This window comes from Tinamus guttatus, unplaced genomic scaffold (assembly GCF_059628265.1).
Source record: "Tinamus guttatus ecotype Peru unplaced genomic scaffold, ASM5962826v1 Tinamus_guttatus_pri_ptg000394l, whole genome shotgun sequence".
Classification (NCBI taxonomy): Eukaryota; Metazoa; Chordata; class Aves; order Tinamiformes; family Tinamidae; genus Tinamus; species Tinamus guttatus.
Window position 1 is genome coordinate 1080691 of NW_028288928.1, and position 238254 is coordinate 1318944.

The 238254-nt window shown below is 40.2% G+C and overlaps 3 protein-coding genes across 3 annotated transcripts; 1 reads left to right on the forward strand and 2 right to left on the reverse strand.

The window, feature by feature from the left end:
• The first annotated feature begins 19722 nt into the window (after nucleotides 1-19722).
• VWA8 (von Willebrand factor A domain containing 8) lies at nucleotides 19723-178526 on the forward strand. The gene is made up of 45 exons (XM_088530943.1): nucleotides 19723-19858; nucleotides 28400-28477; nucleotides 38068-38198; nucleotides 40468-40578; nucleotides 49136-49303; nucleotides 51124-51288; nucleotides 51683-51732; nucleotides 52070-52178; nucleotides 55189-55293; nucleotides 60216-60347; nucleotides 61601-61732; nucleotides 61815-61892; nucleotides 66831-66991; nucleotides 68260-68373; nucleotides 75806-75974; nucleotides 76280-76357; nucleotides 79653-79768; nucleotides 80677-80783; nucleotides 82594-82700; nucleotides 88416-88487; nucleotides 98806-98882; nucleotides 107486-107561; nucleotides 108233-108368; nucleotides 109560-109679; nucleotides 110416-110621; nucleotides 115557-115708; nucleotides 123792-123900; nucleotides 124844-124982; nucleotides 126012-126214; nucleotides 131614-131730; nucleotides 132200-132264; nucleotides 132365-132490; nucleotides 133196-133305; nucleotides 135318-135472; nucleotides 137105-137306; nucleotides 142811-142892; nucleotides 145156-145360; nucleotides 156260-156368; nucleotides 157108-157264; nucleotides 160735-160843; nucleotides 164440-164565; nucleotides 166458-166616; nucleotides 175305-175403; nucleotides 176416-176654; nucleotides 178418-178526. Exons 1-45 carry the CDS (start codon nucleotides 19723-19725, stop codon nucleotides 178524-178526), a joined length of 5706 nt encoding a protein of 1901 aa, XP_088387069.1.
• A 28738-nt stretch (nucleotides 178527-207264) lies between these two features.
• RGCC (regulator of cell cycle) lies at nucleotides 207265-217169 on the reverse strand. The gene is made up of 5 exons (XM_088530932.1): nucleotides 217118-217169; nucleotides 216863-217039; nucleotides 209361-209468; nucleotides 208875-208937; nucleotides 207265-207630 (listed from the first exon to the last, which is right to left on the reverse strand). Exons 1-5 carry the CDS (start codon nucleotides 217152-217154, stop codon nucleotides 207623-207625), a joined length of 393 nt encoding a protein of 130 aa, XP_088387058.1. The 5' UTR covers nucleotides 217155-217169; the 3' UTR covers nucleotides 207265-207622.
• A 10875-nt stretch (nucleotides 217170-228044) lies between these two features.
• On the reverse strand, nucleotides 228045-231524 carry LOC148593435 (uncharacterized). Its single transcript, XM_088530946.1, has 8 exons — nucleotides 231387-231524; nucleotides 230582-230728; nucleotides 230319-230472; nucleotides 229935-230141; nucleotides 229160-229311; nucleotides 228935-229061; nucleotides 228566-228668; nucleotides 228045-228139 (listed from the first exon to the last, which is right to left on the reverse strand). Exons 2-8 carry the CDS (start codon nucleotides 230701-230703, stop codon nucleotides 228045-228047), a joined length of 960 nt encoding a protein of 319 aa, XP_088387072.1. The 5' UTR covers nucleotides 230704-230728; nucleotides 231387-231524.
• Nucleotides 231525-238254: the final 6730 nt, after the last annotated feature.

Below are 238254 nucleotides of genomic sequence, written 5' to 3' on the forward strand. Positions count from 1 at the left end.
TAGGAGCTGAGCGGAGACGAGGTGTATATAGTCATCATGTTGTCTGTTCACATTATAGTTGGATCTGGGCTCTACATGCCTTTGCACAGCCTCTGCATGGGGAAAGACCTGCAAAGATTATACAGCTTTCTTTTTTTTTTATGTATACCTGTCTAATTCACTCAACCATACCGATTACCTATTCATTCCCACCTCAAGCAAGTGAGTACAAAAAGACAGAAATAAATGATAATATAAGACATGCTCCTTCACACTCTTACAATCGTCAGGCCTAATGTATCATTTCTGCAGCTCCACGGAAGGCAGCGAAGCTGAAATTCGTTCTTCGTGCATGGATTATGGTATTGCATAGTGATTTTTAGGCATCCATAAAATGCATAGTTTGTGCTCAGTCCTAAGGGTGCAGTGTTTCATTTGCTTGTTTACTTCTGTTAGATTACAGCTGTTCTACAAGCTCAATGAAATACTTAATTGAAAATTTTAGTAAAAAGGAGAATAATTCTTCCCCAGAAAAGGGCAGAAAAGAGCTGAAGGGTGATAAAACAAAAATCAGAATCTACCTACATTTGAAGAAAGCTAGGAAAATAATTTTGAAAAATATGGTAGAGGTGAGGAAGCCTACAAACTACAGTATAAACCAAGTTATTACACTCATTTTCATGTGAGACATGAAAGGCAGCAGAGACGTCATGACAGACAACTTGCTGATGGATAATGGACAATCCAAGCTTCTGTTTTGTGTTTTCTTTTTCTTGGCCTTTTTTTTTCCGTTTGGTTTTCCTGTACATCACATCCACATCTTCAGCACAATTCAAGTGAACTGAATTCTTAAATGTTCTTCCCAAGGAGGGAAAAAAAAAGGAAAAAAAAAGAAAAAAAAGTTCATTCAGGTGGAGAAGGATTGAAAGTCAATAACCTTTAATATATAACAGACTCCAAATCAGGTGGTTTCCTAAAAAAGTTACCGCACTAAAAAAAAACCTAAAATGAGATTATCGGGATAAAAACATAAACATTGAGCACAGTAATAACAGATTTAGATTAAATGCAAGTACATACCTAACTGAACCTTTCAGGCACAATCTGTTGCATGAGTGCACAGTTCCTCGGATTAAAGAATTCGCTTGTTCCTGGTTCCTAAGGCATAAATGTCACTGTTTTTTTTTTGACCACTAACTACTTTTGAAGTCAACAAATCCATGTGCTGAATCTCACACTTGCAGAATGTATTTGCATCTCCTCTGAGCCAAAGTCATTGGCAAACACCTTTATTGAACAACATAGCTTCTCAAAACTCACCATAAGCACACTAGCCAGTACCATGTTCCTTCGTGCACCACACTGCCATATTGCTACCTGGCTCACTGGGAAGGGAAGTTCCCCAAAAACTGTTCTGTGTCATCACTTGTTCATCCGAGCATGTCCTCTCTTTAGAAAAAAAACCTTATGAGATGTTAATTGATCTTTTCTTTGGCAACGGTCTGAGAAAATCTCTCATTTTGAATCAGAGTTAATATACTAAGTTATTTTTCCCTATATATATATATATATAGGGAAGGTTTTCTCTGTTTCTTTTTTTCAGATAAGTTTTAATTGCCTTCCAGTTCTGGAGAAAATGCCAGTCCAACTAGTGGCCAATAGAGGCTGGCCCATCTTGGTAAAGGATAAAATTAAACAGAATTAGTATCATAGAATCATAGAATCACAGAATGCTTAGGGTTGGAAGGGACCCCTAGAGATCATCTAGTCCAACCCCCCTGCACACGCAGGGTCACCTAGAGCACGTGGCACAGGACTGCATCCAAGCGGGTTTTGAAGATCTCCAGAGAAGGAGACTCCACAACCTCTCTGGGCAGCCTGTTCCAGTGCTCTGTCACCCTCACTGTTAAGAAATTTTTCCTTAAGTTCCTATGGAATTTTTGGTGTTTCAGTTTCCAGCCATTTCCTCTAGTCCTATCAGTGGCCACCGCTGAAAAGAGACCAGCACTGTCCTCTGCACTCCCTCCCTTGAGGTCCTTATAGACACTGATTAGATCCCCTCTCAGCCTTCTCTTCTCCAGGCTGAACAGGCCCAGCTCCCTCAGCCTCTCCTCGTAGGGCAGATGTTCCAGGCCCCTGATCATCCTTGTGGTCCCTGCGTTGGACTCTCTCCAGCAGCTCCACATCCCTCTTGTACTGTGGAGCCCAGAACTGGACACAATACTCCAGATGCGGCCTCACCAGGGCTGAGTAGAGGGGCAGGATCACCTCCCTCGACCTGCTGGAGATGCTCTTCTTAATGCACCGCAGGATCCCACTGGCCTTCTTGGCCACGAGGGCACACTGCTGCCTCATGGTCAACTTGTCGTCCACCAGGACACCCAGGTCTTTCTCCGCAGAGCTGCTCTCCACAAGCTCGGTCCCCAGCCTGTACTGGTGTCTGGGGTTATTCCTCCCCAGGTGCATGACCTTGCACTTGGCCTTGTTGAAAATTGCATGAGGTTTTTCACCACCCAGTTGTCCAGTCTGTCCAGGTCCCTCTGGATGGCAGCGCAGCCCTCTGGGGTATCGGTTACTCCTCTCACTTTCATATCATTAGCAAACTTGCTGAGGGAGCACTCTGTGCCTTCATCCAGGTCATTGATGAATAAATTGAACAGGACTGGACCAAGGACTGACCCCTGGGGGACCCCGCTAGCTACAGGCCTCCAACTAGACTCTGCACCGCTGATCACCACCCTTTGAGCTCTGCCATCCAGCCAGTTCCTAATCCACCTCACTGTCCACTCATCTATCCCACACGTCTGGAGCTTGCCCAGGAGGATGTTGTGAGGGACGGTGTCAAAAGCCTTGGTGAAGTCGAGATAGACGACATCCACCGCTCTCCCCTCGTCTATCCAGCCGGTAATAGTATAGCCGGTATAGTACCTTCTATATTGCTCCCCCAAATATTATGGTTTATCAGTTCATGTGGATATGACTTTTTTTTTTTTTGTAACTCTATTGCTAAGGTATCCACACCTCTGCACTCCCTACTTGATGAATCCATAAATTGTATTTTATAGCAGGTTGTTTAGCATACATCTAATAATCAGTTTTTAAAAGAGCAGTAGATTAAAAACTTTTGGAAGGCATAATCTTTTTTTAGGAGAGAAAGTGCTTTTTTCAATCAGAAGAATAAAAGCAGTCTAGATACCTTTATGCTAAGTAACTGAAGTTTTGTGGCTTTGTTCACTTTTCTGCTAGATTTGACATATCCCTCACAAGAAACTGCGGTTGTCGAGAGGGAGAAGAAGGGAAGAGATTGCAATTTATTATTCACCTACATGATAGGAAAGTTTCTTTTTATAAGTCAAGCAGTACAATGTAGGTGGTATAATTTTGCATTATCTTGCATTGCTACTCATCTTTCACTACACTTGAAAAAGTCATTGGTACGACTTGTCATTGGTATGGTGTCTACACAAAAAGTGATTGCACATTTTACCTTGTTGCGAAGAGTAGATTTCCAAATATTAGAAGCAGCTCAGAAGAAAAATCACTATTGTTAACTAAAATGCATATCTACAAATATGTAATGTGATTTAGAATTTTTTACATTATAAAGGTAACAGAGATTTTTATTTTGTAATTTGTTTGATTAATCTAAAGAATAAATGTGTTTGCAAATAAAAGCAATGAGAATTTAAAGCAAATCCGCACATTGATATGGAGCTGAATGCTGAGGCTTAAATTAGGTTATTAGCAAAACTATCTTACAATCTACTTGGCAAAAGTACTAGGCAAAAAGCTTTTATGGCACGGGGCCTTTGCATGACCCATGTTACGATATGGGCCCTGGTTACTTGGACAATTGATCAACAACTTCACCTTGGCTTCAAAGGCAGTGCTGGAAAGACATCAAGCAAAACATGCAGAGCTAATTCGAATGAAAGAAAAGAATAATGCATGGCATCATAAACCAGGAAGTATTCTTAGGACTCTTTGAGAGTTCATAAGAAAGTTCAAGAAAATGGGAAGCCGAGTTTTGTTCAACGATTGGTTCTTATGCCCGTGACAATGTAAATATAGATGGGATGTAAAGAAGTGAGAAGAAATGGTGATGAGAGAATTTCAGAGCTTGTCCCACTGAGTCTTACAGAAAATGCTAGATTCTATATAGAGTAAGAAAGAGAACTAAAGGAAATAATCTTAAGCAATTAAATAAAATAAAATTTTCAAATGTTATCCTCTTTAGCAATAGAGAAAGCTTATACTGTAGAAGGTTTAGGCTGCTTATCTGGAGTACCTGACTGTTCTACGTATATTAAGAATGCAGTTTTTTTGTGTTCATTGTGTTTTCCCTCCAGTCACCCAAGCCTGCATATTCTTGCTTTTATTTCTTTTTGTTATTATTTTCTAACAAATGGTGAGAACGCTGATTTGCACCTGCCACCTGAGCATGTCTTTCAGCTTAGAGGGCATGAGCCATAATTCTGGGAAGTGGGATCAGGTCAGTATGAATCCAGGACTCTTCCACGGTAATACTGAGTATATGACAGGACACATGACAGTGGGTACAAGTTGTACGGGATGCAATTTTAAAAATAAAAGTGTAGATATGTGTGTGTAAGGCATCTGATTTGGCACTTTTTGGCAATGCCACTGAGAATTTAGAACAAGCAAAAATTAAGATGATAAACAGTGGATTAAAAAGATGACGCATTGGCATTAGAGAGTTGCTTTATTAGGCGCTAAAGAGATTTGTTCTTATTCTACAGTACAATATTGTCATCAATCACTCCAAGGCAAACACACAGACTATATTACATTAACTTCCAAATGAAGTTTGAAGGAATGGCAAATAATGCAGACTAGAGGTCACAGAGCCCTCTCAGTCATTTCATAAGCTCCCCGTGCCTGTTTTCGGGCAGCTACATAGCCAACAATACTTTAAAGAACCAAGGAAAGCGTCCAGGGTCACAGAAACTAAACAGCTGAGCATAGACTGTCAGCCTGCTGCTGCTGCTGGAAAAGGTGACCTCAATCTTGACCGTATAATAGGAATCGGAGTAGCAAATTAGAGCATCTCTGACGTTGATGCAACCAGCACTACAATGCAGTGTCCAGCCTTAACGCTGCCAGGCGAGGAGAAAATTGAAAGCGTTCAGTCAAGAGTCACAAAAAGGACCCAAAGGCTACAGAATGATCCGTAACAACTCATTTTTAAAACATCTCTCAATTATTCTTTTGCTCAGCCTAGACTCCTGCCAATTGCTTTTGTGTTTAGGGTTTTTTAGGGCGGGTGGAGATAGGGTGGAAAGGTTGAAGGTGATTTTCTGATATGGTGTTTCAGTTGTAATTAGTGCAAAAGGAAGAACTTGTGTCCTGAGTGAGGAGGAAGATCACTAGTACATCAGATGTCTGACAAAAAAAGTGGGGTCTCTTGCTGAAAACACTGGTTATGCGCTTCTCTCTGTTAATACTATTAATTCAGTTATTTTATTGAGGACACTCAGTAAAATATGGCGTGTCCTCAGTAAAATATGGTCAGACATCTCTTTACATTCAGACTCAGGAATATTCTGTGAAGATTGATACACAAATCTGATTTCATGCACTGAAAGTTCAAAGGCTTAAGGTGTTCATGCTGAATAATATTAAGAAAATGTACAAGTTTTTTAAGTCCAAAATCTCCTTTGTTTCTCTTATTCTCTGTGTAATCTAGAATACAATTGCAAATGTTGGTTCTAACTTTTAAAGGCTTTCAATAGCTCAAAGAAAGTTTTGTGAAGAGTGGTTAGGAGGAATTTCTCTTTTTTTTCTTTCTTTTTTTTTTGAAACAAAGCATCTAAGCATTGATGGAAAAAGCTTTGAGAAGCCCAGTGCATGGAACTTTGCTTAATTCTACAGAAATAAGGACTACTTTTGTTTATTTTAATTTTATTTTTTTAAATGCAATTTGTTATGCATTTTCTGCTCAGTAAATAGAGTATTGTGGAATTCAACAGAACAGACTTTCAACCTTTCTTTAAATTTAGTGTCCTATTGCTACTTGATGCTGTCTAACATTAGTAAAAGAGCGTCAATATATTCTTCTTTCTCAGGGAATATCTGCAAAGCCATTAAATTTTGAGAGAATCAGACTTAGATATTACTTACAGACATTTGTAACACCTTACAACAGCAATAAATATTACAAGTATATTAAGTGTTTGCTTAGGCTCAGAAGATAGCAGCTGATCTAACTCTGTGTTAGTTCTCCTTCTCCTGTACGTAACATGATATAAAAGCTCATCAAAGTATTTGTCATTAAAAATTTCTGAAAACATTTTCAGGAAATCTATTTTCTGTATGCTATACCAGTTCAGAACCTTATACAACAATATTGCATAGGATATTTGTATCTTCTCTAGGTATTGCACATATATATTAATTCACAGTGGAAGGGAGGAAAAGAGAGATGGTTTTACTTTTGCAATGGGGATAAATAGCACCATTTCATTCTCATTTACAGAATTGCTACTGTTCCATACAAAATCCTAAAACAGTTCATTTTGAATTTGAGAGGATAAAAAGTCAAAATATACGTAGCTAAAATGAAGACTCTTCTCATCACAACACTGTACATGAATTTTTCTTTTTTCTCTTGTCTTCTATCTGGACACAGGTTATAAATACAGGCTCATCACTGCTCAGAAGAATCCAGCTGCAGGATGGAAGAGGTTAATGGGATTAACACACTTTTAGCTTCCATTTTTAAAGCCAAGTGTTATTTACTCTACCTGCTCTTCTAGTCTGCCCTTCTTGCCTTTGTCTAAGGATAGTTCTGCTCATACTCCCAGCTGGCAGCATTTAGCTCAGTTATAGAAGCAAACTATAAGCAAAAAGAAATGAGGAACCATAACGCTGAATCTGTGGTAGCCAGGGAGCTTTCTTCAAACCCCTTCAGGCTGTAGCTGCTCTTCGGTGATTGGTACAAGGACCTTTTTTGCCCCAGTATGCTTTTTCCAAATCAAACAAAACACTTTGCACATCCTTCTCTTTGTAGAACCTCAATGGTAAATTTCCGAACATTATTTTCTGCCTGCATCTGGCTGTCATTTTGCCTCTCTCTCTTCCAGTTTATTTCATATATTCTGACACAATCCAAGAAAACAACAGATGGCAACCTCATCCAAGTGGGTGTTATCCACCAGGGACTGCAAAACATGAGCTTGTTTTCCAGTAACTTCCTGCCTTTCAGGTTCAAAGTTTCAGATGAACCTACTGTGACTCTCATATAAAATGGGTCTCAAGAGCAAGTTATGGTACAGTGGCCAGTTTAGGCAGGGGCAGACGCACCATTGCCTTTGGTATGCGTTGGGACTGAGCCCTGTCCTTAAAACAGAGTTTTGAAAAAATGCAAGGTATATGTGAAAACAGATCTAACTTACAGTGACGAGCTTTGGATTTGGGATTTCTAAAGTAAGTGCATGAGTAACAGTGACGATGCCGTCAACTGGGACAAACAGGGGCGGAATAAAGGGAAAATAGTAAAATGAAATGTTAGGTGGTTATATAGGAAATATCTGTTAAAAACTAGTTGTCAGATTAAAAGGCCTGAGAAAGAAGGGAAAGAGGGAAGAACGAATGGAGGAAGGAAGGAAGGAAGGAGAGAAACAAGGAGGGAAGGAAAGGTACTGAATGGAGTGGGAATTAATGGTTGGCTGAACTCTTCCTCGTGGACCCAGTTCCTACTTTACAGCTGTCAACTGTGTCAGAAAGCAATGAAATAAATGCTGTAAAAGAGAGGCGAGAATAAAACAGACTTTTACTGAGATTCCTTGGGCAGGAGTGAGGCAATATCAGTATATTAACCTTACAAGATAGTTGGGAAAAGTTTTCTTTCCGTTCCTTAGCAAGAAAACATCCTTTTGATGAGGGAAGAAAGAGAATTGTGAATACTTCAGGATAAATGTGGTGATGAGCTATGAAACTGCAAAGGAAGAGTGTGAAGCACCAGAAAGCTTAGTCCGAGTCATAGATGAAGATTTAGCTTTTTCATATGTTGCTAAGGCTGTTCAACCTAAAGCTGAATCAGTACTGCATGCTACAACTAATATAACTAATAGCCATTACTGAAGAAGGGGGTAAATATTGCTAGAAAATGTCAGAGCACAAAATAAAGACCTATGACCATATTCTAGCCAGTTGCCTGCTCAGGCTTAGATGACTAACTTCTATTTGCTCAGGTTAGGACAGATAAATCCCCCCCAAAGTATGAACTCTCACAGAATGAAGCATTGGTATAATTTTGCTGGTCATGAGGAAAACTTTCTGTGTTGGTCAGACTTGTATTAAAATCATCAGGAAGACTTGGTATGATATTCAATTTTGTTGAATTAAAAGGTCGCTAAACAACTATTTAAACCCCTGGAGTTATAAAAGCAATCTGAAATGCTGCTATAATTAAAACATATTTTGCACTAAACATTCCCTCTGTCAAGAAACAGTAGGAATCTAAATGATGGCTCTTTCACATGGGCTTGTTAATACTGAGAAAACCTTTCAGTGCCAAGTAATAGGTTTGTGAAATATGGATGTCGTAAATTTAGCTGAATCACTTTGCCTGAATTAACATACTTAGCAAGAAACTCTAAACATAAAAATAGTCCAGATTTCCAGATACTGACAGGGAATTAAGATAAGCCAGAGAGGTGAGTAGATTAATAGCTAAAAAAAAATTATCATGTTTAGCTGTTTAATTTTACACACCCTTCTTATTTCTTGCACCTTTTCATAATTTCAGTGATTATTTTGTGATTTCAGTGCGTAATTTCTTCAGGTTTTCTCCCATTGTTGAACCATTCCTGTGTGACAGCAACATCTTTAATCCCGATTTTTTCTTTTCTTTCTTCACTTTTACTGCATGGCTACAGTTTTCTGATTGCAATAGAAGAAGTTTTACACAGCAATGCCCCTATTCCACCCCGATGGCTACTTCTTTCAAGCTTGTGCTTGTTCTTATTGCCCCAGGTATCAGCTGTCTGGGCTGCACCGCATGTAAAAGGGCATCAAACCTTCTCATCCCTCTTGAAAGAAATATAACTGTGTTCTGTTCATCAACCATTCTCTGTCAGTTCTGAAACTGGCTCAAAGAGTAGGCCTGCACAAAGCAGACTTTTCAGAGGTCTAAATTAGGACCCGGTGAAACAAAGCAGACTTAAAGCTAGCTGCATTTAAATCTTGTCACAAGTTTGGCAAAGCTTTTCTAAGCCTCTAGCAAAAGTAATCCTTCAGAGGCGTAGATATATTCTAGTGCTTGACAGATAACAGATAACATGGTCTACTTGAATTTCCAAAGTACCTCTCTGTAATTTGAGAAAAAAAACTATATGTTTAATTATAATGGACTTATTTATATTACCTGCATTATGATCTTGGATTTCTTAGCCTAGATCACAGTCCTTCTGTATTTAACAGCTGTAAACCACACTGAAAAGGGTATTTCTTGCCTCAAAGATCTTACAGTACACAAAGCAGTTCAGAAAGGAGGCGACTCAAAAAACATGGTTGAAATGGAAGGAAGCAGTGAGAAAATGATGGTGGTTGCTGAATGTTTTTAATATTAGCATGGGCTGCTAAATACTATTGACTGCAATATTTTATAGGCAGGGGAAAGTTTTGAGGTTTACAAAAGATCTGAAGGAGGAAAAGTCTGTGGTTATAGAGACTTCTGTGTCTGAAAGCGTGCAAGTTTTTCCCCGTGAAGGCATTCCAACTGAACTGCATTGCTCCTGATTGTCTTTCAGTGCTCATTCCAGAGGGCACTGCTAGTCAAGTAGGGCATTCAATAGATTCTGTTGTCATTAAGCAATTAGCTGCACAATTAAATCCGAAGTTAGATAAATGCTCCGAGATGCGCTCAGTAACAGCTTCTGAAGTGACAACTAGGTCATTTGTTCCCTCTTCACCAGCCCTTCTCTTCTGCAAATGCCTTCTAATACTAACAGGGATGATAATTAGGAATGGTAACGAATAAAACTCACAGGAAAAACTCACAGGATGGTGCCAGAGCACTTTTCCTTGGGTGCAGTTCCTCACAGGGCAGTGAGGTGGTTGATATTCCCCCAGCTCTGAGAGCAGAGGAGCTCATACCTGTCCCTGCTGACCTTCATACATCTGCATAGGAAGGGGTGCTCAGCTCTTGATTTACCAAGAGGAACACTGTAAGAGGGCATAAATAGCTTTTCCTTATTACTACTGGCTTCTACACCACACAACATAACAGTGGTCAGGCTCAAACAATATAAATAAAGGTCATATACACGCAAATTTTATAAACCAAATCCTTCCTCCCATGAATTCATTTACCTTGCTGCATGGACCAATTCTGCTCATGCCTGCATGCATGAATAACTGTATTCATTCCTTGAAATCAGTGTTTCACTGAGTAGTTGAATGTAAACTGGGTTAAGCCCTTAAATTCTGAACTTTGGAAGGCAAAAGTGCATTCAGTATGGTTTGAAATGCCCTTGGAATGCTTTCATATCCTGTGAAGAGAAGTAAGAAAATCAGGTAAGGCTTTTCAGAAGTTTTTAACACAGAGAAAATAATTATGAATGGAGAATAATGGTGTCCCAAATGTAAATGAAAGCTTCTCAATCTCATTTAAGCATTCGTAGAAGAGCATTAAGCCATTTAAGATATTAGAACAGTGAAAGACCATTGTTTGGGATAGTGACTAGAAGTCTAGAAGCAAAAGGTTACTACTACTAACATGGAGAAATACCATATTTCATTCTTGAAAATTCATGCAGAGAAATTTGAGAAGGTCTTTTATTATTTAGGAGACTTACTCTTTAGGGATGGATACTCCTTAGGGATGGATAAGGCCAATAAGGGACTTTAAAAGTAATTTTACTCATTTCCAATCTAAACTGTTTTATCTGAACATAATAGAGAAGCAAAACAAATAGCTGAAACGACAGTGAGATTGCATAGGGTTTATCTTTGCCCAGTTAGTAAGAGACAAAACTGCATTACTGAAAACACCAAGAGAATTTTAATCATCTTGAAGCTCCCCTGGAGGATGTGTGTAAGATAGTCTTGTCCAGAGACAGGAGAGTGTACTTCACTTCAGATACAGACTTTATGATAGATTAATATCAAACATGCTCAAGGTCTTTCCCTTTGGGAAGCAAATCACATTGTGACCTCATGACAACTGTTATTTTTTGTCTCTGTCAAAAATTTTAGTTCATTCTTTAAATACAGATTTAATCATTTTTCTGCTTAAAATTCCTGGAAATAATAATCTCAATCATGTAAATTTATATTAAACAGGAGATTACGTCAATGTAACTTCAAGCAGGGTTTCAAAGCTCAGACCAGGCCATTTAGACCCATCTTAAATCCGCCCTTTTGCCCGCACGCAATCCGTGAAGGTTTTACTTTCAGGGTTCATGCAATGCTGATGCAGTCGTGATAGGCAGCCCGTAACAGCTCCTTCCACAGATGACAGCACAGAAGGCACAATTTTGTGCATTTTATTCACACTGACAAGGTCGAGGGGTCAGGCAGCTGGCTATGAACTCTCCTTCTCTGTTACATGGAGCAGGAACATATGCCAGCAGCGTATTCCCTGGCAGCTCCCTTAAGCAAGGATTGAGGATATTACACTGTCTAAATGGAATAGCAGGGTGCTCACCTCAACCTTCATTCTGGGCTAAATCCTTCACTGTGTGTCACCCACAGCTCTCCCCTGTGGCCACGCAGGCAGGTTGGCAATTTTTCATGAAAGAAATGCCTGCAGAGAGTTCAAGGGTTCAGGAACGAGGCAATAAATATTTGGGGGACTGCATAACCCCCACAGATGCCCTCAGGCCCCATAGGCCAAATGCTGCAAGTTCGGAGTAAAGTCTTGTTTGATAACAACAAATACGAGCTTGTGAGATTGCCTCATAATTTATTTAATTTTAAATAACCTTTGTGATACTTGGAATCAGCCTGTACTGAACTATAAGGGAGTAAGATTAATCCTGTCTTCATGAACTTTGGCATTTTACTGATGATGTTGTCTTGTCAACACATGCTCTCAGAGGCCCTTTAGAGATGATTCTGTACAATGTTTTCTAGATAGCATAATGAAATATATTATCATGTAAGTGCTAGAAGAAGCTAAGGTGTTTGTAATGTAAGAAAAAATGTTGAAAAAGGGAAAATATCATTTCCATATGAAAGCAGAAAAAGATTTCTCCTTATTGATTTCACAAGCAGTAATTTCTGGTTAAATATTTTGCTTAGCTCTTAGTGTAACAGCTCCAGTAACATTTTGTGGCTGCCTTAGAGCCATGGGCTTAATTAGGCAAAAAAAAAAAGGGTATGGGCACATGGGACTGTGATCAAACTACCACATTTTACTAAGCTACTCCCCATCAACTACAGCAACCAATTTTGTGTGTAGTTTTAGCTCACCCCCATTTAGCAAAGTAAATGCTAAATATGAACTTCATTGGAATATGAAGTTGATTCAACTGATATTTTATCTCAGTATTGGGGTGAGTCAAGCAGACACTGTTACAAGAGTTGTTATACGGGATCAAGACAACCATGAAGGACATAGGCAAGGGCAGCAGAAGTCTTTTCTAATGAGCACATGTTTTATGTAAGTAAAATGAAGCTGAATAAGCCATAAATGGTCTGATACATTTCTGTGGTGGTGAAAACACACATCCTTGATTCAATCAAACCAAACTAGTCACTGTCCAGGTGTTGTCCACTTCAGCCAGTGACAGATCTTGATGAGTGATTCTTTTCTCTCTCTCTTTGTAGGTATCACTGTCTTCACTAGTGTTAACACTACGCTGCCCATATGCTAACCCTTTTGGTACCTACATATGCATTGTTAATGCATGCTAGATCTTATCAGGATATGGGTATCTGTAACGACAAAGAAATCATGTCTTGTACTTACGTTTTCAACAAGAAAACAAAAGCTTAAAAATTTATGCTGCACCTGGGTAAGGGATGCTGAGGTCTGTGCATCCGCCTATACTAATGTGTATGCCTGGGTAAGGCTCAAGTACACCTATGATAAGGCTTTGGCGTGTTACAGTTCTTTAAAGAGTGCATATAGCTGGAATATCAATATTTATCATAGCTCAGATGCTGGCCTGTAACTAGCAAGTCCCTGAAATTCAAGCACCCCTGCCCTGGGGCAGTTCACTCCATTTGCTGCCCAAGCTGTTGTAGTTACTCCCATGTTTGCCTCAGCATTGCACCAGATCACAGCACAGCTCCCCCTGATAAATTATGAAGTGGTTTGCTATTGAGACCAAAGGCTGTGTGCCAGCAACACCACCAGCATTCGAGAAGTGCTCGCTGGCTTCTGCAGTTTCTACCATGACCTGCTCCCATGGGCTAGCAAAGCCTGCCTTTCTTTAGGTTTAACTGTATGTGCACAACTCTGGTGTTTCCTTCAAGTCCACAGATATTCCAAGTTTCCCAACAAGTGGAACAAAAGTCCTAACTAGTCTCCTTCCCTGCATAACTGTGGTTCATAGCCAGAGCAGGCTCATGAGGTGCACTAATAGAAGCAGGAATCATGTGGGGAAAGAAAAAGGTACATAAGTACACAAATGAAGGCTGTGTTGTAATGTCACATAAAGAACATTGGGACAACTCTTTTTTATTATTATTATTTCATTTTGGAACATTTTGCATGCATTTATGAAGTCACTAAACTACTGCATTTGTCAAAGGAAGAAATTTGTGTTTTTCTAGAATTTAAAGTTAAAAAAACCCCCTCCTGCCCCAGAAGTCCCAATAATCAAGCCGCAGAACATCACAGGTTCCCTCCGTTCAAACTAGCAGCATGAGTGGAGGCTGTTGTAGTTACCAGCTGCCCAGGGTCCACCGGGTCAGTCTCTTTCCAGTGGGTCTCACAGCTGTTTTCCTCAGCAGTAGCGTGCTGTGACCTCCAGTCTCGCCCAGGACTTAGAAGAGCTTAGTGATATTGGCACTTCCAGCCCTTCTCCTAGCCCGGTCCCTTATGACTTTAGTTCATACAGCTTTTTATTCTCAGTCTACATCCCTTGCACCATTTCCCCACTCTTGCTTTGGATGCCTGTGCTCAATTCCCTGCCTCTGACTGTCCCTCCAGGCTCGGCTGCTCATGCCTCGGCTTCCACAGCCTGGGGCAGGATGGAGGGGCACTGAGAGCACATCAGAGACAGGCACTTTGCCCGTAGTGCTCCCTGGCTTTGAAGAAATAAGAAACAAAAAAAGTAAAAAGAGAGAAGAGGGGCAGCCTGACTCAACCACGGTAGTCTTGTGCTAGAGCATATACTTAATACAAACAGAATATGGTAGCTTTGGGCTAAACTATAATGCATCTCTTCAGAGAATGTGACAGACCAGTTCTCAGCAGCTCATGGTTCACCAAAACGCAGGGTAACCAAAAAGCAGCCTTCTGAAACCAGAATGACTCCCTCAGAACAATTCTGGGTCTGGCTCTGAAGCATGGGAACAGTGAAGATCCTAGCGTAAGAGCTATTTTCATGCGGGCTGAAACCAGATGCAGATTTATCAGGAAGGAAGGAAGCTTCATTCTTCAGTCTCCCTGCCTTCCATCAGCACCAGGCAGGGCAGTATGTGTTCCCCTCATGTAGTGTGGCTGATCAGTTGTGCAGCCCTCCCAGTCAGGTAGGGAGTACAATTATCTTTCACTAAAACAACGCTCTTTTATTTTATTTTATTTTCTGAGAAGTGGCTAAGCTATTTTTGTTCAAGTTTTCAAAGGAAGTCGTCAGCCTGAGGCAGAAATTCAGCATGAGAAATTTCTGCCCAAATTATAAAAGAATGTCAGAGTGAAACTACTGAAAACAGATGGAGCTTGACATCAAAAATTATAAAAGCCATCACTGATGGCCTTTATACTCTAAGCATTTATCTTGTCACACATATAAAAATGTATATTTATGCAGTACTGTATAGCACAGTGCTCACTTTTCTTACCTTCTATGCTTCCTTAAATACATGTACAGGTTTTATGACTGTAGTAATGATCTTTGAGACATGTACTTCCCAGTAGCCAGGGGCTTTTAGGTCAGCCTTAGCTCTTCTAGTGAGCAATCAGCTGGCAAGAAGCTCCTTACCTCAGTGTCATTATTTCTTATAAAAATCAATAACGACCTTATCCTCACTTTCTGTTTTAGTTCCTTATAACAGTACAAACAGCATAATGCACACGCAGAGGCTTCTGAACAGATCCCAAGAAAGCTAAATGACTGCATGTTAATTTTTTGAATGTTTTAGTAATATAAACAGAGGACAAAAACCTTTTAAACCTTAACTAAGAAGCAGTAATTATGCATTCTTCGGGGGTGGAAAATCTATTATACACACCGTTTGTTGTACAAAGCTTACCTCTGACACTTGCCTACCTTAAAATAGTGCAGAAGGAAAGATTTCATCTTCTAACAATCATTAGATGCAAAGAAAGAAATAATCATTGACAAGCCAGTTTAGCACAGGCCAGGATGTAAGAAAACACAGTCTACATTAGAACCTTGGCATCTTATTGGCTGATTCATTCTTGAAATCAATTTTTGGTTAAAACAGGGACTAAATTTAAGGCTCAAATCAACGAAAGAACAGCTGTGCATTTCCATTTTGATTTGATTTATATTGTTTCCGATCGATCCCATATAAGAGAAGCACCTTCTGGTATCGGAAAGCTTCTCATTACTGTGAAATAGAGTAGCTCTGTGGAAATCAGTGCTTACATTTGAGCAGAACTGATAAAAAAACAGAAGGAAACAAGCTGGGCTCTCTATATCTATGATTCTATGATTCTACATCTCGCATTTAAAGCAAGTCAGCATTGTTATAGTTTGGGAAAACAAGGAAATTAATTTTGTCTAATTGAGAAGAGCTACTAAAGTAATGTCTTGATACCAGGAATGGAAAGCTTCGGCAAGCCAGGCCGGTCTCTCTGGGTCGACTTTCTCTGCTGTCATCACAAGCTGAATCCAATGACACCAATGACACTAGAGAAATGCATGAGGTCTAAGAAATTTTCTTTTCCCTTTTCACATCCTCTATGCATACTTTCAGAGGACTTTAATGATAAATCTAGCCTTTAAAAAGAAGTATATTACTAAATGAAGACCATTTGACTAACATTACCATAGTTCGGCCATAACTTTGGGGTAGAATTTAGGCCTTGCTTCAAGCAATGGGAGACTTCCCAGCAACTCCCAATGAAGGCAGGATTTCACTCCAGCTGTCTGCTCTGCTCTTGCTTGTGAGAATTGACTATAATTAGGCAAAGATAATACATTGTTCTCCAGAGTCTCAGCCTACATCTAATTTAGCCTTGCAGCTAGAGCTATACAGCAATGTAGTTGGTAGCTACTAGAGAGACCAAGTCTGGACACTACCAGCTGACAAGAGATGTTTTTTTTTGAAATCTCACTCTTTGGGATAAGCTCTTTTCTGTTAATCAAAGGAAAATGATTTTTGTTAAGAAACTTCATATTCCAAGTAAGAATGTTGTTAAGTCGAGAATTAAAACGACGAAAGAGCTACTTGTTACCAGTGCTGTAAGTCATCTGTGAGAAGCCTTCACAAGCACACCAAAAGCAGACTGCTAAATTCTTCAACTCCATGACAAGACTGAGCTACTTATGCAAAGATGCTTTCAGCAGAGGGAAGTGAGCAAGTGGGATATATGCACAGCACATACAGAGCTTTCAGTTGTGTTTAGCAAAAGAAGCAGATGCTGTGTTCAAGTAATCATGTAAGATTTTATAGCTAGATAAAATATTACATACGGGCATATTCATACATATGCAAAAGGAGGTTCCATCAATTGCATTCATTTTGAGAATGCTACATTACAGACAATATAGCACAAACATGATGCAACGGTTGAGTTGTGCATCTAATTGTATGTATGCATATACATCTATGTATGCATACATAGTAAAATTTCCCTGCTCATAACTATGCATAGAGATAACAATGTTTCTATTAGAACTTTCCCAGCAATGTTTCAACAAGCACTAAATAGTTTTTTTTTTCTTTTGCTGAAAATGGAAAGTTTGAGACAGAATTTAAGACAGAACTCAAAGTTTTGGAAAAGTTGACTAATTTAGAATTCTAAGATAATACTTTAAAAAGAAAAAAAAATATAGATACATGACTCAGGACTGAAATTTAAAGCATTTAGCTTGACAGGTATATATATACAGAGGTAAAAGAAGGCTTTGTACATTCAGAGTGAAGTTACTGTGAATCTGTACTAAATTTTGAAATGTGTCAGTATTTCTAGAGTAACAAAGCCACACAGTTTTCAGGTTATTTAATTGCTTGGAGATTTGTTGCAATTTATTAGTATTTATTATTCATTGTATCTATCTGACAAGAGAATCAATGTAATTTAATATTCCAAGATTATAAACATTTTTTTTTCATAAACGATTATATTGTTATTCCACCTCAGTCATCTTCAGCTCCATTCTGCTAGATCTTCTTGTCCCTTTACAGTCCATCTTTAGCCTTCAGCATTCCTGAAATTCACTTTATAGAAAATTAGAGCAAGGTCCATGAAGGGATATTTAAATTTAGTTTACCCTCCCTTAGAAGCAGAAAGTAGGTTCATTAGTTACCAAGAATAGAAATCACACCCAATGAACATGTTAGCTAATGGAAAATATTAATATTTTAAAATCTCACCTACGTGTTTAAAGCAGCAAATACTGAACGTCAGAAATGCATCTAGGACAAGATCAGGCCTAGATCACACCACAGCAAAAACCTTCTTGAGCTTAGAGGTCAAAATTGTCTGTATTTAAATAGATGATTAGCTTACTCTTCAAAAATGTTTCTAGAAGGAGATAGAAGTGGTTGTCTTTTGGAAAAATTGTTCAATGCTTAAGGCATTTTAAGCTTAAAACAGCCAAGAAGCAGGGAATTTACTGGAGAAAACTTCTCACACATGTAAGGTACCCACATATACAAAGATACCTAAAATTGAAATGTAGATAATAAAGATGATTCACTTGGAAACAGGTAATATGATTCTGGATTCTACGTTTGGCCTAGCTGCTTGTCTTACTAGTGCTACATCCAAATCTCAAGTGGATTTTCCTTAGAATTAATCTTGTTAGCCTCACTGGGACCTAAAGAAAGTTTCAGCCTTTCACAAATTATTCCAAAATTTTCTCCCAATCTCTTAAATTTACTCAAGTGCAGTAACTTTTGTTGGAAAAGACAGCTTTGAAATATAACATTCCATTACCATTATCCTTTATGAAAATCTAAAATCTAAACTATGTATGCACAAAACTCTACTACGGAGAGATGACATTTTTGGGTTAAATTCTCCTTGAACTGTAAATAAATAAATAATTTTAAGGGGAAGAGAAGAATTTGCATTGGGATAGCATGACACATTAATTCAATCTTATTTTATTTATGGACAGTCCATGGCATGCACAAAGTGATAAATTATTGTAGCTCAATGATCACAAGCTTTTGTGTCCCCTGCCTTCAGTATGCTTTGCAATTTTATTTCTACATCACGGTTTCATTCGATATTTTAAAATTACCAGGCCATGATCTATTTAAGGTTTCAGAATATTTATCCACAAAACACCATTTTAAGTGAAAAATAATTTTTAAAAAGATTTCAAAATAGTATTAGTTGTATTTAGGTGAGTTTTACATGGAAGACTCTCATACACAAAATCAAATTTGATACAACAACAAATTTGGGCTACAAAGAAAAGAAAGCAGACTTTGGCTGGCAGGAGGCAAAATTATTCAATTTCAAATTCAATTTCAAATCCATATTCAATTTCAAATCCGTATTCAATTTCAAATTCAAACGATATTAAACGACAAGAAGACAGAAAGGTAGTCATCCAAGTCATCCATTTTAAAAGCCTTGGTTCATAACAGATATTATGCTCGAAAAGACTTTAAAAGAAGGAAGAGGGCAGAGTTGCAAAGATGGGACAGAGGGTTACAGATAACCAAGATGGGTGATTGATGTGCAGATTAAAACCAGCCCTGCACCGAGCTTCTGAAGAGCGGTTATGAGTATTTGATTGGTGCTATATGGGTGAGGTAATGGGCTGCTACGGACTTCAAGAAGTTAGAAGGGGGAAATTTCTTTTTTTTTTAAAAAAAAACTATGTTATGTATTCTATTTACATTTATTTTATTTAAATAAGATTAATAAAAATATTACACAAATAAAAATAAGTAAAATAAAAATAAATAAATAAATAAAAATAAGTAAATACAGAAATACATAAATAAATAAAATTTCCTGGTGTCACATCCCGTCACAAGGACGGCTCCCACTTTCCAGAACGGGCGCATAAAGCAGACACAAAACGAAAGCCCGGCGCTTCCCGCCGCGCGCGCGCGCGGTCCTCCCCGCGCGCCCCGAGGCCGGCAGCTCCCCGCGCTCCCGCACTTCTCGCTCCCGCACTTCTCGCTCCCGCACTTCTCGCTCCCGCACTTCTCGCTCCCGGTCGCTCCCTGCCGCCCGCCTCTTCCCGCCTGTCCCCCCGCGCCTCCACCGCGCCCAGCACCGGCGGCGCCGCCGTCCCCTCCGCGCGGCCCCCGGCCCGGCGCGGCGCGGCGCTGGTTTCCGGCGGGACGCGTTGCCGCGGCGCGTCCCTTCCCCTCCCGCCCGGGGCCCGCCCCGCCGCCGCCGGGCCCGTTGCCGCCGCCGCCGCGTTGCCGCCGCCGCCGCCGCCGCGCATGGAGTCGCGGCTGCTGTGCGTGGGGAGCAGCGCGCCCGCGGCGCGCAGGGTGCGCCTGCTGCTGCGGCACGTGCTGCGCGGCGCCCCCGCCGCGCGGAGCCTGCGCCTCGAGGCGCGCGCGCTGCGCCGCTCAGGTAACGGCCGCCCCCCGCGCCGGGAGCAGGGAGCCCCGCGGCCGCCGTGGGCCTCGTGGCGCGGCCTGGGCTGCCCCCGTGTCCCCTGGCGGCTCCCGCCTGCACCGCGAGCCGGCATCCCCGCGTGGGCGCCGGGACGGTTAAAATATAGGTGTTAAAACGTAGGTGTTAAATGAGCGTTAAATATAGAGTGAGCAGCTGCGCGCGAGGGCACGAGGGACACGGCTTCTGGCGGGGAGGTGCTTGCCCGAGCGCTTCGTTTCTGCTTTTCATAGAAATAAACCGTACAGGAGTGCTTCTTTGCTAGGTATAGTGTGATCTGCTGTGAAATGACAGGCACCGGAATCCTGTAATGGTAGTTATGGGTAAGCAGGATGTTAGTGCTCGTGGTAAAAGTTCATAATCCGAAAGAAGCCTGAGAATGGGACCATGCGTTCAGGAGACCTGTTTTATTCCAGGCCTGTCACTGTCCAAGGAACTGGTTGCTGAGGGAAGCTAATCCTTTCCAGCGTATTCCCTTTCCCCATTTCATCTAAGTCGTTACCTGGTTACCTGAATTGCGGTCTGCTGGGAGTGCAGTTCTGGCAATACTTTCTTGACAGGCAAAGCCTATTTAAGAACTTTATCCTTTCTTTTTTCTCCCAACATCCATGCTGTTGGTCGCTGCCCCGAGTTGCTCTGGCGGGGTTGCACCGTAGAGGTGGTGACTGGGGTTACTCCTGTGATCTGGTCTGCAGCAAGGCCCTGCGGGCTGTTGCATCAGCACAGCTGAGATGCAGCAAGCGGGGACAGGGCCTGTTTGAGACAGTTGCTAAGTTTGTGGAGTTATGCCTGAGTTATCTAAACTAATGCTGAGATTTAAGAGAGAAAAGGTAAAAAGGAGGAAAGGGGGGAAAATACAATATCTTATAGGACATGCTGGAAGGAAGGGATTAACAGAAGGGCAGAAAAGCTTCTGCCTGACACATGAGTGCCTTCGGTGCTCTGCACTCTTTGCTGGGGTTTCATAGTTGTTCCCAGGGATAAACGTCAGTAAATAGCTTCTGAGTTTTAATATTTGGCAATTGTTCAAATTTTAACCTTTCCTGTTTAGCAACTGTTGCAGTCGTGGTATGTGATGATGTCTCTTCTGAGTGCTGCCTGTTTCAGCACAGAAGCCTGAAGTTGGACCTGCTTCACCGAGTCAGGAACTCAGAACAGTCACGTAGGAGATGCCATAGAGATTTTTGAGGTGGTTTAATCTATGTTGGTATCCTTCCAGTAGGGCAAGTTTTAAAAACAGCTCTATATTGATTTCAGTCATAACTTCATTTTAGTTGAAGTGTGTTATTGGAATTATATTAATGCAGTTGATATCTAAACTCAGTTTAGAATAGATTTAGAGTAGACTTTCAGCACTGAGTGAACTGTATTTCAGGAATCTTCACAAAACAGTGAGCTAATTTTCACATGAGCAGCGTTGGCCACGTAAATACGATTTGAAAGGGAGCACCGGGGATGTGATGGGTGTCTGTTACCACACAACTAAGAGGAGGCAGTGGATGCTGCTTTCTACATTCAACTAGCAGAAACCTCCCACTCCTCATTCTCCTGGGTGATTTCAGCCATCCAGACATTTGTCAGGAGGTCAGTCAGATACTGTGGAAGCAGTCTCGGAAGCTTCTAGACTCTGTGGGTGACAATTTCATAATGCAAATGCCAGAGAGGCTGGTGAAGGATGATGCTTTATCTGACCTGCTGCTCACAGGAAGGGAAAAACTGCGGCCAGGGCGGTCGGAGTGGGAGCCTGGATAGTGGTGACCGTAAAAGGGTTGAGTTCAGGATCTGGAGGAAGGAATGTGAGCAGCAGAACTAGGTCTCTGGGCTTGAGAAGTGGAGAGGGCTTTTCAGGATATTGCTGAGTGGAATCCCTTGAATAACAACCATGCAGGAGAAAGGATCCAGGAGAGCTGGAAGATTTTTAAAGGAAACATAATGACAGCTCAGCAGGGAACCATCTCACGGTTCGGGGAGATTGGGAATTTCCCGAGGAGACCTGCTTGGCCAAGCAAGGAACCTCTCCATGGCCTAAAACACAAACAGGGGACATGTAAAAGTGGAAACAAGGATGAACGATACTATAGCCATGTAAGAGTACTAGGCACGTAGGGACAAAATCCCTTCAAGAGCGCTCCTTGCAATTTTTCAGACTCCACCAGAGCTGATCTGATCTAGTACTGAGGAAAAGCTGTCTCTGAGAAGGAATTTGGAGTAGATGATCTTCAGAGGTCCCTTCCAACCAATATTTCTATGTTTTTTTTTTTTTTGATACATTGATGAGATGGGCTTTTGGATGTGTTGATATGCAAGGCACATTAAGACATATTCTGAAGTGTATATATGAAGCCTGTGTAAAGTCATCAGATTATGAATCGTGTATAAAACTGACTATTTGCATCATAACACTTTTGTAAGTGAACATCATCAGCCTTGCTAGCTTTTGGGTGTGCTTTTAGCCCCCCCAAAAAAGTAGCTCCACTCTGAGAAATGACTGTAAGCTTCCTATATGACTGGATGTCAAAGAAATTTTCATATTTATGTTACATATCTGGAAATAATTCAGAAAAAAATGGAGGAAAGGGACCAATGACTATAATAAATACAAATAAGATTTTGTGTGAATGGTACTTTGGACTTTAACCAGTAGAGAGAATCATTAACTTAAATTGAAAAATCAAACCTTAGCTTCAAAACTTGAAGAAATTGGAAGGTCTTACAATACGGCTGAGTAGAAATTAGGTAATAATCAGATTTTAAATGTTTAAAGGCATTAATTTGTTTTCTCAGAGGGAAAGAGGAAACCATTCCTTTGCTCAGAAAAACAGAATAATTTAAATGACAGCTTTGCTGAGGTTGGAGGTAGGTTTTCTTGTGTAAGCATCCAATTCGTCTCGGTTTTGTAAGTCCACAGAGACCCATCAGCAGCAGTTAAGCTCCAGCTTATCTCTGTGTGAAGATAGTGGTGGTCAAGGAGCAAAGCTAGTGGGTGCAGGCCGTGTAATTCTGCCTGGGACACTCTTCTGCTGGGGTGTTCTCGGCATCAATGCAAGAAAGCAAAATTCCTCACAGCGTGACCCTCCGCCTGTGCATAGTGTTTGTTGCCATGAAGATGGCAGTGAACAACCCAATAAGAAATGATAAAAATGTGTGTTGACGGGATTGCTCTTCTTCCTTAGCAATGTATTCGAGAAAGTTACGGAGAAAGGGAAAACAGGTCTTTGGAAGTGTCATTGCTGTTTCTTAAAGACAAGTTGGCTCTTCGAAGGTGATGGTTGACACTCTGTTTTCTGTGCCCCTAGGGAAATGTGTTGGCTAAATGCATCTGCTGAAAGCATCGTTTTTTATTCTCCTTCACGTTACAATGAAATCAAGATCTAGAAATACACATTTGGATATAATTTAGCTATTGGAGTTTCTCTCGTGTGATCTAATCATATGGAGAATAGTGCTAGCACAGCTTAGCACCTTTGCAGTTTTAATGTGTTTTTGCTAATAATTCGCTTTTGAGACCAGATGAACGGACACTCTGTGTTCAAGTGAATGCCAAATATGCTAAAATCACTTTAGGAGGGTGTTAATCTCTCATGAATTGGGGCCTAAAGAGGTCAAAAGGCAGTAAGGTCAGCTACCTAAAATGCAGGCATACCTAAAAGCTTGTGTTGCGTGCCATGGGAACCCGGAGAGCATAAAGGTTTATACATGGGATCAGAATTGCATTGTGTAAAATTATTACTCTAAGATTAATTACAAGTACACAAAAATATGTGATTTCACTGCGAAACTGGCAAATGGAAGAAATAAAACATTTTCTGCTATGTAAATTTATAAATTGTAGTTGAGAAGCAATCTATTTATCTTCAGATGTGACGCATTGCAGTAAAAAAATTTAAGCAGCTGTTTCTTTTTTTCTTAGCATGTAGAAAAATAGTATAATTGGGGAATAGGATTTGGAGAGGAGAAAGGAAGAGACGAAGGGTATTTGACATGCTATTTTTTTAACAGAAGAAAGGCACCAATCTTACAATGTTACTGATGATTAGATATGGCTTCAAGAAATCATCTTGCTGAGATTATACAATAAAAGCACCTGCAGTGGCTCACATGAAAGGTCTGTCAAGCTCTGGTTGGTAGCAGGTGTCCAGGGGGGATAAAAGTCAGGATGTTCCTGCAGCGATGCCCTCCCCACATGCTCTCCCAGCCTCTGGCTGCCTCCCTTGTTGCTCATGGACCCGAAGCCTTCGTTTGCGGTAGCTCTCCAGGCATTTAGAGGGAGAAGCCACGTGCTGAACAGCCCTGCTCACCCAGGAGGCCTCGGTCAGTTATGGGAAGAACAGCTGTGTGTATTAATATGTTGTCTGTCTAAAAGAAGGGAGTATATGAGTTCCCCTGCATCATAGGGGTGGCTAGTTACATATGCATAGGCAAAATTGCTATCGCAGCAGATTGCAACGCAGACCTGTGCTCGTTGCAGAAGCTCATTGCACATTTCGAGGTTCCTTCCATATCCCCGTACTGTAATCCCTCTGTTGTAACCTCCTGCTTTGTAATGCAGACTCACCTCCACCTGGGATGTCTCCCTTTCCCTTTGGACTCTGGCGTAACTGGCGCCTCCCTTGTTTTCAGCAGACCTAGCTCTTCAGACACATCGGGCATTCCTTGTATCCCGCTGCTCTCCCCAGGGAATGTGCTAACCAAGGTTATTATTTTCTGTCTGCAAGATGAGAAACCAGGGACACATCTTCCCTGCAGTCAGCCTAAGCAATCTGGTACAAGGCTACAAAGCCACACCTGGATAATTTTTATCCACCATAGTGCAATAGGAGCTTGGGAGCTGGGATGGAGTATTTTGGGGTGTTCCATATTTCACAGTGGTCCATTATGTTGCTTACTCTGTGAAGCTGAATTGAAGGCAAATTCAGCATTCAGTATTTAGCAGCAAGACCTCCATGGAAAGCACATCGCAGGAGGATTCAAAACCTACCTCACTGGCTTGTCTGCCTTCTTACTTCTTTCCTGATGGCTAAATATTAACAGAACATCTTTTGGGATGTGTGTCCTTCAATTATGAGTCTTACTGATTTAACACCACAGTTTAGCAAGCAGGCTGTTGTCAATTCCTTGCCAACCAGTGCCACATTGGAAAGAGCCTATCTGGGATGGCATCTCTGTTCAAAGAGTTTGGAAACGCAGTAGAAACGGAGTAACCAAACGTGAGATTTTAAAGAAGTACAGAAGAAACAAATTAGACAAGAAAATACAGGCCAGGTGGAAGCGTGTGATAAGATTAGTGGTCTAATCTCTCCTGTGCTCATTTAGCTTTCATCGTGCAGGAAAACAGACACTGCTGTTTTGGCTTATTGTGGCTTGAAGGTCTGTTCTGCACTGGTAATATTTTTTACCTTATGGATAGATCCAGGTTTGAGGCAACGTTTGTTTCCAGACAGCACCAAACCTGTTAAGAGCTGAATGTGCTGGCTGTGTGCTGGCGGCTCAACTCTCCCCTTCCTCTCTCGAGTTCCCTCACAGCCCGATTTTCAATCAAATTTGCAGGATCATCGATGGCTGCAATATTAGTTGAAAATTAGGGTTTGATTAAATGCATTGTTCAAGAGTTAGCATGTTATGGGCAGAACTAAATACCATCAAAAGAAGTGTATTTTTATTTTTTCGCCTAGACCAGATTCAGCTGGTTGCTCAGCTTTTTAGAAAGTGTGTAGAAATGAGCATAAAGCTTTTCAGTGCTCAACCAATAGAATAGGTAGTTCAGATACTCTTACGGAGATGATATCATTATCCCAATGTATGGAAAAGTCTGACACCTCGTTGTTTTGGCATCTGGTATCTTATCCCTACTGTGTTTTGGAAGGCCATGCATGTATGAAAGAGTGTTTACAAGTTGAGTGGAGGTGATTTAAGCTAGAAACTAATTAGTTGCATACTCTTGTCTCACTGCATGTTGGCTGGGGAATGGTGAGAAAGCAAACTGGCACTGATTTCTCAAGGATATATTGGGCAACCTGCTCTTTTTGGAATGTTAAAATTCTTCCCAGTCAAGGGAGGAGGTGTCAGTTTCTGCAGGGAGCTGTGGGCTCCTGCGATGTTTCTTTCTGGGGTCATTTTGGTCAAGATTTTAGCTGCTCTTCAGTGAGAGAAGTGCTTGAAGCTGTAGCACGAGAAAGGGGATAGGAGACAAACTAGTTTTTCTTGGTTTAGGGCTGGAGTAATTGGGCCAACCCTGGAAAGTGTCACATCTTAGATCGGCCTCCTTTCCAAGGTGTGTCTTTTGCCCAGTGGCTCTTTAATTTAAAAATATGTAACAGTCGCAGCATGAGGACCAGATCTCTGAACTGTTGCTGCACTTTCTCTTGGGGTGAGTTTAAACACTTCAAGCTGAAGAGGGCGCAGGAATCGTGGTTACATCTGTTACTGCAGATCTAAAGAGGAGCAGGAAATGAGCTCAAGCACCGAAACACCAATCACCTGGTCTGCTTAGCTGGTAGGGTAGCCTCAGCTCCATTTGGACCATCTGCCTCTTGGCTCTAAGAAAATCAGCCAAAGGATGCTGACCTCTAAGTGGGGAAGGTAGGACCTGCTTGGTGGCACTTGGCATTAGGATTGGGGATGAACCCTTGGTTGCCTTTATATAGAGTATTGCTGTTGCCCAAGTATCCCTCACACTGGCAAGTCATTTAAGCACTCTATCATTTCATAAAATGTTGGAGAAATCACCAGTTTAGCCTCTTCTGCCAATATTTTAAGAAAAAAAAATAAAAAGAAGAAAGATGGGCTGTTTATTTGCACTTGAGGAACATTAAGGACATTCAGATGCAGGCATGTATGGTCATGGATGCGAATCCCTAGCTCGGGGTCATTGGTCAGCACTTACATTTGGGAGCATATCAGCCGTAATCAGCTGCCAATTCATCACTTCTTATTTGTTGCTTTAGGTACTTTTCCACTGGCTGCTGTAAATCGAGTCCTAAAGCTATAGCTTTGACCAAGGACTCTATGAGTCATGTCAGAACCTATGAATTCTCAGTCCTGTACGATTTGCAGTTACACCTGGAGAAGCTGGAAAACAATTGCCTTTGAGGGCAAAACTATAGTCAATGCTGTAGTAACTGAAACGAGAGCTGCTGCTTGGGAGCAGCTCTCTTTGTTTGGGCATGAGCTTCCTCCTCAGCATCTTCCTCTCTGGTTCCTGCACTGATCTTCTGACCTCTCTGGCTTCTTATGTAGCGCTGAAAATGGGCCTTTGGAGAAGGGATCCTCTCAGATGCTGTAGGAGGAGCTGGAGATTGACAACAGGATTTTTAGAGTTGGATTTTAGAGTTCATGGCCACGTGCTTTCTAGTTCTCAGAAAACACAGTCATAAGCAGTTTTAAAATTTGGCTTTAATTTATGGAAGGTAGTGGTGTAATCAGTGTGTTGTGGCAAAACTCTCTACTGCATAGCAATGTTACTGCCAATCAGTCTAATCCTCTCCATCTCACACATGTACTGCTGTGCGTTAGCGAAGAGGGTGTTATCTTCAACAACAGTATTTGGAAAAAAAAAAAGTACAATTTTATGATATTCACCAGGTGGCTTGGCTTCATGGTGGTAACAGTCATGAATTTGTTTGTGTGGATCAGTTCAGCTATTGAAAAGCCTTTGAGTTTGTTACTAGTCATTTTCTTGATTTCGCAGGTTTGGCAATTGTGCTGTTTTTTTTTTTTCTGTATGATCAATGCTGTCTTGGTGCTCGCCCTTTTCCTGGCTGCAAACTAGATTTCAGTTCTGATTTCCATGAGAAAGTACACAGGGCATGGCTCGTGGTTTGATTCAAGCCTGCCAGTGCAGAAAGACCGATAAGACTTTTGTGGGTTATAGTAAGGGACCACTAAATAAAAGGTGCTTGGTTTTAGAAAATAGTTAAATCCAGAGGGAGAGGGGGGGGAAAAAAAAAAGCTTGCATCCTCTGGAACCATGGAAAAATGCTGGATTCTGCAGCTGTACTGCCAGGGAGTGTGGGAAGGAGCCATTGGTACAAAAACATTTGTACAAGTTTTGTACCTCCAAGGGATATTGTTTCAGACTGATTGAAAACCCAGGAAAATCATCATTCCCACATGTGTTTCTCACTTCTGTTTCTGCGGGCAAACAGGCTAAAGATTTAATTTTGAGGTATCTGTGATGGTATCTGGAAGGAAGCTCTATAGTTGGCTTGAATTCCGTAGCTTCCATCAAAGTAAGTCCTGGTTATAGCAAGAGTAACAAAATAATAACAAAAACAAGAGGATTATTAATTAAGCATAAATTGTATTGGTGGCTGATCTACTCAAAAACTCAAAACTGTTAAAGCCCAGTTAGTAAACTAATAATTCTCAAACACAGCCAGTAGTTTGTGAACTTGAAGTCAGCTTTCCACCATAGGCCTATGTTTTATACATTTATATATGTATATTGTACATATTAAAAGTATCTGGGAATTAAAATACTTTTTTTTTTCTTTTTTTTAGGTGATTCTGTGACTATTGGAGATGTGTCTTTTAAGCTCAAAACACCGAAGAACCCAGAACTTGTTCCACAGAACTACAGTAAGACTCTTAAGAATCTCTCTTCTTCTTGAATGACTATCAAGGTCTTGTTCTATAAACTTGCATTCGTTCAAGTCACCCATTGACTTAAGTGAAACTATCTAGGAAATACATTTTGAAAAAGTACATGATGAGGAGAGGGCAATATATATATTGAGCAGGAACTAATTTTTCATAATGTCTCTGATACAGCCGGTTAGATAGGAATCTTGCGACTTGGAATACAGCTGGTCCCGTTAACCAAGGACATAATAAAAGGATCTTTCATATCTGTTTAAAAACTGTTCAAAAGGGGCCTCATTCAACAATTGTTTTTACTAGTAATATACTTATGTCAAGTTCTTTGCTCAAACTGTGGCAGTTTAAAATTATCATTCAGTTGCAACATGGTTACATTTTCCAGATGCATGGGATTTTTCTAAGTTTTTTTTTCTTTTTGTATTCTCAGGTAGTCATGTTATTGTTGTCAAAAAACATACAGATCTTTGAAATCAATCAAGTTAATAAGAAGTCCCAGCCAAATTATGTACATAAATGATGTATATACTCAGAGTTAATGTATATTACCTATTTGAAACCTTGTTAAAAATGCTCTAGGGCCTTAGACCTCTGTGTTTCTTCTTTGTTCTTTGAAGGCTGCAAGCTTCTGTGCTTTTCCTCTGCACCAGGTGAATCGTGCTTTGGTGTCTGTTTCCTTAGGACAGCACTGTTCAACTACTTTCTGAAGATTCTGGTTTGTTCAGTACTTTTCACACAGAGGCTGTTGGACCAAATTAAAAGGAAAAAAAATCAGATCTTCCATCCAGATCAATTTTCAGGCAAAAAAAGAAGGCAAATCTGGGAAGACAAGCACAGGTGGTATTTGAAAGGGCTGTGGGTTATACTATTCTTAGGAATGCCTGGGCACGGGGAGCTGCCAACTGCTGTCTTCAGTGGTCTTGCAAGGACCTGCAAGTGCAGCCTGGGTGTTACCGTGCACTTCGAGTGCATTTGCTTTCCAACATGTGTGCATTCATTCTGTGACATTTTGGGGAAGAAACCAAGAAAGCTGCTGGGCTGGTGGGTGTTTCTGAGAGGGAAAGGGACCTCGATTTCTTTCTCAGAGTGGCACAGATTGCCCGAGCACTAGGCTTGCCAGCGCACAGCTGGCAGGATGGCCGGGAAGCGCCGTGAGAGACACCGCGGGGAACGCGATGTTGCAGGTGATGTGCACTGAGCTCTGCGGGGACAGCTACACAGAAGGCAGGATCAGCTCTGCAACGTTTATGTTGTTACATTCTTAGGCAAAATGCTTCAGTGCTTCTCAGTACAAAGAGCACTTCAGTTCATCAGACGCTCCTTATTCTGTAGTAGCTGTGGAATAGCAGAGCAGTGTTAGCAGGGACGTGTTTGCACTGCTGCTTCTCGGGTGCCCTGTCTTCTCCAGTGTGGTGGTTGTTCTGAAATGTCAAACGTTTCCACAGCTTCTTTACATTTAATACAAACATCAGACATGTAAATAATAAATGTGCATTGATGTGTTTGTCCTCAGAGAAGTACAGCAGGAGCACAGAAAGGTGGTTTTGTTTGCTTTCAGTCAGGGGTTAGCGTGAGGCTGGCCAGCAGTCCGGGCTGGCCAAATCATCAGGCTGTGGCTGGACTATGGACTGCTAATTCCCATGCCCTACTTGGCATGACACTGTGACACTCTCCTGCCAGGAGATCCGATGCCCCGAAGATACCTCGTGCCGTACGTCAGTCCCTGCTGGAGTAACACTTTCCATACCTTGTGAGTTCCCTGGGAATGTGGCCAAGCAATTGAGCAATGATGCTAGTCTGTTACTAGTATGATATTACTTTTACAGCTTCTTAAATAGGCTTTTGCTTTTCATCATTTATTCTTGATGCCTACTTTTTCATACTGATCATAAACCCAGCACATCAGTCAATAAACATGATCCATTTCACTTATTTATGTATATTTGTGGATTGTTTTGCCTTTTGTCTTTCATGCCCTGTATCAAAGGTAAATGAAGGCTAGGTCTAACTCGCTAGGACTGTCTTTCAGTTCTTTGAACTGGAAGATAAGAGGACATAAAAACATCTGTTAGAAACAAAAGATGAGATTTTTCTAGTTGATATAAGGAGAAAAAGTAGTTGAACACTACTGTGTTTGCAAAAAAAAAAAAAAAAAAAAAAAAAAAAAAGGGACTAAAAATTGAATTGTGCAGTTATGGAGTGTTTGCTAAATCTGATTCTACAATTGAAAGCAACAACTATAAACAGAAATTAGAGGTACCTTGTTAGTTGTTTCTTTTTTTTTCTCTTTTTTTACTTTTTTTAATAATTGTAACTGAAAGGAGCTCTTACCATAGCCTGGAACACTCTTGTTTAGCAGGATGTATTTGATAGCAAGATTATTAAATGTAAATAATTTTGTTATAAACTTAAATAATTTATATTGAATAAGATAAAAGTATCCATATATTTAAAAGGAGAAAAAAGTATTTCCAATACTGAATACTTTTTTGGGGTGTGCTGTTTAAATTTAGAGAACTTTTTATCCCTTAATGTTTAACTTCTATGGTTATATTACAACCGTAGACAAAGTTTTATTCATATAATGAAATAAAATAGATTATATTGGCTCTGCATCCACTATATTCTCTCTGTGAGGCATTTCGAGAGTATAAGGACAACTTAGCAAGTGGGTTTTTTTGCTTATTTTAAGTGAGTTACTTTTTGATTTGCTGGATGAAAGATTGTGCTGAAAATGGAACAGGTCTTAGGGCAAAACAGATGAACATTATTGTATATTTATACTCATCTGTAAACTAAAATTTAATATCTTTTGAAATTTTATTATAGCGAATAATAGTACATTTTAAAGTGATCAATCTAGTTACCTAATTTCCTTTAAAATAAGTCTAGAAGTAACTCGGTCATCAAGTTAAGAAGGGAATACCCCTGAAAATATCTGGAATCACTCAGACATTTTGATGTTTACAATGCAATAAGAAGGAAGAGGAGGAAATTGAAGCAGTTATAGTTCATCTGCTCCTGTTGCAAATAATGTTGTTATCGTTAGTGTAAAATATGTTTCTGCTGCTCTTATTCTGCCAGATAAAAATCATCCTAAGATCAGTAAGGTTGAAAGTGCAAATCTGTAATTTAGAGGAAATTTTAGGGGTGCTGTAACTCTAAACTCAGCATTATTACTACAGACTTAAATTTAGCCTTAAAAAATCTGAGACTATCATAAGATAACAAGAAATATAAATGTATTGGGTACCTGCAAAACTTCAGCTCTAGCATTTTGTCACATAATTGATACCAAAACATTCAATCTTTCTGTTACCAAATTAACCTTCTTTTTAAGCCCTCTCTTGAACTTTGTTTTCTGTTACTGTTTAGTGCTGGTTATCTTATGTTTTCATGTCTTTGCTTTTCAGGTTTTATGTTGGGTGCATAGCAACTTCTGTATGAAGTACTGCATTTTGTTTGTTAATATAAAATATTAATTTGTTTTGCTAGTATTGGCAAATGGCTTTTCTTAGAAGATTACAATTGAAGTTACATAAAATCAGAATTGTTCTTATTTTTCTAAGTGACAGGTAAAATGAGTCATACACAGGGGAATTTTGTTAATGGAATTTCTGTTATAACTATGTCTTATGCATTTTGGAAAGAGGGCACTTACTTTTGCACTGTTTTGCTTTTATTGGTAAGAATGAAACCTGCATTTTTAAAATCTTGCTAAGCCAGAAAAGTGTTATTGTTTCTTTAATTATACTTTGGAGAAACTTTTTATGTTTTTCCATTATAGTTTAGATCTAAAATTGTTTTATGGTAATATACATTTTTGTGTTGAGTTCATGTCAATAAGTAGCTTTTGTTAATGGTTCTAGAAATTTTATGAAAATGGCCTGATATTTCACATATTTATTAATTTTGACAAAAAAATCCTGACATAGATCTTCCAGAACACTTCCTTCCATGCCCAGCAAATCTTCTCTAAAGTAGGAAGGAAATACTCACTTCCAGTCCAATGCCACATCCACTCTGCTCTCTGGAGGGGCCGTTGTGTTTGGGAATTTGGCTCTATTTGTGTTGCATGTAACTGTGTGGAACTGTGGACCTTTAGGTTCATAGTGAGTGTAGTTTTCTGCTGGGGACGTGAGTCTGAGTTCCTGCCCCGTATGCCATCGAAAGGAAAATGGGAGCTCACCTTAAGGGATTTAGTGTGCTGCTTTTAGGTTGATAAATCCAGCTTCTGTTTCAGAAGAGGCATTTGCTAGACTCCTTAAATTAAAAAATAAAATAAAATGTCATAGCATTAAATAGAATTATGCAGTTGAAGGGAATGGCTTTAATGGTGAGGAAATGAAGGTCGTTTCTGAGTAGTAGGATTAGTGGTGTCAGAAAGTGTTGGTTTTTATTGTACCTTACCTAAAACATCAGTATTGTCTTAACAGTAAGAGGCCTCTCTGTCCTTATTCTGGAATGATAATTTGGGAAAGTAGAAAATAGGAAGTAGAAAACAAGTGTGTATGTTGGGTTAATGCTCAAGGTAGGCTCAGGGTTGGCTTGGAGTGTGTCCTTATTCGTCGCTTTGTTTTCTTTAAAAGTCAGAGTGTTCCGGAATGCGCCACACTAGGGAGACAGGTTGTAGGGCATGATGACTGTAATTTTGCATTAGAAAAGATTTTTGTTATTACATTTCTTCTTCCTTAACGTAAAGGAAGATATCCGCTTTAGGAGATAGTGGTTATTTTGGCCCTTAGAGTTTTTTTGTAGGCTTGCAACAGATACCGTTCTAGGCTGTTATCACCTCTCCAGGATCTTAAATAGTGCCTTTTGCCAGTAGAGCACTGAATGCTTTGCATCCTTACCTCATTCTGTCCATACACAGAGTGAGGCGCAGGAAGGTACACGAACACACAAGTCTTGGGGGAAAATCTGAGGAAACTCAGAAAGTTGTCCGGACTGCGCCCCTTGCCTCAAAGAGGGATCAGCTCATGTGAGCCCTTCCTGGCAGATGTGTGCCCATCCCCTTCTTAAAATCTGCCTGTGGTGAGGCTCTAGAACCTCTCCACACAATTTGCTCCAGTAGTTAACCTTTTTTTGTTGTTAAATATTTTTTTGTTGCTTCATCAAGATCTTTTTTGACGTACTTTTACCTCATTAGAGCTCATTCTCTCTGGCATGGGCATAGTGTACAGATTTTTTTTTATTCCTTGTGGTTTTATCTTACATACTGGAAAGCGCTTTTTATGATTTTACAGTCATTTATTTTCTAGACTTAATTTCAATTTTTTCAATTTTTCATGTTTTCTAGACATTTGAACATTTTTCTTGTTCTTAGCAAGATTATTTCAAGTTTGTCTGTGCCAGACAGATCTGTTGAACTCAAAAGCAGACACAGTATTTTCCTTTAGCTCTACATTGAGCTATGGAAAACTGCTATAGCTATATATTTTCCTGCTTGCTCTGCATCTAGCTAAGAATTGTTCAATCTCTTCCATGTTTATGTGTCACTAAGAAACTCAGTCTACTGAGTCCCATTCCGGGTTGCTTTTAGAAGGCTATTTGGATTTACATGGATTTACATCTACTCCTCCAATGGAGGAAATGATCTGCCTACACCAGGTTTCTTGCACCTCCCTGTGAAGCGGTTGACTCAGACTGGGAGGAGAAATGTTGATGTGTAATTCAGGAAGGTAACTTCCCTCTTTGCAAGCTGCTGCAACAACTCGACTTGCTTCCATTTGTTTGCTTTGCAAACATTACTGGAATTAAAACTGTTTCTAATGAAGAATTTGTGAGGGAGAATAGTATTCCAGTGAAAACTGACCATGATGCAACTGCATTATGAGACTGTGAAAAGTCTCTGTTCACTAGAATAAAATCGGAAGAGCAACATTTTATTTATAAAGGACTAAATGGAAAGAGCTGAGAGCAGGCCCCATGTGAGTGCCTTACTCTTGGCTCAGCCACGTTTCCTTCTTCATGCCACGCTGGACGACTCATTCTGTTCCTTTGTTTTCCCCCAGCTTGAAAAATCTGTGAAATTGTTTGTGTGTTGAGTTTCTTGACCATTTTCCCTTTAAAAACATATTTTAAGTCTGTCAGCCAAGACTTCCCTCCTTCTCCCTTCCTTCCCCAACCGTATTTTACAGTAGCCACCCCCGGCTACCAGGTGCTGTGTAAACCCCCTTAGTAACCAGCAGAGACCTTTTCCCCCATGTACTTTCACCTCTCCTGATAAAAGGAGGCATTCTTGGACTCCATCCATGCCTTGTGACAAAGGTTCAGGGTATGTAATGGTCTTTTTATTCAGCTGAAGGTAACATATGTTGATGTCCTCTAAGTGCCTCTAGGTTAGTATGGATTGCGCAAACTAGAATCATACAGGGAAATGTGCTTTAATGTATTATGACTCGTGCGTGGAATAGATATTAGTGAGAATCACTTTGCCTGTGCACAGTGGGAAGCGTAGGTATCTCCTGCATTTATGGGATTTCTTCTGTAGGTTGGACATGGAGGCCTGCCAACAAGTCTTGTCTGCGGTCTGCAGTGAATCTTGTGGCTTCGCTGGGTGTAGCACCTGCCAAAATCCCAAGTAGGAGTGAACTGCAGAGCTTCCCAAGCTAACGTAGCCATCTCAGCCTGTGTTTTCTAGAAGCAGCTGCTTCTGCGTTTGCTTCAAAATCAATCCGCAAGCAGCATTTCCTTCTCTCCTTGTGGGATTTCTCCACTCAGCTTTAACTGCTCACTTCACAGAACGTTTGCCAGGATTCTGCTGGGTGTTGTCCTACTCATCACGTATCAGAATGAGGCAGTTTGTTTCCCTGGCCGTCCCTGCTGCCCAGGAATAGCAAATTGTAGCTCCGTGGGCTCCTCTGCGCGTGCCAGGTGGTGCCGTTGGGATCGCTCCGCAGAGGCTTCCCACTGCACACAGGGAATACAGGGCCGCTACCTGGCTGCTGCCAATCTGCAGGGTGCCACTGAAGCAGGTTGTGCAAACCCCATTTGCTTTAGATGATATCTGACTCACAGGCTAATTAATAAAAACTGCTGCAATATGCACACTGTGGTGCTGTTTTCGGCTAATTTGCCTCATCTCCTAAATGTCACTGAAAATGATTATATGCTCGTTGTAGCAAAGTTAATGTATAGTACTTGAGCGACAAGGCATTTCTCAAGTTGAGTTAGAGAAAACAGAAAAGTTTTGCAGTGCAGATGTCACCGAAGCAGTCTAAATATGTAAAATATAAAACAACATAGTGCATATATGCATCTGAAATTGCATTTGAAAACTATGCTGCGCTTTGGAAACACTTCGTATAGAATACAGTGTAGACTGCATGTGGGCAATAATCAGAGTTATTATGTGGAGAGATGTACAGATACTACACATTACATACTACAGAAGATGGAAGTGAAAAATGGGTGCTGCTGTCATGACTGTTCACCTTAAGGTGCTTTCTTTGAATTTTCAGAATTTATTTGTACAACACTTGATTTGAATGAGTTTGCATATGGCCAGTGAGCTTTGTCATTTGAAAAATACTTTATAGTTGATCCATCTGTAATCTGTATATGGGGAAAAGGCTTTAAATGATGAAACAGTGAAACCTCTTTTTAGTAAACATAACAATAAGAAATTCTGCTCTTTGTGTCCTTTTCTCAAAAAGAAAAGTTAGGAAGATATACAAGATTTTTTAAAATTGCATTTTGCATATTTATCTTCCAGAATAAATAACATATGCTGTTTAAACCAGAAGAACATATATGCTCTGGAATACATTAAAGTTTGCAGGGTTACTCCTAAGATTTTAGGGGTTTTTAAAATGCCATATATTCTCTTTTACATAACGATTTGTCTTGCAGATGTTGCTGAACACTCCTAAATCTTGTTTCTATTTATAGTAGAGCTTTTAAGTCTGACCCAAGATTTTTCTGGAGGCCATCCTAAAAATAAAGGTAGCTACACATATTGACATGAAATGCACCAGAGGCATTTGCAGTCATGCTGTGTCAAAGCTGTTTTTGCCATGCTTTTAATGCATGACTTTTGACATCAGAGAATTTAGTTTTTCAGCAAGATTTGAACGTTTATTTGAAAAATTGTCTAATATATGTATTGAAGTCTTTCTTTGGAAAACAGCCACTGTAAATATACACGATGGGCATGCTCGTACAATAGGTAGAAGAATAAGGAATGTGCCTTTTAAGGGGGTCATTGTCTTACAATTTTAATGATACCTTTACTAGAACACTTCTTTGTGTGATGCTTTTCAAACATAACAGATTTTTATACCTGTACAGTAGCAATTCTTTTATTTTCCCCAAGCAATATGTATAAATATTAATTTTCCTGAAAATCATGTAGGAAGGAACAGGTTATTCTGAGTGCAAAACTTATTTGGATGTGATCTAGTGTATTTGTGAGATACGTGATGCTAATTGCTTTTGAGAAAGAAAAGGGTATCCCAGCAAAGAATAAGAAGAAAATATTCTTGCATCATTACAACCTTGTCATAGCAGCATACGGGAGAACAGTATGTTCATGGGCATGTTAATGACAAGTGTTTGAATATATATATATATGTATGTACAGACTAGCTGAAAGGTTTATTGATGACAACTGTTTAGAGAATACTAATGCATGGAGTGCTCATGTACGTATGTATCTTAGTCCTGTTTGCATTAGTGGCAATGGTATAATAGGTCTCGCTGGAACTTGAAGAGAGTTCCTGATGTTTTTTTTCCTGAGGGACAGATCAAGATGTTCAGTTACATTTTTTGATAATTTTTGGGGACATTTTTATGCTTGAAAAGCTGTTTTTTTTTGAATGTCATACAATCACTTTATATTGTTCTATGATTAAAAAAAATCAATTCTGGTGTGTGCTGATTCAAAGAAGAGTTGAAGCCCCTCAGAATGTCTTGCTTGCCATGTCTGAGTTCTGCCCTGCAAACACTGCCTGCCCTGCCCCGGGAAAGCTCACACGGATCTGGGGCTTGTTTTTAAATTGTGGCTTCTACTTGCAACCAAGCAGTCAAACTGGAAAAAAAAAAAAAAGAGATAAACTAACAAGTGTTAATTTCAAGATTTGGTCTTCCCCTCCTCCTTTCTCCCTGCACTGCAGATACATGTAGCGCATCCCAGACGCCGCTCTCTAGCCGCTTGCTTGAAGCCCTATCATTGGTCTTGTTGTATTCTTCTGAAGGCAACCATATACGTACATGCATAACTAAACCTTCTCCCTCCTGGCGTGCTCATGCCCTCTCCATCCTCCTGCAAGAGCTGCTGCTTGTGGTTTGTTTGCTAGAGGAGGTGACGCGGTGCCGGGGGGCACGTGAAGGCACGTCCAGGGAATGGGCAGTTGCCTCTCTGGCAGCGTGCTCTCATTCTACATCCTATTTTCTATTTCTTCCAATTTGAGAGAAAAAAAAAAAAGTGATTCAGTCATAATCTGGCTATTGATTTGAAAGTACATCATAGGTTGATATGGTTTTAATTTTTAATGTATGGATGGCCAAGTATCTTTTCTAACACTTTTTGGAACTGCGTAATATGTTTTGTCTTTATTTTTCTTGCAAAGTGACAGATTCTTTGGCCCAGTCTGTAGTCCACCATTTAAGATGGATAATGCAGAAGGATCTCCTTGGCCAAGATGTCTTTCTTATTGGTCCTCCTGGGCCTCTCCGGCGGTCTATTGCCATGCAGTACCTGGTATGTATGCTGGTTTAAACTCCTGGCAAAATAGTCATTAGTGTTAGCTACTCCTTCCTTTCCTAGCCAAATTGTGAAAAGTAGCCCCAGAAAATCTTATAGCCAGGTATTTAGGTGTTAAATAGCTTTTTCCATTACCCTGCTTTCCTAAGTTCAGTTTTTGTTTTATGATGCTTAGAAAGTACAGGCATTTTAATACATGTGTTTTCTGCATAAACTCAAGAAAAAAAAAAAAAGAGTTGGGTAACTGTGTGACCATATGCTATCCAAATGGAGAAGCAGTTTGTTCTAGGCATTATGTATGTTGGAAGATTAAGATATCTGCCTACTTTTACAAAAAAACAAATTGTTTTTGCTTCATTGTGCAAAAAAAGAAATGAAGGGGTTTGAGAGAGGAATGTTCTGAGTAATAACTGGGAAGCATTGCTGGGAAGAGTCGATGCCTCCGCGAGCCCCTCTCAGGATGTAGGAAGAACTTGCCCACACCCATCTGCAGCAACCGTGGCAGCCCCACGTGCAAGATTTCATGCATCTGTTGCATTTAAGTGCTCTGGAGGGTGGATTATTTGTTTTGGGGATAGGATTTTGTTTGCTGTGGGCTCTGCCTGTGTGGAGGGCCCAAGTGGAGATACATAAATTCAGACTGATAGGAGGGTCAGCCCTTTCATTTCAGATCAGGAGGTATGAAATCAGAGAGCAGCTCTCAGAAACAGAATGTATGGGAGAAAGCTGCAGTATTTTGAACAATGGGAAGAAGAGCAAAGATTTCTTGATCCAGTGCATCAGATAAGATACTGGCTTGCTCAGTCGACTCTGTAAAATAGATTAGGAGAGTTTGGTGCAAACTGAAAAGAGGCCATCCCCATGTGAGGAAGAACTTCTTTCCTGTGAGGGTGGCAGAGCCCTGGAACAGGCTGCCCAGAGAGGTTGTGGAGTCTCCTTCTCTGGAGATCTTCCAAACCCACCTGGATGCCACCCTGTGCCACGTGCTCTAGGTGTCCCTGCTGGAGCAGGGGTTTGGGTTAGATGATCTCTAGAGGTCCGTTCCAACCTCAGCCATTGTGTGTGATTCTGTGTGATTTAGGAGGCACCTGATATCCGTACATGGGACACAGAATATATCGTGTTGTTTATGCATCTGCATGCCCCTGAACTACAAGAGAAAGGCTGCAGCCTGCTGCTTTGATGTTGTGTCAGGCAACTGCATGAAGACTGGCCCTTGCATGGGAGCTGATATGTCTTACTGTGTAAAATCAGGGATTTTCTGTCTGCCAGCGCTGAAAGCTGCTGTGTGTGTTTACATGTTAGAGAAGGTCCTCTTGTATTTCCCTTTCCACTATTTATTTATTTATTTATTAATCATGGGAAAGTAAAATTGAGTCTTCGATGTAAAAGAATTGGTGGCTTTGTAATTCAATAGGTATTGAAAAAAAAAAGGTAATCATTATTGAGGCTTTGATATATATATATGTTTTTTCATTCAACTAGAAACAAACAGTGTCTCTGAAGAAAGATCTACTACCTCTCATACCTTTAAACAAGTGATAAGAGCAAGGGAAATTCACCGTGAATCTGTCTCCTAACAGAACGCGCAATGGCTGAGATACAGAAGTAGCAGGAACATCAGATATCAATGGGTTCTCTTTAAGATAGAACGTTTCAAATATAGTTAATAACAGATCCAAACAGAAAATGAACCAGTAGTTTTCATTCAGTTTTTGTTTTTGAAATGGTTTATAATTTTACAGGTATGCTACATTTCATGGTATTAAAGGGAATGAGAACAATACGGTTCATTAATGTGTTGACAGAGCATGTGCATCATTATATACTGAGGTACTGAATCACAGGGTAAATGTTTTTGAACAGTGGCAGAGCTGCGACTTTTGATTTTTTAAAATGGAAAACTATACTTTTTATTCATTATGTGGAGGTGCTGATTGTTCAACATCCACAACCAGAAAATGAACTTAAAAAACTTCACTGATGTTCAGTTGAAAGAATTTATAGGTGGTTATAATGTTTTTAGAACAGGTTTGGGAAAAATAAAAGTTTATTGAGCAAAAATTCAAACCATTTTATTTGCGGCAGAACATGCAGTAAACATTTTAAAAATAAGATATATTAGATTTTTGTGCAGAGTTATTGGAAATCACTCTGCTGCCGTCTTGGACTCTCCTGTACAATTATATCATTCGGCCCGTTGTTATAGTTCACTTGCTTGGGTTATAGCTTTATTTTTGTAATAACTTCAGCCTGCTGTCCACAGGAGCTGACGAAGCGGGAGGTTGAATACATTGCACTGTCGAGGGACACCACCGAAACCGACCTCAAGCAGCGCCGAGAGATCCGAGGTGGCACTGCCTTCTACCTGGATCAGGCAAGTTGCAGTCACACAGCAGCTCTTGTTTACGACTGGTTGGAAGGAAATCTTGGCCAATTTAAATGATGTGTAAATTAATACGTATAAAGTGGTATGTTTGAATTGCAGAATGACTGACATGTTCCTAATAGGGTCGAAAAGTCTCACATGACTCTTTGTCTTGATATTTCTGCAAATGTTGTCTTTACTGAAATACTAAGATTTGAGTAAAGATTATTCTGACTGATTACTCTGCCTCTGAAGAGTACAAGGTTAATGTAGCTAGAATATTTTCAGTATGGTTCAATAACAAGGGGTGAGACCCATTCCTTATAAGTGATGGTATTGTTTCACAGGCATTTCTCTTGGTCTAACGTCTAGCTAACACTTGCAGCACATTAGATGTATTCCTGAAATTGATCTTTTGATTCATTTTCACCAAAAAAGAATGCATTTCAGGTACACCGAGATGACTCCTGACATCAGTATTGTCCAAATCCATTAGCTGATTTAATACTGCTGTAGAGTGATTGAGGTAGACAGGTCTCCCTTCTGATTCTTCAGTAAAACAGGCATTTACTTTAGAATGTCTAGTTTTCCAGATACCTAATATTAGACATGCAACTAAGCAAGCTGGGTCAACTTCTGTGATGTAATCAAAATCTAAATATGTAATCTAAACCAGCTTTCATTTGGTGGTGTTATATAGGTTTATGATTTGACCATTAGATACGTGAGATTTGTGGGTAGAAAGGGAGGTGAGAACGGGAAAGCAAGTTTAAATGCTTTCTTCTCTGTTTTAAAGAATAGTAAAGAATTGCTTTTCTTTTTTTAATTCCCAATGATCTCTCTTTTTAATTCACCTCTAGACTTACAAAGCCTGCTTTTATTTTTTAATTATTTTCTTGAAACACAATAAGTAACTTTGAAGATTCTCACAATGAAAGATGGCAACTCATCTAAATAAACTATATTTTAGTTAGTGTGGGGCTTCAAAAACTCTCTTGCTTATCTGGCAGCGTATAGGCAAATGCTGCCTATTTGCAAAATATGAGATAATTCAAAGTAGTGTGCTGTGGATTAAGGCTTTAAACAGCTTCTCATTTACAAGGGAATAAGAGCGTTGATGGAGGCTGCAGATTTAGCTCATTAACTTATGTAAGCTCTGTGGCTAGCTGGTGTAACGGACAGTCTTAACTTATCTCTGTGATTACTACACTATGATTTAGACAATTTATCCCTCAGTATAAGAGTATTAGTTAACTAACATTTCTAGGAGTCCCTATGTTGAGAACTGTAAGAACATCACCAAAATGCAAGATGATCTACTAAGCCTGTACTCGCGTGAACCCTGCAGATTTGTTTTTTATAGATAGAAGAGCTGGTCTTATATGGTGGTTTTATGTTGCCTTAACATTGTGCTTGAACCACCAATTTGACTGAAACAATATGAAGCTTCTTGTGCCAGGAGATTGTATTTTCAAAAGTTATCAGTTAGATTTGATTTTTTTTTTGTCTTCATTGTGGCATTCTTGAGGCAGTTTTAGTTTTTATCTTGTGTATGTAAACAAATATTATATGTCTATGTGGTGAAAAACTACCAAAATAAGGTCACATTTTGAAAGCTTTCTAATTGAACTACCCACTGAGTAGGTAAGTTGTGTGTCACTGTCATTTCTGTGTATGTAAAGCTAAATACAGTACTTAGTGTGTCTTTGAAATATGTGAGGATACTTATTTTTAATAGAATATCTTTGTATCCTTAAATATACCAGCAAGTTATGCAATGATAAAATGTAAAATTGATTGTTAAGACACCAGAAAAAAACTTTGGCTACCATGGCTTGGAAGACTTCATGTAGCAGTCAATTAAATGTCCAGAGTGACAGAAATGACAGCTTTAACTATCCTGTCTGTAAAATGAACCTGACATGAAACCCCCTGCGGTAGCGCTGCACAGAATTGAGTTTGGTTTCTTTTACGGATAAAGGATCAGAAAGATGATTAAAAAAAAAAGACATGAATTTAATTGAATGAAGCACTTAGACAAACACCCAAATGTGATCATTATGTATACATATATATGTGTACATATTCACAAGAGCTCTTTATATACTCCAAAAGAGATATGGGTAAAAATAACTCAGCTTAAAAAAACCATCAGCAATGGCTCGTGTTGTGTGACGTACTAGCTTACTGCCTTGGATATCACAGTGGATTTTTGAGGAGCTGTTAGGTTAGCCACAACAAAAGCACTGTCAAGTAGTATAAATTGGTTTACTGGCTGTTCTGCAGTGCAGTATTTTATAATGCAGGTAGATAGATAACAAAGTCTACAGAAAAGGCACTCCAGGCAGTGCTCCTGGAGTTCCCATTAATTTTCTTGTTGCATCAGTCGTGGCACAGAAAGAAAGTAGTACTGTGTAGAGACCATTGTTTTATTAAATATATATTTTTTAAACAACTAACATAGAAGATTGGGCAAATATTTAAGAAACACAACAGCAGTAAGTCTTTATAAAAAAGTTTGTAGCTTTGAAATTGGTTGGACATAGCTTTGAAATAGCCCCTTACCTTCCTGCTTATTTTTGACTGTGTTTTTGTTTTGGAGGAATTACACTATTGCTTTAGTCTATCGCTCTGTTGCTCCACAGCTTTCATGTTGGAAACATATGAGGGGAAAAAAAAAAAAAAAGCAAAGAAACAAGTGGTTTAAAAAATGAACAAATATGTTAAAGATATTTTTAAATAGAGGCATGGCATTAGACATGCTGTTTACCCTCCAGATATTTTTAAAATTTAGTATAGGAGGTCACTGCTTTCAACATTTGTCTGTACCGCTATCTTTAGGGCTGCTTGCAGACAGATGAGACTGCCTCTGATGTATTATTTTGTTGCTGTTTCCATACAAGCATTGCCAAAACCTTAGTGATGTTATGATTTCATTGTATTTTATTAGAAAGAGTACTTCAATAATTCACAGAAATTTTGAAATCTTAGTCAATGTCGTCTCCCTTCCCTGGTAAAATGAGAAAAAAGATCTCATAAAAGTAGTGCAGTATATATCTCTGCCATTTCTTTTCCTAATACCTCTTACATTTTGGCAAGATTTAATGATCTATCTTAAAAAAAAATAAAATAATTTTATGTCACCCATGGGAAGCAATTTAGATCATCTCTGTTTCCTGTGCATTCTGTTACCTGTGGTAGCTTAGTAGGTGACAGGAGCTCAAATTAATGCCCACCATCCCTCCCTGGAACACAGGCAGTGCTGGGAATTTAATAACTGTATGTTTTCTTAGCCTGATGCGGCTGGAGGGCAACATGTTAGCCCAGAAAACTGCTCAGCCAAAGCTCTGCGTTGCCTTTAGTGGATGGTAAAGATCTCTCTTTACCATAAGAGACATCTGGGCACACTATTGTTGGGATGTTTATGGCATACAGGAGAGAAGGGAAGGACTTTGGATGAGCTTGTGGGGGATACTCTGCAGGAGGGAACAAGACAGTTGCACTGGAAGGGACTTCTGAAATGTAGGACACCTTATCTCATTAGTTTCATTCAATATTACTTGCTTGTTCTGTTACTTTCCTATGCTTTAATTTTGGATGCTGCACTTGATACATCATTACGGGGATCCAGTTTTCAGAGCAAGGGTGGTCATCTTCTGCAAGGTCTGTCTCCAGGTAGCTTCCAAAAAGAAGACGCTTTACCTGGTAATTGCTGTTAAACAATTTCTAGCAGCATTTGCCTTGTAAAATTCTGATACATAATCCTGATTCATAGAAACACACAAGGATGTACGGGTCTGAAAAATAAAAGCTCTATACAGTTCCCAAGAATATTCCTTTCTGATTTGAGGACGATTAGGGTCTTCTGTCTAATTATAGGCATTTTCCTGGGGGGAAAAAAAAGAATGGGAATGGATTCCAGCCACAGTTTCCATTCTGATATTACAAAATATACTCTGGTGTTTATGCATTGCGGTGTGTGTGTGTGTGTGTGTGTGTGTATAGTGTTGAGCTATTCTTTGTCCTTCCTCTCTTTGTGGCACTATATAACTTCATTCATGTGTTTATACACTGTGATTTATGTCATGACTGGGGTTTACCAATTCCTGCAGTTATCTTATTTTGCCCTGCTTATGTGGAGAAGCTCAACATTGTTCAGTTTTGGGAAAGACTGAAAATCTACTTAGTGATTTTTTTCCGATTTTTTTTATCTTTTGCCTTGAAGATAAAATATGTTTTTATCAATGCAGCGTGAAATTGAAATAAGAAATGTGCATTACATGTTTGGTGCATAAAATCATTCCTACCAGAACAATTCTGTATTAAGGGTTTCTTCTTTTAGAGGTGAAAAAACCCAGCTTATCATAACTGCACATACTCCCTGGAGCAGGTATCCAGGTAACCATCCTTTCAGGGGACAGGTGGGAGGCTGTAAGCTTTTTTTTTTTTCATTTGATGAGGAAAATAGTCCCTAGCTCCAGTTAAAATAAATCTGAAGATACAAATTTAACAAATCCCTCTCAGCCTTTTAACAAGAATGAATGCTTAAAATCTCAGGTTTATCATTAAGATTGCATAATATATGCACTCCTGTCAAATTATACTTTGTATTGAACATTTGGAACAAACGAGGCTAGTGAGAGGGTGAGACAGCACAGCTATTTCTGGGTTTTCGTTATAGAATTATGAAGATGAGTTTCTTGGAAGCATTTTTAAAACATGATTTTCAGTGACAGATTGCAAACTTACTTTCTTTCCTCTTATTTGTTATGCAGTTTAGTTTCCAAACCAATCCATCAATACACAGATAAAGCTGAAATAATGATTCAGAAGATGCCTTGTGTTATGCCAAGCTTATTGCAGAGACATATTACTCATTACCAACCCAGAGCACATAAACATGGCAATTCAACTAGAGATATGCAGCTGTTTTGGTCTTCAGAGCAGACTTTATGCTATCTAGTGCTAATAGTACTCTCTGCAAGATCTTTAGAGACATATTAATTGTGCAGTTATTTCATTCTGTTTTGGAGAGCAATTTTCAGTATTTCAGACTTATTTTTTTCAGTTTAAATTTTCAGTTTAAAAAATACAGTAGGAAGCACAATTTGGAAAAAAAAAAAGAAAGAAAGAGTAAATTAGCACTCAGGTGTAATTATTATTATTGTGGAGTTTTTTTTGGTTAAAGAGTGAAAAAACACGATTGTGTACCATTTCATTTCTGAGGATGATACTAAAAGGCATAGATGGATAAGCAAGACAATCTACAACATACCTTTTGAAACATTACACCAATACAATGTTAGATTAAATCCTCCGGCAATTTCTGAACTTTTGGAGTCATTGTTATTAATATTTTTGTTTTGATCCTTTAAACTGGTGTTCGACAGGCAACAGGGTATAGTGTACTGTATCTTAATATTGCACTGCTAGTGTAGAGCTTCCTTATTGAAGTTAATCATTCTGTTACACACATCTTTCTATTTGCAATCGCAGCATACTCCAGATTGCCTTCGTGTGCAAGCCAGGACATAAATGTGTGTTGATACTAGAAGCCCGTTAACCCTGCAGACCTTCATCCATAGTGTGTGTGTCTCTACATGAGTCAACAAGATTCTATGGATACTCAAAATATGTTGAAACCATATGAGCAAAATGTGTATTTTCCTCTGGCTAATAAAACTCAGTCACAAAATCCTCATAGACTTATAATATGTAGAATCCTACCAACTTGGCAAGTAAATTTTTTATTAAAACATACTCTGGCTGTGTCTGCACACTGCATTTAAACAAAATAGGAGCATTTTCCTCATGTCAGGTATCAGATTGACAGCTGGAGACTGAAATATTTTATTCAGCAGGTTGAAGCGAATTTTTGACTTGATCAGTGCCCTTCCTAGGGAAGAACGTTAGTTCAAAATTTGTCCCTCATGCAACTTTTATGAGAAAGGATGAGAGGAAGAGTAGGAGGGAGGAACTTTATATTGCCTTCTAAAGTATAATGCCCAAATTAACCATTAATATCAATTCACATGTTAATTTCTTTTGGGAGGAATCAGTGATTCCTTTAAAGGGAAGTAGTCTGAAGACTACTTCTTTTTTAATGAGAATTTTCTAAATTTCTCAGATATTCATTATGAGGCTAGATATAGGTGTTACATATAATGTCTTTCAGGGAAGGGATCTTGATATGAAGATGTATATCAGCATTTGTGAGTTGATTTTTTTATTATTATTTTTTGGTAAGTTGATGCCTTCAATTTCAAATTCAGTTTAGAGACAGGACTTACTGTCTTAATAATGGTGGGAAAAGCTAACATTATGGCTAGGTTTTCCAGTAGGTGTTTCAGTGCCTATCCTCAGCATAGGAAGCACCTGACGTAATAGCTCTTGATCTTCTCACATACAGTGGCCTTTATCTTCTCGAACAGATCTTGTTTGATTCTGCCATGCGCTTCGTAGCAAGTAGCAGCTCAGCTGTTGCGCTGCTGAACACTGTTATGGTTGGTTGCGTCTAGCTTTAATTTGTTCTTCTGTCCCTTGTATCACAGAAACATTGGGATTGGAAGGGACTTCTGGAGATCATGTAGTCCAACCCCCCTGCACAAGCAAGGGTCACCTGTAGAGGACATTGCACAGGGTCACATCCAGGCAGGTTCTGCGTATCTCCAAGGAAGGAGACTCCACAACCTGCCACACGCTTGTGACCTGCTCGTTTAGGAAGTTCTCTGTCAGATTCAGGTGGAACTTCTTGTGTTTCAGTTTGTGGCTGATGCCACTTGTCCTATCACTAACCATCACTGAAAACAGCCTGGCTCTTTCCTCTTGACACCCTCTCTTAAGATATTTTTACATATTGATAAGATCCCCTCTCAGTCTTCTCCACTTGAAAAAGGCCCCCAGCTCTCTCAATCTCTCTTCATAGGAGAGATTTTCCAGTTCCTCAGCTGTTTTCATAGCCCTATGCTGGACTCTCCAGTAGCTCCATATCCGTCTGGCACCAGTTAGGCCAGAACTGGACACACTCCTCCAGAGGCTGCTCACCAGGGCTGAGGAGGAGAGGATCAGCCCCTCGGCCTGCTGGCAGCGCGCGTCCTAGCGCTCCCCGGGATGTCTTTGGCCTTCTTGGCCACAAGGGCCCCTTGCTGGCTCGTGGTCAGCCTGTCCAACAACACTCCCAGGTGCTTCTCTGCAGAGCTGCTCTTCAGCAGGTCAGGCCCTGGCCTGTACTGGTGCATGGGGTGATTTCTCCCTGGAAGCAGGACCTTGTACATGCTTTTGCTTTCACATGGAGATTGTATTCTTGTTATTTTTGTATTCTGATACCTTTTCATTGTTATTTCTCATTCTGTCCCTCTTTCTCTGCCCAAGTCTTTGGCCTCTGTCGTATTCACTGGGGATTCCCATCTAGCATCATATGAAAGGCTGTTGGAGTTCACAGCAGAAATGCTGGGAGGGGGCTTCAGTCACTCTCCCTTTGCAACCTGCTGATGTCTAAAATAGTGTTAAAAAGTAATAGAAATGCAAAAGAAGACTCTCTGGTGCCTTTAAATGTTGCCTGTGCCTAAATTTGTACTATTATTATCTGCTTAAACTTCTGCAAAACAGGAACAGTTAAGAATGTAGTATTAAATTTCAGAGTGTTTCCTGGAGAGTAATTGTGAATATTAGTTATGAAGTGTAGTTAATTTATCTGAATGGATGTCATCTACAGCAAAAAAGTTGCACAAAATTACCAGCACCAGAGTTTAGTTTTGCCTTTTGGCCCCACATTATGCACTTAAAATCCTGATATAAATAACTCATGCAATGAAATACAGAGAATAGCTTTCCATCCCAAAGGAGCCAACGAATCTTGATATTTATTGTCTACAGGTTTTTCTCCTGCTTTTTAGAGAAGACCATATTCAATCAGGGAATATAATTCTAATTATTTTTAATTTCATATATATATTTTAAACACATCTGTCTAATTAGGGCATTATTTTGTTTTTATGGTCCGTGTTTGTTTTCAACAGAGTTATGTTCTTGTCAAGCTGGCAATATAATAAGAGCGAATTTACACTGGTGTATAACCAGACTAATCTAGAGGAACATCTGACTTTTTGTTTACAGTTATATTAAAATATTTACAAATATGTACAATTACCGTGATCTTATATTTTCTGTATAAAATGCTATCCCAGAAGTGTTAGATGGCATTGAAATACACGGAAAACAGAAATGATTAACCAACATCAAAAAGAAGAAGGGCCGCAAGTTAATAGATAGTGGCTATACACTAATATTTCTGCAAGATTTTCGCTTTTATTCCATTGATAGAAAAGACATTGGAACTAATTTTTGCAGTCCTGGAACAGGAGGTGGAAGGGCAGCTCAGATGATAGCAGTGTAGCACTGTATAGACAATTAGTTGTCACTCTTCATGATAGTTGCTTAGGATTATTGCTTGTCATGGAAATAAACAGTGTAAGGGAAGCATCTGCCGGTTCATTACCAGCAGGATTCCATGAGATATGCAATGCTGTACATTTCTCTTGTAATACTGCTTTTTTCTTGTCAAAAGTGTGCAGTTCGTGCAGCCACAGAAGGCAGAATCCTTGTGCTGGAAGGTTTGGAGAAGGCCGAGCGCAACGTCTTGCCCGTGTTGAACAATTTGCTGGAGAACAGGGAAATGCAGCTGGAAGATGGTCGTTTTCTCATGTCTGCAGAACGTTACGACAAACTTTTGCAGGTATGGAAGGGACATTTACCTTTTCCCTTTCTGTTTTCCCATTTTGATAATGCTGTTTGGTTGGAGTCATCATGGGGAAAATGGGGGAAATCTCAGGAAAGTGCTGATGTTTTTTTCTAGAGTATGACATGGGATTGAATTAGCAAGGTAAAAGTTATGGAAGAAGCCAAACATTTCTTTAATGATCACAACTTTTTTTTTCACTTTGGTATCTCCTTTGTTCGCATCAAAAAGAGTAGGCTGGATTAAATTGTGTGAAAGCTACTAACTGTGACCTGAAGTTCCAAGTGTTCCCATGAAATTCAGATAATGCTTTAGCATTGTAGGACTCTCTGCAAAGCTTTTGAAATGCTAGGATACTAAAAAAGAGAAAAAAAAGATTGTGATAGGAGATGCTATATTCCTCAGTGCTGTCTTATCTTTAATTAATAAAAGTATAGGTAAATAGCAATCTTAAATTATAGGAAAGATGTGAAACTTATCTTTTGAGAAGAAATGGTATTTTAGTTTCTGCTATTGTTGCTACATTCATCATATTAATGTTTTCCAAGTTTCTGGTGCTGCTGCTTAAATGTGAGTTTAATACTTTTAAAACTTCTGGAGACCTTGAAAACTTTCAGCAGAGTTTTCTGTAGTGTTCTTTATCTTACTGTCATGTGCTGTAGTTGTCTGTCCAGTAGCTGTGTCTTATATACCAGTGTGACCCCTGCTCACCCAGATCTCGGTCTGTCTTACCCAGCAGTGGTTACGTGTGTGGTTCAAGCCAATGTGTCATAGAAAGTCAGAGGAAGAAAATTTGCCGTAAACCTTCTGCCACTAATCCTGATTTTATTAAATTATCTGCCGTTCCATTAAGTACTGTAGTGGATTTTTGCAAATATTTTCATTATTCCTTATTATCCTCCTTTGAGGTTACAATTCTCCCGATCCATGCCTTTTCCACAAAACATTTTTATAATATTTAATTAATAGGTATAATTGTTGGAAGCATTATTATTATATTTACAGAATAAGCTTTTAAAATGTAATAACATTTAAGGACAGGATTTGGTTGTGGTTATGTAGGGCATCTTCCTCTTTTTTCTTTTTAGCACTTTTGTAATGATAAAATATTTCAAAATGAGTGCCTCAAGCACACTGATAATAGTAGATGAATTAAATACATTTCTTGCTGTGATACTAAATCTAATATTGTTTTGATGTTTGGGGAATATTTTATTATATAAGCTAATGTTCATTTTCTCTTCTCCCGTGTGAATAATTACTCTAGAGCTTGGTCTGCAGGAAGTATTCTTGTAGTTTCAGGAAAGACTTGACTGTAATGTGACTAAAGGATGCCTGTTTTATATGCATTGAATCTTTGTGGCAAAGATTGAATAAACACCAAATTAAATGTATTTCTCATGAAGGAATCTAATTCTGTGTTGCTCTGCTTGTTTAAAGCATATTTTTTTTATTCAGACTAGAGTTGTCTTCACATTCATAAGTAGAAGAAATGAAGAAATGGTTACATCTCTTATGTTTTAAAATAAAAATTGTAGTCTCTTTATTATTTGTGTTTTGCAAAAATGAGCGTGTAACATTTTTTTCTGAAATTTGAACAGCTATGGGGTCTTTGGGCATACGACGGCTGAAAGCTACACCTAACTATTTTGTCTACCTTCATCTGAAAACTTTGCCTGTATGATCTTCAAATTTGAGTAGCTCAGCACTTTCTTGCTTTGCACATTTTGCTTCAAGAGTCAGTTCATGTATGCAATTCAGCCATCAACGGTTTTAATGATTTTTTTCATTCTTGTTATTGTATTTTGCCTATTTAGGATCATACAAAAACAGAGCTGGATGCATGGAAGATTGTTCGGGTTAGTGAAGATTTTCGAGTAATAGCTTTGGGTCTGCCAGTACCTAAATATTCTGGTAACCCTTTGGATCCTCCCCTTCGCTCTAGATTTCAAGCTAGAGATGTTTATCATCTGCCCTTTAAGGTAAGTATCCTTGCAGAAAAGTTGGATCTTATGTACTGAGTAGAACTAACAAATATTTTGACGTTACATTCTACATGCTTCAACTCTGAAAAGAATCTTTAGGTAATACCTTGATCTTAAAGGGCATTGTTCATATGGCTACCTAATAAATTCCTGAAAAGCAGGATTAGAGTTGGCAGGGAATGCTACAGCAGAAAAAAATAGCTTCTATAAAATAATATAAGCCTAAATTTGATAATGTGGTACTTCTGTAAAATTAATTCTGTGTAAAGGAGTGGTGGGTGGATTCTTCATGTCTAAATTAAAGGAAAAATAGAAAATGCATCATGAGCCATGACCCACAGTATGACCTCCAAAAATTAATTTACTGTGTGATGTTATGTTCTATTTTCAGGACCATCTTCAGCTATTATATTCAATTGGATCAAACATTTCTACAGAGAGGTAATCTTTCATAATAAAAAAAAATAGAAATGAATGAAGGAATATGATGTCCTTTCAGGATTCCTTGCTATTTTTGTTACTTCTATCACTGCATAGATACCAGAGCTGAAGAAGTTTTTTAATATGTGTGGGTGTTTGCTCGAATGGCTTTTCATATGCAGCCTTCATATAATGAATCCTTAATGCTTTAGAACTTCAATCACACATACGTCAGTTATTTGTGCTCAGAAATAGTTCCAGCATCATATGCTGGGTTTAGCTTTTTATGCTTTCGTAATTTAAATATACTTGGCAAGTATAAATCTCTGTAATTACTTTTTTTTTTTTTTCTATGCAGAGTTTCTCAGCTCCTGTCTTTTGCTACAACTCTCTGCTCTCAAGAATCTTCTACGCTGGGACTTCCAGATTTTCCTCTAGACAGCCTATCGGCTGCGGTTCAGATTTTGGTATGTGCATACACTTGTGCTGTGAAACTGTATGAACTTAGAATTCCTCAGAATTAGAGCTAGACTGGTTATGTCTTCAGAAGAAGATTAACATGAACATTAAAAAAAATTACGCATAAAAATAGGGGTGGTTTGGCTTGAGTTTCTCATTATACATGATATAATATTGAAGGACAAAGCATGATATGACACAAGATTTGTTGTGTCATGTATTGTGTGTGAGCATTCAACGGAATGATTGTGTTGTATATCTCACCTTACTCCAGGCATCTGCAGTTTGTCTGATGATGCTGTTACCATCGTCTAGGCCACGTATTTAGGAAAATGAGAATTAGAAATAAGTGTGTGATAGGAATGCGACTTTTCCATTTTAATATTACACATGCAAACTGGATTAATCACATACTCTAGACACCTATTACTCTCCACTGACACCTAGGAGGACCAAAAATAACTGGTTCGAATGTGGATATACCTGAGTTAGAGGCACTTAAGTTGTGTGAAATGAATCACACAGCAGGACTTTCAATTGATTAAACATTGACATAGGGAGCAATCTGAAGATGCAGCTTGTGCATACTTGAAAATACAATTCTTGCTGGCAGCTGCTGTCCATAGGGAAATACAACAACTGTCTGCTAGGTTCACGATGGCAGGCCAGGTCCATTGCCATGGCACTCTTTCTGCTTTCGCTGTCAGCCTTTTATCCCTCGTTCTTCGCAATTACTTTGTAAAAACTCAAAGTAGAGAAAGAAGTTCCCTCCTGAAAGAAGTCAGTAAGATGATGAGATTTGTATAAAGGGAGATGTATAAAAGATGACGTATCCTTTTACAAGTGGGAAGAGGTTGTCAACCCAGGAGGGTAAGATATTAGAACAGCTTCTTTTGAACCCCCTCTCCAAGGTGTAGTTGTCTGCAAAAGGGCTTCTAGGATAGTTTTTATCTCCTCTGCAAGCATTTTCCTTGCAGTACTGCTCATTTGAAGATTGCTTCTACATATTTACTGGGTTGCACACATTGAAACACATTTATTACTTGTTTTACTGTTTTGCTTTGTCCCCAAGTTGTGTTCTAGAAAGACATTGTGCCCGATGCGCTACAGACAGAATTTTTGTTTGACCTAGTTTTGTTGTGTCAGATACTATGAAGTGCTTAAAATTCAAGTACAGAGAAAAGAAACAGTATTTGAAGGGCTTTAGGAAAGAAATACATGTTGGATTTTAAAATAAATTGCAACTTTTTATTCTTTGAGGCCTGGAGTGAGAAATTATTTTTAAATGAATGCCAGATGGCTTTTAGAGTAATGGAAATAAAATGAGCCCTAAGCTATTATCTAAACTATGGAATGAAGTATTTTATTTTATATTAGACAATGTAAAGTGTTATCTTTCTATGACAGTGGCTTTTATATATAGACCAGAACCGTTTCTTTTAGAATTAGTTTTAATCACTCAGTTTTCTAAACTGATCTTTCTCATTCATTCTAGTTTAAGCATTTTTTCTTCATGAGCTGGGTCATTGCCATCCTTTAATCGAACTAGGATGATTTTAACCATTTAACAGTATGGAAATAATATATTGCAATGACTTTTTCCTTGTCTTCCATTCCAGATTTACACTGTCCCAGAATGCTTCATTTATATGCTTTTTTTTAGATTAAAAACACCTTCCTCCTAAAAGAGAGATTTTTTTTTTCCTATGGAGCTGTTCTAAAAAGAGGCTAATTTCAGATTATAATTATAATTATTATTTGAAATAATATAGACAAATGATATGTTTTGTCTTTATGTATAGACAGAGGTTTTTTAAAATGCAATAAAGGGTTCTCTGATCCCTTAAGCAGTACATTCACTAGAATGCCCTTAAATGGGTTATTTTTACTGATGGTTCTTTAAATGGAACATTATAAATAGTATTCCTGATTGCAAGTGCGAATTGAGTTATGCATTTCATAAAATATGTATCTCCTGATTTAATTTCAAAGCAACTCTTCTTTTTTCAGTTGGGTTTCTATGTATTTTTTTTATTGTAAATTTGTTGGTTTTATTTGGATTATATGATATCCTCTCTACTTGCTTTGGTGAATTCTTAAAATAGTACCAGCGCACTGACTAGTTGTTTTTCACTACTGTTATGCATAATTTAGTCATTAATAATTTTTTTTTCTAAAACAAGAGATTGAGCATGATTTCATGTTGTTTGACATTTTTCCCCTCCAAAGAACAGTTTAGGCATGTAATATTTCCGGCATATTAGTGGATGCATGGATGGTACATCCATTCTTTCTAATACCTTGGTAATCACAGAATGGTTGAGGTTGGAAGGGACCTCTAGAGATCATCTAGTCCAACCCCCCTGTTTAATCAGGGACACCTAGAGCATGTGGCACAGGGTGGCATCCAGGCGGGTTTGGAAGATCTCCAGAGAAGGAGACTCCACAACCTCTCTGGGCAGCCTGTTCCAGGGCTCTGTCACCGAGTGGAATCCATGTAAAGTGGAATCCATGTCTCATTCAAGCAGTAGCGCCAAGAGAACTACCACTTCAATTACCAGGCAGATACAAAGAGCTGTGCATAGGAAAGTGCAAGCCTACCTCGTAATGTTTCAGAGTAAAACAATTTTGATCAAACTGCTCAGAAATTTTTAGAAATTGACTGTGTGAGTTTTATTATCATATGGTCCATTTCTAGTAGTACTGTGAAATTCAGTTATCTGTGGTGGGATCCATCTCTTCTAAGCTTCGAGGTCTTCAGGTATCTGGGCAATTACCAAGGATTCTCTTTATGTGCAGGGGAGTGAGTCACTTCTAGGGTGCAGTTCACTTGACCTGCTATAGACATTTACATTATAAGGAATTGTGCCTCAGAATTGTCTTTTTTGAGGTTTGAACATTAACTGGATGCAGTGGTCATTTGTATATTGCCATTATATTCTTATATATGATTTTCAGATTACTAGCTGAAGAATGTGTCTTTTTTAAACTATTATTTATATTTTTATTTTGAATTAGGATGCCTTTCCTATGATGTCAGTCCAGCATATTATTGACCGGCTTTACCCCTATAATATTTTTCTTGGAAAGGAAGGCAGGACTGCAGTCAAAGATACATTAAAAGTAAGTATTGTGCATTATGATTCCAGCAAGCAGTGGCTTCTGAAAATAGTTCTCTTAACTAGTATTACTTCATTATTTCAGGTTAAAAAAAAATTTAAATAGTTACATTGTTGCTGATATTAAAACAGTATTTTACAAAAATCTGAGTAAGCTGAGAGATTTCATTATCATGAAAGGGCAGAGCTTTATGTTCTATAGAATGTTTAGACCTCAGCTCAAGAGGAGATTAAAGACCTTTATGATATAAATATTTGATTAACTTAAAGTAGCTACTTTAGTAGCTTTATGTAGTTAAGATAGGTGCTTAAAAATACCTTCTGTCCCTTGGGTTTTAAGAGGAGATATTAAAATAATAATAGAGATCCGATAACATGAAATACATTGTGTAGCACGGTCCATACGTCATAGTAGTCTCTCTCTAAATTGCTCTCTTTAGAGCTCTTTTAGAGCAATTTAGAAAAAACTTCAGCATTTTCTTGTTTTTCTGTTACCCCATTATCTGTTCAGCTGTTTTTTTTTCCATGTTTATTAGTAGCTTATCAACTTTGCAATTATGTTATTCTGTTTATCCTTTAAAACTTGAGCACAATGTTAGCTTTCTTTCATCTTTTAATGTATTGTAGAAGTTGCTAAAAATTAGCATTGTAACCCTGAGCACCTTGCCCAGATTTTCCAGCACTGTAAGTCAGAAGTTATTTGTACCTGCTGGGTATAGAGGTGGAACTTTGGTCTTCCTGAAGTCAACCCTACGTGCCCAGGAAATATTTGTAGCCTGTCCCTGTGCCCATCTCCCATACCCTGCTTTTTTGCCTTGAAAGCAAAAAAAGTGGGATTTTGGTTCATGGCATTTTGGTTTTCACATCAGTTACATATAGTGCATGTCTTCACATTCAACCTCATTAGTTTCCTCTATTTTGCATTTCTTATATTGAATTTTACATTTCTTATATTGAATTTTACATATTGTGAATGCATTTGATTCCTGTGTAAGGTTTCTTTGTAGGTTGATATGACTGGTAAAACGTTCTTTTTCAACAATTATTGAGTTTGTGACTTCCTCCCTGTTATTTATATTTTTCTCTTTTGCCTTTTTTGATATTCTTTCTTCTTCCTCCTCTTACATAAACTTGTTCCCTTTATGTCACCAAATACATGTATTTTTGTTTGGAGTTTCCTTCTATTGGAGTTTCCTTTCCTGTCCAGAGGGACCTGGACAGACTGGACAACTGGGCGGTGAAAAACCTCATGAAGTTCAACAAGGCCAAGTGCAAGGTTCTGCACCTGGGGAGGAATAACCCCAGACACCAGTACAGGCTGGGGACTGACCTGCTGGAGAGCAGCTCTGCAGAGAGGGACCTGGGCGTCATGGTGGATGATAAGTTGACCATGAGGCAGCAGTGTGCCCTCGTGGCCAAGAAGGCCAATGGGATCCTGGGGTGCATCAAGAAGAGCGTCTCCAGCAGGTCGAGGGAGGTGATCCTGCCCCTCTACTCAGCCCTGGTGAGGCCGCACCTGGAGTATTGTGTCCAGTTCTGGGCCCCACAGTACAAGAGGGATGTGGAGCTGCTGGAGAGAGTCCAGCGCAGGGCCACAAGGATGATCAGGGGCCTGGAACATCTGCCCTATGAGGAGAGGCTGAGGGAGCTGGGCCTGTTCAGCCTGGAGAAGAGAAGGCTGAGAGGGGATCTAATCAGTGTCTATAAGTACCTCAAGGGAGGGAGTGCAGAGGATGGTGCTGGCCTCTTTTCAGTGGTGGCCACTGACAGAACTAGAGGTAATGGCCAGAAACTGAAGCACCAAAAGTTCCACAGGAACTTAAGGAAAAATTTATTGACGGTGAGGGTGACAGAGCACTGGAACAGGCTGCCCAGAGAGGTTGTGGGGTCTCCTTCTCTGGAGATCTTCCAAACCCGCTTGGACGCAGTCCTGTGCCATGTGCTCTAGGTGACCCTGCGTGTGCAGGGGGGTTGGACTAGATGACCTCTAGAGGTTCCTTCCAACCCTAAGCATTCTATGATTCTATGATTCTATTTGCAATATTACTTCACAAATGTGAAGTAATAAGTCTTAAAAAAGGTAACAGTGCTAAGAAACTGTTTCTAATACTCTTTTACCATTAGTACTCTTAGAACTGCATTAAAGGTGGGAAAAAAAAAATTCTTCCATTCCCCAAGGAATGTTGGGGAGGGGTGGCTGGCAGAAGCATGGTGAGTTCTTAGGTTTAGTCCCTGTGTACTTTCCTGCATCCTCTTCAAGCTATACAAAACTGTCTCCTAGAGCGTGGGCTAACAGTTCAGAAAACTGGAATCATCATTCTTATTCAGACAGTTTTGTTCACTTCTGACATCTTTCTATACCAAATTGTGATATAAGAAAGGATTTCTCTCTCTCTCTCTTTTTTTCCCCTAATGTTTTATATAATCCTTGGGGTTTTGCATTAGTCAATGCTTTTAGTGCCAGTACATACCATCACAGTGGAATCTGTTCTTCAGGCTTCTTCTGTTTATCTAGTCTTGTACTTGCAGTTCATGTTTTGCTTCAGTCCTCTTGTTCCTTGCAAAATTCCCTTTCCTTCACTTGCAGAGAATATTAAACAAGTTTGGTTGTCTTTGGATGCCTGCAGAAATCTTTTTGACTAGATTAGCTGTCTTGTGGCCTCAAGCAACTATCTACAAATATGTCTCATTTAAGCTCTCTGTTCCCTTGGCCTCCTTGGATCGCCAGAGGATTCTTTGCAGCTTCCATGATGAGATATTGCTGATCATTAGATACTTCTCACTGCTCAGAATCCTCCCCCCCCCCACCTTTTTTTTTCTCATTTTTTACTGTTTGTCACGTGTTTCTAGATGGGCAGATTGTGACCTGGTGATTATGGACTGCCAAACCTCCTATCTTGTTTTGGTGGCTGGTCTTTTCTTTCCTCTTGAGTCTGAGGCAATGAGGCTGCTCTTATCTGGCTGTCCAAGTATCTCCCAAACTTCCTGATACTTAACGTAGTCACTACTTGTTCTTCCAAGCCACAAATATTTTTTTCCTTTGCCACTATCAATGTGGATTTTGTGTAGAAGAAGTAATTTCTGGCGCAGGCAGAATGTAATGGATTGTACAACCATTTCATGCTTCTCTGTCATTACTTGTCTAGCTATTATAATTCTGAACGTAGAACTGAATGTAGACCAAGGAAGTTCAATTTCAAAAGCCACAGAGAGTGTTTTTGCTTCCTGCTTTTTAGGAGTAAGTATAGTAACTTATTTTTACAATAAGCTGTCCAGCCCAGCAGCATCTTATTGCTAGCAGGAGATTATTCAAATTTATTGTACAAATTCAGTGAGGATCTGCACAGAGATACTCTTTCCCTGTCTTGATTGAGCGTCTAAAAAGGTAGGTGTAGGATCCGCAACAACAACAAAAATCCACCTAAGAAATCTTAGGCTTCCAAGATGCTCCTGCCTCTGTGCACAAGATCTGTTCCAAATCTTTATTTTTTAACGCTTGTGTTTGTGCAGAGACTGTTGTTACAAAAGAAGTCTGCTTGCTTACTTACAGTTATCTTCCTCTGTATCTGAGAGATTTTAGAGGTTTGCCTGTAAGCAGATTTGACCCTGTCCAAAAATCCATTAACTTAGTTAGAATATTACAGTTTTCTAATGAATATAAGATTTGAGAGCATTTAATTTCTTAGAATTGTAGTTTGAGCATTTCTAAGAATACTGCTTGTTTTGCATTCTTGCCTGCTGCTGTTCAGACCTTTAATGGTGTTTGAAGTAGGCTCAGCTGCTACAATAATATAATAATATAATTAAATATAATTTCAGGCATCTTTTTTTACTAAAGTACATTTAGCTGAAATTCATCTTTAAACATGAATTTTTTGTAGGTACTTATTCCAGAATGGAATTTATAAGGATGATGAAGAGCCAAAGTGTTGTATGAGTGCTTTTCAGTAATTTTTCTGAAACTTAATAGGCAGAGCAATGAACCTGCGTAGGAATAGAACTACATGCTTTTTAAAAAAACAGTTGTACTTTAATGACTTCTCTTATTTTTTTTCTAAGAATTCTGAAGAGCTTGACTAATATTCCATTTTTTCTAATTTATTTGATTTTTATTCTGTTGAATCCTATAGTTTCAGTGACTTCATGTATATAGTAGTAAGTTTCCCTCCCCAATAAAAAAGATTTTTACAGAATTTTAAAAATACTTTTCACGCGTTCTATGTACAGCATCAAATAAAGATGCTGAATAAAAAGAGTATAGTATTCAAAAGAGGTTTGGAAAGACAGGTGGACAGTTTCTTGTCCTTGTTATGTCCAGAAATATTGATGGCTTAATTTGTACAAGCTATTCTCAATTTTCATTGTATGATAAGGCCATGGAGCTAAGTAAACATAATATTTTACGCCTAATATTATTGGTAGCCAAAAATTTAAATCTGAGTTGTTTATAATGGCCTGCAAAGATGAGTGATGCTAAAGGTTATCATCTATTTCTGTTACTGTTTAAGTCTGCTGTCTTAAGACTTGGCAAAGTCACAGTAGGTTGTTTTTATTTATGTCTGTTACTACAGTCAGATTAAGTAGATGATGGTTCTTTTTGGTTTGGTTTTAATGGAAGCATAAAGTAAATGCACCATTAAAAATTTGAATAAAAGTATGTGAATTCTTGATTTCAAAAATTACTGATATTGTTTAAGACCTACCTGAATTTACTAGAGGTAAGCAGCAGGTTCTTCACTGAATAATGAACAAACAGAGACTTTGTTCTAATAATAAGGCTCTTAAAGTAAATGGATTTAGGACTTCACAAGAAATTAATCTTGAATATGCTTCTGGCTGCGTTTTCAGGAGGAAGAGTTTTAAAAAAGCAAAGGCTGTTTTTAATAATTAATTCCTCACCTCTTGCCCCCTCCCTTAATTCTACAGCGTTTTGAGCTACAGGATTCAAAAAGCCATTTGGTTCCCGGAAGGATTACCAAAGTAGAAAGTGTTCTTGGAAATAAAACCTTCAAGGCTGATGTAGCTGTCCAGATTGGTGATAAAGAAGTGTTTTTCCAGGTATTAATTCATATATTCATAAAACTATGTATTTTAGTTATCACTAATTGAGTTCCATCTCATCCAGAATTTGACACTTACAAATGAGTTACAGTATCAAGTGCATTGAATACTTAACTTTTGGTAGCTTAATGTGATATTTATGAGTAGATCATTTAATTATTGTATTATTGCATTATGATTAAACAAGCTTTTGTCTTTGAATAATACTTTGCTACATTTTATCTATTTAAGTATCTTGTATTAAAACAAGTGCTAAAGAACAGATAAAAGAAATTTCTAGATTTCTTTTTTTTGATTGAATTGGCATTATATGGAGTATACATGATGCTCTTGGTGCTGCTTTCTCTTTTTCTTTGAATAAAAGCAAAAGTCCATCTTTGTCTACACCTCAAATAAAATGTAATGAATACTTGCTAATGTTCTGACACAGGATATTGGGAAAAGAGAACAAAAGTAATCGCATCAAATATGATTATTTTGATTTTCTTCCAGTGAAGTTTATAGCCTGCTAGATGGTGAAATAAGGTCTTAATGAGGAAACAGATGCTGATCTGAGAACTTGATGTGAATGTTTCATTTGAAGAGACTGTAGAGTCTCTGTAAAGGAGATGAATTGATGGGAGTCAGAGATCATATTGGTGAATCTGTAAGGAGTCGATGAGACTCTACTGAGGGAAATATTTTTGCTTTCGTTTGGCCTGTTTGGAGGTGATAACTGTTGAAAGCTCATCTGCAGAATATGCCTTTTGGGGAACACGAGGATATTAGGAGTTTACAGATGAAACAGTTTTCAGACTAAAACCGTGAAGTGGGAATAGAACAAGTGTCTTAATGTGGAGAAAAACTGAATATTGCTGCTTTCTGAAGCTCCAATCAAAATAATCCCTTCAAGTTTTCCTAATACAGATTGCTCCTTCTCTTCTTATTTCTCTGATGAGCAATAAGGAATTATATTGGCAACTTTTGTGTTTTGGCTCTACCATGAACAGCCTCAAGTACCCCAAAGCTACTGTTGAATTGGTTACCATTTCCTTGTTTTTCTTTAAAGTGGGCAGTGGAGGGGTGGAGGAAGTTGGATCTATTACAAATTATGCAGTGTTCATTTTAGCAGTGAAAGGTGTAGATTTGATAGATGAGAGTTATCAGCAAACTATTACAATATTTTTGGTGCTGTGTAACCCAGTCCACATGAACTCTAACGCTATTGATACATAGTTTATTTAGCTTTTTATTCTATTTCTTCCATATAGGTTCCTGCTGGGACTGGACCATTAAAGCTTTCTGGATCAGATTCTTTCATAAGGACTCCCAGTCATGATCAGCTGTTGGCAGAAATGATGCAATCCCATATGGTTAAAGATATGTGTTTAATTGGAGGAAAAGTAAGAGTTAAAATTTCCTTTGTCCCCTGTTTCTCTTGTTTCCTAGAACGTAATCTAGTTCCTATTTTTTAAATCTTTTTAGGGCTGTGGCAAAACAGTTATTGCTAAGGAGTTTGCCGATATACTGGGATACAGCGTAGAACCTATCATGCTGTATCAAGTAAGTAAACTATTTGCTGATGCTTTTAGTATATGCTATTTCTGTTTAACATAGTCTGATATATAACACACAGAGGTAGATTCTCTTTGTAAGTTGGAGTCTTCATTTACAACTGCAGCTTTCAAAATCACTGGTACAGGAAAAAAAAAAAAAAAAAGACAGCCAAGACTTGGAAGATAGTGAAGTTTTCTGGTTATTATAGGACATTTTGAGCTCTCTTTGTATAATGTTTGTCTAAAATCTTTTCTGATTTGCAGCATTAGATACTATGCAGCCAAGGCAATATAGGTAGTGTTCTGTTTTTACATATTCTTTAGCCCTGGTACTGTTGTGCTTCCATTGTATTGACTTCAGTATGAATGCAAGAGAAAGATAGAAAATTTACATAAAGAAAAGTGTAAGGAGAATCATTTAAATGAGCAATTTTTCTCCTAGCTGAGAAGAATTGACAACTTGTGCTGTGATTTAGCGTGTCTAAAAGAGTGTCATAAAGAAGACCTGGTCTCTTTTGCCTTCTCTTCTTTGGATTTTTTCCCCTTTGAAGTATGTTTCCTGCATTAGGTCAGAGTGGTGGCTACTTGTACTTCCATGTTGAATGGTCCTGGAAGACCTTTTCTCCTTCCTTTTTTTGTTTGTCCGTATGCTGTGTCATTTTATAATGGAGTTCTCCATTATCCACATTATTTTTCTTATTATTCTTGAAGGCATTTTCTTTATTATATTGAGAATGCATAATGGCTTTTCTCTCTTTTTTTCCTTTTTTTTTTCGTGCTGCCATCTCCTAATATTCTCTTACATGTTTATATTTTTATGATGCCAAATATAATTTAAAAAAGTAATTTCTATACTTTTTCTTTGCTTATATTTCTGTTTATACCAATGATTTTGGATGTGACACAGCTGTATTGCAGTAATATACATTTATGTACTATAGTATATAGTAATATACTATATTACTGTGTTGCAGTAATATACATTAATAAGTAAGACAAGCAGTTGACTTAGCTGCCTTAGAATGACAGTCACAGGGTAAAGATGACAAGAAGGGAGAACTGGAGAAGTCAGAAGGGTCTCCGGGGCCTTGAAGGGACTGGCAAGGATCTTGGAGTGCTTTTTTAGGAAGTTGGAGGAGAAAGTTTACAGTAAGTGAAAAGATTGTGTCAGAGTGAACGTTCTGACTAAGCTCGTATTAAAGTTTGGATTAATGAAAAATAAGACGGGGAAGCGGAATGATTCCAAAAAGTGTGAACATACACAGCAGCAGGAGAATGAACGATTTTGGAGCTGCCAGTTTTCACAGGGTATAAGCAACAATAAACATGAAGCTGTGAGGATGCCGTCAGGCTAGGATTTTTTTATTTTATTGGGAAAATTCTTTGGATTTTCTCTTTTGTTTTGCAAACCCCAAGTTGAGGCATGCTCAAGTGTGATCTTCCATAGCCAGTAGGCGCTCCCTACTTGTTTGGATGGTAGTGTCCATTTGGGATCTTGGTGCACTATAACTTGGAAGGGACAAAAAAAATGAGAGAAAATGGAAAAAAGAAATACTAATGCTGATGGAAGAAGCAAGACGCAGTTTGTTTTCTGTATATCTGAGAACCTCCCCAGAGAGGTTCCTACTGCCCTTCTGTCCCACAAGATGCCTTTAATAAAGTCACAGACCCTGAATTTATGTCTGCGTGGACAGTCACACACATGAGAGCTCTTCTGCCATGCTTTAACCCGGCCAGATGTGAACTGAGCCAGGACTGATATGTCCAGCCCTCTTCCGTACTTTTTTTGTCGCTTGTCCATGCAGGCATGTTTGAGATCCTCCTAGGAAAATAACTGTTCTGACTTGACAAACCCACTTGAGGACCCAGCCTAGCTCTTGTTTTGTCATATGCGAGCTGGTGTTGGGTTCTCATCACCAAAAAGAGACAGTTATTTGGGACGGGAAGCTTAAAAAGATGGACAGGGAAAAGGTGGCCAGTGTTTTTCAGGACCCTACCTTTAAACTGAGAGAGCTTTGCTGAAAAGGATCTGAAGATTACCCCTTACAAGACACATGAGGGGAGCTGACAATGACACTGGCTGACTCAGGAAGTGTTTTTCTTTCAGAAGGATCTGTAATTCCTCCAGAAATAAAATGTAGGCCAAGGGCCTGAACAAGTTCCCACTGCAGTGGACCTTTCCTTTGGTTTTGCCAAAGGATTCCATAAAGTTCAAAGAGCAGAGTGTTGTTATAGAGATTTTTTTTTCTTTTTTTTTGTCTTTTTTCCTTTTTTTGTCATTTTTCTTTTTTCCTTTTTCTTTTTTTCCTTTTTTGTCTTTTTTCCTTTTTTTTTCCTTTCTTTCTTTTTTATGATACTAAACAGGATTGTGAAGGCAAACAAATGACTACTTGTGAGATCACTGTGGAGTATAGGCTCAGGAGTACATACATGTCCCTATATAGAATTAAACATCTTTGTACATATACAACTTTCCTATATGCAATATCCTATATAATCTCAAAAGTTATTAAAAGAGGACAAATACAAAATATGTTTGCATACATGTGACATATGCATGGTTTGATACATGCATTTTAAATTTGATCCTTATCTCACAGTATATCTAAACCAGGCATTGACAGACTTTTTGCACTTAGATTATCTTTTGTAATAGAAATCGTCTTGTACAAAAATTGCTGTCTTATTTGTGTTCTTCTACATCATTACTTGGATTTTTGATTAACTAAAAATCTATGTAGGCAAATTCTTGACAAAGGAAAGTCATTTTGGGGAAAGATTTATTTTAGGTGTCCCTTAATGTAGGTAAGCAGTGGCAAACAAGAAGCAGCGGCGAGCCTGCTCTTTCTGGACTGTAGTTTTCTTTTTATGCATGACCTCATGATTTTTCTTTAGAAATTCCTTCCTATTTTTTATTTGAGAAACATTAACAAATTATGAGTCCAAATTGGCATGAAAAGCAGGAAACAGATTTCTGCACCTTGTAATTGCCAAGAACATGATTATCACTGGGAGAGCCATGAAAACTGGCTAATTTGGAGGCTTTTATTGCTATTGCTGCTAAAGGGCGTTTGGTGCACACTTCTTGTTTTCTTTCCTGAACTTTGTGCGACTTATCTGAAAACTTTTAATTAAAAGCTTGCTTTGTATTAGATTTTATGCTCTCTCCCTTTTTTTACCCCATTTCGAATATATTTGAGTAAATAAATGCTAATGAATGTCATACACTTAAAGCACAAAGATTTGCAAATGAAGATAAGCATTTTGTGTCTTAAGAAATACAAGATTTACTTAAAATAAGAAAAAAAATCATAACTTCCCTATCTCCATTTTTGAAGGGAGTATCGCATAATAGATAATTTTAAAACTGAATAGAAATGTAATACAGTAAATCAAAAACTCAGCAAACTGAGCAAACTGGGCAAAAACTCAGCCTTGAAACAAGTCTGTTACAGAGCCTGGGCATGTGTTAGTGAATGATTTTATTTTTAATATGTCACTAAGTTGAATCTGATTCAAGCATTTAAATTATGGTATAAACTTTCATTTTGTATTTTGGAAACTATTTTGCATACAAGTATACTTCTAATTTTATCTCCATATAATATCATCATGATTATTCATTGGTGGTTTTGCAGGTAGAAAACATTATATGTAGTACATTAAACTGCTGGTCAGTTAATATTAGACACTGCTTCACTCTTGTAGAGGTGTCTTAGTTGGGTATCGTGTCCTGCAGGAGAATGCGCATGCGTTTTTGCAACTTTTTACACAAACCATAAAAACACTTATATTTTTTCCCTGTCTTTGATAAATATATACATATATTTCAAATTGTTTTTAACCTAATTCAATAATAAAATACTAGAAAAGAGCAAACAGCATTAAAATCTAAAAGCCCAACAATAAACATATTTTACTGGTTTTATGGATCTGAATGTGAGGCTTTAAGTTATACAAATGTGGAAGCGTCTAAGGAACCAGACTTTGTCCTGTTATTTTAAGGCTTTTAAGGAAATGTAGAAAGAGGAAATGATTCAGGCCGCATGACGTAATGTGTTCTATTTTTATTCTTTAAAGTTCAAAGGGTTTTCAGTTGTAGAAAGGACGCATGTAAAAACTGCAACTGAAACATAAAATATTTTTCTCATCTGATTTTAGGTTAAATTCTGTTCACAGCACAGCCTGAGGAAGGAATTTTGACTTCCAGTCACAAAATGGCTATTAAGGCTTTCTTTGTTGTAGTGCCTACCTGCTGTAATGGAACATCTGCAATATGTGCAAGGAGGATATGCCAGCCTTTGCTTTTGGATATCCCTAAAGTGTTAATTTGTGATACTCTATCACAAATTAGCTATCACTCTAGTGTATATTTCTGATATTTTGCTAGAGTGTATTTTTTATGTCTTTTTGTTGGCTCCTTTCTTAACTCTGTCCTTTCTTCTATGACATTTCCACTGTATTTTCATTTTGAGAGTTAGAATGTCATGCTTTTTTGTGCATGTTAAGATCTCACTTGAAGATTAATGACAAAATCGTTGCTTTTTCAGCTTCCATCTGTATAAAACGAATGACACTTGTTTATTACAGGTGTAAATTGCTGCCCCCTTCTGTACACAAAGCTGCATACAAGTTGTCATATGTCTGCAAGACATTTATGAAAAAAAAAGAGAGGCTTTTGTTCTAGTTTCAAAGAGGCAGTATTAGCAAGTCTAGACCTATCAGACGATATTTAACATTTTATGTGTGGTGTTGTGTGTGTGTTGGTGTCTATTTCTAGTGTTCTTTGGAAAAGTAATTTAAGATTTCCTGCTGATCTGCCTTGGGTGTAGTCTCAGGAAAAAACAAAAGCAGTTTTGAAGAAGAAAATGAGCACTTGTAGGTGAACAGTTCTTCTGTTCATCAGAACAGTTCATCAGTTCTTCTGATGAATTGGTACTTACAGGACATGACAGCTAGAGATTTGCTGCAGCAAAGATACACCCTTCCTAACGGAGACACCGCGTGGAGACCATCGCCGCTTGTTACGGCTGCCCTGGAAGGAAGGCTGGTCATTCTGGATGGCATTCATCGAATTAACCCTGGCACTCTGGCTGTGCTGCAAAGGTCAGGATGTGATGGACACAGATGAGTTGGGGGCACCTGAGCTGTGTGCTGAGCGCATACGTACTGGGAAATTAAGTTTCCTCTGTTGAATGCAACTTTAATAACTTCAGTAACTTCGAGTACTATAAAAATCAATCTCAGCATTGAAGGTTTACCAAGTATGTAACACTCGCTCTTTGCATACTTGAAAGCAGAAACAAGTCTGTCCTGTTCTTTATAATTCTATACTAATATTAGACCTTTCAGCTGTTTGTGAATATGGCATATGTTCTTAGACGTGACGAAGAAGTCACATTTTGCCCTTACTAAACTCATGAAGCCTAAAGATGAGTGATAGGTGCACAAAGATTTGAAAATGAAAGATCTATCACAAATTGTGTTCAATACTTTGAAGCATTCTTCTAAATTAAGCATGTGATCATTGCAGTCATATGCTTTATAAGCCTTATTTCAATAAATTCAATAAACTTTAGTAAAATAAGTGTATAACTAAATATATAAATATAAATGCATAAATAAAATACAATTTGAATATATTAAATTGAATTCCATAAAAATAAATTAAACTTTCTGAAGATACAAATGCTAGTAGCAGATAGTGTGTTAATAATAACAATAACTATATCCATACTGCGGGGTCAAATTTTTATGCTGTTTCAGTTGCTTGCACCATATAATGCCTTTCTTAAACTTAAAGAAATCACCATCTTTAATAGCAGTCTCTTGCAAAAGCATTTGCTGACTATTACTTTTATTGCAGACATGCACAGAGACGGAAGAGAGAATGATTCATGCCTGTTTTTCTCCTCTTAACCAGTTTAGTTTTCCCTTCTGATTTTTCTTTCAACATCATGTGTCATGTCACATCTATATACACAGAATCAAGTTCTGTGTGAAAAATGTATGTTAGCATTTATACCAAATAAATATTTTTCTTCAAGAAGCAAAAAAATCTAGAACTCTCAGCAAAATAAAATGACTGTGTTTTGAGCCTGATAAGATGGAAATTTTTCTTCTTTTTCTAATCATGTCTGTTTTAACTAACTGACTGACTGCTGACTTTGCACTGAGACTCTTTGCTTTTTCAAATTATTTTACCTGCACATGTGGGTGCATCTTAAATTAGCATAACTTTTCTTTTTTGAGTGTTTTACAGTAATGTACGTTTTGACTGAGATAGCCAAAGAAGCAATAGGTGAAATAGTATTTTTAGGAAGCATCTAAAGACTGGGTAAAGTTTACTTTTTTTTTTTTTTCCTCCCATACAGGCTAATTCATGACAGAGAACTGACTCTCTATGATGGCACCAGATTGTTAAGGGAAGATAGATATGAAAACTTAAAAGAAGAATTGCAGGTCTCTGATGAGAAACTACGGGAAAGGTAATGTGTTAGTTACAGATTATTATTATATACTTTTTTATTTATATACTGAAATACTGAATGTCAGTGGTATTTCATACTGTAAAGAGTTTAATCTCCTTTTTTATTACAAAAACATCTTGCAAAATGCTTTCCTCTTAAGCTCATACCTTTTAATCACTAGGAAAACATGTTTTAAAGTCAGTTTCCTCATAAGCTTTTTTCCTTTTGTGGCATGAGAAAATTATATCCTGTTTAGAGTGCTCAAACTAAAAGAAAAACATATCCTTTAGCAGAAGCAGTTAGAGATTGAAAAGAAATTGTAAGTACACAAAAACATAAATCTAAAAGTATATAATATTTAATTTTGGGCTATTTTATTAGGAGCACCTCAAAATTGAACTACATTAAATTTAAATATAATTTGTTGCTTACTTTGGCTCATTAACTAGAAAGCTGGTATTTAATTTACAACCAGTATTGGGCAGGAAATCCTAGAGATGGGTTGTCAGCACAGCAGTTTTTCTCAGCTGCCCCGTTGAGGTGAAGTGCTGCTCTGCAGGGGCTTCCCTTTGCTTGCCTAGTTTGCATGTTGCTGGGTTATCATCCAGTTCAGTGTTTGTGACTGGAAGTGCTTGGTGGCTTCACTGAATATTACTTCTTCACCTTGGGGACTTGTAAAAGCTGTTTTCTACCTTCAGGTCCATAAATGAGGGGTGTCTCTTATGTTGGACAGAGATATGTTCTTAATTGGCATGCATGCATCCTACTTGATCTGAAACTAAAGCAAAAACAAATAAAGGAAAACAAGATAAAACAAAATCCCTATGAAGGCATTCCTGCATCTGTAAGATTGACCTGACCACATGACAGTCATGAATGACCATTTAGCACGATCTTGTTTACAGATGAAAATTCATGGCCATGAATAAACCAGGGTTCCCTGTACTGAGAGGCTCAGTATTATGTACTTGTTCTGGGTGAAGTCTACAGTCTGGCTGTTGTTCAACTCTCTCCTGTACGGGCTCATTCAATAGGAACCAAAATGAAGAGTTGCAAACCTGTATCAGCTGCTTCTGTCTCCTTCAGCATCAGTGAGCGCTCCGCAGTGCCCTGGGCACTGCTCTGATCCTCTTCTAGTCAGCCCTGGGCAACCTAGGCCTTTCAGGACCTCGCTCTGTTTTCAGCCCCTTACATATTCTGAAAACATCTTTGCCTTTGAGTGGCTGCAGGACATGATGCCAGTAGCTGCTCTGTCACTTCTGTACTGCAGTCCCTCCTGTCCTTTCCAGCACCCTGTCACTACAAGCCTGGGTGTTTCTCGGTGTCGCAGAGCAGCTGCGGGGGAGCAGCCTTTCCCTGCAGACACTTCCTCCTTGAATGAGGTCTGGCTACTGACGGCTGATCTAATCGCAGTCTAAGGAAGCAGGATGGTGCAAGCCACCCTTCTTTGCCTGCAGGAGGTAGGTTTGTAGGGGAGGTGAGCAAAATACCCCGTAGCTTGAATTTATTAGCAGGTTTGCTGAGCAAATTCCTATCTCTAAATAAATCATGGCTGGGAGATGCTTCTTGTATCGATGAGAAATATTGTCTGCCTTGCTGTGTGTCTGTGGCTGTGACTAGTGGCCTCAGCTGTGCTTCTGATGGTAGGGCAAGGCAAAAAAGATGTTTACTTCTCCTGATTTTCTGGATTTGATTAAAGTGATTCTGGTACCGTTACTCTTTATTTGTCTTGTAGAATCTATCCTGTCATGCCAGTTTTGCTGAGACTGAACCTGGGATGTGCACAGAGTACACATTAAGACTACTCCTATTTCTTTCCAATAAAAAAGTTCCCCATGAAAAATAGCTTCAAGTTTTACTTGAACTAGGAAATTGACTCTCTTTTTTTTCTCCCCTAAATCACACTGAGCTGAGGCTTCCGTTCTCATTTGTGTATTAGGGACCAGCGTGCATATTTTAAATATGCAGAGAATAGGCATATATTCTACATTTAAAAGCAAATATTATTGTTTTTTTTAACTACTTGATCACATAAATTAATGTAGATTCTATGAGTGTAAGAGAAAAACATAAACCAATGCATATAAGTGATACAATATAAGTGATACAGTGGAAGTGAATGACAGAGTTTCCAACGTCTGAGCAGTAAAGCAGGAGTGACCTGAAAATAGTCATAGAGAGAGGAAATAAAAAAAAAATAAAAGAAGAAGAAAAAAGCAAGAGAAAATAGATTGTTTCTGAAAGATCAGAATTTGAAGAAATAATGTCAAAAGCTTCATTAAGAAAACAGTAGATGAGGAGAGCAGATCATCTTCAGGATCTGAGGAAAAGCAATATCTGGAGGCTAGAAGGCATCTGTAATAGACTGAGCAGGACTGACACCTAACCGTTGTTCAGAAGAGGAACCAAGTAAATGGGATACCTGCTCAATTTCTTTTTGGGGACAGCTTTGCTGGACAAGAGTGTTGTTGATGTTAGTTAGCATTTATCGCAGTCTGGTTTGTGGTTTCTCTCTGGAGTGCTACTTACAATCATTTATAAAATTCAAAATATCTCACTGTTGCTCTCTATTCCTTCAACTCAAAACTCACTAATGAGGAGGCTATTTGCAGCCAGTTTCTTTTGCAAATTAGATAAATAAAAATACCTTTTCCATAATGGAGAGAAAAAAAACATAATGCATTTCAGTAAACTACATAGACTTGAATGGACTTACTGAATGGTACTTACTGACTGCAATTTTACAACTGAATATCTATTAAACAAAATCTGTTCCGTTATAATGGAAAGGAGTACTCTTTTACATTTTTAGTCTATCTACAGATTTTCACACACCTGAAGATCTTAACAGTTTAAAAACATTGAGATAGTAATAAAGAGGTTTTAGGCAATCCTTCTTCATAAAAGCAAGAAAAAAAATTACTAAGCTTTCATGCAGTCACTTCTATTTCAAAATATTTCATCATAGCATAAAGTCATGGGAATACTTTTTCACAATTTGCTTTATAGCCTTTATTTTTTAGCTTTCCAGGTATTCACTCAGGGTAGAATAGAAAGCAGAATGCTATTTAAAGATAACTTTCAACACTTAAAAATCAAGAAGGTTTTTTTTTTGTCCTTTTGTAATAAAGGCTTGTATTTCAGATCACACTATGATTTAAAGAAATGGCATGCCTCTGTATCAAGAATGTAAACAGTGTTGTACTGAGGAATGTGAACACTATTAAACCATCGCACTGTTAGTAACAAAGCTGGACAAAGGGAAGAGTATTCTTTGCTGTGCAGAGTGTTTTGAAGTCTTGCAAGTTAGAAATAAACTTATTCTTAAATGCAGTGCAATTTCATTTAAAAGTTTGATTACCTATCTAAGAGCATAGTGTATTCTAAAAAAAAAGTGTATTCTTATTTTATATGATGCTAATTGTTACCATGTAGGTTAACTGTGTATTTCATTGCATTTCCACATCTGTAGTGTCTACGAGTATTTTTCTGAAAAGGGCTTTATATTGGTGGGTACAATAGCTCTATCACAAGCACAAATACAAGCAGCAGGTTTGTCCTGGAGAGATGGTAGGAAACTCCTTGGCCTGGTAAAAGCCTCAAAGCAACACGGTAACTAGGAATTGGCACTGAACATTTTTCTTCTACCCTCTCTTGGACCATATTGGCCATGCAGTTAAGTTAGCAAATAGTCACAGTAAGATGGAATTCAGTCATTTGAAGAAGCTTAGTAGTTTTGTTTATGAAATTTGAGGAGGGAAAAAAAAAAACAAAAAGAGATGCCCCAGAGAAAGTGACGGCCCTTAAAGATCTTTTACCTAGAAGGAAGTTAGAGCTGCTGATTCTATATTCTAATGATTGTTAATCATTTAACAATTGTAGGATTAATTTTCCTGAATATGTTTGAAGATTAAGAAAAAGCACATTCAATCACTGATTCACAGTGCCTATCATCCAAGAATTCTGCACTGAATTTCTTAGGTAATCCTTGATTATTTCACTGGGACAGTCTAACGGTGGCATACATATTTTAAAGATGTGTTTGAATGGATATTTTGGCTTTGTTTTCCCAGCTCGCAAACAGGAAATCTTTGGTGTGGGGAACAGAAAAACTGCTATTTCAGGAAAATCTGGATGTATATGTGTAATAGGATTGTTCAAAAGCTAAAAGAAGTTGCTCGTAGAGCTTGGGTAGTCTTAATGCCTTGCAAACAGTGGATTATTTTCCATGTGACTAAGCTGAAAGGGAAAACATACAGCAGATGATGAGAAAAATAACAAATGTCTCGGGAAGTGAATTTTATAGGAAATAGAATTTCTAATATACTAAATTCTTAACCAGTTATACTTTCTACCTTTTACTCACTTTTGCTTTTCTTTTTTCAGCTTTGTGATTTTCTAGATAAAGTAACCAGTTAATGTTATAACGTTATGAAATTAAATAAAAATGGCAAGGGAACTAGAATAGATCCTTCATGGTCTTATTATTATAAAAACTCCCAAATCATACAATTATTTTGATGTCAGCAAGGTATGAGATTCAGGAAATAGAATATCAAGAAGAGACAAGACAAATAGTTTGCCTTTGCAAGATGGCCTTAGGAATGCTCTTCTGCATCTTTTTTAGAAGTGACTTCAGTTAGTTAGGACAGTGTGCCAACTATAAGAAACTCTTTCCTTAGGATTGCCCACAATGAGCTGTGCTCTCGTCTTGCTTTCATGCAAAGTGGTGGAATTCCTTCTTTGGAAGTAAACGCTGGTATCCAAAGAAGGGGACATGGATGTTACTCGTCCATGGATACCCCGCAGAAAAAGGATAAGGAGTTTCTGCAGTAATAATCTAAATTAACATCAAATCTCTTCCCGCTGTGTTTGAGGCTTATTAATTTAAGAGGTGCCAAGTTTTTAACATGGTTCACACTTGGCCGTCATCTGCAGAGAATAGATGTCAAGAATCTCTGTTTTGTTGAACATAGCTCATACAGAAACTTTTTTACATTCCTTTAGGGAATGCCTTTTGAATGCTAAGGAACAACTTCCTCTACAGTCACCGTGGTGGAAGCTGGGGACTTTCAGTGTGTTGTGCGACTGAGTCATTTGTGACGTTTGTTTAAATAATAGTTATACTCAGCTTAACATTTCCAACATTGCAAACATCAGTCCAAGCAATAGGCTTTTGAAGTAGCCAAATATTTTTATTCATGTTTACAAACTAGAAAGCTACAGCAGGAATGTTGTGATGTGTTTAAGTCTAAAGAGAACATCAGTAACTTAAACTGATCCTGCTGTTTAATGTGCTCTGACTTGTCTTCTGCTTTCCTGCCCGTGCCTTCCCACCCTGTCCCCAGCAAACCTCCTGAGCTAGGCAGGGATGTGGGGGTGATGCAGGAGAAATGTGCTTCCTTTGCTGGGGAAACCTCACTGCTGCTTGTGCCCTCTTATGGCATTGCAGGACCAAAATTGGTCCCTGGAGTTGAGGTTGATTAATGGAGGGGACTGATTTTAGTAATGGGGAAAAAGAGGAGTCTGAAGTTTATTTTATCTATCTTATCTAGGAAATATTTTCTTCAACAATAAGGTTGGTTAATGTTCTCTGACCTTCTTTTAGCTTACTGATGGTGATGTTCCCATGGGTTCCTTGTTCGTGTGATGCTTTCAGGCATCTACTTCTATTTTTATCAATCACAGAGTAGCTTCTAGGCTTATGACTTTCAGCTGAGAGTAAACGATGCCACCCCCTGTGTTTGCTTTGCTGCAAGCGGCTCTTTGCTCTATTCACTTTGTACTGGAATTTTATTATTGTGACTAGCAAATCGGCCAGCTACAGGGCAGATCTGCTAACTCATATTTAAGGATCATATTTTTTCTTCAGACTTTCTCACTTATACCATCATATCCCTGGCAATTTAGCCAAGAAAAATATTTACCTCCAAATGTTCTAATCGTATGCAAAATGGCAAATGAAACAGGCATAAATACAAATATAAGCTCTCTAATTCCACTTGTTTTTGTATTTTTTCCCCGAATTAATGTCTGCTATTTTAATAATACCAATAATTTAATTGTCAGACACAAGTTCTTTGTGCAGAATTTGACTCACTTTAATATCTGATTTGTTTCTGTCTAGTTGCTTCTATAGATAAGGCCATGTGCTGATTAACAAGCAGCTACACATTCCTAATTCAAAGAGGTGGTAATCTTAAATAAGGCAGTCAAAAAATAGGAGGATGATACCATCCAAAAGCAAGGGAGAGGCCTTCTGCACTAATGTACGCATCTAAAAGTTGTATGTCCCATTATATTCAGTGAAATGAAATAGGCAGAAATCTAAAATATTGTTACTCACCAAATTCTCCGGTGTTAGAACTAGGGGGCACTCCCTGAATCGAGTGGATCAGTTCCAGGCAGATTAAAAAGCAAAAAGAGAAAACAGGACCTTTTATACTGAGAGTAATGAACCTTCAGGATGCGTTCCCACAGGACGTTGTGGAGGCAGATAGGATCCAAACGTTTGGAAAGGGATTAGATAAACTTGTGGCTAAACAGGTATGAAAGCAAATGGGCAGAGGTATATTCTGTAACCTGGAACAGAGATTTTTGGATGCTGGGACAGTATGGGGGGGACTAAGCTGCTAATAGTAACTAGACTTATGTGCCAGTCCCAAATAACAACTCCAGTGTCACCACCAGAGACATTTAGCTAGGTGGAGCAGATAGATGAACCCAGCAGGGTATTTCTTAAATTCATATAAGTCAGCGTAATCTGCCACTGGAGGTGTTCATTTCCCTCCACTGATTCTAATACGGCTCGTGGGTGACTGGCTTAGGCTTTGAAGTATAACTGTTAAGAGATATTATAAAGTTAGGTGCATTAATCCCACCCTAAAAGTCTAGCTGATTTTCCAAAGGCTGCAGAGAAAGTCAGTAACATAACCGGGAAATAAATCCTTCTCTTCGTGGTAGCTGGGCTGATCTCTTTAAAGTATCATCCTGCCTGCCAATCTAATTGAGTAAAAGAAGTTCCTCATCACTGCAGCTCAGGTAGATCTTGTTCCCTCCCCGATTTACCTGTTAGAAGAGCTGCTCTAGGTGAAACACTTGTAAAATTCCATCACATTACTGAGATGTGTCCCTTTCGGACAGACAAAACAGAGTAAACAGGAGCTTTGTTGCTGGTACCTGCTCGACTTGAGGCATGCGGGTCCAATCACAGATGAAAGAGGAGACCTGGGTGCCCTCCTAGGCATAAAAACTGTTTGCAATTAGTAAAGGTGCAAGTCACGCTGTAAAGTGTTTGTCAGTTTTATGAGGCTGAATTGCAAATGTTCTCAATAAACATTGCGCTGTGGCTCTGTGCAATAATGCAGTTCTTTCTCCAACTAATGTAAATGCAAATTTGATACCCACTCCTTAAGTCACGTAATGCATTTCAGAAATTGTTTTCTTGCAGGTCTATCTTCCCTATCCACCCCTCGTTCAGAATAGTTGTCCTAGCAGAACCTCCCGTCATTGGAAGTAGCACCCAGCAATGGTTGGGTCCAGAGTTCCTGACACTCTTTCTCTTTCATAATGTTAAACCTTTAAGCAAGAAGGAAGAAATTCAAATTATTAAAGAAATGGTATGTACATTCTTTATTTTAGCCATTTTTTTTCTGAATGTGATTATTTAGTGTGTACAAAATATTTCACTATTGCAGGCCATTCTGCATTTTTCAAATCCTGCTTATCTCTTGGTGGCATTGGAATAAATTAGCTTTCTTATCATGATATTCAATGATTCTGTAATATAAAAATGTTCTTTGACAAAATTGTATTCCTTTTAGGGTGCAACTGCAGCAACTGAATACTCATAGCATCTGCATGTAGCTGTATATGGATCTTGCATATCCTGCCATAAGATTAATACTGTTTTTCTTTCAAACAGATTCCAAATGTGCCCAGGGTTGCTGTGGAACAGTTGTTGTCATTAACACACAAGCTTCGGGAGACAAATGACGCCACAGTAAGCCCTTTTTTTTTTCAAATTTTCTCTCTCCTGCTGTGACTGCATGTTTGAACAAAGGCTGGGTAAAGCATGATCAACTATGGTGCTATTTTAGAGGCTGCCTGACGGAAAGAAATGGGCTCAGAAAATCACCACTCCTAACCATTGCACCACACACAGATTGTAAACTTTTGAATTTTGATTTACGTTTTTCAAATCTGCATGAGTAAGGCCTTTAGGAAATTGTCTGAATACCAGTAAAATCAGACAGAAAAGTATATGTTATCAGTGGGCTTACACACACGGCTAAGTGTGAAATATACAAGGAACCTTTTGAATAGGTGTGAACATAGTCATGTGTGTCCAAATGTGTTTTGTTAGGTTTGCTTTACTGTATGTTACTATATATAATACAGATCTTCAGTCATTGGAACTTTGATAGTAAGCAAAAGTTTGGGCAACTGCCTAACCATTATAAAATGCAGCAGGCAATAGTGAAGACTGGGAGTACAAAAGGGAAAACTCTGGAATTCCTAGCTGCCTTACTGCTACAAGCTGTTCTATTACAGTGATGACTATTCTATTAAAGTGATTTTGTCAAGAAAAATAAGTTCTGCTGACATAGTAACCACAAACTTCTTTAAAAAGATATGGTCAAATCTTAGTGGAAAGAAAAAGAAAGCATTGCTATAGCAACTTAAGCAGTGTATGATTTTAATGTATCTAAAATGTAAAACATTTTTAGTGGAATCCAGCAGTTTAGCTGGTATGTAGACATTATCCATTCTTAGTTTTTGTGAATTTAGCATTGGTAATGGTTTTCGCAGTGCTTAAGAACCTGAGGAAAGCTGAAAGGCTGACATGTTCCTCTTCTTTAAAAAAAAAATAATAAAAAAGAAAGTAGTAAGCTTGACTCTTAGGTTCACCTTTTGGAGACTGTTGTTACTAATAGTCTATTTAGCCTCCTCCGCTCAGTGCCGTAGAAATGCAGACTGATAAATGTGTTATATTTTTGACATATTTAGAGATATACCTTGCTTGAACCATTCACAAAGGCCTCCATAGCATTGTGGAATATCTAAATGAAGTGAGCGATGTTGGCTAAGAAGTGAGTCATAACACGGATCGAGGGAGGATTCTTGTAGATCAGCAGTGACACGAGCCATGTTGGCAGTAGCGTGCCTGCGTTAGGAGCAGAAATGTGTGCCCTAGGTATGCCAGGCTATTTATAGAGCTGCCTAAGTAAGTAATCCCCTGGCAGAGATTATCCTGAAATATTAGGGGTTGTTTAAAATGGTGTTGTTAACACTAGGAGAATACCTGGCTATATTCAGCCCGGGGGTGTTGCCTGTGTCACTGTAATTGTCTGATTTGCAAAAGAACCTGGAGAGCACTGTGAAGATGCTGTTGAATTAGATGCTGCAGGGGTATAAGTTACAAAGACTGTCACTAACCCAATTTTGAGTTTGTTGTTGTGCCATATAAAGATAAATTAGAAAGGGATAAAAGGAAGAAAGAGGAAATTTTATTAACTGAAAGCTTATCGCAGTTGCAAAAATTTGGAAGATGGGACACGGCTTCTCCTCTATGCTTATTTATACCTATGCAGAATCTGATACGGCATATATAAATTAGGCTTTAAAATGCCCATGTCCTTTGGGGTTGGGTTTTTCAGTGTGTCAGACAGGAGGCAGGAGGAGCTGCCTCCTCCGTCCCGCTCAGTTCAATGTGACCTGCACTTACCTCTATTCCTCTCCAAGGTTGTGACCTGGGGGGATTGCTCACCTCCCCAGAAATCATCCTGCTTGCAAGTGTTTCCAGTGCTTACAGTGCCAGATAATTCTGAAAATGGAGTGCAGTTCCCAAAGCCACTGGGAATTCTGGCTGTCAAACAGGGATCACAGGAATACCGCTCTCATCCCTCACCCTGCTTGTGCTTCACACGTGCCTGTGTCGTGAAGTCACACCTGGAATACCACGCTTACAGCTCAGGGTCTGTAAGGCTGGCTTGTCAGCTGGCTGAGTTCAGAAGATGCTTCAGAAGTCGCCCACCAGTGAAAGCACGAGACAAAGGAGTAGGGATCTTACCAGTTGTCACAGTCTAAATCGTCCGGCTCATCGCTCAGAGCCATGCTGCGAAGTGTTACCTTTTGCCTTCTCAGCATTGGAAATAAAAGTTCGGTACAATTTCATCAAACTTTTTTTTTTTTTTTTTAAATAACATTAATGCCTGTTGGTCAAAAATGCAGTTTTCCAGGGAAGAGAATTGGTTTTGAGAAATTTCTCGTACTTAAAAATGTTTAAGATGAAAAAAATTCCTGTGAATTCATGTATTGCTACCTTTCCCCCTCTCTCCTTTTCCCTTTTATTTTCTTGATGGCAATTTTTTTCAATGGCAACAGCATACAATGTTAAGATAATTACAATACACTTCTATAAGTGATTTTTAAAGGAAAACAAAATGTTTTGAAATTACCTAATTAAAATATTTCACTTGACCCAGTCAGAGTGTGGCGTGACTTATCAGATTGCACTCATTGCCGTGTGTTTCCTGCTACAGAAAGGACCCTGTTTGTATTAGCTACCCTTGTCCGGTAGGCGTAGTTATAGACAGATTCATTTCTGTCTCAGTTTTTATGTGTGTCTTTAAATAAATGATCTGTTTTAGTCTAGCTTTTTTTTTTCTTTTTTTAATTATTTATTGTTTTAAATTTTACTGCATTTGTTTAAGGCTTCCCAGGCACTGAGTCATTTCTGTAGCTCTTTGCTGAATCATGTCCAGTTTTTAACATTGGTTTTAACATGTGGACAGCAGAAAAGGACACAGTGTTCCAGCCACAGCCCGCCCAGAAGGCGTGAGCAGAGGTGATACAATCTTCCTGCATTGTCGTGTTTACGTATCCCCGACTCTTGCCAGGCCATTTTGCCAGAGTGTTACATGTGGAGCTAATATTAGTTTTTGTAGACCAGCTTTTAGGACATTGATGCTCTTTTTGATGCTCTTTTTTTTTTTTTTTTTAGTGACTAGACCCTGTATTACTGTTACTAATGTTTAGAGTTAGGTTTAAATAGCCAATAAAATTCAATTTTACACCTTTTTTTCTTATTGAAATAAATCTTAGCCTTTCGATGACATTGTGATTTTCATGGCAGTGAATTCCTGCAACAAGCACAGAACTACAGACCTGCAGATTAAAAAGCACCTCCGAACTAGAAGAAAAGTTGAAAGAATGGCTTTTTAAATTATTTTTTCTGTCCTGTTCCATTAAAATCCCACGTATCAAATAATTAAGGTACTCTCTATTTTTGACAGGCACAATCACTGGCTTCATCTTTATCTACTCGACAACTGTTGCGAATTTGTCGTCGACTGTCGCACCATCCAGATGAAAGTCTTCACTACGCTGTTAACAAAGCCTGCCTTTCCAGGTAGAAATGCTCCTTTTGGTGCAGGCTCAGGGGTTTCTTGGGCAATTGCTAATGTGCAAGAGCATTTTAAAATATATTTTAGTAGATTGCTGTCTTGCTCCTTGAATTCTGTAATTTCTTCAACAGTATTTCTGTGGTATTGTCAGACTTAGCAGGAAAGGAGGAATGGCATAGTACTGTTTTCTCATCTTCATGGAGATGTTTAATGTCATCATATAAATAAGACAGTCAGGTCTTCTTTATAACAATACTTCACTGTTTCAGAATCCTCAATTCAGGGGTATATTAATATCTAGCATGTTGTGTCTAGGTTTGCTGGAGACTTGGATTCAGTTCCCAAAACTGCATTAAAAAAAAACATACAAATATCTCATTAAAAAAAAAAGCTAAACATAATGTAACAAATGTAAAAAAAAAAAAAAAAAAAAAAAAAAAAGAGAGAGAGATTTGGAAAATTGAGTAGATCCTCTTCTGGAGAGCTGAGAGCTCTTTGGTTCCCCTCTAGAATATGAGATCCACTTGAACTGAATCAAGAGAGAAAGGTGTTTCCAAAAAATACTGTTTCTAATCAAACTCTAAATGGGTGTTGAATGAGATTACATAACTCCAGTCCTAATTTATTCCACAGTTCATCCTTATTGCAATATTGTATGACACTGTAGCCTTTTAAAATGAAAGCGTAAATTAATTATGTAATGAGTTACCTATAGGAGTATTTCAACTTATCTCCAGAATGATAGGCAGAAGATGAATTGTTGGAAAATGAGTGTAAAGGGAACAGACATTATTCAAGGTTTGAAGGTCCAAATGAAACTTCATACTGATTGTAGATTACATCAAATACTGAAAACTTAAAAAAAAAAAAAAAAAAAGGGAAAGTAACGTCTCTCTCATTTTTCCTGTTTTAGGTTTTTACCCAACCTTGCCAGGTCAGCTTTACAGAAAAATCTGGTGGATTCCGGTATTGAGACCAGTGCAGATGATATAAGGACACTAGAGGAGAAGGATTATACCTGTAAGCTTTTGATACCTTTTGTTCTTCTTTTCGTGAGTGTTACTTAGATGACTGAGCACATAAAGCTGTGGCAATATCCTCAAAAATAAATGTAGCTTGCTTCAGTTAGTTCAATTTGGCTTTGTTCTAGTGAGATAGAATTCATTCTTAATACCTCAGTATGTCTGTATTATCTATTGTAGCCTCAGCTCATGGGGCTTTGGTGCTTGTCACATTTCAGGATTTCCCAGTCAGTAAGATCTGTGTCTTCAGACTTTCTTGGTCTGCTTTGATTATATATTTTTAAGTTCTGTTATCACTGCCACTACTCTTCCAAAGGGTTACAGCCTTGCAGTGGTTGTCTCAGTCTTTCTCTATTTTGTGCTGTTCTTTGCCTCCAGTATTCCATTGCTCTTTCAGTTATTGCCAAAACCAACTGGCACTCTTGCATAAGTACTAGATTTATGTTTTGCTTTCATTCTGGTACACACTTAGTTTTCCTTCTTCTTATTCTCTTTAAATAGCTAATGTCGTTACATGTTGTTTTATCAGTCAGATGTCCAACTTGTACTCTTTTGCAATTGCCTTCAGTACTATGCATAGATTTCTCATTCTAACGTTTTCTCACTTCTGCTTTTTCATTCTTGCCTATCTTCTGGTCTTTGTGCTAGTTTTATATCTTTTTATGGCTTCTGTTGGGCAGCATGCTTTGAGTCATCCGCTATTTTTCCTTCACTAAACTTTTTCTTTCAATATATTTGATCTTTTTATTCATCAGGATTTCCCTCATTTTTGCACCTCTTCTGCATAGTTATTCTCAGTAGTGTCATGTATTTGGCTTCCTTGTTTTCACTGTTACGTCTTTGCATTACAAAGCACATCTTTTTTTTTATTTATATAGTTTCTGGTTTTATAGATTGATTTTATATATTTGTATATATATATGTGTGTGTTAATACAGACATAAAATATATGAAGGTTTGTGTGTTTATATGTATATATGTGCGTGTGTGCATGTATATACCTATACTTATAATTTGAAATCTTACCAGTTCTGCAGTGCTTCCTATTTACCACATTTTTCATCTTCATACTTCCCTTGAATTTGTTTAATCTTTCTCTGCTGTGTGCATAGATCATGCAAAAAAAAAAAAAAAAAGAGCCGTAATAAGAGGTGAAAATATATGTCTAGAAATCAGGCTATTTTCATTCTCAAACCTTGCCAGATTACAAAGTCATTGGCAGAGAAGTCAGAAGATAGCATATTATTATCATTTATATATGTGTTACTTTCCTAAGGACAGAAGTTAAGGTTCTCTTGATTTAAGAATTTTTTCTACAGTAGTTTCTTTTTTCTTGGAACTACAGCTGAAGATCACCTCAAAAACTGCAGGTGGAGCCAGGTGTCTCCAAGCTGTTAAATGTGTCCATTTTCTGCCATAAACCCATTTGTACAAAAACGCAATGCTGAAAGGAGAAATCAACAGTGACTTTACTTTGCTTAAAAGAATAAAGGAAATCACTAAGATACTACTTCTGCAGTTGAGAAAATGCAGTCTGACAGTGTTAATGGTACTTCAGTGACAAGAGTACTGAATTAAACCAGGGCAGCAGTCACAACTTCTAGTGTTTTTAAGGTACTTTTCCACTGAATAGTTTGTTAGATAGATGCCCTTTTAAACATTCTCTAGATTCTGAGAAATCGTATACAACAACCCATAGCCTGGTTAAAATTCATCAGTTATGTCTTGTGAGTGTTAGGGATGGCACATCTGCTCAGAGGATGCTCTAAGTAATGCGTTTCCTTGTTTGTTTCCCAAAAAATGTCTAGGTGAAATAAGCAATGGGATTCTGAAGATAGGGGCTGTAACTATGCCAATTTATAACCCAGCTGAGAAAATGAAAGTGCCTGATGTGTTGTTTTATGAAAACACTCAGGTAAGTACAAATTCCTGGGTTCACAGGTGCAAAAAAAGTTTGTTGTGCATGTACTATATGTATATGTATATATAAATATATGCATACACACATTATATACTAATACTATACAAAATATATATACACACTAATATACATGTACTATATATACCAATGTACATATTTACATATATTAAATTACATATATTATTGTGAGTATATTTCTGAAGGAGTCGCTTTAGGCTTAATTTGTTTCTCAGTGGATTGGATGCTTCTTTCAGATGCCTCTTTGCCATCCATTCATGAAGAGATGGTAACAATCCTGCTGAGTGCACATAAAATATGAAGTGACTGCAGTTGAACTGGTATTTTATTAGAATGATTTGATAAAATGCTTATTTTATTGCTGCTGCTGAACTAAATCACTCAGAGGGTGGTGATCAGTGGTGATCAGTCTAGTTGGAGGCCTGTAGCTACTGGTGTCCCCCAGGGGTCAGTCCTTGGTCCAGTCCTGTTCAATTTATTCATCAATGACCTGGATGAAGGCACAGAGTGCTCCCTCAGCAAGTTTGCTGATGATACCAAACTGGGAGGAGTAGCCGATACCCCAGAGGGCTGCGCTGCCATCCAGGGGGACCTGGACAGACTGGACAACTGGGCGGTGAAAAACCTCATGCAATTCAACAAGGCCAAGTGCAAGGTCCTGCACCTGGGGAGGAATAACCCCAGACACCAGTACAGGCTGGGGACCGACCTTCTGGAGAGCAGCTCTGCGGAGAAAGACCTGGGTGTCATGGTGGACGACAAGTTGACCATGAGGCAGCAGTGTGCCCTCGTGGCCAAGAAGGCCAATGGGATCCTGGGGTGCGTTAAGAAGAGCGTCTCCAGCAGGTTGAGGGAGGGGATCCTGCCCCTCTACTCAGCCCTGGTGAGGCCGCATCTGGAGTATTGTGTCCAGTTCTGGGCTCTACAGTACAAGAGGGATGTGGAGCTGCTGGAGAGAGTCCAGCGCAGGGCTACAAGGATGATCAGGGGCCTGGAACATCTGCCCTATGAGGAGAGGCTGAGGGAGCTGGGCCTGTTCAGCCTGGAGAAGAGAAGGCTGAGAGGGGATCTGATCAGTGTCTATAAGTACCTCAAGGGAGGCAGTGAGGAGGATGGAGCTGGCCTCTTTTCAGTAGTGGCCACTGATAAGACAAGAGGAAATGGCCAGAAACTGAAGCATCAAAAGTTCCACAGGAACTTAAGGGAAAATTTGTTAATAGTGAGAGTGACAGAGCACTGGAACAGGCTGCCCAGAGAGGTTGTAGAGTCTCATTCTCTGGAGATCTTCCAAACCCACTTGGATGCAGTCCTGTGCCATGTGCTCTAGGTGACCCTGTGTGTGCAGGGGGGTTGGACTAGATGATCTCTAGAGGTCCCTTCCAACGTTAAGGATTCTCTGATACTTGTGGCTGGGTCATCAATTCCTTTCAGACAAGGTGTTTCACAGTCTTATAACATGAAGTTTTCCCCATTTCCAGGACCTTCCTTGTGCTATGAAAGCGATATGAGGAGGAATTAGTTTTTTTTGAAGTCTATCCCTGTTCCCTGTAGTTTTATTTGAACTGCTTTCAGCATACTTCTAGTATACTTACTGACAATGTCTTGGGCCAAATCACAGCCTCTTTCTAAAAACCTGCTTATAAATACTCACTTGTTAATCCATTTTTTGAATTATGCAGAATACAAGAGTACTAAAAAAACTAGAGCAGAGTGATTTGACAGATACAGGTGCTGTGCATTTCTCATACCTTTATGTCATTTCCATGTGATCACAAATCCTAACGTCTCCTTTGGCTACTAACCACTTTGAGCCAGTCAACATGTGAGAATTTCTTAGGAAGCGCCATGTAAGTTGGTAAATCTCTTTCATGAGGTTACTGTTTTAAAAGTTCTGTTGTAACAAGCAGCAATGTCTGCCGTTCCCATTCAAGTTCCCCAGGGTTTGGCATTGAAAGCACTCTTACCCCAGTTTCTCACACTTTTTGACTGGTTTTGAGGAACTCTAATGTGTATGTGAATGGAAAGAGAATAACAAAAATAATAAGCAAAAAACTCTTTTGTGAACACAGTGAAAGGAGAGGGTTTGGGGATTGTGTTTTTCCCCCTTTTGAAGAGGTGAGTGTGCTGCAGCTTTCCCTTCCATCCAGCATGGAGGCCTCAGAACTGTCACTTCAGGGTATCCTGAACCAAGGGAATTGCCCCCTGGGTGACCTTGAAAATATTTTGCCTCTGAAAGGCAGCACTGACAGCTCTTGTGAAATATTTTCCTTTTAGGGGCCTGGGGTGGCTGTGCCTACTTGGTGAAGTTTCTTTTCTCCCTCCCCCCCCATTTCTCTCTTCCTTCCCCCCTTGCTTGCAGATCCTTCACAGCGCAGGGTGCTCTTTCTGCTAAGGGGTGTCACCTACTGAAGGTCATGACAGGCCATGTAAGGGCAGCAGATGACTGTCATCATCTTCCTCCATAACTTTTCATATGAGATCTTTTTTTCCATGTTGCCATTTCACCAAAGTACCTGGTTTGGGTCACACTGAAATGAAATCCAAAGGCTTGAAATGCCTTAAGTTTGTGCTGCTTTTTCCATCTTCTTGTGCAGAGCTTCAGTAAGTGTGACTGAGCACATCAGGGCAAACTGCACACAACCTGTTCCCAGACATTATTTATTTCCTTTGTTTAAGCAACATGTTTTTAAAAAGTGCTTTGTAAAACAAACTGCTCCGTATCTGTGCCTGTAGTAATGTGGTCTGAGTGTGAAAGAAAACAATGACCAAATGCCAGTCAGAGTAGCTTTCCCACTTAAAAATGCAATTTAATCTTAGGTTAGGTTTAATCTTAGCTGTCTAGTGCAATACTTCCACTCTGGTGTCTAAACACTAGAGAAATAAATGAAAACAGGGAAAAAACATTCTAAGCCCTTTGCAGTGTGGTGCTATATAATGAAATATGTATCTTTGTCTTATGTATCTTTGGTCCTGAAACATTTCATATTTCCATGGAATTCAGCATTGCTGTGAAACATGACTGTCTCCTCGCATGGCACAGGAGTGGAAATGATTTTTAGGTGATATGTTAAATGTCGCTGCCATCCTTTTCTTAAGAGAACCGAGATTGATTAGGTGATACAGCACAGATGTCTCTAAATAGAAGTCCTCTGTGGAAGCATTTAGTCTATAATGTCTGCCTGTATCCTAATACAATGCTGATTTAGTTCCTCTTCAAGAAAAAAAAATATACACACCCTTTCACACACACAAATATCGGTACATCAGTATCTGTTGTGGGAAAGCTGGACGGGAACTAGCATGTACACACATTAGTGCAATTTAGGATGAGGAAAGAAGTCATCAGAAAGAAGTACTCCTGCTTGAGCAGTAAAATCAGAAGCTGTGATAAATATGCATGGTATGACTGACCTGCTTGAATTTGTTATGCTGTAGCTAGAGAAAGTTGCACTCATCAGCTATATGTTTCTGGTGTATGTACATGACAGAAAATACTGTAATTTGCCTTGAAGCCCTCTCCTAAATTGTATTTTGAGTATTCAGTAGTCTTTTGACATGTCCGATAAGGATTTTGCAGAATTAAGCCGTGTTTACAAGAGTTTCTTCCCTACCCCCACCCTCTTTCCTGCAGAGATTTAGAAAGCTAAAACGGCTTTCACACAGTTGCAAGCTAAATATTTCTGTATGCTCTGAAAATACATCAGAACTACTGTTGGTTTATTTCTTCTTTTCTTTTCTTTTTCCCAAATCAAATATTAAAGATGGGATGATAATGGGAAAACAAATATGTTTATCTAAAGGCAAGCAATCATTTCTCTAAGTAGATTGTCTGACCTACTTACAGATGACCTATTTTCCCGAGACAGAGTGGAGGATATACAAGACTGTCACTAGTAAAGTAACTTGCTTTGCTATGTTATCTTTAGCTCTTTGGATCCTTTTAAACAAATTATTTGTGAGGAACAAGATACGGTTCAGTTTTGTACAGCATATGAGTCACCTTATGAGTACTTCCACTTCAATTAGGGAGTCTAATTATGAACAACTTCTAACTTCTAACGTTATGAAGTTGGGCTTACATTTTACTATCCTTATATTCCCTGAAAATGAAGTTTAACAGTGATAGAAGGATGTACTTGTCATTAAGTGACACTTGTCATTTTTTTAATAATAAAAAACTATATAATTTTTATATTCATATCAACTCACTTTTATTATCTCTGGCTTCTATAAAATTTCACCCTGATATGTTTGTCTGCCTTTTTTTTTTCCATGTGATTTGTGAAAATGGTCCTTTTTATTCTTTGTTACCTTGGTTGCTATAAATTTGCTTCCTGCTTTGTGAAATTTCAACGTTTTAAGTAAAATAAAAAATGAGGTGTTTGTAGTAAATATCATATCGCCTGCAATGTAATTAGTAGAGCCAAAAGGAACTATATTTAAACAAGTTTCTTAAGTGAAAATTTCAAGCATCTATTTTAACTAAATATCAAATTTATCTCTTTCTACCTGCATTGGTTCTTGACGACTTATAGCGAACACACACTTGCATGTGTAGATGTAGAAAAGAACCCTAAAATCTGTTTCAGGACCCTTCCCCTTACGATTTCTTAGAACAAAACGTAGGCAGTCAGTAACATCCCACATAATCATTTCTCTTAACTATCCCCTGTCCTCCCAAAAGCTTAGTTAAAAGATGGGCCAGGCTTTTGGTCTGTGACATGAAGAGGGACAGTTTCCCAAATAGCGAGCCTGGAAGTCATTCATAGCTTAAAAAAAACTTCCAATTCATATGCAGAAATTTGTAGTTGTATGCTCCAGGAGTACTATTTTCAGAAATACTAATTACTGCTTACTTCATTATTCTCTGTTTAGTTTAAATGTAACCCTATATCATAAATGGAAAATGGAATGACAATAATACTAGAAGAATCAGAATGGGATTTGAGGCCTGACCAAACCTCATTTTTTTTCTTGCTGTCAAGAAGATTTTTTTCTCATTTTTTTCCTTGCTGTCAAGAAGATTTTTTGAATCTTCCCATCTCTTTTTCTTATATCCTGCATGGCAATATTGCTTTTCTCCCTTGTTTTGCATAATTAAATTGTATTACTGTCTCTTACTGCCTGCTCATTTAGTGCCTAATGTTGTGAGCCCAGAAACTTACCCACAATCTCCAGACAATTATCGTACGATGTATAATTAAGAGTGTAGTAAACTATGCCGGAGGTGATAAAGTAACTGTAAGATTTTCATCTCTCCAAAACAGCTGAAGATTAGTCAGTCTGGTATTCTGGACCTTCTTCACAGCTGGAAAATAATCATGCGCACATAAATGATGGCTCTTACATAGTGAGTGACAAACATCCAGCTAGGCTAAAAGGAAATACATTATTCATCGTTGCTGAGAATTAAAACTATCTAGAGACATCAGACCCTGCTGCAAAATAACTGGAGCAGATGAAATGCATAAGTAGATTTTAGTATTTGTGTTTCATTGTTTCAGTCACTGCATGGTTTGCTATTATTGGCTGAGAGAGTCTTTCTGTAAAATAATAACCATAAGTATAATGCTAAAAATATTTCAACCAAAAGTCCTGAAAGTAATATTCGTCCATACTACTTTCAGTACTGAATGTGTAAACTTGAGAGTACAAAAACAGGACTGTAAGTTGTGTCCTTTTTTTCTCTAGCACATGATGGTAATGGAGGATATGCTTAAAGACTTCCTGCTTGGAGAACATCTTCTTCTGGTTGGCAATCAGGTGAGTTAAAAATTTCTTGCAACGCATGTAACAAGCTCATTATTTAATGAAATAAAATCTCTTCTTTTTTTCTCCAATGAATTTGAATACATTTGTACCACTGAGGTATTTGATCCACTTATTTATTTATTTATTTATTAATATACTAATCTACTACCCAGGTATTCTGTGGGCATATATCTATGAAAAATATGAATGCCTTTAAATGTCCTTTTTACATTGCTATGTAAATAAAAAGACAAAATCCTGACAGATGTGTGTGACATAGTTTGAAAGGTATATTTATTCCTCTGAAGCAAAACACGCATTTATTATATTCAGAGTTCATAAACAGCTTCCTTTATCCTTATTAGTTTTCCAGTAATCCAGGACTTTTTTTTTATGTTCATGGACATTAGTATGTTTGGTATGTGCAGCCCACATAAATATTAAAAGGGTAGGTCATTTCTATTTTATATTATGCAATCAACATTCTCAATTACCAGGCTTTTAAGATTTCAGATTCTTCTAATTACATCATTACAATTAAAATCTTTGGTCAATAATTCTGAATGCCCTTGATTAACATGTATCCAAGCGCTTGTTTGAAATATCTAGTGATGGATGGCCCTAGATAAGGAGTCCTGTTAATGTATTACCCTAGCAATCACTCTAATGAAAATTGTTTTTTTTTCCTAAGTCTGACACCTTTTTTTGCTACTCCAATTTGTCACTAATTTAACATCTTAAAATGAATAAGACCAAGTTTAAAACTATGCCACTTCTGGGAAGAATATTGAAAGATGAAAAAAGAAATTGGATTATTTTGATAATCAGCTTCTCATCATATACTTGTTTCTTATCACCTCTTCTTATCAGCTCATCCATCATCCTCCTTTCTTACTACGTTCTCATCACCTGAGGGTGCTTTTAGTCACCCTAAGCAGATACAGAATAACCATTTAGTTGTTTGTTCACTTATCTTCCTGTTTATTGAGTTTGAATTGATTGCGCCATATTGATTTTGGACATCCCTTCAATCCATCAGAAACCTTTGAATTTAGGTCTTTTCCTCCTCAGTCCTTTCACCCTCTGCTTACATAGCGCTCAAGGGCGAGTGAGTGGGTCAGGGTTGGGATGAGGGAGGCCCAGGGCCAGGCCGGGGCTCCTGAGGCCCAGGGCCCCAGCGAGGCTGCTCACGGTTGCCTCAGCTCCGCCAAGTCAGAGCCGCCCCAAAGCAAGAGGTGGAGGGGAGGATGCTGCAGCGTCCGCTGGGGCGCTCAGGCCCCCGACACATGCTGCAGATATTGCCCCAATTTGTTGAAGAAAATTTTGAAGATTACATGAGTACGGCTTACGAGGTATAGGGTGTTCTTCCAGAAGTGATGTGTTCTTCTTTAATAACTGAATTTAGGCCACATTTTTCAAAGCTTGCGAAACTCTCATTGGCAATGGTGTTAAAAGATTTAGTTGAGTCAAAGCATAGGAACAGGTATTTCTTTGATTCTAGACACCATCTCAGTCACAATGAAAAATCTCAGTAAAAAGAAAAATCAGCTATTTTGCTATGTTTTGTACTTGTCAAATTAGTGTGAGTTTTGTTTTCGTTTCTTAATTGCTGTCCTGCTTTCTAAACGCTTTGTGGTTTATTCTTTACTAATTCGTACCACTGTTTTTCTTTTGACTGATTTGGATCAACTAGCTATATTTTTAAAATATTTTTTTGACTATTGCATTTGCTTCTGCAGACGTGCAGGATCACACCCAGCATCCTTGATTTTTCAGACATGATTACTAAACCTTTAGAAGTAGAATTTTAAAACATTTAATTCCTTAAATGTATCTCTGTAAATTTCCTTAGCACCGGATGAATCCTGTTCAAGTAATTTAAAAGCGAGTATAAGTACGTATGTTTTTGTGCTATATGCAGTTACTTTTCCATTGAAACTATTTGAATTTTCATCTTCTTTTTGTGAAGTGTATGATTAAAAAAAAAGGTTCTATGCTGTTCAGTTACTTTAACAGTAAAATCTGTAATTAGAATTAGCTACAGTTTTATGGTTGCCTGCTTGATACATATGTCAGGGCATGTCTGTTTTTTCTATTTGGAAGAAATAGATAATGGGGCCTTTGGGTGGAGATACAAAATGTTTTAGTTCCTTCCTGTTGCATTTCTTGTTGGTGAATGAATGAATCATGGAAATTTGGTATAAATAACTGACAAGTTAGATGCTCTGAACCTGGTTTTTCAGAGTATATTACGAGCATGCCTTTGAAAGCCTTGGTATTTAAATAGTTGACATGTACCATAGAACATAATTTGGTCCGTCAAAATTATGAGTATGTATTAGTATCTTTTTACAGCTGTGACAGAATGTGCATGTCTGTATGCATAGTCTTTCTTTTGTAGGCAGGATTTGGTTTGTGGATTTCCTCTTTCTCCTCCATCATTTTTACAATATACATATGCAAAAATTTCCTCTTGGCCTAAGTCCATCCTTTTTCATTTTGAAGCTGTAAATGTCACCTGTTTAGGAAATCTTCTGGTTAAGATCTCAGTGGCAGGAGACCTTTAACCAAGATTTTTTCAAGAATTGAACTTTAAAGTTCGGTATTAGAAATTCAGTAAATCTGAATCCAGGAGGGTATTAGGCAGTGTCTTTTCTCTTTGAAACTGAGGATATCTTGCAGAGAAGTGTGTTAGATACTGACAGATATGTTAGGAGTAGTATTCAGCTTCTGAAGTTCTTTATAAGCCATTTGATTTGCCTATGTTGCTTAACAACCCAGAATTTTGCAGCATGGTTGTATTTTATGAAATATGGCTTCATCTAACTCTTTGGTTACACTGGCTGTTGATTTATTTACGGTGCCAACTGGGGTGTGCTTCTATTTCACATGTAAGCAAACAGGTTTCTTTGGATTCACAGGAAAGGCAACAGATAGAAAAGAATTCTCAGCTTCTAATTAAAGGAAATGGCAACACCTGAAACATGACTTCAGATATTACTTCCTGAATGAGCCTGTTTCCAGTATGAGGGTGTGAATGAGACCCTCTCTAGTTTATTAGGGCAAGTATAATGCAGTTTGTTCCTTGGCTGAAAAAGCTGCTATTTAGCATTCTCCAAGCAACAGACAAACAGCAGTAAGAATCCTATTTAGTAAATGTTAACTTATTCTAAATGTTTCAATGACCGTTGAGGTGGTCAGTACTGTGTAACTCCTACACTGCAATAATTCCCTAATCGCTCAAAACAGACTGAGTTATTTATTCTTCCTTCCAAGAAAGACTTATAGACTTACTTTTTGTGAAAATTTTCCTTAGAGAGATTATGCAGTTCATGGATTGCCTGTTACTTGGTATCTTTTACTGTCCTCTTGAATTTTCTGTCTCTGTAAGATAGGAGAGGAATTATGTGAATATATAACATTTGTTAAAATGGAGAAAAAAAAAACTTTAAAATAGCAGGCTGAATAGTGGCTGAAACACTTTTTCTTGCTATTCTAAACTTTGCATTTCTCAGGATAGCCTTTGAGAACTATTGCATTTGCGAGTCGTGTCAAAAGAGGTGTTGGATCTTTTCACTTTTATTGGTCCTAGATGAAGTCTTGGCAAATGTCTGCTGTCTTTGGAGAGGCTAAACAACGTATTCATAGTTCTAAGAGATTTCTGACTTTCTGAAGAAAGTCAGATCCAAGTGAGAATCACAGCCTCATCACTTGTGAATTATTTTATAACCCTAAGCTATAAAGCACCTAGCCTTGTGTTAAACAAAATTGAATTGTTTTATTTGGCATAATTTATAGTGTGAACTATTCAGATAGCTGATGGAGTAAATTTAAGAGGTTTCTTCACAGCAGTAGAACATGAATAATTGTTTTTAGGACATGATGGACATTGGAATGTCATGTCGTTTTTCTGGCTTGCTTGTTGCTTGTATTCTCTTTTCAACAATAAATACAATTGTGATAACAGTAAGAGTAATCAGAAATGCCAAAAGCTGCCAGTTAAATTTCTTCTGAATACAGACAGCATTGAAATTTTGCATTTCTGCATTTGATGGCATGGAACACAGATTTTCACCTTGTGCTTCTTGCTGAAGGTTGTTTTCCCGCTTCTCCCCTTCCCCAACCAGCTTTAAATTTAAGGAAGGCAAATGGCAAAGAAACAAATCCTTTCCTGAATACTGTGCAGTCTAGTTAGAATGTACAAATGAGCGGAAGTGAAAAATAAATACAAAGTAGCAGAAGAATGAAGAATTCTAGAAAGGTGCTAAAACATTATTTTGAGAGAAGACCATTACAAATTCTATGGCAGTGCATAGTGAAATTGCTGAAGTAGGTCCATAGTTAACTAGATTGGAAAAATATATGTGCATTCTTACTTCTGCTGCCTTTCTTTAACTGAAGAAAGTGTCTCAGTAAAGGCCCTTTAACTTAGACATCAATTTACTTGAGCTCTTAGACTACTACCGAGACTTAATTTTATTCTTGAAGAATTTGGCAAGACAAATGTTGGAGTCTTTCTTGAATAGATTTTAAAGGAGATGCTCGAGTACATCTTCCCTTCTAAGGAAACATTCTTCCTATCACATTGTGAAATTTAATTAAGTAGCTAAGTATGGAGAAACTGTGAAGCCAGTAATTATCAGTCATCAGCAAAACCTGAATTAGTAAATGCTTAACGTTATGACTGCTGTAAGTAGAGGGCTTGTTTATTTTTACATAAGCTGAAGTTAAAAAACACCTTTTCTACAAGGCAATAATAATGTACTATCTGAAACAATGTTTTTGGTGGTATTTTTCTTTTGAACATGAAGAAACTGAGTGCTAAATGAAAGAAATTCTGTATATATATTTTGGAAATCTCAAAAAATCTCTTTTACTTATTGCAATCATAACAGTGTTTGCATGTATGCAAATATGAATGTTATTTAAATGTGTGACTATTTACATTATTGCTTTCCATCTTTGCAAGTTATAGTAAAGAAACAGAACTTAGGAGTTACTTTCTTTGGGAAGTTTCTTCCCTTGGGATTCTTCTATATCTTTTTTCCATAAAGCCGCATTTCTCTTATGTATGTAAAGATTGTATTTTTTGCAATAGGATTTGGGTTTGAAGGTTTTGAAGATTTGAAGGTTAAATTCAGAAGAAGGTTTGTAATCTGCAAGTCTGTGTAAACCAGACTTATTCCAGCTGATAAACTCGTGAGTTCTATCAAGGAATTGAACTTAGGGGCTATTGTGGTGGATTTTCGTTTAATATTACCATAATTTTTGCATGTCACAGATGATAAATTATTAATAAAATAATTAGATCCTAAATCACAGACTACTCCTCTGCTAAATGTTTGTGACCAATATATAAATGACAGTTTGAGCAAGACTTAAATCACTACTGCTTTTTAGCGACTGTTTTCCTTGGTTGCCAGCATCAAAGCAGTGGTGGGGTCTGTTGATGGGGTCCTCTGGTAGCAATAACTTGGGCCTTCTGTCCATGTATCTTCTGCAGTTGTTACACCGCATTATTCATACTTGATTCAAGCAGAAAGTGGGAAACTTTTTTTTTTCCTAACAGAATTATAACCTCCAGTGTAAAAAATAGCAGTCTAAACCAGAAGCCTGCACCCCTGGAACCTGCTTTTGTAGGCAGACGGCGGCAAGCTACAGGGCTGGTTGCGGTTGAGTGCCAGGTGCAGGCTCAGAAACCAGATGTTAGCAAAGGGTCTTCGTCCTCTTGGCTTGCATTTTTCCACCATAAGTTTCTGTGATAATGCCACCAGCTGCAGAATTATTGCTATAAAGTCACAAGCAGAACTTTGGGCAAGGTTTCTGTGTGCTGTATATTAAAGTTAGGGAAAAATCCATATTGTCTTTCATTCTGTAGTAATAACATTTCAAATCTTGTTGTAGAATAAAACTATCTGGAAGGTCCAAGAGGAAAAGTGGAAAACTGCCTCTTTCTGTTGAAAAAACTGATTTTCATTAATTTCTAATGAAACATTAATTTCTAATGAAACATGCTCTGCTGAATTTAGGCTACACAGGATGCCTGTGTACTGACATGGATTGCAGTATTTGGCTGAAGGATGGTGCTGAACAGAACAAAGTAGTTGCTGCTTGAACTACTCCACTGTGACCTGCAAATCTTTTCAAAGAAAATAAAAATAACATAGGGTTTTTTAGCTTTTTTTTTGGAGGTCCTTGCTCTAAGAAGCAAAATATTAATTTCAAAAACTTGGGCCCGTATAACTTTTTGAGACTCCTCTATAACTTTTTTGATTTCAGCTGAGTTGTGCAGTGGAGAAATTTGTCCCACTGCTGTAATAGCTGCAGCCTGAATTGCAAAACGCCTCCTGGGCCCTCTAAAACTTTTCTTCATATTTGAAGCTGCCGTCATTGTTCCTGTTAGAAGATTAAGTCATTTTATCCTTAGTAACAAGTGTTTACAATGTCAGCTAGGAGGATTTTTGAATAGGGAATTTGCCTTCTGTATGATTTGTTAATTGTATGATTTGTCATTTGTATGATTTTACTTATTACTGAAGATTTTTGCTTCCTATTTTTCTGTTTCAGTTATCCTGTATTTCTAATGGAGTTAAAAATGTCTAGAATTTCCTTTCAGAAATATTTTTATTCCTTTTAGCTGAAATGCCAACACAGATATTATTTTCCCTTTAATTTCCATATGTTTATATTTCCTTAAAATCAAGTATCTGCAATATTACATATAGAAATATCAGTGTTAATGGCAAATTGGTTTGTCCTCGGAATGTTACTTTTGAATGTCATTAGTGGAAATTAAATGAAATTATATTCTGAATCCAATCCAAGTTCAAATCAGTATTTTAGTGTATTTATAGGAAATGTGTAGTTTTGATTCTTTCTGTAGAAATAGTTACCAACTAGCTGTGAGATGAATATAGGTTACAGAAGAAGGAGGGTGACTTTTTGCCATATTTTCATTTCTTATTTCTGGGATGCCACTGGCTTGTTTCAGAGTTTTTTTTTAAATACGTTAGGATTTTCCACAGTTTTTGTTTGTCTGAAGAAAATTACCAGACACATTCTCAATCCCATGGGGGTCAGGTGTATTTGGAAGAAACCTGGTTCCCTGGGTCTCTTGCCAATGAGTACTGCTCAAGGAGATCATATGAGTTCTTTTTTTAGCTTTTTTTTTCCTTAGTTTCTAAAATAATTACAGTGTGCCTTCTTGCTGGAATACTGAGACAGGGAGAAGTGGTAGCTTGTCATGAAGTAAGAATGTGAAGGAATTGGATCAAAGAGCCTTGACTTGGCCTTTGCTCCAACTGCTGTCGTTGACCAAGGATTTTATGTGGTACACCACAGCCTCGCTGAAGGCACATAGCGTACGCTCCGAAGCCGTTCAGCCCAGGAGTTGGGCAACATTGACATGTTTCTATTAGTTAAGTCTGGTGGAACCTCCTTGTGGCTTCTGGATATTTGGATATTCCTTCTCGGGGGTGGCCAGTGACAGGACAAGGGTAATGGGTACAAGTTGAAACACAGGAAGTTCCATCTCCACATGAGGAGGAACTTCTTTCCTGTGAGGGTGACAGAGCTCTGGAACAGGCTGCCCAGAGAGGTTGTGGAGTCTCCTTCTCTGGAGATCTTCCAAACCTGCCTGGATGCCACCCTGTGCCCCCGTGCTCTGGGTGTCCCTGCTGGAGCAGGGGGTTGGACTAGATGGTCTCTAGAGGTCCCTTCCAACCTCAACCATTCTGTGATTCTGTGGTATTGCAATCACCTTTTAAAAATGCATCACGTTCTGAAATCAAACCGTACTTAAAATAAAAGGAGGTCTGCAGGGAAACTGCTGTGATGCACAGATACAGGTTAGACGAGGGTGAGTTACGGGCACGGCGCGGCTCCCTTTGGCCTCTGGGTGTTCCTTTGGTAACGGCGCTTGCCCCATTCCCACTGTGCATGCGCTTTCAGGAGTGAGGTATGTTCTTCTGAAGATCCTGGATGATAACAGCATGGGTAAAAAGAAACAAAATCAGCTACGTGTCCATCTTTCCATCTTTTCTAGCTATGCTATTTTGTAGCTGGGAAATCGTCTTCTCAGGCATGGTTTTAGGATGGTATTCTAAATATACAGACAAACCGCGCACTCTTTCTGCTAATGCACATGAAAGTCTAAGTCCTTTTTTTCTAATTACAGTAACCGTTGTGCTTGATGTTAAATATGTTTTACATTGATTCAATATGTTCATCTATTTCTTCAGCTTTGTTCTCGCCACAGCTGGCGAGAGTCCCGCGCTGCAGAGGATATGCAACCCACTGGGGACCGGGTACAAAATACTGCCGGCAAACATCTGCCCAGGCCTCTGCAGGGCTCCTAGAAAAATGTGAAGGAAGCTGCTTTTAGCACTGGTATTTGTGCTTGACATTAGAAGGATTATTCCAGTTTATTGACCCATTTACAGTTTCAAATGTCTTACTGCAAGCAGTGACAAACACATGGGAATAAAGCTGTCCGTATGTGCTGTAAGAGGATTGCTACCCTTTCTGGTTACTTTTGATGCTTCTGATACAGATCCTGAAGCTGAATATTTTTCCTCAAATGGGTATGTTCTTTGAGTTTCTAGGAGAATTTGTTATCAAAACATCCTCCTTTATTTTAAAGCACTAGAGAATTCTTTTTCCCAGAGAGCAATAGGGTTTGGAAGTGGATGTTTTTAAGCATGTGATAACTTCTTACTTACAATCTCATATGAAACTGTGGATTCTTTTGAAGGATCAGATGGAGGAAGGCTCATGAGAAGGCATATGGCAGAAAGCTAGCCTGAATTTCAGCTCTCCTGAGTTCAGATTGAGTCCACAGTCGGATCTGTGTGGTTCTATTTTTGTCATTGCTGCTATATTTTTTTTCTTCTACTCCCCTGGTCAGATCTTTCCTTCCATGCTTTCAAATACTACCCATATGTGTTTGATTCTGCAGTCTCATAAACGTAGTGGGATGATAGATGGCAATCCCATTTTGAGAAGCTTGAACAGTTTGCAGTTCTGCCACAGCCGGTTACTGTCTTTCCACTAGAACTGACAGTCCTGAAAGTCCCAACTCGCAGTGAGAATTCTCCCATTCTGCTTGAATGCCAAGAGAAACAGATTACATTAAACCAACTCGAGACCTGCTAAACTCTTTAATCTACCCATGGGTTGTATCTGCCTGCTTTATTTTACACTAGTGTGGGCTGGACGGATTCATGCAGTCAGGATCTGAATCTCAGTGGTGTGAGAGGCTCTTGTCACGCTGCCTCCAGCTGGATGGGTTACAACTGAGCTTCGTTCCCACTCTCTCCCCACTGCCAAACCTTGACAGTCTCACTTTTGTTATGGTTTTCCAAAATTGCAGCAAATTTTTTACAGGAGGGATAAAAAAATTCTGCGTTTGTACTGTCATCTGAGCATGCATTACAATTTCAGGCCTAAACAGGAATGCACTTTCGAAGAGCATCTCCTTACATGCAGTAGTCAAGGGACAAGGATGACCTGGATCCTTTAGGGTGAGGCTAAAGTGGGAAAGTGGGCAGCACACCTGATGCCTTCAGGCTGCTCATTCATTCCAAGGGACCAGACTAGGCCTGCTCTGAAGTAAAAACCCTGAAATGCCTCTGTAGGTGTCACCAGGGTGTGAGGATGACAGAGCCCTGGAACAGGCTGCCCAGAGAGGCTGTGGAGTCTCCTTCTCTGGAGATCTTTCTTCCAAACCCGCCTGGATGCCACCCTGTGCCACGTGCTCTAGGTGTCCCTGCTGGAGCAGGGGGGTTGGATTAGATGATCTCTAGAGGTCCCTTCCAACCTCAACCATTCTGTGATCCTGTGACTCACTCACTTCTGTAGCTCACTGTCATTGCTGTGCGCTATCAACGTGTGTCTACAACAGGAGTAATAGATCAGTTTGCAATTCTGTTTTCATTCGTTTTGTTTTACTCTTTTAAATTAAATTACCTGAGACTAGCCAATATAACCAAGTACTACCTAACTCCTCGTGGTTGCTACTGGATGTTACCTATGACAAGCTTCACCTTTTTGCATTTACTCTGAGCCCACTAGCCAGTGCTCCTGGCCTCAGAAGAGCTTTGTGACATGAAAGGGTTTGAGAAACCAGTGTTCCTTAAAAGGATGCATAGGTGTGAGTGATGTACCTCGAGACATGATCCTATTTCTTTTTATTCCTAGCAAGATAAAGTGTTTTGCAAGTATATACGTACGTAACATGTATGTATCATCAGATCGTATTCAGAGTTTCTGATGTGTATTGAAACGGCTTAAACATTTACCTTGTATATTTATACATATATGTTTATTGCAGGGTGTTGGGAAAAACAAGATCGTTGACAGATTCCTTCACCTCTTAAACAGACCCAGGGAGTATTTACAGTTGCATAGGTAAGGATATGTTACATTTCTGCCCTTTCTTGTTTGCAATCTGATTTTTCATGTTTTAAAATCGTTTTCTGAAGTTAAATGGATTCTTACTGTTTGGAGGCAGACACTTATGGTGGATAGCACACAAACAGCCCCTAAAAATGTGTATTTTTTGCAAGAGTTTATATGGGCAGGACCAATACACTAAGGGAGGTACAAGAATGTAAGGAGATCACAATTGTTTAGCACAGTAGAAAATAAAACTGTGTTTGATAAGACTACTGTCTAGTCTTTGTCAAAAAGAGACTTTTGCTAAGATGTTCCTCATAGCCCGAGATGTTCCTACAGATTGGTAACAGTTTTGGGGAAATACACTTTCATATAGTATGTTACGTTGTGCTATGAAGTGTAATTCATTTAGACATTTATTATGAAAGACTGCAACAGCCCCTTTCCTAACAAATGGGAATATGAAAGACCTAAAAATACTAAAAATACAATAAAATATGGTCTGCCTTTTTTTTTCTATTTTCACTTTCTTGGTAAAATAGTATAATTTCTGCTGATTTATCAATATGCTTATATAGAGAAATCAAACCATTTTTTAAAAACTCCAGAAAATGTTTTCTCTGTTAGAGACAATGAGCTGATAGCAGGATCACTTTTAAAATCACACACTTTATGCCTTGTACTTGGAGGCAACGGGAGAGAGAAAACAGAATTAGGAGAAGTTTATATCCTTAAACATCCCTTCTGACATCTGTATTTACTTGTTCAACCACTAATTCACATGAGAGGGTCAGTCTGACCTTAAGAACTAGATTGCTTATGGAGATTATAAATCCTTCGACTTAACCTTTCTTTCAGTACCTCATTGAGAGGTCTTATATTCTTGGGTGTAATTGTTAAATTTCATGAATGATTTTTGGATCAGGAAATGGAAAAGCAGCCATGATTAGATTTAATAAGGTTTTAAGAAAAATATTTGCTTAAGAAATATTCAAAATGTTGGCTCCTTGTTTATCTATTTCTTAGTATTGGAATAAATCAGAACTTTAAAAAGAGTGAGTGCTCAAAAAGGTGCTATATACCAGTTCTTGGTTATCAAATAGGCACCACTGGCTGTATCAAATGTGGGGCTATGTGATTCTGATTCTGCAACTGATAGTTTGGGGTAGATTCTTCTTGGCCTCTCTCCAGGACTCCACTCGTTTATGAAGCCTCTTGCTGCTTCTCCATGTGTGAGGAAGAAACTTTAATCTGCCACAGATTCCCAATCCGTTTCCTACAAGAATAAGTTCCAGCACGGAAATGCTGTATTTTACTTACCTTGGCAGGGTGGTTCTTTTCAAGCTGTTGTTTGCCCAGTTGTAAAACATGCATCAGTGTTATCTTGCCTGATATTTTAAGTTCCTGCTGCTTTCACCTTGGTTCATGCGCTTTCATGATCCCTCTAGAAAGGTGAAGATTTGTGAGTCCAGTGCACTTGGGGCCTGTAAGGGATCTATATATAAATTGAAGACAGACACTTAGAATTTTTTTGGAAACTTTGATATCCTCCAACTAAACCTAACTCAGAATGAAGTATCCGTATATATGCCTAACCGTATGAACCTTTGAAAGGCTCATTTTGACCCTTCCTGTCGTTATTCTGATCTTTCTAATGTGAGCAGTGTAAAAAGAAATCAAGAGTGGTTCCTTGCAAAACTGTGAAGCATCTAAGCATCTTTAAACAAGATTCAACAGAAGGATGAAAAGGATGTTAAAGCTTTTTGGAAGACTGAAGCAAGAACATGTGCTGTATTAAGACTACAAAATCTTCCCTAGCACTGATGAGAGCAATAGATAAATGCAAAAATGTCAGCTTCCAGATGCTCTGCACAAAACATCCCAAGAAAGTATTGTGGACTTTAAACTGCTAGCTCCTTTGATGTGATTAAAGACAAAAAAAATTTGCTTCTCTTACCATCAAATTAGTAGCTTAGTGAAATTACTAAATTAGTAGACACAAATAATAGTTTTGTTGGTGTACAAGCATTTCTGTATCTGTTATTTAATCACTTAGTTTTTGGAATCACTTAGTTTCAGATTTTGTTTAATCACCAATCTTTTTGTAATTTGGTTTTACTGTCAACCACATCTTTAAATTTTAATTCAAATGATTTCTTTACACTGCAGTTACCACTTCTGTGCAGATTGTACCACTTTTATCCTTCTGTTTCCAGTGCAAGCTTGGTTTATGGCTCAAGAGTTTTTTTTACTTGTTTGTACTGGGTGGTGAAGGGACGTATAACAGTCCATTTTTCTGAGCGGTTTAAGCTCTGACAAGCAGGGTGTAAAATTCAGTGACCTACATCTTACAGTAGCTTGTACTAATGTAAATGGTTTTATGTGCTAAAGACACTGGATTATGTGCTAGATTTATGTGCACTAAAAGCACTGGATTAATATGTACATCGAGCTTTTGGGGTCATATGGTGTGTGATTTTAACTTTCATTAAAATAAACTTCTAGTCTTTAGTACATGGGCTTAAAAAAAGGAAAAAAAGAGAACAAGATTTACATATAATTTATTCTCATCTAAATTCTTAGGCAGCTAAAGAGAACTGGAGAAATGTTGTGAAGAGCCAGATAGTGTGAACTCGAGATCTGGTCTCGAAAGAGCCGCTGCCTCTATTCTGCTGAGGCCATCTTGGCTTGAGGTCGTGTGGTCAGAAAGCAGAGGAACCCTCTGAAATAACTGCCTGCCCCCATGAGCTGTGCTCCTGCTCGCTCTGAGAGCAGCCGCAGCCTCCCTCTTTAGGGGGTAGCCCCTCGTCAAGAAAAACCCACTGTGCAAAGGAGATCTGTATTCCAAGCAGCACATGTGGGTGGCTCAGGAAGACTCTTTGTTTGTTTATTGTGTCAGGACTTTCTTCATAAAATTGGGTGCACGGTCTGCCCGTTGATTTGCCAATGATTTCTGAAAGGTGGCATCTGGATAAAGTGGCTAGCAAAATTAAAAATGTCCAGTTGAAAAAAAAATCATTTTTCAAGTTAAAGATCAGTTTTCTCTTGTCTTTATAAAATTAAATAATTTAACAAATTAGCAATTCCTTGTGGGGAGGCTGTATGCACTGTCCTTACTTAACACAAAAACATGTCAGAATGGAGCAGCAGTTTAAGGGGAAAAAAGAGGCACTTTCAGACTTTTCATTATTTTCAGATCAAGAAGAATAAGACAGGTTGTGTAATGAGATTAAGTTTAATAACTTTTACATTTCTTTCTTGTTACAATATGAATGTAAATAATTCATGTTAAGGGAAATTTTATTTTATTAAGGGAAAATTTATCTTAATGTTTTCCTGATTTTATGCTGTCTCAGCTATTGATTGGCTGTAAGAAGTGCATATATTGCAGCCCACTCTCTTCATCTCTACAGAGCGTCTGCTATGGGTGTTCCTCAACAAAATTACAACCTTCCAGAAGAAAAAGTACCTCTCTCAACAGGCTACTAACTGATACAAAAATTCTATTTGTCTTATAACCTTACTGTAATTTTAGAAGATACTTTGCTGCTTATACTTATCTTCCTATTGCTATGTTTCCTTTTGAAGAATGAGCGTAAGAATTTAACATCCTGTTAGAGTTGTTCAAGTGAGTGATGATTTGAAAGTGCTGTCCAGAGTTTATTTTAAAAACCTAACATGTTTTGTACTGTGCCTTTTCTAGCTCTCTGATAAATTACGGTAATCTGATGATCTTTTTAAAATTAACTGAGTTTACGTATATTATTCTTTTTTAAATAAATGTAGCTATATTGTGATCTTTAACAGTTAAATTAATGGAGAGATTTGGGGTAGGAAAATGAGTTTACAGCTTCCCTACAAGCAATAATCTCTACAAACTGTGCATTAATCCTTTAATGTTCTTTCCTTCTTTTTTTTCAGCACACATGATCTGTATAAAATCTAATTACCTCTTTCTCCTGCTGAGATCATTTACAACTACTCTTTCAGCTTTATTGACTTGAGATTTTTTTTAAAAAAGCATCTAAATTAGAAAGTTGTTGGAGAAAGAGTAACATAAGTAACCCAAGACTTAGATGAACATCGAATACTATAAAATTGTAGCGTACCTGTTCTCAGAATTACATTTGGTCTCCTTTTTGAAAAAGAATACATGATTATGTGAGATAATTTGGATGCTGATATAGCTCTGCAGGTCTGTTCTCTAAGTGAACAACTACTGAAAATCAATCTTTGTAGCAGACTTGTGGAAAAAAATGCCCTTAAGCTGCGCTGTTGTATTAGAGGTGACTCCAGGTGTTGAAGAGCTGCCTCATTTATCCCGTTTGCAGCGTTTGAATTCAGCCTGTGTTTCCCTGCTGAGTGTCTCCTGTGGGGCAATAATGTGGGTCAGAACACCCTTCATTTCCCTCTGAAGCTGAGAGTAGCAGTTTCCAGCTGTTTACTCAGTGAATTGTGTTCCTGTACGAAACAAGGGGAGCTGTGGGAAGCCGTGTTTCTTCATTTACAGGGTTGACAATTAGGGGGAGTGAATTTCATTATGTTGTTACAAGGATCTATGTGGAAATGTCACACCTTGTTTTAAAAGATGGATCACTTCTAAGTAATTCGGTAACCTGATTTAAGCTATAACTTGGATTAAACATAATGTTTCAGCCTTTGTTCTGCCACCCTCAGTCATGCCAATAATAAGTACTTTTATACTCCAAATAATTCTTTACATTTTAAACAAATACATGCCCCACTGAGCAGATACAATGTCCTATCTGAAAAAAATTAGGGGCGTAACTATTGGTGCATACAGGGAAGCTAAAAAAAAAGGCTTTAAAATATCATTTTAACAGAGAAGTGAGAGAGCTGCTTGGCTTTACAGGTGCTTCAAAATTTCCTGGGCATGGTAGTCAGATCATGCAATGCAGTGGCCATACGATAGGTCAGGCAACGAAGTGAAAGAAATTCCATTGTAAATGTCAAATTCAGGCAGGTTTTTTTTGATGGGGTATGATCTCTCAATCTCCCTTGGCATAATACATGAGTGGATTAGCTAAACCAATAAACAACTTCAAATGGCTCTTAACCTAATAACTATTTTTCCAAATACCCTTAGAATGAGGTCACACCAGATGGCCGTGTTCATGTCAGATTGAAATAGGGCTGAGAAGATAGATGTATATCACAGAAATAAGTACAAAAATCATTACAAGCTATATTCTGGTACTCTGATTTTTTTTTTGCCTTTCAGCTAATATCAGTGAACATGGATGTCTGGCATGTCAGCTGAGGTGCTAATGGGATATTCTATAATTTAATGTTCTAAAATGCAGCAGTACAATACATTTTCCATTCCTTAAATTTCATAACAATTAATCAAGAATACAATGGTTCAAATCCTATTTTAGTGTTTAGATTTCAGTGTGTGGTGGGTGACGTGTCAGCACAAACAATCTATAGTTTTGCAGCACATATGTAGTTTTGCAGCACATACAATCTATAGTTTTGCAGACACGTCACGTAAACAACATGGTTTTCTGGGGTTTATAGAAATGTCTCCTGCTGTGTTTCCTAGTTTACCCCAGGAAAGAAGGCATTGCTGCTCAAGACGTAGTAGCTGTCAGGGACTAGTGTGCGTTCAGCAAGCCTGGAAGCTTGAGGGCTGCCTGTGGGGGAAGCAGTACCCCAGCAGCAAGGAGCGAATCTGTATGGGCAGAACAGACGAGTTCACTAGTGTGAGTGAGTGAACTTAAGCAAACAACATCAGCAGCAGTCTCGGGAGTGCTGCTGTGAATTAAATGGAATGGTCAGAAGAAGAGTTCCTGGGCGTTAGTACCGGATTTTCTTCCCTCCCTCTATGGTTGTAGGGAAGCAGAGGCCTCCCTGAATGCTTGTAAAAAATAAAAACAACTTCTTAGGAAAGATACTGCTGATCTCCTTGCTGATTTTTACTGGTGTTTCTTTTGCAACCTGGAGAAATATCTGTTCAGTTAAGTAGGATGAGAATTTGACAGATTTTCCTCACCCGCTTCTCTATTCCCACAGTCCCACTTCTTTATATTAGCACTATTTTCATCTTGGGTGCCAACTGTGATGAAGTTAAGGGGGTTTAATATTCTTGCCTTTGTCAGAGCCTAGTTAAAATTAAGATGTTAATAAGTAAATGTGAAATAGGAGATAGGCTTTTTAGTTGATTTTCTGTGGGAGTGAAATGCTATAGTTAGTGCTGTGAATTCCAAGGGCATTTTACGCTTGCAAAAATCCACAACCAATATTGTTCAGAAATACTGCACATTTAGCGTATTTTTACTCTTTTTTTTTTCTTTTGGTGAGTGTCTTTACATTTATATAGCCAGTTACAAAGTGAAAATTTAAGAGGAAGGCCTAAGGAGACAAATTCTTTTAGCTATTTTTTGAACTTACTTCATATTAAGTTTCTGAAGAACAGAAGTTGGTGATATCTAACTGCATGGCTTCTGATTCCAAAAGGAAAATTGCATTTATCTGTGCTAACCCCAGAAAAATCATTCTTACATGCATTTGCTGAATGTAGTAGCCTAAGCAGATACTGGAGTTTTGCATCCACTTATGTCATCAAACCAATGGAATTAATGTTCAGCTGTATATTTAGCTTCCACAGTACATTTCAAATTTTCTGAAACATTTCCTTAAACAATTAGGCCTGAATAACAACAGGGAACCACCGATAACAAAATGAGATGAAAGAAAAGAAAGAATTCAGTCCCCAAGTCATCTGTGCCCAAGAGGCAGCACGGGTCTGTCGGCGTTGCTTCCACTGGTGATTTCTCTGTCCCACAGAGAAATGGGTAAACAAGAAGGATAACAACAGAGGCTTGGGGTTGGGTTTCTCAGCAGGTTTTCTAGGTTAATGGATTAAATGGTTATAAAATTTATGCTGAGCTGCATTAGTTGCATGTCAATACAGTGTGATACAGTTATCTTTAGGGAGTTCTGCTCTTTTTGAGAGGCTGCAGTTGCTGGAGATAAATGATGGGGGGAAAATTTGACTTTATAGCCTTTTCCCTCCTGGATTGAAGTCCAAGTGAAGTAGCCAGATACTAAATAGCTCTGTTTCCTCCCTGTGCTTTATTGCTTTGCATGGGAGACATTGGGATAAATCAATCATGATTTTAAAGCTAAACAAGGAAGTATTACTTGTTAGAGAAAGAAATCCTGCTGAAAGGAGTTTCAAAATGAGCAGATTGCCATGTTATGCTGTCAGTTTTAAGCTGTCACTGGAAGCTGGTCATTTAGTAGTTTACTGCAAGTAGCGCTGTGTTGGATTTCCTGTACTCATAGAGCTTATCAGAGTATTGCTGATTTTTTTACAAGCTGCTTCAAAATTAAAGGCAAAAGGAAGGTAAGCGTATGAAATGCATAAGCATAACCAAACAGTTTGTTTTCTACTGCATTGCTGTGGAAGGTGGCAGGTTTTTGTTGTGCCAAGTCTTGCACCTGATGCACAGGTTACCAGCCTTACCTGCTGAGCAGCGTTTTGTGGGTCTCGAGCGACACAAATGTAGCTCTCCTGCCTGGTTATGAGACGTGAACAGCTCATCCTCCTGCTGACACAGAATTGGGGTAATCCAAATCCTGAAATATAGGAGTAAACGGCTTACATAGTCTACTTGCCCAAAGACTGAAATGCATTTCCTATTTCTTATGGAACTGTGGGAATAACAGGGACCTTCTGTTGTCTCCCACTTGTGCTTCATTTCTTAGCTCATTTATTTCTCAGAACCTCAAGTTACATGGGGCTGATTTTATGAATCTTGACAGTACAAGGTTTAGAATGAGGAGGATTTCCCCCCTGGTTCCTGACCCAGTGTGGTGGTATTTTGTGTTGGCCCTGTCTGAGTTGCAGCTGTTTTTCATTTATGTGCACATTCAGTGTTGACTGAAATAGATAATAATGTAGATTAAGGAATATTCTTATTACAGGTTTTTATTAGGCTACTTTTAATTTGAAAAAAAAATCATCTGAGTAATTTAGCCACAAATAGATTTTCAAAAAGCAATACTATTGCTATTTTAGCCTTCTAATCGCATCCGAGAATTTAAACTGTTTATGATACAAATTGTAGCAAGTGCTAGTAAAAGTTATTCCATCTGGTACAGTTTAGATTGAACTAAAAATAGTTGATTTTTGGAATTCCACAAAAGTATTTTTAGACTTCTTCCTGGTGATATGTCATATGGAGAAGAGTTACTAAAATATTATCAATTTCAATATGATACAGTGAATTCCTGTTTGTTTCTTCTGCGTAGTTTTCCCTCTTTGTCATGTAAGTGATCGTTTAAAATACTTAACTAGAAGTGGTAATAATAGTAGTAATGTACCTCTATGCAAAAGCAATAATTGACTTTTCAGTGTCTTCATTTCCAGGGTTCATAAAAGATTGGGAGCTGCTATGATGTTCTCCCTTGACCAACAAGCTACCACAGTGGTGGTCTCAGTTTAAGTTCTTTATGAAGTCTAGAAAATATTGTTCCTCCTGCAAAAGCGAAAAACAGAGTTTTCGGCCACATACGTGCATTTTGAAGCTTATTTAAGCTAAAGTTCCACTGTATATCAATTAATATTTTATTTTTCTGCTTTTCAGAGATACCACTGTGCAAAGCCTTACTCTACAACCTTCTGTTAAAGATGGACATATTATATATGAAGATTCACCACTGGTCAGTAGTTGGTTGTGGTTTTTTTTCTTTAAAATAAATAGTGAAACACCCTGGCATTTTCAAATAAAAAAATGCTTTGTGATCATAGTATTGCTTGGGTGAGTTGGTGAGAGCGGTTACACGTCATTAACTTTGCTCACACTGGTCAGGCTTTCTCTGCCAACTGCTGAATTGGGTAATCTAGGGCATCTGAACACAGAAAGTGAGCATGAAAAATAATCTCTCTGTGTCAACCTAACATATTCTAATTGATGCAGTGGTGTTTTCTTGCTTCTGTTGTAATATCTAAAAGTATCCTGCATCAGTTTGCTATGCTGGGGTCCAAATAGCTCCTATAACTATTCTTGAGTTCTTTCAGCTTCTTGTTGACAGTTAGACCTAGATGGTTCATGTACTTTCCTGTCTGTACTCCGGTTCATCTTCACTCTGGCTTCTCAGTTCTCTCTTTAGCACAGTCCTACCATCCATGTGCCAAAACCCGTTTCTTTCTTTATCTTTCTTGCTTCCATTTTGTTTCAGTGTGCTGCAGTTCAGGTCAGATTTTCCTCCCTCATTCCAGCTCCCTTCTTCTGTCAGTGCTACTGAGGTATTTCTCACTACCAAGAAGTCAGTAATAGTTTCTTGCAGTTTTCTCTGTGGGCTTGTGATGATGCCATTCCTCTCTCTTCTAGGTAAAAGCAGTGAAGTTTGGACATATTTTGGTAATTGATGAGGCAGACAAAGCACCAACAAATGTCACCTGTGTCTTGAAAACTTTAGTAGAAAGTGGGGAAATGGTTTTGTCAGATGGAAGGAGAGTCGTTGCCAGTAAGTAGTGTTTTGATCTTATGCAATAAAGCATGGCAGGCTGCTGCTTTTTTCAGCAACCACATTATTAATTAGAGAGTCTCAATGAAAAAGTATGTACATTTGATACCAGAAGGTTATCAATTAAAGAATTTGGAGTGAACTTATTTTCTCCCTAGAGAATGATTTTAAATGTATGAGATGTCAAATATTTATCTTACAAAGATTACTTCGTTTGTTATTCCTACAATAACCACAAACATTTTCTTAAATTAGCATTATCATGAATTCTGTTGAGGAATTAGAAAACCAAGCTTCACCATAAAGCTTCATTTCTTATTCATCATAAAACAAAACAGATATAGTTGACCAAATTATGATTTTGGATCTGCTTATCTGAATAGCTGGGTTGTAATTTTCCCAGAACCAGGAGTAAAGATGAGAGTATATCTAAGATAGATTTTTAAATGGTTTTAGCTAATTAAATGTTGTATTTTCATTTTTTTTTAAAGATTTCCTGAAAGATGAGAATATTTTGTAATTGGTATTTTATTCACATGCATAGCAGGAGCTAAATATTTTCTGTAATCTTTCAAAGAAAGACAAGTGTCCTTCTGATGTGCGTAGACACTATGCTTTATGTAATGAGTGCTTGTGAACTGTATTAGGAACTGTAGATGGACATTTTAAAAAAATCTTGCTAGCTAGTTGCAGTTTATATTGTAGTTGAAGTTGTAGATGAAGTAAAAGGATTCCTAAATACCATGTGCCAATGAAGACATATTGCCAGAGAGCAAGAGAAGCCAGTCTGATTCATTTTTGAGAGACGGAGCCTTCCCGTATGTCTCTGACTTTTCACAATCTTTAGAATATTTTCAGGAGAAACTTCAGTCCTGTTTTCCCAGCCCAAAAGATTCCAAATCTCTGTGAAACAATACTTTCTTGACCACTTACCTCAGCAAAGTTAAATTAAATACAAATAGGACTAGCAGTCATCATTCCAAGAACAGTTGCTACCTTTTTTAAGTGAAACAATTCATTTAAATTTTTATGAAACAAGTTATGAAATTTTAAAGTGAAACCTGGAACACTCACAAAGGACATGCTATTAAGTTACCGAGAGGTTTGTTGTAACTGTTTAGGTCTTTTTGTAGTTTGCTGATCCATCTTAAAGCTTAAATATATATTTATTAAATTTTACTTATTTTCCAGATCATGCTAATATACTGGGGAGAGAAAATGTAATAGTAATTCATCCTGATTTTAGAATGATAGTACTAGCAAACAGACCTGGATTTCCTTTCTTAGGGAATGACTTTTTTGGCACTCTAGGTAAGTGATTCATATTAAATGTTGGCCTTTAATAGAACTGATTAATAGAATGATTGTCTTTATTTCACTAGATTTTATGGGAAGATGGGATTCAAACATTGTGTTACACATAGAAGGCTTAGGGTGAGATTCAACTTGAAGATACTTGATTTTTGAATATTCTTTACAAATAAATTCAGTCCTACAGAATTTATGAATAGGGCAATTATAATGCCAATGTATGTAAACATTAGCTTGACAAATTTCCTAGCACACTGCAAGGTACACAGAAAGAAATGAGAACCCTAGAGGTCCTCCAGAACTCACAGGATTTGCATTCCTGAATATCAAGATTTTCTTCTATCTGTTGGTGTTTTGGCAGTTTTCACAGATTGATCCCACACAACCTTTCTTATTTTTTCTTTAAAACTTTTTTTCTGCTTTCTTTCTAATTTCATTTGATTTGTGTTTCTTGTTGAAGTTCATTTCTCTCTTGTGATCACCCTTTGTGAAAAGGGTGGAAGAGTCCTCTGTCTTCTTGCATCCTACACATTTCTCATAACAACTTCATCCTCTGTACAGGTTTTTATTAAGTGGCAGGTTTCTTTGTTCATTAGTTTGTTTTTTTTCAACAAACAGATAATCAGCATCCTCTTGACCAATCACTTTTCCATTTAGACTGCTGTAAGAAATTTAAGAGTGCTGTTGCTATACTCTCTCTTTATAAAATGCTTAACTTTATGCTTTTTTCTTTTAGGGGACATTTTTAGTTGCCATGCTGTTGATAATCCCAAACCACAGTCCGAATTGGCTATGCTTAGGCAATATGGACCTGATGTGCCAGAGCCAGTTCTTCAAAAATTGGTAGCTGCTTTTGGGGAACTCAGGAGTTTGGCTGATCAAGGAATCATTGCCTATCCCTATTCAACTAGAGAAGTTGTGAATATTGTAAAACATTTACAGGTACCGTACATCAAATTCTGGTTCCATAAAAATGAAACAAAAATGCATGAAAAATAATAGCATGTCTTTTCTAAAACCTTTAAAATATTATACAGCAATGAGAAATTTTCTATGACAGGTTGAAAGAACAAACTCATTCAGAAGTTTAGATACTCTTAGAATATAGATCACAAGTGTAGACAAGTAGTTACTGGGGATACTCTGCGACATGACAGTAGTACACTATGGGTTGCATTTTTTTAAGGAAAATGCTACACAGATAGTGACTTAGCTAACAGATATTTGGGTACCATGACTGCTTCCTACACACATTTTAAGTGTGAAATCCTGAATTCTCATTTAGAAAAGACATTTATAAAATAGCAGTAGATACTGACTTACATCTTTATAAATCAAAGCATCTTTTTTGTCCAAGGTATTTGAACATAAAATAGCTGAACTCTCTTTGAAATATTTTCTGCTTTTTATAATCATAAAGTAGATAATTTGTGATTTTATGGTATATTTCTTGGCTTATTGAATCTTAGATTTAAAAAGCTTAGTGGAAATATTAATGTAATTATGATTAGAAAATAATTTCTCAAATTCCTTGCACTATTTTTCCATTTAACAATGCCTAATATAATATGGCTGCATGATTGTTTGAATTTGTGTTTATGTACATTTTCACCCATAGAGACATACATTGAGATACTGAGCTTAGAATTATTCCGTAAATTTTTCAATTTGTCTAAGAGTTGGGGGAGGAGATTTTTGTGTTCTGTAGTCTGTAGGGTGCTATGAGGTCTCATGACAGAGTGAGACATTGCAACTATAGCAGGAATGTAGAAGAATGTATGAGCAATAACTTTATACTCAGAATTCTGACATAAAGGCTGGGGAATGTATCCAAATGTGTAAGTGAAACACTTTTTTTAGGATGCAATACCAATTGATAAGTGTTACCATACTGAGAGGAACACGTGCCTTGTTGATAATATAGCTGGTGTATTTCAACATGCATCTGAGATGAAACTAGAAAAAATATAAACTGAAGAATAATTACTGTGTTGCTGAAAAGCCGGTGTTGAAGGGTTTTTGTTAAGTGATGCCTTTCCTGTCTTCATCATCTTTGGCTCTTCCTACCTTCCTTCGTTCATCTTCCGTCTCCAAATAACGTCCAGCTACAGCGCCTCTTTTTCTTTCTTCTTCTTCTGCCTTCTTTACTTCAGCAGATTAGTGTGGTCACTGGAAACTGTCAGGGAGGATTTTTTTTTCTTGGTTGCCCCTTTCAAAGTCAAGTGTAAATAGCCAGGGATATCTCCAACATGCATCTTTGATCTCTCCTGTAACATTAGTCTGCAAGATGCCAGTGTCTTTGAAAGGATTCAACCTTTTGTTTATGGGAGTTTGCTTTTCATTCCAAAGAATAAAAAAGCCAGGAGTAGCCAAATGTAAACAGTGAATATAAACATAATGGTTATTCTAAAGTAAGAAGCTTTTAAGTCTTCAGGTAGAGAAGAAAAAGGAAGGAGGGAAATGAGTCAATGAGGCTGCTGGTCCTTAGGAAGGAAGGAGGGAAGTTAGTCATATTGTTAAACAACTTGCTTTACAGCAGCTCCACAGCCCCACTTTCTTTGTACTGTTGTTTGGATTTCTTTCACATAATTTGTTTATTTTTTTCCTTCAAAAAAAAGGATTGGAAATTTGGAAGAAATAATTGCAGCTGCTTAATGTTATCTGAAAGCAAATCTGAGCATTGGGGCTAGTCAGTTTAGAGAATATTCTGATTACTGTGACATCAACATGTAATTAAACTGTGCCAGCCTCGGCATTCTGATTAATCACACAGAATCACAGGATGGTGGAGGTTGGAAGGGAACTCTAGAGATCAGCTAGTCCAACCCCCCTGCTCCAGCAGGGACACCTAGAGCACGTGGCACAGGGTGACATCCAGGTGGGTTTGGAAGATCTCCAGAGAAGGAGACTCCACAACCTCTCTGGGCAGCCTGTTCCAGGGCTCTGTCACCCTCACAGGAAAGAAGTTCTTCCTCACATGGGGATGGAACTTCCTGTGTTTCAACCTCTACCCATTACCCCTTGTCCTGTTGCTGGCCACCACCAAGAGGACTTTGGCCTCATCCTCCCTACATTCTCCCCTAATCGCAGTCTTCAACATATTGAATTGTGTCCACAGGGTAGTCGTGAGGGCATTTTTGTGTAACGATTAGGTTAGTGATTAGCACCTAGGTTGTAACTGTAGTTTAGGTTCTACCCTCTGTCTTGGGCTTTTCTTAGGGAAAAAGGTTTCCTTAATTGTCAGATTGTGTCAAATATTAGAGGTATTGATTCTAATAGTGGCTTTTGGATAAGTAGCCACCTCTGCTCTCCCTCCATTGCGTTTCTTCCGTGGTTTCTGTGTAATCTGTTTTTTCACCAAACCTTTTCTACGTCATTTTGCAGAGTCCACGGTCTTTCAGTAGCCCTGACAGATGTTAATCAGACAAGCCACATGACTGCAAATTAAATGGAAATAGCTTTGCTACTGACTCTGTTGAGCTTAGGGAAGATTTTTCTGATATATCTTCCTGCTTTGATTGTCTGAGATTGCTTTTTCAAACAGTAAATTTTTAATGTACCCTCTGGCCCTAGAATCTGTTAATTACCCGGCTTTTGCACCGTTCAGGGCGCTTTGGTGCTAAGAGAAGAGATGCTTACCATTTTGTTTTCCTGTTTGACCATATCTCAAAAGGAAAGTAGGCTTATCCAGGTGCTGTCCATATCCCTTCCTCTCCTTGCTGCTCCACACACATCAACAGTATGTATTTGCCCACCAAACACAAAATACTGGGTAATGGATTAACACACATGTAGCTCAGGTTGAGCCATAGGATGTAGGAGGGCCTCCAAGACGGCGGAGGAGGACCAGGATAGGGAGAAATTAGCAGGTGGGGGGAGATCTGTTGCTATCATGGCAGCAGGATTAGGCCTCTAGGACACTGCTAGCAACACGGGCAATGCACAGAGACCTGAAGTCACAAAAACATAGAAGGGTGAGTGATGGTGAGAACACAGGGTATAAATCAATGAATAAATAGCCACTTTGCCTTCAGGAGTGCTGGTAGGAATGCAGTAGACATCAGTGTATATAAAATAATTTAAGGTTCCTTCTATGTACTTCAAATTTTTTTTTCTCCTGATATCTTTTAAGTAGACTATAGCAATACATGTTCTCTTGGAAACTAAAATCTGTAAAAATAGAGATTTTTCACCAAGGCAAAATCTGTAATAATTTTGCATCCATTAATGCATAGAGCATACATAATATAGAATTATTGTATAATAATAATAATATAGAGTTATTACAAGCAGAAATTATATTACTCGTTATTTTAAGAAATAGCCAAGAATCTAAAATATGAAAGTACTGAAAGGTGCGCACAGAGGTGTTGCTTGTTTAGGGAAGGAATCAATGGACAAGAACCAGACTGATGAGAGATCAATATTTTGTCCAGTAATTGTGTTTTATAAATCAATAGGAAGCAAATGATTTTTAAAAAACCATTCAGTTCAAATGTTCAAAGGTGTTTTTGTTCTTTTTCCTCGAAGAGAACTGTCGTTGCCTTTCTTCAGTAGGCAGTTACCCAGGCAGTCTTTAAAACGTGATTGTATTTGTACTGATGAAAACAGAAGATTTGCATTTTTTAATAAGTGAAGGGAAGGGCATTTTGGCAAGTACTTGTGTTCAGAAAGTTTTTTGACAGTGGTGATCAGGTGTACCTGAGGAAATAAATTTTATAAGATGTCCTACTGGTACAGTGGGAACTAAACTATTGATACCATTCATTGAGGAGAAGGGTGTCAGAAGGATTCAGAAAAACACATGAAAATACTTGGAAACTATTAGTGAAAATATAATATTGGAGTTGCTCCACCAAGGTTTCTTCAGGATCTAGTATAGGGCGGGTAAAACAATACATGCTGTGTGAATGAGATAGGTTGGTGCCAGTTGGTTGGCTGCATTTTATAGAAATAGAGAGCCACATCTGAAATGTTTATATGGTCTTTAGTTAGAGCATCTGTTGGAAGGAACCTGTGCTCATTCAGTAAGGAGTAGACATTTTAAGCAGAATGATACCAAGCCATAGGACAACTTAAAAAAAAACTCCACAACACAAAAACGCAAAATACTTCAGCTTCTTCTACTACGTCAGTTCAATGACTGCTCTGTCAAGGCTTTTTAAGTCTCCCAGGAAATAAAAAGGCAGGAAAATTTTTTCTTCTTGCAGCACAGCAATAATTAATAGGTGTAGGAAGATGAAATGGGCTAGTCTGAAATCTGGAATTGCATAGCTGGCCATAAATCATCAGTCACAGTTCAGTAAACAAAAGTTAGCACTTTCTGTGTTGGAAGAAATAATAATGAAGTTTGAAACTCCTTTTTCTTTAGGTCAGCACATTTAAGGTAGTAGTTTTCACTAATTAAAAAAAATCTTTGTGCATCTTTAATTTCCATTTCTACTAAAATGCGTCATAGTAATCAATGGCTGAAAGTCATTTTTTTGTAAATTGTGTATTTGAGTACATGAATACATATATTTGTGGCATGTTCTCCTGGGTAGCAGAAAGCAGTTCTAAATTTAAAATACAGGTGATATTTAATATACATTACATTTCAGTGGTTAGCCCATCCTTTTATATTGTAATTAAAATGATTAAAACTAAAAATCATTATATATTTATTTTTTCTATTTGTTTAATTCACGTTTAGTGTCAGCATCTTGTTTCTTACTTGAATGAGCTTTCCTTCCTTTCTCAGGGAATTGTAAACTTGTGCATCTGTATAAGCTGAGCAAGGTTACTGTTAAAACTCTTCATATGAAAAGTATTTTATAATGTGCTGTAGCTTAATAGAGATATTCAATGAAACAGTGTGGGGACCTTTTTTCTTTACAGAAATTTCCAGCTGAAGGATTGGCAAACGTTGTTCGAAACGTGTTTGATTTCGATTCGTACAACAAAGAAATGCGTGAAATTTTAATCAGCACTTTGCACAAACATGGGATCCCTATCGGAGCAAAACCGACGAATGTACAGCTGGCCAAGGAGTAAGAGTAACATAAGATATATATATTAAGAAGACAGGTCTCTTGCGATCACTTTTTTGATAGTCTGTTATCTTGCTGCTAATTGATTTAAAAGCAATTTGGAATACTTGAAGCCAGTTCTCATTTTGCATAAATTTTGCTTACTACATATTATAAAAATATAAAATATTATATGATAGAGTATTTGGTTATTACTAATATTAATCTTTAATGTGCATGTACATATTGATAGTTTGTATGGTAAACAGATACATATAAATAAAGGGAAATACTTGTTTCTTCTCCTGTGTTTTTTTAATTGAATTGCAACTCATTTGTGTCGTGTTATTTGCCACCTACAGTAGTAGCAAAAGAATCATAGAATCATAGATCATCAAAAGAAAAACCTGTCTTCAGTGGGACTGGGATTTTGTTTTTAATACTCACAAAGGCTCTACAAAATGCTTCTGTAGACCATAACAACACACTTAAGTATTTAAGCTCTAAGAACCACTTTTGTATGTGTCTGTATATCGGTATTCTTTAATTATATTAGTGGTTGACACATTACATTGTACTTTTTAGGGTTTGGAATGAAAAAAAAATCATGGAAATTCTTGGAATAAACTAAAATGTAAAATGAAAACCTTAATTCATTCTTGTATATATCACAGAGAAAATGGTTAAGTAAATCATATTGAAAAGTAGTTAGAAGTCTTATTGTGCCTTGAACTCTGATGCGGAGAAACAAATATTTCCCTTTAATGAACAAGGCTTTCTTAAGAACAGGGAGGAATTTATGAAAAATTCAGTTTTCTGTGGGATATACTACTTTTGCATTTGCTAAGGAGAGACTGATTCCTGTGGCATGACGTCTTGGTGTGAGAGGTGTCAAGTGTGTAGGTTTCTCCTGTTGAAGCAGCACTGTTATAATACCTATCATCCTACATATGCCTATTATATATAATATATAATAATAATATTATACCTGGCAGTCTGATGGCTGGGGTGAACCTTTCCATTCTGATGGTGGAAGTATTATATACTTTGGGAACCGATGCTTGATCAGCTACAGTATATATCAAACTGACAGTGCACGCTTGGAATTCTTGACATAATTTCTTTGCTAAAAAGAAATTTATTTGGAAAATTCTATTGCAGAGAAAAACAGTATTTGTTGTTTTTAAGAAACTTTCATTTAATATATATATATTTTTAGAAGTATTAGATGCAGGTGTACGTGGATGAACTGGAGAGGGCTGCTTAGTGGCATGAATGTCAGAGACTTGGGAAACGTAAGAGGAAGGACTGGAATTGAGGGCTCTTAAGTCTAGAAGAGAAAAAGGATTAAAGAGCTGATCATTTTGAGTCAGGAATGATCACCTGGACCTTTTGAATTCCTTGGGGTTTTTTTTTAGGACAGATTTTACCTGTCCTAGAAGACCCTGCAAGATGCTCATCAAAAACTTCATTTGGTTGACAGCCACACTCTGCACTGAAAGCAAAGAGGAGGAAAACTACCAAAATTCACAAGCAAGTCACTAAGAGTAACTTACCAGGATGGGATTGGTCTGACCCCCTGGCTCCGGTCTCACTGGGTTCTCAGATAATCCCCCTGTTCCCTGCCAGGATAGCTGTCATAACTGCTTGCAGACCACAGCGGATCACCCTGAATTACGGAGACGTGTTTTGGGGTTTCATTGTCGTTGATTCTGCCTTGGGGTTAAAGAAAGCCTGGGGAGCCTCTCCAAGTTGGTCCAGCTTGCATTGCAAGCTCCCCTGATGAAGTCATTGCTGCAGTCGGATATGGTGTTTGGAAAGGGCTGCCCCTGAGCTACTAGGTGTTCAGATCTAGAGCAGGAATACAGATCTTCTCTCTGCTGTTTTGAAGGAAATCAAGGCTAAAATAATGGTGCTATTCTAGTCCATCCCACTTCCTTCAGAGGAAGAAAACAAAACTAAGTTCTATCTAATCCCTTACCTGATTTTTTTCTCGATCCAAGCTTGAAAACCGTCAGTGATGGAGGTAATCTCCCTAAGGAAGCCAGTCTTGTTCTTAAATATCCTTGCCCCTAGTCATTTCTAGATTAAATATACTATCTTTGCCCTCTGCTTTCTATCATTTTCCCCCCCTTTCTACCTGATTCATGTCTACCTTTAAACTTTGTGCCTAATATTGGATGGGATAGTTCCTGATAGAACTGAGTAGCAGACATATTTCATGCAGCAGCCCCTTTACAAATCCGAGTACACAGACATTTCTTGCAACGTGAAACTCATCTCTGTTTTTCTGAACACGAACCTCTATATCCCTTTCAGCAGAACCACTGAATAGCACTCGTTCCCCTTCTACAATTGCATTTCTCTTACTGCATTCTATTTTTTTCAGAGTATTTTTGTATTTTTTCAGAGTATTTCTCTAACTGGACAAGATCACTTCCAGTCTTGAGCCCATCTTCCTGCCAGTTTACAGCATCTTACAAGCTGTAGACTTACTGTGAATACTTTCTAGAGCATCCTGCTGATAACAACGTGCTCCACAGAGCTCTAGTTGTATACCCTGGCCTTGATTTGCAAGACTTTAAAGACTTACTGGCTGGTGCCATAACTGAATAAAACAAAAATTAGGATGAAACTCCAAACCACTCAGCTACCTACTACATCATTGTACTGATATATTGACTTCAGGTACTCTCTGGCATGTGTTCAATTTGTGAATCTCTATTTTATTTTTAAAAATTTCAAATAAGCCTTTCTGTCTGTCACTTAAAAAAAAAAAAAAAAGTAGAAATCAGAATTATTTAAATCCCTGCTGAAAGATAACTGCTCTTATTTTAGGAACAAAAACACAAGGCACATGACCAGCACTTCAATACAGTGTCTCAAGACAGTGAATGTTGAAGATTGTGTCCAACTGAAATTACAGGAAAATGCATCAGTAGCCCATAGGGGAATTTTAGTTAAGACTCTGGAACTAATATACCTACTCTTAGAAGGAAAGATCAGGTGGTCACTAATTGCCAAAAGGTCCTTTAGTACTTATTGTTTCAAGTGAGCTCTTCTTTTATAGGAACTATTTCATTTATTTGCCAAATTAGTGTCATATATTGCACTTTTTGTATACGGCTTCACACTGTCTTATGAGATCTTGCAGCAATTGCTAAGCCCGCAGAAAAAAAAAAAATGTTACATCTACTCAGAAATGTGGAAGAAAAATGTTAGCCTCAGGGTATCTTTTCTTTCAAAGAAAAATATTCCGGCTCAGTATTATGACTTTCAATTCTTCTGCAGCATATTTGTTCTGTGAAGGTTCCTCCTGTTCTAATATTAAATGAATAGGATTCCACTTACTCCCTAACACTTAGTATGATGGTGAAACAGACAGTGAATTAGACTAGTTTTATTATTCGACACTACAAATGGGGTTTTTTTTTCCTCCTGTATTTCAAGTAAAATCAAGTAAAGTAAGGCTCAACTTTTTCCCCATCTGAACACTTCAGCTTTTTTGTTTCCATGAGGTTTTTTTTCGAGCTAAAATCACTATTCTTCAAGACACTGTTATGCTCAGTGTTGTCAGCTTATAAGAGTGATAGTGTCTGTATCACATAGTATGACCTTTTCAGACATGTTTGGTTTTGCTTTGGGAGGTAAAGGTAGTGGTAAAAGTGATTCTAGGAATTCACTATCTTTCTTTGCATTGAGTGAAACTGTGTCTTCCCATTAACATTTATTATGTCACATTTGTTTGTATTCATTTGTTTGTATTCATTTTAATGTGCCATCTTGTGACACAATTCAGATCTCTCAAGGTTTTTTGGTAAAATGGCTTAATTCTGTTCTAATTCTGGCATTCATCCTTGGGGAAATGACCACCCCACTTTTATTTCTGCTGTTACTACGTATTTCCAAGTGCTTGCTCTAACCCGAATGTTTATTTCATATACTGAATGTAATCCTATGTAAATCTAATGAGCTTGCTATTCTCTTAAGAACTGCTCTTTCAAGCCCTTTGTAGTTAAATGTTGGACCTGGCTTTTATCATGGATGTCTCCTCTCCGTCCTAGGATGGAGGAGAAGGGTTTCTGCAGTCATCTGTCAAGGAACTAGTGGTTTTAAATAAGTCTTTTCTGTCTCCTGCCTATGTTTTTGATGAAAAGATTTTTGCATAAAATACAGAGATCTGCTTGGCAAAGAAGGTCCCTGGTGTCAGACTATATTTTATCCGAGTTGAAAAATTAAGATTGCCTAAATGGAACACACACTCTTATTTAAGCCCTCAAATAATACATTCAATTCCAACATGGAGCTGGTTTACGAAATTGCATGTTAAATAGTTTTGTTGCTTGACATAATTCATGTCTGAAGCTATACTGGCTATGATAGCCAGATTGAGAGTTTTTTTATTCACAGAACCTTTATTGTTACAAGATTCTTAGCCTTTTCCCAATATTTTCCTCAAAAATGTAAATGTATAAACTTATAAAGCAAGTTCTATTTACTTTTTAAAAAGTACCCTCAAATGACTTTGTTTTTAGATCAGAAGGGTACAAGTCAAAAGAAATTGGGTACTCTAGAAGTCAATTTGAAAAGTTTTCCAGCAGCAGAAGCCACTGGAGAGTTACCTTTTGACAGCTTTTCTCCCCTTGGACTGCAGTCTATGAAGAAATTCTAAATAATGCTTTTATGTAGAATTGCTGTGTCAAGTGTAGTTCTTGTGTACATCAACTTTTCTAACCAAAATTCCACTTATATAACCATTTTATGGTCCACAGCAAATTATTGTAGAAGAACAGGATGTAAGATTAAGACTAGCATAAGCTAACATAGAAATATATTTTTAGATTTTTCTTAACCTGCAGGTTTTGACAGATCCATAATGAACGAACTGACTAGGAATAATTCATCAGAACTTCCTTTTAAGCCTTGCCTTTTTAAAAAATCTTACCACAGTCTGGCATTTAGATTTTCTGTTACAAACCTTTTCCAGCTTTTGAGGAAAGCATAAATCAAAAGTTCATCCTGTACATTACAGTTGGAGGTATTGATGGAGTTGCAGCAGAATTCTTACCTAACCTGTGTGCTTTTCTACATCCATCTCTTTACTTTTCAGATTTTTGCCAATTGTGGCATCTGTGTGGCATTCTGTCTGCCGTTTTATTATGGAAAAGGTATTTGGTTCATTCAGTTAGTTTGAAATACTGCGCCGTGGCAGGAGTGCCCTGTCAACCTTTTCTAGTGCTGTCACTTCTAGTTATTTGCAAAACTTGCTTGTTACCTGTAAGTCCTGGGGAAAGAAATTTTTCTAACTACTCTACTGCACATAATATATATTCAATAGAGGAGGAATGTTGAGAAATACGGATGTGTTTAGTGTGGTTCGTGTCTCCAGATTCCATGTTGTTCCCGTCTCTCTTCACCTTCGCTCACTCCTGATAATCATTCAAGAGGCAGAGTGATTATAAGACCTGCTTCTTCAATGCTCTTAGTTTTCCCTAGGCTAGGTCTTTATGAGAAAACACTAGGAAAGCAGTGATACAGAGTTAAAGGAAACCTGAAACATGAAGATCGCTATTACTCTTGACAAAGGAACTTTGTTTTCTGAATTCTGGGTGTTCATTTTTTTTTTTTTCCTCTGAATTCTTGTCCACCTTTCCCTTCTCTTTGTTCCTTATGATTTCTTAGTCTGCTACTCTGGAAAAAATAAATCATTCAGAAACACGGCAGTGAATAAAACCTCAAGAATCTAGGAGAAAGGAGAAATTGCTTTTCCTAAGGGAAGAGAGGAACTTTCAGCAAAGCAAATCTCCAGGAAGCTGAAACATAGTGGAAATGTTTTCTTTCTTTGGGAATGCAATCTTTAATTCTGTTGCTGTATAAAGCAGGATATTTGTTTAAAGCTGGTTATTAACATATGTTTTATTTTAAAATTTAATACGTATTCATGATTATTACTAAACCCATTGATTTCTAGCATGTTGCTCATGGGAGTAATGTTTAAGGAATTACAAACTAAGTCCAAATCCTTGTGGAAGATGATGTTCCATTGAGCTAGCAGGAAACAATTATCACTGATTATAGGCATATCAGAACTTCAGATTCTTCATAGCGATCAGAACAACAACAACGAAAGTCTTCTCTCTCTTTTTGAACACAAGACTGTTTTGGCTCAAGAAATAACCAAAGTTTTGCCAGCAAATTAATTTGAAACCCAAATGGGAGCTTAATATAGAAATCACATTCGTGGATAATCTGTCATATCTAATGACTTGACTGTTTGCCTTATTCCTGCCCGCATGAATGCCAGAATGTGAATCCGTCTTCATGAATCACAGAATTGGGCATGCATTAAAATAGTACATCCTGAACAGTTTTTTCCTAGTGGTCTTCCATGTTGTAACTTAAACTATATTGTGCTTAAATTGCTTTTGACTTTGGCTTAATTTCTGTTCTTAATTTGGGACAAATCTGGCTAGACCAGCTAGTTGTAAAGAATGGAAAAATGCAAACCAAACTGAGAAAGAATGCAAAATAAATCATTCTCCAAACACTGGTATCCACTGATACTCTGAAAAAAGCCACAAAACAGGCAGTGAAGACTTTACTGGTTCTTTTGATTGAGACAGGAAAAAAATCAGTGTCCTCATTTAATGCCCACAAGTTCTGATTGCTGACAGCTGTATATTCACCTAGGAGCATCACTGATCTATAGCACATGTCCATTTTCTACTCCAAAATAACAAAAACTGTCTTTGGCTATCTGGCTGCCTTGGCAGATGGTCCAAATGCAGAATGGGGATGGAAACTGAGGGACTCTGTCCCCAGGAGAACTGGCATCTCCACATTGGTTGAGGTGTGGTGTCAGTATATAATGTTATGTTTCTTGCATGAGTTGGAAATATTGGAGGATAATAGTGTTTGTTCCTTGCCTTTTCCTTTAAGCTCTTAATAAATCAGAATGAAAATCCCCAAGGTTCATATGCATTTCACCTGAGGGTTTTGATTTGGGATCCTTTCTTACTGCGGAAAGCTCATCAAGAAGAAAGGAAACCAACTTCTTGTATCTAGAGGTGCCAGCTCGGTTGGTGGAGAGGGATAAATAATTGTAACAGCGGGAAAAAGCATCGTCAGGCAGGACAGAAGCCACCAAGCACAGACTTTTATAAAACGTTCTAGGAGAGCTTCCTTAAAATAGACTTTGGAGATATTTATAGAAAATGGGAGAGGGAATATCTTCAGTTCTCTTGCCAAGTTCTGTAGCCATGCAGTAACATGCAACAGCTTGTAACACAAAATGCAGTTTTCATAGATTTGTTTAGGAGCAACTCATCCCAAATAAGAGAACCCATAAAGGTATGAGTTCATTAGCTTGAATGTATTTATGCCAATTAGAAATGTCAAATTTATTTTATCTATTGCAAATTGCTTCTGCTTTCAAACTACTTTGTCATACCCCATCATTTTCTTTTCCTTTATAACTGAGTTTTTCCGTGGGCTGTATGTTTCTTCACTAAATAAAAGGCATGGAAATGAAGAAATTGCATCAAGAAAGTTAATTAAGGCTTTTGGAGATGTCCCTGTCCTTTTTGTAGGCTGAGATGGCAGAAGGCAATGGCATAGACTCACATCTGTGTACAACGAGCCAAACGTAGGAAGGAGTTCCTGTAATTGCATGGTGAATTTGCCACTCTTTGCTGTGCTCGTTTTGCTGTTTTCTTGGGGGAATGTGCCACTTTATTTGCTGCTGTCACATTCTGCCTGAACTGAATAAAGCAGAACAAGAGACATATTTTTACATGATTTGGATGTATTTTATTATGTACCTCTAGTAATTCAGCCTGGAAAAAGTTTTTCTTCTGAGTTCGTATTTTGTGACAGGCTCCTTTTTTATGCTGTTTAGATTGTGATCATACTGGTATTACAGAAGACTAAATCTTTTGTGATTTAAAATGTAAAAGAAATGAAATGGTAAAGCACTGAGGAAGCGTTTTCTGTAAGAGAAAATGCAGAAGTGGCTTGTTAGAGAAATGTTACTTAAATGATTTATTCCATATTAACTGCTGGTTAATGAATATGAAAATTCATTTATTTCTATGCTGTTTGGCAGACTGCCGTTACCAGAACATAAATTTATGGGCTACTGGAAAATTGAGGACACGGGAAGTGCACGACAGAAATTGCTGTGTCCAACAGAAACTCAAAGAATAGATATAAAGGTTTGTGTTCTTTTTTTAAAAAAAAAATGAAGAGTTTAGATATAGGGATCTGAAAAACCTGAAATGTGATGCATTTCCTCAGAAAAAAAAGTGGATATACAAAACTTCATCTTTGTTAATTGTTTCTGGTTTTCTATACTGACTAGAAAAAAAAAGTTTTTTTATTGCACCTAGCTCTCACAATTTGAAATGTACTTTAAAATCAGTGGATCTGGTCAAAAGTTCTTGAGCTTTTTATGAGGCTGAAGATTTTTGAAGGACCTCTAAAGCAATTTTGGATGCTTGGAAGTGGTCAGTTTCAGCCCTCAAATCTCTCAGAATATCTCAGATATCTCAGAATCTCCCTAGATTTTTGGATAAGGTCTGAGACTGGAATGAAAGCTATTTTTGTGTTCTTATTTCACATGCAGCTGAATTCTTGCGAGGCTTTGGCAGTGCCAGGTTTGAATCTGAACCTTTGGTCTGATTTGACCTTCAGCCAGAGCTTTTTAGTCCTTTTCAGCTTTGAGTTCTTGGGTTAATTATAGCAATTATTAATTCAGTAAATAAGAAAAAGCTCAACTGCAAATGTGACATGGAATTGAAATTTTACATATCAAGAAATTATCATTTAGCTTTTCTATGAGAAAAAAAAAAGTTCTGATTTTTCTTTGTATGGACTGTGTTTGATATCAAATATCAGTGTTTGATGCAATCATGTCACTGAGGAATGACCAAGAAAAGACTAAGGATGGAAGGCATGGTTTGTATGGTGTAAAGAAAATGGCAGTATGGACATTCAGATGCTTGCAGAAAAGCATTTCCTTTTCCCTTTCATTTATTTAATGTTTGGTCTGTTCCTATTGTTAATAGCATTAACAGTCTTGAAAAAAAACCCTGGATTTTTATAAGGAATGGTGAATGAAATGTTTTGGCAAGCTTTAATTGTTGTCATTTGTTTTAGGGACCTGTTCACTTAAATATTCAAGGATTTCCCATTGAGCGACAGGAAGCCCGGGCCCTCAGCTTCTCAGAAGAGCTTGCCTTTTGGACGCTGCCTTTGAACGAAGTTAACTTCGTTTGTGATGTTGCTGTAACAAAAGGTGCAGTAAGAAAAGGGATTAACTTACTTTGGTAATGATCCCCAGTTTTATAAGAAATATCATGGAATAAGGAAGGCCTGTTGATTCCATAGGTGCTGGCTAATAGCCATGTACAAGGGTAATATGAGTGCGATAAAACACCTTAGTGTATTTACAACAGTGTGTATTTCTGGGAATATTTGCAGTGAAGTATAGGAGAGAGAGTGTTGCTTCACCTTTTCCTCTTTCCTTTTTTAAAACAGTAGATGAAATACAAAAATAATCAGACATTGAAATGGGAGGCTAATTTCATTGAGACATTATGGTCTTCCTAAAGATATGTATCATTCTCAAACCAAATCAGAGCTTATACTGATTAAAATTCTTTCTGATTGGATCAAGCCTGACTTAATTATCTATATTGCTTATGTCCCAATGAGAATTGCATCATTAGGAATATTCATGACCTATTTTTATGGCTCAAAATTAAACATGCTTAAAATGTATTGTGTACTATAAACAAGCCGCTAATGATTAATACTAGAATATATCCTTTGTCTCCTTAACTCCAAATGCACTCACCAGCTTTTATGAAAGTGAAACAGAAATTGCATAGCTTTGGTTTAATTTAGAGATTTTTCTGAAGCGAATCCAAAACTGCTATATGTAAAGATTTTCATACGAAGTTTCTATTCATCTCATGTATCATTATTAAGTATCGTAATTGGAAGCAGGAGGCTTTTGGTAGGTCAGAAGGGAGGGAAGACCCAGATTATAAACAAAATAAAAAGTCTGGATAGATGTGTCTTGTACTATTTGTTTGAAGAGTTGATAGCTTTATGACAACATTCTACCTGCTAAAAAATTTGTTAGTCAAGAGACATTTTCTCTCTCTTTATCTTCCTGTGTCAACAGTGTCTGTTTTGCTGTAGTCTCTCCTATATCGTCTGAAACCATATATCTGCCCACTTTATGATATATATGCTTTCAGAAGAGCAATGTACAATGTCAGTAACGTTTCATTAATTTTATCTTATTTTCTTATTTCAGAAGATGAAGCTGAGAATGTCCTTTACGTTGCTACATGCAATCCTGTTTCCTTGTACTTTATGAATGTTTCTAGTAAGAGTGGATACTTCGTGGATCTTTATGACCTCTTCCCCAGAACAGTTGGAAATGTCTGGCAGCCTTTTGTGACTGTGGCGCCCCTGGGAAATCCACTCAAAGGGCAAGTGATTCTACATGAAGAGCAGGTAAAAAAAAAAAACAAACTCAAAAGTTCAGTGGTATGTTTAGTGATGAGGAAAGCAGTTTCATAAAGCAGGGTACGTGAGATTTTTTTTATGTGGACCTTTTTCTCTTTTCTTAGCTGAACTGGAGTTGAGTTCAGCCTGTTTATCTGATTCCTCTTGGTGGTAAAAGTAGATAGAGCTTTATGAGAGAAACGGAGATGGTTTCAGTTCAGGAGTTTCAAACAAGCAGTGAATGTTTGAAATTACAAAGCAAGCTGTTTTATGCTGTGAACCTTTTTGGCTCTTCTTTTTGAGAAGTATATGAAAGAGACATGTTTTCTGAGTCACAAAGTGAAATGTTGCTTATATTTGTATCATGTCACTATTTTTGGTTTGTTTTGCAAATCCTGATATTTCTCATTCTGTAGCATCTCCAGTATCAAGCCCAGGGAGAAGGCTGTGTAAGCGCTGACATTTAATGCATCAGAAATGCACTTTTAGAATCACTGACTTCTTTAGTCAGTGATTTAGTCAATCACTTCTTTAGTTTTGACTGGAAACTTCTTTTTCAGAGTGAAGCAATGCATACTTTCTACTTGGAATTACTAATACTGGCTGATTGGAATGTTTTCAATTTAAAACCTCTTTGCTCAGGAGCGGAAAGAGAGATCAGTTGATAAAGTGCTGATGACATTGTTTTTATTAAGTTGCTCTTATTGTTATTAGGTTATTATGTTGCCTACGAGTCATGGTGGTTTGATGTGAGGACTGTATCTGGTCATTCTTTGGTTGCCATTCTTCCTTTTTCTTTCATTGTTCTGAATTTCTTCCGCCATTCTTCTGTAGAGTAGAAGGAGCTGCCAATTTAGAAGAACATTTCCTACACTGAGCTGGGGTCTAAGAAGTCATTCCAGTTTACAGTCATTCCATATTGAGTGTCTCTGCTATACTTTTGCTCCAGGATTGTTTGTCGTGTGTTGACACAACCTGTCGTGTGCTGGTGTTAAGACTACAGCTAAGAGCTTATAAGATATCTGGTCATTCTGCCTTTAGCAGAATGTTGTACGCCTACTTCAGCTTTGCCTTGGACACTCTTTAATGTCAAAGCAGTTGTCTTGAACACCTACAGAAATGCTGTTTGACCTACTTTGACATGAATGTAACAAAATTGGTTCAGTTCTAAACAATCCTTGGCCTTTTCTGACAAAGTCAATGTAGGAAATTGCAGAACAGATGGCAGTCTATCTTCTGCCTAAGAACATTTGGTGTTGTACACTTTTTAATATAAAGTCCAGCAATCTTCTTTGCTTTCCAAGCTTTTAATTGCTACCATGAAAATATTTTTTTCTGATAGTTTTATTCTTAATCAAATCATAGTTGCGTTTAGTCTCTGTTTCAGCAGTATGTTTTATATCAAACGTTCTTGTGTGAAGCTTTAAGTAGTTAACTCGATGGCTGGTTTTGCCTGTCCTCGTAGAATGCAATTTTCAGTGAAAGCATGAATTAAAATCGGAAATAAAGAAAGATTGTTCTGCAGAAAGAAAATAGTATCTCAGGGCTCCTCTCCAGTCTGCTTCAGTTCAGCTGTAACATCCTTTTTATCTTTGACTTGAAGTTTAAATACTGTCAACTTCACTCTTTCCTTCAGTCTTCCCCAACTTTCCTTAGCAAGTGCTAATGCTAGCAAGTGCTAAGGAAAGTTAAGCAAGTTCTCTGAATTTGAATCTTGAATTTGAATATGTGTCTTTAGACTGCTGGAAGACAGTGTAGTAATTATAATATTTCCGAATGCTTTGTTTTAAAACTTATGCAAAATTAATATTAAGATTGATTCTGCTCATCAAGTATGAAAATGCATTTTATTAAAATGCAAAGTTGTTTGTAAAAAGTCAGTATATAGTTAGAACACTGCCCAAAAGTAATTCTGGACATTTTGTATAATCTAAGTGAGCAGATTGCACAGAAAAAAAATGATGAACTATGATTCTCCTATGTTCATGTTCATGGAGTACATGAGTAATTTATTTGGTACTGATTTTTAAATGAGGAACCAAAGTATAGGTCAGTTGTCATGTTCATGGCCACTGCCATCCTTCCTTATGCTAGGTGTGATGTGTAGCACAGGTAGACTAGTACAGGTAGATCAGTGGTATATTTTGTCACTAGGCAGGTTCCCAAGGATTAGCTACCTGGGCTGAAGGATGTATCAAAGAGACTTTCACAGCCAAGTACAATGTAAATGATATAGCTTATGCTTTAGTGATTTGTCTATATGTATTTGCAATGTCAAGAAATATTACTGATATTTGAAATCAGAAAGTGCATTTATTTTCAGAAAAAAGCTGCCCACTTGACATTTATTTCCTTAAAAACATAGTGCACTGATTAGGCACTATGAAAGGCTAAAGATTTTTCCTTTTTTTTTGTTTTAATAAGGATTTTTTTGAGATGAATGTTACTAGAAAGTTATAAAAAGATCAATTTTAGGTGTATGATAATCATATTTAGGAGGATGAGATGATATTGTAGCTCTTCAAGTAAGTGTCTGTGCTTTATTATTTCTAAGGTGATATCCATGTGGATTCAGTAGAGCCTTCCAGTGAAATCAAATGAAAGACCACAATTCCTTCCTGTCCTTCTAAATAAAATTTTGCTAAAACAAATCTAGTGAGGGTTTAACTTAATAGTTTGAATCAGAGATTGATTTGTTTTTAAGCCACCTTTACATCTTTTTGGAGCAGGAGTAAGAGGCTCTCTTGAACGCAGTGTCTGTTGAGCTTCATAGTGAGCACAGCCTATTGTCACTCTGCCTTTTCTGTCACACTGCAGAGATAGACTTTGGAGAGATGCTTCCTAAACCTTCCGTCATTTGTTTGCAAGATGGAATTTGCAGTGTAAAGCCATGTCCGGGCAGTGTCCTGCCAGCATCCTTTAACTCCACTTTTATCTTTTGCTGTCAGGAAATGGTGTGGGAAGAGAGAGAAGTGCTTCAGTTTCCCTCCAGTCTCCATTGCATTCTAATATATGCTTTCAGGAGAAGGATGTTTTCCTGAAAACAGTTTGACATTATTAAATTCACATCTTTTGGGGATCTTATGTAAGGTGAAGCCTTTCCTTTCTGTAAACACAAAGGTCATATTTCTTTTTGCTTTCCTTAGTTTCCTGAAATCTCTAGTACAACCAAGTCTCCCAGGTAAATCTGCAGGACTGTGCTCCCATTAATTAAAATGTCTGTAATCTACTTGCATGCATTTTCGCACCTGTAAGGGCATTATAATTGAACCTGAAACCATAGATCATGGCACAGACTTCTCATGCTTTAACTGAATGAACAATATATACATTTCTATACTAGTGTCACAGTGTCAGTATTACATGCCTGTCACCCATAGGTGCTGGTCACTGGGTAGCACTTGTAGAGAAGGTGCTAGGAGGATGGGAGGCACAGAGAGCACACGCTGCACAGAGGTGTCAAGCTAAGAATCGGCTTCAGTGAAGATGAGTTTGTGTTTGCGAGCTTGTTTGCGTGGGACATGAGCATCAAGTGCAGGATAAGGTGAAACTGTGAGTGTAAGCAGCCAGAAAATGCAAGAGTATATAGAATACAAGAGGGTTAAACTGGATGCTTTATATTCTCTTCCTCTGAAATTGAAGTTGATTCCTTCCCCCAATGCTCTTTCTACCAGAGCACGAAGAACAACTTCCCATACCAGCAAAGTGAAATCACAGCCCTGTTTGGTTTCAGGACTTCTCAGAGGGAAATACTTGCTAAAATAAAAACAGCAGCAAGGAAAGGGAGACTTTGCAGCGACTAAAAATAAAGGCCCACTGCTTGAGATTGGTTATTGCATCTGTCCAAAGTTTGGAATTCCAGACACGGGGGTCAGGAGGTCGCCCAGAGGTTGCTTTTCTCCCAGTGGAGAGCACACGCAGCGGAATTGCACAGCCGCCCCTTTCCCAGCCCCCTTGCAGCGCTGCCAGGGCTGCTTTGGGATGTGTTTGCCAGTGACGCAAACATCTATTCTTGCACACAGGCAGAATATACCTCAGTCACTTAGCGCAGAAGGAAACCATTAGCATCCAGAGGGGTGGAGGGGAGAGGCTGTTGAGGCTGCCAACTGCTCTCATAAATTTAATGCTAAGTGAAAGAACATGATTGATTCATACGTGTTCTTTATCTATGCCTAATGCATTTCTTTGGTTCAGCAGTGCAGTGGCACAACTATATAAATAAAATATGGCAGAAAACCAGAATCCAAGGCAAATGCCCTGCACTACTATTTTTTTTTTCCTGAGCCACACTTCTGTAATTTTGGTTTGAAGTACATAACACAAAGTGCTTTTTTTGGAAGTACTGAATTCCAGCTGAATATCCCAAATGCTGCGAATAACATGGTAATATTTTAAATGCTTTACCATATTTAGTTTTAAAGGACTGTCATTATTAAAAAAATAAAAAGTTAATTCTCCCAAATAATCCTAGTGAAAGTATCAAGTGTACCCAAAAAGAACAAAAACACAGTGACTCAGATTGTTTGTATCTGTTTTATTTGGGAGAATTTGTGGGAATTCATTTTATTCCCTTCACTTTATTGTGCGTTACTGCAGATGTTATATGTAGACAGCTTACTTCTAATAAGTCCTTGCAGAACCTAATGTCCCTGCAGAACCTAACATTTCCCTGAAAGACAAACAAAAATTTCATCCCAGGGCTTAATTAACTTGGGCTTTTGTACAATTTAAATTTCATTTGGTGCAGTTAAGGTTGGCCCTGAGTGATTGTTCTCTGGAAGTCTTGGTTAAACACATTAGGAGCAGCTGTGGTACTTTCTAAATGAGATGTTTCAAATGAACCTACAACCAAGCTGGGTCACCAAGTTGTGTATTTGGGATGTCAGGTGCGTTCATCTATGCCGTGCACCCCAGTCTCCTGGGCATCTGAAGCATGAGCTATGAGAGAAATAGTGAGCCATTTCTCCTTTCATCAGTTTTATATACGTGAGAGATGTCTCAGAGTAATGCTAAGAAAACATATAAAAACAAAGTAGTAACATGGCAGAACAAAACTGGTGTGTCTTTTACATGTTATTGCCTGCTAAGGATTGCTGTGTGTGATTTACAGCTTGAGTATGTAAGCTGTCCTAGCCCACTTTCTAGAGAGCCTGTGCAAAATTGTTGTCAGTTTTAAGATAAAACATGATGGGAAAATGGAAATACGATTCTAGCCTTTTAGTAGGTGTTTATCTCTTAAGTTAAATTTGTCCATCAACTTTGAAATGAACCAAGAGCATTTCCAGCAAAATCAATGTCATCTTTTCAAAGCACCTTGGATTGCTAGAGTTGCAACCTTGCTTCATATAGATTTGATGTAGTCTCTAAAATGGGCTTGAGATGAACACAGATCTGCTTTCCATTTCCAGAGTAACGTTGTGTTGTTGCTGGATACAAACAGTGGCGCCCTTCGACGGCTTTTGCTCTTACCAGATACTCAAGAGAGTCCCAGGAAAACATCTTGGTGGAGCAGCAAGGAGGAGACGGTGAGAAGTAGCACCTAGCTGTAGTATACCAAATTAATTTGTCACTTAAAGCTCAATATTGGAAAAAAAAAATGATCCAGGTTAGTTTCTCCTACTGTTCTTAGGGCCTAAGCCCTAATCCTTCCCTCCTGTATATATTTAAATGCCTTAAACTGAAAATAGAAGCTGTAGAATGATGATAGATATGTAAATAAGTCATACTGTCTGAACATTTAAAAAAATCCTTCTTTGATTATAGACCTGGGAATAACAGAACATTTAATTACAAAGGGTTATGTTCAAAATAAACTCAATTATGCTGCAATTATATGACTTGGGACAGCAGGGATAGATAGCATTTTGAGCTGTAATAAATGTAGTGAGAGATTTTCAGTAAAGGAAAAATGTGGTACACTTTTAGAGAAGTGAGGAAAACTCGCTGAGGTTCATCTAACAAACCCTAACTGCTGAACGACTTATTTTTGTATAGAGCAGCTACAAAATGTGCCGGGAGTTTTCGCACAAAAACTGGCTGGTGTTCTACAAAGAAGAAGGGTGAGAGTTAAATTACATGCTTTTGTGACATTGATTTTTAATGGACCTACTCATGCACACCTCCATCTAACTGTTGTTTTCTTGGCTTCCAATTTTACAGAAACCGCCTTATTGTGTTAGATGTACTGGAGGGTCAAACTCATACTATTTCCCTTCCAATCAATCTCAAATCTGTTTTCCTAGTGGCTGAAGATCGGTGGCTATTGGTGGAAAACCAGACAAATCGGTCAGTTAAACCTGGTTTTCTTTACGCTGTTATTTCTTGTTTGTGTTCAGGTTATGATTAGGAGATTCACTTCTGGGCTTAGACCATGTGCCATGTATTGTATAATGCCAAATAAAATATGAATATTTGAGCCTTCAGTGTTTACATGCACCGTTTTATCTAACGGGACACAAAAGTTGCTTTTTTGGCTTGCATGAATGGCTATACATGTGCAGTTGGTATTTCAGATGCACATTTGGCAAAAGTGCAGGTAGGCATTCAAAGTAGAAAATACAAAAGGATGTGCCTATCCAAGTTTTTTAGAATTGATTTCAGTGTGTGCATGTTAATTCCTGTTTTTAGGAGGTGATATTGATACTTAGAAATGAGAATGTTAGTGGATTTGCTTTGTATATACAGCTCTGTCATTCAGGATTATTGTCTGCTTCCTTTAACTTCATAGTCATATGAAGGAAACTTTGCTTTCTTATTTTATATACACACACGGCAAATAGAAGTGTTCAAAGAGTTACCAGAAAGCAAATCTGCCTTTGGCTGGCTTACCTCTTTCTATCTCACAGATGTTTGGTAAATCATATTTAGTCTTAGAAAAAGGTGTTGATAACCTCTATAAACATAGATTGGTGTTGTTATTTCAGAAAATTAAAGTCCTTGTTTAGAGTTACAGTTTAATCAGAAGTTAAAATAAACATGTATCCTTCACAGGAAATTTCTTTTAACCAAGCGTGCCCATATGGAAAAGGAAGACAGTGAAGTTTGCCAGCTGTATGCACTGAGTGAAGAACCTGCTGACATGGGGTTTGGCTTAACAACAGGTATTGAATACAATCTTGGCTTTATTATTATTTTTTTTTAAATCACATCTATGTTTGCAGCTGCACAAACATGGATCCTTTACTTTAAAGGTCTGGGTAGCCTTCTTCCTGATTTTTTTCCTCCTCTGAACACATTCAGTTAATAAAGATTTTCCATGAAGCATGACAAATCTTGTGTTCAAACTTCAGGGTGTTTAAATAAAATAACTGTTGCATTATAACGTTTATTAGCCTCAGTCATGGACTTTTAGGAGATCCACAAGGATACAGGATGGAAAAGGACAGAAGACAACTAAGCGGGAATTAGAACATAGATATAGAAGGGACAAATAGTCTGTAGACTCTTGTGGGTGTGCTATACACGCTCAGACAAGCTAGAAGACACTCAAACAGGTAAGAATATATTCATCAAACATTTAATTGGCATGCTCTTAATACAGAGCAAAAGCCACAATTTATAAAAGTGTGTAGGAGGCCACCAACTCCATCACACCTACATCATAAAATAGGGGAAGATTGTTCAGTGAAATTCATAGATGATGCTAAGAAGTGCAGCCTGTCTTAGGCTACAGAAAAAAAGCAGAAACCTCCAATAGTCATCATTCTGCCCTGTGAGAATATGTCAACCTTCAGATATGATGGCATTTTTAACCTTGAGCATTTGGTCAAGGTACACAAAATCTTTCGTCTACCTGGTTTAATATCACTAGAAGTAAACGTGCACCCTACCAATAGTTTATAGGCTTTGGCCTATCCACAGTCTGTCTAAGAGGGAGAAGAAAAATAGAGAAACCACTTCCTAAGTATTAAAGGGGCAAAATTTTTCTTTGTCCTTGTGGCTGACAAATGTAAGTATGACGAATAAGATTAACAAAGTGTAAACGTTAAACAAGTAAATATTATTGGCAAACAACAAATAAGGTTTATTTTACACAAACAACAACAAATCGAATACCAAGGACCTATCGCACTTTAAATACAGGGGATCCTTTTTATCTGTTGTACAGTTTACTCCAGCAACTTATCAAGCTCCATCAGAAAGCAGTCGTTTCCTTCCTCCTACTATCTTATTTACAAACCATTATAGAATATCATTCCTCAGATGGCTAGAAACCTTGTTATAATTTCCAATCTAGAAGTATTTGTGAGCAATTAATAGCTACCTGCTTTTTGTGCTGTTTTTATACTCTTATTTTTTAATTAAATGTTTCAATATAAAAAGTCCTCTTAACTTTTTCCAAATCATTCTCCAAAGTCAGAACATAACATCTTCAGCTTTGAGGCAGAACTTGTGGAGAGGAATTAAGAAATTGTAAACCAGTTTGGGTTTTCAACTGACCCAAACCACTAGCCCATTTGTTTTCTGAGGGAAGAAAGACTTTGTCCTGCTGCCAGGTAAAGGAGATCATGTTTTGAGTCAAGAGAAGCAGTACGTGCTAAAGAGCTAAAGATACTGGATTCTGACTGTGTTGATTATTTGCAGTAAGGTGAAGAGTTCTTAGATTTGCATAGAATAAAATTCAGTTTTCCCTAGCTTAAAAAGAAAGGGAACTAGGTCATTACTACCATAAATTTCTTACAAATAACATAAATACTTGATTGCAAAGCCAGAGACAGTTGCCAGAAAATGTCAGATGGACACTTACCTGCACACCTACCTTCTGCCTCTTTGTGCAATTGCATTCTCTCCATCTTTCTTTAATAATACAATCACATGCTGTTCTCCTGCACAGGCCTCCTCCCTCATTTGCATAGGAAAGGACAAAATTAAGTCTTACAAGCAACCAGAAAACTAGTATTTCCTGATAATAAGCACTTAACTTTACTAACAACATTATTTCCTGACTTTTTTTTATGTGTTACTGTGTGGTATAATCAGATTTTCTGCTTTTTAGTAAATTGATGTTCAAAATAACAGCAATGATTAGTGCTCAGCACTCAGACAGTTAACGTTGTTTCCCACTGCACATCTGGATTTAATGACTTTCATTTTGTTCAATTTCCCTGTTTAGCGTCAGAACTGTGTGTGCCGCACGCAGTTTCAAGTGACCAGCTATCTTCAGAAAACCTCAGTGCAGCTGTGGGACAAAAGATCAGCTCCCCCAACAGGATTTTCTCAGATGAACATAATTATGCTACTATTGTCATTGGTTTCCCAGACCTCTTGGTAAATACTTAACATTATTATACAATGAAGTAATATGATCTCATTTATTCTGTAACCAAGTAAGTACCTGTTTACCAAATCATAGGAAGGAAGAAGAGAATGACAGTAAATGATACATTTGGGGAATGTATTTTATTTGTTGTGATAGTCTAATCTGAAAGGACTTCAGAGTAGTTTGAAGAAAAAGAAGGAACTGGGCAACATAATATCAAGTGCAGACAAAATTAATTGTAGGAAAATTTCAGATATTGCTGGTTAGAGGATTATTTTTATAAATAATGTGCTTTTATAGATTTTTAAGAAAATATAACTACTTTGGAAAACGGTAGTCATTTTGGACTACTCAGGGTGAACTTTTGCTCAGTATGTAGCATCCCACAGGACTCTGGATTCAAGAGTAAAAAACAAGGTATAGAAAATGGAGACAAAGCTATAACCCCCCTTCACTATTTAATGTTGTGATTAAGTATGAACACTGCATGTAATTGTGGTCACCCTGTTTCCAAAAATCCAGTGACATAAATAGAAAAGGACCAGAAAGGAAAGGAAACTTAACAGCTTACTGACTAGGGCTGTCGCAAGGAGTGGAGATAAACACAGAAGACATAAATGAAGCGCATTTAATTCTTTGAGTGTTTTTGTGATACACGAAGAGGGTGATGCTTATGAAATAGGTGACTGTGTGTCATGTTTGCATAATATGTTGGTAGGAATTAATTTCACTATTAACCAGAATGAATTTTGGAAAAGCCGAATGACAGAAAAAAAACCCACTGAAATCCAAAATTTTTCAGGAGAATACCACTTACAGTAAGGCATTCCTGTTTCCTTGCAGTTAGTTTTTATGTGATTCAGATAACCAGATTGATTATACTTGCTCTTTATTTTTTAAATCTGTACTCTAAAAAACAGTTGTGAGTTCATTATTAAGCAAAGGAGGCAGCTTAGAAGAGGGGTTGCTGGGGATGCTACACTCCTCAATACTAAGGGTGGAAATAAACACCAGATTCAGACCCCTAAATCCACTAGGTTTAGATGCTGGTGGTGTAGGTGTTTATGTATGTGCAAGGTCTTATTTATAGTAGCAGTGCTAAGCTAAACAAACGTAGAGGTATTAAGATCAGATCCTATTTGTCCTATTGTCTGTATAGGAGATGAAGCATCTGGCTCACATGTCGATACCTGCCTACGTTTGTGTGTCTGAACATGTTGCTGAGCCTGAGCCATAGTGTCTGCTTTTGGATTCAATATCTCAAAGAATTTGCACTTATCTAGAATGAGAACTTAGATTATGGTAATAGTTCACTACATTAAACCCTTTTATTAGTTTAGGTCCAGGTGAGCCTATTTCAATACTTTCTACTCCTGGTTTGATATAAAAATATATTGATTTGTCTCTAAATCATCAGCTTGACTGACAAGTTTATGTAGGTGGTCAGTTGCTTGACCTTCCTTTACAGGTAGTTTTACTGACAAAATACTGCAGGTCTTTTCCTTGTAATGACATGAGAAGTAACCACAGTATTCACATCTGATTTGAAACTGGATGTGAAGTGGAACTCAGCAAGAGAAGTTTGTTTATAGGTTCGGTAATGGAAGCTTTTTGTTCAGTGGAATCCATTTCTCTTGCAGTCTCCCAGTGAAGTGTACAGCTGGAAAAGAAACTCCTCTCTGAGTCGCAGACACACTTCTCCTTCTGATTCATTTTATTACGGAGCCCGGAGGAAAACAGGAGCTGCAAAACAAACCAATTGTGTAACTTTATTGGCTTCTAATCAAATAGTCAGAATTATAGCACCTGGAAATGTGCCTTTGAAAGACATTTACCCAAAAGGTAAGAGGTTCATATACTTCTGCTGCAACAACTGTACGCAGTTGGTTTTGTTTTTTAAACTGCAATCACTTGTGAAATTTTACAAAGCATTTTTAAGGAATTATAACACCAGTACCTGAGAATAGACAGTAATCACGTACATTTTGCTAACTTAAAAATTAACTCAGACCTTCCTCAGCATGCTAAATTTTACCTCTGAGGAATTAGCAGGCTGCCTATATCATGAGTATCCCAGTAGATGGGATCTCACTCTGCTCACTGTGGGAAGCAGCTGCAGAGGTGCAATTGTGCCAGTTCAACAGGGAATTTGCACCAGTATTCCCAGCCTCTGCACTGTGCCACACAAACTCACAGGTTGCAATAATGAGGAATGCCTTATTTGCCAAAGCAATTGCCTAGCTCAATTTTCTGTTGCCCTCTGGGGCAATAAGAGAGGCTAACTAGGGAGTGCACGTGAGCCCAGCCACTTTGTTCAGTTTATTTCCCCTCATACTTCCTCAACCTTGACAGTTGCTTTATTCAGGATGTTGGAAGGGACATTCCTGCCTCAGCCTTTTAATCTCCTTTTACAGACTTGTTGTCCTTGAATTTGTCTGGTCCCTTTTTGAACTTGTCTGTCTCTACAGCAAGTTCACAAGTTCAGTCCTCTGTGGTGAACACAAAAGTGCCCCTGCTTCTAACATTGCAGGGTTTGGTGTGCAACAGTTCTGCATGCATCTTACCTGTCTCCTTCAAAATTTTGTAAACCTCACTCACATCTGCCCTCTGCCTTCTCTCCAAACAGAAGAGACACAGGCTTTTTAGTTCTCCTCTGGTCCAAGAGCATGAGCATCATTCATATACAGCAAAACTATCCTCCATTTGTACACTGATTTGTACAATGATTTACATGATCAAATAAGCAAAGTCACAGGGTAGAAAAATGGAACTAGCCAGATTTGCAAAGGAAAGGTTAGCTTTTGAGAAGTTTAAGCTGAGTGAAACATAGAGTAATTGTGCATATCTTCAAACTAAACTGCCTCAAACTGTAATCCTGTCACACTTCATAAACTAGTAAATGATCAGATTTGGTCAATTTTTGCAGGCAGGTTGTGGATGGTGTAAGAATTCAAAAGGGAAATCTTCTAAGTTTTCATTGAATTAGTTCACTGATTTGGGAGAGAAGGAGGGATACGGTGCTTCCGAATGAGACCTAAAACGGAGATTTTTAGGTATTTATAAAAACATATTTTAAGTTATTGTGGTATATAAGTAATTTATAACACTAGAGTAGTATAATTAAAAACCAGAGGACATCATTGTTCGTGAAGGGCAAAAGCCTGGATACCAGTGATCTGAGTGAATTTCTGTGTGAGAATTGGCTTCTGTCTGGCTGAGCGGTTTTGTTTATATCAGCTGAACAATTTTTTTTTCTCCTCAACTATAGTGAAATTTTCTCATTAATAGTGATTGATAGCTTTAAATTTATAGAAGATTTTAGGAGGTATAGTTTGTAATGTGCTTTGGGGCCATTTAAGTTGAAAGATTCCAGGCCTTCTTTAAGATCATTATCATTGATTTTTCTTTTCTAAATCCCGTTTGAATTTATGAATTGCAGAAATTGATCTTAACCGAATCATGTTTAATTTGAACTTACTGATATGATTAAGTTAGACCTCAGCAGGACTCTATGTCTTCTATTCAGCCTTTTTTTTTCAGGATTTCAGATATTTTTCAACTTTCAGTGCATGGTTAGTTTTCCACATGGAGGAGGAACTGTGAGTGGAGTCCTGCTATTCAGCATGTCCATGAAAAGTCTAGAAAAGTGAACAATGAAGTAACACTGTTTGCTAATGATCCTGGGTGTTGTTACTCATGATAGAATGGGTGCACTGTGAAGAATTACAGGACTATAACGTTCACTGTGCAATAAAATGGCAGATGGAATTCCATATAGATAAATGTAAAGTAATATCTACGCAGCTCTGGTGAGGCCACACCTGGAGTATTGGGTGCAGTTCTGGGCTGCTTCCGTACCCTTCTAGAATCCTTAGATCCATGCTCTTCTAGAATCTAGTGCTGTGTGATTTTAGTCCGCTATCTCAAGGTGGGAGATAAATGAACTGGGAAAAGTTCAGACAAGGGTAACAAGGATGACCAGGCTGCATCTCCTGAATGTGGAAAAAAAAGATGAATAAAAGGGCATATAGTGGGGTTCTACACATGGCATTGAGACATGGAAAAAGCAGTAATTTCATAATGCATCCCTACCGGAGCTAGGGAGCAGCAGATGCAGCTAGTCAGAACTTTATCAAAACAAATACGAAGAGGTGATTTCTCACCCAAGAACGAATCAACATGTGAAACCCCTTGCCAAAATATGTTGTGAACGCTGAAACATGCATTCTTGGGAATGCCTGACTTTCATGGGAGGTTAACAAACACATAGAAATAAGATTATAGATACTGCATCCAGCTCCTGGTTGAATAGTGGTTGGAGACTGAAAGAAAATACTGAATATCTTGAGCAGTTCTTGTTAAGGTTTAGCTACTCTTTGAGACAGGGTATTAGGTTGCAGGGACCTAGTATTGTCATTGTTGTGCTCTTCAAGTTATTGCAGGAATCCAACCCCTTTCCAAGGAAAAAGGGGAGAGGAAAGGAGATGATAGACCATAAGGTACATGTTCTTACTGTGCCTGATTCAAATCCAGTATTTGCAACCCCTTCTGCTAGGCTGATGTTTCTTCTGGAGTTTGTCCCTCAGTGTTACTGATTCACAGACTATTTAATTGACTGTAGGTGTAACGGCTACCCGTAGTTGCTTACTACACTGCTGTGGCGCCTTGGAGACCGCGGCCTTGCCCATTCCTGACTGCCACGTAACACAGGGTCGCCTGCAGACAGTCCCCATGTGTTGTTGCTTTTGCACTGGAAACCTGTAGTACAAATTCATGTACAAATAGGTTGTGTAAGTCTTCATTCTCTCCTGGGAGATGACAGAGCGAAGCAAAGGCGTCTTGTTACGCAGAAGGGAGCACGTGGCAGTCCCTTGATGTTCTTGCACTGACTTATTATGTGGCTTTGAGAAGTTGTTTAATGTTCTGGCTTCAGTTTGCTTATCTGTCGGGCTTTTTTTCCCCATCATCTTGGACAACTGGTCAGTTCTGGCACATGGCCCTCCGTTTCTATTAATACTTCAAAGTACTCAGCCAAACTCTAGCACGCTCCAATACATATTACCAAAGCTGTTCCAGGAACAACAAGCAAAGAGATTGTTTCCTTTATGTTTTATTGGAACTGTAAACTAGGGTAGTAGTTACGCCTGAAAAAGAAACTGTAACAACTATTAATTTCCCCCAGGACATACAGATAGATAAACGGCCACAGAATAGAAATGCAGACAAGATCATGGCAGAATCCAACAGATATATTTAATAGTAAATATTAACGTTTTCTCTAAAAGCAAAGCTATAGAAAATCAGGGCTACTTGATGGCAAATATTTACTTTGCGTCTCAGCAGTCTCCGTATATGAATTTAAAAATAACAGACTATTGCTGAGTGTATACTGTCTGTTAGTTACTGGAACAGTATGTAGTGTAGTGCACAGAGTTACGGAAATAAACACGTCATCTAGTCTATTTGTATCGGAATAAGATGACACAAGTTTAGACTTTTCTTCACTGATGTTTGTCAAACCTTTATCCTTAAAAATCTCAATTGAGAGAGTTTCTTGAGTTTCCCTGAGTGGCCTATTGCAATGTTTCTCTGTCTTTTATTTCCATAAAAGAAGCAGATTTATTCATTTTACCTCCACCTCATTAGGGTAATACTGCTGGGGCATTTATTTTATTTCCTGCAGTGTGTTTTTTTTTAAGACTAAAAAGTTAATCCCTTAAATTTGTCCTAACAACCCATCTTTTCTAAACTTCTCATTTCATTCTTTGTCACCCTTGAGATTATCTTGTGTGTTTACATTTTCCTTTATGTTTGATACCCAGCACTAGGCTTAGATGCTGTCCTCCCTCAGTCCTCAGCAAAAGAATAGTCACTACACTTATTTTGATCATATTAATATCTTTATATTTGTTACATATTACATATTTTTAATATGTGTATTAATACACTCAATATAAGGCCTGACTTTTTTTTTTCTACTCTGGCAGCAGCATAGCATCATTGGCATGTTGGTCATTGCAAGATCTTTGACTTCCATGCTGAGTCCTGGGCAGTTTTTCCTGTGCTGCATTTAAACATTTACTTACCCTTTTAGCTTCCTATTCTGCAGTCCTTTTTCTTTTCCTAATTTAATTTGGTGAATTTGTTTTATCTCTCTAATCTATCAGAGTATTTTTTAATGCTGATTTTATGGTTCTGTCCCTTCTTGTTCACTATCATCTGCATGTTCTAGATCTTCATCAGAATTTTTGTGTGCATTTTATTCTGCATTTAACACACAGAAAGAACACATTAGTAAACAGTAATAACATCTAGGAAAAACCAGAAAGCGCTATGTCACCCACAAACCTGTATTTTTTCCATTACCAACAGATATGCTACTGTAGGTACTACATGGGGTGCTCCTGTGAGTTATTCTTCCCTCATTTGAATGTTAGATCCCTTAGATCTTTGCTGTTACTGCTGCTCTGTGTGTGCTGTATGCAAGCACAGCACTTCTGCAGACTCTCCTTCAGCTCAAATAAGTGAAAGGCAGTTTTAGAGGAAAGTCTAGAATTTCATCTATTGGGAATGATATTTTGTATCCATACCACACAGTGTAATTCAATCTTCTGTTTTTCTTCTGCAAAATCTAGCCCTGCTACTCCAGCTCCTAACTGAAAGCCACTTTGCACCCAGGCAGATTATACTCACCTGTCTGCAAAAGCCAGTGTAGAGAGGCAAACACACACACAGGCGCACACAGAGACACTCTCTCATGTACTTCTGAGGTAGGGACTATAGTATTAGCAATAGATAGTCATTAAACCTTTTCATAAACTACATAGTAAATGCCTGATAGTCTAGGGCTGCTTACAATATATTTATTTAAGTCATTGCTTACTTGGAATCTATCTTCAAGAAAAGTGGTTCAATGAAAGGCAAAAACACTTGGAGTAATATTCAGGTGGGAATTATAGTTCAGAGTCTTGAAATGTTCCTCAATACCCTTTTTAAGTCAGGCATACAGCTGGTGTTATATTTTATGACAGAAAAAATGGTGACTTAGGGATTGCTATAATGCCTGATTGGTGCTTTTGTGAGTAGGAATATATTTGTGTGTAATTTTGACTTCTGCTGTACAAATACTTTGCTCGTTTGCAGTTTTGCTGCCTAGTTGCTCAGTATCATAATGAAAAAAAAAACAAATCAATGTTTGCAAGTCACACACTCCTGTGTTGAAAGTGAAAGCTTATCATTTTCTGACAGGTACTGTATAATGAAATGCTTAAATCCAATCTGCTAAATGCAAATGCAATAACCAGTTAATCATGCAGCAGGAAAATAATGTGTTTGTTGATTTTCAGATGTCACTCCTCCACAAGCTGCTGGATACTTGGAAGTAACAGATCTCAACTCAAAGAAAATCAAATACATTGCTATTCCTAGGTAATGATTTATTGATTAAAGCAACCTCTTGTCTTACAGGAAGAGCAGAGCAAATTTAGTGTATGTTATTACTTCAGGATAAGCAAATATTTCTTCTGAGGTAGAAAGTCAGTATCTACTCCATATCAGATTGCTGAGTCTTGTGAGAATAATTCATACCCAATGTGTAACATTCTACAACTATAGTAGCATATTGTTTGTCAGGAATTTGTAAATTCCTGTAGAGCTAGTAAATAGATACTAGCTGATACCAGTGAATATGCAGCCATTAGTTAATAGCAAAAGTAGCTTTGTCTTCTGATTTTCCTTTTCACTTCCTTTTCCCCGTCCCGCTATTCACCTGCTTTAACCTCTGCTTTTTGACTTTTTGTTTGCCATCATTTTAGGCTCTTTCCATATTCTGCATCTTTAGTACCCAGCAGAGACAGGCAGGATGATCTCCAACATGAAGTTCACCTTTCAAATCACTTGTGCTTCTCTGTGTTTTAATTTCCTCTTTGTAAGATATGCATTCCTTTCCTCACAAGAATTTGTATGATAAATAGATCAAAAAGTCAGTCTGTATGGCTTCTGCATGATTTTAACATCACTCTTACAGAGCATATTCAGAAATATTTTATGATTTAAAATTATCTGTTTGGGTTATAAATAATAATTTTTCATAAGAATAATAAAGGTTTTTTCTTTAAATAGAAGAGTCTTGATGACCCACCTGTAAAGAGTATGTATATGAAGCCCACACATCAGGAAATTTACACTGATTTTGTTTTAATCCTGTCCACTCAGTATTATCTTTGGCTATTAATTGATTCTCTTTTAAATGAATTCCACTTCATTAATCATATGGCAAATTTTTGAAGTCATAGAGCATTGATAAATTATTAATTATTTATCTCCAGTCTTTGAAGTATATGTAATTTGTGAAAAAATTAATTTCTTTAAAAAAGGATTGTTTTTAATAATGAGTGTCTTTCCTCAATTTCTTTGCAACCTTAACACAGTCTTCCTAAGGAAGACATCTTTGTTTCAAAACTGTTCTTCACTTTATAGTCGATCCATTGGCCTGCATCATGTACAATCATTCAGAAATGTATGGCATTAATAGAGAGAGAACAACACTTTAGACAATGACTTTGTTAGAAATTCTAAAGCCAGACTTCAGCACTGTGAGCCTTAACCTATTATGAGGATTTAAGCTAGTTACCACAAGATAAACCTAAGCAGAGGTCTTGATTAAACAAAACAAAGTAAAACAAAAACCCCATTAGAAGTGATAAATAAGGAGACTTTTTATATATGTGAATAAACCTAGGTGAACCTTAAATGCTTTCTTCCGTTCTGCAATAGTTTGGTGAAATGCTAAGATGTCTTATCTTCAGTTGAGTTATTGCATGACAGTTTCAGGCTTGGGTAGAGGCATGTGTGTTTATTTTACGTGGTGGTCTCTTTCTTACAAATGTCTTCTAAAATATATATTCTTTCTAATGCTAATTCTCAATTTCAAACTCTTATTAATAAACAAGACATAGGAAGTTATTTTGGTTTCCCATTTTGAGCATAAGCTTTCAAGCCAGCCAGGAAAGTGTCCTGTCTCTTAGGGAAACACTTACACATGTGGTTAGTTTTAATTAAATAATTAAGTTCCATTCATTTCATTAGGGCTTCAACCTAATGGTGTTTTCCTGAATCCAAGTGTTATTGCTTCCTTTCTCTTCCACAATTATGAGCCTCATATTAATTAGTGACAGTTGCCAAGTCATTATGTGTGCCATTAACAGTACTGAAAAAGTACAAAGAATCTTTTCTACTTTATGCAAATTTGCCATCATATCTATTAGACCCCTGTTTCAGTAGTGCTTGTCTGCAAGTTGACTGCCTGTTTAAACCGGTCTAAGATTCTCTGCACCCAGATTTGTGCTGTCTTTAAATAAATGTTTCAAACTTTGGTTAAAGCACTTTTCTAAAAGTTAAAGCACTTAATTTTCTTTAAGGATTGATATCCTTAAGACAGATGGGGTGTAGCGTGCAGCACGTTCCCTTTCAACCTGGATGCACGTGTCTTTCAGTCTCACCAATTTCAGTAGGTGTAATATTTCAGATAAAATAGTATGTTTGCAGGACGTGGTTATGGTTACTCTGGGAATGGGAATATAGTTAATTTTAATTTTCATCTTACTACAGAAATTTAGGAGAAAAACCCTCACTCTTCAAGGTCTATTTAATTGCAGCTTTGAGATAAATCACATTCATTCTTGTTTTTCAGATCAGAGTCTCTCTCTCCATATACATCGTGGCTCTCCGAGATCTCGGACACAGACGCCCTCTTGGCACCCCTGGGCAAAGTGGGTCTGGTCAGTGTGGACATGGGAGGTGGCGTGAGGCTTTGGGAGACCGGGCTCGAGAGCCTGCAGCGTTCCCTGCAGGAGTGGAGGAACATGATCGGCCAAGAGGATGGCCGGCCCGTGCAGGTAGGAGTTGCTGCCAAACCCGAAGGGAAAAGCATTTAACAAAACGCTGCACACAAATCTCCCCTTGGGAGAGGGGCAAGGGAGAGCTGGGTTAAAAAACACTGTGAGGTAAGAATGTGCCTACAAAAAGTGGAATAGATGTCTTAATTGAAGAAAAAAAATCAATAGCCCAATTAGAAAGCTTATTTGTTACCCTTGTAGTTACAGTTGCTCATTGGTTCTTTATTTTGCAGTATTTGTGTTTTTGCCAAACTCCATTACACTTTAATATTATTTCTTTGTCTCATTCTGATTTTTAGTTGCAATTTTAAATGCAAGGTAGTAAAATTAATTTTAAAGGAAAACATTTCTTTTTTCCAGGGTTAATGTATTTGGAAAATATATATTAATAGCCTTTGCACTTTAGAAATGTGGAACGTAGGTGGAAGATGCCTTAAGCCCAGCCTAGTGTCTTTGACTGATTTTGAAAATTCTGCCAACCAAGCACAGTTACAAGAGCCTCAACATAACCATGTTCTCCTGTGGAATGTCTAATAGATGTTGCAGATCTGCAGCACATGCATGTATCTTGTGCATGCACAACTGTATGTACATAGATATTATTGTACTGGCTAATTTGTATGATCACCTTTGCAACATGGAGGTAATATTCAGGATTGTACAACTGAATTTTTAACTCTTGTTAGTGATTGGAGAAGATCATAGAATCACAGGATCACAGAATCCTTAAGGTTGGAGGGGACCTCTAGAGATCATCTAGTCCAACCCCCCTGCACACACAGGGTCACCTAGAGCACGTGGCACAGGAAGGTACCATTTTGCTTTCAGGAACTTGAGTGTGCTCTAGGAGGATTTGAATTCTGCACCTTAGCTAGGAAGCTCCCGTCTCTGTTCACAGCTGAATTTATTTCTGTTGGCTATTTCTGTTTCATGAATTTCAATAACCAATTTTACAGAACATAAGGAAATGGGAAAATGGCTTGAATATTAAGGCGTCCAGATATCTCAATTGTGAATGAAGTTTATTAGGCAGAAAACAGTTCTTTCACTTTTTTCCCACACTGAGCTCCCTTTCTACAAGATCATCTGTAATTTTATAGACTTTTGCAACAACTGACATGTTCTTGCTATTGGACCTCAGCAGATGCCTTCCATAAAAGCCAAGGTAAAGGAAAGCAGTTATATCCAACAGCACATTTGGGTGGTTACTTACTGCTTTACCCATACCATTTTTATTACCAACACAGTAACAACAGCACCATCTTATGGTCAGAAGTAGTTGTTTTTTTATCAGCCCAGTTTCATCTACTGATCAAGTTGGGAGGATCAAGAGGAACAGTGACAATTTCATTAGTTTTAATAGTGTTTTTCATTCTTTTTTTATCTTTTGGAGTAACTTTGATGCAGTTTTAAACGCAATGTTACTGCAATGTCCATCGTAGTCAACTAAATAGTAGATAATATGGCTTGAAAAGTATACAGAATAAGGTATCTAATTAGTAATGCCAAGTTTTGTATTTCTAGTACATTTACAAAAAGGCTAAAAGGTCACAACAGTCACAAAGCAGTTTTCAAGATTTGTGGTAGAATTCCTCTCTCCTGACAGTCTTGCTTCTCTAATTAGTAGGTACTTTTTGGGTTTTTTGTTAGATATAAAATAAAGATGCAGGAGTCATCTTCTTTCCTCTGTCAGTACAGGATATATATAGTCCCAGTCAGTGGAATTTAAAAAATAGCATGTTGCTTGCTTTGAACTAAGTAGCAGAAAAGAAACCTCCTATACAGTCTTCAGACTTGCACAATTAACTAAAGTCCACACTTTAAATGGAAAGATAGTAACATCTAAGAAATTATCCTTTTTTTTTTTTACAAAGCCATTACAGAGTGATAAACAGTAAATTAAAACTTACCCTTTAGTTTATTTTTCTTAAATTTATATTGAGATGATGGGTATATGTAGTTTCTGTGAAAACTCTTGCTCTGCTAATTGCAAAAAAATAGATACGTTTTTAAAATAATTTATTAAAGTATTTCTGGAAATGAAAGGAATCCTCTTAGCCTGAAAACATACCCTTGTAGATTCCCTGTGTAAGGTAAGCTTAGCAATAACTCCCATATTTCATCTTTTAGAGTTAATTATTTTGCTACAAAAAGCTGCAAAATGCATGGTCGAAACAGAATAGCTTTTATAACTTGAGTTTTTTTAGGGCTTTGTTTTATTTTCTTCATAGATATGATTTTTTTTCATTCATGAAAGGCAGGGTTTTTTTTTTTTCATTGGGATACATGTTGTCTGTTGTAAACGTGGAACGTGAAGTAGATACAGTCTTGCTCATGTGTGTCAGATGAGCTTTTTTATGTTTCTGTCTGCATATGAAGGTCTAAGGAATTAAGTGACTGCAATTCTCTTGCCTCTGGACTCTTTCCTCTCATTTTGCAGCAAATATTGCTCACGGGCACTTCGATACCTAAATTCATACTAGCTTTGTGAAGAAATCTTTACATCTTTGTCTGCGTGAATGGCTAACAAGCAACAAAAATGACCTCTTTCTTTTTTTACCATCTGTCAGCAGTTTTTGCTCTATTTTATTTTGTGTTGTTTTATCTATGCCTGAGGTAGAGCTACAGAACCGTTGGGACACTTACCCAGGCCTTTGGTGGGTATATCCACAAGCACTTTTCCTTGGTCGCATTTTAAAGTGTTAGAATGAAAGGCACTTGGGTACCCAACAATGTGCAGTTCTTGTTCTGCGATAAAGGCATGACTTTTTTTCCGCCCCCCCCCCCATATATATCTGTTGACAAAATGTTTCATATTTTTCTGTATTTGACCAAATGCCTTTTCTGTCCACATGAGGGTACCAGTGAGCTAGTAATGCTGATTTATCTTGTTTTAAGAACTATCTGGACAGAACCTGCAAATTGTGAGAAGCAAATGCAGTGGAGACTTTGTTTTGAGCTTGAAATTACCATATGATGGCATTCTATAGTCTTGCAGGTGTTTTTTTGTTTGTTTTTTGCAAAAACTAAAGTGAGGGATACTGAAAAGCCCAAGTCAGAGCTACCAAGTCTGTAAATAGATTACAAGGTACAGATTGATGGTATTTGCAGTTTTGGGACCATGAACCCCAAGGATTGCAACCAACTATTCATTGCCCTTTAGCAGTTTTTAGTGGGGTGGCGTTCTGGGTTTCTTTGCCAAGCTTAATGAATGATGTCAGTTTAGCTCCATGACCTTTTCCGGGACTGCATGATTCATCCTAGCAAAGTGGGGAGTAGGAGGCAGATGCTGTCCTATGAAACAAGGCATTTGAATGTGGGGAAACATGAGATTAGAAAGCCAGGAACCCAAAGAGCTTGGTAAATTCACATCCCTCAAATTCTCTACAAGGTAAAATAACTCAGATGAGGATTATCAAATCTCTTTCAACTGCTTTTTTTAATACAGATGTCCTCAGGTGAAATCAGGCACTCACTGGAAGCACTGTGCAAACACTCTTGAAATACATTCCCTTTCCTAAAGATCTTCCATTTTAATTAGAGCCAGCAGGCTAAGAGCAGAGGTGGAAATAACCTTAGCTTTCTGTTAGAGCAGGCCGATCCAGCACGAAGTTTCCCTTTCTTCCTCTGGCAGTGGGAGAGACCACAGCTCTCATGGGAGAAAATGCAATATCTCCACACACCATCTCTCACGTCTCGGAGAGCCTGCAGCAGGGAACGTTGCCTCCTTGGAGGCTACAGCCCCCAGCGCTGCTCTCAGGACAACCCAGAGGGGAACGAACACTTTTGCTCTTCTGAAACTTGCTCTCTAATTAGCGAAAGGACAAAAGTGAGGACAATTTTAATATTCTTTTTTAAACGGAAAGCCTTCTATATCTAATACTTCTGTAACAGATTATTTCATTTAAATTTTCCTCACTTTTGTCCTTTAGTAATTTAATACTCAGCTACTTAAGGAGAGATTTGACATGGTCTTAGGGCTATTCAAAATAAGGCTTTTATTCTTCCATGTGTACATTTTCTCAACTTTCTTTTGCCAAGGCAATGTCCCTGCACTTTCTATACAGAAATTCCTATTTGTGCCTTTTATTCACTTCCTTTCCACTTTTGATTTTTCAGTCTACTCTAGAAGAAACTCAATAAAGAGCTTTACAAGTTTATGATAGTATATGTTTCCCAAATAAATTGATCCTTGTGTCTTTATGGTAAAATCAAAAATACAAATTGACTAAACACTGGGTTTCTAAGGAGAAGCCTGATCTCAGATATTGGTTGAGTCCAGAAAGAGTGGGACTCAGTGGACTTGCTCAGTCTAACATGTTTATTAATTTTATTAAACATCACAACACTGCTTTGAATTTGTGCTCTGAAGCTCCCTCTCACAACAGGAGCAGTTGAAGGTATTGCCTCCAAAGCCTGCTGAGTGTGAAAGCCTGCACACTTTGTTGTGCTCCACGTTGTGGTAAAATATTTTCCAACTACAAAAATAGCCTAAAAAGAGAAGTAACCAAAAAATCAGCTTTGTCTTCATTGCTTAGACTCTTTTGAAGTGTATACCTCAGTTTTTTTTAAGGAATACTTTCCATCTTTCTTATATGATCAACTCATCCTCTAATTTCACATAGTTTTTAGTGCAGTGAAATAAACTGCCATAGTGGTGTCGTAAGAAGGTGTGTAGTAGTAATGATAAATAATCAAGTCATACTTGGTTTGCTCCAAGCATATTTTGTAGTGGATTACCACAGCGAACAGATCCTGACCTCATGTCTTTCAGACTTGGAAATTTTCAATAAGAACAGATGGAAGTGGAGTTTGCACAGGTGCTAACCAAATGGAGGATCTGTGAGACACAAGAAATGCATAATGTTTTATCATTACATCATCCAGCATTTTATTTAAGTCACAGAATATATATACATGGGGTAAAAGCTCTAAGGGGCTTCATGCTATAGAGGTTCTGAGACAGTGCTTAAAATGCCTACATTTAGTTCAAAAGAAGACCCACAACACTTTCTCCTGCTTTTCATGTTTGGGCTTTTTCTTAGCTGTTGTATAAAAACCTCCTTCAGGTGTAAGCCCAACACCCCTTTTTATGTGTTACACTCCAAGTCCCCATCTCAGGTAACCCCACTCAGGTTAGCCTAGATGTTATTTCCCTTTCATTTTACAAATCCTAAAATTCATTAATCATTTCATTAATTCAAAATTTCATTAATTTCATCAATGCAATGATGCTTTGAGCAGTTTTGCTAATCATTTACTCCCTTATAAATTTACTCCTGTATAAATTTTAGAAGTTACTTTTATAGAGAAATGTTCACAGGAGTCATATGATGAATGAAGCTTCAGTGTTTCATTTTGAATTCTTGTAAATTCTGGTATTGCAGCCAGAATGCAAAACTGAAATGAAAAAAAAGAATAAAAAAAACTTTACATTTTTTCTATACAGCAGTGTCACTACAGGGTAGAATTGAAGCAACATAATGTATTGCATTATTATTGCCTTGTTTAGTACTGAATATTCCTTTGTATCGAAATATGACTTGTGGGCTCAGTTTTGCACTATTCACATGAATGGAAATCATACTATTAATTTTTATCACAATAGAAAAAAAAAGGCGTATGATTCAGTAAAACTAATAAAAATAGATTCCTTTCGCCAGTTCTTGCCTTTTTCTCAGTAGTTTTATATTCTTATTTTTCTCCCCAGTTTCATATTCTTGTTTTGATTCTACAACTTTTTCTTTCTGTCTTGGGAGAAGAAGATTTACAATGTGATGCTAAACCTATTGTATGGATTTGCCTTTGATATCCAAACAAGCTTGCTCTGGAATTTAGGTACACCTTTTAATAGAATAATGCATAAATTCAGCATGTTGGTGCTGATAGGGAATGTGTTGGAGGAAAGGATATACTGTGACCTTTTAAATACAGCCTAGAGTAACCTTGAGGTTTTCAGCTTAGGGAGCAGAAGAACACAAAAGATTTCCATTCTGAAGATGTAAAATCCTGTAAGACATGGCTGGCACTGTTTTAATTATCCAGAAAGGATAATAAGAATTTATTTATTTATTTATTTATATTAAATCCAGTTAAGAGTATTAAAATAAGCCCTGTGTCTTGTGCAAGAGGACTAGACTACATAGTTAGTCCCATCAGGGCCGGATACACTGAAGTTCCTTTCCCCTGTCCATGCAGCAAGGTACCCCCAATGGAAGCCATTGCTTTCCCTCCCATCGTCAAGCAGAAAATAGGTTTTGTTGCTGTGAGCATTGCAAAGGAGCTCTTCTGGCAAGTGCTTCCGAATGGGAGGCACTCACACATTCCCTTCAGGAATTTTTATGAAGTTAGCCAGATCTCAATACAAAACCAGCTGCTGCATTAAAAGGCCATCTACTCTCTAATCAACTCACTGTGTTGAGCAGAAACGTGTCATATATAGAGTAAGGTGACAGAGCTGCAATCAGAAAAGCAATCTACACCAGAAATACATCCCAGTATTCATCAAGGAAGAGCAGTGGTCAAATGCCCTTCATATATTGTTAAAAACTATCCCTCATTTATTATCTATTCACAGCTAGAGCTCTTTTCTATCCATCTCATGCGTTCTTTGCTTACAAAATCTAAAAGAAATCTTCTAACCCATAACCATGAGTTCTTTTTCTGCTGGTATTTAAATTCAAGCAAATGCTATGCCCTTGTTTTGGAGAATAAACTTGTTGCAAGGCTGTAATGGAAGTATGAACATCGAAGAGAGTGGGTATTGTTGGCTGTATGTCCTGCATGCAGCTCCCAGGGATGAGGAGAGTTTAAAGTGGAAAAATAGAGCAACAGATGAGATTCCCTGTCTCTGCAACAAAGAGAACTTCTAGTAACTAGTCCGTAGTTTAATAGATTCGAGCATTAAAGAATTGACCTGTGGACTTAAAAGGACCTGGTGAAAATTAGTTGGCATAAGCAAACTGAAGGCAACCAACACTTGTTAGGATATGGCAATGCAGTTAAGCTAGCCAGGGCTGCCTTTGGCATAGCCAAGTTTTCCATTTTTCCTGGATTCATTGCAGTGCATGATTAAAATCACTGGTGCTAAAGTATTGTTAAGCTTACTTGTATGAAAACAGTTCATTTGTTAATGTTTTCAATCAGTTTTGTTCTTACAGTCAAAGAGCTGTATGAGACTTTGTAAACTTTTAGAATAACTGCATTCCAAGCTTAAAAGAAAAGCACTGCAACTGTGAGGACAGCACATGTATTAGGATGAAAAACTGGTGTAAGTGAAGAACGAATCGTTTTAATAGTAGAGCTGAGCAGGCTTCTCCATCATTCACTCACATCATCCCACATTCACTCAAGTGGCAGGAATGTAGTTCTACGCTCAGTAGGACGCAGAGGACTTGGTTAATATACAGTGTAGAATTCCCTTACCATGTTTTTTTCCGACCAGCTTAAGTCTAGACAAAACTAACACCCTTTGACTCACGTTCAGAGCGGCCCCCGTTAAGGTTGGTATGTATTTAATAGTGTTTGCCATATATGTAATACAGATGGGGAACACCTGGTTGCATTGTGTTATTGAGCGCATTAAATCATGCAAGTGACTTCTCTGGGCCTGTTTATCTACTTTACATTACTGCATGAAGGATGACAAGGGTATTTGGTTTCCATACTCAGTATGTTTATATCAGTTTCCCTTTTCTTTATTCGGTTGGCTCATACCAGTGTTATCAGGGATAAGAAAATGAAGTGTAGCCATGAAGTGTAACTGTTTGGTATCTATTCATACGTCTTAGAAGGAACTGTTATAAAGAGAGTTGTTCAGATAACGTGCATCTTCTGCTGAATGCAAAATGAGTGTTAAATTCTGTTCCTGCATAGCTGCCCTTGCTAAAGTGAGGAATAGATACGTGAGAGGCAGGACAGGAAAATTATGTTAGAGCTTTAACAATGTTTGGCATTTGCTCCTTCTTTCTTTATTTCCTTTTCTCTCAAACTCTCCTCAGAAAAACTCATGCCTTTAGCATTTTTCTGAATTTCTGACCTCCAACCTTTGTGTGCTGTTTTGTTTTGTTTCATTGACAAAGCCCCCTCCCTCCCTTTGGATTCTACTTGTTTCCCATTGATTTATGTGCCTGAGAATATAAAATAGTCAAATAAAAAAGAAAAAAGAAAAAGGTTTAGGAGAGGAGCAAAAGAGATTTTACACCAGGGACTAAGATCAGTGAAAAGTACTAAAAATCTGGGCTTTACAGAGAGTAAAATAAGATATGCCCTAGTAAAGGATGGCAGATCAGCTTCTTGTGTGATGAAAACTTTAAAGAAAAACCTATCCAAACAGAGACTGGTAAAGTAGAAAAGTGCTTTCATTTCCTGATCATGAATCACCAATATATATAAACAAGTTTAGATGCTGCACAAAAGAAATATGTGTGTCATAAATATTTTTGGAATTGGTGGTTATTTTGGAAATCAAAGGAAGTCTTAGAAGGAAATATTCATATTTTTTTCCAGCTTTTCTACTCTGACCCTTACCTCATGCTAAAACCCAGGGCTAGTAGAGTGAATTGGCCTGTTGTTTTACATAGCTGTGATAGGCACAACAGGCTGCATGAAGTCTTCCCAGAAATGAATAAAGCCTTTCAGTTCCTGTATAGTTCATAAGCATATAGAGAAGCAGCACAGGAGAGAAAGCTTAACTGAAAGAAACAAAGTTGACAGAAATCTTACAGTAGATTTTAAAGGAAAGTATACAGGAGGAGGCAGGTCAGCTCTGGAGCAAGTGAACTTTCTAGGTATTTGGAAGGTACCTATTACAACAGTATGTAAGAGAAAACTCAGTAGCTTTAGAAATTCCAATCAGAAAATCTTGAAGGGTGCATTTCTTCAATTTATTTTAGCTTTTTCGCTTTTGTTTTTCACTACTTTCTCTTCTTGTCTTCCTTCTCACTTCAATTGAACTAGATTTTTCCCAACTAATTGTATTTGTTTGCCAGGTTCAAGGTATAGTTTGGATCCTTCCTCTTAACTTTACCTTTCCAACAGTTTCTAAGGTCAAGAATGCATCCAGCCTTCAGCGGGGTGATCTTATCTGTGCTCTCTTTATATCCGTCATGCTGAGGAATCTGTAATTGTTTAATTTTTTTTTTCCTTTTCCTTCCTCTGCTTTTGTATCCAGACTCATGTGTCCACATGAACATATGCACTTAGAAATATTATATGTGGACAACAAAAGAACTACAGAACTTTGCCCTAGTAATGTGAGAAGAATAGTTGTATTTCAAAATAATTATATATATTGAATTTTTTCAATGGCAAGCTTGATGAAAATATAATAGGAGATGTAAATCACAGATTATGGTTATATAGGCCTCATTCAGCTTCCTTTAGCAGAACTTTACGTACTTTTCTATGAAGGACCCAGAAGGATAAAAATGTAAGGGATTTTCCATAATTTTGTTGTTTCTCTTTACAGAAAAATATTTTTGTTTTGGTTCGTGGGGCTGACACTAAGTTTTTGGGTTTATTATTTTAAGTGAAATTCAGCAATTATTGTTTACCCCAGGGTGTCTGGTGAGGTTGGAATGCTAGTCTACACGACTAGAAGTGTGTTTTTTGAGGGAAATCTCTTTAGCCAGAAAAGTATATAACCCCAAGGGTAACGGTTGTGCCTACAAGTGTCTGTCTTTGCATGCAAATGTTAAGTTAATGTAATTTTTCACATTAGATCTTAATTGTACTCTAATGACATGGCTCACAGAGGATGTATTGTACCACTGTGAATTAATATAAATCCTATAAAAAGAAAGAAAATTATGTTTTGAACAGTTGCCAAGACACTGTTGTTAGAGCATATGTTTTCAAATCAGAAACACGTATGGAATTCATGCAGTATTAAAATGAGCCGGCAAAGCAGAGAATAAAAGGATTAAGCTATTCTACAGCTCCAATTAAAACCCTGGTTATGCCAGTGAACTTCTGAGAAGGCAATAAATTGTATTTATTGGGGCACATAAATTCAACAGAGAAATAAATGTTATATAGTACATGAGAAGAAAGTTTTTTTGTAGAGGTTAAAGACATCAATTTTATCTGTGTCATTAAGTTTCATGTAATGATAAATGGGTGTTAAATTATGAAAGATTAGCAAAGTAAGGGCAGCTTACTCATGAATCTTTGATTCACTGCATGACTCATAGTTCCTAACGGGAAAAAGTGAACTTTTGGTGTCAGTCACCCCCTCGAAATCAATGCCAGGCTGAAGTGACTCAATCCATACCACCTGGCAGCTGTTGGTTGTTCAGCTCTGCAGTAAATCAATGGGGAAAACGTGGTCAGTTCACAGGTGTTCACATTAGAAAACCCACCATTGCAGTCATCACTTTTGATTCACATTACATGCCGTCCTGAGCATGTAATTTGAACTAGCCATTTATTGCTGTCAGAGAAGTGCATGCCATTTATTTAGCCACTCTACATGGAGGAGGATCAGTCTGCTGAGCGATGAAGAATACTGAGTTGTAGTTGTGCGTGTATGAAATTCCTAAGTGGTTGTTGGGCCAGGTGTTGCCAACACGACAAGAGGCACTAAAACTACAGTTGATTTTGTCAACAGTGGGATTTTAAATTATATTAGCTATTATCAGAAAACACTTATTTTTTCTAGTGTTGGTAAGATTTGAATGCACTAAGTGGTTTGGGTGATACTATTCTGGGGTCTGATATGGGCCTCTCGTACCCTCTTTCACCCTCTTTCACCCTGCTTTGCCCCGTTGTCATCAGCAGATGGAATGTTGCATTTCTTGAATTGATGCTGGTCTCACAGCTCTTCAACAGTAGGTTCCTTTTAGCTCATTACAATGCTTAAAATAAAGGAGCTTTACAACTTCCTTTTTTATTTTACAGATAACGGTTGAGAGGGACAGTGGTTTGGACGTCAGTTCTCCCAAGCATGGAAAGGTTGATCCAGATAACGCGCCTCATTTTGGCGGGAACACTTGGGCCGGTGGAACAGGTTTTCATTCCTTGTTTTCTTGTGCAGCTTTTAAGCATGTCTGAGAGAGGTGTTCCATTCAAAAAGAGATTTACACCAGACTCCCCTCTCCCCTCAGCTCAGAGCTCTAGTAACTCCATATTATTTATTGTTAGGGGAGAAAAGGAGCTGCAGTGCCAACTTAAGCTGCATGTAGGAAATCCCTAATTCAATTAGGCTTTGTGTTGCTCTTCATTGGCCACCTAGAGAACCTGAAACTTGCAGCCATAGAAACTATAGAAATTGAGTCACCTTCGAATCTCCTAGATATGTCTGTAGCCCCAGAAATTTAGGTAGCATAGGAAGTGGGCACAGAGACGAGGCAAAGTGCCTTATAATTTTAGTGGGCGTGAGAGTGAGCGCTGTATAAAGTGGTTTGAGAACAGTGTGAGCCAACAAATTCTAGGGAGAAAACAGTAATCAGAATAAATGGTTGAACAAGCAGTAGCTTTGAGGAGATGTGCAAGACTTCCATGGTCTGCCTTTTGTGCAAGTTGAAACTCTTCCAAATCTGAACTCAAAGGCCTGTATAAACGTGTGTTCCAGTTGAGTTCTTTTCCATTACAGCTGTTTGTTTTTGAAAATCTATGCCAATAAGTACTTCTAGTGAGAATATCGGCAAATTTTGTGAGCATTTGTAAATAGGACAGCAGAAGCCTTAATGAAAAAACCTTTGTATTGATTATTGAACATCTATCCTTTATTTTTTCAACCATTCCAGGTGGGAGAGACACTGCTGGCCTAGGTGGTAAGGGTGGGCCATACCGATTGGATGCTGGCCACAAGGTTTACCAAGTATCGCAGGCTGAAAAGGATGCTGTTCCCGAAGAGGTTAAGAGAGCTGCACGGGAGATGGGTGAAAAGGCCTTTAGACAAAGGTAACATGAAATTCTCTCTTTTTCCATTTCCCAGAAACATTTGGAAAAGAGATAAAAATACTTTAAAAAAAAATTTATCAGAATACATCTATAAACTACCTTACCCTGGTCTTTTTTATCTAACAGTACTTATCAACATGTATTTAACTTGTCTGGGCAGGATATACAGAATATTTTATTGAATTAAACTGCACTGTTAAAATATCCATGTAGTAGGATAAAACATAAGTAGATGAAAAGCAAGACTGATATGAATATTCTCCTTCCTAAAAAAAGGGATCTACCATGTGACAATTGTGGGCAAGACTTGTGTGTCCAAGTTGACCTGTAGGCAAATTGTTAGATGATTTGAACCATCATCTAACAGACACTGAACAGACTGTTACAAGGACCATAGCATTTTACCACCATTAGTGTAATGCATCTTGGCTACTATATGTGAACCAACCGTTTTCGTAGCCTCTGCACAGAGATTCCGACTCCTTCCACTGATAAAACTCTAACGGGAAACTCTGATACTTTGCAGAACAAAAGCTAAGTGTATTGACAGTCATTCAAAGTAAGTTTCACAATTTCAATGCAAAACATATGACTGTGTGAGCATCTGTCTGAAGCAGTACTAGCAGATTAAAACATAAGAGTGACCGAATTCAGAAGTGTCTTAATCAGGAACTCATGATTTGCTGTTAAATCAGGAACTCATGATTTGCTGTTTGGTTTCCAGCGAGGGGTGTAAATTTGGGAACTGTTAGGTGCAAGAAAGATTATCATTTACTTTATGTATAAATAAATAGATTTTAAAGCACAGCACATACATTATATATGAATCACTGTATTTAAAAACAGCAGGGTAGCTATTACATTCAGGTTTAAGTTTCTTTTTTAATCATGTTTTTATTACTAAATTGCCTACAGTATTTAACAAAGTCATTAAGGCATTAATGGTTAATTAAGATGAGGAGAAAACACAGATTATAGCAGAGCTTCCCAAGAAAAGATTCTGAAAGGAAAATATCTTTTAGTAGTGATTCAATTTACACAAGTGACATATAGAAATTTAAATAAAAAATCTAAAGGCAAAGCTGCTTAGTTCCTCCCCATGCCCAGTGGGTTTCTGTTTGTTTGGTTTTTACATGTAGAAATTAATGTAGAAATTAATTTTTTGTACGTAGAAATTAATTGTGGAAAGAGTGCAACTGTGTCCTGCAAAACCTGAGTATCTGCATGTGCCCCAAGCAATGAGCAAGCTGTCCCAGCAATAAAGGTGGCCCATTCTGAAGCCACGTTTGTTCTGGGTTATTGTTCCGTGCCTCTTTGGGTGGCTGTGAGAGCTGGCAGATAGAAGTTAACAAAAGATAGTTGGAGTCCTCAGACTAAGGGGAAAATAAGGGGAACTGCAAAATTTACTGTTTTGTTGGTGCATAATTGTATGGAAGGGAGAGTCTTAATATGAGAACTATTGGTTGATTTCCTGGCTAGATAGTGCTTATAGTTGAAAGCTTTTTAAGTTGCGCTGTTTCAATAGCATAAACATCACATCTGTTCATTCTACTGTTCTTCATGCCACAGATTTAATCTCCAGGGTATCCTGAGGTTTTTATCTTAAAAGAGACTTTTCTGAAGCTGACACAACTCAGTGTATTATTTCCACATTTCATCATAATTAAGGCAAACATGGCACATTTTTTTATGAATTATGTCATTGTATTCTAAAGCCACTTCTGAAACCAAAATGTTATTTTGACCTCTCAGGAAAGTTCAAATGGTCTGTATAAAACTCAGATACTTAGTTCTTCTAATTTTGCTGTTTTGTTTTTAACTCATTATTATACCTTATGCTTTTTTTTTTCTTAATCTTGTAATAAAATGCCTGTCAAAGTGAAAGGAAAATTGTTAATTTTGTACTTATAGGCATCAAACTAGACTAGGTGATACCATTTCGAGTGCATCCATCTTGATGATGAAGACAACTTTTAGCAAGTAGTTGAAGTGACATGTGAAAGTTAGGAAGACTGAAGTTAGCAAACTCCTGAGCAGATACTGTATTTTTCACAGCAGTTTCCTGAACTAGTTTGCTCTGTGGATTCTTGCAGAGTTTAGCAACTCAGTAAAACTGCACAGGTGGCTTTTTGTTTGATACTTCAAAAAAACATTTTCTTCATTGATGTAAGTATACAGAGCTCAGTTTGTAGGAGCCATAAAGTAAATTAAAGTGTGCAGCATGGGAAGTTACCTTTTCCTGCCTCTAATGAGTAATAGCTGGCTATAATTAGTATGTCTATGCATAACTCAAAATAGACAGTAAATTTGGTCTGGGCCACATTTCCTGTAATGTTTATTCTCCTGTACAACTTATGATCCATGCAAGTAACTTGCCATGATATTATTTTTTTTTATCATTAAAAGTATAACTGAACTAGTCGATATACCATTAGCATGTGTATACAATGCACTTAAAATCAGTATGTTCAAAGCAGTGTGAGGGGACTTACGGTGATACGAAGTGCCTGCACTCAAAAAATAAGCTATACACACTTAGACTAATATGTCTTAACTTAGAACTGAGTCCAGCCACACGCTGGTGTGGTGTGGTGGCCAGATACACAATTGCTGCCTTGTTACATGATGCTGGGTCATTGCAAATGTCAAATAGTGCCCACACCCTGCACAGCCATCTGTGCCTTAGCTTATACTTCACCTTGGACCTCTGTAATTGCATTCCAGTCCTGTGTTTCATCAGTTTAAGAGTGTCTGCTTAGATATGATGTTGATAAGAGCAGTACAGATCTTTAAGTGGGCGCACCTTATCTTAGCTTATAGAAAAAGTCTGTGTCTGGGTTTATAGCACTGATGTTACTCTCTCTCTTAGACCTCCGTACAGAACACGTAGCTCAGTGACATAACTGTTTTTGTGGGAAATCCCTTTTTTTTTATGTTCATGCATAGCTTCTTTGTTTCAAGGTTTCATCATTTTATGAAACATAAAGATAGGTATTTGAGACAGAACAACCAGTCATAGGTCTTCAAGGATGGATTTAGAGTATGTCTTTACTTAACCTTTGTGTTAAAGCATAGATCACGGTATGTTTAGAATATTTTGCTGGTGAAGTAATGATTAGTGAAGTGATAATCCATCTAAGTGCATTTAGCAACACTTGAGGCAATAAAACCTTCAAAATTTGATTACAGTTTTTAGAGCATCTGATTTTCTTCCCAAACATTAAAGCAGGTTAAGACAAAGACAAAGGATTAGTAGCCTTTCATATGTTTTAATCTGTTGCAGTCCCTCTAGACATTGGAAATTGCCTGTCCTTTCAAAAATTCACAGAAGCAGCTGCCACCACTTCGATCCATCTTGTGTTTGGTCGTTACATTTTCCTGTTACCACCAAATAAGCTTATGCACATATGTGAAAATCAATGATATGCTTATTTCCTGATGTATTCTTAGTTCCCAAATTTTATCTTTAGATTGAAAGAGATTCAGATGAGTGAATATGATGCATCTACTTATGAAAGATTCTCCGGAGCAGTTCGACGACAAGTGCAGTCGCTCCGCATCATCCTAGACAATCTGCAGGTAATGATGGATTCACTGGTAGAGGAACATGCTGAGCTCATTACATTATGCCACAAGTATTACCCTGCTATATTTTAATATTCTGCTACTGTGTGGTGATGATACCTTTAAGGATAAAAAGCAAATAATATCTAATCATTGTCAGGACAAATATAGTCCCATATAAACTTTCCAAGGAAGGTTCTTAGAGATATCTTTTTTCAGTTGAAGGCTACCAATCACTAATATACATATGTAAGTACACTGATTAGTCACAGTTCAGTGTCTGATACATCTCCTTACTTCAGCAATAAAAATGAAATATAAAAATGAAATAAGCATATATGGTCGAGAATCTCCTCCTGGATCATAAAATCTTGTCCTCTGTTATTGCAAATAAGAAAGGTAACATTTTTTTGCCCTCATTTATATCCTTATACAATTGTGGCTACAGCAGTGCTGCTATAATCACTTGCACACACCAAATGTTAGCTGATTTCACCATGAATGTATCAACTCAGAGAGCTCTTTGTACAAGGGACATGTAAGATGGGCCTGTAATAATACAGTTTGATTCATCCGTGCAGCTCCTATATTTCAAATCAGGAGTTAGGTTTGGGTTTGTAATGAGCTTTTGGAGCTGCAAAATTTTAGCTATAAATGCATTTTTCCTATGTTATTTATAATCAACCTGTTTGTTTGTACCATGTTTCTAGCAGACATTCAGTTGGAAGCATACTCTAGGGCAAAAAATGAATCTTCAATTTAAAGGTTTTTTTTTTATTATTATTTGCTTATCCATTCTTTGGAGCCAAAATTTTCATATGCAGGGATCATGATCATCATAATGTAATATAATTTAATATAAGGAGATATATCCTGTTGCTTGATGTTAAAAAGATCATTTTAATATCAAGGCAAAGTCTTCTAAGCCTTATGATTTTATGAAACTTCATTAATTTCATGGATAAAATCTGTAACAGCTAACCACAGAGATAATGAAAGTATTTATAATGCAAAAACAAACTTACTGAATGCTTGAGTTTGCTTCGTTTCAAACTGCTCGTCTTCATATAATGAAAATATGCTACCCATGCTTGTTTAATGTGTATTTTCTTTCAAACGTGTATTTTTTACTGTTAATTGGTTGGTGAAGGGATTAAATGTTTCTTATGTTATATTGTACATCCAAGAATCAAGAGGCTAAGTCCAGTTGTAGATAATGTCTCTCAAAAATGGGATAGTAGCAGGAAGAGATGTTTGTAATAAGCTCTTTCATAAAAGTAATGCAAAAATTAGGAGTGAGGACAATATTACATAACTTAATAATTCATAACTGAATCCATAATTATTTCATTTTTCATTATTTTGTAACTCACTGATCCCTTAAAACTATTTGAGCAAAATCAGCAAAGTACTGAAATTCATAGTATGTCTTGTGTAGAAATAGCAAAACCCAAATGCAGACCAGAACCAGGAGTATTTCATACCACCCTGTACCATTATAAGTAAAGTATTTCATTATGATTAATTCAGATAGACAACTTTTTTATTTCCCTGGATTTCACAGTTGTATTAGTTGTATTTTTTTTTGTAAATATGCTTTTAGTGTATTTTCATCAACCATTGTGAAAAGAGATAGTATCTAGCACCATTTTTCTCATTTTGAAAGCAACATGAGCAATATAAGTAATAATTTTCATCAGTACAGTGGCAGTATAATACAGTAATAATAAATTGTGCGTTTTTTAATAAAATTTCTAAGCAATTTGTAATAAGCAATGTGATAGTTCTGTTTTTCTCTTAAAGTTATAAATATCCATGTTGCTTTTAAACTTGTGAAAATTATATATGGAAAACTCGGAAAGTTATGTTTTATGTATGTGTGCATTGTGTAGCACGCATAATTAGGGAGATTTTTTTTCTACTTTTATAAAAAAAAGGAATAATTTTTTAGAGAGTCTACATGGAAGAGGCAGATGTTAAGTAGCCTAAATAATGTTAACATTATTTTGCAAAGAGGTTAGGTCACATTTTATCCGTATGCTCTCCTATTTTAGAAGAATGTTGACTCTGTGTTCCTCTAATACAGTTTCTGCTCAATACTATTTATTGTTGCATAAGCAAAATAGCAAACAAGCTTCAGAGGACAGTACATGGTTGGATGGATTTTTAACTATGTCCATCATTAAAATAATTTTCTTCCCACACTGCTTTTCCTTGAATAGAATATACCCTTAAAATGAATGCTTTGTCAATGAAAGCAGTAGTGAAACTAATTGAGAATGCTCAATGAAACTGAGTTTTCATAGTTTGCTCTTGTTTCTTCCTTCCAAATGAGGAAAAAAATCCCAAGTACTTGAAAGAACATCAGCTCTGAGTTCTTAAACTGCTAGGAGTCTATATATGTTCCAGCACTTGCAGGGCTTTCCCTGTGTCTTCGTGTTTTTTCTGCCCACTTTTTTTCATAAATAGTCCATCACTCTTAGAAAGCTCCAGGCAACTAGACAGTCATCCATAACTCCATTTCTATACACAGAAAAAAGCAAAATCATCCAAAAATGATCAAAACAATTTCAAAGACATTCTGGGTTTTGATAAACCGTCATCGAACTAGTCAGACTATACAAGATTATAAAGACTATATTAAAAAGACTAAAGCTTCTGATTTGCCACAGACAAAACAGTTTTCATTCATGAGAACTTGTTTCTAATGACACTGTGTCTTGCTGGATATTTGGTTTGCCTCCAGCTACTGACCTGCAGTTTTCTGAGAACACAAATGCATTATACACATATAAATTAGTAATCTTTCCTTCCTGGGCTTCGTACCAGTTTGAGCAACTTTAAGCTGAAGATTTAAGCAGAAATTAAATAAATTATTAAACCCACATAAACAAACCTTGCTGTCTTCAAATATACACTGTGGTGTGTGAACCTTGAAGAAACTGTCCTTTGAAAATATTCATAAATATAATGTTTATATTCTTAAGAACTTGATTCTTCAACCTTCAACACTTGCTTCTATGTGTAGTAGTTGGACCAGTATTTGAGCTCCTGGACTGTAGCACATTTTCATCAAGTCAAATAACTAGTTTTCTTTAACAAAAATAAAAGAAGCATTTAATGGATTGTCTCTTGATTAATACAATTTTCAATGTGTTTATTTTAAAGTAGTATAACTATTTATTTTGAATATTGTTTTAGAAGAAGCCATTATTACCAAAGGTTATTACTGTTTAGTTTTACTTTTAAGTCACCCCATTTATTTCCTTGCACTGCTTGGATGGAGAACTTAAGATGCTCAGTATATGCAAGTTCCTCTGGCCGTATACATTTCTGCACTGGTTTGCAAGAAAAAAGACTAACATTTCCACAGTTCATAATTAAACTCCCATATGTGAAAGGGCTTAAAATACAGAGGGAATATATTATTTCTCAGTGATAATTACTCTCTCAGTGAAAAAGAGCAGGGCCAATATGAAATTTCATTAACATGTGCCAAAACTATTACATAATTACAAAGAAAGTTAATTGTATGTCTTGGTTGGGAGGTACTCAATTGCATAAAATACACCCATGTCATTGAGTGAATTAAGGATGCTCTTCTGTTGTAGGCCAAGGGCAAGGAAAGGCAGTGGCTGAGACACCAAGCTGTTGGGGAGCTGGATGATGCCAAAATCATCGATGGGCTGACAGGAGAAAAAGCCATTTATAAACGACGGGGAGAACTTGAGCCACAAGTAAGTGTCCAACAAGTAGTGGAGGGAGACAGGAAAGGGAAATGAAAATTTTGCAGATTTCTTAGTGGGTATTTATATATATATATATGGCATTTCCATGAATTCTCTCTATATAGAGAGATGAAAAATTAAGGGGTACCATCTCTGGTTTGGGAATCTCCTGAGACAGAGATGACTGCAAGATGGAGGATTTGGTTCTCCTTTTCTTATGGGTTTCCATACATATTTTTTGTTGGTCACCCTCTGAAAGGGGATGCTGCTCTACAGAGTCCTTTTTTTCTATCCAGCAGTTTCTATGGTCTTATTTTGTATTTTGATGAACTGAGGACATTTCATTTCTTTGTCAAAAAAAAAAAAAAGATTTTCTCACTAACTTAGTTGAAATTAATTTTTACTTCAACACCCTGGAAAGTTAAAAAAGTATATATTATTATTATTATTAAAATATTAAAATATATAAAATAATAATAATACAAATATCCATATTATGCCAAAAATTTCAGCTTTTACAGATATTTGGATTTCAAAAATAAAAGCAGGAATGAGAAAAAAGGCGGGAGTAAAAGTCATTAAGATATAATAAAATTGTCTGTCCTGTGGTTTATTGCCTCTGTTTGTCAGGAACATCATGGTTAGCCCTATATGAGTCAATAGCCAACGAACTAGTTGAATCAGACTGGCAAAATCTGTCCAGAAATGAAATCAAAGGCTAGTTCATATATGTTAACAATAATATTTAAGGACAGGTGGTTATTTTTAATTGCTTCTTTTTTTAAAAAATAAATGAGTGCAACATCTTTTTGCACATCAGCTACCCATCTTAGATGAATCTGGCTTCATTTTTTATGGTACTTGCTGTCAACATCTGCTGGTTTGAAGAGCTGATAGGGCTTGGCTCTGCCTACGTGAAAGATCAGTAGGGAAAAAGTGATTAGATGTTTGTTTCCAATTCTATTCAATTCCAAAGAAAAGAATTCAAGGATACTCAAAAGTATATGTTTTAAGATTTCGGAAAATAGTTCTATTATGAGAGAAAAAAGCCAGCTCTGGATTTTGACATAAAAAATAATATACATAAAGATTAATGGGTCTTATTCATCCCCCTGCTTTTGGTGGGCCAGGCACGTCATACTGAAGGAGTCATTAGAGTAGCAGAATACACTAATGCTTCAGTAGTACTTGTGTGAAAGACAAATGCTTGCAACTCAGTTATAGATCAAAGGAATATTTTTGGTATTTGCTTTTCTTGGTATTTTTTTTCACCAGATTATCTTTAATAGCCTTATACTTGAAGCCATACTTCTCGCATTACATATGTTATAAAGCACCTCCCTTGAGGTGCTGTTCAGGTGCTTGTTTTCAGGAAAAAAAGTATAGTAATATCAGGATCAGAATGGAGAAAAAGTGAGTAGTTAATCAAAATAAGATTTCAAGCATTTTTAGGATGATATTAACCTCAGCGGACAAGTTTTTACAGTCTTACAAGGGTTCCAGTTAGTACCATAAGCCAAGAGAAAGCATTTCCCATATGAGTCTTGGCAAAGAGAGCAAATATGAGAGTCTTTTTAACTGAAATAAAATGTTAAGAATCAGAAATGTGACAGAAGAGGTATTTTCCTCACAAGAATGTGTGGAACTTCTCCTGGTATTTCATTTCCAGTCATAAAAGGCGAGGAAAAGCTCTGAAAGAGGGTTTAAAGACTTAGAAAAACAGTTAAAATGATTTTATTTTATTATTTTTTTTCAATAATCATCTTTGGCTGCATAAATGCTTTGCAAAGAGTGTGAGGTTCTCTTTCTAACCACTTTTTTTGTTGCTGACGCTTAGTGTCCCCAGATATACATAGTTTTTCTTCCTTTCTTTCTTTTTCTTTTTCCTGTTTCCCTGCTAGCCTGGGAGCCCCCAGCAGAAACCCAAGCGCCTGCGCCTGGTGGTGGATGTTTCTGGGAGCATGTACCGCTTTAACGGAGTGGACGGGCGCCTGGAGCGCTCCATGGAGGCTGTCTGCATGGTCATGGAAGCTTTTGAGAGCTATGAGCACAAGTTCAAGGTAATTCTAACTGGGCTGGGAGCTTTGTGGTTAGTGCAGAGAGTGTAGAGCAGTGGAAAAAGTGGTTCGGCAGTCAGTCTAGCCAAAGAACATTATTTGTTCTTGTAAGAAAGTAAAGGTTTTAATCTGTTGCTAGCAACCTGAAAAAATAATATTGGTGAAGGGGTAAGGAATACTGCGCGCTTGACCAGGGGAGAATTCAATTTTAGACTAGGTGTAAAATATGCAGCTTTTGCATGTATCTATTTATTGAGCGGAAACACTTAAGATTACAGAACTTAGAGATATATATGCTTGGGAACATGCAAAAGTGCTGTCTTTTCATGTCCCCAAGTACAGACAGGAGTGTGATGGAAAAATGGCCCCCTCATTTTTTGATTGCTCATGTTCTCTTCCAGGTATGTGAAACCAAAATTGCCTGTTTTCTCTTCTGGAAGATGTTATGTCCCAAATATTATTTAATGGTAGCTTGCAAAAGAAACATAAATAAAATGTATGCCTTCCTTTGTCTCCATAAACCTAAAACAGGCCCAAGGCAGGTTTCTTTAAAGATGACCAAAAAGGCCAGTCTGAAGTTAATTCATGACAATTCATGACAAATTCAGTGTTTGATGGAAGAATAAAAATGTTAGATATCTTTATTGAAGAGCTTTAAGAACACAAAACTTAAAATACATCTGAACAAACTGTAAAACCTTCTAAGCAAAATGATCAGAAAGCCTATTCCAGATCCATTCAGTTAAGCCTTCTGTATATTGTTCCTCTGATAACATAATCAAACAGGCTACTATTCTTCCAAGGGAGATTGACTCCTGGACAAAAAAACAAGCCATATAAGAAGTACTTTTAGAATGCTTTCTACAAAGCCAAACATCCAGATTTTCATTTGTCAGAGAAAAAAATGAGACCCATACTCTGCTTTTAACCTGCTTTCCTAAGGAAGCAAGGTAGATGCTACCTGTCAGTCATGTTTACCCTCCCCTTAACTCTGGAGCATATTTTCCCTTTCAAAAAGTGCTTGAGTTCTCAAAGTTCCTACAAATGTCATGAAAATATGTCAGGTAGGAAAGAGGCTCTGTCTGTATTCCCCTTAGAAAAAAAATCTGCACCATAAGCTTAGACCTCAGTTTAGAGAATGTGTGTGGGAGCTCAGCCATAATTAGCAAAATCATGGGAAATGAGGGATTTATCAGCTCATGTGCTTATGTGTCTCCTGATCACTGGTAATGGAAAAGTTAATGACAAGTATTTAACAGGGGCGATGTAATCATACAGCACAATCTGCTGCAGCTTGGTAAATTGGGTGTATCTGAACAACATGAATATTCGTGTTACCAAATGTAAGGCCATCCACAAAGGAATAAATAATACAAGTAATGGGCATGGAAAAATATGGTATGTTTGGGTATAGTCAACATGACTTTTGTTAGGAAAAGTAATGTATTTTGAAAGAGTCAATATACATGTGACAAGGAAGGTTTGTTGATAGGGTCTCTTTGGATTTCCAGAAGCATTTGACAAAGTCTCTCACCAATAATTCATAAATAATGCCAGTACTTCAGGGGCTTAAATATAGAAAACAGGCAGTTATTAATGACCATTTTTTCCGAGCGAGGGAGTGAAGGGAGGTTATTGGAACTGCACTGGAATTTGTGCTGGGGCCAGTGTTGCTGTGTATGTACAGAAGTGATCTGGTAAAGTGGATGGTTAGTGAACTGACAAAAATTGCTACCTGAGTGAAGTTATTCAGGAAAATAAAATGAAATCCCTGTGTGAAAAGTTACAGGAGGAATTTGCAATAAAGAATGGTTGAGAAATAAAATGGCAGGTGGTGCTTGATGCAATTAGATGTAAAGTGCTGCAGATGGAAGAAAACAATCCTGATTTTAAATACACGATCATAAACTCTCAGCTATATATTAGCGCTCAGCAAAGAAATCTTTTAATTATAGTGTATGGTTCTTTGAACACTCAGTGTCTACCAGCTGTCAAAAGGCTAATTAAATGTTAGAAAAAATAGCAAAAGAACAGAGAACAAAGCAGAAGGCCACTATAAAAATCCATGGTGCATTCATATCAAGAGTAATGCATGCAGCTGTGGTCCCCCATCATACAGAACTTATTTTAGAGCTGAAAAAAATAGAAGCAAGATTGACAAATATTATAGAGGGTATGGAAGTGTTCCCATGTAAGAAATGGTTAAAAGAACTCCTCAGTCTGGAGGAGAGAAAATTCAAGGAGCAGATAAAATCATGACTAAAATGAAAAATGTGAACCAGGGGTATGCTGTCTTGCAGTACAGCCATTCTTGGTTGCTAAGAATACTGAAATATTTTGCTCTTGATTTAGAGACAGTTTAGAGGAAGAGACAAGATGAGCATTGGCAAAGACGCGGTGCGGCGGTAGGTGACCAGCTGTCTTCATTTCCAGCTGAGAACGCAAACACGGCCCTCAGGTGCCCGGCGGGGGATGTAGGAGTAGACGTGTAGGAGTAAACAGACAGACAGCTCTGGGCACAGAATGAGTGAGATAATTAAGGGCTGTGCTCAGGTCTGGGTTCTGACCTGGAAAAGGATGATGTATATTTGGAAAGCATCCAGAGAAGGATTAGGAGATACTAGGCTGAAAATGTCCCTCTGCAGAGGGAAATCACTTTTTAGCTTTTCCAAGAGAAGGGTAAGTCTTCCTTGCAATTTATGAGGATTAATGTGAGGAAAAGGTTTCTCATATATGTTACTAGATGTTCTTTTTTGACTAAATCAGACAGATGCAAACTGCATTTTTTTTTAAGTTTTAGCTGACAGTAGTGACATGTTAGATCATCTCCCCCATTGATTCAAGTCAGCAGGGAAAGAGAAACTGTCTTCCTAAAGCACTGTGGCTCAGACTGAAATTAAGAGCAATTTCCAAGGTCAGCTTTAATGCACTCAGAAAATGAGTCTTCTAGAACAATGTTTTGTGTCACGGTCCCCTCTGATTTTAAAATCTATGATTCACTCCCCTTCAAATCCAGCTGTCTGTTACAGATCATTATGTTTTGTTTGGAAATACTTGCATTTGGCTAGGGTTTTGCCCCGCACATGGATGAAACCCTGCATTTGGCCATGTAAATAGCTGAAAATGCAGTTAGTTGTAACATGGAATATTCAGTCTAACAACCACTTGCAATTTATAATAACACTTACATAAAAACCATGTGCAATTATTAGATGTGAAAATTGCCACTCTTGGTTGATAGAAAGACAGCAGCAGTAATATTATCCTTACAGTCTGCATGAGTCAAAAGAGCTGGAGGGCTAATTTTATATTTACAATAACAGTGGTGGACAAGATAATGGAAATTTTAGTGACATATTGAGAAAAAGTCAGCTTCTAAGTCTGTTCAACTTCATTTAGCCATTAGAGCAACTCTCTTCCACATAAGCACTCCTTCCACTGGAAAGAGGAGCTTTGGGGGCCAGTAACGTCCCCTTGATTCGAGGCTGGCCAGACCAGTGGGAGCTATGTCAACTTCAGAGTTACTTTTTCATAAGGAAGAAAAGATATTTTGCCATTTTCATACCTCCCTTTGTTGCTTCAACAGGATTTGGCTCACTTACTTAAAGTATAAATATCTATAAGAGTATTATAAGTATCCCCAGAGGGGTCTAGAAGAGCACAGAAGATGTGGCCTTATACTTGACTGGCCATGGAAATCGTCCCCCAAATGAGCCCTGGCAGCTCTTGACACAGTGGCTGATTTCATGTCTAAAATAAGGACCTGTTTGAAAAGAAAAAATAAAGAGAAAACAACTCACAACTGTTTTATGTTCAATGAGCAATCTACAGTTTGTCATTTACTCTCTTCTTTCTCTTTCTTACCCTCTTGTTGGCTTCCAAGAGTGGCTTTATAGAGCTGACATTTTTGGCCTTCAGATATGCTTGCTGTGACCTGCTTCTGTTGTAGCCTCACCTGCAAAGGTCAGAGCAGCATTTGCTGCAAATTTAAGGGGGTTCTTGTATAACATCTCTGGAGACTGAGGAACCGTAAGGACTGCTGAGCAGAACGTTCAAAGGGGATTTCTTTAGCAAGGTTCCCTTCCCCTGCTAAGAACAACGCAGACTTTGAAAACCCATTTTTGGCGTTTGCTCACGGTAGTTTTCTGTGAATCAAGTGGACGTTTTGCTTGATCATCAGTTTTACCCTACCAGCTGAGCTCTCTTCATATTTGGTACCCTTTGGTGTCATTTATGATACACATTGATTTGTCTCTATGGTATTGAATATAGGCAAGTCATTATCCTTTTTCTTGGCTTTTTTTTTGTACGAAAGAGCTGAGCACTGCCTGTGTGGCTGTTCAGAGGAGGTTAGAAGACCGTCAGCAGGTATTTGTCAGCTTTTTATGCTTCTGTGGCACTACTTGCCTGCCTTCCACTTCCCATAAGGGCAGCCAATGAATCATTCGCTGTCAAGGGGGCAATAGGAGGTTCATCCCACAGCCAGGAAATTTGTTTAAATTAACAACCATCTTTCAAAGCTCGCCTCCAGTGTCATCTCTTCCATGCTTCCTTTCACGTTCTTTATTAAAGAAAAGAATGGGAGTGAGTGACACATGAGTCCCCTGCAAGTGTGCAGATGCACAAACGATAGAAATAAGTTACAATAAACAAGTTGTTTTGCAGAACTGAAGCTCTTATATATTTTGTAGACCTCGTTTTGCATAAAAACGTACAGAACAAACTGGCAGTTTGTTGTCTGGTTTATCTGAAGTAGCACTGTGCCTGTAACACAAAGCTGTATGGTTTTGTATCATCCCCAGTTGCACACATGGTGCCAGATTTAGGAAGCTGTCCAGTAAATTATATAATAGCGAATTTATGAAGTCTTTCAAAATATTGTAAAAGTGGTTCAATAAATGGAATGTTATGCAACTGATAGGAAAAGACCAACATTTTATTTAGTACCCTATTAAAGGCAGATTTTATACGCCAATTTCAGCATTTGCCATTTGGAGAATTTACTATGGAGGCACTGTTAATTCAGGAAAAGAGCAAATGTTTCAACATGGTTGGCAGAATAGTTTCTTTTAAATAACAAACAAAAGGCTTGACATAATACCCCCCCCCCAAAAAAAAATTAATGTTCAGTGTGTTCCAAACAAGAGGTGAATTTCTAAAGATCTCACCCTCCAGCAGAGGCCTGTCTGATTCACACTGGCTTTTGCATTCAGCATGTGTCTTTTTTCGGCTTTTTGAAATGCCTTGAGAAATTAAACCTTTCAGTGTGGCAGCACCAGAAGACAAAGTCTTCTATTTTATCTATTTCAGGCAGTACCAACCATCCATTCAGCACAAAATGTAACAGTGGAATGAGAATTGTTTAACTTGCTAGGAAAGAAAAAAAAACAAAATGATATTATTTAGAGAGACATATGTTTACATACTGTATATTCAAAGCTTTATTTAAATTGGGTTTTTTTTTCTCAGTGTATCTGAGGCTATTGGAAGACAAGCCACTGGGCACCACAATAAAATATTAACTCACTTAAGTCTGCACTGCGGCAAACAAGTATTTTGCTGCTGGATTTGTCCGGAGAGCTGTGTTTGATCAAAGAAACAAAAATTGGTTCCAATCTTATGACAGTCCCTCCCTCACTTTTAACTGTCCTCCTCCGGTGGGATTTTTAAGAAAAAGTCATTGGAGCTCTGCACGTTAGAAGTCCCTCTCTTTAGCTGTGTTCTGCTTCCATGTTTAGTGCAGAGGAGGGAAAGTCCGGGTTCTCAAAGCATTTATGACCCAGCATGTGTTGGGGTTCCCAACTGGGCATGGCTTTGCAAGGGAGCACCTCGTCTTGGAAGCGGCCACACCAAGATGCCTTTGAATCACTGAGGGTTCATTTTATTAGAACACAGATCAGAAAGAGGTAATATTTCATTTAAAGAAAACCCGTGTGAGGCAGATTTTAATACAAAGTCTTAAAATATGTCTCCTTCATTACCCTTGCAGAGTGGAGTTCTTCCCTACAGTTTTACTCTATCCTTTGTCCTGGGCTGCAGTGACTCCACAAATTCCCCTTTGCAAAAGCCTTTCATTCCCCTCTGCAAAACCCCTGAAGCTTGGATGTGGGTCTGGGTTTGCTCCCATCTCTCCCAGGTTATGGCCCAGTGGCAGCTCAAGTCAATCCAGGTCGGTGCTGCCGTGTTCCCATCCCCTCTTTTGCTCGGCCGCGTGTCCCCCTTCCCCAGCCTGCGAGGTCATCTCATTAGCCCAAAGCTAATCTCATTAGTTCTTGGCCCCTTCTGGTGTCTGACTTTGCTCCCAGGGAATGAGAGGAGCATGAGGACCAGGGCTGAGGATCACGGCGCTTCCAGTCGGCAGTGTGCGCTCTCAGGCAAGGCAGGATCTCCTCCGACTTCAGGGAAGCTCCATTCAACCCGGGATGGAGCAGGCAGGGCAAAGCACTTCCTCCCTGCTGCTGGCCACACTTGTTTTAACAAATCTCAAGCAGCGTTGTAAACTGTGGGCAAAGAAACAAGAACACAGGTTGCATCTGTTAAATGCACACACACACGTGTGGGCACAGACGGAAAATGAGCAGCAGCTGGCCAGGACGGAGCAGGCAGGACACGGTGTTCCCAGGCGAGCACTCCACGTGCCTGCCATCGTTTGCTGCGATAATTCCAGGCTCCTCTTGCTCTCCTGCCTGGCGCAGGATGTGGAGGTGCCGAGGTGCAGGGTGCAGCTGTGGTGCTTGGAGCCCTCCTCCCAGTAAATGCAAAACTGTTCAGAAAATGGTGTGCAGAATTTTTATATTTAGGAGTCACCCCTGGATATCCTGTGATGTTTCTGACATTGCATAAGAACTAGATTAGCCATGTGTATTTTCTGCTCCATTTAACCACTTCTTTATTTAGTTCCTCTGATTTGAATAGTCTCCAGTTTTTGAAGCAATACACTTCCCCTCTTCTTCTGTGCTTCTGTCTTGCCTTTGTTCCTGTACTGATTCCCAAGTAGGTTGAATGTAACCTCAGCATTATTCTCAAAACCCATATATTTAGATTTCCCACTTCATCTAGGAAAGTTAACAGTTTCAGGAAGACATAAGGAAGAGGTGAATTATTCATCAGGAAAGAAGGAGTCTGAAGAAATTGTTGGTGAGGAAAAGTTCTACTTTCAGAAGAAATAGATTTTAAGAGAAACAAGTTTAAGAAAAGTCGCCTAGCAGACAGGCACCTTTGCATCATGCTGAGTAGCAAATATAAGAAAAGGAGGAGCCAAGAACAGGAATTAGAAAGCAAAGCAGAATGAATGAGGAGTGCATGGGGACTAGATTATATAAAGATGTCCTAGGGGAAGGAAGTCTGGGTTTTGTGAGGCTGTCACAAAACAGTCTGACCCTGGCTGACATCATCTGTAGTCCATGGCACATTTACTGGGTGTCATCTCTTAAAATGTTGTTCCAGCTGCTATAGCTTTCTTTTACTAGATCTCTTGATTTATTTTTTAAGTAAATTGGGGCTATGGAAACCAATAGAAAGAACTTTGTTGATAAGACTGTCATTTATCCATTCTCCAGTACCTGACTTGTACCTGACTTGTCTTTCCATAGAAAGGACAAGCCAGAAGGACTTGGAGAACAGGGCCTACCTTTTACCAAATGATTATGGGCTAAGGACAAGGAACCTGGCAGGCACCTCTAGGTATTGCTTGAATAAAAGATAACAGAAGGACAAAATGTTGGATAAGGGCTCTCATGTCAACAAAATACATCTCTGTGCCAGCTAGTTGGGGTGAAATTCAGGCATGGACAGGCACATTCCAGGGGGTAGGTCTTTTCTAGCTGCAGTACACGGAGGAATTGCCAACTGAGGGCCCTCCAGGCACAGGATCTGTGCTCTGTTCCTCGGTGTAGTGAGCCTGTAAATCTACTTTTCTCCTGCTCATGAATTCTCCTTGGAACAATTGCTACATCCATCCTGCTCAAGGGCAGGCCAGGACTTTGCCATAACTCAGCTTGTCTTCTTTTTCATGTAATAATAGTAAAAATCTCACATAAACGAAAGCCTTAAGAATAGTGTTATTTGTTCAGAAGGATATTTGAACCAGTAAAACTCTGCATGTCATTTTTGCAGCATCTTTCAAAGGTAAATGATACCAACATTGTCTCATCTGGAAATGTACAGGGAATTCACTTCTTTGCATACTTTTGGCAATGATTTAGATCAATTATGCACAAAAAATAAGGAGTATAGGTTTCAAAAAGGATTGTAGTACTTCCTTTTTTTTTAGTTAGAGCAGAATCAGGTTACAAAAACAATTCATCAAACCCTGCAGCTCTTCTTGAACAATCCACTTTTTGTTTGCAAGACTGAAGAGAAAGTAAATTGCTACTTCAGAATATGAGTGGGCAATGTTAAAGGGCAGGATCTTGATCCTGTGCATCATCACTCTGCAATTGGTGGGATGAGGTGAAAAAACATACCACAGAAATGAGTAACTATTCTTTAATTTCATTACTTTAGCAATTTCTCTCTTCCACATTTTAATGGCAGTGAGAAATTGCAAGTAGTTCCTTTAAACAGCTTGTAAGCAGTGAGCAGTACTTTTTGTTGTTGATGAAAGCAAATTGCTTTTGATCTGTCTTGTGTCATTTTGACCCAAGGGTCGTTCATGATTAACAAATGATTGACTGAGTATCTCTCTTGCAGTATGATATTGTGGGACATTCAGGAGATGGCTTCAACATCGCCTTGGTTGAGAGTGACAAAGTTCCCAAGAACAATAAGCAAAGATTAGAGATTCTTAAGGTAAATCCTACTGATAAGTAATACTGAATAATTAAGGATTCAGGACTTCAAAGATAAAATTGTAGGTGAGTCACAGAAGGCAAAGAGTAAAGAGAAGAAAACTGAGAGAGAAGCAAGAAAACAAAATTTGTGCGTTTGTATAAGGCTGAATTAGAACATTTCAGAGGCATTGAAAATCAGACAGTGCCAAAAAAAGAAGGTAGAGATACTTTTTCTGGTCTGTTGTCATAAATGACTCATTTAGGAGGTTTGAAACCTTATACACTCATATACATTCCACCTAAATCATATAATGATGTTATTAGTGTATAGGTGGCTTGGCCTACTAGTGTGTACCTGGCCACCAGCTTGCTACATTAGTTAAAACTTTGTATCTAAGCGTCCTGCAAAGAATATCTTGAAAAGATTGGCAGTTAGGTTGGATTAGATTGCATTAGATTAGAGCAGGAATCTTTAATTAGTCTAAAATTCTTGAACGTCTGTGTAGCAAATAGCTTCATCAATGCAAGCAGTGTATTTCTCCTTTTTCCTTTGATATTGTCTCATAAAAGCTCAAACAAAATGGTTCAGCATTTTTAAAACATGTTGTCACTGTCAGGAGTCCAGTATTTGGTAATAACTGTGACCCTAATAGGATTTAGAAATCCAGTAGAAAAGATGAACAGGTGGAAGCTGATCATGGTGTTAGGAAACTAAACTCTGCTTTTTTCCTCAAGTACATAGGAAAGTAGCTATTCAAACTGCACCTGATGAAAGATTTTTACCTTTCTTAGGGTCCAGTGTAATTTTGTCCATGTGTAGGTTTTGTTTGACCCACTACTACCTATCTTAAAATACGACAGGTTATGTATGAAAAGCTACGTGTAGTATCTGGAGCACTGTGTACATTTTGGAAGATGCTTCCCTTAACATAGCATAAATGCATCTTTGCTCCCCCTTGAGCCAGATGAAATGAATGTTTACTCAGAAAGTCATTTTACCTGTTTCCTTTTGTCTTACATGGTGCACACAGATCATGCATGCCCACTCTCAGTTCTGCATGAGTGGGGATCACACCTTGGAGGGCACAGAGCACGCCATTCGGCATATCGTCAAGGAAGAAGCTGATGAGTATTTTGTTATCGTCCTGAGTGATGCAAATCTTGAGCGATACGGTATTCCACCGTCAAAGTTTGCCCAGGCCTTGACCACCAATTCTCAAGTCAATGCTTTTGCCATATTCATAGGTTCCTTGGGAGACCAGGCAGATAGGTAAGTATGTTTGTTAATCCCCCATATAACTTCTTTTGTTTCCATTCATCATGAATCTAAACCCTGCTTTTCATTACAGTGTAGCTAGCCGTGGTTGCCCCTGCTGATGTTTTACAATAAGGTTTTGTTATGCCAAAGAGGAGCTGTAGTTTTGATTTGTGTCGGGGAGGACATTGGTTCATGAGCCCTTGTGGACATCCTCTGTGGAAAACTGGATCAGGGTGTTCTTAGTGTCTAAAGGGAACACTTGAATTCATTCTCTTACTGCAAAGTTTGCGCTACTCACATATCTAATGTCGCTACAGAACCACGTCTGAAATGTGGTGCCTTTGGCCTCTCCCAATGTGGGATTTAAGTGTGAGTAGCCTAAGAAAACAAAGGAAATTGAAACAAGAAAAAAATAGACTTTACTGGCCCTTAAGACTGTTAAAAATCTGACTCAGATGCTACCTTTGCATTAGGACTCAGAGACCTAAATTCCTTGGAGAGTCAGAGCCTATTTTTAGTCCTAGTCTGTAGTTTTATTTTAAATTGTTCAGGCACAGGGCAAGATAAGGAAATTCTGTCCCAAGTGACATTCCCCATCCGCCAGTGACCTGTACATGTAACAGAAAGCTGTTGCAGATGCAAATGCTAAGAGAACATTTTCTGCTTCTGTTCAAGTCTTTGAGTGGGGCAGGATAATTCAAGGCCCAAAGGGAACTGGCCCTCAATGTGCAGTTTTAATCAGAAAGGGTTTGAAAGATGAAGCTGCAGAGCAAACATTAGTCATATCTGCAGGTCCATACATCAGAGCTGCTTTATGCATTAAAAAAGAATCCATTTTGAAAGGTGATAATTATAGAATGTCCTTTTAATTCTGCTAGGAGGAAAAAAAACAACTTTGACCATATCCTGCTGTGTAAGAACAGATCATATAATTGCCTAGTTCGCTGGGTATGGAAAAGGCTCACAATGCTGTCACTGAAATGCATTTGTGTGTGTGTGTAAGTGCAGCACTAGACAAAGCCTTCCTGTAACTGGTGTGGGGGAAGGCAAAGGGAATTCTTTGTTGCAGCTTTTTAAAAACTCACTTTAAATGTGAGGCTAAAATTATCATTGGGAAAGTGTTGTGGAGTACAAATTAAAAGCAGAGGAAAAATAAACTGCAAGCCTGCTGACTGGGCACAAGAGGAGTGGATTTTGTAAAGAACATCTTGTATGTGGTTTTTTTTTTAGGGGGTATAAGCTGTGAATAAAGATATGTCAGGCTAATATTTGTAGAAAAATACCTTTCCATCTAATCTACTGTGAGCTAGAAGAGGAAATACAAAAAGCACATTTACACTCACTGGACCTTTTGAAATGAAAGAGGTCCAATCAAATGAAAAGGTTCAATCAAAACATGCTAGTAAATCTGGAGTAAGTAAATATCTTTTCAGAGAAAATTTCCAACTGCCCTCAGAAAATGTCAGTACCTTGTTGAGTCACTGGTACCTTCATCAAAGCCAGATTTTTTACATGTCTGAAGTAAGACCTGAATGGAAATCTCTTTTAAAACACTTGGATTGTCTTGCCCAAAAGCCCTCTGAGGCATAGGCGCGTTCAGCGCTTCCTCCCGCCGCCGCTTCCCCAAGCCTTTAATTGCGCAGCGCCAGCGACGTGAATGGCATGTGCTGGCAAGGTATTCACGGGCAAACGCGTCTGTCCTCCGGGAGCTCCGTCCGGCTGCAGGAACGCGGTTGGAGATGGTAATGCCCCCTTGTCCCCGCTCTGCTCCCTAGGCTGCAGCGGACGCTGCCGGCAGGCCGCTCGTTCGTCGCCATGGACACCAGGCAGATCCCGCAGATCCTGCAGCAGATCTTCACCTCCACCATGCTGTCCAGCGCCTAGCGGCGCGCCAGGCCGGCCCAGCGCTCAGGTAGACGCTGCTATCGGGAAGCCAACGCGGATCGGCACGCGGCTGTGCTGTGGGGTTTCACCGCAGACCTCTCCCCTGGCTGCATACGTGTTCAAAGAATTGCAGGGGGGGTCGAGGTGAAGCTCGCGATGGCTGCAGAACAAATGGTTTTTCCAGTGGGACAAATAAATAAAGGACCATTTGTGATCGTTGCTCTGGCTGATGTATTGCCAGCACTATGCTGTCGTCTCACCCGGCTTTATTAATAGCACCTCTCAGCCCTCTGGGGTTAGATAATGTTGTACAAGACAGAGCCAGCTCATCTGTTGAGGCATTTTGTGCACACAGGTCTGGACAGCTCATTCCCTTTCTAACCCTGAACGGGAGCGCTCTGCTCGCAGAGGAAGCCCGGCCTTCCTGCACGGGGGCTTCCTTGTTCGGGCCGGCGCTCGGAGCTGGGTGCTGGGAACCATGGAGCAGTTTGGAAACAGCCGCCGTGTAAACATTTCCTATCTGATCGGGCACGGTGCTCACAGTTGTCAGATCCAGAGAAAGCGGCTGCTAAGAAGAATGAAGGGAAAGATGCTTTCAGCTCTGCCCGGGAAAAATGAGGGGAACGGCTCAAAAGGGTCTTGAGAGCCACCTACCACCAAGGAGTGAAGCGTGGCAGCATCTCCTTTGTAAGGCACAGGATGTCACCCCAAGGTGGCCACGGCACCTGGGGGACACAAAAAAGTTACTAGCACTCTACTCGAGCTCTTTTATACTCCTGCTCGAGTCTTGTGAGTATCCGTCTGGAGGACATACCTAGATATTCAAGGTTTTGTCTAAAGGAATTTTTAAATGTGTTCTGACTGTAGCAAGGTGTCTGTGTTGGGATATATTTCTTCAATGCCCAGGAAATTTATGAAGACTTCTTTTAGAATTGAGTTGGCTGGTGTTTGGTTTGTCCCTGAGGAGATATTCCCTATTTATATGCTACAGAACAGATACCCTGTGTGTCAGGAACTCAGAAATACTCAAGGAATTTAATTTATCATTTAGCTAGCTGGTATTCCTCTGTATCCTCACTAATACTTTCTGTTCATATTAACTCATTTCAGGTTGATTAGAAAAGCATTCAAGAAAAAGAGTACTCATAAAAATCATGAGAAACTGGTACGTCCTTTCTAATATTTCTCTTAATGCTGCAGTTGCTCGGATTGCACAGTGAGCAGTCTTCTGTGTGGGGAGGAGACACAGCAATTTGATCTTGTTTCATACAACCCTCAGTGGTTTGAGGGGTCCAGTTTCTAATGGCCATTCACTACTACATCAGTCCTGCAGCAGCTTAACTTCCACTCAAGTAGAAATGCTAGGAGCGTCCAGCAGTTCCAAAATATGAAACCACATAATTTCCATTTCCAGAAAGATTTTGCTTCATTTCCTTCAAGGGAGACTGTGCCTTAGACAGAGGATGGACGTCTTTACCATAGCATTAAAAATGGCCTGTTTTTGACTGGTTTTTCTTGTTAGCGTGCACTCTCTTTGGAAACAGCTGTAGGCTGTGACCTCATGAAACAATAAGTCTTGCCCAAATATTGTGAAATAATTGTTCCGACTGAACCACGGAGATAACCCAAACTCAGAGCAGGCGTCGCTTTGATTTTGTCTGGACAGCTTCAAAACTCTTTATGGCATGAGGGGACGGAAAGCATTTTTCAAAGGTTTGTTATATTGTTATGAAAACTATATACATGAAAACAAAGAGGTTAAAGATGGAATTCCTGTTTGGAGAGCAGGGAGTTGGGAGGGGAGCGTTGGGAAGATTATCCCTGGCTGTGACAAATACATACATGTTCACACACAGCTTCCTACAGAAGTACACATGAAAATAAAAGCATCTTGGCCTTGTTAAAACATTTTGAGATACATTTTGAGAAATTAAATGTAATTAAAAATGCCAAATTATTAATTCTGTTAGTAATTGGCCTTACCTGTAATAATTCTTTCAATACCTCTGATTTTATCACTAGCAGTTCCTTAAGAAGGAAACATTTTATTACTGTCAAAAGTACTGTACATTTTCTAGATTACTTGAGTGAATAAACTTTCTCGCTCTGCATCTCTTTATGTTACAACACTTATCTGTACAGTAAAAATTAGTGTTGTTTCAGAGAGACTGTGCAGTGACAAATTCCATTTGATGCCTTCTGTTTGCGTATCGCCGTATTTCATGTCGCCCTGTTTGACGGTATTTGCCTGTGCTGGGTTTGGTTTGTTTTTGTTGTTTTGTTTCGAGAGACTCTGCTCGTCTTTCACTTCCCGTTCAGGGAGCCGCAGGATGCGGCTGCGTTTGCACCCCGGCCGCCCCGGGGAACGTGAGAGTCTGCAGCAGCGTCTGGTCCTGTTTGAGATGAAGGGAGATCTATGAAAAGGTTGCTTTTTCAGTCTGGAAACAGTATTTTCTTTTTTTTTTTTTTTCCTAAATAGCACTGTTTTGTTGCAGAGCGTATTGGACCTGACAGTGTCTCTCTAAATTGTTAAAGTTCAGTGAGAATTTCTCCCTGGGCGCCGTGCATCTCTCACCTGCTTTAATGCCCCTCGCTGCTGCTGAGGAATCAAAACAGCAGCTGTGCCTGTTCCTGTCCCTCAAGGACTAACCCTGCTATTTCCCTGCTCCGCTCACAAGAATTCAGCAAACTCCCTCTCCCACGTCCCTCAGCCTTGCATTAATGCATTCATAGGCATTTGTGTTTTCATTAGTAAAACACTTGAGTAATGTGCCTGCACTTTAATTAACAGCTGTGCTAGTGAAGGCTCTTGTTGCTGTACATGTACCGTCATTCACTGACACTGTCGTTTCCTTCGAAAGGGTGGTGTTTGTTTCACTCTATTAAGATAATTTTCAACATTTCTCCTAGTTTACTGTGACACTTTTCAAGCTCGTCCATTTTTATGGAAAGCCACTGTGTGACTGAGTGAATAGATTCGTCCGTTTAAGTGGGTCTGGACGATTGCAAATGCTATAAAAATCATCATTAAGTAATTTTAACTACCTCTTGCAATGCAAATTTTTATCTAGGTCTGTTTACATATCTAATGTGTTCATGCTAACTAAATAACTCAGTAACATTAAACAGTTGTTTAGCATTATCACCTAACTGAGGTGGAACGAAGCATATGATACAGTCAGAGCAAGGCACTATAAACATTTAAAAACATAAGCAGCCTCACATGACTGCATGTAAAAATGATATGTTAGCACAAAGTGTGAGGAGAGTTAGGAGGGACTCATAATCTGTGACTCCTGCAGTTACTTCCTTTATAATTTCTCATAACAGACATTAAGTGTGAACCACGACTGTGAATGTGATGTTTGAGCTTATCTATTAGCTAGAATAAAGAAAGATCTTAATTTCTGCTCAAATATACTGATGGTATATTCAAGCAAACAAATATATGACAAAAGATTTAGATGTTTGATTAATATATATACACATAAAAAAAGAAACTGATGTCCAGTTGGGCATACAGGTAAGAAATACAAACTATTATATTAATTATTGCAAAACAATCATTCAAATTTGACAAAAGAAAACCTGCCATTATGCTGTGTTGGCTAATGCACATAATCTTGTTTGTTAATAAATAGCATTCCTGTGAAAATGCAAATGTAAAAAATATTTACTGAGAAATAAAAATACATTTCCTAACCGTATACTGAATCCAGCAATCTGATTTGAAAATGACACTCTTGTACGATTATCTGACAGCTCTGCCAAACCTCTGTGTTAGGAAAGGCTGGGGTTTTAGGCGGTGTGTTTAAATTGTTTCAGTGCTAACAGGTAGTGGCGGGTTTGCTTTTTAGTTGGTCTGCTCTAACTGTGATTCAATTTGCTGTTCAGCTCCCAGGAAGGTCTGCGGGAGCGGACGTGTCTCTGAGTAGCCTTGCGTTTTATCACGTTCTGCCAGCACCTGGGGAGGGCAGACAGCCCCGGCTAGGCTGATAGTGACCATTTTTGAGGAGGGAAGGCAACATTTCTGCCTTTCTGTTTCCGTGCAAGGCACAGTAACAGCACCCAAGGCATCCCGCAAGGTAAGTGACAATATTTAACTGCAGACCCATGGTCGGGATGCTGTAGTTAGTGAATGATAGATGTTGATGCCCGAAGCATCTGGGCATTTTGGAAGCCTTTGGACTAGTCACGTCGCTTCAGTAACTCGGTACCGGCAGGGCCTCCCGCATCCCGAGGGATTGCGCTGTTTGGAGACGAGGTTCAAGACTCTGTGGAGCCCAGGCCCTCCCCTGCGCCTGCTGGTGCTCCGGCAGCTCCAGCTGAACGGAGCGTGAGTGTTTGTTCAGGACATCGTGTAGCCATCCAATTCCCCTGGAGAAAAACACACTTGGAAAACAAACCTTTTAACTGGAGAAGGGCTTCGTCATCCGGGCACCAGGCTTTGCGCCAGGCTCTTCAGCCTCTACCAGGAGAGGAGGTCTCTCTTTCTCACCAGTCCTGCACTGATTCATAAACAGATTATTTTAGGATGTCATTTTGCAAAATTTGCTGCATAAAAACTATTTTATTGGTAGTTTATTTTTCACGGTGTAGTGTGATATACAGTATCTGTTCTGCTCCAGCAACTCTGAGGAAAAGAAACGTTCTGACATTGCACACATTAAAGACATGTATATTGTTCAGTCTTAAAACAAGAAATCAAGGTTCAGAGTGTCACCAAAATAAACAAGTAACAAATTGCCTAATTCAAATAAATGCTTTTGCTTTTGAGATTGTTGTGAAAATGTGAACAGCAGCATCACTGATGTTTTAAACTGTGATTTCTGGGCACGTAATGTATGTAGGAAGAAGAGATGCCTACAATCCAATGCACAAAACCACCTTTTTTTCAGGTGAACCCTTTCCTTTCCCTTTTCGTTTTCCTTTTCCTTTTCCCTTTCCTTTTCCTTTTCCCTTTCTTTTTCCACCAGAATACTTCAAGCCTTGTATTTGCAAAGATAGGCCAGCATTATAATTGCTTTTTCGGGAACAGTTACTCTCTAACATTTGGCAACATGCATAAGCATACAAAAATTTAACAGATAACCTCAACATTAATCACAGCTGCACATCTGGTATTGGTTGTACACACAAAAATTCAGTGCTCTCCATGTCACATCTGTGGAAAATCCAATTCAAGAAAAATGTCATCACAGTGAATATACTGATAACTGGAAATGTGAAATCTATTACTCACCTAAACTATAAATCATCGTCCTGTTTTGCTGTCCGGGACAGTAACCTTTTTCAGCAAACAGAGACAGCAGATCCGGACCCCACCTCATGCCGCGTTACTTAGACACATTAACGTGTGTTATTTGGAGAGGAACGGAAAAGTGCCTGGGGAAGGCGGGAGGAAGCAGACGATCCCTGGCAGGTCCCAACCACCCCTGGCTCCCCGCTTTCCCCACAGGGCTTTGCTCTGGGCAGGGACAGGGCCCCGGCCCACGGCTGGTTCAGCTGGGAGGACGTGATGGAGGTGCAGAGCTCCGGAGGGACCGTGGAGCCCGCAGCCCCTCACGGCAGCAGCTCCGTTCTCCGGAGCCTGGCAAACCACCGGGTATGTTCTGTGGAACCGGCCGGTATGAAAACATGTTTGGGGGTTGGACTGGGTGATCTATGGAGGTCACTTCCAGCTTCAACCATTCGGTTCAACCCTGTAGTTTCCGCTGGTACCTGCCTGCCCGGTGGCTTAAGCGGATGCTCCTGAGGGCTGTGGGGAGAGCAGGTTTGGGAGCTGAACCTGTGTTCAGCAGGAGCAGCAGGCACAAAGACAGCGCTCGCACAAACTCTGGTCCCTTCTTGCTTTTCTGAAAATGTTATTGCTCTTCCTTGATGCCAATTCCAAGAGCCGAGAGTGCAGATGTGGCTGGGCAACCTGTGCTGCTTCTCAAGTCAGCACTTGGGCCAACTCACTATGGTCTCGCTGGCCCCGATCCATTATGGTCTCAGTGGCCTTAATGTCTGTGTTTCAGCATCCTCATCAATAACATGCAGAAAATAAACTCCCTCTCTACACGCGCACGTGTTTGGGATGAATTAAGCCTTGTTAACAGCATCAGACAAGCGGCGGCTTTGGGGCTGAACTAGAATGAATGTGTTCCCTGAATGCTAATTCTGTCTTTTTATTCCTTCTTAAATGTGTGCAATTTAGTGCTTTCCAGCACAAGCCAAAATTTAGAAGACCCTGGAAGCTTTTACCAAGGGTAGAAACATTCACTGAGCACCTATAATTTTGCTGCAACTCACAAATACAAAAAAAAAACCCAAAACTTTTGGTATCAGGACTTGGTACAAAATTCATTCCTGGCAACAGCCTTTTCAGTTCAAATCATTTACCAAGTATTTCATGGTAACTTCTCTGGAAAGGCTCTCTAAGTAAGATGACAATATTATATGCAGACAGTGGTTTGGAAAAAGTCCAAAAACAGCATTACTTGGTTAGGAGAATGTGTTTTATAGGAGAGTGATATAAGGAATGGTGCCCCGTATATTTTTGCTTTTGTCATGATTAAACCACCCTCCATGCATCTGTATCAACATCTGCCTTTCAGCTCAGGCTGGGTTTACATCATTAAGACCCCCATTTCAGTTTCCAAATTAAGAAGTACATATATGTGTGTGTATATATAGAATTTCTTTTAAGCACAAGTTCCTGCTGCACGGAAGGTCCCTTCCTGCTTGCGTCACCCTGCGCGCACTGTCCCCACCCAATAAATATTTATTAGTAACACAGGAGCAATATCAAAGCGCCGTCCCATCCCCTCCTGCTCCCGCAGTGCGGGAAGGAGGCTCCGGATGCGGCTCCTGCAGGAGGCAGGGACAACGCGGCCTCCCCGCTCAGCGGCCTCCGTCGGAGCCGGTGATCCCAGCGCTGCTCTCCTGCCCATCGCCGCCGTGACAGGAGCCAGCCGAACGGGGCCGCTCCGGGCCGCCGGGAAAGGCCAAAGCCTGGGAAATGGAAAGCCTGGGAGCTCTGCTCTCAGCAGCAGAAATCCGAGACAACAAAACGGCTCTGTGTTCATCCAACTTACTTTTACTTACCTGGAATTGCTCTGCAGATCTGTCCATCTCCCTTCTCTCCACAGGCCCCTTCATGTTTATGGCTGCTCCTGTGCCATTGAATCGAGGGTGAGTGGGGATGGCTGAACCTTGGCATCTTCTTTGCCCCTTGTCTCAGGGAGTGGAAAGGAACAAGTACTTTATGACTTCTCTTTAACCAGAATTCATAAAAATTGCCAAAATGAGCAGAATTACCCATCGGTCATAGTCCCCCATTTTCTCACATGAAGCCCTTTCACTGCAGCGCAGTTTCAAGGCAATAAGCCAGATGCAAGAGCGAGAACTTAAGTTTGGGAATTTATCTGTTCCAAGTTCCTTCCTTCAATTCTGTTTTTGAGCACACGTTTAGTGCTCAAGAGGGGCGCATGCAGGTAACAGGAACGCTGGCAAGGGGTCTTGGAGGTGTGAGGAAGACGCAGGTCGGGCAACCCAGCTGGAAGCTGACATTTTGGGATAGCAGCTGCATTAGGAAGAGCAGACCCCAGAGGAGGTGGCAGCCTGACCCGGTGCTCACGCCTACGCAGCAATGCTCAACGGGTGCATGAGGCACCAGCAGTGCAGCCGATATCTCCACGGCGCCTCCAAATTCCCAGCTCTCGTTGTTTTCCTAATTCATTGAGGGCAGGGATAGTTTCCTTCTGCCTCTAGCATCACTTGCACAACCCCTATCCGATGCCTTGCTCTGCTGTTCTCTCCTTTAGCGCCAGCTCCAGAACAAGGCTCCGTCCCCAGGCCCTTCTCCACCTGTTGCAAATAGTCCCAGCAGATCAAGGATTCATGGTAAGGGCCAGCCTCCTGCCAGCAGGATGTGTAGGAAGCAGAAGATCCCCGGATGCGTGGAAATTTGGGTTCAATAGGGAACAAAACCCATCCCACAGCACTGAAGATGCAAGCCCTGAACTGCAGCGTGGCCCAGGGTTAACGCTGCTTGTGCACTGGAAGCGATTAAGAGAAAATTCTTTTGATTACATGATGCTGTAGCTCTAACTTCCCGAATTTAATAATTTTATCTAGTCATTTGCACTGGATGAAAATTCGTTGATGATCCCATAATCAAAGTGCGGAGGAGGAAGGGCAGCTACTTACATTTTTATTACATTATAAACGTTATTAAGACCAGCTAGAGATTGCTAATGGCCAAGATGTCTTTTAAAATCAACATTTTATGTGCTTGATCCAATATATGGAATTGCAAAATCTAAGCAAACCAGTGTTGTATAAATGAAGCAGCCCAGCGATTTACAAAGCACTGGAAAGCTTCTGGCGCTTTAACGTGTCGGAAGCAGGTCAAAACCTATTAGCCTTTTTTGTTGTAATCATCCTTTCTCCCTCTTTAATACGCCATCTGTCCGCTGGAGGGGCAGATGGCCTCTTACTTTAGACACGAGTTAAAGCTCTTTCTTTCATCGGTATGTGCAAGTCCCCTAAATGAAACACCCATTCCTTTCTCCTCATCGTATAGATGGTTGGTTAAAAGATTCCAGCAATTTGCTCGAGCAAATCAGTAACATACACTGAGTAGCTACAGCAAATAAGTGCATTTACACCTAACTATTGGCCTTCATCGTGAAATATCATGTGAGACTCCTGAGAAGTTCTTTGCACAATCTATACATCACATCTGTGATTAAACCCTTTATAGAAATTTTAGTTAGTGTGTGAGTTTAGAATCTTCCTGCTTCTCCTGGACTGCTTTGTACACACTTGTATAAAGAAGTACACTGCCTCAGGAACATGATTTGTTAGGTGAGAAAAACAAAACAAACAAACGAAAAAAAAAAACAGAAGACATTTTTCTGAATAAATAAATAAATAAGCGATCCCTCCTTCTAGCCCCTGAAAGAAGTAGGACAAAGAGGGAAAGCCTGAAAGCCAAAACTCACTTTGATAAAATAAATGATGCAGAAATAGATGAGGGATGGTTAAACAGAAGGGATAGGAAGCAATCCGAAAACTCAAGAGGAGGCAAACAAAAGCAAATGGCCAAGCGTAAGTGTGCCGAGGTGCAGGCTGAGACAGCAGACGACTTAAAAGACCGTTTTTCTTCCCTTAATCCTCTCGAGTGTCCTGGCGAGCGGATGTGAGCGGGGTCTGACTCCAGGCGAGCGCTGGCTGCCAAACAGCAGCTCTTCCTCCCGCAGCTCCTGTGCATGCACCCCGTGCTCGGCAGGTCACCCTCTCTCTGCATTTTAGGCTAGAACCTGCTCAGCTCCTCCACTGGAAGCCCCAAACAGCCCTGGGGAAGGTGCAGGTTCACAGCAGGCGCTCTATCTATCTGGCGGTGTCAGCACACCTTGGGTGATGGCCCTGCCTCTGCAAGGGGCATCCTGAGCGCACGGCTGTCGCCCCCATCCCGCAGGGCCCTTCCACACCAGGCTGGAGCTCCGAAGGCAGGCGCTGAAATGAAAGGTCAGGAAGTTTCTTCCTTTGCCGTGGAAGGGGCTGAAGGCAGCGACATTTAGCACAGCCGGCTGCGCCCAACAAGAGGCCCCTTGTGCGTCAGGGTGATTCCTTCAGCACTCGTTTGTGTGTGAGTGTGAGACGCTCAGCGCCAGTGAATGTCAAAGTTGAGGCATTTTTCCTCAAAACAGGAATCCAAGATCGGATGGGCTGAAATAAAATAAATAAATTAAGGCCCTTTGTATTGCTCAAGTTTCACACTCCGTCAGAAACGACACCAATGTCAATCGGCCCATAAATTTTCTTGGCCGTTGGAGATGTGGATGAAACTGGACCCCTCTCAGAAGGAACCTGACTCACCACGTTCCTCAGAGCTGCACTGCCCGTTCCTGCCATCCTTCCACCCAAGCAACATCCTGAAACACCCCAGCCCCAAACTGAGCATGCAGCCTCTAACAGTGTCCTCCTCTGCTGCACGGTATAGCTAATGCCGTATATTTGTTCTTCCAGTTTCTCCATTACTGCTTGAACAGGATCTGGCCAATTTGCCAGAAAACTTCCAGACATCTGGCCTTCCTGCTACGGTTTTCTTCAGAGGGTATTAAAGTGTTACAGTGCAGGGTTAGATCAGGTCAAGATAAGTATTAAGATAGGATTCTTGAAGAAAACCTGTGATTAAGACAGTTTTAATTTAACAAGGGAATACAAACAGCAAGAGATGACAAGGAGCAGGAATATTTGAGTGTGGCTTCCCAGATCTCTGTAAATTAGCAGGCACAGCGCACTCAAAGCCAATCTGCGGCTGCCCCGAGCCCAGGGCAACAGTCAGCAGCTACTTCCCGTGTTTGCTTTCCCTGATAAACCTCAGGACAAGAAACGCAGGGCTCCTGCCACCCCTGCACGCCAGGTCCGCGGGGTTTCCCACAAACAAACCACAGCATTTTCAGGTTCTCTCAGTAACTACCCCCAGTATCTTTGCATTCCTCACGGAGACTTGGATAATGCTGAAAGGCGCCAGGGCGAATTTACACATAGGCATAACTCGTGTGTGAGGATGAAGTTTTGAGGAGCGTGTGAGCTGAAGAGGCGGCTCCTGCCACCCCGGGTGCCACCGCTGCAGGGTGGCAGGACCGCGGGGCTCGGGGACGGAGGCTCCAGCCACCACATGCAGATAAACAGGAGGAACCTGAGGGCAGACACAAGTAAGGAGCTCAGCGCGATGAATAATCCCTCGCGGGGCCTCACACACACTAACCTGCCTCTGGGGCTGCCCTGACTTGGACCCTGCAGCCAGTGACCAATTCACCTTTACTCACCCCACATTTTTTTTTTTTCATGACTCTGCAAGAACCATTAAAATCAAGAGATTTTTCTCTCTCTCTCTCCCTCTAAACACAAACGCAGCGTTTGACATTAACCCCGCAGGTCTCCTCCCGTTGCAGGAATCTCAAATTCAGGCAAAGGGTCCCCAAAACTGGTGTGGGGGACAGGAGGGAGGCTGGTGGCCTGGTGCAGACCTAAGGCTGATCACTGCAGAAACTGACTATTCCTGAATACGTGACACGGATGGAGGCGATTTTCTTGCAAACGCGTAATCCGTGTCCAGTTTTCTAGCATTTCCTAAGCCCTGGGAGACCAGGAAATCCCGGTTGCGAGCCAATCCCTCATTATCTTAAAACCAGAAACCTTGTTAATGTCTTTACCTTGTACTCTACAGCTCTGGAAACGTGCCCAGCTTCTTCTTGAGTTACTTACTTCAGCTGATGATTTTGGCAGGTCTTTTTCCAGATCTTGGCTACTGTTCCTTGAGGAAACTGTACCTGACCCTCATATGTTGTGGCTAGATCTGTCCTCAGCCTTGGCTCCATGGTCCATTATTCTTGTTAACAGACTGAAAACCATAGAGGAGTGAAGAATGAAACAGGGTGCCATACAGAGACCGCAGGCATCCAAAATGGATTAACTTCTTCAGCATGTTCTCATTACTTAAGAAAACATTTCTGAGCATATCCATATAACAAAAACACTGTGGGCACTTACAGCCAGCTCCCGTAGCCTAGTTTAAAAACTGCTTTGTTATGGCAAATCTCTCATTGCATCACCCCAAATGCCTTTTCTTCCAGCTCTGCTCACCATACATTGTGCTAGGCCAGAGAGACCTCTCTGAAAGAAGCCATTGTATTTAAATCATGTAAATATCTTACCTTTGGTAAAGCACAGCTGCGTTTCTGCAACAAGCACACGGCCAGGCTGGGCCACGTCTGCCCTTTTCCAGGCCAAATGCTGCAGGAATGTGGGAGAGTGAGGCTGGAGGAGAGTCCCCATGCACACGCGCTGGGGGCCAGCACCAGGCACGGCCCTTCTCTAGACAGTCCTTTAATAAAGTTTAATAAAGTCGCCATTTACAAGCACCCGAAGCTTTTGTGCAATTATCCAGCATGAGGTTCGCAAGACAAAAGACTTTGGAGCCAGCACCTTGTCCTTTATTAAAAGTATTGTTAGAGGTTCGTGTGGGCTCTTTTGAAATTCAGAGGGATTTACAGGGCTTCCTCGTTTCAAACCGTGAGTGAAAAACCTTTAGAAAACCAGAGCAGCCCCCCAGCCAGCCTGCTGGCTTGCACAAAACCTCTGGGTAATTTATAATCAACACCCAGCAAGACCCCTTTGCTTGGACCGAGGCGAGATGACTGGGCCAGAGTAGAAGGGACAGAGCAGGCATGAGGGAGGGAGCAGAAATGGCAAAAAGCCAACCAGGGCCCATGCAAGTCAGTACAAGAAGGACATGGAGCTTCTAGAGAGGGTCCAGCGCAGAGCCACGAAGATGATTAAGGGACTGGAGCATTTGCCGTATGAGGACAGCGAGCTGGGCCTGTTTAGCCTGGAGAAGAGAAGGCTGAGAGGAGATTTGATCAACATGTTCAAGTACCTGAGGGGTGATTGTAGGGAGGATGGCGCCAGGCTCTTCTCCGTGGTGGCCAGTGACAGGACGAGGGGTAACGGGTGTAAGTTGAAACACAGGAAGTTCCACCTCCATGTGAGGAAGAACTTCTTTCCTGTGAGGGTGACAGAGCCCTGGAACAGGCTGCCCAGAGAGGTTGTGGAGTCTCCTTCTCTGGAGATCTCCCAAACCCGCCTGGATGCCACCCTGTGTCCTGTGCTCTAGGTGTCCCTGCTGGAGCAGGGGGGTTGGACTAGATGATCTCTAGAGGTCCCTTCCAACCTCAGCCATTCTGTGAAGTCTTGGGAGCACTGCAGTCTCTAGCCTACAGCTCTGACATCAGCCACCCAAAATGCAGAGAGAGGTGTCAGTTCCCCAAAGATGTACATTTGTACTCAGCAAAACATGATGGTCGTCCCCACCGTGTGCCCGGGCTCAGTTTCCTTATCCTCCCTTAGGCGACAGGCGAGTGCTGCTCCGTTCGGTGAAGTGTTTCCCTGTTCCTGAAGCTGGGACAACCACAGAGTGCTCCAGCTAGGCCGAGCACTCGCACATTTACTTCCACAGCCACGGTGGGAGCCGAATGGCTCCAAGTGCTGTTTGCAGCGCAGTGATCCTCGCCTGGTCCTGATGCCGCTCTCATGGCCGTCCCCTGCAGTGGGATGATGTGGGGGACAGCACACAGGTGTGTGCCCCAGCCGCCACCGTCGCTGATGCTCACGCAGTGACACAGCAGTGTTACCGGCCACTATAGAACAAGTTGTGTTGCTTGAGATATAAAGAGGATATAGAAAAATACTATGCTTGGGGGTGTCTTTACTTGTCTCATCTGTCCAAATTCTACTTTTCACTGTTCTTTGCACCCTGTTCTTTACCCTGCCCTGCATCTCCTCAGCAACACAGAGCCCCGCTGGGGAGGGTATGTTGAGGGAGTCACATTTCCCTCGGCCCTTCTTCGCAGCCTGTTGCTATTTCCTGCTCATCCCAAGTTAGCAGCACGAGCAAATCGGACCGCCATGCTCCAAGTCCACCAGCTGCTGCATAATCACATGCAAACAAAGAAAACTGATGTTCCCAGGCCTGGCAAAACCCACGTTCCCAGGCCTGGCACTTCCCAGCAGAACAGCCGCCTCTTTGTGGCTCCAAAGGGCACAGTGCTATTTACGGCAGTCCAGTTTCTATTCTTCAGTAATTTCATGTTCATTGCAAAGCAACTTTCTATTTTTGCACCTCGACACAGAGGCAAAGATAGATAGTGCAGATTTGCCAGCTGCTCCTTGGGACAGCCCTTCGGGAAGGTAAAACCCACTAGTGTCACCACCAAGTCTTCCCGCCGTGGAACTCCACTCCCCTGGGCACACAGCGCTCTCCCATCGAGATGTCCCCATTTCAAGGCCTGGGAAGGTCTATGGAGCCTCTCCAACAGGTGGCCCTTGGATTTGGACAAAAAAAAAATCATTTCTTTCAGTCAAGGGTTAAAACCCTTGCAAGCTCTTAGTCAGTGCTGCCCAAGATCTAAAGGACATTAGCTGCCCTGCTGCTCTGAAATATTTTGAAATACCTTGCTGGTAATCACAAAGCAAAGGTGTCCCTTGTATATATTAAATGTCTCTGGATGCTTTAGAGCGCAGCTGCTGACCCTCTGTGCATTGATTTCCACACGTGAACCCAGCAAGGCACCTTTTTTTTTTTTTTCTTTTTTTTTTTGTATTTTTGGTGCATGAGCCTGGATGTGATTCACAGACTGTGAGGCCAAAGCTGGTGTCTCACTTTTGAGGGAGGGAGGTAGAGGAGGATTGACTCATAATCTGCTGTTAAAAAGCTACAGTAAAATAGGTTGGAATACCTAGAGGACTTTTATTGCTCACCTCAGACCTACGTAGCTGTTGTGGCATCTACGGGAGAGAGACAAGGTGAAATGGGAGAGCTTATTTGCAATTCAGGATGACATAAGTGACCATAAATCTCAGGCTGGAAAAGAGCTATTTGAGAAAAGTGCTGCTGTATTTAGTAGCATTTCAGAAAGAAACCTGATTAGCAGGGAATATCTACACACAGGCAAAGACAGCAGCACAGGGAGCCTGGCAAAGCCATAATCAGAGTGCTTGGCTCTGATCTTAGTTGGAGAAACACGTTTTTCCCATTTATTCCCTCTGGGGCTCCAGCACACTGATTCTGGAGCCGTATTGTCCCAGGTTGGTTTGCTTGTGCTCATTTTGCAGCCTGCTCCCCAGTTCTCAGTTTTCATTCTCAGAGACCGTTTTAGGTGAAATTTCCCCCTTTATTTTAAGCAAAGCCTCAGGCTCTTGTGGTTGCAGGGATTTAAAATATATATATATGGCACAGGATTAAAATGCCAAAAAGCAAAGACAAGAGTAATCATTTTTGACATCTACTGAAAACAGTTTCATGGCAGTTTGTGAACTTATTGATGCATTTTGAGTGTTCCCAAACTTTAGATATCTTCTCCTTCTCCTAGATATCGCCTAGACATATTCCTGACATCTGGGGAAAGCAGACAAAAACTGAGGTGAAAGTTCAAGTGAGCAAAAGTTAACATGATTTTTTGGCAAGGCAGGTATGTCTTTACTGCTTTCCTATTTGACCAGTCTGACATTTTTTACCAGACTGCACTTCACTCCCCACTGTTACAAATGGGCTCTATTCCCTGAACACTTTATCATTATTAAATACTTAGATTACATCAAAATTCTGTCTGGATTTCGTATTTTCCACCATGACCTGTTGTTCCTATCTCATGGGACGTGTCCCTGCAGGCTCCTGATCGCACGAGTCCCGTGGCCGCGCAGGGACGAGCACTGGGGCTGCTGTTGGAGCCGCTGCAGGTGGGCAGCGTTTCTCGTGGGCTTTGCACCTCCTTCATCGTGAGATGGGACGAGGAGGCGCTCAGGAGCCAGTCTGCTGGCAGCCACCAGTGTGTGCTTTGCATTGGACTGAGTAGGGGTGAGGTAACAGCAGCTCTCACCAGGGAGAATTTGGGTTCTTGACGTAAAAGAAAAGAAGCATCCAGGGCCCAAGTTTAGTGTGTTATTCAGACAGGAGCATTTGTAGCCTAGAAAGCCCAGCAAAACCACCAAGATATGCAATAAATTAGCATCAGACTAACCACTCAGTAAGACACAATTAGCCAAGCTGCAATTACCTAACACATGTAGGGAGCAAGGTAGCAACATAAATTAGTGAAGTGGCTCCTTCCTCGACACTACAATGAAGACGACCAGGTCCTCGGTTACATGGAGTCCCCTTCATTACTCTCAACACCATAATAATATTTTTTTCATCCTCCTAGAAGGTTTTTCAGTCTAGAAGGTGCTGGAGCATCATTGATGCCTGGCAGAGCCCAGGGCTGCTGGGGACGAGGACGTCCCCGTCACGCTGCTCCTGGGCACCTCTTACCTCCTGAGAGATTGGCTTTATGACTACGGAGGAACATATGTTTTAAACCCATAAAGAAATAAAATACTAATAATAAAATAATAAATAAAAGTAAATATACAAGAAAATAAATAATAAAAGTAACAATGAAATAAAACTATAGTAACTATGCCATGATTCTTATCTTCCTGAGCATATCAAAAGGTTTGTGGGTTTAAATTAAGCCATTTAGGTAACCAGCAGAGCAATGAGCCAATCTGTTACCACTCGCTCGATGCTTTGGTGTTTTAACAAACAGCATCATTGCTCACCCTCACACTCTCTCCTCCCTCCATGTAGGGAAGAAGAAACTGCACTGTTCACCAGCTCCCAGGTTGTTTCTCAGTTTAGGATAAGCCAGCCCTTCTTCAAGGGGACTCATATAGTTATCTGGAAGGAAAGACAGGTTTTCTTTTCACTGTGTGAAAACACTCTACCGTGTCCAAAGCCAGCTTGGGATTCCAGGTTGTAAAGTCACAGCCGGTGACTTCTGCTGCTCCTATGGCTTAACTTCATTTAGAACAACTTCAGATGTTTGTAATTTACAGGGTTCACAGTAGGATTAGCTCTTACCTCACCATAATTTCAGACTCTATTTTTTTTTTTTATGAGAGGAAAAATATCCTTCCTGTGGGTCATACGACACTAATCCAGCACACCTGGAGGTCACTGCCAACGCGGGGAGGAGGAGAGGTGCAGGCTCTTGCTTCTCCAGTCCCAGCCTTCTACCATTTCCCCTTTTAAAATAACCTTTTAAAAATAAGTTTATTTTAATTTTATTATAACCTACCTAAAACAAGGTTTTCCTTTTAAAAAGAACCTTTTAAGAAAAATATAACAGCCCTTTAGGCTGCAGCATATACTGAATAAGCTAACTAACCAAACAGAAGCCTATGCCACCAAAATGAAGTGTAAGCCATGGATATCATGCAGTTATTGGATAATTTGACCCAAATGGGAGGGAGTCTGTGGCTCAAGGTGGAGAGAGGTGGTGCAACAGATTCAGGGTGAGGTTAAAGCACTCACTCCTCCCATAAATCCCTAAGGAGCCACCGGCCCTTTGGGAATTCAAGAGGACACTGTGTCTCTGACGTGTTTTGGACCAGACATGAACTAAGATGTTCTCACTAATTCCCGAAGGATCCCAGAGAGCTTCCTAAGGAGATGATTTAACCCAAACAGCTGAGCTAAGGTCCCCTTCTGGTGGGACCGTCCTCCCTGGGTGTGCTCCCTTCCAAAGAGCGTTACGTAGTTCAGTAGACAAGACAGACACGTGTTTATCTATCATCTCCCTTATTCAACAGGAATATGATTAACTGTCACACTGTCACATGCTGCAGCCTTCTCCCTCAATGCCTACAGCCCTCCAAAGTGTGATGAAGACACACTGTGCGTTAGCGTGACACGGCTCTTCCAGATATGGGCCCTATGTGTGAGATGAGATACTGCTATGCTGCAGCTGCAGTTTCAATGGCGAGACAATCTGAAACCTAAAACCCACATTTCTACCCCAGCAGGAAGAAGTTTAGCTACATGGGCACCACTAACATTGGTATGAATGGACCAGAGAGACTCCCCACCACCTTCAAGCATGTAAGTCTAGTTATTCACACATACCTCTGTATTGCAGTGTGCTAACTCTAAAAGACCACGGCTGTGGGGCATCCTGCAGTGCTGTGGGTGACCCTCGCCTCTGCGCAAGGACAAGCACCAGGGAAGGGCTCCTCCGAGGCTCGCTGGGAGGAAGGGGCTGTGCTTGGGAGGGGAAGGAAAGGTTTAGAAGTGGAGTTGGTTTTAGATCCTGCAACAGAAGCTTTTGGCAGGGAGAACCTCAATGGAGCTGGTGGTGAAGCCTTTTCACACACCGGAGGACATCTGTGATCGGATGCAGCTGATACTCAGTCAAGTCACTAAGACAGGGCCCAGTCTCTTGGCTGCGGACATGTCCCCATCTAGCCACGGCCTGTGGGCTTCAAACAAAAACAGGGTCGGAAACCCTAGGCTGTGCACTACACACACAAAAGCAGAGCCAATGGTAACCTTCACTTGACATACCTGCAATGAAGGATTTGGATCTGGACCATGGGGGATGTGAGCAAGAGTTGACGCCACTTGCCTGCAGCCAGGTTCGGAGGCCTGGGGTTTAGGTGTTCAAGTGCAGGGACACGATCCTCATCCATCCTGGAGCCTCCTGCACACGATGTGCCCCTGCTCCCCATGCCCAGGAGGATCCGGGGCTCGAGAAGCCCCAAGCCTGGAATCCGCCCACGCTGGGAAACACGGTGGTCCAAACACCTCAGCTGCTCCTGTCAGGAACCTTGATGGCATGAAGTGGGGTCTGCGGTTACACCAGGGAAACGTCAGAGCTGCCCCGGCTGAATTAAACACAACTCGCTTGGTGGGGGTGAGAACTGTGACACCTAAACGTGCATTTCAAAGTCAGCTCTCATTTCAGAGCCAAACAAACTCAGCGCCTCCCAGAATACCCTCCCAGCACGGCTGTCACCCCGGAGCTGCTGGAGGCAGAGGCTGAGCTCCCAAGGGAACTGCAGCCGGGGGCGGCCGTGGGTGCATCTTGGCGGGGACGGCTGGTGACTCACGTCCTCCTGGCCCGTGACTGTCCCCACCAGCGGGGCGCCACTGTTTTGGGTGAGGTTGGACGTTCCTGAGTCACCCGGAGCAATGCGCGGCTGCCGGCGGGGGAGGGGAGCATCCACGTGTCCTCCATCCGCAGCCTCGTCCCTTGCTCGGAGTCCATCCCTTCCCCAAACCCGCTGCAATTGCAGGTGGGAGGTGGGGACGGGCCAATGTTGAAGCCCAACACGGCGACCGGGCTAACCCAGTCATTGCGCTTTGCTATGGACACACTCCCATGCTTGAGCAGGGGCCTGGAGGGAGCCCAGGCTGCACCACCCGGAACAGCCTGCAGCTCTCCAGGACACTCCTGCGAGCCCTCGGCTGCCGCGCAGAGCCTGCCAGGGCTAATTCCCACCGGGCAGAGGCATTCGGTGCAGGGAGGATGCTGCGGGGTGGCTCTGGTTTTATTAGCAGAGATATCTGTGGATATGTAGGAGAAAACGCGATCCCCTAAGCTCACTTGTGAGGGAAAAGTCCACTATTTTAAGTCAGCATCATTTTCCTAAAGTTGCTGTGATCCAGATCACCTCAGGTCCAGCCAACCAGAGCAGATTTTTGCGTGGGTTCACACATAGGAGTTTGGGGGTTTTTGGACTGCACTAAAGCAGCCTCCCTGCATCAGGAGGGGAGTCCCCGTGGGTGAAGCCACTCGGGTCACTCATTAGGATCGCTGAGGTTCCGAGTACAGACGCAGAAGCTCCGCTCTGGTCAAAGGAAGCAGAGAGCTAAGCATAACAAAACAACCAACCAACCAACAAAAAAGCCTGAATCGAAATCCCTAAAGTCAAAGCAGCTTTGGCTTATGCATACACACTGTTAAGGAGCTCTCAGCAGAGCAGCAAATAGCCATAGCCTCCTAGGGAGAGGACATCTCTACATCCTTCACGGATTAACAACATCCCATGGCTTGTCCATCACAGACCCAACAAAGGGTGGGACTGTCCCAGTCAGCAGAGCAAGATCCCATAGGGATTGCAAACAGGAGCGAAGCACTTGGCTGGGTGTACACACATACCATATGAATCACACAAAGATTAAGGTTGGAAGGGACCTCTAGAGATCATCCAGTCCAACCCCCCTGCTCCAGCAGGGACAGCCAGAGCACGTGGCACAGGGTGGCATCCAGGCGGGTTTGGAAGATCTCCAGAGAAGGAGACTCCACAACCTCTCTGGGCAGCCTGTTCCAGGCCCCTGCCACCCTCACAGGAAAGAAGTTCTTCCTCATATGGAGATGGAACTGCCTGTGTTTTAATTCATGCTCATAAAATTATACCCATTAATGTGTTTTTTTTTCCTATTTTCTCTCCAATTCCATCAAAATTAACCTGACCTTAGATAAAGGCATCAAACCAGGCCCTCATGACAGGCCATCAAGTTGTACACCCTCTAAACCGGAGGCGTCTGGAGACTTTGCATCTTTGTTTCATGAGGAAAAAGAGCCTGCTGTAATTCTGGCACTGCGATGAGCTGAGGACATCATTTTCCATGCAAATGACTATGATATCAGCCCGACTATGGGGAAAATAAAAGCTAGACAGAACTGCAGCTGGAGCAAATCCAAAGAATCGGCAAAAGAAGAGGCCTAGCTTTTGTCTGAGCAAAGATGGGACAGTTTTTACTTCCTGCCTTCTCCCTTCAGCATAGTCGGTTTGCAGCCACACGTTGCCACCATATATTAATTTCCTCTGTGATTAAAAAGTCGGGGTTTGCAAACTGATAGTTTTATCGTCTTGCCATTTGACATCCACAAAACAAATAAAAGAAAAACACCAAACCAACAAAGAAAAACAAGACTTTTTTTTTTTAACCTTGGAAATATTTATTACAGTGAGTCAAAGATACAGTGGAACAGACTTTTATTTTGGAAATGATCCACTAGATCCACTGGTGAAGTGGATCTAGCATTGCAAGAGGCGTTGAATCACCCTGCTGAGTGGCCTTCCCGGATCCCCCGTGCTCTTGGGAGCCTCGTTTGCTACGTGCAGAGATGCACCAGTCTAGAGAGCCTGGATCCATTCACACTCTATCATCAGCATTGCCACATGGATGGGAAGAGGGAAGATGCCAGAGCAGTAAGAACTGCATGATTTTTTTTTTCATGTGCAGCTACATTTGTAGCTACAGTGAAATGTGTGAGACAGAGACATTCTGAAAGTGAAAATTCCTGCATAAAAAAAGGAAAAACAATTCAAGAGAGTTTCCCCATAAATATTTAAGTGCTTTTATATTTTTTCCTCATTTCATGAGCTGCTAATGACGACACCTCACAGACAAAAACAGAAGTTCAGCTGCCTTATTTATTCTGAGTATTAGCCAGTACTTAGTCCCAATTTAAAACACCTTTCACCCGTCATGTCTTCATTACACATGAGCCAAGAGACATTTCTAAACAGGGATGTTATTTAAAAGGCATAGGGAAGTCTGCCCCTTTGGCTTGGTAATGGAAAGTTTATTTTTAGGCAATAAGGATGCAGTTTTTTTGGGAGAGTGCAGAGAAAGCATAATTGGCAGACGCTGAGGTTAGCTGAGCGACTCCTCCTTTAACCACCCAGCCCTGAGGATTGGGCAAGAAAGGCACAAGACCGAGTCTTCGCTGGGAGAAAATCTAGTTTTAGCCTTCAGCACAAGCCCATAGACTTCCAAACGGGAAGTGAAAGACTGTGGACATGTCATATTAAGAAATATGAAAATGGATCTGATATTTTAAATATCTTCCTGGTCAAGATTGCCTGCTTTTTTTGGTGCGTGTTACCTTCCCCCTTCCCCTCTGTCCCCATCCCCAGTAGTGACAAACAAAACAGTTTATATAACCAGGCCCTATCCTGTAAATCTGAACTGTTTAATCACAAAGAAAAGGAAAAAAGTAACATATAATAAATTCCAGTATCTCGGTATTGCTGCCCTTAATTGTAGAAATCTGTGTGGGAGAAAATCCTCTCAAAGGCTCAGACTGAGCTGCCGAAGCAGCTTCCTTTTTCCCTCAGGAGGAATAAGGAAAACAAAGATCCAACCTAGGTAAAAGCTGCTGTTATCTTTAGGTGAACATTTAAGGTGACTACGTCCCTCCATAAGCAAAGTAAAAGTGACATGGGAATAAGGGTTGGGTCGTGGAGATCCGTGTCCCCTTCTTCTCATCCAGACCCCTCTGAAACCAGGTACAATACCCCGAGGGATTTCAATCATGAGGCTGGAGAGACGGCAGCATTTTGAGCACCAGCATTTCACAGATATCCAGCCAGAGCTCTGCAATGAAATGTGATTTTATGGTGCTCTGGCAAGGCATTTCCCCAGAGCTGGAAACAGAGCCACGGCACTGAAACACACTGCTCAATGTGCAAGCTAAATAAAGACAATTTAACACTTCACCCAGAATACAAATAGTAGCTTTACTTCTGCCAACAGTGAGTCCCAGTTCTAGTGATGTGAGGAATACTGCACTCAGTTAGAAGTGAAATATCCCCGGAGGGTGGGATTGTTAAACACACTTTTGTGGTCCCATCCTCTTCTGGAAGTGTTGGAGACTCGTTGAAGTTAGCCTTTGTGGGAGTTGAGTGAATTTGGGACAGAGCCAAAAAAAGAACAAAACGTTCCGAAATGTACAGGATTTCTGGAAGACTCAGAATTAATATTTGTCAAGAGCGGGAAAGATTTGTCAAGCTGAAGAAGTCACCCAGACACATGTCTCCAAGAGACTGCAGGCAGCTCTGACCCTGTGTGTGCGATAAGGAACCCCAAAATCGTGAAACCTCCCTGCAGGAGATGGGGGTGAAGACACAGAATCACGGAGTCACCGACTGGTTGAGGTTGGAAGGGACCTCTGGAGACCATCTAGTCCAACCCCCCTGCTCCAGCAGGGACACCTAGAGCACGTGGCACAGGGTGACATCCAGGCGGGTTTGGAGGATCTCCAGAGAAGACACGTAGGGCACCAAGTTGCTGATAGCAGCGCCAAGCGCCACGAGGAGAGAAACCATGCAAGAAGTGTTTCACTTTGGAGGAGCTTGCTGGCATCCGCAGAGCACTGACGCTGCAGATACAGGAATGACCAGGAGACACAGCCTCAGCACGAGGTCACTCCGAAAGCCCCCAAGGTACTGGTTTTAAACCAACATGCATCACATTTGTGCAGGCCAAAACAGGGCCAAAAATGACGACAGCAATAAAATGGGTGCAATTCAGGGTTTACATGGATCGTCTTATACCCATGGGGGCATATGCAAAATAAATATATGAATATTCAGAGGATTTAATGAGCATTTAAAAAAATGGAATAGCATTTTGACCTGAAAGATAGCAAAAGCTTGGCCTGTGGCTCCAATCAGCTTTGTGAGAAGCTAGAGTTGCTAGATGATTCCATGACTAAAATGAGACAGGGATGTTAATTCTCTCAGTTACAACCCTTACATTTCATACAAGAATTAAATACAGCAAGCTGCATGGGTGGATTGTAGCAAAACTCTTCTAATGTGGCTCATAACTCAGTAAAAGTCATTACAGAGATTCCGTGTGGCTCATTTTGCTCTCATCAATTCTGAATAGGGTGCTTGGGAAACTAGAAAAGCTGTCAAGACGTTGTGTGCGCTTCCCACACAGACCCATTTTAGAAAGCAGGTGAATTTCAGAGACACTGGGGACCAAAGACGACTTCTCAGCCCAGCTGCTGGGCAATCCCAGGCAGTCACATCACGTAATGCCCTTTGGATCAAGTGACTGTGGTCAGCGTAACTACAGCTGCGCTACAAGGACCATGTTATACCTCACTCAAATAATATTTTTCAGGACATGTGTCCATGTCTACTTCAACTGCCAAATTCTCTTGCACAGAAACCTAAAAGCTCAAACCTGAATTTTCAACACCAATAGGAGAGAAATTACAAGAAAATTACCATTTAATTTGCACACAGGCTTAAAAATTATTCAAAGTTGGAATGTCTCCAAGGTATATATTTATGCAGCACAGAGTTAAACGAAGCCAAAAAGTTAAATGTTTATTGATACATTAACAAAGTACACACAACTGGACAAGTCAAGATTTCTTCCCTCCAATGCAAGAGCTGAGTATACTTAACCTTTCCTCGCCAACATGAAAGATCGTTAATTAAAAACGCTGTGGCTAAAACACCCCACAGAACAGGAGACAAGGGAAGAGAAGGATCATCAAGGTCTTTCTACCTCCAAGACCAGATAAAAGTGGCTCGAGTCTTTTGTAGCACTAATATATTTCTTCTAGATAACCAGGTGAAGCCCATGGACAAGGGTGAGAGGGATGAAGGCTGCAACCTTTAACCGAGCCTCTCTCCTTTTCACCAGCCTTTCCTCAGAGCAGCCTGGGTGAACCAATTGGTTGGACAGGCTGCAGTGCTCATCCATTGGCACCAGCTGGGAAGGGATGATTTTTGCTACGTACAAAACCAAGCTGAGGAAAATACTTCATGGTAAGAGGTACCCTGCACAGCTGGTGGAAGTAGGAAGGACGACAAGGACCCCGCTGAAACGCATTACTGAAAATACCATGCGAGGTTAGCACTGCTGTTTGGACAAGTTTCTAGTAAGCCTCAATCCACCAAATGCTGAACTCCGTAACTCCGTTGAAATCCGTGGGGCTGGAGCTGCCCAGGAGCAGCACAAACACTAGGGTGGCTGCTCCTGATTTTGTTTGACGAGGACTCATGGATACTAAACACACTGCCCAGGGTGAAGTGCTTTCTGTGAGATTACTCAAAGCCACAGAAATGCTGTGAGCAACACGTGTGGACAACTCCCAGCAGCGAGACGTTTCAGACGCTCCCAAACAAAAGCTGCTGTTAATGCAGTGTAATGCAGCCTGGACCACTGTCACCTCCAGTTTTCTTTAGACAAGCCACTGGGCAAGTGCCAGACTCTCACCTTCTTCCTCTAAGTCAGGGTTGATGCATACGGGGGAGAGAGTTTCCACTGACACATACTTAGGACTGTGTAAATATAAACCCTGGCTATCATGGCTTTATAAAGGGACTATCCACGCTACGGTTTCCACAGTCATCCTACGAGAAGCCAGGTAAATGACAGATAATTGGTTACCTGTAGTACTGTGCAATATTCACTGTAGACAAAAGCCTTTCTTCATCCTTTACTGGCCATTGAGGAGCCAAGGACGACTAACGTTCTAGCTTAGGGGTTTTACCTAAGTGCCCAAGTCAAGTCAATTAGATCTTGACCTGATTTCATAGAGTACCAAGATTGTTTTGTGTGGAGGAGAGAAAAGACTGAGTATGTACCAAAATGCAATGATTTTTCTTTTCTTTCTTTTCTTTTTTGAAACACCACAAGGGCAATGCTCTTAAATACTGGAGTGAAATACACTCTAACAACAGAACTGAAGGAAGATGTTCGCCATTACAGCCACGTGCTATGGAGAAGGGAAGCCTCATTCCAACTTCCAGCCCAACTCAGCACGCCTGAGCCTCCCACAGAAGTCTGGGAGCTCTGGATACCTTTGAGAACGGAGGAGCCGGTCTCTCGTCTGTAGTTTTAAGAGATGAAATGATGAATATTTCAGTTTCTAAAACAAAGAAGTGAAAGACCAAAAGCAACTCAAAAAATCCCACTAAAAGCAGTTGGTACTGACTGGCCTGGTTTAATCCCAAAAGCTATTTTAAAGAATGTAATCCAAAAGAAGAAAGGACCTTGAAAAGATCCATTGTAATACTGTAAAACAATGTAATATAACAGCCAGTACCATCTTACGTTACTGCGAAGTTATTTAGAAAGCTATCTGCTGGCCAAACTAAAGTGAAGTCAGCAATGTACAAGACCCTGTTGAAACAGCACAGAAAACAGGACTTTTCTCCATCGAGAATACAGAGTTTGCAATGTTAATATGTGGAGCTGGATCTAGTTCAAAAGCTGCTGCAGTCGTATTGGCTTTGTGATATTGAATTTGCTTCCAAGCATGGCAAGCTGTAACACTGTGAGCTCCTCTCCAAGAGCCTCGCAGATGTGATGTCTAGCACACCGAGGCACCTCCAAACACATGGATCTCTCTAAGACAGGCAGGCTCCAGCGGGGCACTAAAGTGTGTCCATGTGAGCTAACCAAGTCGTGGTTCATCCATGGAGATCTGCGCTAGCTGGAACATTTCCCACGGCACTGGGGAATTCGCAGAGCCCGAGGCAGCTGAGCAGTGGTCTAAAAGCAACAATTAATAATGAGAACTTAAAAAAAACCCAAAAAACTCTATTTGCAGGCAGAGTTGTTTCGCATTCTCTGTGTGTTTTCTCTTTGCAAATATCCTCTTCTGAAAACAAGGTGTATATGAAGCAGCTGAGCTATGAACGTGATTTCTCTTCCCCTCTCTGACCTTTTGCATCAGGCAACACTGATGGAAATTAATTCGACATCGAATGTGTATTCCTACCCAAATCTACCCAAATATCAGTAATGGAGGTGGAGGGGAAAGGACTCTTGAGACAAGGAGCTCTAGGAGCCAGCAAGGACTGGGCCCTTCCCAGTGAGCAATCTTCACAAAGCAGAGCCTGCTTTTCCTTTTATATAGTCACTGCCAACACTGCTTTTCTCCTTCTTCCCAAGAAGTCCCCTGGCTGTAGGTGCACGGAGAGCTGCTGAAGACACACACACAGCCAGGAAAACTTTGGACTCTTTTCTCCTTTTCCCCTTTTAAAGGGCTCAGAAAAATGAGCACGTTACAGGCTTAATGAGTTACCCCGTATCAGCTAAGCCCTGGTGACCGTGCTGGGGACGCACACAGTCAATAGCCAACCCAAGATAAGACACATTAGCTCAAGCCTGAGTGGTGGAGGTTTAAACTAATCCATTTAACCTTGAGTTTGCAGTATGTAAAGAGCATACGTGCAAGGAATTGCTGCACCTCACCCTACATGCTAAGCTGTGGCAATACACCTACTTAGTGTAAGCTCCTGATTTCCATTTCTAGAAGAGTGGCAGGTTGGCACAACAGAGCTGAGAGTGTCTTCAAGTCTGCATTTGGCATCACAGCATCGGAGGGAGTTCAGGCAAAGGTTAGGAAGCTGAGCTGGTGCACGAGGACAGCACAGCTTCCAGCATTACTCCGCTGGGACAGAGCATCACACGAGTGTTTTCTCAACAGTGCATTTTCCAGTGCCATACGTAGAGCAGTTAGGTCATGGATTAAGTCAGAGATGTACCTTGGTGAAATGAGCCCTACATTAACGCCTTATTCCGACAGCACAGGACATTCAAAACCGAGTGTAACAAACAGCAGGGAATTCGGACCAGCAACAACTCAGAACACACTCCCAGATTGTGTAGCTGCTGATCTCCAGAACGGTTGCATAAGCAAGCAGAAGTCACCACCCAGTTATGCAGAGGAAAATCAAAAGGACAGGGTGTGACTTAACCCCTAACTTTAAAAGTGACTGCACATCACATGAAAATGAAGAATATGCCTTGTTCTAAACGTTTAGTTATGAAGGAGAAAAATTGCCAAGACAGGGTGTCTAGAAGGGCCAAGTATTGCCATTCTAAAGCTACTACATTAGTTCAGTAACATCCCACTGGAAGGGAGATATCCACCTCTAAATATTAATTATAGGTTGATATCCTTCAATTGTATCAACAACAACTGAAAGTAGAGAAGGGAAGTAGAAAACTCATGCCCTGCACATCTGCACCAATGAAAAAAGCAGCTGTGCACCTTCCCCCCAGCCCAGGGGCTGGAAGTAGCCTCCTCTAAAACATTTAAGTTACTTAAAACTCACTCAGTTTAATTATTCTGCCTTTGGGACACTACCATTCATCACCATGCCATCTTTCATCAGCAGCAAACAGTATCAAACCTTTACTGTTATTCTTCAGCTAGCCTGAACATATGCCTTATTCTAGTGGTATTAAAAAAAAAAAAAAATCACTAGCATTCCCTGGTTTGCCTCCTCTCAGTACCTGCTAAAATCCATCTCATTGACTTCACATAAAAAGATGATCCCCTTACATATGAGACCAGATTATCCTTTCAGTTATACCAAGGCAACCAAAAGGATAATTTGTTCTTGGGGTTATAGCACAGCACACTGAATGGCTCTGACTTTGCCAAAGTAAGATACCTTGCTGCTTGAAGACATTTTTCTACTGTGCAGGAACCTCCATGTTTTATGTATCTGTCATTTCAGGTTTTCTAGTCTGCTAGGGAAAAAGTAAGTTTAGTTCATTTCTATTCCAAGGGGCAGTTTATCACCTAAAGCTGCTATATGTAGAAAACTTATTGGAATTACTTCCTGAAAAAGCAGTCACCACTATTAAAAAAAAAAAAAAAAAAAAAAAAAAAAAACACTTTTCAGCTCAGGTGCAAACAAACAAAATCCAAAAAGTAGTGTCAGAAGCATTCACATCTATCCAGTTTATCAGGGTTTAGCTTTCTTATCAGTGCAGAAAATTGAGACCTTAGCTTGCGTTTAACAAGACCCAAATCTGTTTTGGGTCCTGTTAAGAAGACACAGAAGTAGGCTCATATTAACCTCATGGAGTTCCTGTTAGCAAAACTACAGCAGACAAACCTAAATCCACTCCCTCAAGCACCAGGTAGGTAGTTGTGCCCCAAAAGGACTAGGGATCCCCTGGGCAGTTTGGATTGCAGCACTGACTGTAATGTTTGCAGCAGCTGGAGGAGCCTACATCACATCTCCAAGGCTTAATGGGATTTGTACAGGGAAGATGATTCCATTCCCTGTGCAAATGTAGGTTCTGCCCCTCTGAACAAGACACTGATGGCCAGACACTGCTTTTCAGCAAAACATGGGCAGTTTTGGACTCCAGATTCTGGTATGGAAAAGATCCAGACAAATTTCTTGCTACTCCATACCTTTAGCCTGAGGGCTTAGATGCCTAAATACTAACTGGCAGATCAGTGTAGACTCTCATGGGAATACTCAGTTACCAATACTGATGCTTACAAAGATGCCTTTTAGAGCAATTTGTTTATAGGGTTTGTTCAAAACTGCACTAAGTCAGTGTTACTGTAATGCAAACAAAATTACCATTTTATTCCATAATATTCACGATTGCAGTCATTTTACACAGTAAAAAAATTCTCATTTAAGCAAGTTGAAGAGGAAAAAATGCAAGTCAGGATAGTGTTTTTCCCTTCAGGAAATATTACTGTATTAAATACTTTAAAACCTGATCTTTTTATTGCAAACTTGACTTATAATCACTTTTCACAGTCTGTTCATATGAAGTTCAGACATCTGGGTTCCAGTTCAGGCTTTATTTGTATACAAAAATATATATTATAATGGAAAAGGCATTAAGTTCTCCACTATATAAATTTACAAATATATTTTCATAAAAGCAACTTTAAATTAAGATTTAAGCTATATTTTAAAGCAAAATATAGCAGAAACATTTAAGTTATCTGATTTCACTTGCTGCAGAGTAGCAAAACCCATGCTGTTAAATACTTATAGGAAGATGACAGATTATGTTCAGAAAGTAAATAGCTTGGGTGGCAAAGTTATCCATCAATGTCAGCAATTCTCAGTGATTGATGCCACTTATCTTTCAGAGGACATATTCATAGGCAGGCACAATGCCAAAACATCCTGTTTCACATGCCTGTAAATACAAAAGAAAGTCAGCTCTGCCAATAGGGTTGCATGTTAACACACCAGACATAGGGCTAGACTATATGTTTTTAAACATGAGACCAAAGAGATTATACTGCATAAAGATTTAAGGTAATTTCTGTTTTAAAGTACATCAGGCAAAAGGCATCTGTAAAGTTTTTGCATAGCCTCAAGTGTATAAGCAGAACAGTATATAAACAGTATGAGTCAGGTAAGTTGAACTTTCTCCCAGAACTCCAAAGCACAGAGCAAGTGAACTGTTGAAATAACCATCATGTTCTCTCAATGCCTGGCCTCACCTTTCATGTGCTTTGCAGGGGGACAAGGCAACCCATAAAGTCACCTGCAACGTAGCTTTACAAGACATGGCAAGATATCTGAGACTTTGGGGAGGTTTTGTCCTTCTACACGGCCATGCTTCAGATTCGAAGCTTTTTGGATGAGCAGATCAGTCAAATTAAGTTTCAGCAACAGAATTAGCACAAGCATGCATCCATAACAAGCAGAAATTATTTAAAATAATGGAACTGAAATTAGGATATGCATATGAAGACAGGGAAGCAGGAAGATCACAAGCACAACTGCCTTGAATTAAATTCAACACAGATGGCCAAGACTTCAAGAATTACAGGAAAAGGAGAATACCTAATAACACAGACACTCGGAATTCATGTTTGTCATGTAGCCATTTAGGTCTAATCTGTAATTTATTTTGAATGGAATCAGACTGCAGAGCCACATAAAAAGAACAGCACCATGTCCCAAATGCAACATAGAAAGAAGCAGAAAAAATAAGGATACACAGCAGGGAGAGGCATTTAAATTCATAATGAAAAACTCAACAGGGTAATTGAAAATCATAACTCCTAGATAGTGACATAAAAGAGGTGGTCTAAATACATTTCTGGTAGAAACAAAAAATCCTGCTTAATCCAATCGAGGATAGATAGATATCTTCTCCTTTATGAAATTAAGCAAAAGGAAAGGCAAATTATAGTATCAATAAAGCTTCAGAATGATATCCTTCACTGTAGTTACCGCTCCAGTTGTTCAGCTTTGTAAGTAAGAAGCATGAACCCACTTTGAGCAGTCCAGAAAATGATGCATCCAATTAGATCCAATTGCATCCAATTAGATGTAGTCACATGATATAAAAAAGTTAGTCTGTTTGATACATCAACTTTCATTGTTTGAAGACACTAAAGAAAATGCACTCTAAGAAAACCTACTTACTTGCTAGTGTCCTGTCAAGATCAGCAATAAAATCTTCCAGTTCTTTTGTATCTCCAAGCTTTGCTGCAAATTAAAAAGGACATCGCGGTTGAAATACGACGTTTCTAACCAAGAGAACTCTGGACCTGCACAGTTCCCAGTATTTCAGTGGTATATATGCTCTGGATTTTCAGAAGAGTTTTCCTGACCTCTTCCTCATAACAGAGCTGCTAAAGTTTCCAAATACATTCTTAGAAGATGGGAAAGACCAAACATCCATCCACATTTTCACTCCTAACAAAGCAACACATCCTATTTAATCTGCAATAACCAATTGTCCAGTTTTTAAGCAGTAGCAGCACTTACACCTGCAGCATGCTTAACAGTGATTTTTAATTTTGTTGCCATCAAAAAAGTGAGTCAAGTCATGTGTGTGAATACTTGCTCACCCAAATACTATACACCTAAGCGTTAGAAAGAAATGCAAACAAGTAGAATTAAGCTTACCTTTACAGGGAGTTACTGAAGGAGATGGCAAAGTTGGAGTAGATGCGGTTGGAGAATTCAGTTTTTCATCACTTAAGCTGAAACTATTCCTGTACAGCGAATCTGCACCTACAGGAGAAGATGACATTACAAACCAGAACACCTATCAGCAATACATACTGCAAATCTTAAGAGCCTTAAGAAAAAATGGGAGGTTTCTTGCATAGGCCAAGTCTGTACAAATCAGATCATCTATTATTTGAAGGAAAAGCACCTATGTTCAAGAGCAACCTATATCCTCTTATATCTAGTCCTATATATCCTGTTAAGAAAAGCAACAGCTTTTCCCACAGTCAGCATCAAATAGAAAAAAAAAGAAAAAAAAAAAAAAGGAACAGAAGTTATCCCACATCCCTTCAATTAGACCTGGCACAGCCTGCCTGACATGCAATAGCATGGGAAACTTTAGCAACCTAAACTTTTTTTTTTTAGCTTTTCTAATAGCTTTTGGAGAACAGCTCTAGAACAAGGACAGTTCCCCAGAAACAGGAGCATCACAGACTGTTATTGAATCATTTGCCACTGAGATGGTGGTAAAGGAGCAAAAAGCAGCACCTAGTTAAAGAAATGCCTGCATGCCCAATACCACTCATTAATCGCGTATTTCTCTGATGCTGCACATAACCTGCCCAGGAAGGTGTGAATACAGGTATGATAATGCTAAATTCAGGGCCAAAAGGCCTGACCTGCTGTATCATCAATTTAACAGCTGGGACACCCAACTTATATCACCTTTCACTGATGAGTACAGAATATATTCAGCACTGTCCTCACCCCTGAAAAGTAGCTCCTAAAATCTAAGGGAGGAGAAAGCAAACAATTGCTCTGTATTGGTATTTCCTACCAGCACTGCATAATGCAATACGAACTCCAGGACATGAATGGACTGAAAGTAACAGATAACATTTCTTCCTGAAAACAGCTTATGGGCCAACTTTAAACCAAAACCACATTTTTTGAGCCAAGATGCATACCACAGTGAACAAGAAACTACCAAAAACATACTGTTTTAAAACAATACTTCTGATTCCCATTGCATAAAAATGAGGTTTTGCAAAATACAACTCAAGGGCAGGAAGCTCAGGACATTTCAATCCTTGCTCTCTACCAGCTGCAACAGCCAATATTCCCTCATTCCCCTTTAAAGGAGGATCTTGGAAGATTTCCATTGCCACACAAATCCAACAGCCCCTGCAATCAAATAACCGGAGACTGATGCCCAGGATCTCTCATCACTGCTGCCTATCCTCATCCAACACTTTCTTCCACTGCTATGGAAGTTTATCATTTATTACTTATTTTGTTGCTCCAAAGATTGTGTATACATGCAGGTAGGAGAATCAAACTATGATTTACAGCTGTTTAAAAGAAATACTGTCTCTAAAAGAAAACCTTAAAAATGAGTTAGGCTACTAAGCTGATTTATATGAGTTAGGCTATGGAAACAGCTGCAAAATTAGAGGTTTAGAACAAATATGGATGTATTTTACTTTGGCAAAGTAATGTGTAGTTAGTACTGGCCTTTGCTGTTCTAATATACAGTTAAACCACAAAAAAAAAAAAAACCACCACTGCAATACCATGTAAATATAGACTGTTTCCATGAAATAAACAATTGAAAGGTTCTGGACAGTAATTAACCCAAAGAGGAAAAACCTCAGACTTCTTTTCCTTTTAAAACAGGCAGTGGAAAAGCTTAGCCATCTGACTTTATTATGCTCTTCTTAATATCATAGTTGATCAGGATATAGTTTTAGGAACAGTTAGCCTTATTTGAGACAGTGCAATTTTCAGTGAAGAAAGGTTCAGAGGACTGTATCCCTCAAGGTTTTCAGAGACGAGCCTTAAAGTGTCATTAAAATGTCTCCACAGATTACAAATTCATCACAAACCATCCAACAAAACAGCCTGCACAACTCATTTCCACAGATCATTTGATTAAAAAAAGATATCAGGAATTTCTAATGCCATCAGTAGGCAGGAGGAGATGGTATAAAGAACTCATTCCACAAGGTATAGGCTGCAGTCCTCAAGGACAGGACCATAGTCATGCTCACACTTTGCTGCCTTGTTTATGTGTTGTCTTCCATCTGGTTATCAGCCACCTGTTCTAATACAGACAGAAAGAACACTTTTCCCTATCTAAATTCCAGAGTTTATTGCTTTAAAAGATTTCAAATCACATAATTACTAATTACAAGGAAGTCATTTAGGAAGCTTGAAATTTAGACATAACAAGAATGCTTTCCCATACTGCTCCCCCATCACATTTACTGCTTGAAAAAGCAAAGTTTCTAATTCCACTCTTCCCCTTTAATGCTCTTTTTACATAGTAAAGCATAAGGGAGACAAACAGGTATTCTGGAGGTGCAAGCACAGCAACTCTCACAGGCAAACATGTCTTTCCCTTTAACTGAAATACCTGGAAAGCAACTTATGTACCCCAAACTTCTGGGTTTTCTTCATTCTCTTGAATGTATCAGATGATTTCATAAGCTGTATTACTCCTTATATCCCGTAACACTTTCTCCATGGGAGTCTTGTTTCATCATTTCATTATACTGTGTTGCTTTTGCCAGAGACAGGTCATCCAAAATTTGAGGCAGCAATTCACTTAATTCTCTTCATCATATAAAATTAGGATTTATTGTTAATAAAAAGTGCTTCTACTCAGCTGGAGCCTCTGATAGCAACTCATAGTAGATGCTTTTAGAAGGCTTCAGGAATGGTGCAGGAACACACCAGCATTGCCAGATAATATTCAACCAGTTCCTAGCAATGCACAGATCAACATACTTCAAGGCAGCAGTACCACCCTTAGTACTCAGTAGTCCCTGATGAATTCCTTCCATGGCTATCTAGGTGCTTTGACAATGTAAATATAACATCCACAACACCTTGAGGCAAAATGATTTTGCAGTTGAACTTTACAGCATGTGTAGAAATATCTCCTTTTATTTGAAATGTGCTCGTTGATGTTCTCATGCTGGAGAGTGAGCAAACACTACTTCCCTCCTTCATTTTCCTAACACCAATTTGGATGTTTTGAAAGAATAGACTGTCCCCACTGAAGTCGTATCTTTTCTAGGCAGACAGCCCTTGACTTCTTAGTCATTTGGGAATCATTTCGCATCTTCAATCATTGAGTTTTTCTGCATCTTTTCCACACTTATGTATTGCAACACTGCAAACGTGTCCTTTTCAGGATGACTGTGGCAGTATTAACAGTGGTTGATGTGTCATCTTCAGCTAGTGGGAGCATTAGCACAGCCACACACACTTCCACGGCATGTAACCACAGATGCCTGTATTACACCAGGCACTGGGTGTTAGCAGAAAGCAATCAGCCCCTTAGTAAACCTGCACCTGCTCAGTTTTGAAATTATAACATTGGAAGTTGTAGAGGCACTGAGGTCTTTCTGATGCGTTTAAAGGCCAGGAGACATCTCTCAAAGCATTTACATGCTCCTAAAAGTTGCCGTGAAGATACACTGCAGGCTCTCAGTGCAAGCTGACATTTATTTTCCAACACTTTTGATAGAGAGAACAGAAGTTGAACCAGTTTACTACTAGCTAGAAGTGTTAAAACACTGCTGAGAGCACAAGAGATTATGGTTTAGCTTTTAGGTGTTATTATAGCTTTGGCACAAGAAAAGCTAAAGCATTTCCATTCTCAACCTTTCATTTAGTCTAACTCTCCACTTGTTATTCCAAGTCTAAACTTGAAAGACTTTTGTGCCATTGCTATACAGTATACTGGCAAAGTACATTGACTGGACATGTCATTTATGCAGACAAGCCTGCATTTTTCTTTGCAAGCTCATTCCAGAAGACAAGCAGCAAACAGTATATTTAAAAGTTCAGGTTTTTAACTGCACCTGCACTTTTGGCAACACAACTCTATTACAAATCACATTATCACATACAACAGATGCCATGGCTAACAAAAATGTGTAAGCATCTCTGCTATTTATGCTGAAGCATCTAAGACAAATCTAAAGTATGAAGCTGTTATACTTCCATTCTGTTAAATATAGAAAGCTTGAACATAATTACTGTTCATTCTGATAGTTCAGCACTCAGAAGTGACTATTGCTGGAGTAAATTAGTTTTTGCACTGTGATTTCCTGCACTGCAATCAGCTGCTTCATTTAATACAATGCTTGCAGGCCAAGTACTCGCATGATCCATCTGCACATGCTAGCATTTTTATTACTGCAAAGGCTACAGTCCACTGTTACATACAATATCTGATCACAGCCAAGGCAGACCTTGGCCAAAGATCAGTCTAAATAACTGGACAAGGTGCAGTAGACCCAGCTATTATTGCGCTCCTTTTCCAAACTAGGATCTTTGAGTGTTATTTTTTCCCCCAAGAGGCTGAAATGAGTAATAAGAATGTCTAATAGTACTTTTGGTCTTAGCTCCCTCAAGAGGAGCTTTTAAGGAGCTATATATATATATATATATATATATACACACACACACATCCCCCTACTTAAATGATCAACTGTATTGAAAGACAGCTTCTGTAAATACTTCTGTTTCTAAATTAAATTGCCTCATCCTCACTATACAAGCCCCAGAAGAGGGCTTTACTTACCAGGCAATAAAAGAACATTGTTCAGATACGGTCAGTGTTAGTGGTTTTTGGAGAAAGTTTAAGTTTAAATGCGATCCATGCACCCTAACACAAATGATTGCAACAGTTTAGGATGTTACTGCCCAATCTTACAATCTCACACTAGACTTAAAGATATCACTGCAGGAATGGCAGAACAGGTATGCCTGACCCTCCACACCAGGTTAGAGAATCAGATCATCTGGTCAACAAGAGATAGTACTAAAATAGTTCTGTAAATACATAACAAATCAGTTGGAATCACCTGTACCACTAGATAGCAGGAATCTGCAAGGATAGAAAGAGTCTTTGTGAATTAGAGTATAATTCCAACTGCAGATAATATTGTTGGCATTTCTTCTGCTGTTACAGATTTGCTTTAACAGCTAGCTCTCAGGTTAAACATCACCACAGGATCAAAGAGAAAGCAGGCTAAGTGTTTCCATGGGAATAGAGAGGCCATGAAGTGTACCTTCAAAGGACAGAGACCAGAAAGGCAGAACCAGCAAAGGAAAACTTCAGTTTGAACAGGAGGAGTCCAGACCAGTAGAAATTTCCATGTCTATTCTTAGACTAGACATAGGGAGTGTATCTAGATTACATCAGACATTTCAGCCTGTTATAAAAGGATCTCTTCATAAAAACATCTGAATCTCCAGTCCTACTATAACTCAAAATTAAGCAGCTTTCTGCACTGAACAATGTTTTGCTGAGTCTCTCCTGAGAAAGCATCAAGGTTCTAGTTAAAGTAGAAGAGGCATTTGTTCATTTAAAATAAAACTGACAGCACTAGAAACTCATTCTGACTTCAGATTTTTCGAATTTAACCATAGTTTAAGCTAGCCTAAGCAAATTCACTTCATAAGAAAATAAGGTTAGCTAATTTTCTATTTCCTTTCCCTCAGTCATATCCTCATACGCTGGGCATAGTGGATTCCTCTAGACCACTTAGTGCATCTCCTGGTCCCGTTGATGCCAGTGTCCAGAGAACAGTGGCTACTCCATCAGAACCACCCTTCACATAATGCACCATTAAATGAGGAACCTTAACACAGGCTGAAACATGAAAGCTTGGCAAGTTTCTAATGCACCATCTTTGATGACTGCTCCAAGTCTTCAAATCCTGTCTACCTCTGTTAGTGTATTCAGTCTGAAACAGTCCAGATGTGACAGGATTCTGTTTTTCAGGTCTTCTGCATGAGCATGCTGCTCCCTACTAAGCAATTTTAATATAACAATTTTAACATATTCTAGTATATTCAATTCTAATATAACAATTTTAAGTATTGTTCAAGATAAGTTTTTTGAGTCACAGCACATATGTTAAGTGACATTAGTAGGCTTTAACCACAACAAAAAGAACAAATCCTTGATGCTGTTTTGTTTTCTCACGTTTTGCCAACAGTAGAATATTTAACTGGATGGAGAACCTTCAAGCTTTTGGTGAGAGCACACTAGAGGTTACTATATTAAAATACAGAAAACTATACAGAAAAGTAAAACTAAGTCTCTGCTATTGTAGTTAATGATAGACTCAGATTTACAGGCTGCTCACATAATTTATCAGCTTGAGTCAGTAAAAGCAGGCATCATCTTACCCCCAACCACCCAAAGGTTGGTGTATAATCTAAATCAGGTGTTCATTACTAAACCTTCCTCCACAGGGAGAGGGACTTGCAAAGAGCAATTCATCCACTTTAGGAAACAGATAAAAGCCTCAGGAAACATCTAGTATGCCCGCAGACATCAGGAAGGGGGAAAAAAAGTGGTAGTTAAGTTAGATGTCAGAGTTCAGAGCAGGTAAAATTAAGTGAGATGAATCCTGGCCATCATAATGTTATAAAGTGGTTTGATACTAGGGAGCAGCAATAGGGATAGCTTAACCACTGGGAACAGTATGTTCCTTATGTTTTAGCAAAAGGTCCACAAAATTGTATAGTGAGTCACTGAGGGAAGCACAACAAAAATTAAAGGCACAATAAGTAACAAACTCAGGAAGCTTCAGTTTTGTAAAACCACCTATAAGGGAAGTTTTTAAGTTTACAGAGGCTTTTAAGTTCAAGAATTAAGATATATTTGGGCTTATTTATTTATTATAACTTCTGAAAAAGCAGCTATTGAGTCTATTGCTTCCAAAGAGGACAGCAATCCTCAGTCTGACTCCTTGCATGAGGAAAGATGGTCTCTCAGTGACTGAGAAAAATAAGAGATGAGTAAAACTTCAGGAAAAGTAGTTAAAAAAAAAAAAAGGCACACCCCCCCCCCCCCGAAAAAAAAAAAAGAAAATCAGTCCATTTTGTATTTTCTGCTCAGCGCTACCTTCACATCAGGTACCACTTTGCCTGCTGCAAGCTCCCTGTGTGCTGTCTGCACACACATAGCATATGCCATTTCTACAATGACAACCTCCGAGCAGTGACAGCTTCTCCACTGATTAAAAAGAACTGCTCATTTAGTTCCAGACAGTTTACCAAAAGTACTCGAGTTCACTCATTCAGCTGATATTTAAACTAGTAAAACAAAGTACAGCCAGGAAACCTCAGCATTTTGCCAGCCAACTAGTATTTCTACCCTCCTCACAACATGCGACAGAGCTCTGCTTTTCTGCAGTTTCCTAGCAAAACTGAAAACCCTGGAGAAAACATAAACCCCCAAGGTTTGACAGCGACCTCTTCCCCAGGGTGCAAGAGAGACTGGGCACAAGTGATACCCGAGCTCTCCACGGGGCCAAACCCAGCGGGTCAAAGCACAGCAGCCTTGATGCTTTCAACTCCTCAGAAGCAAACGAAGTGTTTTTAAGGATTTTTTTTCTCTTTGCCCGCGGCGGGTGCCCCGCACTCACTCTCCGAGTCGCTGAGGCCGCTGCCGTCGCTGACGCTGGCGCAGCTCCGCCGCTTCATGCGCTCCAGGTGCTCGCCGTAGTGGAAGCGGCGCCGGGCGGGCGGGCACGAGAAGTCCTCCAGGACGGCGTCGAACTCCCCGAGCGCCTCGGCCAGCTCCCCGCCGTCCTCCAGCAGCGCTGCGGGCACCGGGGACACCGCTCAGCACCGCCCCACGGCAGCCCCCCGGCCCCCTGCCCGCCCCGCCGCGCACCCACCTTCCCCCGCCGCCCGCTGCGCCTGAGGCGACTTCATGGCCGCGGCGCCAGGCGCAGGGCTGCCCCGCCGCCGCCAGAGCCTCCTGCCGCTAACAGCGGCCACGCCGGCCGCCGCCGCCTCTTATAGCCCGCGCGGGCTGCGGCCGAGGCGGGCGGGCGGGGAGGCGGAGGCTGGAGCCGCGGCCCGCCCTGGCCGGCCATGGCCGCGGCCTCGGTGCAGGTGCGCGCCGCCATGGCGCGGAGCCGGCGGCGCGGCCGCCTCGGCAGCGGGAGCTGGGGCAGGCAGCCGGGAGCGGGGCTTGTCCGGGCCCTGCTCCCAGGGGGATGGAGATGTGGGGAGCAGGCACCCGCCCAGGGGGCTTGCCCGGCCCCTGCTGCCCTGCAGATCCAGGGAGATCCTGTTTTGGGGCATGGGCCACTGGTCACCACTAAGGTTTAAATAATCACTGCAAAATAAGAACAGTTTCATCACTTTTTTTTTTTTCTTTTTTCCCCTTTTGGAGTATGTCACCACTGCCAAATTGAATTTCCAACCAGGTGACAGGGGTAGGCAACAGATCTGCAGTGGTGCACAGAGCAAGGACAGAGCTTACTGCCCGCTTGGCGTCAAAGATCCCGCCTCTTGCTAGAGCTTCAAGAGCGAGCGCAGTCTGGACACAGTAATTTAATACGGGCTTTGGCAAGCTAGCTGCTCTGTCTGGGGCTGGGGCGTCAAGAAAATGGTCTAACAAGTTCAGTGCTACCAAAAAAGAGAAAGGCTTCCTCCTCTTCCTCTGTTCCCCACCTGCCAGCTTGATCATCTCTGGCACTTCTTCCATTTGCTTGATAATCTAAAGTATTAAGGATTCAGGAATGGGCAGAGGGCTGGTGACTGAGAGGTTGTGGAGGGACAGAGTAAGTGTCAAACCCAGATGCAAGGACTACAGGGAATATAAATAATAATAAAGCACTAGACTGGATCATCATCCCTGTCCAGTTGGGACAGCTACTAGTCCCCCATTGCTGCGCTTGCTACCCATCCTGTTTTGCTGCTCTGTGTTGGGCTGGCATCTGCTCGCGCTGCTCTGTGGTTGCTCTCAGACTGATGGGTTAATAAGCTGCTTGGTTAATGAGCACAGCCACAGGAGCAGCTGAGCCAGTATGTTATTAAAGACGGTGAACTGAGGACAGCAGCGGATGCAGCAAAGATGCAGAGAGCTACTCAAATGCAGACTTGCAGTCTGCGCTGGGTCAGCCAGGTTGCTCTCCAGTGGAGAGGTTTGCATATTCCTAGGAGGAAGATAATTACACTTGTCCTTAAGTCAGGTTAACCTAATAGATATGCATCCCATAGCTACCCAATGTTGATCTTTTCCTGTCTCTTGCTCATATTAAGATAGCTGAGCAGCTAAAATATTACTTCTGTCACATTTAGTTAAAGCCAGCAACACAGAAAACAGAATCCAGGTGCTACTCCATGTGTATGAGTCAGGACATGTAATTACATTTGTGTGTTGAATATCTAGAATTAAAGTAGATGAGGATAAGGAGAGAAAGCAGGCCCCTTGTCTGGTGAGACGGCATCCAAGTTACGTGTTGGTGGCAGTGCAGCTCTGCAGCAGGGAAATGCCTGTGTGCTGGTTTCTTGCTTTCCCGTGTTGTGGGGGGATTGTGTGGATGAGTTCCTCGTGTGAGAAGGTCACAGCTGGAGGCCCCAGCCCAAGATGAAGCAGTTGGGAAATGGGCAGAGGACAGTCCTGCGTGTGAGGAGCCCTGCGGGTTTGCCATAGGGCGCTGAGGAGCGGCCGTGACCCCGGCCATTAGTCTCAGAAGTAATTCGAGCGCCCAGCAACGCTCTCTCCATATATGGAAACAGGCAGAGCTGGAGGGTCTCCAGTGGACAGCCTGGCTCTCCTCTCTGTTTTCTGCCCTCCTCTCCTCAGAAACATGTGCCCTGCTATTGCCCCGCGTGCACTAGGGAGGGGCAGCCATTCTCTGTCACAGGGCTGACCTGTGACGGAAGGAAAGTATTCAGAGCAGAAGCGAGATCCCCTCCATGCACCCTGGCTCTGCCAGCCCCCATGCACCCTGGCTCTGCCGGCCCGCACGCCACTGCCTTTCCTCCAGCCTCCTCGCCCAAAGGTGTGGGCTATGGAACACACCGTGTAGGGAAATGGCTGTCTGCCTTATTAGCTGTGAGAAGCTAAGGGCAGAAAAGTCCACTGAACATATTATTCCTTGTTAACTTCTTGCTCAGTACTATTTTAGTGCAAATATGAGTTCTTAAAATGTGAAATAATTTGCAAGGAATTTAGCATAAAATATTTTTTACTCAAAATCTATTGTCTAATTTAGTTATTCCTTCTGTACTGGTGGTAGATCTTGCGCCTGGCCCAGACCCCTACCCATAGTCAGGTTATAAGGATGAATATCTACCACACTTCCCTCTGAGCAAGCTGTTCTATGCTCAGCCAGCCTTTCAGTGAGGAAATTATGATTGGATGGAATTTGCTGTGTTTCTCTTTGGGCCCATGGCCTCTCATCCTGCCACTGACCTCACCAAGAAGAGTCTGAGACCATCTTCTTTCCGCCCTCCCATAAGTTACGTAGACATATTGATAAGATCCTCCCTCAGCTTTGCCTCCCTCAGAGGCTCAACAGGCCCTGGAGCCTCTCAAAGTTTCCTCCTAGGAGAGATGCTGCAGTCTGCTCATCATCTTAGTATCCCTGCTATGTACTTGCTCTAGTAGCTGCAAGTTTTGTCTTGTACTGGGGAGCCCAGACCTGTACGCATTACTCCAGCTGCAGCCTGAGCATTGCTCAGGAGAAGGGGAGGATCCTCTCCTTTCACCTTCTCACAACGCTCTTCCTAATATACCAGTGGTACTACCATTGGCCCGCTGGGCTACAAGGCTGCTTTGCTGGCCCTTGTCTCTAGCGTTGTCCGCTAGGTCTCACAGGTCCTTCTCTGCAAAGCTATGCAAATGGGAAACAAAGAGGTGGTTGCTTCCTAAGGCTCTTCTTGTCTTCATGCCTGCAAACTGGCCACCTCTAGATGTCTGTAACAGGCTCATCCACAGACTTTGGTGATGAAGGCTGTGGTAAATTACAGCATTGCCCTCTTTTTTCCCTGAAAGGAATCATTCCAATGGCTAAGACGGAATTATAAGTCCAAACATGCGAGTAGTCCAGCCACAGGTAGCAGACTTGTCAGAAAATGGGGGAGCTGGTGTCAGACAAAGAGGGTTTTGATTCTTGCACCAATTAGAATTTTTTGATGAAAAGATAACACTGAAAAGGTGATAGGTCCTTAAGTGAAGGCAGTGAAAGCTCCTGTGCAGGGACGCAGTGTCCACACGCTCTCTCAGCGATGGAGAAGAGGCTCCCACCCCATGTCTCTAGAGGAGCAGCACAGTGGGCAGACTATCAGATCTGCAGCCATGAGGTGGCCTAGTGCTGTGCCCTGCAGTTGTTGTCTGTCAGTGCCTTGAGAGAGCACTGGTCTTCCTCCTGTGGACAGGAAAAGCTCTGGAGAGCAGGAATCATATGAAGGGAGACCCTCACCTTTACAGAGCTGAGCCATGGTAGAAAAAAAGTGACCAAGGCAAAAGTGAGAGCCCCTCATGCACACTGTGGCAAAACAGCATGCTACTGCCTTTCTTCAAGCCTGCCCCTGCCAAAAGCTGTCGACAGTGAGACTCACCTTGTGGGGAAATGACCAACTACCTTGCAATTCTGCATTCCCCATCCTTGGAGCCTTCAGCACCCCACAGGACATTTTGAGGAATCTGCTGTAGGAGCCCCTGCTTTGGGCAGAAGGGTTGGTCAAGCCACACACATGATAGTCTTGCCTGCTCCTTCTCCCTTAGAGAGAACAAGCATCAGTCTGCTGCCACTGCTGAGGGTGTCCCCCAGCTAGCACCAGTAGCCAGCACTACCAGATACGTCTGCTGAATGCTCACTGGCCAATGAAATGGGCATCCCAAACGCTGCTGTTTTTCTTGCAAAGTAGAGCAGGCTTCTTCTGGCGTTCTGTTTGCAGAAGCTTTGCTTTCTGTGGGCGCTTCAGCTGGCCGCCTCTGGATTGCTCCATTCTGTCCCTGCCCTTGTTTGGAGGTGTGTTTCTATGGACTAGAGCAGGACTTGCCAATGCAAAAGCAGCCCTAGCAGTACTCTGCTGTCTCACCTTCTTCCTAGTGACTGGCATTTTCTTGGTGAGGAAAATGGGACTTGTGCCTGTGTGCTGAAGGTATTTGTGCACCTCCATTTCTACCTTGTTGGGGCCTTAGTAAGAATATATAGGAAAGTGGAGTTTGTGGGGAACTGGACCAATGCCTAGCAACCGAACACCTGGAGGAGAACCAATCAGCTGGGAGCCTGTAGCCAATGAGGGCTGCTCCTCAGCGCATGCCCACCTGCACCGGTATAAAGCCCTGCTACAGACAACAGCAGGGTGGAGTTGACTTCACTTCCCAGAGAGGTGTTGTTCTCTCCAGCTTGTGGAGAAGGCTTTGGCACTCGCCACAAGTTAAACCACCTTCATATTAAAGTCCTGCTCACTCTGATTTGTGGAGTGAGCCTCAACATTCGAGTGACCCTCGACATCTGGTGACCCCGACGTGATAGTGGGCGACGTGATCGTGCGAGAACGCAAGAGATCTTACTGGAGAAAAGCGGATTGTGACCACGACCTGGTGAGTCAGAATGGGAATTGGCGCATCTAGAGTGGAAGTTGCTGCAACAGCAATGGAACATGATACTGTTGAACGCTTCGTAAGGCTTGCTCAAAAAACTAAGATCGAGGTCTCGAAAACCGAGCTAACTGATTTATTACTATTTTGTAAGAAGAGAAAAATCATAGAAGAAGCTTCCCAAGCATATAAATTTGAATCGTGGGAGCGAGTAGGAAGAGAACTATGGGACGGTGTACAATTAGGCTCGGAGGAAGCGTGGCACCTCACAAAGACATTTCGTCTAATATGGCCTATGTTTGAGCGGTTAGTTGCTATTGCGTTTTGGGAAGCGCTCCATGGAGAAGAAAAGGAAAACGGGTTTGAAAGTTCTGAATGTACCAACAATACTGAGCCAATTCAGTGTAAGAAAATAGATAATAAGAGAAAGGTAACCTCACCTAAACAGGCATGTCCGGTAACTTTGGCGGAACGAGAAGTATGGGGGGGAGTGGATGAGTATCTCCCCCCATGGGAGGGGGAGGAGCGACCACCTCCCACAGCACCCGAATGGGAGGGGGAAAAGCGACCAACCCCCACAGCGCCCGAAATGGAAGTGGACCCAGTTAAAGTACCGATCCCAGATGGATCGGACGATGATAATGCCGTGGTTCAAAACATGCGACAAGAACTTCGGGGACAGGCAGAGAAAATGACAGAATTATTAGAACAAATGCGGCAACTAGACGGTGGGTCCAAGGCCAGAGATGTGAAGGCAGCCTATAAGGCTGCCCATAGGGCTATAGTCGAAGGGTTGGAAAATGTAGACAAACAATTAGAGCAGTGGGAGGCACGAAAAGATGCCCCTAAGATTCAAAAGAAAGCAGCTGGAGCAAGTGACCCAGCTGAAGAAGGATTGTTGCCGGAGCTCCCAGCCACTTCCACTGCAGGTGGAAGTAATGATGAGGAAATGCCACCTGTTAATCCAACATTTAATGCGGGAGCACGGTATAAAGGGCTCATAGAGAATGCTCAGTTACAAGGAGAATTTGTATTTACACCACTAGCAGCTCCTGTAGTAACGGGAGCCCAGGGCCCCAGGTGGGAACCTCTCGATTGGAAATTTGTTCAAGGCATACAAAAAACAGTAATGCAGTATGGGCACGACAATAAGTTGGTGAGAAATCAGGTCTCTGCCCTGTTTAAATATTCCCATATGGTACCTGCGGATAGCAGAGCGATAATGGAGCTCCTGCTTTCCTCTACCGCTTACATGCTTTGGTTAGCAAAATGGCAGGAAAGATTAGAGGAAAAGCAGTTGGAGAATCTAAATCGCAGTATGGACGATCCATTAAGGGTTGCCACCCTTGATCAACTGATGGGCAATGGGCGTTACCGGGCAACCGAGGCCCAGGCAGCGCTCCACCCCAGGATACTACAGCAATCGAAAAATGCAGCGCTAGCCACTTTCCTTGCACTACCACAAATAGGAACGCCACAGTTGCCATACACCAAAATAACACAAAAACCGAATGAGTCCTTTTTCAACTTTGTTGATCGACTGAAGGAAGCCTTGGATATGGCACCTAATGTGCCTGCGGAAATGAAAGCAATATTGGCAAAGGATCTTGCAGTTCAGAACGCAAACCAAACTTGCAAGCAACTGTTAGCTACTTTGCCACCAGGAGCTTCAATTGTCCAAATGATAGAGACCTGTGCCCGAGCGCCATTGATGGAGGAAGAACAAAAAGCAAAAATACATGGTGCGGCTTTGGCCGCAGCAATTAAAGGAGAAAGAATGTCTAGAAAGGAAGACAAGAGATTCCATGGGACATGTTTCCTATGTGGTCGATTAGGACACATGAGGAGGAACTGTCCTAATAGATTCAGGATGGAAGGTATGGCCCCGAGAGGATTTAATGGGACCTGTACGAGATGTCAAAGGTTCGGGCATAAGGCAGCGGAGTGCCGATCACGGTTCCGCAAGAACGGCACGCCGATACAGGGAAACGGGAGCCGCCGCGTTGTGAGGGACGCGGCGAACAAGTATCCCCAGACAATGGCTGCCTCCACGAGCTCTCTGCCGCAACCCGAGGAAGTGCAGGAGTCGACCTCTATGTGGCAAAATCCACAGTGATTAGAGATTCTGACGTGCATATTTTAGAATCAACATGCACTGGCCCTCTGGGGAGGGGCCTATCCGCTCTGATAATTGGCCGTTCATCAGCCTCAAAAATGGGTATTTTTGTGTTACCAGGGTGCATTGATGCTGATTATTCCGGCAATATTGGCATAATGGTGAAAATATTTAATCCTCCCATCACTATTCCGGCATTGAGCAGGATAGCTCAACTGATACCTTTTCGAGCTGCAATCCCCAATCCTGGAAAGGCCCGACGGGGAAATAAGGGCTTTGGATCTTCCGGACCCCCTCAGGTTGCTTTCTGCGAAAAGATAACTGCTCAGCGGCCGACAAAAATTGTGAGCATGGAAGGACCAGACGGCACTCGTCTTACCAATGTGGCCATGATGCTTGATACCGGTTCTGACATTACTATCATCCCTAAATTCGCATGGCCACCACAATGGGATCTGCAGGAGATTGATACCCCTGTGACAGGGATCGGGGGGCAATCTCCTACGCAGGTTAGTCAATATTTCGTGACGGTTATAGATGACGAAGGAAACAGGGCCAAGGTAAAACCGTATGTGATGTGTACCTCACTGTGGTTGCTGGGCAGGGATGTTTTAGCCCAGTGGGGTGTCACTTTGCAGTCACATTTTCCCTAGCGGCCATTGGGGGCAGCTTCCGCCCTACTTTAAAGCTAAAATGGATTACAAAGGACCCTGTATGGGTGGACCAATGGCCGCTACCGGAGGAAAAGCTGCATCATCTAAGGGAATTAGTTAAAGAACAGTTAGATCAGGGTCATATTAAGCCGTCAACAAGTCCCTGGAACACTCCTATTTTCACCATCAGGAAAAAATCTGGAAAGTGGAGGCTGTTACAGGATCTGAGAGCCGTTAATGCATGCATGGAAAACATGGGAGCTCTACAACCAGGGTTGCCCTCACCTGTTATGCTCCCACAGGCATGGAGTTTGCTGGTAATCGATCTAAAAGATTGCTTCTTTAATATACCGCTTGACCCAGAAGACAGTGAAAAATTTGCATTTACGGTGCCTACAATTAACAGGGAAGGCCCATCGGAGCGATACCAATGGGTAGTTCTTCCTCAAGGAATGAAAAATTCACCAACCATCTGTCAATGGTTCGTGAGTTTGGCCCTAAAACCCTGGAGGGAAAAGCACCCTGACTTGATCACATACCACTATATGGATGATATTTTAATAGCAAGCCCTGAAGTTTTGCCAGTTGAGCAGGAAGAGGAGCTAATTAACTGTCTAAAGGAATTTGGCCTGGTCATTGCCCCTGAAAAGATTCAAAGGCAAGCTCCTTGGAATTATCTGGGTATGGTCATCACAGAAGCCAGAATTAGACCCCAGAAGCTTAAATTGCAGACGAAAATTGACACCGTTAACTGTGTACAAAAATTGGTAGGAGACATCCAATGGATTAGAAATTTTTGCGGCATTACAAATGCGGAAATGGAGCCGTTGCTTCAACTGCTTAGGGGAGCTAAAGGGCCTGCAGAAAAGCGGAGCTTAACCCCAAAGGCTGTCGCAGCCTTAGAACGAATCGAGGAAAAGATAGCAGAAACAGCGGCCTACAGGTTCCAGGAAAGGTTACCAATATCCCTGGTGGTCTATAATCGGGAAAGGGAGGTGGCGATAATTATCGCCCAGATAGATGAAAAAGGAATCCTGTTTGTACTGGAATGGGTTTTTCTCCCAAGCCACTTGCGACGTACCCTCACTCAAAGGCATGAAGCAATTGGAATGGGAATTTTGAAAGCCCGGCAACGCGTACGAACAATTGCCGGCAGAGAGCCTGATAGTATTATCCTGCCTCTAAAGACTCTGGAATTAGTTGAAGAATGGTGTTTAAAAAGTGCAGAATTTGCTCTAGCTATTCAGGGCATTAAAGTGGACAATCATTATCCCAAGCATCCTCTCTTCCACACCTCTTTGGAGCTGGAAGAACGAGAAATCCAGAGTTTAAGACCATTATCGAACGCGATTACTGTATTCACAGATGCTAGCAGCAAAACCGGGAAATATGGGTACGCTTTCCGGGAGTCAGATCGTTGGAAAACTCAGATTCGACGGGAAACTGCATCCGTGCAGGTTCTAGAATTAAAAGCGGTAATTTGGGCATTTCTAACTTTTCATGATCGGCCCATGAATATAGTTATTGACTCTCTATATGTAGTAGGCATCGTTCAAAGAATTCATAGGGCAATTATAGGACACGTAAATAACCATAATCTTCAAGCTTTGTTCGTTCAGCTATGGAACATCATTCAACAAAGAAAGCATGCCTTTTGGGTATCGCATATTCGTAGTCATACTGCATTACCGGGCCCTTTAACAGAAGGTAATGCAGTCATAGACAGTGCCGTGTCAGCAGCGGGTATTTCTTGTTCGGCGGAACAACAGGCATCAACGTCTCATTCATTCTTTCATCAATCTGCTCGAGCGTTGCAACGTGAATTTAAAATTTCCCGAGCGGCAGCTCGTGCTATCATTGCTGCCTGTCCGGATTGCGCAAGACTGACCCCTTTACAGGAAATGGGGACCAACCCAAGAGGACTACAACCGAGGCAGATATGGCAAACAGATGTTACGGAATTCACTCCCTTTGGCCGACTAAAATATCTACATGTTACGGTGGATACCTGCTCAAAGGCTCTCTGGGCGACCCCAGCCACTTCTACAAACGCTAAGTCAGCCTGCAAACACTGGGCTCAGGTAATTGCTGTTTTAGGAAAACCAGACATCATAAAAACAGATAATGCACCGGCGTATAAGAGCAACATCTGTAAAAACTTTTTTCAGCAATGGGGAATAACCCATCAGATGGGTATCCCGTATAATTCGGGTGGTCAGGCCATCATTGAGCGACACCATCGAAATTTAAAACAATTATTGTCTGCTTTGAAAAAAGAGGGGGAGATGGGTCCCTATGAGTTAACAAGTAAAGCATGCTACGTTTTGAATTGGCTCAACCCTAGAAATGATGATAACGTACCCATTTTCACTCATTTTTCAAAAAATTCAGCTGACCTTTCGGGAAAGAAAGTACAGGTGGAAGTCTTTTGTCCACAGAAACAGATCTGGGAAGGTCCAGTTGAGCTAGTTACATGGGGACGAGGATATGCGTGCATACTTGGAAGAGACGGAGCGACCTGGGTACCAGCCAAGTGGGTACGACCGTGGTTGCGAAAGGACAGAAACAATTAATGGACCATGAATTATAGAAATTGTTACACTTATGCGTAACCAGAATGGTTATATTTATGCTTGCAACTATGTTACTTTGTTTTTGTTCGTAATAATTTGATGCATGATATTGCCAATTTTTGTTTTTTGTAAAAAGAGGGGAAATGCTGAGGATTACAGCTATGTTAATTTGTTTTTTGTAAATGTTGCAATGTTTATTGCTAATTTTTCTTTTTTGGAAAAAAAGAGGGGGAGATGTTGGGGCCTTAGTAAGAATATATAGGAAAGTGGAGTTTGTGGGGAACTGGACCAATGCCTAGCAACCGAACACCTGGAGGAGAACCAATCAGCTGGGAGCCTGTAGCCAATGAGGGCTGCTCCTCAGCGCATGCCCACCTGCACCGGTATAAAGCCCTGCTACAGACAACAGCAGGGTGGAGTTGACTTCACTTCCCAGAGAGGTGTTGTTCTCTCCAGCTTGTGGAGAAGGCTTTGGCACTCGCCACAAGTTAAACCACCTTCATATTAAAGTCCTGCTCACTCTGATTTGTGGAGTGAGCCTCAACATTCGAGTGACCCTCGACACTACCTCTAGCTGCCCCCTTGCTGCTTTGCTCCCAGGCGCCATTCCTGCCAGGAGCCGTGCTGAGTTCACTGCCTTCCTCCCAGGGCCATCCCTCAGCTGCCTCCATATGGCACAGGAGCAGCTTCAGAGGCAACAGGTCTGTTTGCCCACAGGCCAAGAGCTGGCAGGCTTGGCCCCAAAGGACTGCCTGAGCTTCTGTTCATTAAGCAATATTTTATTTGTGCCAGTTGACTGCACTTGCTCTGTGGTCTTCAAGCTGCCAGCTCTCAGTGGAACCTGCCCTTCTCTTGCCTGTCTGGCCTTGCCGTTGCTCACTTTCTGCACTCGGAGCACGTCATGCTGATGACCTCCTAGGTGCTCTGAAGCTCTGGCCAGTTGTGGCTGAGGACCTGAGCTGCTGCCTGCTGCACGCTGGGATGCTGGTCTTCCTGCAGCATGTGGAGAACTGAAACAACACAGGCAGATGCATCAGTGACTGCAAAGTGACAAAGCCTTCCCTTCTTGGCTTCATTGGAGCTTGTCGGTCTGGGAATGCAAGATCTGAGTCTATATTCATGTAGGATAGATAGGCTGAGGTTTAGGTCAGGACACGAGAGAGAAAGGGCAGCATAGGACAGTGCAAAGCGGTGGGGTCTCTCTTCATACCAGCACAGTGCAGAGCAGGAGGGGCAATTTTAACCTACTTGTGCTCAGAAGAACTGCCACTGGGCTTTTCCTACAGAGAGTGCAGGCACTTTGTAGCCCCTAACTAATTCCTCCTGCAATCAGGAGGAACCCTCCTAAGGCACCTGCCCCATTGCTGGGCAAGTGGAGATGGCCCTTTGCTGTCTCTTGGCGGGAGGCAAAAGAGAACTGCAGCTTTGTCTCTCACCGGTTACTTTGACGGCCGCAGCCCGCACGCCCCAAGACAAGCTCCAGAAGTAGCTAAGGAGGGTGTCATAGAGGCTTTCCAGCAGCTCTGGGCTGTTCCTGGCCTGGAGGAGAAGAGAGAAACAGGAGTTCTTTGGCTGAAGAGCCCTTCCACTGACCTTCAGCAAGGAGAGTTCATGGACCAGGACAGAGCAAAAAAGTGATAAAGAAAAGGCAGTAAAGGTGGCCGCCAAGGCACCACCAGTTCCCTGCCCTGCCCTGCTAGATCCAGCTCTGCTCCCTCTCTGAAGGGCACTCCATGCTCCAGGTCTCCGGGCCAGGGACAGCCCCTGCCACCAGGCAGTGTCCCGCGGGGCCCCAGCTCACTCACCAGGTGGATGCAGACAGCGTCCTGGAGCTCTTGGGCACTCTGCTGCATGCTCACAGCAACCAGAGCCTGCAGCTCCCGCAGGCCCAGCCACGGAGTGCACAGCAGCAAAGTGCTCTGACAGGCCTGCAAGGACAAGGGCCTGTGCTCAGCCTGGCCCTGCCCAGAGAGGCCCACGCGCTCTGCTATTGCCCTGCACCGCTCTGTGGGGAAAGGAGGGACATGTGGCTCTTACCAGGGTCTGGGTCCCAAAGGTGGAGCAGGATTCTGGGACAGGTGGCTTCCAGTTCCTCCTTGAGGAAAGATCTCCACTTCCTCTTGGCAGAGGAGGCCAGAATTCCATAGAAGGAGAAGGATGAGGGCTGAATGATCGCCTTATCCTGCACGCCAGAAACGCCAAGCGTCAGGCTGCTAACTAGGACCCCCAAACAAACATCTGCTGAGCAGCGAACTGCTTCCAGCTGAACCCAGCATCCTGAGCAGTGGTTCCTCTCCATTTGTCCAAGGACCAAAGCTCAGGAGATACCACTTCTCTGAAGGACATCCATTTGGAAACCAAAGCAGCTTGCACAGTGTCAGTACCCTAGAAGCCCTTGGACTGCCAAGGAGTCCCAGTAGGGAACCTCCTCCCTTTGAGCCCAGACTTCCTTCACCACTCTGCAAGGGGAATTTGAAGTTGCTACCTCCTGTGTGGCACTGGGGATGAGGAGACATCAGTGCAAGCCTCACCCTTCCTCTTCAGCCTTCGGCATGAGCAACCGTTCTTCCCAGGAGCTAAAGAGTCCTCAGCTCCACTTGTTCCCATCGCACTGTTCAGATGATGCTACGAAGGTTGCTGGGACCAGAGTTAACCACTGCCTTTCACTTACAGCATTAAAGAAAGTACTGGTGCACAAGACAGTGTCTCTGAAGGTGGCTCCATGGGCTTTCTCCTTGAACTCCGACACCACCTTTGCCAGTGCTGACAAGCTCTCGCTGGCAGAGACCTGCATTTCAGCTACACTTGAAATCGCCTGCAAGGATGGCTGTCTTCCTCTCCACATGCCACAAAGCCTGGCTCCTCTTGGACTCTTCCTGAGGACGAAGGCATCTCCTTGCCAAGAGTGTCACTTATCTGCCTCAGGAGCATTGGAAGTAACCACGGGAGCAATTGTAGTACAGTCTGCTGGGTCTGCAGGGCAGACACCAGCTCAAAGATAGCACAGGAAATCTGCAAGTAAGTGCCATCACCATCAACAACCTGGAAAGAAGAGCTTTCCCCACCACTTGCCTTGCCTGCCTCCTGCCTGGAATTCCATGCCTGGATCTCTGACTCAGAGCCCCAGCTTCCCCTCCGCAGGCTTCTCGGGCAGAGAGGGGACAGGGGTGGTCCTGTCCCTTTGCCTACCCTGAGAGGTTGCAGAGCAGCCTCATTGTTCTCCCCTGCATCGTCAGCGCAGGCTGTGCTGCCTCTTCCAGTCCCCAGGGTGTCCATGAGGAACTGGAGCACTTGACTGGTGGAGGGGCCTCTCCCTAGACCCCTCCACGCCTCCAGTGTAGGCCTGCAAGGAGCATAGAAGATCGTGCCTGATTCCTTGTGCTCTTGGACCTACAGCCCCTCAGAGGCAGGTAAAATCCAAGCCCTTCCCAGGAGAGGGCAGTGGCACCCACCTGTCCATGGGTAGTCTCCTCTGCAGGGGGCTGTTGGCCACTGCCCCGGGGTGACAGCAGGCCAGGAGAGAGACAGCGTCCCAGAGGAACTCAGTCCTGCTGGCAGGCTGGCACGTGGTCATACAGGACTGAGAGGACTCCTGGCATCTGGGTGGAACAAGGCAAGACCAGGTGCAGGATGAGAGCTGAGCCCCCACAAGTAGACACACACATCAGCAAGGGGCACAAACATCTCTGGAAAGTCGTGCAGCCTTGCGGGCAGGCCCGGAAGCAACGAAACATAAAGAACAAGCAGGTCTGGCATAGCAGAGAGAGGCAGAAACCCAGAGGGTAAACTCAGAGAGACCCTGGGATTGAGGACCAGCAGCAGAATGCCTGAGCCAATCCAACACAAAACCCAAGCAGGTCCCGGGCTGAGCAGGGTGAATCTCCCATCATCACTGCCCTCTCCTTTGCACAGAAGAACTGGAGGCAGCTGCGAGTCTCTGCCACCACCACCCCGGCCTTCTCTCTGTGGGAGGCTGGCAGCGCCCGCACGCTGGATGCACAGGGGCAGTGGAGGGGGGAGCAGAGCCCCAGAGCAGGGGGAGGTCCTAGAAACACGCATCCTGCAGGTGCTCTGCCTCTGGGGACTGTGTGAGGAGCAGCTAGAGGCTGGCGCTGGAGGTGTTTGTGTCCCTGGAATCAGACTGATACTGGCTCTGCCTGCAAGATGCCTTTGTGCAGCTGCCACCAGCTACACAAGGTGCAGCACAGCAGCCCTGTGTCTAGTCCAGACTCCAAAGGGAAGACAAGGGTGTTTTACCTCTGGGAGCATTTCTCTTCCACATTGCTCCAGGAAGAGGAGCATCCACTTTCCTGCTGCCTGAGCACAAATGGGTCTGAAGGAGAGCATGCTGCCCAGGACAGCCTTCAGAAAGTCTCTGGCCTGTTCCAAGGGAAAGGCTTGCCATACAGCCTGGAGAGAGAGAAATCAGAACCAGGAGAAGCGACGTCAGAAGTCTGCTTCTGCTCTTACAAAGAGAGGACAGCAAAACTCCAGCAGCGCCTCACGTAGCTTCCAAAGGCTTCTGGGAAGAGGGAGCTGATACTCACGGTGTCCACAAATCTCTCAGCATAAGCCCTCACAAGCTGATGGCAGAGTTGCAGGGCCCTCTCTTTCCCACTCTTTCTCAGAATGGAGCCAGGTCTCTAGTAGCTGGTGCAAGACGGCAGCTAGATCAGACGAGGGATCTTTTATATACACATGCACACACACACGCGTCTCCTGCCATTTCTAGAAGCTTCCCCAAAGAACCCTGCTAAGGATACATTGTCCTCCATGGCAGTTCATCAGCACTGTGACGTATCCAACCATGGAAACCTTACTGCCTCCTTGCATCACCTTGCACACAGCATTTGCTCATCAGCCAAGATTGGGAATGCCCTTGCCCCGTCTGCCCAGGCCATCTTGCTGCCATCAGACAACAGCTTTCCCTGCCCCACATCCTGGCATCAGGATATCTCCCTTCCTCTTCTGAAGCCCTGCAAGCAGGAGGCCCACCCATCCTTGCCCTGCCTCCTGACATGGGAGGAAAGTTTCCCTTCATCCTGTCTGCTACTCACATGGAAGGTTTCCTTGAGCCAGGAGGAGGTCAGGCCATCCTCACGGTTTGTCAAGAGCTGACCAAGGGCTCCCAGGGCTTGTTGATATAAACACTAAAAGCAGGAGAGAAGGATTGTCAGCTGAAATCCCACAGGACCCCAGAGCTCAGCTGGAGAGACTGCCAGAATTTGTGCAGCCCTCAATACTGAGGGCAGCAAGTGGGGACTGACAGGTACCTCTCCGTGCCCAGGATCCTGTGGTGCCTGCCCTCTTCTTCGCTCTGCTCCAGAGGAGGGAGGGCAAATAAGATGTGGCAGCACCGATGAAGGAGGTGAGAGTTCTTCTGTGGCGTCAGAGGTGGCTTGACCTTGCTGGCAGAAGCAAAAGGGAGACCATAGAGAAAGAAGACTTTCCACAACTTGCCAGAGGGGCTCCAAAAGCTGGAGCTGCACAGCTCCCCACTGTGGCCCCAGGAGAGGAATTGCTTCCACCAGCTCCCATGGGTTCTTGCCTCCCTTGCAGGCTGCAGGAAGACACCAAAGTGCCAGGGAGCAGAGAGCTGCGAGCTCCCTTCCCTCAGCCACAGTCAGCCTGCCCGCCAGACAGAGGCCTTTCCCCACACCAGAACCACTCTCTCCCCCACCTTCTCCAGGCTGCAGCCCCACACCATTCCTCTGCAGCATGAGACTCCTGTCACCATGTCCCATTCACCTCTTGTGGTATCACAGGAACCTTCAACCATGAGTGGCCTCACCCTGCACCACAGGCAGCTCCTGACCCCACGCTCATGTCAACCATGAAACTTCAGTCTATTCCTCTGTGGCACATAGAGGGGTACCTAACACACGGGAGGAAAGGCCCTACTTCAACTGCTCCACTGCAAGAATCGCCTTGCAGCAAAGAGGAGATGGCCCAGAGTCTGCAGGCTCCTGCTTCATGAAGTCCTGCAATGCACACAGACAAGTACATAGCAGCCAGCTCACTGCACTAACAGCAAGTCTTCTGCAGGACAGCTTCCCTCACTCCATGTCACTCACCAGGAGAATCTCCAGCAGCAGCTTTTTAGAAGAGAGATGGAATCTCTCACCCACGCTGACCCCTTAAATAGCAGAGCTGACCTCTGTGACACTCTGGATGAGGGTCAGCTTGAGCTCCGTGTCCTGAGGGGCAGGAGAGAAACACAAAGCTGAGGAGCTGTCAAAGGAGCAGAGATTTAACAGGACAGCTAAGGAATAACTGACCAGGGGCCAAGGCTATCCCCAAAGTGGCATGTGGGGAAGAAGCAGCCTCCTGCAGAAGGCTACAGCACCTTAGGTGGGGTCCTTTTGAGAGGGGGCAGGTCTAACCTTGGGTGCTCAGATGAAGCTTCCTCCAGAAAGCAAGGAAGGAGCTTTCCCCATCTTGCTGCCCAAAAGACTGTCATCCCTTCCAACGGGCCCTGGGAGCTCTTCCCTGGGGTACTGGCACAGGATGTTCTGCACGATGGCCGTCTCAACCCGGGAACTGAGCAGTTCTTTGGGAGCGTGCAGAGCTATGCAGCTGTAAGCTACCATGACAGCAGCACACGTCTTTGCTTTTTTCTCCTTGTGGTGCTCCTGGACAAGCAGAAGAGCCATGAGGAAGCAGTCCCAACTCTTTGTCTTGCCTGAGCCTTTCCATTTGCTTCTTACAGGCTTCAGGCAGCTCTTACCCAAACAAAGAGGAGGGAGACATCAAGGCACGCCTGCTTCCCTTACCTTTTGGAAGGTGAGCACCCTTGAAAGTCCCCTTGTTTGCCCAGCAATATCAAGCTCTTGGACAGCTCTCAAGGCAAGATCAAGGTGGCTCTGCGCACAACATGCCAGCACAGAGAGCGGGCCCTGCAATAAAGGGAAACGCGGGAGTCAGTTTCTGTCCTGTTCATGCGTCCCTTGCCAGCTGCAGTGGCCAAGCAGAGACCATTGCCTGAGGGAATCAGCACCCAGACACCCAGTTCAAGCCCCAGTGGAGTCTGGAGTGCAGCAAGGAGACCTAGGTTTCCCGGGGAAGACTGGAGACAGTTGGGAGAAGAAGAGTTGGGTCACCTCTCTCTCAGAAGGTTCCGAGGAGCGGACTCCTTCCAGGTAGCTCTGCATCTGCTCTTGCACGTAGCTGACATTCGGAGAAGCTGCTGGTGCTGTTCCCACGGCCTTATGCAGGAAGCTCTGCAAGAGAAGAGGCTGGCCCCTTGCTGCAGAAGCAGAGCACTCGGGCTGCTCCACGCAAAGGGCCAAGAGGCAGTCGAGCACTCAAGCTATAGAAACAGCCCATTCCTTGACACACTTGAGTGATCAGGGCTATTCTGAGCATTAAAAAAGAATACAAACAAAGCTCTTCAGAAGTTGTCCTAGTTTTTGTGCTGTCTTAGTTCATAGAGCAGCGAGAGAAGCCACCACAGCTGCCAGACACGAGAGGAAGAGAGCAAGTCCTAGTAGTGAACCAACCTTCTCTTTGGAGAGATTTGGGTACTTGTCCACCTGCCGAGTTAACTCAAGGTTCAGGTGCACAATCCAGGTCTGGTTCCCTATTGATTCCAGGGAGGTTCTCAAGAGCTAAAGAGAAAACACAAAGCCAGTGTGTCTCTTCTATTTTTGCCTCAGGGCCTTTTGCACATGCCAACATGACAACAAGTTGTCTGGGAACAGCTAGCTCTATGGGTAACCCATGTTCCCTCCTCAGCCCTTGGAGCTGCCCTGTACTCTACTTGCACCATGGCAGCTAAGATTCCTCTGGTTCTCAGGGACAAAGAGGCAGTGGCTTGTCTAACCCCCTCTAGATGTCCCTCTGCTGCTTGTCATGTGCCATTCTCCGTGACCCAGTCAAGGAAGTGAGAAAGTCAAAACAATGTGGCCTCTTCCCTCATTCCTAAAGACATCACAAAATGACTCGGTACCTTCAGCAGAAGGCATTCCCATTCTGCATAGTCTAGGGAGCTCTCGTCTTTTCCTGGAAAGCAAGGGGACACAACAGCAGGTTGTTGCATGTTAGCCTGAAAGACACACCTGAGTGTCTCCTTTGTAGGCAAAGTTCAAAAGAGACGCAGCTAGGAGAACATACGTAGTAGGTCAGAGCTAAAAGACACCTTGGCCACCCTCCTTGTGAGTCGAAAGGCATCACATGTGTGTGACTGCCTTTTCTGCAGAGGCCACTGGATCACATCTGGGCAATACCACTTCCCATGCCCACTGCTTCAAAGCAGCTGCTGCATCAGCTCAGAACAATATCCACTGGCATCTATAACACATTTTCTGCAGAATTATCCATAGAACAAGGACCTTTTTGCCCAGCTGTCAAGTTACTGTGTCTGCAGTTGGGGAACATGCTATTTCCCTTGACATAGTGCCACAGCGCCGCGCTCACATGGCCCACTGAGAGATTGAGGCGGTTGTGCGTGAAATCTGTTAGTCCAATAACCACTCAGGAAGCAACAGGAAGCAGAAGAGCCTTTCCCGAGCAAGGGCAGGGGGATAGTGCCAGAGCCTGAATTTGGGACACAACATGCAAGGCTACAGCACACCCAGGGCTTAGCCAATCTCAGGGGCATTCCTTCTCTCATTCCATTCCATTCTCATTCTCCATTCACTGTGACTGGCCCTGTGAAGGCTCTTGAGCAGCTGCAGGGTAGCAGCTCCATGGCCACCTCCTTCATACAGAGCGCAAGCAAGCAACTGGAAGGGAGAAGGAGAGAGAATCAGAGCTGCACAGGAGCAGCAGGTGGCTGGGGAAAGGAGGAGGACTCTGTACAGGCCACGGCAGGCAGCACCCAGCAGAGGGGCTGCTCTTTTTGCACGACCTCTCTGAGGAGTGGAGCATTTTTGCTACTCGAGAGAGTCACCCTGGCAGGTGACTCAGGAGGCCCGGGGAGACCAAGGTGCCCTCTAGCAGCCTTGTTTCTCCTTGGAGGTTGCAAGCAGTGTCTTGAAAAAGAGTCTCTCTCCTGAGCTCTCCCCCTTCCCCTGGGTGAGAAGATCTCTGCTGCACGGAGTGCTGAGGTACTCAACAGGAGGTGAACCAGCAGAGCCTGAGGAGATGGCAGGGTGGCTGGAAAGAGAAGAACAGCTCTGCCTCAGCAGGCCAAGTCCCACCCATGCTGCTCACCCATCCATCCCAGGAAAGGACTCCAGCACAGGACTGGAGGGGACTGATAATCTGCTGCTACTTGGCCTTTCCCCAGCTCTTCCCATGTCAGGGTTTGCACGTGATGAACGTAAAGAAAGGAAGGTATCACCCTGGCCAGGACCGCCAGAAAGGAGTCCTCCATGGTACAAGGAGAATGCTGAGAAATGACAAGCAAGGCATTTTGGCTGGGGCACAGAAGAAATAGAGGGCAGGGCTCCATGTTCTCTAGAAGAAGGGCAAGGCTACTGCTCTGCAGTCTGCCTAGCCTCCCGGCTGGTTGTGCCAGGGACAGAGAGACAACGCAGACTCCACCAGTCCACCCAGCAGAGCAGGAGAGAACATGTTGGAAGGGTATCTGCTTCCTACCGCTTTCTTGGTAGCACCAGTAGTTCGGTTCTCTCTTCTGCTCTCTCCTGTCTCTCCACTACTGCTGTCAGGCACTCAGAGAGTGGGATGAGAGTGCCAGTGTACTGAGCTGGCACTATAAACTGGAGGAGCCTTGGCCATAGGAGCTGCAGAGAGGAACACGGCAATTCAGCATGTCATTCCTTGCATCCCCCCACCTCCTGTTTTTATAGTGGTCGTCTTTGGTGGCTGCTGACCCAGCACCACCACTGTTAGCCTTCTGCAATGCGCTGATTCCTCTTTCTCTCACCCTTTGTCATCTCCCTCTGCTCCTTTGAGTCCGCCACCCTGACCCCTGCCTGAGGCCACACCTTGGTCTGTGCCTTACAAGACTTTGATTCCCCTCTGCTATGACATGACTTGTGATAGCCTCATGCTCTGGAGAGCTTGTCAGCGGAGATGGGGAGGGCTAGGAAAAGTATGCTCAAGGCAAGAGGTAGCAGCAGGTGGTGGGATGACCTGCTTCTGCCAGGCCGCTCACAGAGACGTCCAGCGAGTCCAGGACTTGTAAGCACAGGGTTTGAAGCATGGTTTCTTCCTGTGCTTCCGTGTCGGAGAGGTTTCTTGTCTCATGCAAGACAGAAGTTTGGAAACACTCCCAAGGTGGCCAGGAAAAAACAGGAGAGAAGAGAATAGAGGGAGTCACCCCCTGTTCGGATGCTCAGCCCACCTGGGCACATTGTATATTAAGCACAGCAGGTGCTCCTTGGCCCACATTATCCTGAATGACATCAAGAGAGATGCAAGGAATTGCAGTCTGGAGGAGAGTGTGCCCTGGAAGGAGGGCAGGACTGGCCCCACATGCAGGAGGGGGAAAATGTTCTTTAGGCCTTTCTGTAGACCAGCATAACCTGCCAGAGCCTCCTATTAAGCAAATGGAGAAGAGTCTGTCCTGGAGAGAAAGGCTCAGGCAGAGGGAAGCTCTTGAGCAAACCCCTCTTGCAGTGAACGCTCTAGGAGGATTCGCCCACTGTAGGCCTGGCTGACAACACTTACAAAAGAGATTTGCTAATCGACCCCTCTGCTTCCAGGAAGGGCGCAGAGCCCCAGCCTTCTTCGTGGAGGACAGGGCCTGTTGGAAGGCACAGGGCACAAGAACATGATCAGGGAGTTTCTCCTGCTGAGTCCATCATTTTTGCTTTTGCTGATCCCCCATCAGCATTTCAGAAGTTCATTTTTAGCCTTTGTATCCTCTTGAGAATACATGGGCTGTGCAAAGTGGCTTCTGCAAAGCAGCTCTCTCCAAAGGGCCTGGCAGAACCACTGTTTTCTTGATTATAAGTCTCCAGTGGTGGTTCCCAATGCATGACATGGGAGTATGGAAGCACAGCCATATTCCACTGTCAGCAGTCTGTACATCCAGGGTGCATGGGCATTTGGACGCCAATTGCTTCATAACCCCCAGAGATCGAGCCCTGCTCATTGCAGGCCTGAAATCCTCAGGAAGGGCCTCCAGTGGAGTGGTCCACATAGAAAGGGCACTGTACAAAGACCAGAATGTCAAGGTGTTCTGTCCTTGCCAGTCTGCTGGTGGTCTCAGCGAAGA

What these genes read in the sequence shown, in the direction of transcription:
- VWA8 (XM_088530943.1), top strand. Translation starts at nt 19,723, where the DNA reads ATGGAGTCGCGGCTGCTGTGCGTGGGGAGCAGCGCGCCCGCGGCGCGC. An exon ending in CGGCTGCGGTTCAGATTTTG is followed by an intron (nt 52,179 to 55,188) that starts GTATGTGCATAC and finishes ATTTTGAATTAG; the next exon opens with GATGCCTTTCCTATGATGTC. An exon ending in TGTTTTATGAAAACACTCAG is followed by an intron (nt 82,701 to 88,415) that starts GTAAGTACAAAT and finishes TTTTTTCTCTAG; the next exon opens with CACATGATGGTAATGGAGGA.
- RGCC (XM_088530932.1), bottom strand. Translation starts at nt 217,154, where the DNA reads ATGAAGTCGCCTCAGGCGCAGCGGGCGGCGGGGGAAG. An exon ending in CGGCCTCAGCGACTCGGAGA is followed by an intron (nt 209,469 to 216,862) that starts GTGAGTGCGGGG and finishes CTTCTCCTGTAG; the next exon opens with GTGCAGATTCGCTGTACAGG. An exon ending in TTCAGTAACTCCCTGTAAAG is followed by an intron (nt 208,938 to 209,360) that starts GTAAGCTTAATT and finishes TTTAATTTGCAG; the next exon opens with CAAAGCTTGGAGATACAAAA.
- LOC148593435 (XM_088530946.1), bottom strand. Translation starts at nt 230,703, where the DNA reads ATGACCACGTGCCAGCCTGCCAGCAGGACTGAGTTCCTCTGGGACGCT. An exon ending in ATCCTTGCAGGCGATTTCAA is followed by an intron (nt 229,312 to 229,934) that starts GTGTAGCTGAAA and finishes TCTGGCGTGCAG; the next exon opens with GATAAGGCGATCATTCAGCC. An exon ending in GACCCAGACCCTGGTAAGAG is followed by an intron (nt 229,062 to 229,159) that starts CCACATGTCCCT and finishes GCCCTTGTCCTT; the next exon opens with GCAGGCCTGTCAGAGCACTT.